This window comes from Chroicocephalus ridibundus, chromosome Z, assembly GCF_963924245.1.
Source record: "Chroicocephalus ridibundus chromosome Z, bChrRid1.1, whole genome shotgun sequence".
Classification (NCBI taxonomy): domain Eukaryota; kingdom Metazoa; phylum Chordata; class Aves; order Charadriiformes; family Laridae; genus Chroicocephalus; species Chroicocephalus ridibundus.
In genome coordinates, this window is record NC_086316.1 from 58,428,976 (window position 1) to 58,717,333 (window position 288,358).

At 39.2% G+C, this 288,358-nt stretch overlaps 4 protein-coding genes across 11 annotated transcripts; all 4 read left to right on the top strand.

Moving 5' to 3' along the window:
• Positions 1-48,629: 48,629 nt before the first annotated feature.
• Positions 48,630-123,782, top strand: TNPO1 (transportin 1). Of its 2 annotated transcripts, XM_063319691.1 has the most exons (26): positions 48,630-48,757; positions 66,473-66,664; positions 66,881-66,994; positions 70,825-70,900; positions 83,077-83,226; positions 88,227-88,333; positions 89,456-89,589; positions 95,054-95,135; positions 95,870-95,992; positions 99,686-99,804; positions 102,242-102,302; positions 102,906-103,074; positions 103,955-104,107; positions 105,266-105,491; positions 107,705-107,876; positions 109,172-109,258; positions 110,016-110,123; positions 110,330-110,488; positions 110,587-110,674; positions 111,837-111,935; positions 112,149-112,244; positions 115,173-115,248; positions 116,047-116,146; positions 117,610-117,684; positions 120,452-120,594; positions 122,167-123,782. In XM_063319691.1, exons 3-25 carry the CDS (start codon positions 66,890-66,892, stop codon positions 120,557-120,559), a joined length of 2,673 nt encoding a protein of 890 aa, XP_063175761.1. In that variant the 5' UTR covers positions 48,630-48,757; positions 66,473-66,664; positions 66,881-66,889; the 3' UTR covers positions 120,560-120,594; positions 122,167-123,782. The 2 variants fall into 2 exon arrangements, with proteins under 2 accessions (XP_063175761.1, XP_063175762.1); XM_063319692.1 differs by lacking the exons at positions 115,173-115,248; positions 117,610-117,684; positions 120,452-120,594; positions 122,167-123,782 and adding an exon at positions 115,329-115,401.
• Positions 123,783-137,137: 13,355 nt separating this feature from the next.
• Positions 137,138-231,201, top strand: FCHO2 (FCH and mu domain containing endocytic adaptor 2). Of its 3 annotated transcripts, none has more exons than XM_063319405.1 (26): positions 137,138-137,318; positions 147,675-147,766; positions 155,222-155,296; positions 156,643-156,784; positions 156,876-157,028; positions 160,762-160,866; positions 166,485-166,583; positions 167,697-167,793; positions 186,684-186,728; positions 188,556-188,628; positions 192,749-192,773; positions 200,422-200,476; positions 201,638-201,807; positions 202,357-202,371; positions 202,777-202,801; positions 203,506-203,548; positions 204,256-204,350; positions 209,951-210,054; positions 212,069-212,198; positions 216,212-216,323; positions 216,941-217,096; positions 219,169-219,301; positions 222,071-222,270; positions 225,919-225,983; positions 228,482-228,646; positions 228,877-231,201. In XM_063319405.1, exons 1-26 carry the CDS (start codon positions 137,289-137,291, stop codon positions 228,897-228,899), a joined length of 2,427 nt encoding a protein of 808 aa, XP_063175475.1. In that variant the 5' UTR covers positions 137,138-137,288; the 3' UTR covers positions 228,900-231,201. The 3 variants fall into 3 exon arrangements, with proteins under 3 accessions (XP_063175475.1, XP_063175476.1, XP_063175477.1); XM_063319406.1 differs by having other exon boundaries at positions 202,360-202,371; XM_063319407.1 differs by lacking the exons at positions 137,138-137,318; positions 147,675-147,766; positions 155,222-155,296; positions 156,643-156,784; positions 156,876-157,028 and adding an exon at positions 159,327-159,444.
• A 13,023-nt stretch (positions 231,202-244,224) lies between these two features.
• Positions 244,225-257,973, top strand: TMEM171 (transmembrane protein 171). Of its 4 annotated transcripts, XM_063319399.1 has the most exons (6): positions 244,225-244,471; positions 247,128-247,256; positions 250,093-250,206; positions 250,674-251,393; positions 253,091-253,232; positions 257,600-257,973. In XM_063319399.1, the coding sequence occupies exons 4-6, from the start codon at positions 250,763-250,765 to the stop codon at positions 257,820-257,822; spliced, it is 996 nt and encodes a 331-aa protein (XP_063175469.1). In that variant the 5' UTR covers positions 244,225-244,471; positions 247,128-247,256; positions 250,093-250,206; positions 250,674-250,762; the 3' UTR covers positions 257,823-257,973. The 4 variants fall into 4 exon arrangements, with proteins under 4 accessions (XP_063175469.1, XP_063175470.1, XP_063175472.1 ...); XM_063319400.1 differs by lacking the exon at positions 247,128-247,256; XM_063319402.1 differs by lacking the exon at positions 247,128-247,256 and having other exon boundaries at positions 244,225-244,397.
• Positions 257,974-258,324: 351 nt separating this feature from the next.
• On the top strand, positions 258,325-267,467 carry TMEM174 (transmembrane protein 174). 2 transcript variants are annotated; one of them, XM_063319404.1, is made up of 3 exons: positions 258,325-258,835; positions 264,835-265,486; positions 266,455-267,467. In XM_063319404.1, exons 1-3 carry the CDS (start codon positions 258,478-258,480, stop codon positions 266,555-266,557), a joined length of 1,113 nt encoding a protein of 370 aa, XP_063175474.1. In that variant the 5' UTR covers positions 258,325-258,477; the 3' UTR covers positions 266,558-267,467. The 2 variants fall into 2 exon arrangements, with proteins under 2 accessions (XP_063175474.1, XP_063175473.1); XM_063319403.1 differs by lacking the exon at positions 258,325-258,835 and having other exon boundaries at positions 262,862-265,486.
• The last annotated feature ends 20,891 nt before the right edge of the window (positions 267,468-288,358 follow it).

The following is a 288,358-nucleotide window of genomic DNA, read 5'->3' on the forward strand; positions in this document are numbered from 1 at the left end:
TGTAGCATTTTCATGAGGTTTTTGTTTTGATTTTGCTAATACAAAATACTCCTAGTGATCAAGTGCAGAAAATGTGCTTAGAGGTCAGAAGAGAAAAGCAAGAGACCAGGTTCTGTCCAGGTTCTGCTTCCCCATCAGCCACTGACTCAGGTAGGGTAACTAATGTCACTCCTCACACTTCATTTTCTTCCTTATAGCACATTACTTCCAGTCTGTTGTCGTAGCGTTTAATTTATTCATGACCATGAAGCCCTTAAAGATAGTGAAATAAAGGGCATTATGTAAGTGGAACACATTATTGATACTCTTCTTTCTTACCATTCATGATAACTGAAGATGGAAGGAAAGCCGAGTAAGTTTCCCAAACAGGACAATGTTAGGATTAAATTGTGTTTCTAAAAAGACCCAAGAAATGTCTTTCCAAAACTATAATTCCAAGGTTAGCTATCTTCTTCTAACATGAAGGAAAGATTTGATTTAGAAAATTAGGGCCTGACTTAGTCATCCCTCCTGCATGTAGGTAAGTTCACAGTGACTAAGCTGTTAACTAAATGAGAAAGAGGTTGCAGAATTAGACCCTTAATATTTTCACTTGTAATTGCCTGCAGTAGCATTTGTATTTCAATCAGTCACATTAATTTAAATATCCTGGGGTATATTATCTCTTTGAACCATACATACAATTAACGTTAATGAGACTTAAGAGCTCACACCACAAAGCTACTACAGGCTTTTAGCTTTGCCTCTGATGTTTCATTGCAGTATGATTTCCACCTAAAGAGCAGTACGCTGTGTGTTTAATCTAAGTAGGCTGTTTGTACAAGAACATTTAATTGATTTTCATATATTTCACTGATTGCCAACCATTCCTGTTTTGGGAGTTTGATGAGGAGGTGCTGCTAAAGTCATGCACACTTAACATTAAAAAATATGATGGAGATGTTGAGAAAGAAAATTTTCCTGTTTAGATTAGATAATATCTTTTCTTTGAAAAGTTATCAGGGTTTGACAGAAGTAGAATAAGAGTTTCACTAACACTATTACACTTTGGAGAAAGGGATGAAAGGTTTTCTGGTGCCCAGTGTATGTGTTCTCAGGTTGACCTGGTGCCTCTTAAACTATAAGTTTATTGATTTCAACTAGGGAAAAAAAAATCTGGTTCATATGATGGGGATGTGACCTTGAGCTGGATGAAAGAGGTAAGGAGGCTTCGACTGAGATCTGAGCAGGGACCTTACGCTGAGATGACATTTGGAATCAGATACTTTAGACTCTTTGCCCCCAACAATGCTGAAAAAGGACTTGCCACTTTCCTGGAGAAAGCCTTGGTGACAAGTGGCCCAGAAACAGATATACTACCATGTGAGGCCCTTTTCTAGAGAAGTCGCCTGAAGGTATTTTCCATCTGCATTCTCCTACAGAATAGCTTTAGATGAAGGTGGGTGTTTTGCATGTCTTCTCTGTCCTTTTTGTATTTAGGGACAATCTCATATCCAAGTGCAACTCTACAGTGAAACTTCCACAATTTCATCTAGTGTTTTGACTTTGGCTTTTCTGTTGTAAGTTGCACAAGACTCAGTCCTATCCTTAGCCAAAGCTTTTGAAATAATATTGTGGTATGAATCTCAATGTTCTTTTTTCTTAAGTTACTTGAACTGTAAGTAGGTTTGAAATTGGAACTGCAAATACATGGACAACAGCTACCCACCTAGCTAAAATATTTCAGCCATTTCACTCTGCTGGCTCTTCCGTCTTTAACACATGGGACAGAAATTGTCCATCTTCCTTTTCACAGGTCTTCCATAGCCTTTCTCTCTCTCATTCGGTATGACAAGATCAGCTCCCACATCTGATCCCTCAAAATGCTGTCCTACACTGCTCCCACACTGGATCTTCACACAAGCCATTTTCTGCTTGTCATGATTTAACCCAGCAGACACCTGAGCCTCACGCAGCTGCTAGTTCACTCCCTGCCAGAGGGATGGGAGAGAATATCAAGGGTAGAAATGCAAAAACTTGTGGGTTGAGAGAGAGACAGTTAATAGGCAAAGCAAAAGCTGCACGTGCAAGAAAAGTAAAACAAGGAGTTCATTCACTCCTTCCCATGGGCAGGCAGGTGCTCAGCCATCTCCAGGAAAGCAGGGCTCTATCATGCATAATGATGACTTGGGAAGACAAACACCATAACTCTGAACCCCCTTCCTTCTTCTTCCCCCAGATCCCATATGATCTGGGGTATTCCTGTGGTCAGGTGGCATCAGCTGGCCCAGCTGTGTCCCATTCCTGCTTCTGTGCACCCCCAGCCTTGCTGCTGGCAGGGTGGTGTGAGGAGCAGAAAAGGCCTTGACTCTCTGTAAGCACTGCTCAGCAATAACTAAACCTGCATTATCAACGCTGTTTTCAGCACAAATCCAAGACATATCCCCATGCCAGTTACTATGAAGAAAATCAACTCTACCCCTGAAAAAAAGAGGACACTGTTTTATGTTTTGTTGCTCCTTACATCTCTTAGGGGATACCCTGCTTTGCCTCAGATGAGCTTCATCATCCATCTTCTTGACTGTGGTACTTAGAAAAACCTCCGTTTTTCTTAGACATAAGTTGCTAAGACTTTGGCTCATCATCAGGCTGGTTCTTCTGCCTTCTAGTTTGCTGACTGACAATATTCATCTGGGTTTTTTTGTCTTACACTAAGTGTCGATTTTTTGACAACAAAGTCTCTCATCTCTCTGTGCTACCGTTTGTACAGCATGTTGCTGTAGGTTTTGGATTGTCAGTTTCGTTTTGATTCCCTAAACAGGAACACTAGCCACAGGAACATTACCTGCAGGCAAGGAACTGGAGAAAAGCACCGAGGCAGAACAGTTGTCACTGCTTTTACTAAAGGAACAACACATGGGGAGACTTGACGAAAATCAGTACATAGTTATATTGAGAAATGCAAAGACGAAAGGAACATAGGAATGGAGGGAGGAGGGAGAAGAAGGAGGAACAGGACAGAAAATTACTAAGGAAGAATACAGGAGAAATTAAGAAATATAATGGAAACAAGAGGGAAAGAGGGGAACTGAAGACAACAGGAAAAAATCCAGTCTCTACGATCTCTGAAAGCTCATTTCACTGATGTACTTGAATGTTGACCACTATATTACGAAGCTGAACTGATGGATAAGTTAGACCTCTTGCCACCTTTTTTCACTTCCTTGTAGAGAATCAAAAAGCTATTTCTGCCCAGCCACAAGCACTGCCCATATCAGCCCAGCCTGGATCTCAGAGCTGACAGTATCCCTGTCCTGGGAGACTGCTGGTGCTCAAAGCCAGAACCTCGCATGTACCCCTGTGTGTCCATCCACACCCTCCATCTACTTCTCGGCACAGCACAGTTAATTTTTAAAAGACTTTTTAGTTCAGATGTTCCCATTCTTTCTTCCCCCAATTTTTCTGTACAAACAACAGATTGCATTACATCTGACATGTTGGTTTGATCTACAAAGGGAAAAACAAACCAATAATGCTGCTTTTCTGTTCCTTCCGTCAGGCCTTCTATGCTTCTCTCTTTTGCCAGATGTTTTTTCTTGGACTTCCTCCTAAAGATTTCTGTTTCATTTTCTGTACAATTATTTAACTTGGCTTTCTGTTGACTGTCAGTGTTTTATCACTTCTATGGTGCTTTACGAACACCCTGCTAATTCTTCCATTCGCTTTTGAAGCAGGGAGAGATTATTCCCGTTTCACGTTCAGGGAAAATGAAGGAGGTTGTGAAGTTCATAGAAAGCACTCTGCCTGCACCCAGACCACAAAACCACAGCGTGTTGTTATTATTGCTATAACCAGCATTCTGTGTCATCCTCTCATTCACAGATTTCCCCTTCTAAGTGTCATGGACACAAAGACTTCAGTGCCTATATATTGTGGTCACGAACAACTTCCTTTGAGCCTGGAGTGCAGTGACCTTCATAGGTCAGGAGGCACTCTGTGAACCTCCTATTGCCTGGCAATACAACTACAAAATCGACTACAAGTACTGCACCCTGGGGAACTGAATAAACTCTATTGCTTCTCTCTGCCGTTTTGCTAGAGCAGTGCAACACTGGAGGCATGAAAGGGTTGGGTTTGTTGGGTTTTTTTCTGTTTTTGCATTCTTTGACCAAAAGGAAGCAGAGAGAATCTTCAACAAATAGCATGGGAGAGCAAAAGCTACTACTTCAGCTTAAAATACTTGAATATAGAGATAATTTCTGTAGAAGATAATTTGAAACACTAATACATATGTCAGTACATGTTTGCTGATCAAATAATGTATCTCTTTTTTTTGCCAGACTGTTCCAAAATGCTGTTGGGGCTATTACAAAATTTTCTTGCTCCAATTCCTCTAAACCAAAAAACAAAAAAAAATCTCCTATTAAAAAAAAAAATCTATTTTATGTTGATGTCAATTCAAACCTAAAACCTATCAGGTTTTACACATGTAAGGAGTTCTCTTTATATAAGCTATTCCCCTTATACTTCATATGTGAGATTGCTTTTTTGCATGCTTAACCAAAACCTGAATTTTATAAGTCATATCAGAAATGCACTCATGTCTGGGAACAGACACAATCTTACTGTTATAACTTCACTGATTTGTAACAACTGAGGAAAATGGCTAAGATTTAACTTACTTCTATGTAATCCCTAAAGTAAATGGTACAAACTGAAATAAGTTTGAGAAAAATTGGTTCTTGGACATTTCAGACCAAGGAATTAAATTCCCTGATTAAATTGCTTGGTCTTGTTGGTCCTTTACTAATAATGTATTCTGGACGATCTTCTAATTTGTGGAAAAGCACACAATTCTTATTCCACTCACAGTCATGTACATTCCATTCTTCTTCTTAAATTATGTATAAAAGAAAATACCTCCCCTACTGAAGTGTCTTTTTTTGAGGAGGATGTTTTTTAATCCTTGTCTGTCCTGAAGAGTGGTGGAAAAAGCTACTTTGTCTCAAGAAATATTACAAACACTTTGAATGGCAGATGATTTGATCAGATGATCAGTAATGAAGTGATAAATTATTGGCAAGCGGCTTTTTTCTCAGCAGTTGCTCATTTCACTTTAATCTATAGTATCCATATTTACATTATTAGAAGAGAACAAGTTAGATTTATCATACGCCTGACATTGTATGATTGGAGAATTTCTTTAGTAAAATCACCATCATTGCTGGTAGCCATTGAAAATTCCTTCTCAATAATAATGAAGAATGCATTTCACACTGTTTATTGCTGATTCATCCAGTCTTTAATAACATTCATATACCCTAAACACAGAACTTCTTTCCTTGTGCCTTCAAAGTTGAATTATAAAATACACGTGCATAAAAATGTCAGATTAGACAACTCGAAATGAGGCCCACGTCTCTGTAACATAGCTCTACCATGCATTGATGTACAGAGGAGCTCTGTGTAAGAGCAAATTATTGCTTTTGGCAGTAGAAGAGCACTGACACGAAATCTCTGTGGCTCTCAGAGGTTTCATGAGATTAGATAAACTGAACTAAGAAAGTAACATTTTTTCTAAATGAACCTATCATTTCAAAGATTCAACAAACTAGCAGAAGGACCTGAAATCCCACAGTAGTCCTTGTCTTCTCAGCTTCAAATGTATCTATCTAGTTTTCTATCTGTCTCAAAGCTATTACTGTACACATTGTTCCAGAGGCCCTTATAGGTAACACATTTCATGTTAATATATTCTGTGGGAATAAGTTTTAATTACATTTGGCCCTGAGGATTTTCCCCTGTATATAATTCTTAGCATAGTGTTGGTCTGTACTGAAAAAGTGACACTGTGGTTGTCATCTTCCAATAATTTCTGCAGCAAGAGGGCTCTTGCAAATTCCCACCAATAATTCGACTGTATAGCACTCTCTATACATTTACCTGGTGAGTATTCAAACAAGTTCAGTCCTGTAAAGTCATTGCTCTGGGATCTGCTAGTATTCATCACACTACTGAAACTCCTATTTAGCCGTATTCTCAGGGTGCTCAAAGACAGCGTGATGCTTGCCTAGACTGCTGATGTTCTGAAATTGGTACTACCAATGGCACAGCAAAGCCTGTTTGGCTAGGTTACTCATCAAACGCCTATGTTACAGCTCGAAACCTAAACCTCCTTTCCCTCATAAAGATTATAATCTTTCCCATTCTATTTTATTTAAATATAGAGTAAAAATTCTCCCATTTATTTGCAAATGTGACTGATTTTACTTACTTCTTAAGGGCTGCACTGCTTAGCTATTCGGTATTGATGGGTCAAAACAAATTTTTAGCCTTTTGTTTGGGCTGTGCAAGGTGACTTTGCATTTGGATCAGCTGCCTCCATCTGGGAAAGTACCAGGACGGTCATAGTGCCTGGATAGGTGGTGGCTTCATCAGCATCAAATGAAGGTGAGACACATTGCCCAGAAGATGGTAGTAAAGGTGCCTATCTTCCCAGAACCTTCACAGTGAACCCTCCCCTGAGCACATCTGAAAAAGGGACCTTAAAAGTTCTTCCTGCACTTTATTTCTTCCCTTGTATTTCCCCAAAACCTGATGAACATAATGGGATCCGCAGCAGGACCATCCATAGATTAATAACTCACTGCCCAGGACACCTATGTTGAGGTATCTCCAGAGACCTAAATACATACAGGCTTTAACTTAAGACCAACATACCTAATAAATACCTCAGCTACTTTTTATTTCTGAGCCTCTGGAAGGTAGCTGCAGTGAGGTTTTTCTGTATTTGTACACCACTCCTCTATCTCGCGATCAGTCTTCCTCATCCCTGAGGCTTCTAGTTGTGATTTTATTTTTTATTTATAAAGCTGCTAAAGTATCCGAAGCATCTGTCAAACAAACAAAGACACAATTCCTTGTATCAGGAATTCACAATCTAAATAATGAAGCCTTGGGGTCAAATCCATTGCTGACACAGGCAGGCACAGCTCCACTGTGTTCAGCTGAGTTGAGCTTGCATATTCTAGCAGCAAATGCTTAATCTTGTGTTTGCAAAGTCAGATGTTGCTACTGAAATAATTTTGACATAGTGAATTTGATTAAGTGGCTTTACAGCAAGAGAAAAAGATTGCTTTGCTGTGTAAGTGTCCTTGTCCATTTGAATGGAGTTTGATAATTAACGTATGAAATAATGATTTTTAAAAGCCAAACAATTAGCTACTTGTTTATCAAGGGCATATAACTAAAAAAGCAAATTGTTTACCTTGTATTCTTCTTTAAGTTGAAAAGCAAGGGCTATAGATGTAAAAGATAAAAGAAAGTGAAGTTACAACAGCATAGTCTTTGGCTCCAAGTGCATATGTGAACCAAGAGCATATTTTGTGATGAGTTGGACCTTTCGTTTCTCTTGAATGGCTCCAACCATCTTGGCCTGTCTTTCAGCGTATCCTTCTGCCATTAACCTGATAGAAACAAAAAGGCTTTCCATTCCTTATATTCCATCTATTATTGTTACACCCTTAGTATTGCAAGTATAAGCACTAAACTTCGAAATGTGTTGACAGTTGGGGGAATGAATCTCTTCTCAGTATGCATACCAGAGACAAATAATAGATTTTTAGGTATTTGTTACTTGTAGTGGAAATATATAACCATAACTTTCAGGACTGCTGTCTCCATAAGGGAAATGGCAGAACGAAAAGCATATATTTTTCAGATCACATCTTCATTCTCTGACAGTTTTGGGCAGTTACAGTCCTTGGTTTGTTTAGTGAGTATTGTCCTTTTCTTGACAGCAGAATTTATTTTCTTTGTTTATCAGATTTTGCACTGAATTTGTAAGCAGTGGTGTAAAAGGTCATCCTATCAACGTCTACCTCATTTTAGTGTAGTGGCTTTGGCTGTCTGAAGAGGTATTTGGGAAATCAAGCATGGTGAGGGGATCTAGGGTCAGATGGGGGGGATGAGGAGGGGCCAAGGCTGGTGTGACAGGGTAAGGGCTTGGAGCAAGGCCATGGCTGGGCACAGGCAGGGCAGCAGGGATGGAGCAACCCCTGGGGCCAGAGGTTGGCCCCTGCCCTGAGCCCCACAGCCAAATTCCCTGCTGGGCGATGCGGTCAGGGTCCTGACAGCAAGAATGGTGCTCATGTCTGTTCAGTACTAACAAGTCCCTCAAGGTGAAGTAGTTTAGGAGATCCTGTAAGACACTACAGATGATATTTCACAGAACAAGTTCCCCATCTTTTCCTTTTTTTTCTTCTCTGTGGAGGAGAAGGTGGCTCTGACACACAGCCCACCCTGCAGAAGACCCTGCTGAGGATATGGCTGCCTTGGCAAGAGCTGATGCAATAGCAAGTCACTTCCATGGGGAGCAGCTAGCTGTTGCTCTGAACAAAGGAAAGGAGACTTGGGTAAAGCTCATTTTTTCATTTTAGTGCACTTAGAATAACTGTCATAGAATAACGGTTGAATCAAAACCACATAGCTTCTGCCCTGATAATCTGTGTCTGAATGATGGGGGGCTTTAAACGCGGAGTCCTGAATTACAAAGACAAATTTAATGCTTGTATATACTGTGTCTATTCTCAGCCTTTTACTTTAGTTTACCGTACTTTGAGGGTAACAGAGCACTGGAGCAGGCTGCCCAGAGAGGTTGTGGAGTCTCCTTCTCTGGAGATATTCAAAACACTCCTGGACATGTTCCTGTCCAGGGGGCTGGACCAGATGATCTCAGAAAGTCCATTCCAACCCCTACCATTCTGTGATTCTGTGATTCTGTAATTTCTCAAACTGTCAATAATCTCAGCATATGGATATTGGGTCTTTTCTTCAACAGCCATACATTAAGTCAAGAATGACAAACATAACCCCCAATTTATTTCAGATTCTTCTATCATTCCCACCCCCACTATTTTTATTAATTTCTTGACTGAGCATTGTCCTGGTAGGACATTAATCATGTAATGCTGCAAAATGTGCTAAATGAAATTAAAAACACCATTAACAAAGATTCTTGTGAATCTTTTTTTAATTATAAAGAGCGTAAATTCACTGTCCCAAGATCTACCATGAATATTTATGTTCAGTCAGCTGTTGTTATTGGAGTCTTAAACAGACCATATAACTTCTGGGCCTCTCTGCCAGGCTGTGCTGTGCTGCAGGGTGTGCCTTCCCCCAGGCCCGAGCACTGGAAAGGTATTCTGTCTGTAGGGCTGGTTCCAGCGTGACTTTCCCACTTTATCCATCAAATATAGTGAGATGCCAGGGTCCTAAGTGGATGTTATTCAGCAAGAGTGAGATCAGCAAAACCTGTCTCTGAATTAACATAGCCTTGTTAACTGGAGTATACTCACCAAAGACCATTCTGCATCTCTGGGGAGAAAGTCCCCCTTTGTGTAACTCCATCCGCTTAAATCAGTTCCGCAATCCCTCACACCGAGTCTGAACCTGGCCCATGGTCAGGCTAGTGCTTTTCCATAAAGCTATGAACATATTTCTACATCTGCAACTGTGTGCAGACTCTGTCCCATGGGTTGGTGAAATCATCACATTCCAAACAAGTTTTTAGATCATTTCTCTTCAAGGGTTTAACATACTTAGCATCTCAGCTATGACTTTTTTTTTATTAATGATGAATTTAGAGATTAATCACTACCACCATTTGGCCAGCATGATGTCATTTAGACTAGAATCTAATCTATCGCACCACAAAGTCTATGGAGTAATTCTAAACGAGCTCAAAGAGGCTTGGAATTGAGCAAAAGCATGTGTATGTAAGCATATTTATATATATTCTGATCAACAAGTGTTTAAATCATATTCAAATTCATTTCTCCTCCTTGTATGTTTTATGTGGCTGGTAGACACATTGTGTTATTAGAATTTCATTTTGGGTTTTGCTTTGATCTATACATTCCTTTTCCTTCAAATTAGACCAAAGCCTACAGGATCAGGAACAAATCTGAAAAAAAATAGGCAAAGTGGACCATTTTTTACAAGATTTTTTCCATTGTTATTTCTGCATTCAATTTGTTTGAAGAGGTAGGGTGAGGTGGTATGTGTACAAAACACATATATAGATCCAACTTACTCATAACTAATTGTGGGTAGAATCTGGCTTGTGAAGCTCAGGAAAACAGCAACACATAAGGCCTTCTCTTATTTTTATGGGTAACATGTTGTACTTTCTGTTAACTCCAAAAGAAAACAAATTCCGTTTTCCTGTAGAAATCATGATGGACTGGAAAAACAATGGAGGGATGAACAGAACAGCAAACAAATTCCACCAAGTGGATGTTGATTTTACCTCTCTCTGAACTATGTCCAGGAATTAAATAACTATGATGTTACAGTAAGTAGCTGGAAATTCTTAGACCTAGATATAATCAAGTTTGTTTCCATATGTTTTCTAATGCATAGACACAAATTAAAATGAAAGAGTAATCATTTGCAGAATCATAGAATGGTTTGGGTTAGAAAGGACCTTAAAGATCATCTAGTTCCAACCCCCCTGCCCTGGACAGGGACACCAACCACTAGACCGGGCTGCCCAAAGTCCCATCCAGCCTGGCCTTGTTTGGTTTATTATTTTTTTCTAACAACGGTTTCAGTCCATGGTCTGTGGGCCTGCAGGCTGCTTCTACAGTTTCTGAGAAAAGGAGTTAAGGATGGCAGATCTACAGTCAATAGGCTTATAGTCTTTCAACATCCCCTGCAAAATTTTTAGAGATCCTGAAACTGCACACAGTGGAACCATAATTCTCCATTTCATGCTATTTCAAAATGAAAGTATCTATCTCAGAAGAGCCACTGAAAATAAATAGTGAAATCATGCAAAGTTGAGCTTTGGAGCGCTGGAGGTCCCTTTTTCAAGGGACAGCACTCGATCAGCCTGTTCAGCCCTAGGGCAGGTTTGTATAACGGTACAAAACACCCAAGTCCCCATGTAACCCCTGTGCTTGCAGGCAGGGGGATGCACACTCACTCCTGCTGCACCTACTGCCAGATCCTCTGCCAGCAGTCAGGGAGCAGCTCGGGGGCTTTTGTGGCTCCCCAGTTCCTTTCTCAGGGCCCCATGTCCCTTTTGCAGCCGTCTCTGCTGGGGGTCCCTCCCCAGCCGAGCTCCTCCAACCTCCTCCATCCTTCCCTCGCCAGCAGCGCACCAGAGGGTAGAAATTTTTTCGCCTTTTGGGTGTTAAACTGGGAGTTAACACGCTAAGATGACGGTAGGTCAATTGGGATTCAGTTCTCTGTTTATACACGCGGCACAGGGATGCCAGCTGTGGAGGAGAAGCCCTCTCATACTGAGCGTGCGTGCAGCACACAATTTTTGTATTCTGCTTCAGCTTACAGCTGTGTGGCCTGGCCAAATGTCAGAGCAGAGAGTATGTAAACAAATGTACAGATGATTTTTTTTTTCCGCTCTTGCACAGCAGAGCTATAACAGCTGTGTTCGTATTTGCTCAGCATGCATATGACTGGAAAGGTTTGGGGGTGGGTTCTTTTTTTGTTCTGTTTCACGTTCTGACACAGAAATATTAAGCTGTACGCTCCTTCCCAAAAGTATGATTTTTTATGTTGTTTAATTTTAGTGCATTGGTACTAAAACACCAAAGACAAGCTGAGAAATCATGCATTACCCAAGAAAACTAATAGAACTGCCAATTAAATTATCCCTTTCATGAAAAACCTCTGTTTCTGCAAAGGACCATGGTGTGGAACATAACCCTTCAGCTCAGTCATCTGAGCTGTGTGGAAAACAATCCCTATGAAACCAAGGGAAAATTGAATTGATTCAGGGGTGCATGCCCTCCCTTCTCACATGAATCCCTCTGGATCTTCTCTAGAGAGGAACAAGATTTTCACGTGCTGAGCTCCTTCATGGGAACAGTGCAGCTGGCACTAAACTTCTCTCTGAGGATGTTTTTTACCCACTGCCCATAGAAGAAAGATTGTAGAGCGAGCACATTTTTGTTTTTAAAATTATGACCTAGACTGACCTCCAGCTGTCTTATGTTACTGAAGCATTCTCATTAATAATATTTTTTCAGCCTATGTTTACTTAGTAATAACTTATTAATTTGAGTGCATGTTCAGATGAGATATTTTATCCTAGCTAACAATTAAGTTCAGGAAGAGTTCGTCAGGCAAGAATAATTATTATGTGTTCCTAGAGTGCTGCTTTGAAATAGAAGTTCTGTTGCTCTGGTAATTTCAGTGTATTTTTAAAAACTATAGTCACTGTGAATCTCAAATTATGTGTTTGGAGCAATTGTCCAAAGTATTTTTATTCAAAACAGTTTAAAAAAATTCATTATGAAGTATTATTTGAAAGTAAATTTTGCCAGCATTTAAAATAATATCACATTATGCATATTATTGTTTATGTGATAAGTGAATGACATAGTAGCATCAGCCTCTCTTATTCATTCCAGTGCCTGTAAGCACTGATTAGTTTTGTCCTCTGCATTTTACGTAGCATGAGTACCTTATGTTCAAATGAATGTTCAAAACCTAATCATGTTCAAAAAGAATGAATATTCAAAATCTAATCTAATCTAATCTAATCTAATGGAAGGGATCTTAATCATACAGGTTTTTTAAGGAATACTGAATTCACACAAATATATGTGAGATCAATAACTATTTAATTTGGGTACCACACACAGAGGAATATTTATGACATTACATAAGAAAGATCCTTTGGATCACACTATAGAGATTACTTTATTAACTCCTATTATTAAAAAATGGTAAATTTTTTATTTTATGGGTGGAAAAAAAATCACTGAAATCTTGAGTTTTCTTTAAAGACTGAAAACCGACATGTGTTTCACTAGAGGAGAGAAAATTCAATTTTCTGTTTACATGTGCAGTGAAAAATTGCAATATTTTGAGGGAAGCTGATAATCATCTCACAAAAAATAATGGTTGCAAAAGCAACAAAACATTTGACTGAAAAGTAGTGATGAATTTCTTTAAAGGACAGTTGCACTGAGTTTACAAAGCAGTTTACAAGGGGAGAGTCATTGCCAATATGTTGCGATATTCCAGAAAATACAGCTAACAGTATGACCCTTAATAAACCATTGCACAGCACAATTTAGGGCAGTTTTGAGTTCTAGCAACTGTTAGTGTAATTTTTTTTATTATTTTTTTTTAGCCTTTAGGCTGATGTATTATCAAGGAGCTTATTCTGAATTTTTGTGCAAGTGATTTGTGTTTCCAGTAAAACGCTACTGAAAAGTACTTCCAACCCTAAATGTTCAACAAATCATTTTATTTGTGATTTTTCTTTCAGACTATGAATCCCATTAGCAAAATATACAGAGTCTGGCTGCCCCACTAAATGCTAATCTGCAGGGGAAACGGTTTCTCCAGTTACCCATGTTACAGTCTTTATCCGGTAAAGTTACTTAGAAACTCCACACTCTCCACCTCCTGTGCCTCATACAGAGTACTAATCTGGAGAAGTCACTGTGCTCTTCTCATCCCTTTGGCACAGTAAATTAAACCACAGAAAGACACCCTTGATGCAGCATAAATGCGACCACAAGAGGAGCCAGAGCACAGAAACCGTTCCACTACACCCATTCTGGACTATTTTCCTTAGAGAGGTGCCAGACAGAGCTTTATAGTTGCGCAGGCCAAGCCAGGAGCTATGCCTCACCTTTGCACAGTGAAGGTGACCAAGAGGAGATGAGCAAGGTTCTGCGTGATGGGATTTTGCTGAGCTGAAAGCGTTCTCAGCGGATGAGAGGGGTGACGTGATCTTGTGAGGTGAGGCAAGCGACTTAAAATCCCAGCCATCTGTGGAAACTTTTGAAAGAGCTTTGGCCTTGAAGCTGGTGGCTCAGTTACCTCTCAGTCTGCCTATTTGTGTGGCGCACAGGGCTATGGCATTGTGTCATTCCTATATAGGATCCGATGTCTTAACACATTGTGCTGGTAAGGCCCCAGGAGACAAGTGGTGGGGCGCAAGGCTGTGCATCTGCTTCTCTGCCAAACTTGTGTAACCTTGCAACTCGAGCTGAACTCAACACATTCACCATTGGGGTACTGGTGAAAAACATGGCAAAACTTCCACTGTCCTTGGCGTTTCACCCATTTACGTTGTCTAAATACTGGAAACACAGGATCTTCATGAGGATTGACCCAGGCGGGAGAATGGAGCTGTTGGAGGACCCGGGGTTAGCGGGAGTATGAAGACAATTCAGCAGCAGCTTTGTCAGGGCTGCTTCAGCAGTTCATATCGCTGCTTCTGCTCTTCAGCTGGGGCAGAGCTTTCATGATTAAAGCACTTCATTTTGCCCTGCTAGTGTAGTCAGCCTAGCAGAGATTCTTTCATAACACTCAAATGATTTACAGCAGCAGCAGCCTTGACTATAACTGGACTAAATCCAGAAAACTACTCTTAAACCACTTTGTGTAACAGCAGCCAAATTCCACATATCAGTTAGAAGATTCACACAACATAGTGATCATCCAAGTGCTTGAGTGTTCTGATACTGACAAATATATTCAGTTATTCCATTTTAATTTGCTGCAAAGTCTTGGCAGAGCTCGAAATATATTCACTTCCAGACTTAGAGTAACTACAGCCTGGGGTAGGCAGCAGATAAGGCTCTGTTCACAGGATACCTTTCAACACCATCTATGTTTTCCCCTGGGTTGTTAAGATCTAACCTGACTGTAGTCTGAGGGTAGCCTGTTGTTTTTAAGTTTTAATGGGCTCTTTATTATGCTAGGAGTAGGGTAGATTCTCTGCTCTTATTTCACTGTTTTCATAACTTAAAAAAATCTGCTGACACAAAGATTCCTTCATCATAATTTCACTTTACACAAAAACTGAACTTCTAATTCATTGATTTCCTGACAATTTCCTTAAACTAGAAGCACAAGATGATGTGTGTTGAGAAATGCTCGTGTCTTCCAATTACAGAGAAGTCTGAGGCTGTGATATGCACCAGTTGTTCTGCAGGAGTACTCACAGTAGCTGTTCAAGACCTGTGTGTTCACTTTTCATTACTAAGACGGTCTTTTTTATTATTTCTGTGTCTTATTGTCCATGCAGTACAATCTCTGGTTTAATGTGCGAAGTGTTGTTCATTTCAAACCCGCTCTGCACATTAGGCTGTTTTAAAAAAAAGAAAATCATTTTAGTGAAACCATTATAATGTAAAAGCTTTTGTATCCCAGACAACGTAAAGGCCCCATTACATCATTGTATTTGTTAAGATAGAAGGAGACGACTCTGCTGTGGAGTAGTGTACTTGGGAACCAACACGCTTAAATATTAACTCAGATGTAACCATTTAAGTAAGCAGTCAATACAAACACAGTGTAAGCACCTCATTGTTCTTTTTTATTGTACAGCTAATGGAGACTTTCCACTTAGGTAGATTTACAAATCTTATTTAAGAAGAACTCTGTGTGATATACCGAGTTATGTATTAAGGCTGTGTCAGATGTGACACAATGGTAGATTGGGATGCAGGGCCTATTGCATTACAACAAATGTGGGCAATGCTATTTATAGTTACATATATATTTACATAGTGTTTTTTATATATATATATATATGTAATCATAGTTGCAAAGAAAAATGTCATCTTCTTAAGTTCTTGATAAGAAACACAGTGCCATTAAAGTTAAGACAGGCCATTGACATGAAAGGGATTTGCCAAAATATCAGCAGCTTCCTGATCTGATTTCCTAAATAGCAACAATTGTACACTGAGCTATTTTGAAAATTGGGCCTCATTACGTAAGATCTATGATTGTAGGGTGTAGGGGGCTTTGCAGGTTTGCTCAGTGCAGTGAGCAACAACCACGGTGCTGATGCTGATTTCCCAAGTCATGCAATTCCCTTCAGAGCTGTGAAATCCAACGTACCTCTGCCGAGTCACAAAATTGTTGAGGTGGGAAGGGGCCTCCTGCTCAAAACAGGGTCACCAAGAGGAGGCTGTTCGGGGCCATGCAGAGTTGGGGTCTGAGTATCTCCAAAGTCGGAGACTCCACAACCTCCCTGAGCATCCTATTCACTGACCTGGGTATCCCCTGTAGACTTTATTGAGCGTAGGGGTTTCACTGAAGTCACTGGTATATTTACTTCCAGTCCTCACTGATCTGATACAGGAAAATGTGCTGACAGCAAGTCATCTGAGACAGTGAACAGCCAGCTAGAAAAATGGTGTAGTACCCAAGCATATATACCACTAACAAAACACAGGAACCAACTGGCAATGTTAGGTACTTAATATTAGAAAGGTTTTTTAACAGGCTGGGTGGGAAGGAGCTATAATATATAAATGCAAAGTATGTTACTATCACCTCATTTTACTGACAGTTGCGCTACAGATGAGATATGGCACCAGCTCTAGCCCTTTAATTTCTGATGTTCTCTATCCTTTCAGAGCTGCTCCATCACCAGTCCAGCTGGTTCTTGACTAGAGATCTACAAGGCAAAACTGTGGACTGTTTTCTACTGAGTACGTAATGTGGTTTCTAAACACTCATACTATTTCTAAATCTTCAGCTGCTTCATCTTTTACAGTTACCAAAGCAATCTCCTGGACAGTACAAGCGGGACTGTTGTTAAACACTCTGTCCTTAAAAGCTTTTCATAACTGATTTTCTCTATTATCATTGTCCTGGAATTTGATAGTGCTTCGCAACAAGGTCAACAAAACTCGACTTGTATTTCTCAACCCTTGGAAGGGCTTGTAGCCCATCACTAGAGCTCTTGATAACAACAGCTTAGTAGAAAATATCAGCTTTTGCTCTAGATATACAGTGCTTATTTATTTAAAAGCTAGTGATTTTTCAAGTGTCATTAAGATTGACATTCTACTTTTCATTTGAGCTTTTAATGTCCATTTCTTATGTTATAGCCGGTTCCAGAAAAAAAATACTGTTGATAAAGCTATTTTAAAATTAATCTAAAAAAAAAAAAAATCAAAAGTTTTTTTTTCTTGTGAATCAGAAAAAAGGTGTTTTTTAATGAAAAATTATATGCAAAAGATTGCTGACATTTTCTGATGAAAAAAAATTTTGATGTAAAATTTTCAGATGGCTAAGCTGGTTAAAATTTCCTCCTAATGTTTTCTAAATATGGAAAGAGAATGACAACATAAGAGGCAGCAACTTTTCTTTTTAATCACAAGATGTAACAACGGTATCTAAACCCATTTCAGCCGGAGATGTACCTGAAAGTATATACTTGTATCTGTATCACAGCTCACGATACAAACATCTCTCTGCAATAAGAAAACAACTTCTGCATGAAACATTTTCAATTCTATTAAGAATAGGATCGGCACTATACCTGTCTCCTGCTGCAGACTATAATAGCCCCACGTAAAATGGCTGCTGATCTCTGCTTGGCAGAGCTCCCCCACACAGAGAGAAGCAGCAGCATACCAAAAGCAGAAGCAATCATAGCGGCATAAAGTCATGCTCGCTAAATCCAAATAGCAGGACTTTCAGTACAATTGTATTTCAGCCCAAATTTCCAGCCCTTGAGGGGAAACCCAAAGTTTTGGAGCATGTGTTTATATGGGCATGATATCGAAACTCAGCTTTTACACCTGAAGTTTCAGTGCTTATGTCCAGCATAGTCATTTATGGACATCTGTTATTGCTTCAAAAAGCCCTGCAGGTCTCTTTTTTTTGTCAGCTTCAGAATCCGGTGAGGTATCAAATCTAATTTTTCTCACAGCTCCTGCATGGCAGTAGTTTGCCGTTAGAAAAGCTATCGGACAGAAACATTACCCTGTTTCCATCATCAAAATGAAACAAAAAAAGCTGTAGGGGATCCTCAGATCCTCTTCTTCCAACAGATGGCAAACGTTTCTGAGAAATGCAAAATGGAGTGGTTCATCAGCACAGGGTACTACAGAGTTTCATGGTCATTGCTACATTTTGTGACGGCAGTTGAACTTTATGATAATTGCTTCCAAAACTGTCAAAAGTTGCAGTCCTGTTGGAACAAAACATGAGCTTGGTTTGCACAAGTGGCCAATTACATGCAAATTTCTGTAAGCAATTCTGTAAGCAATGATGGCTACTTTATTGTGCTTTCATCCGAACACTGAAATTTCAAAGCTGCAGTTGGTGGAGAGCCACAGCAACAGTAAGAATTCACAGAAAAAAAATACTCTGTGTGTGTGTGTGAGCGTGTGCACACGTGTGTGTGTATGTGCCTGTGAAAGCAATCAGAGCTCTCTATAGAAGGAGTCTGCTGAGAGGTGTTTTGTCCTTTGCTCCCACAGGTTTTGGCAGATACTTGGGCCAACTCTGTCACAGCCCGGTAAATGTCACCATGGATGGCAGCTGAAGCGGGCATACCTGGCAGTGAACCGCACAAAACCCGCATCCCCACTGCCAGCCCTCCGAATGGCAAATCTGGGGCACAGGGACAGGGTTGGAGAGCTGGGGGCTGACACCTGAGATTTTTCTGGAGCTCATTGCGGTGGACATCACCTTCCAGAATCCTGCTTGCAAATACCCCTTTCGAAAACCAAAAAACTTGTCAAAGTTTTACAGATCAGAGCACAACCTCTAAAAATGCAGGCCCTTGGTTTCATTTCATGTGCTACTAGGAAAAATACTGTTAAGACTGCAAAGTTCTTGGTGATATATGGGGCCATTAAGTAAATATTTAAGAAAGCATGATATCAAATGATAAAACGCACATACTCCATAGCTTAGAGAGGCTGTGCACCTTCAGCTCATCAGTTTCTCTGTGGGCCCTTCAGAACGGGTACATAAAAATTCAGCTTTTCTCAAGCTCAGGGGAAGGGTGAGGGGCAGGGAGCGAAGTTGAGATGAGAGACAGCAGCTGGGAGGGGATCAACAGTGTTGTTACCCTTTTGTAGGTACATTTTAGGTGCCTTCAGTATATCAACTAACAATGTTTTATTTGGCTCCAGCACTATAAATTCACCTGCATTAAAAAAAAAAAAAAAAAAAAGAAAAAAAAAGGAAAGGTTGAAAATAGTTTCCCTGTCATCACATACCAAACAGATCTCCAGTGGTGGCTTGAACAGGCAGAATCGAGGATTTCATAAGTTCTTGCATCAGGACAGACACGAACGAGAAAGCTTCTATCTGGATTGTCCCATTTATAGTTTTTAAAATACCAGGCATTTTTTCCCTAATGTAAATAATTGCATATATAAATTTTCAATATTTTTTATAATTTCACTGATTATGTATTGCATTTTATGTATTACAGAAATCATGTATTAATATCTCATGATCAGATTTTTAAGGTATGCCTTGTCCAAACATGCAAATTTTTACCTAATTTCTTCACTATTTCCAAAACTACTAAGATGTTTATGTATTCACATGCCAATATATCTTGGCAAGGGCAGCGATGCAACCCCTGTGCATGTGAATAATTGCAATAGAGTGGTTTGATTCTGCGTGACCCTGTCGAAAAAATATAGACCAAGGTAAAACAAAGGTCATGCGGCTATGGGTGGCACCAAGCTTGCTCTTGAAGTGCTACTGTTGCAAGTGTTTTTTCCTTTAGTATTTTGCAGACAACTGAACAACAACTGAACTTCTTGGAGCACAAAATAAACAAGAAATAGAAATGATAAAAACTTACCACAATTTCTCCTGAAAAGAGATAGTCAATATATTTCTGTTGCATGTGAAAGTCAAAGCTCATGTGCAAAGAGTCTCATTACCCAAGAAAACTTTTAAAAGTTTGTATGGAGATATGGAGGTATGCGTCTGCGTACCTGCACATACATACAGACACAGACACACACACATATAATTTACATGTAGAAGCTGTTTCATGTGACAAGATGTTAACTTAATCTGCTTATCTTGATAAGATAATGTGGCATGGTAGACAGGCTCATAGAAAATAATTTGGAGGAACCGACTTCTCGTTCCTGGCGCTGCAACAAGGCATTTTGAAAGTCATTGTGTTTTCTTTTTATGCTTTGTTTCCTATTTAGATAATTGCGTAAATCCTAAGCCCTTGACAGAGCTTGCTGCTTATCTGCGGAATGCATTACTCTGTGGGATCCCAAACCAGTTAAAATCTCTTGGCTTTGACATAATAATAATAACAGATAAACCCATCATCTCATTTTCATAAATGCCAAGTACATTTTCAAGAACTGAACATTGCACTTTCCTGGACACTTTGCAGATGAACTGTAGTATACCACCCAAATTTAACCTTACATCAAATTATGGATCCTTGCAAGACTGCTCTGGAATCATGAAAGGTTGGACCGGATGAACTTTTGAGGTCCCTTCCAACCTGGGCTGTTCTATGATTCCGTGATTTATTAAAGGAAATTTGGACCACTATATGGCAAGTGACTGCAAAGATTGAACAAGCTGGCCAAGCTCATCTCTCAGGTGATGGATTTCAGTAGAGCTGTAGAACAAGTTATTTAGTCCAACATCTTGGATCTAACTTTTACTATTTTGTTTACAAAATGTTCAGTGGAACCAACAAGAGCATTTTACAGAGCAATGTATCACTTGTGACAATAACGGGAAGCAGAACAGAGGCCATCATACCAGGTGAAATATTTAACAAAACACAACTTCTGTATCAATGGTGTTTCTCCCATTGGTCTTAGTAAGTGTAGTGTTACAGATAAAATTGAAACCCTGAACAAATTTGCATGACTTGGGCATTTCATTCTTTGAATTAATAACGAAGAGGAATTGCCTTTCAAAGTGGTTACTGCCCCTTAAAAAGAGGTTTGGAGGGCTAAACAAGTCAATGTGATTAAATCAAAGACTCAGTGAAAAGGAACCAAATAAAATTAACTGATGGAATGAGGGAAATTTTTTGCTGTGCCTGGACCTTACACACTCTGAGCTTAAATGGAGATAAAGGTGGTAAATCCTTAATCATGTAGCATCCTCAAAATCTTATGTAGTTGGTGAAAAGCACTGTAAAGGAGACATTCAATACTTGCAAAACCAGACTGTTTAAAAACAAAATCCAGATATGTAACTTAGTAACTTGACAAACTAATTGTCTCATTTTTCAGATGCACCAAAAAATTACCATAACCTTTCACAAAAGTTAGCAGCCATGATAGTTTGAAAAATATTCTTAAGTGAAGGTAACTTCATCAGTAAAGCCAGGTTTAACATGTTATCTGCAAATCAGACACGAATTAAGCAGTTTGCGTTTGCATCGTCTCTTTGCATGGGTTTTCCCTGTGAGAAAAAAATGTACTTACAAAATGTTTAAGACAGCTTCGGCTTATGGTTTTGTGATTTGGATGAGTGCTTGCAAAGCTAAGAACATCAGACTTGCTTAGAAAGAAATGCATTTTCACAGACAACACAAATAACTACATTTTCAGAAGAAAGGGGAAGAAATATCAGAAAATCAGGAAATATCAGGAAATTGTCCCACATACTGTCCCTAATGTGAGACCTTTCCCACATCACCTCTCTATTGTTATTAGGGAAAAGCAAAGGTTACCATCTCTGCACCTAACAGCTTGACACACTATTCCTCCTTCCTTTTTGCCACTAATACCATACCTGGCTGCAGAGATCAGGAGAGAAAGATCTTGCCACACGTGATCCATTGCACATACTGCCTCTATGTTACTTAGTAAGGTACATTAGTTTCATTCAAAATTTGAAATAATGCAGGAGACAAGCCTATCTGCCTGTGAAAACCCCAGCAGGGTTGAGAGCAGCCTCTGTCTGCAGAGCCCCTGGGTCAGTGTAAGCTGGGATCTAGCCAGGACCCTGGCCTCCAACCAAGACACTCAGCATGTCCCACTGCCTGAATGGGAGGGATTTTTCTATATTTCTTCAGTTTTGCTTGGTGCTATGGAGCATTGCTTCCCACCAGGATTCTGCTCCAGTTGGTTTGATTCTGCAGGGGTTATCCTCCAGGAGCACTGTGCTGCAAGGTGTGCCTTACCTGGTGGCTTTGTGCACATAGAGTTTAAGCATAACAAAGATACTCTTTAGACAAGGGTGGTTTGTGGCGTGCTTTCTTTGAGGGGCTCACCTATGCTATCCATTGAATTACATGAGATAGAAGTTCCCTAAGCAGAAGTCATCTGCTGCCCCATAAAGCTCAGGCCAAGAGTCAGTCTAATTGATACATAAATCTCCAGGTCTGAGCCATGCAGTGAATTTTCTGTTGGCCTCAGAAGCTCAGAGATCCTGAGTAAGTGTACAGCTAGGCATCAGGAAACACCAGGCACAGGGAATTAAATTTAGGCCAGGTTAGCACGAAATTAAGGCAAATTTAGACAGGTCCCGCATGGCCAAAGTTCCTTGTACTTACAAAAAGTGAACCCAGCTGTTGTCCATACTAATGGTGGAATTTAACTGAGACAATTTGCTTTTTTGAGTAATTTGATGCTAGTTGTAACGATGCTAAGCATCACTGCCACTGCAGTACCGGATAATTGACTCATCATTTAGGCTATGAGCAACTGTCTTTTTGAGCCTTCCATTCAAGCGGGCAGAAAGCCAGCTGCTTTGATAGGCATGCTGTAGTCTCTGACTCCTAGATCAGCATACCTCTCTATGAGCCTATAGATGGAATATGACGAGCACAATCTGCTTTAAATTAGCCCAGGTTACAGATTACTTTCTGTTAAATTTTAATGTGCAACTCGGAGAAGGTTGCTTCTCTATGGCACCTTTTTTGGTGAAGGCATCTTTCAGTCGGCACAAACTACATATTGAGGCAAAGATTAAAATGCAGGACTGTGGACAGCTGTATATTTTTGCCTCTGATGAACTGTGGGACCTTTCCAACCTCTAAATTCTACTGGGTTGTGTGTTCTTTTGATTTGCTACTGTTGGCAAGGCTCGGTGCTCACAACACCCTAGGCCACTGCAAATGCCAAGGCTGCAAGCTGATTATGGTGTTGGAGCTGTTGAATGGTTGCCAAAAATCTATGTCTCCACAACTATTGCACTACTGCACACCTGTTATAAGGTTTGGGATTGACTAGACAAACTGTTGATTCCTTTTACTCATGTCTTATTTAGACTAAGTAGCAGTTTATTCTGCAAGTGCTCCTAATGTTTTCAAGAGGCTGCTTAAGGAGTAACTACTACTCAGGATGAGTAACAGCAGTACATTTTGGTTTTCTGTGCTCAGTGGTATTTTGCAGCTTTAGCAATTATTAGAATTATGCAGACACTTTGTAGACAGTTTTAGCATGACTTGCCTGTGTGAGTATTAAAGAATTCAAATTTAATGCAACAATATCGAAAATTCTCCACTAACACCTTGGTTGTTGTGGCGGGTTGATCCTGCCTGGATGCCGGGTGCCCAACAAAGCCATTCTGTCACTCCCCTCCTCAGCTGGACAGGGGAGAGAAAACACAATGAAAGGATCATGGGTCAAGATAAGGACAGGGAGATTACTCACCAATTACCATCACGGGCAAAACAGACTCGACTTGGGGAAAATTAGTTTACTTTATTACCAACCCAATCAGAGTAGGGTAATGAGAAATAAAAAACAGATCTTACAACACCTTCCTCCCACTCTTTGCTTCTTCCCAGGATCAACTTTAGTCCCGATTTTCTCTACCTCCTCCCCCTGAGCAGCACAGGTGGACAAGGAATGGGGGTTGCAGTCAGTCCATGAGACATTGTCTCTGCTGTTCCTTCCTCCCTCATACTCTTCCCCTGCTCCAGCGTTGGGTTCCTCCTGTGGGAGACAGCTCTCCACAAACTTCTCCAATGTGAGTCCTTCCATGGGGTGCAGTCCTTCAGGAACAAACTGCTCCAGCGTTGGTCCCCCATGGGGTACAAGACCTGTCAGCAAACCTGCTCCAGCGTGGCCTCCTCTCCCCACAGGGCCACAGGCCCTGCGAGGAGCCTGCTCCAGGGTGGGCTTTCCATGAGGTCACAGCCTCCTTCAGATTCATCCACCTGCTCTGGTCTGGGGTCCTCCACGTGTTGCAAGTGGACATCAACTCCACTGTTAACCTCCATGGGCTGCAAAGGGAAAACTTACCTCACCATGGTCTTTACCACAGGCTGGAGGGCAATCTCTGCTCTAGCGCCTGGAGCACCTCCTCCCCCTCCTTCTTCACTGACCTTGGTGTCTGCAGAGTTGTTTCTCCCACATATTCTCACTCCTCTCTGCTGAATGCAGCCGCGCAGATTTTTTTCCCCCTTCTGAACTACGATATTCCGGAGGCGCTGCCACTGTCGCCGATGGGCTCGGCCTTGCCCAGCGGCACGTCTGTCTTGGAGCCAGCTGGCATTGGCTCTATCAGACACAGGGGAAGCTTCTAGCAGCTTCTCATGGAAGCCACCCCTGTACACCCCCCACTAACAAAACCTTGCCACACAAACCCAATACAACTATCTAAGAACTCTGTTGATCTCAAAACTGGAATTTTTTAGAAGAATATTCCCCAAGGATGTTTGAAAATTTAATTTTTAGAGAGTCTTACCACATATGTTTTGTGAGTTACTTTATTCAGCTATTTCTTGTACCAGTTTTGACAGATATGTGATGAAGTTTGTGTTTCTGCCCAGAATGCAAAATAAGTCCCAGTTCTCAGACTGGCTTTCTCTCACTCCTTTAAGATTTTTCTCTTCATGATTACTGCTAGAGTACTATACCACAACTTTCACTTGTGTCTACCATGTATCATAAAGAAGGTTTCAAACCAATCATAATTGCGTTATTGGTCTACTTTAACCAAAATTGAACATGTGTTCTACTATTAGAGGGTGTTTAATATTTTCTTCTGCTCTCAAAAATTGTCTCATTGATTCTGGTTATTATGTTCCTGAACAGTTGTCTACAGCTCTACATAAAATGCTACCACTGTAAATTTCATGGTATATAAGAGCTGCCACAAAAGGAAAATATGTGAGCTGTTACAGGGAGAGCAGTTGTTCTGTTTTTGAACTACAAGCAGAGCCACAGAACTTTCTTGAGTCTTCCAAATAGGCCTTTAGCAGAAGATTTATTTCACAGAACTTAATTTCTTCATGCAAATTACAGCAATGGTTTAACCCCAGACAGCAACAAGGACCACACAGCCACTTGTTCACTTCTCCCCCTGCCCAGTGGGATGGGGAAAAGAATTGGGAAAAATAAGGAAAACTTGTAGGTTGAGGTAAAGAGAGTTTAATAGGTAAAGCAAAAGCCGTGCACACAAGCAAAGCAAAACAAGGAATTCATTCACTAGTTCCCATGGGCAGGCAGGTGTTCAGCCATCTCCAGGAAAGCAGGGTTCCATCATGCCTAATGATGACTTGAGAAGACAAACGCCATCACTCCAAATGTCCCCTTCTTCCTTCTTCTTCCCCCAGCTTTTATTGCTGAGCATGGCGTCATTTGGTCTGGGATATCCCTGTGGTCAGTTGGGGTCAGCTGTCCCGGCTGTGTCCCCTTCCAACTTCTTGTGCTGCCCCTCAGCTGACTTACTGGCAGGGCAGTGTGAGGAACAGAAAAGACCTCGAGAGCTTAGCAACAACCGAAACCACCAGTGTGCTACCAACACCACTCTCATCTCAAATCCAAAACACAGACCTATAGCAGCTGCTACTAAGAAAGTCAGCTCTATCCCAACTGAAACTATGACACCATGTTACACATTTTTAGATGAATTAATTTCATTCAGAAGAGGCTAAAACTGACCTGCTGTTGACATAATGGCAGCAAATCAATTTTTAAAAGCAATATTAACAAAACAATTAATAAGCAAAATAGAAGTTAGAAAACCGCAGCACACACTTACTCACATTGACAGACTCAAATTAGTTTCGTAGCTTTAGCAGGGAGGCATGAGGTGCAAAAATGCAAAATTTCTAATGACAATTGGCATGAAGGTTTACTCTTGCATTCTTCTATAACTCTTCTCTTCTTTTTGCTGAAGACATGTACAACAGTAAAACATTCACCCATTCAAAATACCAAGGCCATACATTGGTTCTTGTATACGTTGCTGACAAAGAGTAAGTTATATAAGGAGGCTTTTACATTTCTATTTTGATCATTGTAGATAATGTCCTGAAATAATTCATACCAAAGTGAATTCAGGTGGGGGAATTCTGTAAAACAATCGGACTGAGGAACATAGTCCAGTACACAGTGCACAGAGAAACCTGATTTCTATGCCCAGTCTATCGCTGACTTGCTGGGTATGAGCAGAGACTATTTGTTTGAGCCACTAAGCACTGCAGTGATACAAATAGACAAAACCAGCAGCTGGCAATATACGTTCAGGAATAAACATGATATCCAGGAAGCTTTTATGTGTTAGCCAGATACCTTATTAGGTCTAGAGTCAGGATGAAAACCACATTTATCAGTAACTCAGAGAAAATAATCAAACTGCGGCAACAGAGGATCAATTTTACTTTCCTGATAGATGAAGTGAGAAACAAGAAAGAACTTTCCTTGGCATGTTCTCAACCTTTTCTGCCTCATTCTGACACTTGAGTTTCAAAAACCATAAATCATAGTCAGAGCTTCTAGGGTATTTTCCTTTTGAAGAGTATCACTTAAATTCTTGTAAGATTTTTAATAAATCTTCAGTATAGGCAGTGAGCCAAGAAATGATCAGCAGGCAATGCTGCAGTCCAGTCCAAGACCCCAAACACCCCAAAATTCCAATAGATCACTGGACTACGCTGCTACAGACACGATAGGACGGCTGGCTGTGCAGACTCATCATGAAGGGAAGACCTGTGGTGGAAAGAAATGCACAATCTCTCATCCTGGAAGGGACCTTGGGAAGACTCCAGACCAAGACAATCCACAGTCTGTGGAGAAAGGGAAACGAGGATTGTCCTGTTTGCATGCTAGTTAATGTTAGTGTTAGATGTTTGCCTCTATAGATACACAGACAGCACAGAGGATCCCTCCACCCGGCAGAGGCCAGGGCACTGAGCAGATGGCCAGGAACCAGGAGTTGCGGACCCGGGGAGGAAGGGACACAGTACCTTCACCAACATGTGTGCAAAATTCACAGGCCATGAATGAACTACGACCTGTAAGGCAGACTTCCTGGAGGCATTAATAACTTCTGTTGTTTTCTGGATGGGCATACTTGTCATTATACTCCCGTGGGAAAATTGTTCTGAATAACCGAATTATTTCTGTTTTGTTTATGCCACTTACATCACATATAAATTATACTATCCCAGAGAAAAACCATAGCTTTGAATTATCTTTGTAATGCACTGAGATTTTTTTTCAAACTATATTTGAACATTCAGCTTTCTATTCAGGCCCGTTTCAGATTGCATTTGATCTTCCCCACACTCAACATGGGTCTGTCAAAGATGCCAGTATAGCTGACTCCTTTATTTCCTTTTCCAGTTTTCTGTCTCTGTCTCTGTCCATGCTGCCTTCTTGCCTTCATTCTATTTAGATCTTTTCCAGAGACCCAGTTTATTTGTGATCTCACAGACACATTAATCAGCTGTCTTCACCACCCACATGTTTAAGATGAAGAAAGTGAAAAGAAAAATGGTGACATTTTCTATGGGAGTGTCAGAACATCCTACCTTGTCTGCATTTATTTCCTAAATAGTTCAGGCAGAGACACTTGGGTTTGGTTTTTTTCTATACATCAGTAACTTAACTAACATAAGTAATAATAGTTTAATTACTACCTAGTTCAGAACAGTCAGAAAATACGTCAGTTGTATGCGGCATGCCTGTTGCATTCATATAAGTTGCATAAATCCATATTCTTTTATATGCTGTGAATATATAAAGGAATACTTGTCATGAAACTCCCTGCCTTAGAGAGTTTACTGTGGGAGGCCTGTGGACATTTTTTTTGTGTTACTTCTTTATCTATATGTATAAAAATGCATGGCACTAACACAAATCTAACAAGGTTTTTCTGGGAAGTAGGATATGCTGAGCCAGCTGAGGCAGCGGGGACTTCCTTAACTAAGCCCTTGAGGAGTCTAAGAAACCCCAGGCATTCAAGGCCTGCAAATCAGAGTAACTCTCTTCAGTAAAAAGGGGCATAACTTGACTCTTTCCAGAGCATATTATCACAGTTTCTAAGGACCTGCTGGGAAGATAATTATCGGTAAGTAAACCAAGCGGTGGTACTGAGCATGTATTTGAGGGATGTTCTACACCTCCCTGCAGTTTTATTTCATTGGTCCATGAAGGATCAAGCATCACCCTGTTTTCAGACCTGCTAGGGATGGCACGAGCCCTTTGGAGCCAGGTGTTTCCGCTGACAGTAAGGAGGACCACTCATTTGTGACAACTCCTGCTGCAGCGGCTCCAGTCCTGGCTGCAAAGGCAAGGCACCCAAAGCAGCTGTACATCAAAACCTTAAAACACAACACTGATAATACTGTAACTTACTTGGGAAGTTTTTTCTCCTATGGCAAGAACACAATGTTCTATTCTGGGAGATGGCAGTTCTTGTTTGCCTAATGCATTTGCTGAAGGATAGGACATTATCTGCCTACGCATAAAATGCAGAAGCGGTGTTATTTCTCCAATTTGCATTATTCATCGAGAACAAGAAAGCTTTTCTTGTCAAGAGGAAGCTTGTTGGGCTGGCTTGCTCTGCCTATTATTAATAAATAACTGAAACATTGTTTTAGTCATCTAAACATAGAACAATGCATTTTATTCTTTGAAAAGCCAGAGCCAAGTGAATAACCAAAAGTTAATTTTGGTAAAAAATTAAATTCTACAGAGGGGCAAGGTTGTTGCTACATGTTTTTACCTGCAGAAAGGCAAGGGAAAAAAAAAAGAAAAAAGAAGAAGAAATGAAGGAGGAAACAGTTGAGGGTCCTGAATCACTACTTTTGGAAAATGCCCTTTGTGAAAACAGCAAGGCATGAAAGGCAGACAAGAGAAGGCCAGGATCAAGCCAGGACAGGAAGAGAGCCAGGCTACAGACTGCAGAAGGGGGTCTCAAGTGTTCCTTGTTACACCCCCTCATGATGGACTCTCACAGCAGCTGGATTCCCAGCAGTTCAATACATCTTATAGTATGGTGACATTTGGCACTGATGGGCTTAACATGCAAAGTCTGATTTACACATTTTGCAGAAACATAAATTTGATATCCCTCAGCCTGCCACAGAAACGAACTGCATAGAAGTTAAATGCTTTTTTTTTTGGCACGTACAGTTTAACACAATTTCACTATTCTGCTTTACCTAATTAATTCAGAGTTAGAGCTTGAAGGTGTGGGAAGAAACCTTCAAAAACACAAAATGCAACTCTTCTCCAATATTATTTAACCTCAGCGTTGCTGGCAGTCAAAAGAAACTAGCAAGGCTTTCGTCCTCTTACTTGTGCCCATTCACATAGTGGTGCAACCTCCCCAGCACAGCCGCAGCAGCCACATCCATAGCACAAACTTCTTGAAGTACAGGAAGAACAGCACTATCTGTCACTGATATCTGTCACACTGATTTGTCCCACTTTGGAGAGTTCAACCTAAATCTATCTCCCTGCCAGTTTCCCTTTGGTAGCGTTGAAAAAAGTCTTTGTAGAAGTGTTTGGTATTTAAAGAGGTAAGAGAGTTATGTGAAGTGTTTATAATTGTTATTTGATACTTAAACATGCAAGTTTAGCGTAAACTGTGTTGGCCAAGAATTTTGTTCCTAACATGTCTGCTTTCTGTATTTCCTACAATCTGGTGTACATATGTGCTTTTGTAGTTATGGTTGTAGTGATATGTTGCAGTGACATTATGCTTGCGAACAAGCGGTTGTGCCAGTTTTGCATGACACACGTGACAGCAAACAATTGGATAGATGAACAGCCTGCCTAAGCCTGCTTGCACCAGCTTTCCAGTGGGAAGTCCCTTCTGTTTGGTATTAGCGTTACAGTGATGTACTGTGGCTTTGATGGTAGCTGCAAATATTCATGTGCTATTATGTATCTGTACTTTGGAAGGTGCTGGACCCATGGACTATGAGGATTACAGATGACTACACTTTGTTTCTTTGGAAAATCTAGGAAATCTATTAAGAGAAAAAGCAAAATATGTGATGCATTCACAGAAATTCCGCAGACTACGGCCAATTTAAGCGATGGCTTAGAAAAAACAAACTCAGCTCAAGTGCATAAATCCAGGAGTTATGCACTCACCCTAAAAACTAAATATAGATGTTTCCCTGAAGTTGGCATTTGATAGTTAATACCTTTTTATGAGATGCTAAAAATGGTATTTTTTTGTATTATTCCTGCAGCACACACATTTTTCTATGCATTGAGTGAATATAAGTAAGTTTTTATTTTAAGCAAACAACAGAAAAGGATACAATACAAACATTGTGCAGTCTGTATGTTCCAACACACATAGTGGCTGATGACTATAGCGGCAGGTCTAAGTTCTTAGCGAAAAGTGGGTAAAATATACATGGGTATGTCAGAAGTCATTCTCACAACAAAGTTCAGATAAGCTTTTCCATCTCAGCAGGGGAAACACCAGTGTTGGGTTAGTTGCTGTGGCATTCTCATGGAGCTGCCCAGCTTCCAGCTGGTAATTTCAGGAGACCACAGCACAGTTATTCCAGGGAAGCCTCCCTGCTCACCACAGACAAGCCACCACAGACTCTTTCTAACCTGTTCTTTTTGATATGGTAGGGAAGATTTCTTCAGTGCCCCCATCCCAGAAATTCATCCATACTGTTCATGTTTTAGACAGAGATTCACTTTTTTGTATTAATCTTGAGTGAGTGTATTTCCTCATTGCCACCATCTTCACAGCTACACTTTCCACATCTGTAGAAAAATGCCAACTTTACAGATTCATACTACCATTTCAAAGTTGTGCCAGGAGGTACCAGTCCTTCATATTGATATTTTTAATTATCTGATTATTAACACATCTGCCTGGGCAACTGGCAGCCCAGCTACAACTACTATCTATGGCAAATAAGACCTAAAAACCCAGACCCGGCTGGAGAAACAAAATGCTGGCCATGAGCGAAATGTTGTTCTCCCCCACCACTGTGTGTCATTTGGGTATTGCTGATCTTTTGCTTCCTTTTTCTACTTCATCAGCCTTGATGTCTCCTTCTGTCTGCTTGACTTCACTGCTGTCCTGCCCTTCATCCCAGAGCCTGTTTTGCTCATGAGGTTTGTAGCTGCTTGACCTTCAGCCTTGCCTCTGACCACAGCTCCTGCACAAGTTCTTGGAAAGGTACAAGTTCCTCTACTTCCTTACCAAGGCTCACCCTGATTTATCTAGAGGCATCTGGAGATCTGTCTTGTCTTAGCATGTCACTTGCCATTGGCTATGTTTGCCCATATCTAAATAAATATTGTCCTGGAACACGAAGCATGTAATGTTGTTACATCTGCCACGCTGAAAATAAAATGCTGAAAATGCTGTAGTGAGTGTTTTCACTTGTTTCTTTTTCTTATATAAACTTCCAGCTCAGCGTAGCTAAAGGAGTCAGCTGCTGGAGCGTGAGATATAATGTGGAGTGAAATGCGAGTGTTGACAGGCCAGGGAATTGTCTGAACAAACTTTTTTTAACACACCTCCATACTCTTCAAGGCAGAGTGGGAGTTGAGATGCCTTTCATCACTGTGAAAGTCCTAAAAAGGTAGCAGAAACGGACCCCTGTTGTTGCAGCAACTTTATTACCCTTCATTGGCTCTTCTCTTTCAGACATTTTTGGTGGGAAAGAGACTAGGAGAGAGAGAAAAGAAATGAACAGAGAATGGCAATTCTGGTGCCAACTGAGCAAGCAGGCTTTCACTGTGCTATGAGCACAGACATCTTCTGCAGCCTCTCTAGAATGGAATTAGCTTCCCAGAAGTTTCTGAAGGCAACCTTGCATCTCAAATGATCGATCCTTTCATTTTACCTCCTTCTTGTCCTTCGTCACTCAGTTGCACAGACCCTTCTCCATTAAGCAGTGGATTCTTAAAGCAGATGGCTAGCTCGCATGATAAAGTACAGTGAAGATACCTATTACAGCATTTCATTACAGTGGATGGAACAGACTGGAGCCTTATGAATTTAGTCTTCACTAAGTACCCAAATCTCTCTTAAAAAAAGACCACAGCAAGCCCATGCCAGAACAATTTCTGGGATCAGAATCACATTTACCCACCACAAACCAGATTTGCTTGACTAATGAGATAAACAGCTAGGGCAAGGGTTAGGTCTTTCTTCTTTGGAATAGATAAGAGTTAGGCGTCTTGTAAATGCACAAGGCACTCTCACAGACAGAAGGCTCATAAACCCAAAGTGGTCCTATGATTTATTAACAGAGTCTAACCAAAGCAATTTAGTGATGAGAATGGAGTGAAGGCTGCAAAGTAAAAGTTGTCCTTTTCTGCTTGTGTAATGTGAGCATATGTACATGAAGAGGAAGAAAAAAATTCACACTGTCTGGCAATCTGATATATAATTAATGTGTCATTGTTTATTGATATCCCCAGAGAAACAATTTTGCTCGCCTGGGTGTGTGAACAGTACGAATCTAAAATTTGGATTTGCTATTTTGGTTATTACAAAGAGAGATCTTTACTATCAGAAGCCAGCCTCACAAATACCCACCATTTGAACTGATAGCTCCCTTTCTTTCACAAACTACTCTTCAGCCCTCCTGTTTGTGATTTCTTTTGACATCACGGGGGGCAGATGTTTTGAGAACTCTTTTGGAGGGTGGTTTTCCCAGCCTTTTGCCACGTACGGCCTGGCTCAGAATTGGCATCTTGAAGTTCTAAAACACAGGGAGAAGACAGGGTATATGTGGAGGAGGAAGAAAGGGAGTAGATGTGTATGGGACAAAATAAAAGAAATTGAAATAATTTTTCAGGTAATTAACTATACCCGTAGCCTTAGTCAGTCCCTGGTGGCTCATTCTCCCAGTAAAGCAAATATATTTATCTTTTTGTTCTATTGAGTCTAGTCAATTATGTACTCCTGCTTCACATTCTGTCTAACTTATTCCCAACTATTTCTTTTCAGATGGAACTTTCCACAGTTGAAAGATTTGTAACTTCAAAATTTTCACTCTGGTTCCATTCAAAACCTCATCACCTCATCTTTGATTACCCCAAAGCCTCAATTAATGCTCTAGCACAGGGCCAACACAAACTTTTTAAGCAAAGTAACTGGGAAAAAAAAGAAAGAGCAATTTGTCTAAAACCACTTTTTCATTCTTATGCTGCAGAAAATCTTCTGCAGATGATGTTACATTATCATTTTAATAATTAACCAGTCATTTTAGTATACAGGATTGTTTTGGTTGCCACGTTAATTACCAGACAGCTATAAATTAGAAAAAAAATTGCTCTTAGCAGCATTTAGAATTTCAGCAAGCACTTCATGATGTTATCAGTACTGCCATTTTCTACCCCAAAATTAATAACTGGAATTATATATCATCTTATGCTACAAAATTATCCCAGAATTCAGGTAAACTGTATCCTCATTTTTTATTATATTTTCCATAATATCAGTTTCCAGATATATCTAGATATACCTAGACATTTGCAGATCTAAACATTGTTTTAATTGCTAAACATTGTTTTAGGTGTCTCAGGTACCTGTTGAAAGAATGTCTTTGAAAAAATAGTTTAACTGTTTATCCAAGAAAAAAACTCAGAATGAATCTGTCAGATTTGATGAGTGAGATAACCGAGGTATTATTACAACTAGCAGGAAAACAGCAGACTGCTTAAAAAGATAAATTAATTTTATTGTAATCTCTTTATATTTAGCAATAAAATAATGCAAATCTCTTGTATTAACAAAATGGTGGTTCTTCTCTTTCTTTACATTTTTGAATGTGTAATCATGTCTCTAAATACTGCCTAAAAAGTTAGCTTTGACAAGTTAAAGTCATCATTCTATTCCTAGGCTCTAAAAGGTATCCGAGCAATTAGGCCAGTATGTCTGTATGTGTTGGTTCAAAATAAGTTAATCTTTAAAAAATAAATCTATTTCTTATCCTATGGCCAAACATTCTCTTCACCCACTCAAAAAGTAAAAGAACCAGTAAGTAGGAAAAAAAATATGCTGTATAAGTATGGCATTCTTCAACTGATGAAATGGGACAAGGGACCCCGTTATACATAGAAGGCATCAATACAGTTATATTGCTGTCATATGGCCTTCCTGATAGGCTACTTTTAGCCTTTATTTCATCAATTTATTATCAGAATAAACCTGGGTTTTTTACAATTGGGATGGGGAGCTGTGCCTTTTTACTTATAATAAAGACTGTTTTCTTAATCATGCTGTTAAAAATAGCTTCATGAATGGACAGGAGTACAGAATATAACACAGTGCAGTCTAGGATAGGGTCATCAACAGATTATCTCCAGATTAGCTGGATTATGTGATTACCCCTGTGAAATGTAGGTGTGTTACAAATTAAAAATTAATCAGATTCTACAAAAACTATTAAGTCAAGGTAACGACTGTTGGCCTACATGTATTTAAGTCATGATGCATTTTAGTGTGGATTTCTTTATTAATATAGCAAAGCATGAAAAGACTCATACAGCTCAAACTCTGAAACTCGTTTGCACTGACTGAACCAAGTAGTCCTGGTGTTGGGGTTTTGCTGTTGTTACCATGTCCACTCCCAAATGAATTTCAAATATGTCTTTATCTTGACCATTTTCCCCTCCTCCAACATTCCTCCAACAGCTTTAACAAAGCCAACTTCATTTTCACTTGGCAAGTTGGAGACCTGATTCTTCCTGGAATACAGTGCGGAAAAAGGCCCATGCGTTTCCCCAGCTACACGAAATTCAGCGCAATGGGTCAGAACTGTGGCAAAGGGAAAGAACTCCTCTGGATTTCCTCTCATGAACTAAAATGCCCCTTCCACAAGATCTCATGTTCCAACCAGAGAAAGCAAGTCTATTCCAAGGGATTCTCTGAGAAAGTCTGGCACGTAAAATAGCCCTACTCACCAGCAGCCAACTGCAAAACCCACTGATCCCTCTGTATTTCTTGGGAAGTAATAACTTTATGAAATTGTAGCAAAGACACAGTCCTGCACTGTGGACGTATCTTAAAATCTACACACACAGATATTGAAATCTTTCCTGTATTTATCATATAACAGAAGTTACCCATTGACTGGGGGACTAGAAAATAAATCAAAACACACATTCAAAATTAAGTCTGAAATTTGCTCGCACTCTTCACTAGGAACCCAGTCCACATTACGATAGCATTGCTAATACCATTTCGTTGAAAAGGGTATATATAGGAAAATGTAAGCGCTGCTGCTCTGAATGTACAGTGTGGGACCCTAGCCCACTGGAGGAACTAAATTAAAACGCTGACTTAGAAACAAAGGGTCAAAATTAGTTCAGTCAAATTCACATTAAAACAAGTGTGAAATCAATGGAACCACTCAGAAAAGATAATTGAATTAGATGCAAAGTATATGAAAATAAAATCTTTCTGTTATTCATCATTAAATACTCCATGTGAAAGGAACTATATTTCTCCTGCCCAGATAATGGCTGTCCATATTCTATAGGTTGGCAAGGTTAATACAAACACAATGGATCATGATGGAGACAATTTGAAAGCTTTTCCATGCATGCCTAATAACTACTTGCTATTTGTGATTTACCTATGTGTGATTTAGGATTTCATTATTTGTAATGCAATCTAATTACCATTAACATATCTGCCATGGAAGATTCTCTCTGCTATTTGTTTTAATTTGCATGCTACCTATGGTTTTGGCAAAATAACTTTCACATCCTCAGATGTGATCCTTAGGAAGTACTCTGTCAAAGACAACAGCTGTCAGACCAACCTCAGAAGTACTGTGAGAGGCTGAGAGGGTCGCAGGTGGTTCAGGATGGATTTGCTCCTGTAGCAGCCTGGTAACAGTGGTCATGAAATTCTGAATTATTTGTCCATTATTATGCCTAGTCCTGAGAACCATGTCCTCAACGTTTTTTGACTCATTGCCTTGCAAAAAGCAGGCTGCAACTTTCTAGTTATTTAAGCTTGGAAGTCTAGATTTTAAGAGTTAGGAGCTTTCAATCTGCAGTGTCCTAAATTGCCTTGAGATGTTCAAGTATATACAACCAGCTGTTAGAGACTCCTACGGAATTTAAGAATGCCAGCACGTTAGTGGATATTTGCAGAATCTTTCATGCTTGCCTCTTTGTGCATAAAAAGTCTAAGGGCCTGGCCTTTATTGGCATATTTTTATGGTGCAGCTTTTAGGGCGAGAAAGGTAGTCATATATTTCACCATTATGAAATATTAATAACTGGAAATAGAACATCATTGTTATATAAAAATTTCTATCATTTCTTACTTTGTTGCTTTCACAATTAGGTTTTTTATTAAAAGGAAAAATATTGGTAGACTTCCTCTGTGATACTTTAATTGCAACTGTGGATAGGATTGCTGATACCATTTCATGGCACCAGCATATATGTCTACAGGATTTATTACCCAGTTCATGTCTGCTCTTTTATGGATTTCATCCAAGAGATGCTTGAACACCGAGCTCTTGAAATGTCTCCCTTGTGGTAGTTCAGCTGCACTGAGCTGCATCAGCAAATAGCATTGACACTCACGAAGGCAGCAACTGTTACATTCCAGCATAGTTCGACTTAGTGCAGAATTTTTATAGATGTATTCTGCTGTAACCCTTTTCTATCCATGGCTTGATGCAAGCCAGGTCTAAAAATCAGCTTAATGGAGTTTAAAAGACTCTGGTATTCCTCTGAAATTTTATCTTGCAAATACAGTAAATACCAGCACAGGCATGGTCTATCACATGAAGAAAAATCCAAATGCATGGTTAGGGTTTTTTTTAAGTCATGCTTAATGACTTACAGAAAAATCGTTAAAGAAATTAATCTTAATATTATCAAAATATTTTTAAAGATACTTCAAAATATGTAAAATCTAAGATCATTTCAAGAAGGTGAGGCATAGGATCTCTACACAGCTAGCATCTATGTCTACGTATTCAGTTTCAGTGGTAAACTGTGGAAATCGAATAACATTCAGTAAGCCTGCCACATGCATAAAGGTACTTGTGAGTGAAAAATTGGGTGTGGAATCATGGAAACATCATTAAATATTTGGCACTAAGCAAATGCATGCAATGATTATAAAGCAGGTTAAAGGAAGAGGTCAGTATACTGCTAGTTCACTAATCAGCCGCTGGCCTCTTACCAGAAACAGCACTCAAATCTCATTAAACTGCTCTTTATCTAAGTGGGGAGAAGAATGTACATCAGCTGCCTTCATTGAAGGACAAATGGCATACAAGTGTTAAGGCTCTTACTGCTTTCAGTGATGAAGGGGAAGAATAAAAATGTAAATACAAATAGCATCTGCCAGGTGCTATATTGCAACTGTTAGATAATAAAGAACACTGGAACAAAAAAATACAATGGCTGAAACCTGGTGACAGATAAGAATGAAGAGTCCTCAATTTTGTGGTTATAAAGTGCAGGAATCAGAACTTACAGATTAAAGTTGGGTTCGTAGTCCCAAAGGCTTCCTGGGTGATGCTGCCAAGTAACCTAGGCATCTATTTTCAAAATTCTTAATTTAGACAAGCTTTAATCAAATGGGAGAAAGAAATTATCAGCAGCTCAGAATATCTTGCTCTAATTCTCTCAAAGAAGACCCCCCAGTACAGGTAGACTGTAATGCATTAAAGAAGGGACTGGAGCATCTCTCCTATAAGGAAAGGCTGAGAGAGCTGGGACTGTTCAGCCTGGAAAAGAGAAGGCTCAGGGGAGATCTTTTCATTAGATATAAATACCTGAAGGGAGGGTACATAGAAGACAGAGCCAGGCTCTTTCCAGTGGTGTCCAGCGGTGGACCAGAGGCGGAAGCAAAGAAGGTTCCCTCTGAACATCAGGAAACACTTTTTTTCTGTGATGGTGACTGAGCCCTGGCACGGTTTGACCAAAGAGGTTGTGGAGTCTCCATCCTTGGAGATCTTCAAAAGCCTTCTGGACATGGTCCTGAACAACCAGCTCTAAGTGGCGCTTCTTTAGCAGGGGCGTTGGACAAAATGAGCTCCAGATGTCCTTTCCAATGTCTGCCATTCTATGTATGCTATACACTATGATTTGAAAAATATCTCAGAAAGAAAATAAAGCCATTTCTGAAGATTATATGGAACCGTATTCTGTTATGTATTCAGAAATGAGATTTTTCTCACCAAGAACTGCCATATGCTGCTTTCCTTGACAGCAAATCATCTGTCTGTAAGTTCTAAAATTCAGTATACCAAAGGAATGAATGAAACAAATACTAAATTGACTTATTGTACCTCAACACATTTTCTGGTTGATAACAAATTATTTTTTTCAATTTATATGGTGGGGTTTTTATTTTTCAGTACAGTAAATCAGTCTTGAAGAATTATATCTACAAAGAAATCATTAGCATAGCTTTTAAAGAAACCAAAAGAAATACTTCTCCAACTGGGCAGTAATATAAATCTTTTATGGTAAGAGACTTCAGTAATTACTTCTTTTTTAATTGCTAGAAAAGTGAAGATGTTTGATGAATATAAAAGTTATTTAAAGATGACAGGCAGAAAGGATGCTAACCTCCCTGTGCAGGTTTGGGAAACAAATAGGTTCACTAGTATGCAATATTTCTTATGAAATAGGCATGCTGGCTGTCAAGCTGTGCTACTAGCTGCTGTCTAGGGAAATTATTTCCAAACTGAAATCACTGATGATCCGTGTGGTCATGATAATTGGTCATAGACATATAGAGAGCAATATAAACCACCAAAAATAAAAATGTGGCATTTAAAAATTTAATGTTAAACTGTGGAAAAAAAGTTTAACCCTCAAGAAAATTTGATGGTTGGCACAAGTCCGTTCAAAAGGCTGTGGGAAAGAGTTTGCAGTAATGCCAGGAAACTGAGACAGAGTCAAAGGAATGCAAAATTACTACAAGCTCCAAAATAATCCGATGTCCCTACATATAAACGAAATACACAATCTGAATATGACAGAGCATGGGACATCTAAATAATTTCTCCATGTAGAACCTCTTGGGACTGGAGACTACCTGTTAAGAACTTGGAGAAGTGAAATAGGGTTTCACAGCCTTGAAAGAATCCCAACCAGAAATTATAGTGTAGAAGTTTTTCATGCTTATATTAATTTTTTAAGAGAAAAACATGCAGAATTATAAAATTTTGTCCACTGTGGCTGTTTGATTTTCCTTTCAACAAGCAACACTAGAAAACAGCTCTGGAGGAGGTCCATGGGAGCCTTTTATTGTAGGCCAATAAAAGAGAGACACAGACTCTGTATAAAAATAGATTAAGCATATAGACTTTCTCTTTGCAAATAAAAACATTATCTAATAACACAGTGTGGCTAAGATCGAAAGATATAAACAGCTGACTTCCATCCCTTACTGGGCATGTTCCTTTTCTCAGCTTTCACACCTCCAAGGGAAGTGTGCCTGGTGCAGTACAAAGTACCCCTCTGAGGGCTTCTGTGTGCCTTCCTGGAAGTCTCCTATCCAACGCCCAGGCATGCAGAAGCAGAAGGGAGACGACCACAACTACCATACCCTCCCCACTCCTCCATTTTTGAGATGGAGGCAAGAGCTAACAATATTCCATGCCCAAAGATACACAAAAGGAATAAAAGCACTTAATGTAGTCTCCACCCTTCCTTCTATATCTGCAATAAGATCAGACACAATTTGGTCACAAACAGTGAAATTATCACCGCTTTCAAACTGCAACAGAGACCATAAGAAAGGTTGCGCAATAAATGCCTTCAGTAATCTCCAGGATGAATCTGGCCAGCAATCAGAATGCCTCTGGGTATCATGAAGAAATACATGCCAAAGCAAGATCTCTGCCACCATTCAACCAAACTTAATTCCCCAAATACTGTAAATTTACTTAGCTCAATTAATGACTGTTTAGAACTGTGAGGTTTTTTCATGCTCATCTCTGATAGAGGGGGATATTTTGTCCAGGAAAGGTTAGTTAATATCTTTCCAAATGTATTTCCTTCATAAGAATATTTACAGCTTGTACTGGAACACTTCGTCCTTTGATAAATTTTGAATATCTAAGTAAACACAAGTCCAATTACTCACTCTTCCTTTTGGGGGGTTAGGGAGAGAGAGTAATTTTTTTATCTCATACCTAACACATTCATCATTCTATCTTTTTTTTTTTTTAAATCAGCTTTGAATTCATTATTTCAACAGATATTTTTATTGGGGACAAAAAAGAATGATGCTTTTAAAATTACAGTTATGATGCCTTGCTCAAGAGATGCTACTAGATTTTTCAAAGGTGGTTGTCATAGCAGTACTGCAATCACTCAGAGTTCCTTTGGAATCATTTTTCTAAGTTAAACACAAGCATTTTACTAAATATTTGATCTCATTATTATATCTAAGTGGATATTCCCATATTTAAACAGTTCATTCCCTTGAGACATCCAGTTCTTTGGCCTTTTTGTCTCCATTGGGCAATGAGTGAAATCCTAGCACTACATAAAATGTGGGAATGCTGCCAATGCTTTTGATAAGCCAGAGTTAGTTAGGGATGATATCATAATTTTATATTTACTATATAACTTTCCTGGCTACCTAGACCTGGATACGACTTGGATATTGTAATATATTTTAAGCTGTAATTGTGAAACACATACAATTTCTTCTTTATATCTGCAAGGCTAACAAAAAAACTAAAAACAGAAGAGAAAAGCAGCCTAACCTTGTTTGTAATACTAAGATGTTTCATAATATAGTTCTTGTATTTCAAGCAATTTACATTTGTCATGTCATCATTTCAGCTTTTAGTATTAAGTTATTTACAGATATGACTTGCTGGAATGCAAGCAATCAGTTTCTCTATTTTTATGTCATCATGGCTGAATGCTTTGGAACCATGTATCCTAATGGATCAGTAATTGTATTTCTTTTTAAGCATACAGTATAAGAGGACACATAGAAATCACAGCTGTGAAATCTTTTTAAAGGATGTGGTAACCACTCTAGACCCCACAGTGCATTCTTTGTGCACAGGACTTCCAGCTATCACACAGATCAATAATAACCTCTGAAATTTCCAGGCCAGCATTTCCCAAAGTATTTTTTTGCCAAAGACAATCTTTGAAAAATTAGCAGTATTCCACAGAATGCTTGTTCAGCCTCACATACCTGTCACCACCTCTCTTTTGCCCTGCCAGCTGTACTGCTGGTGCTGGCAGGACTCTCACCCAACCAGGCTTACCAGGCAGGCAGGACCCCGCATCAGCATTGCAGTCAGCTGTGCCCCTGGCACGCTGGTCCCAGAAGCACCATGGAACAACAGCCAGGCTGTTTCTTCAGGACCAAGACAACCTCACCAGGTACATTCCACACCTCCCTGTTTGGAAAGTGGTTCTTTAGGATACAGCATTTTATAAAACCTTAACATAAGACCAACAAAGAAAGATACATAACATTTTATTCTAAGAAAGAATTAAGTAAATTAAAAGGAGGAGGAGAAAGCTGACAATCCTCCTTCTTTTCCTTTTCTCAGACTTCTTTTTATTCCCAATGCCACTGCTCATATATCTTGGATACCTACCTGACATCCTCACTATCTTTTTCTCTCTTTTATAACCCTTCTCTTTCTTTAGTTTTTCTCCACAAAGTTTTTTTCATCCTTCTCAACTTAGCCAATCTCTAACTTCTCATAGTATTTCTTTTCTTTCAATCTCCACAAGCACAACTATCTGGAAGATAATCCTCACACAGACCTTCACAGTTGGTTCATGCAGTCACCAGCACTGCTCCTGAAGAGAAGAGGGGCTTTCAGCACTGCTTTGTTGCTGTTGCCTTCACTCACTGTAAAGACAGAAGTAAGCAGTTTGTGCCTGTGTCTCTACATCACCCTTTGTAAACTTTGTCGTCCCCCCATAATAAATCTCTGCCTGGTAGGCACTTAACATATTTTCTCTTGGTTCTAATACTGCCATTTTTCCACTTACAGGAGAGGAGCTGAAAACTTTTACAAAACATAGTGCAGATGACATTCTCAGTGCAGCTCTTTCAACTCCTTCAGATGATCTCCAAAGATTTCTTCAGTTTATGAATTCCTACTGTTCCCAGATGGACAATCAGTAGCTTTATGAAACAGGAATCAAATAGGATCCAGTGTTCTATCAAAAAAAAATAGTTGGCCAACAAAGAACAACATGAATATGATAGCAAATGTTCAGGAAGAATTTTCTGTTAAAAGTGGTACCTGGACAGATGATGAATTTGTTTATTATGTCTGCAATGGTGACCAGCTTTGGTTTACATGTTAATGGCTTCACACATTTTCCCTATACATTTATTTAACATACCAGCTTTTGATCTTTCTGACCTTCAGCCTGACCAGTGGAAGTATATCCTTAAAGCATATATTTCATTTGTTTTAGTTTAAACACATTATAATCAATACACTTTTACCTTTACTTCAGAGCATTTATATTTTAAAATCCACTTAAAATGTACTTGGCATCCTATGACTAATCCCAGAGAAATGGCTGGTGTAGATTGCTTCAGGCAGTAACAGCTTTAGTTGCTAGGGCTAAATTTATCTTCCATTGTGAATCAAACCCTTTAGGAAGGCAGCTTATTCCTTTGTAGTGATACGAAATAGAAACTAACTTGAGACGGATCTCAACAGCTAACACTAAGCACCATCTTGCCTGTGTGTACTTGAAAAAATATTTTTAGCTTAGAAAAACTTGGATCAAATTCTCACAAGCAGTGACCAAAATACATAAAGTTCATATGTCATTTCTGCTAACAGTCCCCAGCTCAATAGATAGTTCGTGAACTTCACTAAAAAGAAATACTCTTTGGATAGACAAAATAGCAGTGATATTTTAATATTCTTGTAGACCAGGAACTAGTTAAGTTAGTAATTTTGCACATACTGAAGGTCAATGGAAAATTTTACCTATGAAATTAATTAATCTTGTCTATGAAATCAATTAATTAATCTGTGATATTTCTGTATGAGCAGAACCGCCAGTTAATCATGTATTTCTCACAGTTAGTGACCAGTTTTTTGCCAAGTTATTCATCTTACTTTGTTCTCACATATAATGCTTCCAAAAGATGTAAACTGCATATTGTTAAACAAATCTTGTTATATTTCACTAGCGTAATTAACTGTACACAAATATATATTTCATTAACTACTTAAAAGTTTCTTCCTTCCATCCATCCATCTTATTCTTCTCATTGACTTTAAAGCAGTGTATTAATGCAAATACTCACATTTGCACCTTGTTCCCCCTTTTTAGGATAGCAGTTTTCTATTAGATTTCTTTTTTTTTGTTAGGTTTCTTTATCCCAGTTATTTCTTGTCTAGGGAACACAATAACTGCTAGTAGTCTGACAAATCCACCAACTTTAAGCAAGAATAAATATTCCTCCTACTAGATGATGGAGAATCGCAATTTTGGTTTTCCCCTGACTTTGATAGTCAATGAAACAGTAATATTAACTTTTAAATATGGTCCCTGACCATCTAAGTTGACATCTCACTGATATGAATTGGGCAGTAACACCTCTTCCACCAGTTGTTTGAAATTTGCAAACTCAGGCAAATATCACAACACATTTACATTAATTTCAAGGTTTTATTCAATCATAACTTCACACTTACTCACAAATAGAAGGCAAAAAATCAGAGCAATCACAGGGCGCATTATCACCATCCATAGATGCCTCAGGTTGTTTCCCATTTCTCTGTTCAACAAACCAAAAATTCAGTTAGGCGATTCTTTGTAAGCTAAAGAACAAATTTGCATGGGAACTGCACAGCTTTCTTTATGACTAAGAAAACTGGTCTTGCATCCAGATGACTTATCTCCACTGCTTGATCCTGCCAAGGAAAATCAGATGCTTAAACGCCAATTGATTAGGATAACAAATGACAGTGAAAATAACTAAATCTGCTCCAAAAAAAGATCTGCAGTGACATAGAGAGAATCGCAGCCTCCAATCAAAAGAAAAAATTAAATATATGTCTGTACCGTCTAGTGCAATGTAGAAATGATAAAGCTGGTTCCAAATAAACTTAGGAATTGTCTAGCACCAACCATTGGCTTTCTCAGGCAAACTTATTCTATTGAGAAAACAGGTAAATTAGCTCATGGTTTGTTGTGTGCCGTCATAGCTGGGCTGTGTTTAGTACTCGGGTAACTCACCATCACAACAAACTGTAGTGCCTGTATATGAACATGCAGACAAGGTTCATTTTTCAATAACTTATTTCCTTCGTTTGTTCTTGATAGAACATCAGTACCACCTGAAATAGACCACCAGGGAAAAACTTTCCTTTGTACAGAAGATATCTTTGAATGGACTCCTTCAGGAGTTGTTGATCATGCATGGAAAGCAGAAACTATCTAAATATATTCTGCTGCTGTCTATCATTAGAGCAGAAAGGAAACATAAAATATATTGTCCATGTTTATGTACAGCAGCCTGGTGCATCAAGTCTGAAGGTGTATTTCAATGGAGTCCAGCTAACTGCAAATGCATTGCTTGCTTATAATATTTCATGTTATTAAAATAGAGAAATCTCTAGAGTATTTCTAGTTCCCACACACACCCACTAAACCGTCTGTGTTACCACGAGCTCCTTCCCACACCTTTGGACTGACAGCAGGGTCAGAAACAGTATTATGAGTCTCGTTTTAAATTACATATGTGGGATGGACTAGCCACTATGTTGATACTGATAAACTGGCAGGATATCAAACAGGCAGAAACTATCCCTTCCAACATCTCCTCATTACTACAGTCCCTCTCATCTACCTGGCTCTCTGCGGTTTGTCACAAGACTTGAAGTTCGTAATCTTCTGGAGACCTCCACCTGTCAGTCAGATTTGACTGCAGCTGACCAACAGGTTGAAAAGTGTTAGGAAAAAACCAGCAAAGGACTGGGCGCCCAGGCAAACATCGGAATCCCACAGCATTGTGCCCGGAGAAAAGCAGGCCAGGATTCGACTGATACCATAGGAAATTCAGGTAGGTATCTTTTGTGAATGAACTACAGAAGAATGAAAGCTGCTATATTTGCAGTGAATATTTATATCTTCTATCTTGGTTTTTGTGTATTAAATGTGAAAAGTGAGAAAGTTAAATGGGACCATTTTGCTTACATAAATGTACACCTTGTAAATGTTTCCCACATATCACCATATAAAGCATGCAGTTTATACTATGCAAATAACATTGTAAGTGTATTTTTATTGTTGTACTGTTTAATCTTTTTTTGATTGGAATATTTGTTCTATTTCTTTCAATATAATAAAGTATTATTAAACCATTTTAACAATTTCTACCTGCTGCTTTTACTCTGACCTGTCAAGTTTCATGTTTCCAATATAAGACTCAAGAATTTGGCTCTTATGTCCCAGCCACAGCAACTGCAAATAACACATTTGCATCCTGGCACTACAGCAGCTTGCCTGCTATAGCTGTGGCTGGCATGTAGATCCCCCAGTCTCTGTACTCAGTGTCCTGGCTTATGGTAAAACAGAACCAATTTTCTTTTCAGTAATTTTACTTTTCAGTTTAGTGTCTTCTAAATAACTTGACTTTCTGAAATTAACAGCGTGTTTTTCACACAGTGTCTGCTTCCAGATTGACAAGGCTTGATGTTTATAATTGAGAAGGAATGGCATGCAGAGAGGCACTTGCTTATACTTATTGCTATAATAACCAAGGTCAGCTAACTTTGTTCTGTACCCTGTTGGAGGGTCAGAACCAGAAAAGTGTAGAGCGGATAGGACAGGTGACCCAAAACTGACCAACGGGATATTCCATCCCATCTGCCCCATGCTCAGTATAAAAGCTCAGTATAAAAGTATAAAAGAGGGATCAAAGGGGTCAGCCTCTTTCTTCAACGGCCAGCATCTGAGCAGGACTCTGTCCATTCTTCTGCCTCTGATCACAATCTGTGCATTGCTAAATCCAGTTCCGAACCCAGTCTCGTCCATCACTGAGTCTAGACTGGGACTTTCACAGTGCCTGCAGGTGAGGTGATTGTCATCCTGAGAGCTCAATACTGGGTTTGTATATATTGTATATATTTCATTATTTTATTTTTTATATTATTTTCTTTTCTTTTTGTTATTAATACTTCATTAAAGTAGCTTTAGTTTTCTTTTCAAGACAATTCTGCCTTATTTTCTCTCCCTTATTTTCTCTCCCTTATTTTCTGGGAAGAGAGAGAGAGAGAGAGAGACTGAAAGAGAGCATCTGTCATTCTGTCATTCGTTTAGTACACAGCCCAGCCCAAACCACAGCACTCAGGAAGGATGAACTGGAAGACATAGACCCATGTACCTACTTTCATGTTAGCTGAGAGGCTGGGGTTTGTTGTGAGATTGTGGATATATAGCAATTGTTGCAGGTATAACTATTAAGCTATAACTCAGTGTAGTGTAACTAAATACAGTCTATAACTACAATACAGTCTGCTATGAACATTACACAGTAAAATAATACTTGAGAAAAATAACAGGTTTTTAATTGGACTGTGTGGGTAGGGTTTTTTACAGGGGGAAGCTGCCTTTTGAATGTGCACATATAGATCTTTCAGCACAAGGAGATCTAGACGTAGTACTGAAGTGTTAGTACTCGCAAGATCACCAGACTGGTCCCATGAAAATCATCAAATTGGCATAAGCATTGGAATGGAGATGATGGAGTTGTTACGGCTATAAACTTCTGGTGTTCGGCCCAGTTGTATTTTCAAGTTTTCCTCTGCAACAATGAGGATTAGCAGATGACCTTTAAAAGATATTAAGTTTTTAAAAAGTGGAAGCAGCCTGGTACAATGCTAGAGCTGACCTTAACACAGCAACATTACACTGCTGACTTAGACAAGTAGCTGGGAAAGCAGCTCTCTTTATGGAAGACACTGTAAAGGGATTTTGGTTGTTGTGAAATCATGGTAGTATGCAGGGGGCTGGAAAGGGTATGTGAATGCACAAGGGGCAGACAGAGAGGATTGTCTGAATGATCAGAGTGCCTGAGAGAAGACCATGTGTCCCCAGGAGCTGGAGACGCACAAGGGGACCATAAGCAAAGTCACCAACTCTGAGTTTGCCTCAAGACTGTAAGCTTTAGAAATTGGGTGAAAATGTTTAGCTTTCATTGTTTAATAGAAAAGTACCTAGTGCTTGCAGTCAAGGAGATAGGATTGCAGTGCAAATAGAGACTGCCGCTGTAACTGGTTGGGGTTACAGCCGTGAATGAATATGCAGTGGTCTTCTTGCCGTGACAGCTGGCCACAGAAGTCACAGAATCATAAAACCACAGAATGATTTGGGTTAAATTCTGTCCAACCTGACCTTAAACATTTGCAGTTAAGGGGCATCCCAAATTTCTCTGGACTACCTGTTCCACCCTTACTGTAAAAAATTTCTTCCTTATACCCAATCTAAATCCACCTTCTGCCAATTTAAAACCATTGCCTGTCGTTCTGTCACTACAGACTCTGGTAAAACTTCTGTCTCCGTCTTTCTTATAAGCCCCTTTTAAATACTGAAAGGCCGCTATAAGGTCTCCCCAGCGCCTTTTCTTCTCCAGGTTGAACAACCCCAAGTCTCTCAGCCTGTCCTCATAGCAGAGGCGCTCCAGCCCTCTGATCATCTTTGTGGCCCTCCTCTGATCCCACTCCAACAGGTAGGTCTGTGTCCTTCTTGTGCTGAGGGCTCCAGAGCTGGATGCAGTATTCCAGGTGGGGTGTTACCGGAGAAAAGGGACAGAATCACCTCCCTGAACCTGCCGGTCACACTTCTTTTGATGTAGCCCAGTATACAATTGTCTTTCTGGGATTCAAGTGCACATTGCCAGCTCGTGTCCAATTTTTCCTCCACCAGTACCCCCAAGTCCTTCTCAGCAGGGCTGCTTTCAACCCATTCACTCTCGGAGAAGTCCAGGAAGTCCCTGTCTATGCTCTTGTGCTGCCTACTCAAGATGAAATCCGGGGTGCTGCACCTTTGCTGACAAGCCCTTAGCCTCATTTTTTATTTTTATGGTTTTTGATGCGGGTGTCAGCCACCTCCCGTGGAGCCCCTGCAGCTCTCTGCTGCTGCCGGGGTGGGGGACACCGGAGGGTGTGGGGAGAGAAGCCCGGCCTGGGGAGCCCGGTGGGCCCAGGGGGAAGAGCACCTGTGAGGAGACCGTTTGTGCCGGTGGGACAGAGGAACAGGTACTGCTGAGGAGGGACCTAAGGGACGGTGGGTGCTACTCGAGGTGGCGCTTCGCACTAGCGCCTGTTTGAGGGAGGTGGCGGCGGGTCGGGAGACAGGGTGCATCTGAGGAGGGCAAATGTCCGCCTGTCCCCAGCGGAGTCACCGCGGGAGACAGCGCCTGGGCACGAAGCCTGTGTGCTCCCGCGGCGGAGAGCCTGGCGGGAGCAGCCAGCCGCCAGGGCTAGGCGCCTCTCGGCCTGTGAGGCCGGGACGGGCCGAGTGCGGAATCCGAGGCCGAGAGGCTGGGTGGGGCCGGGCGGCCATTTCACCGCCGTCTCCATCACACCGGCGGCCGGGGCCCCCAGACGAGGCCGCCGTTGCCAGGGTGACCGGCCGGCGGCGCCCCCGCCCTCCCGGCTCCGCGCGCCCAACCCCGCCCCCCGCCCGCCCCCCAGCCAATCGAAGGGGCGGTGGCGGCGGAGAGACGTTCCCTTTGTTCAGCCATTTCAGGGGCCGGAGCGGGCTCGGAGCTGCGGAGGGAGAGGACGGGCTGCTCCCTCGCCACTCCCCTGCCGCCGGGCTCTGGGATGGTGTGGGTAAGTGTCCGGACTGCGAGGGGCGGGTTGGGACGTCCCATACCCGGCAGCCGCGGCCTGCCCGCCTGCGGAGGGCCGGGCCGGATCGGATCGGATCGGCAGCCGCTGCCGAGGCGCTCCTCCGGTGTCAGGGGCCTTCGCGCCGCCGCTGGGAGGGAAGGTGTGGGGGCGCGGTCGTGGGGTGCCCCTTCTCCTTCCGCCGTCGCTGTGGGCTCTGCCGCCTTGTGCCAATGGATGGATGGGCGGGTGGATGGATGGGTGGCGGGAGGGAGGGAGGGACGGACGGGTGGCGGCGGCGGCGGCCTGAAGGGGAGCCGCGGCCTGAGGGGCCTGACACACACACCCCCGCCCCGGCTCCTCCCGGTGCTACGGCTGGTGCCGTCTCTGCAGCCGCGCCGCAAACTCTGGCAATATTGCAGCGAGACGGAAAGTGAAAGTCGCCTCGGGATGTGGGAATGTTGGCCATATTACCTGCCATGTTTTCTGGAGCGCTTGTGGTCCCCGCTGTACACATTTGGCTAAGTGGGATTTTAATTTTTTTTTTTCCCTACGAAATATTAGAGAGGAGAGAAATCTCTTGTGTGTTTTGTACTTTTGTGTGTTTGCTTAGGGAAGTTGTTAATTTAGTTGCTCAGTGGAGATAGCCAGTGGAACTTGTAAAGCTTTTGTGGAGTGACTGGACAAACAAAGGGCAGGAACGCTTTTTGGGTTGGTGGAAATGGCTTGATTAGTCTGATAGATACTTATTTCCTTGCTGTGAAGGTAATAATTCCTCTCGCTTGAATTTTGGCTCAGACTTGAGAGGTCCTCCTACTGTGAGGATTGTTCAGCAATGTATTCTGGCCATCACAGCTTCATAACTTGTTCGCTTGCCTTCTTGCACATTTAAGTAGTCCTTAATGTGGTATTGGAGTACTTCACAGATGTTGTTCAGTCCTTACAACACTCATTGAACAAACAGGTGACTTGTGTTCTTTCTGTACATGAGTAATTGAATGGAAAAAAACAATCACATGCCCAAGATGATACAAGGAGCCTTTGGTTGAATTGGAAACTGAGCCTATATTACTAATCCAGAGCCTCAACTATGTTTAAAAATGACAGTACACAGTCTGTTTCTAAAAGTCCTCATTCTGCATCTGCTGTGTGAACTGTAGTTATTTTTGAATTATATGTGGGTGGATGGAGGAGAGGTGCCTACAATTGGGAAGAATAGTTTCTATATGATCAGAATTACTGTAGAATGCGTTTCTTTAAAATCTGTCTTGCTTATACTCAAAGCAGTATAATACAAGATTACGATCCTGCAAAAACAGGGTTAAAAAAGCAGTTTATTGTCTGTCTTAAAGGAGGAAAGCTCAAGTTAGAATTAATATTCACTAAGGACCATGTTTACCGTTGGATACCGGCAATGACACACATGTCAGTGACTTCAGAAATTCATACAGATGTAAGCATAGCTGCTAAATTGAGCTAATTGTGCCTTGTGACAGGAAGGTGGAAACAACACTAACGATGGGTTTGTGAATGTAGGTTTTTATTGGTTTATCTGAGGCACTTTTTTATTCTATTTATTTAGAGTCCAGTTTAGCAATCCTCATATGTGGATATTCAAGAGAACACAGATATGTGTGCTTAATTTTAGGTTCATGGTGTCAGTCCCAGGGATGGAGCTACCTTACAATGAGGTGATGGGTATGCACAGAGCTGTCCAGCAGACTGGCAGAGCTGGAGTTTCCCTCCTGTTCCTGCTTCAGGCACACTAAGATGCCATGTCTAAAAGGAGGGTGGCAGAAGGCCAAGTATAATCCTCCTTCATCAAAGCTGATATTCAAATCTGTACAGTTTGAAGATTGGGTCTGAAATCAAGACTGAGATTTTATCTTTGAAACATCTCATTGGTAGAGATCTCATTTTGTAGACCAAGTGTGGTTGGTCTACAATTATTTTTTTTTGTCACTGTCAAAAAAAAAAAAATTGTACCACAAGTTTGTGAAATTGGTATAGACTGATCAGTGTGTTACTGTCAATGAAGTGGTGCCAGTGACATGCAACAGGGGGAGGATTTTTTTCTTTGATTTGTTTTTCAAAGGGTAGGATTGGTTTTCCATGCCTTAATTATGTCACAACTTTGATTAGTTTTGACCACAGAAATTAATTATACCAGTTGATTCAGTTCAGGTTCTATGAACATTTAAATACATGTAACAGTAGTATGTTTTGATCACCATTTCACTTCTTTCCACTGTTTTATAGTATTGATTTGGATAGTTTCGGTAGGTTTTCTACATACATTGATACATATATATATAAAAAAAAAATATTATTCATTATATGTATAATATGTATATGAATATATTATATTTTATACATTATCTGTAAAGATATAGTATACAATTAGTACTGAAATTTTATTTTTTTAAAAATCTCTTGTTGATAGATATATACTTGTGTAGGCATAATAATCTGTTTATGCATGTACATGTGGAAGTCATGGAATATGGCATCTTTTAATGATATGTTATGAAATAAACTTCCAAATGTCACCTCTAGCCTCCAGAAGGTTTTCCTTTCCAAACCAGACTCCAGAGTGAAATCAAATAAAATTCGTGTTTAAAGAAAAATTTTGGGTTTTAAACCTTGAGTTTAGAATAGAAAGTTACTCTTAAATTATTGTCCTAATAAATAATTTATTTTGTAGAGCATTTTCTACAAGCCATTGTGGGATACACTTAAACATTCCAAGATGCGCTGCTTGTGACGAGCCTGCCATTAAGTGCATTAATTTAAATAATAGATCAATGCTAAATATAAAACCAGAGGGAAAGGCAAGACAAAATGTTTTCGGCAGAGAACAGAAAATAGATAGTAGGTGAGTAGGTACGAGATGCAAGAAAACTCTTACTATATTACAATCCAAAAAGGACACACTTGCAGAAATGATGGTGTGATAGCATAAACCAGGCATTTCCTAACCTAGTTAATGGGTGTATGATCATCATCAGTAATTTCTAGCGTCCAGGGTCACATGCTTTTCTGACCAAGCAAAACCAGAGCCTCATCCATGGCTCTTCTCCCAGCTTTCCTATTGCATGTTACTGTCTTCCAAGCTAGGATTGCAGGCCAATGCTCACACTTAACCTTCCCTATCCATTCATGCACCCACAGAAGTTTATTCTAATTTCAAACTTCAGCCACGTCCTTTCTCCTGCACACACCCAAATCATGAACCTTCATTTCCAGCAAAGACAAAGTGGAACCTTGGTTTCCTCCTGTGTGCATGCTGTCTCCCCAATCCTGTTCTTCCTACTTCACTGTGTCTTTGTCTGCTTTCTGTATCCTCAACCAGAAGTGTAGGTCTGCCTGGTGCTAGCAAAGCTATTCATTATTGTTGAATACAGGTGGTGCTGCAGTAGTTCCTAACTGTATTTACACGTTTTACAGGACCTAGGAGGCAGTTACTGTGCTGCCTGAATAAGAGTAGTGAGACCAAGAAGCTGTGGCTCAGTTTAATATTGAACATATAATGGAAGCAGACATGAGTGGCGTGTGTACTACAGTTTGTCTACTTCTTTTATAGAGAGACAAGGGAAGTCATCAGCAGAGAAGCATGGAGAGGCAAGAGTCTAACTCTCGTCAGAAACTAAAAAGCACAGATCTGCTTTTTGTACCAAATAAGTTAAATCTATGCAGAAGTCCAAATAGATACCTGTATTTCAGTCTGGTTTACATCACTGTAGCTTGAGTCAATTCCTTGGGGGGGGTGGAGAAACATAAGCTAACCTTAAATTAAAATAAATTGTTTTGAACAGGATTTTCCAAATTGGTGTGTAGGCAAGTTTAAGCTAAATTGGACTAACTTTCTTGTACAGGCAAGCCCTGAGCTACATGGCTGGAAATCAGGAGTGACTTCACTGCACTCCCGTAGGTGTAATGTAAGTGGAGTTGGCATAGGAGGCAAAAGCTTCAGTTGTTGAATCTGGCCCATAAGAAGTAGGTAAAACCAAACAAGATGAAGTTTGAATGGAACTTTTGAACAAATGGGAACCAATTGCATTAACAAGAACACAAGAGTCATTTAATTACATTCTTCACTTGTGTACGAGAAACCAATCAGCACTAGGTTGAAAACACTGGAGTCTGAAGCAGAGATACTTTTGGAGCCCCTTGGAAAAGAAATTAAATTAGGCCAACTGATGAGAGGAAATAGTTGGTTTTAAAAAATTTAAAAATGTATGGTTGTTTCATGATTCTGTCTAAGACAGAATTTCATGCACTAGTGCGAGTACATGTGTGTTTGTGTATCGTATCTTTCGATATCTGCTTATCTTAAAATCTTCTAACCTGTGAAAATACAGAAGGTCATTTGCTCACATTGCCAAATGACTGCAGACACCTTTCCTCCCAAAATCATCCTTCTCTCTGTAGAAGACTCCATAGTCTTCCTCTGTTCCTCCGCGAAAAACTGGGTATCACGCTATAATTTCACACAATTCTTTGCTTCTGGAAAACAGCCTGTTCTCCCAGAAGAGAACCTTATTGGCTCTCTGAGCGAGTGAGTACTTGTAATATATTTACAATTTCTGATGATAATAGGTATTTCAGTTTAGCAAGGAAGCATATTTTAGGTTAGGCAATGTCCGTTCTAGTGATTCTGTTAACTTTTCAGTGATTGCACAGAATCAAAATAGCAAACAAAAATTAAATGAAGCACCAATGGCAGTATTCACAGCTTTCCTCATTTGCACCATACATTTCAAGGTATGCTTTTTTTAATTTGCTGCTTCTATATGCAGTCTTTTAAACTGTGGGTTGGAAAAGATTGTAACAATGAGGGAATTCTATGAGAAAGAGGTTAATTTTGCATGTAATCACCACACAGTTCAGTCTCTTTTTCTTTATGAATTGTTGTACAATGTGTTTTAAAGATGAGATAGGTTTCTTTTAGGTAAGAAAAAAAAATGAATATAATATATGAAGCTGCATACTTTAATATTTTCCCTTTTTAGAATATAGATTTTTATATTGCTGTGTGAGACTGAGAATCGGCAGACATTGAGATTACTACCCTTGCTTTGTTTTTTTATGCTAGGTAACAGGGCTAATGTATCATAGTGAGGCTTTGATAAGCTCAGCTCCACTGGGGTGGGACTCTCCTTTTTTTTTTTTCTTTTTTTTTCTTTTTTTTTTTAAATATAAATAAAGTAAGAAAGGAGGGCTGCCATTTGAGGATCTCCTTGTAGGTCTTGCTTTGGATAAATGTATTTAAGGGTGTTTCTAAATTTAGAAGTAATGCAGATTTAACTGGACATAAGGATGATTCAAAACTTCTGTACCACACATTTCTTGACGCTTTGGACGAAGAGTATACCCTTGAAAACAAATAACTATCATAAATTATCTGAGGTTCTATAAGTTCATCCTATACTATAATAGATATTTTAAAAGTTGGCCTGTGAGTTATTGCTAATCTGTGTTGTAAGACATGAGGCAGTTGTAAGACATAAGACATGATACTTAGAAATATTTCATTCTAATGTAAAATTGTGTAGCTAGGGAGAAAAATAATAGAAAACAACACATTTTTCAACTGTTTTTTTTGATGCTTTTGTTTTATCAGAGGTAATAGCAGAAATCATAAGGAAGTGTTAGAATTGAGAGATACGGTGATAAAGTAATAAATAAGGAGGAGAGGTATTAACTTCAAAAGTTATCCAGTATAGGAGAATTTGGTATCTGTGATAAAACATTACATCTGTCAGAAGTAATTCTAGAACAGGAACTATAGTATGTGCTTTTGAGCTCTGCAACATCCCTTATAGCATCTTCTGTGGAGCTTACAAGACATACCTCAAGTTCAGAGGAAACTCAACAGAGTGGTCACATATAGGGCAATGTTTTCATTGTAGTTTAATGTTTGGGCCCTCCAGAAAATGATGCCAATTTAAGATCATAAAATTCATGACACTGTTGTGGCAGTATTGTGTAGATGAATTACTTCAGCCTTGCATCTATGAAGACCTGAATGAAGGCAAGCAAATGTATCTTTTTACTTGAGTGAAATTTAGCTGTTCTGTCTACAATTTTTGTGGGTGTATATTAAAGATAACTGTTTATTATACACACGTCCTTTAAGATTATGCTAGTTTTGTCATAAATGTGTTTGGGACTGAACTCTGCTTTCCTCAGTTAGACTTTTAAGTTCGGTTTTGAAATCCTGAAAAAATATTTAATTTCAGTGCTGATCTTATCTGTGCCAAGCAACTTTAACACTATTAGTATTGGTATGCTGTGATGGTAGGACCAAGTTTTACAAAGGAATTTTTTTAAATTGTATGAGAGACACCATTTTAAAGCTACTACATTGTCAAATACTCAGTGTTGTTATTGAAGATAACTTGAAAGAAATTTAAAAAAAAAAAAAAAAGAAAAATCGGCTGCCATGTCATGCAGAAGATAGCCCAAATCTTTTTGCAATTGAATATAGTATTTTGTAGTTAATATTTGAGTTACAGGAGTACCCAGGATCTCCACATATGCATTAAGGCTCTAGCATGTTAGGCAAGCGTAACAAAACAACGGTTTTTTGTGCATGTGGCTTACAACTGAATTACGAAACGAAAGATAAATATTCTACAATAGGCACATACGGGGAGAATGAGAACTATGAGGGAGTCTTAAGACATCTGTGAACGCTGCAGCTAAGGAGAAAGGAGAATTTTCACATAAAATGTGAGAAAGGACAGAAAGTATCTTGTAATGCCTTTTGCATTATTCTTTTTTAAGGGCAGCATACGAGAAAGCATGCTGCTGGTCAGTAAATCAAGCCTCAAGGTGAAGATCTTAAAATCACTAGCAGGAAAAAAACTGCAGATTCATGTTAAGAATGATAAGATAACGTCTCATGATAAGAACTGATATGTAGGACTGAGACATTAATTTATTCTCTTATTTACAGACAGTTTAACCCATGACTGTAGTTTCAACTCTTCATAGCTTTACATTTCATGTTAGTGGTTACAGTATCATTTTAAGATAAAGATGATATATGGAGTGCCAGCAAATTTATTTAGTGGAGTTGGTGAAGCTATTTGCAACAGGTTTTTATTAAAAATCTATTAAAATGGCCATAAAGTTATTAAATGGCTTGTATATTTAAGGTAAATTCAATTATTTTAAATTACAGTTTCTCCACTAAATGAATTTCCTGTACCTTTGGGCAAGGAAAAAAGAAAACCAAACCTTTAAAAACCATAAAATATTTGTTTTGTATTGGTTGTGTTACTAGTACCAATTAAAGGGAATTACTTTAAGTCTATGTAGCTATATGACTAACAGCTAACCACAGCAGCTAATCTCTGATTCAAATACCATTCTGATATCTTTCACAAACCAACACTAAAATTTTTAAGTGCCTAAAATATTGAAATCTTATAACTCAAGTAAGAATGACAATGAAATTCCTCATCAAATTACATTTTCACATGTTCAGATTCCTTAGGTCTACCAGACTTTTCTCACCTGAATGTATAATGTATGTTTAATTTAATTTTTGGTTTCTAATGTTTCTTCTTTTGGTGTGAAATGCTGCATTTCAACTAAAAGAGGTAAAATAATTGCTAAAGGGACTGGTAGTGCTTTTAATAACTATCATTTTTGGTTAATATTTGCCTTAACTTCCCAAGGAATTTTACCTGATCATTCAACTACACAACAATCTCTACCTGTGTAGAAACAGTAACGTAGCCATTTGCTTACATTCAGACTTGCTTGCAATTTCCTTTACACTGGTGCAGTATTGGTTCAAAGCTGGTCTTACAGATACAGTTGTGAGAATGCTTTTTCAAAAATTTGAGAAATTAGAAATTTCTCTCAGAAAATACAGTAAGAATTATATCATTATACATTACTTTTTAATTACTTCCTGTATTTGAGTATTTTATTTTTTGTTAACCGAATAGTGTAAGTCCACCTGTTTACCTGGAATTATTCAGTGATCTCTTAACACCCATTGCTGGAAAGAGTCATGGAGGTCCATGTAGAAGAACTACATAGGCTTCTTTCTGTGATGTCTGTTGGCTTCAAGCTGTAGCAACTTGAATATCTTGTTTGATTGAAAGTCCAAGACTTCTTTTGAATCTCATCTTAAGATATCATATCCAAGAACATTTAGAATATGACTGAATATGCTTAAACTGAAAAAGTTGAAGCATTCTTCCATTGAAATGTCCATTTCTATTAGATATTCCGTGTGCATCTATTAATTGAAATAGTCTTCACTGCTAAGATTATGCTGTTTTCCTTACCAGATTATCCAGTGAGTTTTATTGTTCTGGTGAGATGAAAACTGGAAATTTTCTAAAGGAGTTTTTAATACTGTTTTAATTTCTGAAGATATTTCTCTAATCTTTTATATTTGTCTCATGTAATTCCTGCTGAGTTAATGTGGAAGCACTTGAATCATACTCTTTTTTATATTAAACAATACTAAATTAAACTCATATTATTATTTGCCGCCTAAAACCCTGATATTCAGAGGAGGCAAGGGCATTGTTTTTAATTTGTCTGGCAATTCCAACATGTATGTATATGTAGGAACAATTTGGGGGTGTCAGGGGAGTGTCTCTACTTCTGCCTTTACCCTTTATTGTTTTTTACTGTCGTCTTCATCTGAGGCTTGAAAGACAAGGAATGTTCACAGTCATTACTTAACGGTTTCAGTAAGATCAAATAAGCCCTATTTGTTTATTTGCCTTGAAAGTTTTGCTTATTTGATTAAGGTGGTTAGGGCATCATTCCTTTTGTTTATGTGTATGACTGGAGCACTTAATACTCCTCACTGGTAATTGCATGCACAGCTTTGTCTTTTTTGGAGAGAGCTCCATTCCAGATCAGTAATTACTTGCTCACTTTTTTGGGAGTATGTAATTTCAAAATATTTATCTAATGTTAGAGAAGGCCAAACAACTTTACTCAGGCTCACAGGATAAAAGGTGAATTCCAGTTTCTGTCTGAAGCTTTTTAAGTCGTCTTCCATTTTTGTCCCTACCAATTCATATATGACTCCCATTAGTCCCTATGTGGGACAGATACCAGCTCACTGGAGTCGTGCAGGGACTAATATAAGCCCCAATACTGTCACTTCCTTGAGGCAACAGCATCTTAAGAACCTTAGATAAGCTACTTACCGCAGTAAGGAAATTCAACAGCCATTCAAGGAACAACAGTACATTAGCCTTCTGTTAGGATGACCAGTGATGATGGTTTAGCCTACAGTGTTGCTGTCAGTATTGCAAGTGTCACCAAAGCACCAGTGTTGCCACCAATGACAGATGTGTTGGTGGTAGTGTCACTGACAGTTGCATATCTTAATGCATGTTCTGTGTGTGAATGTTTTAATACACACTGAGTATTCAGAGAAAAACAGGGGGAGGAAAGCAGGTGAGTGTGTGATTCTGAATTCTGCATCCTGGTTGCAAGATATTTTGCCAAGAAGTAAAACCAAAACTTAATACTGACTAATCAGTTCTTAGTGCTCCCAGTATCATTTTTACCTTGACCCCTATACTGAATTCCTAATAATTCCTGATGAGTTTTGACAGGAGGAGACTCCTCTGGTTTTTTGAGACATCCTTTATACGCATTTTTTTACGGTTGGTGCTGGTCCATACTGTGGAAAGGCAGTGGTCTGATTTAAACCATGTAAAGTAACTAATTTTGATAACTTAAATCAGAAGGCCAAAAAGTTTAACTTTGTGTGTTTATTTTTAATTTTGCTTTACATTTGTAGCTTTTCTTTTCCTCAGTAGATCATTCTCGTCTCGTTTATGCATCAAAATATACTTGCGAATAAATGTTACCCCTTTATACTAGGAAAAGGACCTCAGTACCTTTACATGCTCTGTTTCTTATTTAATGAGATTCTTAATTTTAGATTTCAATGTAAAATATACCAAAGATGTTTCTACTGCATAATTATTATTTATGATTGTTAAGATGGTGTTGTACAAAAAAGCATTTAAACTGGTGAGCTTTTATGGGAGATATATAAGTGATTTATATGTATTTTGCATTGAAATTGGTTTACTAAAATATGCATTGACTACAGTTAGAGAACTGATGATGTATTTTGGTTCTTCATGGTGCAGATTTTTCAAAGTGAGCTTAAAAAGTTAGCCACTTATATTAAGATTTTTTAAATAATTGTGAATAACTTAATTTCAAAGAAGCAATGCACTCTTTTCAGGGACAAGAACTTCCACAAATGTGGCACTACCCCATGATGAGGTGTACTCTTCTTCCTATTTCCTGTGGTGTACTTGGTATTGATGGAGCAGGAGATTTTTTCAAAATTGTTCAGAGAGGAAGTAGAGAGATGTTTACCCCATGCCTGTGCCACCAGGCCTCCCACAAAGGCCCTGTCCGTCATAACTGAGCCATTTAGAGGAACAGGCACTGTGGAGTCTCTCATTCTATGGCTTTCCTCCCAGGGTTTGCAGGGGCTAGGACCACTTTCTCAACTATGCAGTAAGTGGAGATAGGAATCTTGCAGCTGTTTGTTTCTTTTTTTTTTACTGATCTCCTTTAGTTGATGAGGATGAGCGCATAACCGAACGAATGTAAATGCTAGGATTTCACAGACTGCATCTCTTTTCTCACAGTCCTATATCATTCTCATCCATGGATGTGGCTTTTTTCAGCCATAACTTCACTTTTAAATTATATCTGCTACTTTTCTCAGGTATTTTCAAAAGCCTCAGTTCCAATGTATTAATGAGGAACCAGTTCAAAAGCTGTGTATCATTTTGATTATATCTCTGTCTTGGGGCGGCCTGAATCATCAGTTACAGAAACTGAAGTTCAACCGAAATCCTGCAGCAGATGGCAGCTGCTTTGCCTCCTACAGCTAAGAGAAAGAAACTTTACTATATACTTAAATAGGGAGTTGAATATGGTGCATATATACACCTGACACTAATCTTACTTGAAAGATTTTTTTTTTAAGCTGGCAAGAAGCACATGCTGAATTACAGACATGAAATTTGACAGTAGAGATTTAATGATAGAATAGTCTAGGTTGGAAGGGACCTTTAAGATTGAGACCAACCTTTAACTAAGACTCTGGATCCTCAAGAATGACTCCTGCCTTTGCATATGCGCTTACCCCCTCAGAATAGATTTCGACTTTAACAGTAATGAATGAGGCTTGTTACCCAGGGCAGAGCATTTCGCTTTCACTTTCCAGTCCGTAGTTAATCCTTATTTTCCGTGCCTTCCAAAATCCCTCTCATATTGGGCAATTACAGAGGCTTATATGCTACATGCTAAGTAAAGTACTCTAGAATTTGGAGAAAGAAGCTTGTGTCCTGGAGGAAAAGAAAAAAGCAGGGTGCGTGTGGGGGGGGGAGATTTTACTATTTCAGACTTCAGCTGACAGATCTGATATCTTCTGTCATAAATTCAGGAGGTGATGATTTTCTCAAAGAACCCTCCATTCAGTTGCAGATTGTTTTATGACTGCCAGCATTAAGAACATGTGCTGCCATTTTAATATCTAGCATGTGTGGTTACAGTGGGGCAAATTATTAGCAACACAGTATCTTTCCACTTGGTATCTCTAGCTGTGGAAATGAAATAACAGCAAGTTTGAAGAGATGATGCATTTAAACGTGTCTTTGTCCAGAAGATTAGTTGATCAAAAGCATTTTAAATACAGAGGTCTTTGCAGTTCTGCACTATGTCTACTACTTTTTCACTCACCTGGACTCTTAATGAATTATAAGAACGGTGTTTCATCCTATCGAAATAGAATTCAAAGCACTTGTGATAATTTCCAAATTTATGAAAGCTTAACAGGTTTTTGTCCCTGCAGCTGCCAATGTCATATATCTAATTGAACCCAACAACAGTAATAGACTTCGTTTTCAGTTCTGACTTGTACATCAGCCAGTGCTATGTGTTGATGTTTGTAAACATAATTTGCATTAAGTCTTAATTAATTGTTCTACAAAACATCAAATGTTAGTGCATGCTGTGGCCTGTCATCCACTTTATCTGCAATGGTGTGGTGGTTTTCCATACATACCTTTGTATGTAGGGAAACTACGTTGCTGTACTCTTTCTTCTATGCATGTTGTATGCATGAGGAGCAGAAGTATTCATTAAATAAAGAAGGAACATACTTCTGTCAGAAGAGTGGAATTACAGGCTGTCAGGTTATCGTGCACACTATTTCGTCTGCTCAATGGGATTCCACAGTGCAGGCTTTTACAGATGTTACCTGCAAAAAGAAACACAGCTCTCTGCCTTTGGGAAAAGAAACCATGAAATTGTGGACAGTGATGCCACAGCAATGATGAGCCAGAACAGCTCTCCTTTTCTCACAGGCCACAGCGTAGCAGATTTTCCCAAGCAGGTACATTATCATAACTGTAGGTATTCTCAGAAAAAGTCCATCATCCAAAGCTAATATTCCATGGAGAACAAATTGCATTACAGATTTATTTGCCTCCAATACTGAAATGTCCAGTGTTCCAGAAAATTTGAGTTCAGCTTCATTACGAGCTGTTGTACTATGGGTTCAGTGGTACAAATACACAATTTCTCGTGTGATATGCAACATAAGAGAAAAGCAATTATAGCTAGAATTGTTTCAAGAGGATAAGAAGCTCTCTTAGTCTCTTCAGCTTCTTATTCCACTCCTAGACCTACCAGCCACAGGCAATGAATGACAGTAGGAAATGAAGGTCAATTAACTGTACCCAAATCTGAAGTGATATTATCTGAAAGTCCAGAGATCTGCTGCTTTTAATTTTGCTATCAAATTGCTACTTACGGGTAGAAAAAATTCTATATGTAGATAGAAGAAAAACAGTTCTTTTTTAAGATAATCTTAACCCTACCAATAAAGCAAAATCTTAGTTTGGTACATTCTACAAAACTTTTTACTTTAGTCCATGGTTTGCCATTGTACATTGGATCATGTCGGATTTGTCTTACCTTCTGTTAGATGGATTTCCTGTTGGTACTGTCTTAGTCAGCCTTTTGTCATCCTGTAACATCAAAGAACTCTTAAAACATGCTTTTTACGTCCTTAGTTACTAGAAAGAGATTCCACTCCTGCCTATGGAAACTTAATACCAATTTTGCGAATCTTACCATGAAGTTCTGTGTTCAACAGAATTGCACTTCCAGCAGTTAAATTAGTTACTGTTGCATTAGCCAGAAAGTAGTAAGCTTACAGCTTCTTCTGGCTAATGTTTTAATATGACTCCCCACAAATATAAAGTAACATTGAAATCTCATCTAAAAGTATTTTTCTAAAGTTCCTCAGACTTCTGTTTAAAACAATCCTTCTGTCATAATAACCAATCAACAATTAAAAAGTAGGAAATTAATTTCATAGACATTTCAGTCATGGATGGAAAATTCCTTCAGACTGGCTTTCCATCTGTCTCCTCAGTAACCTGTCTGGTGCTTCACAGGGTCAAACTACTTCTAAAGACTATTCAAATAAATAATTGTTTAATAAATAGTAATCATATGGCTGAACTCAGGAAGAGTGCACTAAATGCTTTAGAATGGGTTCCGCTTTGATATGCTGGGTGTGAGGACTACTGGTATTTTTTTTTAAGTGAAAGCTTAGGGCATGTCTCCAGGCAGAAGGCATTGCAAAATAATATAGCAGTAGCTATTCTGCATGAGCACCTTTGCATAGACACATTTATTCTGTGTTATGAGAGCTTTTTTTCTGCTTAGCTTAATCCACATCACTCTTAGCCTGAAATAAGAGGGTTTACGCAGAAAGCTATTATGGAATATCAGTTATTTCCTCTGTGTATACAAACCTTCTATATACAGAGGTACAGAGAGATACTCTAAGCAGTCTGCATGGAACCTTAGAAGTCTAAATTGTAGCAATGGATTGAATGATTGATTCCCATTATTAAATACCAATTTTACAGGTAGCAGACCCTGAATGTTGTGACAAGGTAGCTCTTTATAATTGTCTCTAAAAGAAAAAAAACCAATCCAATATACTACCAATGTAGTAAAACTGAAGACTGGGGAAAATATTCTAAATGGTAAGGTAGATGAAACAGTCTAACAATTCTGAAATTAGGACAAATTTGAGAATTTATTTTGATTAGAGAATAATTATTTGAAAATAGTTTCCAAACTGCTAGCAGCGAGAAGTTGTACTTCCCAAAGGTATAGCTTGGAGGCTATGGCATTGGAAGGATGGGACATTTTCCTAGTAATGCAGATCTCTCTTCTTGAAGTTGTTGGGAAGGATTTGCACTGGTCTCCTATTTCTCTTTTCAGTTCATGGAGAGGCAAGGAGGGTATTGTGTCATGAATCTCCTATTTGTGCTGTCTACATTTGTCTCTTAAGTATCAACTGTCAATTATTATCGAGGTTGCTGATAAGAAAACAGTTCCTAATCCAAATTCCTGTTAACATCTGTTTATAACATAATGGAAAGCAACAGGAGAGATTAAAAGACTTGACACCAAGGCGCTCTAATGTGTTGGTAAGGACACTTTCCAGGAAAAAGATTGGGTTCATCACCTTAGGAAGAATTGAAGCCTGCCTTGTGCATGCAGAGCTACTACTCTAGCTACTGGATTTTGAATGAGTTAGCAGTGTTACATATTGTTGCCATTCCTTTTCTTTCCTTGTTTGACAAATGCCAGATATGTGTCACTTCAGGCTGATCTAATGGGACATTCTGAGAGAGAGAATGGGAAGAGAATATTGGCAAGAAGACCAAGGATAAAAAAGCAGGACTTTTTGTGGATAGTCGAGTAGAACACGGCAAGGTTTGTGGAGAGAGAAATGAATTAAAGATACAGATTAGCGTTTGGTAGCGTTTTTTGTTGTGTTTTTTTTTTTTTAATGTTGCACATTGTTTTGATACTAGTGGATTCCCGCTAGTGCATGACATATGAAGCTTGGATAATAGAGAAATCAGATTATTTTCAGCATTTGTGCAAGCCTTCTGTCTTCAGTGAACTTTTGTCTTCTTAACATATGTAGGTGAAGTGTTTCTTGACCCGGGCTGACCAACAGGTTTTTTTCATACCATGAATGTCACATTGAATATAAATTAGAAAGTTCGCTGCGTAGTTCATTCTCTCCCTTGATGGCAGTGGTTCAGAGAACCTCTTGCCCCAGTGCTGGACCCCCGAGCTGTTCCCATCCTCCCAAAGCTGTAGCACTTGCAGCGTCCATCATATGCAGTCCACTGTTAGGAGTGCACAGCTTCCTGCTGATAGAATTATCTGAGTATAATTCTTGTATATTTTATATTACTATGGGATCAATACTGGTTCTTTAGTATTATTTTTAATTATTTAGTCTTATCCTATTAAATCTATTTATATTTCAACCCTCTTGTTTCCTTGTTTTCCCCAGTTTCCCTTCCTGGATGGGGAGGGTCATTGGGTGATAGAATAAGTGTCTAAATGGCAATAAATTGTTATGGGTTTCTCAAATCATAACAAAAGGACACAAAAAAGAAACCATTTTCTAATTTTTTCTAATTGTTTTCCCCTCTCCTGCTTCCTTACAGAATTTAAAGGGTTAGAGATAGTTAAGAATAACTTGAAGGTATCCAGCAAGTTGAAGTATCTGCTTTGATTTCTGTATATGCTGAGTAGTTTTCAGTGGCAACGGATCCTGTATGGAACCTAAGAAGGAACCTATCTTGGAGGATGATACTCTAAAGCATTTAGACGTCCCTACTAATGGTAGAGGCTCCCATTCATACTGTGATTTGTAGGCCTTTTTCTCTCCTTTCCACTGCAGAAAGGTCTTACCAGGATTTAATTCTGGTCACATTAATGGAAAGAAAACCTATGTTTTTCTTAGTTACGGATCATGGCTGGGTTTTATTCCTCCTTTTTCCTGTTCTGTTTCTCAACCTTCCTTTCTGGTCTTTTAGCTCGTTTCCCATTTTTAATGTTGTTTTTGTCTAGCACACTTTGGTTTCCTGATAAAATTAGACAAATGTAATCCTTGTGTCATAATTTCTGAATAGTAACTTCTGAAGCTCTAATCAATTTCAAACAAACTTGACAGTGGGCCAGAAGTGTCAAAGGAAATCAAATTTCTACAACCTTCCTGGTAAGTCAGCAGTTAGGGGGACAAGGCCCAAATTAGCGCTTCCTTGATTTGTTGGACCTCTGTTCCAGCTCTGGAAACACCACTATGGAGAGCTCCCCTGCCCACATGGTGTGAACCATGAATATCGGTTTTAATGGCCTGGGTCCACATCCTTTGTTTTGACACTTTCCTATACTAGAGGGAAACTAGTACAGATTTCACCCTCATCACAAAAATCTTGTATAAACCTCATGCCCATACTTTCCTAGTAACTGGTGGGACACCTTTAAGCACCTTCCTTGGTGACTCCATCTTGTAGACATTTCGGTGCAATAAGCTCTTAAGAGGTTAGTAGTCGTGTCTCCCAAACAACCCTGTGGTTAACTACCGCAATTACTTAAATAGAAGAGCTTAAGAAACGTGTTCCATTTCTTTTTTTATAAGCTGTTTTTGTTTTTTTCCATTGGTTTTGTTCTCTTGTGTGTTGTGCTGCATACTTCTCTGCTATTTAACTATTTCCTTCTTCTCATTCCAGTGTGCATGCTTTCCTGATTTCATCAAGTACTCTCTTTCACTGTCCTCATTATCCAGACATGTAGATATTATAAGTCTTGCCTGTTGCCTGTGATAGTTCCTTTTGCTGTGTTGCTGGAAACTAATTTTGGAGTACTAATTTTGTCTCCTTCTTCAAGAATAGCAGCTCATAGTAATAGAAGGACAGTTGGCTCAGGACACATCTTAGCGCCTGAGACGGGGCAGCTGACTGTCACTGTTGGGGACGTGAGATGAAGAGCCACACAGCGAGTTACCTGGGACTCACTGTGAGGAATCACTGATGCTCCCTGTCCTCAGTGCCTCTGAGTAGCTGTTAAGGCTATGATGTGTGGCACTTGCACTGAGTTCAGTCCTGCAGCAGAAAGTGAAACTAGAGTTCATACCATCAAACGAGATTCTTACAAACACAGTGACTAAGATCGTAAAAAGCCAAGGAACTACTGTTTTTCATTTTCATATTTTAGACCAGTTTTAAGCAGCATGTGTTCTTATTTTGTCCATTAGCATATGTATAATATATAGAAAATAGCTATATATATAAATATGTATGTCATGCATATGTATTATACATATACATATGTGTGTGTATATATATCTAAATTGCTAATTTTGACCTGAGGTCTCCCCTGATGTATTTTGAGGCTAAGGATAAGATACACGAGGTAGTCAGACACAGACAGACACAGCCACCACCACCCCACCACCACCACCCCCCCCCCGCATAGCTGGTCCTATTCCTTTTTCACACCTGGAACTGAGGACTTATCATTTCTGCCCAGCCATATCCCGTAGAAACACAGCCGGCGGTCCTGCGGTCACGGCTCCTGCCTCTGCCTTCCCGGCCCCGCTTCTCCCCCGCGGGCAGCAGCTTCCCCGCGGGTGCCCGGCACTGCGGGAAAGCGGCCGCGGCTCTCTCGGGAGGCCGGGGCGCCGCTTCGCTCCCCAGCCCTGCTGCGGCCGCTGGAGGTTCCTCTCTGTTCTCAGGTGGGTGGCGGAGGCGCCCCGTTTGCCGCCGCCGGGATTGAGACCCCCCCGCCTTTTGTCGCCCGCAGGCTCCTGACGGTGTGGGACGCACCGGGGAAAGGCTGACGGCGGCGCCGGCGGGCCCGAAGCGGCCGGGGCGGGCGGAGGCGTGCCCGGCGCTAGGACCCAGGAGGACGCCAGGCGGCTCTTCGGGCCGGATTACAAATTCGCCGTGACTCAGTCTGCTCGGCGGGGAGCGCAGCGGGCGGCGGCGGGAGCAGGTCGGTATCGTCCCTCGGGGCCGGGCGGTTGGTGGGCTGCGCTGCGGCGCAGTGCAGTGCTCGGCGGGGTGCGCGCTGCGGGGGCAAGAGGCCGGGCGACGCGGTGCCCCCTCCCTCCCTCCGGCCTTCCTTCCTCCCTCCCTCCTTTTCCGCCTCCCCCGGGCTGGGCCCTGCCGCGCCGCTAAGCGCGGCCGCCCGTTGTCTGGTGTTTTCCAGCGAGCCAAGATGGAGTACGAGTGGAAGCCCGATGAGCAAGGGCTTCAGCAGATCCTGCAGCTGCTCAAGGAGTCACAGTCCCCGGACACCACCACGCAGAGAGCCGTGCAACAAGTATCCTTGGCCAAGGCCTGCGCCGCGCGGGCGGGGCGGGCGGAGTGGGGCCGCGGCGGCCCGGGCGGGCGCTGGAGAGGCCGGGGGCGGCGGGCGGGGGGAGCGCGGCCTGCGCGGCAGCAGGCCGGTGCTGCGGCAGGCGGCGGCGGCGGCCGGGCCTGCCCGGGGAGCCGCCGCAGCCCGGTGGGCCGAGCCTTCGTCGGAGCGGGCGGCCCTGGCGCGGCGTTTGAACCGCCGAGGCGGCCTGTGGGCCGCGGGCCGCCTTCCTCCGGCGGGGGCCCCGGCACCTGTTGCGAACCCGGAGCCAAGGGTCGGGTTGGTTTTATTTTTTTTTCTTCTCTTATTAAAGCCCCGGCTCTGGCGCGGCTCGGCTCGGACGGTATCCGCCGCTTTCCCGGGTTCCCCCGCGCTCGGCCGCCGCCAGCGCCCAGCCCCCAGCCGCGGCGGGGCGGGATGACCGCCCTCGCCCCGGCGGATGCCGCCGTGGGGGCCGGGGTGCCCTGCGGACCGCCGGGCTGGGCGGGCGGCGCGGCTCGGGGTGCCCCTCGCCCCTGCGGCGAGGCGGGGACCTCCCGTGGTACTCCGGCGCCGGGATTCGAGGCGAAAGCCATAGCTGGTTGGGGGGAGCCGCTGGCTGCACGCCCTCGTTGGCCTGCTGTCTCCGACATTGCGCATCGTGCTACGTTGTGAGGCTGCTTCTGCTTGCCCAGAAGCCTGAGCCTGAAATACTGCTCGTTAGACTCGATAAAACTGACGGAAAGGGAGAAATCTGTTGTATGTTACTTCTTTGCTGCTTTGCAGTGTATTTGGTGATAGTGGTGTGGATTGTTGGGGTTTTTACCCTCCTAAGTCTCTCTTGATTGTAGCAAGAGAGACCTTAAAACCAAGGTTTTAAGGAAGAAAGATTGAGAGTAAAATTTTAAATTAAGAGTAATAGAAGCATAGGTCTTGAAAAATAAAGCCTTCATCTGCTGCCTCCTGCTCCTTGAGCTATCCGTATAAGTGCTTTAAAATATCTAGAAGTCCTGAAATTTTATGAATAATATGAGTTTATCATTTTGATCCCTTTTTATTAAAGGGATTTGCTTGAAGGCCTTCACAGAAGGCAACAGAATTTACTTAAGTAGGCAAGAACATATATATGTGTGTGTATATATATATTTACATTATTTTAAGAGTTTAGCTTGAAGCCAGATTTGCTCCACTTCTAGGTTTTCATAACAGACGCAGTCAAGCTTAGGAAGGCTTCTGCTCTTTTCTGAAAGGTGAAGGTAGCTTTCCTGTTAATCTTGCAGCTATGCTTCATGTTTTTAAGATGCTATTGCTTCCCTTGAAAAATCCTGAACAGAAGCGTCTGACTTAGTAAAGTGTTCTGATAATGCCCCAAACTTAAACTCTTTAGTATTTAAAATACAAAAATGTTTATAGCAACAGTGTTTATAGTGTAGCTTTAATGTAAAATTACATTTTAAAGGTCAGCTTCAAATAACTTAATAGCATCTGGTTTGTTTATTGAAAAACAGCAGTGTACCTGCAGGATGGGCAGATGCTGTCTGTCTTGAAGATGAGTGGAAACTGGTTGAACAAAAGTGCTGTTAACTGATGTTTGAAATACCTTTTAAATGGTAGTGGTAACTCCCCTCTGTGCTGAGGTACCTGTACTTTCAAGAAGGCCCTATGTGTTGGCCAGTAAAGGTTAGAGAAGTGGCACATTTTTACCACTGTATTATACATCAGTTTAAGAAAATGTTCTAATACAACTTGACAAGCCATGTCCTATAATTTAAAAAAAAAAAAAAAGCGTGTGTATATATATGTGTGTTCTTTGAGGCTGTTTCCACAACACCTTGTGATGGTTGTTGTATTGTAGAATGCTACTTAGTAGTATGTCCAAGCAGGGTGGTGATAATGCTTTTAAATTTAAAGTACTCTCAGTCCGTAATCTTTTGCAAGATTATCAGTGTGTTGATCCTCTTATGCTCTTTCTTTATGACGCTTTTTTGGTGCATTTGGGTGCTTAGAACTCAAATATAACAAAGTGAGGAATAGGTTAGCCAAAACTCTTTGTTAGCAAAGTTATGAATTGATAAGGCTTCAGATATTTTTCAAACAAAGATATTAGATGTTTCTTGGAGTAAAAAAAAGTTACAGTGAGTGAAGAAGTTGCTAAAAAAATATGGCCTGTAAGCTTTTCTTTGATTCCTAGACCAATGAAGTGTTTTGCTATTACAGTTCTACTAAATACTGCTCTTTCTATTCTTTCTGCTCACTTCTGCTGCTGCTTCCTACTCAATCAGTTGGAATTCATAGTTGTTAGTAATGTTCAGCTGTCTGTTTTGGTGGTTATGTTTCTGAAGCTTGGAGAAGAAGAAAAAAATTTCAAAATGTGCTACCCTACTTCTTGGCTGTTCCTGAAAGAGCTCTTTTGCTTGGTTTTTCATTTCCAGGGGCCACGTAGAGTGTTCTATATTATTTTCACTTGCCTTGACCATCCTCCTGTTTGCATTTCATCTGCTGTGTGTTTCACAGCAAAGGAGCTTGGGGCTGTGATAAGTACGCTTTACTCTCTTATTCCGTGAAAAGAGGGCAGGCTTCTCTAGCAAAGTTACTACTTGGTGCAAGCAGCCTAAGTATCTAAAAATGAAGTTTCTGGAGTTTGTGATTGAGACACTGGCTGTTGGTCATTGGAAGGAAATGGATCCTTTAGAACTGAAAGGGACTTAACTGGGCCATCAAGTCCTAACATACATGTATTTGGCTGAGGTTTAGCTACTTTGGATGTTTAGAGATTTAGCTAAACAGAAAGTAAAGTAAATGCTTATGGAGCAAATAATCTTACATCTTTTAAAAATCAATTTTTGTTAAATGTCTTGTTTGGTTGCCATACTGATGATATCTAGTAGGTTAAGTAATTTAGAGGTGATACGGCACTGACTTGAAATATTATTGTTGAACAGAATAGCTATTAGTACCAGGGTGTGAGAACAGGATACAAGAAGAATGCCAGATCAGTGCTCTAGCCAAGCAGTGGCAGAATACTGGGAAGTGCGAGGCAGAAGTAGTGACAAATTTTGGGAAAGACAGCTATCACTGCTCTAGCCAAGCAGTGGCAGAATACTGGGAAATGTGAGGCAGAGTAGTGACAAATTTTGGGAAAGACAGCTATGTACCTTCACAGCTCTTCAGAAATATAATCATTCTTCCTGCAGTTAAGGAGCATTTTGTTGGTTTGGATTTTGGATTTTTTTTTCTTAACGAGATTGTGGATAAGTATGAACTTCTTGGTATAACTATCTGTGCATTTACAATTAAACAGGTTCTCATTGCTGAAAGCTCAGGCTGTGGCTAGTTATCCTAAAGAATTATATGTCTAAAATTAAAATGAGTAGCTTATCAAAATCATAGCTGTTGTATTTTAATGCTGAAATGCTTTTATTGTAGAGGGGGACAAAAAGATGTATTAGGGGATTGTATCTCAGTGGATTCCTTAGGTTTGGCAGGCTAGTAAGTGTACATATTGAAATCTAAAACTGTACAGAGGAAGCTTTTTTGGGGGCTTTACAGATATTTTTAAGGATCTATTAATTTCTGTGTCTGTCCCTGGATTATTATTTTTTTTTCAGATTTCCCCATAACTAAAAGCTATTGCTTCAGTAAGAAAATTACAGAAAGTGTTTTCAGATTGTTTATACTCCATATACTGTGAGCTGATAGCCACAGCTGGTTGAAGTGACACAGCAATACGTAACTCATTTAACAATCTTTGTATGCAGAAAGCTATAAATGCTGTGTGTGAAGATTCAACTTTCCTTAACAGTTTCTCTCTTTAGAAACTAGAACAACTCAATCAGTATCCAGATTTCAACAACTACCTGATTTTTGTTCTTACGAAGTTGAAGTCTGAAGGTAAGTTCTCGAGATATTGACTGTTTTATTCTACTTTTTTCTTTTGTCCTTTTATTTAATGTGTTTGGATTGCTTTCTGTTGTTTTTCTTCCTTAGTGTCCTGCTACCAGTGCTTTTTCTGCCTTCTAGTGTTTCACCTCTGGGTTTCTGGATGCTTGCTTTTTTTCCCTATGAATTAAAATTTACTTATATGTGGCCCTGTAACATTCAAAGAATCAACAAGAACATTTATCCTAACTTTTAGCTGGTGTTTTGGTTGTGACATCAGTTTACTTTGGGAGGAAGGAAACAGGAGAAAAAAGTATATTTTCATATTTGAATGCTGGAGTATATCCCAATGTTTTTTTGTGTTCCGTGTAAGAAGTCTCCTGATTATCTGTAAGGCCTTGGGGGATTATGTCAAGTTTGAGAGAGAGAGAGAGAGAGAGCAAGCTTTCAAGACCTGAATCAGCCAGGAATCTTCCTAACATCTCCTTAGATTATAGCGTAGTCTTCTTTTACCCTCTTAATGTTTAGACACATCACGTTTGGAATTGGATGAAGAGTAGGAGATGTGAACTATGGCAAAGTGGTTATATAAAGCTGTTTTATCTGAGGGGAAAAAAAAAGAAAAGGATCTGGCAGGTTGAGGGGGCAAGCAAGTTGGGGAGAAGTGGCAAGTTAACTTCTAAGAAGAGGTGTTTTGGATCTCACTGCACTGATACCTCTCATGGGTACATCAACTCTTTTGTGAGACTGCTTAGAAGCAGCTGTTGCTTCAAGAGGTGCTCTTGTCATGCATCAGTGACACTTTTAGAGTCATAATCTTTTGTTCAAAGCAGCTATATTTTAACTTTGCTTTTTTAGTTCAGGAAACTTGCAGAATATTGAGAGTGCCATAACTGAGTCTGGTGTTGGTGCTTTTCATGGTATCTTTCAAGTTCTAAATATCCCGTTACCTTGCTTGGGTAGGTCTCATGAGGGGCAACAGACAGGACTTGGTTGGATTTGCTTTGAATCGAGCCAACAACCCTCCATCATCCCTCCTCAGTCCTGCATAAGCAAAGACAAGACACTGGTTAGAACTGCTATTCAGCAGCTACAATACTCTTGCATCCTCTTTTGGACCAGTAGAGGGAAATGTGATGGACTCATTAGGTAGATAACTGTATTCAGTACAGCTGGGGAAAGCATTCTTTCCTTTCTTCTCCTGAAGAAGGTTCTGTTGACGGTCTGTCCTACAGCCTTACCAAGTTTCTTGGCTAGAGGAAAGAACTAGCATGCCTTATGCCATGGACCAAAGCATAGACATTCATACTGTTGGAAGCTGACGCTTTTGTTATGGCCATATTATCCCAGCAGAAGGAGCTATGATAACAAGCTTCCAACATCACTGACAGCTTATTCAATTAAAATTAAGGTGTTTCAATAGTGCATGAGAAAAAGAGCTTGGTTTGATAGCAGATGAGACTAACCTTTGATTTTTGGTTTTTGCCACTGTTGAAACCACTGCTGAGGAAACTGTGCTGAAGCGTACATTTAGGTTACAGCTCCTGTAACCTAATGTGGGAATTCTGTAATGGTTGGTTGAAATGCGTCGTAAATAGCTTTGTTTTGCTGTAGGGGAGGTTGTACCAAATTATATTTGGCCTGAGTTTTACACCTCTGCAGGCAAATAACGTTGCAAGCAAACAACTTTGCTTGTAAAGCTGTTTCACTGAGGCCTGCCTCTAAGATACTTAGTTAAACCTTATGTGTAGGAAATTTGCTTTGTTTTAGCACCAGAGGTATTGCTGTTCAGTTGCAAAAAGTATAACATCTTTTTCCCTCCAGTGTTAGCTCCATCAGGCTTCTGTGTCTGAATGCTTGTGACTTGCTGCTTTTCGGTCTATTGTGGTGGTTTTCTTGTTTTTGTTTTTAAATTCTATGGGCCTTGTCAAGCTGTCAAAGCTTGTTAAGCTTGGGTCTTCTTGGAAACAGGTGTTGCCCTGCTACCATTTCATCAGTGAAAATACATGGCCTGGCTTGCAGCTATGGCATATACATGTCCTAGCTTTAAGCACTTCTTTAATTTTTTCGTTTTGTCTTTTAACTAGTGTGCATGTCTAAAGATAGTGTTGTGAATCTGGACGAATGCCAATGTTACAAATATCACAGAATATAAAAAATGTCAAGGAAACAGCATTCAGTCCTGGAAGTCAGACAGTAGGCAGGTTGATGGAATAAAATATGATCCCAAGCCATTAAAGTTTGACATATAGATCTGTAGAATGTACTTCCCAGGAGGCATGGTGCTCAGATCTTCCTTAGTTGGGCGAGATGGGGTCCAGATTAACTGCAAAATATTTGAATTAAAGAAGCTTGGTTTTACTAATGTACCTGTAAATAAAAATATTACTCATATGCTCAGTTAGTGTAGCTGTACCTTCTTGGTTTGGCAGGTATAAAACCTTGCAGATAACGTTGAACTGCCCTGCCTTAGTGTTGATTTTGTGGTTGGGGTTTTTTTGTGTGTTTGGTTGTTTGGGTTTTTTTCTGGTGTCCCCTGAGCTGAGCTCAGAATCCTGTAGGCTTCTATATTCTGTTAATGAGTTGTTTTCTGGAGTGTGTGCATGCTGCTGCTGCTTCTCAGATCACTTTCTGTATTTTATGCGTGATTGACTGAAACAGTCCAGTGCCACAAGGGAGTATCAGCTTTGCCTCTGTTGTTACTTTCTTCTCTTACCTGCAGCTTCCCTTCTTTGTTCCAGGTCACGCATCTAAATCTTCTTATCTTTGTTCGCATTTTTGCTTCCTTAGTTCAAGTCTGTTCCCTTGAAGTAAAATATGAGGAAAGTATTGTCCTAACTTCAGCCTCATTGCTGTCTTGCCGGGGCCAGTCCTAGCCTCAAGTTAAGGTACACTGAGGCAGTTGTCTAACGAGGCATCTGAAGCATGAGGCAGGTCAGAGGAAGGACCTCTAGGTGTCTTCATATGGACAATTCATACTGTAAGCAGAAGTTCTAAGTTTGTTTTTTTTGGACCTTTCTGACCATAATGATAAAATTCCCAAAATTATATGTATCAAAGCCTTGCTTTGTTTATACCTTCTTTCAATAAATGTTTTTAAGATTTCTTTTTTCCCCCATCTAACATATACTGACAAAAATGGCATCCCTCTTAATCCATCTGTCGTGTCGTTTTGTAGGACAACTTTGTTAGTTCCCAGGTGTTTTCTTCATATTATTTTTAACCTGGAATTACACCATGCTGTATCTCATACAGCATCCTGAATTTTGTGAATGAGAGGTGGATCTGGCTTGTGCTAAATTATCAAAAGATAATGTCCATTGTATTCACCAAGAATACTCTCTAATGTTTGTTTAAAAAAAAAAAAAAGTCAGTAAAGTCAGTTAGGGAGCATTGGGCGTGATGACTAAGTCATAGTCCTGCCACAATGTTTTGTTGATGCAAGGTCGTATCAGCATACTGTGAGATGACATGGCCTACTTGCATCAGCAAAGACTACTGTGTTGCTTTCTGGTAACATTTCTCTGTGTAAGGAGAAACTAAATTGAGACTTTGTAATCTCTACAGACTCTTCCTGCTATGTTTCTGCATGTATCCGTTCTTTCACTCTGATTGCTCACACCTTTGAGTGAAAAAAAGGAAGCTGTTTTTATATAGGGTCAGAATTAATGTGAGGCATTCTACTTGGCCTAATGTCACCTTCATGTTAGTGGACATTTTGTATAAAAATTGCAAGAGCAGAAGTGGTGTCAAATCTTACTGCTTCTTGGGTAAGATTTGGCATACCTAATGCCTCTTGATGTGATGAAAGAAGAACGGAACTACTGATATGATATCTATTCTAGTTAAGATTCAGGCTGTCCATCCCAAAACACACAAGTCTTTTCTCAGCTATACCTCTTATCCTTCTGTCATGGTTTAACCCCAGCCAGTAACTAGGACCACACAGCCTCTCACTTGCCTTCCCCTTTCTCCCCTCCCCAGAAGGGTAGGAAGAAGAGGAGGGGAAAGAGGGGTAAAAAAGGGGTGGAGATAAAGACAGTTTAATAGAACAATAAAGGAAAAGGAAAATAACAGTAATAATAATGGTAAAAGAATATACCAATCACTCTCACTGCCCAGTAAATCGGACCTGAGCAGAGACCATTGATTCCTCTCCCAGCCAACCCCCATTTATATACTGAGCATGATGTCTGTGATACAGAATATATTTCATTGGCTGTTCCACTCTTCTGTCTATGCTGCCTCCCAACTTCTATGGGAAACTGAAAAAATTCCTTGACTAGTATAAACATCGCTTATCAACAACTACAACAATAAGCATTATTGACATTACTTTCATAACAAATCTGAAAACACAGGAACCACTAGGAAGTGAAATCAGGACGCCTTCTTAAGACAAGAGACAGAGGACATGGTTAGTTTGTGCACAGTTTCTGTGAAGTTTTGCATTTGTCTCCCTCTCCTGTGTCTGCTGGTCTCTTGGCAGGACTTAAACTAATGGGAAAATACTGAGACAAATGCATGATGGTCCTGATAGCTTTCTGCTGGCTTGTGTAGCCGTAGTTATCTATCTTGTTGCAGCTATACAAAGCCTTTTGATTCTGGTCTTGCATTGTGTTTTAGTGACTGACTTCACCCCGTCCTAATGTGGGAACTCTAATCTTTGGTCTCAACAGAGCATTATCTCAGTGAACTGGTCATGGCCTGGTGTAAGGCTATCGCAGTCAAGGATCAGAATCCTTGAGATGAACTTTAGTCTGAAGGCGAGTGAGCTGGGATCGAGAATGCTGCTTTAGTGTTGCCTTTGTCATGGGCTTTAAGGATGGTCTTTTAAGTTTATTTCCAAAATGCTTTGGATTTTTTAAACCATTTGAAGATGGAGCCGTGTCTGCAACTTTTGATCTTGTTCATGTGATGACTTAGTCACTCAGAGTACCTTGCTTTGACATGGAACATTAACATGGAAGAAGGTCCTTGATGGAAGGTACGTTGCTGGAAGTCCTCCCAGGCAGCTTTGGAGTGTTTTGGCCTGTTGACTAGCCTGGTGCATTCGTTAACTTCATCATCACTTAAATGCATTGGTTTAGGTTCTTCAAAAGTGCGAGTTACTGTAAGCATTTGGGAGGTGAGTCTTGGAATACATTTTCTCTCAAGTTGCTTGTGGAGCAAGGACAGAATTTTTCAGGCTTTCCCTTGATTCTTAAGGTTTTCAAACTTTCGATTTTGTTTGCTATGCCTTTTTCTGAAATTCAGGTAGTCTTGGGTAAGGCCTGTTTTAGCTTCACAACAAATGTGACTTTTTTTGGAGTAAGTTGGAGGTATTTAGCCAGCTATTTGAAGCCTTTCCTTAGTGTGTCTTACAAGCTGAATGTAGTTCTGAAGTGCCTCCTACCTGAAAAAATGGTGCCTCCTGCTCCTGAGGTTACATGCTGGTGTCAGATTTAGGCTGTGGTGGCTCCTAGGAAGCAACATCACCTCCTCTTTCTAGATTTTCGGAAACCACACTGGCTGTCAGGCATTAGGATGATAAAACAGTTTCAGGGCATTTGTTATGTTGCAGTGGTGGGATAAGTGCGGTTGGTTAGCTGACCACTTTCATGAAGCCAAATCTAGCCTTTAGACAAACGCCCATTACCACTTCTCATGTGCAAGTGAAAACACCTTTCCTTTAATGCCAAAAGGAAGTGTAATCCAGAAAAAAAAACCCAAATAGTTTTCAATACCACCAATAATGGAACTCACAGTATTTTTGGTCAGCTCCAGAATTGAGTGTCTTTACTGAAAGCAATCTAAAGAGCCGTATAAAAACACATCTTGATCCCACAGTTTGATGCTAATATCAATAACTGGCTAAGCATTACTACTGCTTTAGCAAAGCATTTTAAAATCCTTGCTTCTCCTTCTGTAATGACATAATTCTCACTCTTCAGAACCATGTGAAGATTTTACTCAGCCGTGCCTTCTGCTTTCAAAAAGTATTCAGGTGCAACAGTGCCATGACAGAGTTGTTAAGTACCAATAATGACTGCAGTCTGCATTTAGCTCAGTATAGGCAACTTATAACAGCTTAGCTCTGCAGCACTGGACCAGGCAACACCATTCCTTCCTAGTGAGGTTTTTGCTTCATCTGAAGTGGCACACACTGGCTATTCAAGCAAGTACAGTTTCAATAGTAAAAGTTTTTATTTTGGTAATTCCAAGGAAAAAGCATTTACATAACTTCAAGGGATGGATGTTCTTCTTCAAATCAGTAGATATACTGATGATCTGAGGTGTAATTCCCTCCCCAAAGAAAGGCTGATGAAGTCATAGATAGAAATTGAAGAGATTGGAGGTGAATTTCAAATGACAAGGAAGACCAGCATGGTGACACTTCAAAGCTTCTTAGATATAGTCTCATTTTCACTGGTACTCTGAGTAGCAGAGGATCAGTCACTTTGTTCCTAGGAAGAATTCTTGTGTACTCAAATACTAGAAAAAAATTAAGTTTCTAAAGCAATAATAATAAAAGATGAAATTGTATGAAGGCATATTGAACTAAAAGCAGGTCCATGGTCTTTATTTTATTATTGTAGCTAAATGCACAGCTACTTAGGAAGAACACCTCCACTAGTGCCAAAACTCCATTCTGCAATTCACAGGGTGGAAATGAATATTGCTAATTGAAAATCTGATTATAGTGTCCATAAAAGTCTGCAAGAATGGAAAAAAAATAATATAGGAAACACACTTGAGTGCAGGGTTAGGAAATAAAAGTGAGAAGGTTCTGTCTTGAATAATTGGGCATTATAGGGGAAGGGTATACTAGCAAGGAAGGGCATTAGAGAAACAAAGTAGTCCGGCTTTAAAACAAGACCTATACAACTTCCCGTTAAGCTATACCTACAGGATATAGACAGAAGGAGAAGCAGTCAAAACTTAATGCACAGCACCCTATACAATGCCAGTGTTGGTGAGTGTCCTGTATTTTGTGCTTCCAGGTACTCAGCAGTTTGAACGGTATTCTGAATTACTCAGTTTAGTAACCCAGACTCATTTTACTCAGCCAATTAATCCTTGCGTTCCAACAACTAATCATATGACAGATTGTCCTGTTTTAATATATAAGATTCACTTTTTATATATTCAGAGAGTGACAAAACGTTTATTCATCTGACCAAGTCATTTCTTCAGATAGATTAATGACCCTAAATCCTAATTAATTTGTTGCCAAATGCTGTCTAAGCAACTTCCATTGGGAAGCTCATCACTTCTTTCCGTATGTGATTGACTTAGTGCAAAGGTACTTCCACCCCCTCCCCCTCAACAAATAAACACCAAAGAGAGATGACATTACTTTTTAGGTGTTCTCAAACTGCAACAGTACACTGCTTTTGTTACATACTTCGTGATATTGTAGTGAATCATACTCTTATCACACCAAATCTCCATTTCTTATTAAGGATTATTTTGATCTTGATAGAATTCTAGCACTGTAGGATCTAACTGCAGGATCAGGAGTGGTACATAAAATGGCATTAGAGAGGAAAAGTGCTGAGACAAGTTTGTGGGGACATGATACAGAAACTAAAAGTAGGAGTGAAACCAGAGGATTAGTTCTTTAATTTTTTTTGTGTTTTTGCAAGCCTGTAGGGATGTACAAATTTTGCCATTGTGATTGACCTTTGGTCGTTGTCAGTTAAATGCAGAAACCAACAAGCTAATTGTTGGTCAGCAATTCAACACCCTTCCCATATTGTCCACAGCTTGATTTTATTTACAACATCATCTTCAGAAGCATAGCTGTTTCTACTTATTATTCATTGAATATGCACCACTGAGCATCAGTGGAACATTTCTAGTTCTGTTTTGGTGTCTTACAGACCTTCCAAAGCTTAGGCAGTTGTGTGTGTCAAATTATTTTCCATGACTCACATGAGTCAATTGAGCACTGATTAATTTCAGACCAGCCCTACATTTCAAGGTCATTTATGTATTCAGGTACACTGAATGTTTTGAAATACTGTCAGTCCTACTTCTGACATGATAGTAAACCATACTAGTTTAAGCTAAAAGCCTTATACTTAAGGTTACTTAGAAGTCCAGCATCAAAAAAAAAAAAAACCCAGTAGGATCTCTTTCTGCTAGGAAGCTCATGAGGTGTCTCTGTACAGTATTCTTATACATTAGGACAGAAGAAATAATTTGTTTTCTGCTTCCCATATAACAGTGCTCTGGTGGAATCCTTATCTTTTTGGTTTTAGCTCTTTTTAAGAGACAGCCAGTTTCTCATTAATGGGTTAGAAATCTTTGTGTGCAACAGTGACACTAGTCGTGATTTTTATCACATCTTGTATTTGTACATATTAAATCCATATTACTAGTTAAAACACACAGAATGACAGCTTATTTCTGGAAAAGGCTTAACAGCTTTAAGACTGAATTCGACAGAGCAGTTTTGCTTTAGAAAAAGTCTCACCCTAACATTTAAAGCTGCCAATATCACAGGAGTAATTGCGCAAAATATAGGCATGCTCATAATTGTTGTATCACAGTCTGTGAATGAATAAATGCTACCCACATTCCAGTTGCTTAGTTCTTTTAGCAATCTAGAGACTTACGTTCTCAGGAAGAGAGGACGAAACGGCACAGTGAAACAAATGCTTATCTGGACTTGCAGGTCTTCTGAGCTACAAAAACCTTGTTGCTTTCACATAGGTACCCAGTGTCAAACAAACCCTCTTTAAAGGAAATATGGCTGTTTGAGGACACACTCTATTTCTTCAAAGCACTGCAGTAGCCCTAAAATAATTGATATCTTTGTAGGGTGCATATGTGTCCATTTGCTCTGTCTGTAAGCCGTTGAAATCTGGAACAGGTATTAGAGTCTTGCAACAGAATTGGAAATTTACTGAGAACCAAATGATGATTATGTGATATGGTTTTATTACAAAGTGAGGCAACGTGAGAGGGTAATCTTCCACTGATGAACTGATTTGGCACCAAAGATGATATAAAATGCCAGAGGTCTGCTTTACTTTCCTTCTTTTTCTTGTACTATATGTTCTTGTCAAGTCTCTATACTTCCAGGTTGACTGAGATAGGAGGAGGCAAGACTGTGATCTTTTGTGATGGCTGAAGCATATGGCTGACAGAACTTATCACAGAATCTATGAAGACTAAAAAGTGTCTTACTCAGCTCTTAGGCCATCTGCCTGTAATATTGGTGTTACAGCAAGAACTCCATCCAGACGTATATTACTGTCTTCTGACAGTGTGGCTGTTAAGTTGTTCAACACCCTGGATTCCATAAATATCCTTGTGCAGTCATATCAGAAATATTTTTTTTTCTCAAACTAAGTTTTTGACTATGGTGTGGTTCATTTGTGTTCTTGGTTTGGTTTTTAAATGGTTTGGTTTTTTAAATGCCTCAGTATCAGATTCTAGCTCAAGTGATTGGTGTTTGTTTAGCACTAAGTCCATCTTTGTGATTTCTGCTTGTCACCTCTCAGTATGGTGATAACTGGTTTTCCTTTTTTGTTTTTAATCTTCTTTTTCTCTCTTCATGAATTCTTTTTCTTTTGTCAGAGATGCAACTTTCACTATGAAATCCCATGGAACCTTTGTTGCAGATCTGTGGGATAAAACACTTACTATGAAGAATAGCTTTTCTGTTATCTTGGCTGAAGGAATGGATTTAAGATATTTCATGCTGCTGCATACCATAGGATAGTTCATGAGAAAAAAATCATGCTGAATTGTCACCTTAATGTGACCTTGATTTTTATCTAAACCCCCTGGCTAATTTCTGACACAAAGGAACTTAATAGTTTCTGTATCTCTGCTTGGTTAAATTGAAGCTGTTGCCTTGTCCCATTTGTAATTGTAGCCAGGCATTCTAAAGGATTAGTGTTTTTCCTTAATGCACTGTTTAGTATTTTCATGCTGGAGTTTATATTAATAGTGGCGAATGTACCATATTCCAGTCAGACTTTGGTTGGCACTCTGACTTCTTTCACCCCAAGAAGGCACTGCAGGCTGATACAGAATGAGTAACTGTTATATTCTGTGTCTGACTGTGGCTGCTGAGAATGATGGTTTATTGTGGCTTGCAAGGGTTTTAAATCATGTGGAAATTAAAGGAAGACTCCTTTGGCTTCCTTCCTCACCAGGCACAACTTTAAATCTCAGTCATTTATGGAGGACTGGATTTCATGAACCTATGAATGGGTTACAGTTATGTAAAGCAATCAGAGTTTGACATACTATATTTGTGTAAAGGTTGATGCAGAGATTTTACTTTTAATTGAGAGAGTATTTCAGAGAAACCTGAGACTGATCAAGAGTTCAAGTGAGACATCCTCTCTTCAGGTCATTCTCCACCTGATCTTTATTAATGATATCTTTAAAACTTTTAACAAAATTACAAAATTACTTGATTTGACTTGCCAAGTAATAGTAAGACTTGTCATATCTCACAACCAAGTTCTGTGGTTGAGAAAAGTTTGTCCACTCATCCAGCCTTTAATATTTTTATTTAAAATAGCAAGTGCTTTCTTCCCTTCTCTTCCGTTCTCCCAGAAAAGCTGTTGGCCCTTGAAATGGAGTGCTGTGCCAGTGAAATGACTTTTATTTTTATATTGTTTAGAAGTTGATGGGTATTTAAAACCTATAGTGTAGGTAAAGTTATAGAATTGTTTCAAATACGAACGCATAGGGTGGCTTCCTGTTTATAAAGTTACTGAATTCTGTGTAAAGGATAATTTTGTTTGTAAAACAATCCATTTATACTTATGGAGCATGAAAAATAATGCTTCTTTAGGAGAACTGAAATATGAACATGAACCCAAGATTTAAAAGTATATGATGGCACTCTGGTTTTGGTGCTCAAAATCAGTTGATTAAAATTAATTTTAGTTGCTGATTAGCCAAACAAAACCCCACTATTCTGAAAAGTGCTCTTTTTGTTCTAATTAGCACAGATCACAATAGAAAGTGTCTTTAATGTCTGTCAGTTAGACATCACAGGTGTACTGAAATTCTGGGTGTTGTAATGCAGTAACTTCAGTTTGAAAATACTTTATAACTGAAGGTTGTATCTCTTATTCTGCGTACCCTTATTTCTCATGGGAAGTTAATAGTTTTGAAGGCCTGGAATAGATCCATGTGTAAACTAATTCTTGCCCCAAGGAACTTGGAACATCCTTATTTTTTGCCCAAGTCAGGGCTTCATACGAAAACAATTCAAACAAGTGGCTAATATGCTAATTAAAATTAGTTTCTTATGCTGATCAGGGTTGCTGTAAACTGTAAATTTAAATTTTCTTATACTATAAACTAGTCCTTTCTGTGTAGACTCCAGGTCTCACTTTCAGCATATTTCAGAAGTAATACCAAGTTACTCGTGCTTTTGGTTGAAGAACCAAACATGAGTCTGCTTGAATACAAATGAAGAAACTATGGTGTTCTTTTTCCATTCCTCCTCTTGTCCCCGGAATTTAGATAAATTTGCAGGCAAAAAGAGCTCAGTGAAGAAAACTCAAAACTGTTGCCTAAATTTAAACTTTTACTCAGTTCAGGTCACACTTTTTCTTATGGTTCACACTATGTAACGCTTAACCCGTTAACGTTGTTTAAAGACTTTTTTTTTTCCTCCCTCTAATTTTTAATGTGATAGATCAATAGAACAGCTGGTATCTGAAGGGATTACAATACCTTATTTTGTAGAAAAATTGAACACTGTATTTCTGTGGGAGTAAGGGGTGGAGGATTTACTGCATAGTCTCTACATAATTTCTGTATCTTGCTACGGTGAAAGCAGGTTTGTCATCAGTTTCTTACAGTATCAGTGTTGCAGCAAGCCAGTCAGTATGGCCAGAATGTCGGAATATCTTTGGCCGATGAATTTTTTTCCTGAGTCTCCTATACGGTGTGACTTGAGATCTTTTCCTTGCCTATACCTCTATACAAAACTTTCTCTTAAAATGTAGAATTTGCAATACTGATATTCTAATTTTGAATAAATAGAAATAGTGAACTCTGAACATGAAAAGCTTTGCTGCATGACGTGGTAGATGTAGTAGGAAAGAGAAATAAAGAAAAAAAGATTACTATCTCTGTATCAGCTTTGCTGTTCTTGTGTTATGGAAATCTGCTTTATTCCTATGAGCTGATTGAAGGCTGACTGTAGTTATTTTCTGTTACAGATGAACCGACACGTTCCTTGAGTGGTCTCATCTTGAAGAATAATGTAAAAGCACATTTTCACAACTTTCCCAATGGGGTAACTGACTTCATTAAAAGTGAATGTCTGAACAACATTGGTGATTCCTCCCCCTTAATTAGAGCTACTGTAGGTAAGTTTGCTCTTATTGCTGTCTGCTGCATACTGAAAATGTTATTGATATGAGTAAGAGCTGCACTAGTGACATAAAAAGTTATTAAACTCCTAAAACTGCTTCTGATAATTGTCACAACTTCACCGTCTTTTAATGATGATATTTATATTTAGTGTGAATATATGAAAGTCACATTTACTTTTGCTTCCTATTCTCTTAGAACTGATTTAGCAATTTACTTCATATCTCTTGAAATGTAACTGAATATAAGTTTATTTGAATCAACTAAAATTGAGCATGCTGCCAATTTCTATCCCTAAAAACAGAAACAAGGTAAAGGTCTGACTTCAGAACTATTTCCGTACTCTGCTTGCATCAGTGAAAAACTTCTGTTAGCTAATTTCCTGTACCCCGCCCCCCACATGCACACATATGCACATCCCTTCAGGGAATCATCATGCCATACATAACACATTCACATAATGAGTTTCTGTTTTCAAATACCTTCTGTCAGAAAACAGTAGATAAAGTGTGGTGTACAGAACATCATAGAATCATAGAGTGGTTTGGCTTGGAAGGAACCTTAAAGATCATCTAGTTCCAGTGGGAAGTTTTTTTGTTACATGGATTTCTGATTTTGTGGATATTTTGTTTTAGCACACCTCTTCAATAAAATGTGCAGATTTGCATTATTTTTACTTATTTCTAGGTAAAGCTGCTTTTCTGACTGCTCTTTGAGGATAGGATTTTGTCCAATTACTACAATCACTGCAGTAATTTTCCTTGTCCACCCAAAAAACTAGAAAAAAGTAAAATAAATATATATTGGAGTACAACAGAGAAAATGGGGGTAGGTGTCAGTTCAGAAAGAAATTCAGCTTCTATCAGCTGACTCCTCTTATGAAATAACCTACCAGTTACTGCACCTTTAGAATCCCTTGCTTTTCATAGAGGATTCCTTCTCCAGACATCTGGGTTATGGACTATGGATGAGAGAAAAATGCTCATCTCGGCTTTTTTCTGCTGTCACTTTTGAAGCTGCTTTACTATGAATTTTATTAGTATCCCATTTTCTTAATGACAGTAGAAACCAGTCTTTGAGTGGCAGGTGTTTAGGGATTTCAGGTTGTAGAAGAGTCCTGCTTGCTTGTTTGTTCAGGGGAGTTGTCAGTGGAATACAATGGAGCTGACTAAAGAATATATTCCAGCTCCGTTTAGATTGCTGTCTTAGGGTTGTTTGGTGCTGGTGGTTTATGTGGTGGGCTTTTTGGCGTGGTGGGGGTGATGTGGGGGAGTTGTTTGTTTTCAAGCTGTGATTCTTTAATTTCTCCTAGTATGAAGTGTTTGTGGATTAGTAGCTCAATTACTGTTCAGCTTTAAGGGATCCTTGCCAGGATTATTCAAGCATGTATGAACTCTGAAGATGAGTAGCAACTGATGAACTGTATGCTTGCGTAAGAGTTGCTATTTAGTGCATGTTTTGCATTTGAAGTAAATAAATGTTGGATCTTTGTAGCCTTCTGTCATATAGTGATGTTGGTCTAGTACCCACAGTCTTTTGGTGCTAGTTAGGTATAAATATATTACTACCTATCTAGGCTGCCTTGTTAGCATGTGAGTTGGCACATGCTACTTAAAGCTGCTCTTTGAGATGTGTATGGGTTTTGCAGTTCAAGCACTGTCAATTTAATGAGCCAATTGTAAATAAGATCTCTGGAATTCTGAGAGGAAGATAGCAAGTACATGAAAATAGCATTAGAGAAGATTTAATGTAGCAGTCACTCTCGTTTGTGGTCTCTACCATCTAGTGCTAACCAGACAAAAGCTATTACCTTTTGGCCAAGATGGATGCAAGCTGATTAATCCCATCCTCAGAAGTTGCCTCACTTGGAGAATGAGCATGGCAATAGAGTCAGTTTTAGAACTGTGACTTGAGACCAAATGGTAGCTATATGTTGTTGTATCCTTACTTAGCTTTTCACTATTTTAATCCCCAAATGAGTAACAGTGTGGAACTTCTCTGTGCCGTGTGGTACAGGTTTTTAAACCCCATGTGCTAATGTTGAAGTAAGGATTCAAGTTCAAAAAAGGTGGCTGCATATGTTGAGAACCTACAGACTTAGTAGGAAGTAAATGCATCTATTTAGGAAGTGTCTAACTGTTCTTAAAACTTTCTGGGGATTCTAGTCTGGGCAGGACCTTAGTGTAGCTCCTGCTTAAAAGCAAGCAAGGGAAGTAGTTTTGAGTGTTTAAGAGTAGTGGCAGGACTGGAGAGCTTCATTGCAGAAAGAAAGCAAAAGCTAATGATTGCCCAATGAGGGAGAATTTTGTGATGAAGTTCAGCTTTTTAGAATTAAGGAGTTCAGAAATCAACTTTAGAATCTACAGAGGCAAAACACCATTACAAAAACGCCAAACTTCCCCTTGTCCTGTTATTGGCATAAAGCATTGCTGCTTTTTCTTTATGTTCATTTTTTTTTTTAATCATAGAATTGGTGCTATAAACTGGGGTTGCATGTAATTGAAACAGTGACATAAAAGATGCCGTCAGGACAATTACGCTTATGTGCTTAACAATTTCTGACATCCCTCTGGAGTTTGTTCTCTCCTGTGTTTACTGCTCAATTAGCCCAGCTGATATGTTTGCTAGATTTCACATTTGTCAAGTGAAATTTCAACAGATGCTGTAATACTGTTTTGAAGTTCATTACAAATCAAAGATCATCTATGAAGACTTTCAGATTTCTAACCTTGCAGCTCAGTATCTTGGTCAGAAGGAAGGGCTTCTTTCAGCTGTCAGCTCTATCCCAAACCTGTCAAAAAGCTGCAAGCTACTGCATTGATTATTTCTTTACTTTGGTTATTCTTCTCATGTCCATGCTTCTGTGTCTGAACTGTTGCAGAGAAAGCCATGAAGGCTAGTCCCTTGTGTCTTCTGTTCCCTGCTGGCCAAATAAAACAGCAGGTGGGCGGGAAAAAATTCACATTTGAAAGAAGATGAAGCTCATTAGAAGCCCATGAAGATTCCTTTTTAACATGAACATAAGTGCATAAAACTTAATTTTATGTGGCTGTTTCCTCATTGTTCTTAAAAAACCTTTTGCTTCAAATGCTATAGCTGTTGCCTCTCTGAGTTCCTAATAGCCTGATTTTTACTTTTTTTTTGTCCCCACCAAAGTGTTTCTCTATCATTTCAAAAACACTAGCAGAGTGTTAAATGGCTTCTTCGCAGACCCATACAGAAAGTTCATAGTGACACATGTGGTCTGAACTGCATACATCTCTGCTGCAAGGGTCAGTGGCCTCATAGGCCACTTCTTGCTTATGCATCTGGAAGTATTTCCTCCTAGGTTATCCCGTTGCTGTCTGGGATAAGCGTTTTGGAAGAACACTTAAAGTAGTTTTCAAATAGTTTTTCCTTCAGCTGTGAAAGCTTGCACAATATTACAAGTATAGCCAGACCATTTGTCATCCTCTGAAACCACATCTAGGCCCTTGAAAAGATATTCACTGAATTCATTTCCAAAACTACCTACCCCTTTGAGACTTACAGTATAACTTGTCACATGTTAGTCCAGAGGAGTTCCAGGAATTTCATTCTTATTTTTTGTTTCTGAACCCATGTTCAGTCTACAAACAAACCTGTGCTAGATCTAAGTTAGGGAAACAATTTGGCAATTTAAGTATTTTGACTAGGAGGCAAGAAAATAAATTTATTTTGTTCTTTTTGTGAAGTTCAGTTCAATTAAAAAAAATTGGATCATTAAGATCCAACAACAGTAAAATAAGTATTTTCTATTAATGCATCTGATATTCTTTGCAGGACCATAATATTCAGGAAAAATGCAGTCTTTAAGACTCCATAGATCTCCGTAGGCTTTTGGGAATCTTTTCTATTCAGTTGCAGTTATGAAGAGAACTGGATACAAACTACTTCTGGAGCTGTAAAATTGTGTTTTACCTCTGTCTTCATTTTTGCCCTTTGTCTTTGTGGGTTCTCCAGCCTATTGCATCAAAGGAAACATGATGCAAAATATATTTTAGTTACTGTGTGTCTTGTTCAGAATGTCCTTTGCTCTGTAATGTTGTCCTGTATACTTGTGTATTTAACAAGAACTTTAACATTTTATTGCAAAGAAAAATGATATATTGTGATTAGCTCAATGAAAAAGCTTAGGAAAAGCTTTTTTCATCACTCGTCACTTGGGAGATTACTAGTTGTAGTAGTATCAAGTTCTTCTGTGTTCATATTCATTAGAAGTAACTGTCAGTAGCATAACATTATGCTACCTGTTTCATTTTGTCTTGAGGCAAAATGGACTTCTACAGTCAGTCCTAGTTTATAAGCAGCCTTCCCTGTTCCTGTCACCTAATTAGCTTTCTCTGGGATTTCTGTATGTGCTGGAAACAGAATTAGTGACTCTTTGGGCTGACCTATCTGTTTGCTGGATCTCAATCAGCCAACCCCTACAGCTGATCACTGGATGACCTGCCATAGTGTGTAAGCTCTTAGTAGGTATCTTGGTCTTAGAATGTGTCCTTAATGTTTTGTGTAAACACAGTAAAGTTGTGAACACATAACTTACCACTGGGTTGTAAGTTTATTGTGACTCGCACATTCATGCTTTCGTATCATAATAAGAAAGAGGTGACTTGAAGTGGATATTCTATATTTACTGGAGGTCAAAATTTGTACAGTGTTTAGTAAACTTAGAGCCAAAGCTGCCCTGCAGTGTTTGGGCATGATTATTTCCTTAACTGGAATTACTTTGTGCATGATTTCTCATGACTGAGCCCATCGTGGTAGCAGGAAGGAACAACTCACCTTTGCATTTCAAAGCCCTTCAAATACCATTTGCAATTAAATGTACTTCCTCTTTTTATGCTTGCCAGTTCTTAACAAAACAAGAACTTTCTTAACTCCTTAGATATTTGAGAGGAGAAAAATGAGAAAAATTGACATGAAACATGTGAAGGTATGTGAGATCTCATTTCCTTCATCATTCTGATTCCTTTAGGCATTCTGATAACAACCATTGCCTCAAAAGGGGAATTACAGAATTGGCCTGAACTCTTACCAAAGCTTTGCAGCCTGTTGGATTCTGAAGATTACAATACCTGTGAGGTAAGGAGACTTAGAGAAAATAGACGATTATCATCTGAATTTTATTATTTTCTCTCTCTTCATAGATGTTATGTATATGTATAGTAGTGTTTGTGTGTATACATGCACATATATTCTCCTCAGAGAATTGTGGCTCAAATTTGAAACTTTTTCTTCTCCCTTCGTTCCATGTTCTTACTGCTCATTCAAACAAATTCATTTTCTTTGCATAAAAGTGGAATAAGACTGCAGATGGGTATTCATAGCATCTCAGCTGAGAAGTGTCCTGAAGTTACCACTCCTTGATGTCTAATCTTTTAAGCATCATCAAGTTGACCTTGAATTTTCTCTTACTTAAAAGTATTGTTTGTTCTTCTTGTAATTTAATTTGGAAAAGTGATCTGTCATTGCTATATCACGGTGAAATCAAGTGTTTTGTTCAGTGTGTATGAAGGAAAATAAATAAATACCAACATAACTGTTTTAAATTATTAGGAGAAAAAAAGCCTTGTCTGATTTTAAAAAAATAAAAATCTGGGATCACACAACTTTAATTAATTGATACTGTCTTAATTAAAGTGTGTGAAGCATTTTGTATAAAATAATCCTCAGAGATAGCATAATGGTCCAAGATGCCATGCTGTTATGTAGTCTTTTAGTGCTGCTTTCTCAAGAAAAAGAAAAAAAACACTAGAAAGCCAAACTGACCAACATATCCAGACTTCTGTTTTGCCCCATAAGAAACCATGAAAGGAAATACAATTATATATGTAATTAAATTGGATACTTCTGCACCTGGACGTTTATTTCTCAAATAAGAATTAGCTTTGAAGCATTTTTAAAAATATGATTGAATAGATGAGCATTGAATGCTAAAATTGAAATTACCACTTATCTGTTACTCACTCACCCAGCTTGAGACATATACTCACTCACCCATACTTTACAGATGCCAGTATAAAGTGCTTAAATAAAAAGCCTTTAAGGATGTTTCAGTTTAACTCCATATCTAGTTAGCTGCATTTACTGTGTTAGTTAACTACATTTACTGTCTTGTGCTGAAATTACCTGTTCTGTACAAAACCTGAAATTTTGCTTTCTTCAGACTATGAAAGAGGAGATTATTTTTTTTTTTTTAAATAGGGTGCTTTTGGCGCTCTTCAGAAGATATGTGAAGATTCTGCTGAAATTTTAGATAGTGATGTGTTGGACCGACCACTCAATATCATGATACCTAAGTTCTTGCAGTTCTTCAAGCACAGCAGTCCAAAAATAAGGTAGGTTTAGGTATCGTACTACAGTTACCTGTTAAAATTTTATTTACCTGAGCAGCAAGGTTGCTATTTTGTAGATCTGTTTAAAACATGCTTAGGTTTTTTTAAATGATTCTGCAGAGATCCACAGAGGTTCCGTGCATCAGTAATTTCCATGTTTATCTGCTTAATTAATACAACAGTCTCACCTCTTTATACATATCCAAATGTACAATCAGCCTATGATTTTGAAAATCAAACAGCTCGAGTTTTTGCTTATTAATATTAAAAAAAATCAATGCTGTGGTTAGAACTTAATATTCTGATTAGACAGAACAATTTTGCATTCATTTTATAATGACTTCAGCAACAGGAGAGTCAAAATTCATTTGCTGAAAATAGTTTCTGCCTTCTTGCACAAACATATTTCTGCTTTAACTGCACCAAAACTTAGAAGGCTTTCACATGAAGCACATTAAATCCGGTCATAACCTTTTCACTGTAGAACTGTATTAATTTCTCCAAAGTAATAGAAATATAGAAGAAAAGTCCCAGAATTAAATTGTTATTGCTAATATTAATCATAGAATCATAGAATCATAGGGTTGGAAGGGACCTCTGGAGATCATCTAGTCCAACCCCCCTGCCAGAGCAGGGTCACCTAGAGCAGGTTACACAGGAACACGTCCAGGTGGGTTTTGAATATCTCCAGAGACGGAGACTCCACCACCTCTCTGGGCAGCCTGTTCCAGTGCTCTGCCACCCTCAGGGTAAAGAAGTTCCTCCTCATGTTTAGGTGGAACTTCCTATGTTCCAGTTTGTGCCCATTGCCTCTTGTCCTGTCCCCGGGCACCACTGAAAAGAGCCTCGCCCCATCGTCCTGACACCCACCCTTTAAGTATTTATAAGCGTTGATAAGGTCACCCCTCAGACGTCTTTTTTCCAGACTGAAGAGACCCAAATCCCTCAGCCTTTCCTCATAAGAGAGGTGTTCCAGTCCCCTAATCATCTTGGTAGCCCTCCGCTGCACCCTTTCCAGCAGTTCCCCGTCCCTCTTGAACCGGGGAGCCCAGAACTGGACACAGTACTCCAGGTGCGGCCTCACCAAGGCAGAGTAGAGGGGGAGGATGACCTCCCTTGACCTGCTGGCCACGCTCTTCTTGATGCACCCCAGGATGCCATTGGCCTTCTTGGCCACAAGGGCACATTGCTGACTCATGGTCATCCTGTTGTCCACCAGGACTCCCAGGTCTCTTTCCGCAGAGCTGCTCTCCAGCAGGTCAGCACCCAACCTGTACTGGTGCATGGGGTTGTTCCTCCCCAGGTGCAGCACCCTACACTTGCCCTTGTTGAACTTCATAAGGTTTCTCTCTGCCCAGATCTCCAACCTGTCCAGGTCTCTCTGTATGGCGGCACAGCCTTCCGGTGTGTCAGCCAGCCCACCGAGCTTGGTGTCATCAGCAAACTTGCTGAGGGTGCACTCTATCCCCTCATCCAGGTCATTGATGAATATGTTGAACAGGACTGGACCCAGTACTGACCCCTGGGGAACACCACTCGTCACTGGTCTCCAACTAGACTCTGTGCCCCTAATCACAACCCTCTGAGCTCTATCTTTCAACCAGTTTTCTATCCACCCCACTGTCCATTCATCTAACCCACACTTCCTAAGCTTCCCTATGAGGATGCTGTGGGAGACCGTGTCAAACGCCTTGCTTAAGTCAAGGTAGACCACATCTACCGCCCTCCCCTCATCTATCCATCTAGTCATGCCATCGTAGAAGGCTATCAGGTTAGTCAGACATGATTTCCCCTTGGTGAATCCATGCTGAGTACTTCTGATAGCTTTCCTTTCCTCCATGTGCCTTGAGATGACACCCAGAACGAGCTGTTCCATCATCTTTCCAGGGATGGAGGTGAGGCTGACCGGCCTGTAGTTCCCCGGCTCCTCCTTCTTGTCTTTCTTGAAGACTGGAGTGACATTGGCTTTCCTCCAGTCCTCAGGCACCTCGCCTGTTCTCCAGGACTTTTCAAAGATGATGGAGAGCGGCCCAGCAATGACTTCTGCCAGCTCCCTCAGCACTCTCGGGTGCATCCCATCAGGGCCCATGGACTTGTGAATATCTAGATGATCTAATTGGTCCCTCACTCGCTCCTCCTCAACCCAAGGGAAGTCGTCTTCTTTCCCTGTTACTTTATTCAATGCCTGGGACTCCTGAGGGCTGGGCCGAGCAGAAAAGACCGAAGCAAAGAAGGCATTCAGTAACTCTGCCTTCTCCACATCCTCCGTCACCATGACTCCTGCCTCATTCAGCAGTGGGCCTACAACTTCTCTGGTCTTCCTTTTGCTTCCAATATACTTGTAGAAGCTCTTTTTGTTGTGCTTGATGTCCCTAGCCAGGTCTAATTCCAAGGCGGCCTTGGCTTTCCTTGTTTCATCCCTGCACGCTCTGGTGGCATTCTTGTAATCCTCCCAAGGGGTCAGTCCCTTCTTCCACTTATTATAAACTTCCTTCTTCCACTTGAGCTTTTTCTGAAGCTCCCTGCTCAACCATGCAGGTCTCCTGCGTCCCTTGGCCGATTTCTTTCTCTTAGGGATGCACCGATCCTGAGCTTGGAGGAAGTGGTCTTTGAATATCAACCAGCTTTCTTGAGCCCCTTTGCCTTCCAGAGCCCTAGCCCACGGGATCTCTCCAAGCAGTTTCTTGAAGAGGTCAAAGTTAGCCCTCCTGAAATCCAAGGTTGTAATTTTACTTCTTGTTGTTGTTTTGTGGATAGTACCCATGATCCTGAACTCAATCATTTCATGATCACTACAACCTAGGGTGCCCCCAACCTTAATGTCCTCCACCAATCCCTCTGTGTTTGTCAGTACCAGGTCTAGAAGTGCTCCTCTCCTTGTTGGCTCCTGTACCACCTGTGTCAAAAAGTTGTCGTCAATGCACTGGAGGAGCCTCCTGGACTGTGCATGCCTGGCTGTGTGGTCTTCCCAGCAGATATCGGGGTGATTGAAGTCCCCCATGAGAACCAGGGCCTGCGCTTGCGAGGCTACCTTCAGTTGTCTGTAGAAAGCCTCATCAGTCTCCCCATCCTGATCAGGTGGCCTGTAATAAACACCCACAACAGTGTCCCTCATATTTGCCTGTCCCTTAATCCTCACCCATAAGCTCTCAACCCGCTCTTCATCCGCCCCTAGTGAGAGCTCGATGCATTCCAAATGCTCTCTCACATAGAGTGCAATTCCACCACCTCGCCTCGCTGGTCTGTCTTTCCTGAAAAGGACATAGCCATCCATGACAGCATTCCAGTCATGCGAGTTGTCCCACCACGTCTCAGTAATTGCAATGAGATCATGGCCCCGCAACCGCACACAGACCTCCAGCTCTTCCTGCTTATTCCCCATGCTGCGTGCATTGGTGTATAAGCATTTCAGAGAGGGAGTTGTGTGTGTAGTTTTGACCCTTGAGATGTGGTGTGCCTTCTGGCTTTCAGAAATACTGGCACACTGGCCCACGAGCGCTGAGCAACTACACCCTGGCACCTCACCAGCAAGCCCAGTACCATCCCCACCCCCCTTCAGATCTAGTTTAAAGCCCTCTCAATGAGCCCCGATAACTCTAATTACAAAGAACAGTAGCTTTTACCCTGAAATGAGCCAACTGTGTCCCCCTGCCACAAAGAAGGCCAATGGTATCCTGGGCCAGAGCATTCCAAGCTGGTTAAGGGGGGTGATCCTTCCCCTCATCTTTCAGGTTAGGCCCCACCTGGAGTACTGCGTCTAGTTCTGAGCTGTCCAGTGCAAAAGAGACACAGACATACTGGAGAAGAGCCTATTAAAGGGCCATGAAGATGATGGAGGGACTGGAGCATCTGTCCCATGATGAAAGGCTGAGAGAGCTGGGACTGGGGGAGCTCATCAATGTGTGTAAATACCTGAAGGGAGGGGGCAAAAAAGATACGGCCAGGCTCTTTCCAGTGGTGCACAGTGGCAGAACCAGAGGCAATGGGGACAAACTGAAACACAGAAGCTTCCCTCTGAACATCAGGAAACACTTTTTTACTGTGAGAGTGACCAAGCACTAGTACAGGTTGCCCACAGAGGTGGTGGAGTCTCCATCCCTGGAGATCTTCAAAAGCTGTCTGGACATGGTCCTGAGTAACCAGCCTATGTGGCCCCACGAGCAGAGGGGTTGGACCAGATGACCTCAAGAGGTGCCTTCCGACCTCAACCATTCTGTCATTCTCGGTGATTTTAGGAAAAGTGGTTTTTAACTCCTGTTTGAAAATTGTATTGAAAGATTCTAGAACTTGGAGATGGCAATTCTTTATTGACAACAGTAGTAGATGGTGACGACTAAGGGGAAATGTATAACCTGGAATAATTTGTGATGGGTTTCAAATAAGATTTAGATACTCACCTAAAATAGATGCACACTAAGAAAAATACATAACAAAGTCTGAACTTGCTCATATGGAAAGACAAACTTAATACTTCTCTGAAGCTGGGAGATGGAGAAATAAATGCTTTTTTTCCTTACCACATTATAGTCTTTCACTTTTTTCCTATGCTGCGATGTTTGTGGCTTTGAGATTGTTAAACCAGTTTCAAGTTTAAAGCAGCCCACCTGCTGACCCACTGCCTGATTTCAGTACGTTGTGCGGAATTATGAAAACTATCTGAAAACTAACTGTCAGTAAAATACTTCATATTTAATTTGTCAAGAGACAACTTTTGAACAACGTTTTATGAGACAGGGTTTCAGGAAATGTCTGAACAGAATAGAGGTCTGGAGTTACATTAGTAAAAATACTTTAATGGATCTTCAAAGGCTTTTACATGTAGTTTGGCCTTGTGCCTTTACTTACAGAATTTGACTTTTGTGTCTCTGGGAATGAAAAAGACCTTTCAGTAATGGCTTTGCATGACATGGAATAGAAGAACCAATGCTTTACTTTTTACTATGTTTCTACCGCAAGTGTTTTAGTATATGTCCTACAAGAGCGTGTTTCTTCCAAGCTACAGCTATGTTATTGACATATATTGTTCTCACTAAATACTAGAAATATTATGAAGGCAGTTAGATACTTAAGAACTAAAAAGGGGATGCTAAAATTTTGCCATGTTGACTTGTATGGAATTGTTAATATCTGAGGAGATCAGTAATTGTAATATACTCAAAAAAGAACATCCTTACATACTGTTTGGAACAAATATGCCAGGTGTAGTCATCCTGCTCTGGTTTTTATTCATTGAATGCTTTATTTTTAAATATTTATTAGATATATCAGAGTATAAGGTGGTACTTAAAACGTGGCATAATAATTTTGTTTGGTGATACTGTAGATATGCAGATTTGTTCCTTCTTGCCCCTAGAAGATGTTTGGACAATGTAATTTGCTTCCTAATGTTTTTGATGCCTACATACAATTTAGAAAATGTTTTTAACTCATGAAAAATAAGTATTTATTTTAACTGTTCCATTTGTAGATCTCATGCTGTTGCATGCGTCAATCAATTTATCATCAGCAGAACTCAAGCTCTTATGTTGCACATAGACTCTTTTATTGAGGTGGGTGTGCATTCTCGGTTGGAGATTTAAGTCAAATTATATATCTGATTTATCAAGAGTTTTGAATTATGTTTTGCAGCCACTTCTACACCCAAACTCCCCATGTCTGGTTGCCCGTTCTTAGCTTTAGTCCCCAGGGATTGAAGTCCATTCTGTATGCTTGTGCTCAGAGTTGATTAGTCTAAGCATTCTCCAAGGCCAAAAAGTAGTATTTTGAATGATGCTTCCTCTACATAAGTAGGGGAAACTCTTGTTGCATAAAGGTGTATAAGTAAAGGCAGCAGTCTGTCACTTTCCAGTGATGGGAAGTGCAGTAACAAGGATCATCATGCCACTGAGTCTGTCTGGGTCTCTCTGAATACTGCTACTGAACATGGATTAGAAGGGTGGTATTTTGGGTTGCTGCTGTTATATACTGATGAAGTTTTGTAGCTTCAGAACTTCATTTATGTTTAGGGAAAAAAAATAATCCAGGAAATACTGTTCTTGTGCCAGTGCTAATATTAGGCAGTGTTTTTGTTATGTGTACAATACACATCGAGAGTCTGAAGATTCATTTGCTAAACCATATGTCTTTAAGAAATAAAACGGTATTCTGAGGTGTGGGGTGGGAGAGTACAGAAGTACATAATTGCATACTTTGGTTTCCCAGTTATGTCAATTTAAATACAAGTTGAACTAGATGAACTCAGGCTTTTCAACTAACACTACTTTCTGATACTACTTTCCAACAGAATCTTTTTGCACTGGCTGGTGATGAGGAACCTGAAGTACGCAAAAATGTGTGCCGTGCTCTGGTAATGTTGCTGGAAGTTCGAATGGATCGCCTGCTTCCTCATATGATTAGTATAGTTGAGGTGAGTCTCATTTCCCAGATTGCATGCTGAAAAACCTGCTTGCAGTTGCGGAAATAATAACAAATAAAAAGCATTCATGAGAACAGATATGTTACTCTTGCACTTGCCTACTTTTCATTTTCCTTCAAGACTGAAATTGCAAAACTTACTTCTTAGCTAATTGCCAACTTGGCATTGTGTTTGACAGGCAAAGGCAATGCATATGGCAGTGGTTTATTCTTCATTAAGTTAATTGATTCTGAAATGGCTGGCATCACCTGTACTGCAGAGCAGCCAAGCATTGCTTTGACCCCAATTGAGAAGATCATGTTAAAAGTCTAGTGCTAGTTTTGATACTGTTACAGTTTACGCATTGAAGCTGTCATTTTTTTCAGATGTGTTGACCATAACAATGATAAGGCATGTTATTTTATATAGCTGAGATGCTTTTTGAGCTACTAACGATGTTGCTTCCCGTGGCATTCCGTTGTAGAGGTTAATGTCATTTGATGACAGTTCCTTTGCCGTTCTAGATTAGTGCAGACTTGTCTACCAGAGGACCATTCAGCTCTGTTTTTTTGTCTGCTCAACTGCTTGGGCTGTGAGTAATTTCCATGTTTCTGGGAAATACTGACAGCTTCTAAGTAGCATTTACATATGCCACTTGCCAGACTGGAAATATAGCCAAGATCATAATGTTTCTCATGCAGATTTCTTGTGGACAAGTGAGTCACAACCCAGTGTCAAATTCCATAAAGACTATGTCCAGACAAAACAAAGAAGGTGTTAAGTTTTTTTTGCTCCCAAACACAGGCATTAGAGATAGGTAAAACTGAGGTGACTCTTGACAGCCTTGACCTGCTATCTAGTCTTCCTATATGTTGTCTGGAATTCCATGACACCAGCCTTGGCAGACACGTTCTCATACAACACAGGACAAGCAAGAATTGTTACTACTTGGATGTGGGATTTTCTTTGATTGGTTGGTTGGGAGAGACTTTTTTGAGACAGAGTGAAATTTTGGAGGTTATATTGTCAAGAAGCGCTAACTTCTCTGGCTTTTCACCCTCCTAAGTTTAGTAAGGAACTTCAGCACTATGTAGGCAGAAATGATGTCACCAACCAGAAAAAGATTTGAGATGGTATTCTCATTGTATCTGGTATTCTTCTGTTGGGAAAACTATTACTAGGCTTCCTCTCTACAAAAGGCAGTAGTAGTGATTTTCTCTTCTGTACCAGAAAGTTTAGATGACCTTTTTTTTCCAGTTTTGGGACTACTGTTACTGATTTCCCAAGTTAATAGAGTCATAGAATCATAGAATTGTTAGGGTTGGAAGGGACCTTAAAGATCATCTAGTTCCAACCCCCCTGCCATGGGCAGGGACATCTCCCACTAGATCAGGTTGCTCAGAGCCCCATCCAGTCTGGCCTTAAAAACTTCCAGGGATGGGGCTTCCACCACCTCTCCGGGCAACCTGTTCCAGTGCCTCACCACCCTCATGGTGAAGAACTTCTATACATACTGGTATATACAAATGTAATATCTGAGAACTGACTGTTGTTCAGCATTGAAATGAGTCAGGTTTTGCACCTTTGAGGCTTTAATGCCTCCAAGCTGAATGCTGCTGCTGACGGCTGTTCCAAGTGAAGAAAGTCTTAAGAGAGAAACTCATACCTGTATGATGTTCTTTATGCTTATGGAGAATCACTTTTAAAGTAGTTAATATTAATGATCCAGTAGTGATTATAAGAAGGTCGTGGTGGGCATCATGCTTTTGAAGCAGACAGGTTTAAACTTTCTTGCCAAATCCCTGTAGCATACAGGAATGGCTGAGTTTGGATTTCATTGGGGTTTTTGAGCATTCACTTCCAGGTGAGCAGAAGCAGATGTTTTTTCCTTTTTTTTTTTTTTTATCTGAGAACTTGATAACAGGATATATTGGGAGCAGACCAACCTTTCATTCCAACTATTAGATTGCATTTGTATGCTTACAGAGCATATTTGTCCAAGCACATGACTCCTAAGACCTTTCTCAGTAAAAATCATGAGTTTTGCATCCTGTTGCTTTCTTCAGATAAAGACTTGTCTGTTCCTGCTCAAAGGATGCGTTCTTCTTAATGCTTTGTGTATCCCACTATTCTTTTCTTCATGGTTTGACTTAACAAGACTAACAAAAAATTACAGAGTACACAAAACTGTACTGACTAATCTTCCTATGCTATTTTGTAAGTTATTATGACAAAGCAACTATTTGCATTGCCTAAAGTCAGTATAACTTTATAGTTTATCATTGAAAGTACTTATTAAAATTTGGCATGATAATATTAAAACAAACAAACAAAAAACCTTCAAATACCGTTCCCACATTTTGCTTTATTACTAGGGCCACTGTTCTTGCTATGATTTCCGGGCTGCATATATGGCTATCTTACACCACTGAATATGTAGGCTTTTCAGTCTACTGCTATCTAACTTCATGGAGCATATAGTATAATACTTACAGAAGATACTTGAAGAGGAAATGACAGTGTGAGGACCAACTTTGAACAGATTACTTTTGTCATTCTGGTTTTGTCTTCCTGACAAATAACAAATCCACAACAAAACAGTGGATTTTCAAACCCTCTGGGCAAAAGTGCCTAATCTCTTAATTTAAGATGCATTAAGGAAGATTTACTTGCAATGATTAGGACATTTTTCAACTTTTCCAAGCTGCAATCTGTTGAAATTTCAGAATAGAGCAGTATTTCTGTTACTGCAAGGTCTTAATCGCAATACTGAACCTTTAGGAAAAGCTTGCAAGTTAGTGCAATTCTGTAGGAAGGGGTGCCATTCATGGCAAGTCTTGCATCCCTGAAATGCATAAGGATAATAAAGGTCCCTCTACTCTATTTAATTTTGAGAATAAATTGGTATTCTGAAGCAACTGAAGAGGGATTTCTTTTGCTATAAATCCACATATGAGGAAAGGTAGCTGCATGGACTTTGATGAGGTTTTCTAAAATGAATGGAAGAACCAACTGCTTCAGAAATAAAAGCTGTCATGGAAAAAATGCAGAAATTACTATTTTGGAAGTTGCAAGAGTCTTCCCTAAATTGTTACCGCGGTTGTGTACAAGAAACTAATGTAGCAGTAGGCTTTTTGTTTATGTCGGTATTTCATTCTTTTTTGGTTGAAGGAGGATTAAATTTCAATAGGAAGCTTAAAGAATTGATACTGAATCTTCTTTTTTTTTTTTTTTACCCTATTATGGGTTCTACTCAATTACATCCTGTCAGGTAATCAAGATTTGGAAGGAAAGCTTTTTTATGTTACTGGAAATAAAAAGTATTTCATCTTATTAAGAGTATAGTTGTAACTTTTTATTCAAAAGTTCAAAGGGGGAATAAAAAATAATAAAAAAAAATCTATTCACAGGAAACTTCTTTTTATTATCTTGGGTTTCTGCAGTTTCTTGGTAATAATGTTCTCACTTAAGCAATGAAGAAATTTAGAATCAGAGTCATCTGGCATTAAGAATACAGTCTTTTAGCTTATTCTCACAATACCCCGAAGTAGTCTTTTATGTCTGTTTCTTGGTCTTGCCCCAACGAAACAAAAATGCTATGGTAGTATAGTCTGGTTTTGCAAACACCCTTTGCAATGTCAGTAGCTTTTTCTGGACACTTAAAACTTCTATCTTACAAAAGTAATTTATTTTTATATTGTGTAGTACATGCTTCAAAGGACCCAGGACCATGACGAAAATGTGGCCTTGGAGGCTTGTGAGTTTTGGCTGACTTTGGCTGAACAGCCAATTTGTAAAGATGTATTATGTCGTCATCTTACTAAGTAAGTATTAAGAATTACACCTCCTATTTACTTTAAAATAGTCAACTTTAAACTTCAGTTGAGTTGTTCCTGGTTACTCTTATAGAAACTGTATCTAGCTTGCAGTATGCTTAGGAGAATTTTCCTGTAGTTAATTCTTGTGCATAGTAGAAATGGCTGTAGCACAGAGCTTATTGAAAAGAATTCTGAGGATTTCTGGCCCAGTGACCTCCAGAAGCAACCTAAACTGTGTCCCTGTGGTGGTTTACCTCAAGCTTAATAGGCTGTTAAGCTTCACATGAATGCAAATATGTGTTAACATGCACTTAAGCGCAAACAAACATTTCCACATGGCGTAACCTATAATATGTGGTGTACCATGAATATGTTATATTGACTACTGCTGATGTAAGCATCTCTGTGCAATGCTTCTATGTGCATAGTCATGCAAAGGGTTCCCTGTTTTATAAAGAACATAATGAAACATCGTAACATCACTTGGATTTAGGAATCAATTTTATAATCAATTGCTATTGCAATTTAGAGTTGAAGAAAGCATATACAATGTGTTCCTTCATACTTCTGCAGCCTAATAGTAGTTTAAGTTTCAAAAACTATTTTTGATGTGTTTCAAAAAGTTATCCTGTGCATCAAAGTGTAGATCTTTGATTGAATGGGAATGAATATTGGTGTTTGAGAAGTAAACATCTGCGTGTCTGCAACAGTGCTTGTAACATTTTTTCCAGAGTAATCTGAAGTCTTTTGCAATACAAAATGAATTCTTCAGTGTTCCCAGCAAATGAGTACTCTTTATTTTTATATATACATATGGAAGTTTTTTGAAATTACTGGGGCAGTTCTCTCAAGATTTGAGTGGACAAACAGAATCACAGACAGAAGAGATTAATTTTTCTCAGCATTACAAGTGTGAAGCAATTAACAAAAAAATCAGCAAAATTTCAGTTTTCGTAAACAATTAGAAAGCAGAGAATTGAGATTAAAACACCTACTGTAGCACTGGAGGAATAGGAGTTGAAAAAAGGAGAACCAATGTTATGAGAAATAATTTTTAAGTTTTAAAATGTTTTTACTTAATTGCTAGTCTTGTAGCTCAATGGGCAAAAGAATGATAGCACAATTATTGAGTCTACCCACCTGCTTCCCAACACACATAACAGTAGTTATTAACTGCTAGTTAATAACTATTTTGGCCTACATGAACATTGACACTGCAACATCGTATTTTTATTTTTTTTTAAAAAAAGCTTTAAAGTGTCTAGAAAAAAACAAAACAAAACAAAAAGAGTAACATTACATTTCTCTCGTGATCTCTCAGTGTCATGTTTGTTGAAAGCAACTTATTTGTTGGTGAGTCCTGTTTGATTAGGGAACTATTTAGGTTTTTCAATATTTGATTAAAATCTTAAAATTATATTATATTAAATTAAGAGTGGGACAAGGTATTCTAAAGACCTGTTCGTGAAGTATTTAACTTCTTGTTCCATTTCGCTTTCTTATAAAATACATAGCTCCTGCATACTTCATGAAGTATGCTGCAGAAATGCCAATGAATTGGTGATAATGTATATGCTTACTGTTTCTTCATTGAAAGTTCAGAAGGTAATGTGCCATTGCAATGTGTGAATGTTACTGCTGGCCTGGTACCTTCAAAAACTATACTCCTCAGCTGCAGAATATAGAGAAATTGAGTCTGTCACTGGTGCTGGATCAGTACGTGGTCGTTATTTGCTTGATTTGGCTTATAATACCTATTTTTATCGAATTTTTTTTTTGTGGAGAATGTGGTTTTATGTGAAGTATTGGACTTTTCTACCTTGGTACATTTTGTAGCTATACATCTGTACAGTTGGAGTCCCACAGCAATAACCATCTTAATAACTAAATAAATCCTGATACAGGTTATTTGAGATCTCTGCAAAGTTGGGGACTTGTCGTATTGAAGTAATCACAAAAGGATAGGACGGCTTAATGTAGTTAGGCTCCCATCTTTAAGAGTGGTGAGGTAGAGTCTTCAGCCACAAATAAAGTGACAAGTACTATTGGTGAGAGCCAACTTATTTATGATGTGCATTATAAGAGTTTGAATTTTAACTGAAAACCTTTAGACTTAATTTCTGAAAGGTGCTTCAGAATAAATTCATCATATGGAAGAATATATGGGTTTTTTTAAAGTTTAAAACTCAGTTGTGCCATCTGGCTACCTCTAGTTAAAATTTTGTAATTTGAAATTAACTCTTTTTCCAATTACAAAGTACTGATGAACCTTATGACATGGAGCATGGCTTAGTTACTTGCTTTTGTTATGAGGCTCAGGGTTTGTGGGGCTTTTTGGGATGAGGGGGTGAGGCTTACAACCAAAATTATGGCCTAGGTAACTGAAAACTGGCTTGCATTTTTTTTTGGTGTTATTTTGACATGTATCAATATTTCGTTGTAGGCTGATACCTGTGCTGGTAAATGGTATGAAATATTCAGAGATCGATATTATTCTTTTGAAGGTGAGCATCAATTTCATTTACTCTGTAAGAATATCTGGTTAGCTTCTGACCTATGAATCAGAATGATTCTGATCAGAATGGTATGCTGTTCCAAATAGTAAATGCAACTGCTGCCGTGTCTGTTGGAAGATGATCTGTGCGTTTTCCTGCTTTTCCCCCTTCCCCTGTCACCCAACTTGAGTGTAGCTGGTATACTATTACCCATGAACTGCTGCAACAATGCAGCCTAAAAAAATGTTCAGAATTAATTCTAATGCCTTCTAGATTTGAATACATGGCGTTTTCTATCACTACGTTTTAGAATATGTGTGTGTACCAAAATTTCTCTGTCACTTCTTTCTATTTCATTCCTATCAAGAGTAATTTCTTAACAAAAAGGATACTTGGTGCATAACTTAACTCTCTTGCTTCTATTTTTTTGTCACTTTTTTTGGTAAATGCATCAGCAGAATGCAGAAACAATGTTTTTTTTAATTAGCTGGGCAGCACAAGTGAGATGTGAATCTCTTATCTGCTTATAAAATCTTGAACTAAAACTACATTCTTAACTTCCTTGAGCAATATAATTGGTCTGGTTTATCTGACAAAACATTTTGATGACAGGGGGATGTTGAAGAAGACGAAGCTATTCCAGATAGTGAACAGGACATAAGACCTCGTTTTCATCGTTCGCGGACAGTGGCTCAGCAACATGAGGAAGATGGTATTGAAGATGATGACGATGATGACGATGAACTTGATGATGATGATGCTATTTCTGACTGGAATTTAAGTATGTCAAAGTAATGTGTTAAATGTTTTAAAATAGAGCTACTTGCATAATACAAGAACCACAGTAAAAAGAGGACTTTCTGTATAGGAATACGGAGGCTTTGCTTTTGAATACAAAAAGAACTATCCGCTGACATAATTTGTGGATGAGGTAGAGCTGGGGGAGAGGGGGAGGAGTCTCTCAGATGACACTTTAACTGTGTAACTGTATTGGCAAAAGCTACCCATCCATAAGTTTATTTCTTATTTTGAATATGGTAGATCGAGCTACAAACATTAACTGTCTGCAATTCAACAGAACTTTTGGACTTACTTAAAAAATTATTTTTATTATCTTGTAGAATTAAAATTCTATCACCTCTTTATTTTCAGTTTAAAAAATAAAAAGCTGTTACACATTGGTGGCTGGTGGCAGCTTAATAATTCTGTTCAGTGTCTAGAGTTGGATGACTTTGCCTTTTTACTTTGAGACATGGATCATGTTTGAGCATTTTCTTTTGAATTAAATGCTAGTATTTTTAGGCCATTTCTCCTTAGTTTCTCTGATATGTTACCTTCCATCTTCCTTAGTGTTATGCCAATCTGAAATCTTCTAGTGTATATAAGTTGTAATTTAATGGTATGGTTCCTGTCAGTGAGTGTTTTAATATCCCCGATGTGTAAGTCCTTTCAGTGGCTTTAAGTGATGCAAAACTGTCTTTCTAAGAGCTGTGGCATTGCACTGGAGCACAGTGGATCACCATGTATTGTAATGAAATGGAAGTATCTTTCCTCCCAATGCCCTGAGACTCCTGGCAGCTCAAAGTTAAAATGAAGATTATATTGTCTAACTACAGCTACTTGTATAATAAGCAGAGATTAACACTGTTAATTCCCCTTAGGAAAATGTTCTGCTGCTGCTCTGGATGTCCTAGCCAATGTATTTCGTGATGAACTTCTGCCACACATCTTGCCCCTTTTGAAGGAATTGCTCTTCCATCCCGAGTGGGTAGTTAAAGAATCTGGTATCCTTGTTCTTGGAGCAATTGCTGAAGGTAAGGCAACAGTGCATATCAGGTTGCTGAATTTTTGATTGTTCTGAAGCAGCTCTGTGATTCCTTCTAGGTGAATTTACTTATGCAAAGTAATATATATCCTTAGCTGTTTTACTTTCGGTGATTGATGTCTACATCTACTGATTGGTGACTGCAGTTATTTATTTTTTCATTTTCAAATCTATGCATCTTTGGGATACTAAATAGCTTAGATAACTTCTCTTATTCCTCCCCTTCTTAACTCTGCAGCACATATTTATTGGTCTCTCATGAAGTACTACCTTGATTTCACAGAAGAGGAATATTTAATAAATTTGAGCTTTACATTTCATTCAAGCATTTTCAGAAACAGAGAAGACCACTCCGTCGACTTTTAGTGCCCCAAGCTGCTTTTTGTGGATAGTTCTCCAATTTAAATACGATGACTTCGTTTCCTTTGTAGTTACTCACAGTCTTGCTTGGCGTTTTGCCTGCATTTCCAGTATCTCTGTCCCTTTTGCAAGCTGAAGGAATACATTTGGGTCCATGTATGGATTATCTTTCTTTTCCCACAGTGCCTAGTTAACATACTTTTTTCTATGTTAGAAAAAGTTTTTGTTGCTTTTGATTTCAAGACAAGCAAGGTAAAGTTAGTACTTCTAGCAAATCTTGGTCTATTACTGCCTGTACTGATTTGAAGCATGTAGGTTTTATTGCTGGTTGTTATTTGTATGGTGTTAGGAGAAAACAAGAGGAAATTTAAATTTCTTAAGGAATCCTTTTTAACGATGTGATGATTTGTTGTCAAGACCAAGTCTTTCTCTGCTTGTTGTCTTGATTACTCTGAGTAGACCAACATAGGACCTCCAAGTTTTATAAACTCATTTTATTTGGATGTACTTGCCACACTCCATTTATTAAAGTGAAGTTTCTGGAGATTAGGGAAGCACTGAAGCAGAAATGTAGTTGAAATGAATGTAAGTTTAACTGGGGATTTTAATTATTGTTTATGTAAGGTTTCTTTTTAGGACTTAATATAAATTAGGTAGACTTGCACTGTATATTGTTAAAATGTATTCCTGCGTGATGGAGAATGAAAATACGTCTCTTCTAGGAAGCAGAACACGTAGAAACTTTTTGTTAATTCTGGTACTGCAATAGCTGTATTTTTCCTTCTAGGCTGCATGCAGGGTATGATTCCATATCTTCCTGAGCTGATCCCTCACCTTATTCAGTGCCTGTCTGACAAAAAGGCTCTCGTGCGCTCCATTACATGCTGGACTCTTAGTCGCTATGCACACTGGGTAGTTAGTCAACCCCCAGACACATACTTGAAGCCATTAATGACTGAGTTGCTAAAGCGTATCCTGGATAGCAACAAGAGAGTACAAGAAGCTGCCTGCAGGTAAGCCAAAGCTTAAGCAAAAAGCAGCATTCGTGACAATGCTTTTTCATGGGGAACTATTTTAATGCCTTTATCAATGAATGTATGATTCCATTTCTAGCTCTTCATGTATTTCTTTCTCTCTTAAATTGGAGTAGATGCATCTTCTTCTGAAGTAGTCACAAATTACTCCGAGTTGCAGTAACCTGAAAAAACTTAATTTGTATTTCTCTCTTCTAGTTTGTTTTCAGAGTATATGAGTCACCAAGCTAAATAACTTATTGTAGTAAAATAATTTATCTGTGACATCATATATTGAAAATATATGATGTTTCATTCACCAGAAATCTGGCTTTTTTTAATACGCCTGTGAACAAGGTCAGTACTGGTTGCAGTGGAAAACTGCCCTGTCATTGCATCACTGATGTAGTTTATATTTAGCTCAGGATTACCAAAACATTTGCGCTATGATTATTCCAAGGGATATTCTTTTTCTTGAAGGGAGATCCTGAGAGATAAGATTCCCTTGTCTGCTGACGTTTAAAAAAAAAAAACAAAACCGCAGCTCCATTAATGGACACACCACTAACAGATTGGGAATGGGCACACCTCTAGTGCAGGAACCTCATAAAATGAAGCTTTTACAAGTCAGTTTGTGTGGGGCGGGAGTGTATACAGCCGACTGCCAAGAAGGTTTCTTCATAAAGCAGAGTTAGATTCTGTTCATACTTTGCTTGTCCAAAACATGGTTGAAATGTGCTTGCAGTTGAACACAGCTGTGTTGCGGTTGTTAAATAACCTCATGTAGTGCTTATGAATGAGGTGCAATGGGCAGTGGAAACTGTAATAAGAGACAAAATAGAAATATTTTAAAAAGCAATGCACCTGATTTATTTTTTTTATTTGAAGTTCAATGTAATGTTTATAGCATGTTTTGAAATGCTTTCTTTAGAGCAGAGATTCATTAAAATTGCTGTTGCAGTGAAAAAAAAACTGTCTGGAAAACTCCACTTTAAGGAAAATGGAGAGCAGTTACAAGTCAAAACATGCTTCCCAGTTTTCTAAATTGCAAGAATATACAACGATCCTTCTTGGGGAAGAGCAAAAAGCTGCATCCCTACAGTGAATAGTTGCACAGATAGTTAATGTCTACCAAATTAAAAATTAGTCATAGGATACTGTGGTTTTATCACTAACTTCTGTGTCATAGCAGATGTTTTAACGTTCATTTCTTTACTATCGAGAAACTGCTCCTTCAGTTGGTGACACCCGAAAACATATTTTACTGAAACATGTTTTCCTGCCTACATTGTATGCCTTTCTGAAAGAAGACTTCATAATAATAAAATAAATAAAATAAGAATGCTAGCCACTTAGTGTTCACAGTTGCATTGTGTTAGGAAAAAGTAATTTCTGTATTTGGTAGCATGCTAGTAGAGAATTGTTCACCTCAAGCGGTGATGCATGCATTTTTAGTACAGGGACAAGCTAATAATAATCTTGTTGACACAAGCTAGGCCAGTAAATCTTCAATAGCTCATAATTTTTCCTTTCCTTAAGGTTTCTCTGAAGCAGCAAATCTCGGGGTGGGGAGGGTGTGTGTGTTTGGTTTGGGTGGGTTTTTTTAATGCTATCGTTCAAACACTTGACAGACAACCTGAAAAGTTTCCATGATGCTGTGGTGTGTGCTTTGATGAAGACTAGCCAGGATTCTTCATCCCCTGTCTTTGCTTTTAGTTTTACATTTCTTTCTGTATCTGTTTTTCTACGTAGTGAACTGCTGAGAGTACAGGGTGATGTTGGCACAATAGCACTAGGGCTTCTACGTGCAACTACAGCATACGTAAAGATAGTGGGCCATTTTTAACTTAAGTAAACAGCTTTTGTTATGATTTCTACCATTTCAGTTAGTGTATTGTAACTCATGTACAGTAATGCTTTTCTCAGCGGGGGCTTTCTGCATATACATCACAGGTTTCATGGCAATATTTTAAAACAAAATTTTAAAGTTTTGTTCATCACAGTGTAAGAGCTGAATTCTTACGTGTTCAATCAAAATAGGTTGAGATTATGTCAGTAATACCATTTTGAAAACATATCTTGGACATATCTTGAGGACTGAATACAGTTTTATGTTTAAATAGAAATGACTTGGCGGGGGCGGTGTGCTTTTTGGGGTCGTCTTGTTTTGTTTTTTCCAAGATACCAACTGACATGTTTTTTTTGTCCCTCAGTGCCTTTGCTACTCTAGAAGAGGAGGCTTGTACAGAGCTTGTTCCTTATCTTGCATATATACTTGACACTTTGGTCTTCGCATTTAGTAAATACCAGCATAAAAACCTGCTCATTCTTTATGATGCTATAGGTACTCTAGCAGATTCTGTAGGACATCATCTAAATAAACCTGTGAGTATACTTTATGTTCTCTAGAAGTGCTCATCATATTTGAAAAACTGGTTCAGTGGGTTTTTTTGTAGTGTTCTTTACATGTTATAATACAGAAATGCTGATATTTCTATGTAGGTTTTGATCATGCTGAATATTTTCAGGTGAAATACATAGACTGCATGTAACTTGCCCACTACGCAAATATTCTGTGTGTCTCTTTCCAATGTATTGGAGCACATAATCACTAGAAATTGTTTTATCAGAGAGTGAGACAGGCATTCATTTTATACGTGAAAACACAGAATCCTTTGGACAAAGCACAGACGACACCCAGGCAAATATACTGTTTGGGTTTTTTTGCTGTGTGTATATTAACTAATAGAATATGCATACATGTTCTGTGTGGGCATCTTCTTATGAAAGTTAATGAAATTTATTTCCTTTCTGTATAGTGCTTCACATGACATAGATACTCTAGAATGAAAAAAAGTTGAGTTGTTTCCATGGCATTTTATTTGCCATCCAGGACCCCACACCATCAAAGGACCTCTTTTTCAGTCTCTCTCTGGTCTGAGAGAGACCTGCTACCTTGACATTTGACAGTACCAGAAGGAAGCTAAATGGGAGCTCCTGGTGATGGTGGGACTTTCTTCAGTCGCTTATTTCGTATCTTTGGACATAGCATTAGCTGTGAGCACCTGTTGGCTCTTCAGATACCTTGTGGGAGCATCAGCACTATAGGGATGTGTTGCTCAATGTCCTTGTGGCTGTGCAGTGGCAGGGAAGATGAAACAGCTTTATACAGAAGGAGTAAGTGCATCCTTCTGGAGGGATAGGAGAATACTTTATTCATGCCCGGTTACTTGCTTGAGGAAGAAGTTTCCTCAAGTGAGGAAGTGAAGAATTGGGGCGATAGGTTCAACATCAGGGCAATGGGCAATGGTTTAGAAAAGCAGGTGGCAGATGCACAGTCAGATTTCATTGCTAGTGAGAACATTTTCCATAGACCCTGAGGCAGTCATTTAGATTTGTAACAACCCAAGCAGGTAGACTGAAACAAAACTTGAAGGAAAAGATTCACTCTGCAAAGGTACTTAATGTGCTTCAGCAAAAAATGTTAAGGCACAAATTGTAAATTCTAATACTAAACTGTTTCTATGTATTGCAACAATGACTGAATTACTGTACATCAGGGGGGTTTTGCTGAAAAAGTAGAATATTTATCAATTCTTAATATGTCAACTTTCTAGCTATGAAATAAAATAGTGTCTAGTGAAGTGTTTCAGCAGTTGATGGATTTTCCTCCTAAACAGGAATATATTCAGATGCTAATGCCTCCATTAATCCAGAAGTGGAACATGTTGAAGGATGAAGATAAAGATCTCTTCCCTTTATTAGAGGTAAATGTTAAAATATCAATATTTTTTTATCAACTTATTTTAGGAATTACACTTTCTACTAAAGATGCTCCTATTAGGATGTATGACTGTAAAAGCTGACAGTGTTAGGTATTTCCCATTATGGAGAAATTATTCTGACTGTAGTAAGAAAATTTTTTGACAGAGGGAATATCATTAGGTTTAGCGGGAATCTTTTAGATTTCTTTTTCTGCCATTCTGGAGTGGTTTCTTTGGGATTCTTTTAGAAAAAAAAAAATTCTATCCTACTTTTATTCTTGTCTTCTTTCTCCTTGCTCTCCCTTCATCTCTATTGTCAGGCAAGCTGAAGGTATGAACCAGACCATGTAGTCTGTTCTCTGTACTGTCCAAGAGTGAAGCAGGAAAGCACCTCTAGAAAAACTAGTTCTGTAACACTTCGGTAATGTTAGGGCTTGTCCATGGTCAAAATACTGAAGCTTAGTCTCAGTGCTGGCTGAACTATTGTAACTGGTTTTGTATGCACTTTCTTGATTTACCTCTAAGAAGATACTGCTGCTGCTGAGAAATTTTCTCAACTGGCATGCATAGGAGAGAGTAACAACTTGCTGATAGTTGCCTTGGTTCAGCTAATGGTACTGCCTTTCTAGGTTGTGTTTTCTTAATCAGTTACATGTGGGTGTACTTAAAGTGCTATTAATTTTCCCCTACCAAGTAAAAGGCATTTCAGAGATGTGTGGAAAGGTAGTGACTGTTTTCTCTCTTTCACTTCTAATTCCAGTGCCTGTCGTCAGTTGCTACTGCCTTGCAATCTGGCTTTCTTCCATACTGTGAACCTGTGTACCAGCGTTGTGTACATCTGGTGCAGAAGACCCTTGCACAAGCCATGGTATTTTTCTATTGCTATTTCGATGTTTTCAGAATATCTCCTTAAACCAATGTCTTAACTATGTAAAGTTATGGGTTTGCAGGGAGATTTGTAGTATAACCACTGATGAATATCTAAATGAAGCTGCAGTTCTGAAACTTTTCTTTTATGCATGCCCCTGAGAACATCTAATACTCATGTTGAAAATGTGTACTTATTTGTTGCAGTTGCATAATGCTCAGCCAGACCAATATGAAGCTCCGGATAAAGATTTCATGATTGTGGCTCTTGATTTACTCAGTGGTTTAGCTGAAGGACTTGGAGGCAACATTGAACAGCTAGTGGCTCGCAGCAATATCCTGACGTTAATGTACCAATGCATGCAGGTGAGATAAGTAACCTGTTTGATCCAAAGATTTTCTTTCTTAAGAGAATGAGAAATACTTCTAGAATTGTCTTTTTTTTTTTTTCTTCCTCTCTTCAGGATAAAATGCCCGAGGTACGGCAGAGTTCTTTTGCATTGTTAGGTGATCTGACAAAGGCGTGTTTTCAGCATGTTAAGCCTTGCATCGGTATGTTTCTTTCACATATTAAACAATTAACTTGTTTTACAAACCGGTAAGAGGCTCGTTTGGCCATTATTAAGCTCCCTATTGTGTGGGTTGCCTTTTCATAGTGTTGTAAGTTTTCATTTTCCTTTATCAGCAAGGGTCTCTAGTCTTTTGTCCTTCTAATTGTGTGTTTAAAAGATGTGTTCTTATTTTTGTAGACAATGCAAAAATTAATTTTTGTCCTTGATTTTTATAATGTAACAAGCTACCTGTTGTGCTGGAGTACAGCAAAACAGATGAACTTGGACTTCAATTAGAATAGGTGCTTGCTTTGGTAAATTCTTGAATTTGTAGTGCTTTTTTTTTGTTTTCTAGAATCTGTTGTTAAATAAATGTTATAGATATAAAAATATTTTATATTATTTTTATATTTATAAAATACATTGTATGTATGAATATATATATATAAAAATGTATCTATAAAAACAAAACAAAAAACTTGGCAATAGGGTACGTTTTGGTTTGGGTTTTTGCTTTGTTTTTAATTTCAGTAGGGAAATAGCATCAGTTACCCACTTCCATGATATTTGCTGTCTCTTCCCACAGATAGTATTGAGATACACTTAGCTTGCCAAATGAATGCTTGGATAGGCTTGGAATTTAAAATTTATTTGGCGGATATTATCATCTATCTTTGTGACTAGTTTTTTTGTTAAAATTTGATCAATGATGTGATTGCCTTCTAGGCTCCTTTTGTTTTTAAGCATAGCTGAATACATAGCTATCTGGGTGATTTAAGGATTGTTCAAATATATTATAAAACTGCAAGTACTTGTAGCTGCCTTTTTTTCTTCTCCTCTCTTCCCCTCTGTTCGCTGTGCTCCAGTGAGGGAAGGGGAGAAAAAGGATTCTAGAGTTATGTAAAGATAAAGCCTATTAGAAACATTTTAAAATCATAATTTGAAAAGATTTGCATTGATCTGCTTAGGTTCTAAAATCCAGGTTAATCTGATATATACCAGAAATATAGCTCTTGTTAATTCATGTGTAACACTCTTAAATAGGTTTACATAATTATTTTTTTAAAAAAAACTTCTTCCCACCCCGTTTCCCCCTGCTTTTACAGTAATGGGACAAGATGGTTTTATTGTGTGATGAGGTTTTAAAATGTTGTTCTTTGTAGCTGATTTCATGCCAATTTTGGGAACCAACCTAAACCCCGAATTCATTTCTGTGTGTAACAATGCCACCTGGGCAATTGGAGAAATCTCCATCCAAATGGGTAAGACATATTTTTTTTCTTTGAATTTCTGCACATTTAGCATGCTTGTTTGGGTGGTTTTGGGGGCTTTTTAGGATACTTTCATGTTAAAATTTAAATTAAATTTGAGATTCTTGTCCTTATTAGTATGTTCAATGTACCTGATGTATTTAGATTATGCATATTAATAATGGTCATTTTCTCTGAATCTTTTTTTTTTTTTGGCTGTTTCAGGTATAGAGATGCAGCCTTATATTCCAATGGTGTTGCACCAGCTTGTAGAAATAATTAACAGACCCAACACACCAAAGACGTTGTTAGAGAACACAGGTACCCAAAAATTGAACCATACATGGTGAAGGGTATTAGAGATTTTTAAAACAATTTAAAAAATTGCATAGGGGAACCACACCAGAACTGATTTTATTGTTATATATTTGGCTTTTATAAGCAAAAGCAACTCTGTTTTGCAGAAGCTCTTACAAGTCTCAGTCTTGCAGCAAACCACCTATCATATATCTAGATTCTTAAAGTTATTGCTTTCTTACTTTTATAACATTTATTATATCTATTTATCATCTGTTTGATTAAGTAATCTTCCAGTTTTATTTATGTATTGAATATGACAAATGTATGCAGTAACACTTAAAGACTTGGTTCACACTGATTTTAGTATATGCATGTCCTTACACATGTGTACTGTATATATATGTCTAGTGTTTGAAAAAAATGTAATTGGCATATAAAAAACAAATAATGAACTCTTTGAATTTATAAAACATGCACTTTTATTAGAGATAAACTTGTAATATTATGCACAAAAATCTAGATCTGTGATGGCAGTTTTACCACAACATAACTGAAATTACATATAACTTCGATTACCTGGTCACTTGATAATAAGTTACTGAAAAGAATTCTAATAATGGCATGCACGTTTTGTGTTATGGCCCACAGCTTTGCCTTCCAAATTGGGTGCAATCCCAAAATGCCTTACTGAATCGGAATTTCTGAGGCTTGTTTCTTTTGCATTTATAGAGGGCACGTTCTGGTATGAAGAGCACCTTCCATACTTTAATATGCAAAAATAGCAAAACTTTATTAATAGTTTGACAGGTTTCTAGTTTACTATTTTACTAACTGAAAATGTTTTTTCTTGTGTTCTTTTTCCTGTTTGAAAACTGTCTTATAAGAAAATAGTGGTTTGGTCATTACACCTGACATGATTGAAAATTATACAAATTCAGTGGTACAGTTGTATTTTTTTGAGCCAAGCAAGAGGTAAATTGGAGAGAGATTTTTCAATGCATATTTTCATGTGGTATTCTCTAAACTTTGAAGCTGCAGGTTCTCTGCTACTTTACCCCTACCCCTGTATAGTATGGAAGGTGAACTTGAAGGAAAAATGACCTAGTTGTCTGGCATATTATAGGTGCTACTTTTTGAAAATATAATTTTGTAGCAAATACCTACTTGTTCTGAAATACACTATGGAATAGTATAGCAATATAAATTTTCTTTCCCCCTGCCTCTGCCCTTACCCCCTGCCTCTGCACGGATGGATATGTAATACCTGTAACTGAGAGGCATCCAGTACTTAAATGTTTGCTTCCGTCACTGTTAGAGAATTTTTGGAAGCATCCAAACACTGACCTCTTTTTTTTTTTTTTTTTTTCCCCCCCCTCAATAATTACTTTAAATGTGGTTGCATAACTGCAAATAAATGTTGAGTGTGGTGTACTTATAATAAGTTTGTTGTGGGATATTGTGCTGCAGGCCACTAGTACATACAAGAATATTACTGTTTTCTGCTTTAGCTTGCTATGCAATGAGCTATGAAAATATTTCTCCTATAGTAACACGAGACCATCCTAAGTAAAAGTAATTGCATAGAAAATAACCAGTACATGCCAAAAAGTTGAGCTTTGAGAGAGATTACTATTCCTTGTCCAGACTGCAGATGACAGCATTTACAGATAAAACTGATAAAACAGACAAAAGTTTCAAATGAAAGTAGCCCTTCAAATGCAGTTTTCTAAGCTAGATCTGCCAAAAATTTTAAACACCGCATATTGAAATTGCGTAACATCAGGGCAAAACCAGTACATTACTAGTGCGCTGTAGACTTCATGGAATTAGTATGTTTCAAACTGCTAGTATATCCTACACCAAACTTTTATTGGAGAAAGCATCATCTGCTTTATTGCATGTTTCATGAAACTGTTCACAAATGCCTGTTAATTAGAGTGTTGCATAGTATGTCCCTTGAACATAGGTTTCCTTTCTCTGCTTCATATAAATCTGCTGGATTTTAGTAGTATTCATGTATTTTGCTTCAAGTAATCCTGGTACATTATTCCCCACCCTCTCCTTTTTCTAAAGATTAATCTTTTGTGAGTTGAGCAAACACCATTAAAACACATTTGCATGATATTTTCTTCAATCTGTCCCTCAGAACAAAGGACTGAACTACCTAATCATGTGATGAAGTAATTTTGCTTTTCCTGATCCTTATGCCTCCACATCAGAAGTCAGATTGCTATACGACTTCTATGAGGAAGGCTTTTGTAAACTGGAGAAATATTGTGATTAAATAATTTAATTTAAAGTGGTTGCTAACTCACAGCAACTGACTGTAGAAAATTAATTATCTATAAGATTTTGAAGAAGACAAATATTTGGTGCTCTTTGAGAAGTGTTTCATTTATTTAGCATTTTTAGATAGACCACAGTATTTTCCATGTAAAAGTATTTATAAATGTATTTTTATTGATAGAATAGATCTGTTAAAATCTCAAATTCTGTATATTGAAAAAAATAAAATGTTTAGAATACTTGGCAGTAAAACTGAAAATGGTTAATTCCTTTTATCAAGAGTACCCATCATAGTACATTTGAATAAAAATTCCAAAATACGTGGTAGGTAAATTTACTGTAAGAGATTAATCTGAAGAGGGCAGAATGACTGCTTGCATCAGAAGGCCTTTGGATTTTAAATTGTGTTTTTGGTGTTCTCTCATTTACTTCTTTAATTTTTCTTTTGCCCTGGAGAGTATACCATATATGTTGCTGCCTCTTATTTAGGGGGTGGTAATAAACAGCACTGGTGAAATCTTATGTTTATTATCATACACAGATTCTGTTGGTTTCTGTTTCTGAGTTATTTGTTGTTTTTTCTTTATTTTTTCTCCTCCCCCCTCATTTGCTCATGTCTTGGTTGGCGTTTGGTGGTGTATAACCGTGATTGCGTTACCTTAGCAATAACAATTGGTCGTCTTGGTTACGTTTGTCCTCAAGAGGTGGCCCCCATGCTACAGCAGTTTATAAGACCCTGGTGTGTATTATTCAATCTTTTTTTTTAATTCATTTTTCTTCACTCTCTTTCTTTCTTTCTTCTCTCTATCTCACTTTTAGATATATTTTCAGTTGGTTACAAAATCTCAATCCTTAATCATTGCCAACCATGTGACTAATCTTGTCCTATCAGGTTTGTGAGTTTTTAGTAGCACCGTCATGTATTCTTTATGTTGTGGCTAACGACTAATTTATGCATGGGATAAGATTGTCACATGCTTGCTGTGTTAAAGCTTGACTATGAAAGAGCATTTTAAAATCCACCAGAATGATAATACAATGCATGCATATACTGTAAAATTTAAACCGTGCATTACTTTCTTAAAATTTAGTCTGAGGCTTGAATTGCTGTAAGGAATATATGTTTATAGATCTGTTATGTATAAAATAGCTTGCTTGCTGCTGTAAAAGTTAAATAACTGTTCTGTAAGTGGTATCTGACATAATTCATACTGTGATAGTATTATATGTTCCGCTTCTAATAATGATAGTTTCTATAAATATTTCAGATACATGTTTCTCTTGTATTTAATGGAATACAGGTCACACTTTCTAACTGTATATAGTGCAATAGGAGAACAAGGTTCTGGAGATGATGCCTAGTGGGAATATATGCTAGTAAAGACTCTGTGCAACAAGTGTTTTTCTAAGCATTCAAAATAGTGTTTCAGATCATCTTATCAGTGTGACTTATTCCATCAAATACTGTCATCTAGTTCTGACTTGATTGAAGACAAAGTTAATAGAGTGAGCTAAGTTTTGCTCTCCGACTTGCTAGGTGCACCTCTCTGCGAAACATAAGAGACAATGAGGAAAAGGATTCAGCGTTCCGTGGGATATGTACCATGATCTCGGTCAACCCCAGCGGAGTAGTCCAAGTAAGATATATGAATAGATCTTAACTGCTTTTCTTAAGTGAAATTAAGGTGAAAGTCGTATATGGAGTATGAAAAAGTTTAGCTTGACATGCTTCCCTGTAGTACATGAAGTAGCTTTATTTTAAGGTCAGGGAGGCCAAAATGTTTATGTTGTGAATGATATGTATCATGATGCTTCAGCAATTATTACCTAGCAAAGGAAACGAGAACAGTATTGTTAAATTCAGTTTTTGTCTTTTAATTACAAAGAATATCTATATAATGAACTTTTACTAATATAACTATTTTGATACTTCTGTCAGGTTGTGGTCAGGATCTGTATGAAAATATAAGGCAAAAGTTGACATACTTAAACCTATTTTCCAGATGAAACCTAGGCTTTTAAAACAAGAAAGAGAACAATAACAGTAACCACCCCTTCCTTCTTAAAACTTGGTTAGGGAAGATTCTGTTTCAACTTTGGATATATTGCCTAAATAGTCAATGTGGCAAGGAACATGTATCTGTTTAAAATAAATGGTACGTCTGAAGAATAGAATATGACTTGCTCTTTAGTCTCCACACCTCCAAAGTAAAGCTGTACCAATGTAATATTTTCTAAGAGGAAAATTAAGATGATTTTCCCTCTCCTCTGCCTGGAATTCTTCTTCCTGAAACATAAGAATTGAGCTTCTACCTTGTTTTGAAATATTTAGTTCATTTCACTTAGGCCTTATTCTGTATGTAGCATTTCCCTCTTCTGCTGTCCATTTGTTCTTTTACATAGCTTAAGGGGAGGTGACAATTAAGGTTTCTTTTCATTATCCCATCTCTCCTCTGTAGTTGTTATCCTCAGTTCCTACCTAAAAACATGTGCATTATCAACTTAGTGATTAAAAACAGGTGCTTTAATGGTGTAGTAGGAGGTAATATGAGACAGCAGATGAACTAAGCATAGGGATTTTGGGGTGGCTTTAGTTTTGAACCTGTATGATAAGGTTCAAAGATAAGATATCCTGTGTGTCCCAGAAAAAACTTCTGGTTCTGCTTAAACAAATACAACAGCTTTTTTCCCCATCTGGAAATGCATGAGAGAGAGCGTGCTGTGACTGTGGCCTTGAGTTTGTTACTTGTTATTAAGGTGATTAGTTCTTGAACTTGGCACGTGTACTGGAAGAATTGTTAGGCAAGTGAGGTGTGGGAAGGGAGAGTTGTTTGGGTTTTTTTAACTGTGGTTTTATTTAATCAAAAACACAATTAAACAAAGATATTCCTACACTCAGCTATTTCTGTTTCTAAACATTTAGGCATACAATAGCTTACCATTATGGTCTGGATTAACTATAGAAAACAGATACATAAAAACAAAAGCAGTTGTGAATTAGGGTCAAAGACCCTGCGTAGTTCGTGGAATGAAGATCAAGTGCTGTTTTTCAGACCTATAAATTGAGGTTTCTAACCTATGTGATTGTTTAATCTTATAGGACTTTATTTTTTTTTGTGATGCTGTTGCATCGTGGATTAGCCCAAAAGATGATCTCCGAGACATGTTCTGTAAGGTAAGGTTTCTAATGTAACAGTATATCCTTACAGTGGTTGGTTTGGATCCTCTGTTTTTTCCTTGCTTTTTATTTCCATTGTTAGCGCTTACTGTATTTGTGGTCATGGAGGATTTTTTGCAAGGTCATAAATTTTCAGACAAAACAACATTAAAATCCTGTTGTTTTTTTTTTAATTGATATTTTCTTATATGCATTTGGGTTATTCCAGATTTTTTTTTAACACTGTTGAAAAGTTCACTTGAGATCTTATTTAAAGGGATAATCATCCTCAAACAACTTTTCATAATGTCCATGCTACTGTGTTTTGCCTGCATTTGGATGAACGGGGGTGGTTTATACCACATTTAACACTTTTTTTTTCTAGAAAATGAGATTTTTATGGTTCAAGGCTTTTTTTTCCATGAAGGTACCTACTTTATTTTGGAGAAATACCTAGAAAATTGCAAATGAAAAATATCCCAGTAGTATCCTGATCTGTTTCTTTCACTCCCCTTGAAAATAAGTTTTCAGGATTGCTTAGTCCTCCTCAGAATCCCTCTTGGATGAGCAAGTTTCAAGAATATATCCACAGACAAAGTCTCAATAGAATTTAAGCAAAAGGACTGTTTGCCTTGTGTAAAATTAGGGGGGGGGGGGGGGGGGGGAAGCCAGAATGTGATTTATTTTGTTTTGGCACTAGTGTCTTAGATTTAAGGAAAAAAAAAAAAAGGGAAAGAAAATAAATTTCAGTTTCATGAACAGATGCTGCTATGGTTCATCAGTGTGGCTTGCTCCCCTCATAAGTTGTAAAGTGAAATCTGTTTTTGGACAGATACATGTCAGAAGTTCATGATACTCTTAAAGCAAAAATGGAGCATATTCCTAAGTACTTAGTAGGATCATGAGTCAGTATTGGCACTTTTTCTTCAAGTAATGCCCTGTGTGAGCATTAGAACAGAAGCTAGAACTTTTGTATCCTATCTTTAAAAGCAAAGACAGAAATTTCACTGTCCCAGTTAGCCTCTCAGATAACTGGTACCTTTTGAAGGAACATTAGGTCCAGGAAATGCACAGCTGCGGGTATTGTAGCATCAGCAAAAGGAAACAGCAAATACTTAAAAGCTTAAAAGAAAGTTCAGGATGCTGTCTGTGGTTATTGTCCAAAGCAGCCTCAGCATGTGTTTCTGCCCTGGTCCTTTAGCATTGAATACTTGCTTCAGTGAGTTAGGCTCCTTTTTTCAGATTCTTTCCAAGTTATATCCATGTGGGATCTAATGCCTTCAAGCTAGACACAATCTTGGTCATTTGGCATAAGGACATCCTTGCTTTTTAAAGTGTATTCTTTTGTCTTTTTGCAATGCAAGAAGGGAGACAAAGCTTTCTTCAAGTGACGGCATGCACGGTTTTTAGATTACTTCTTCATGAATATACGATTGCTGTAGTCCAGTTAGATGTTTTTCCAACAATAATTATGCCTTTCAGGAACAATGGAAGAAAAAATGGATTGTCCAGCTGCCAGTGTTGAAATCTAATCTAATAGCCTAAGAATTTTATCACTTTTTATAAAAGCAAGGTATCTGAAGACTGTAGCTGAAGCTCACTTGCTAAAACTCTACTGAAAGATAATTTTAAAAGTGTTCCTTTTGCCATACCTGAACATTCTTAGATTTTCAGTAGCTTCTTGGCAGCTGGCTAACCTGACTGTTTGGGTTAGGAAAGAGTCGGTGAGTCTCTGTGAGCCTGCCTGTGGAAGGTCTCTTTCAGGGAGAAACACAGTAAGTTAACTGGTGACACTGTATTGTCAGTATTGCTACATCCTGTTTCAGAACAGCTCTGCCTGGGAATGTTGTGTTGAGGGTGAACTCGGTACCATGAGCTTTAACTTTGGCGTTGCCTTTTATGTGAGGATCTGTTCATGACAGACTGTTCCACAATTCAGTATCATTGAATTTAAAAAAGAAAAACAAAACTAGACTCTCTTGGCATAATTTTGTATGAGGAGGAGCCATTTAATCTGCTTTTGTTCTTTCTAATGTTTACCTTTTAACCTGCTATTTACAGAGCTAATATACTAAGACCTTTTTGATAGTATAATTTAATTTTCTTCATTTTTCAGTTAATTTATTATGTTGGAAGGTCCAAACTGAAACCTGTTGATTTATTTTTTTCCCTGTTTCACTGGCTTTTGACTGCCACTGACTGTGGATCCCTGTTTTTTCAAAACACAAAAGATTTTAACAGCTTCCTTTTTAGTGATATTTGTCTTACTCCCAAGTAAAATCCCAAGTAAAAAAAAAAAAAAAAGGAGCCCTGGCAGGATCCTTTTGTATTTGTGCTAGAAACTGACAGGTATTCATTCTGTCAAATGCTGGCTGCAGTTTTGGCTCGGCTTTCTTCCCACAACACAGTACACATTTAAAAAAGAAATGTTAATACAATTATCTTAAGATATATAGACTGTCAATTGATAAAAAGTTTAGCATTCTGAAATGGCCTAGCTCTAGGTTGTAAGTCACCTTACTTATTAAAAATATACATATAGATATGTATATGCACAGTAATTTGTGTGGGTAGCTATATTCTATATGTTACCTTTAAAAGAAAAAGCATTTCTGTTAAGAAAGACGATACTTCCTCTGTTTCTTAGTAGCATTTCATTATTAAATTGGAGAATTCAAATGGACAGACATACAGTCCAGCAGTTTGTGGCTTACTTCCTATGTTGCTAGTAAGTAATGTATCTTCTGTTAAGTGATTATCTTGACTTCTCCCCTCTCATTCGTAGATTCTTCATGGATTTAAAAATCAAGTTGGGGATGAGAATTGGAGGCGTTTCTCTGACCAGTTTCCTCTTCCCTTAAAAGAGCGCCTTGCAGCTTACTATGGAGTTTAACCTCATGCACTGTAGCTGCAGTCCCATAATTAGAGGTAAGCACACAAATGCTCCTTGCTAGACAGAGCTGTAAAACAGACTTCCTCCCTGTTTGCATTGTATGAAGTATAATTAATTCATCAGACTAGAATTTTTCAGATATGCTGGATGAGGTATCTTTCCTTCCTATAAGAAGGAAAAAAAAAAAAAGGGCGTGATAGTGTACCTAAATAATGGTAGCTGTAGGAAAAGCACTTGTCTGACTCTCTTATTTTATTTTTACAGAGAGAGAAAGAAAGAAAAGTGAGTGTATGATACACGTGGTAGTGTATCAAGTTAAGGTTGGAAGTGTAGCTATAACAAAGGGCCGATTCAAATTTAATAAGAAAAGTGATGAACATTGATCCTGAAGCCATAATACTAAAGACACAGGCTCCCTTATGTCTTACGAATGAGTAGAAGGCAGATGTGGTCTAATCAGGAATATTCCTGTAGGATAGGAAAGCAAGTTTGTTAACACACTTTAGCCATGAGAATTCCAATATAGTCCTAACAACATACTAGATGATCTTTGCGCTGAGTAAAGGGTGTTATGCTAATCTGTAACTCTACTTTACAGTAGAGCTTGATGTTTTGGGGAGGCTGGTATGTCTATTATTGCCATAATGTTCTGTTTTGTGCACCAATTCAGAATTGTTATTTCTGTGCAGAGAATGATTCAACTTCAACTGAGAACAGTGGTAGTGCATTCTAGAATAGTTGTATTATTATATCACCTTGCTTTGTGTGCTATCTGTGCACACTGTATAAAGCAAATTTCCTATGTGTTAGGCAGTGTGAGGCTGTGAAAAGATTATACCGCCCAAAAAAAGAGTGTGAATTAGGTTTATTTATTCAGTCTTTATATAATTTTATACTAGCTGTAGAATTTTTGTACTGAAATTATGGGATCAACTCATATAATTCTGTTTTATTGTTGAATGGACAACTATTTAAAAGTTACCCAAAGATTTTTTCCATGTCAGTGACATAAGAAGTCATGTTTGAATTATTACATCTTTGATGTGAACAATGGATTTAAAAACAAATCAAATTTCAAACATTTACATATTTATCAATGAGGGCATTTTAGTTCTGACATGAGGGTGTTTTCGCTGCCTAATGAAGAGGAATCCAAAGTGATAAAACTTGCCATTATTCTCAGTTTGAACTGAGGAGACAGTATGGCTATCTTGTTTAATCCACCTAAAATGAAATTGTTACATCAGTAGCAGATATGTTTAATATTCTTTCTCAAGGTCATAACTACCTCATAATTTTGTGCTAAAAATGGAAACACTTGTTTAGAATATATAGGACTGCTTTTATCTTAAATCTAAGCTTAGCCACAATAGTGGAACTGTCAGTGTAGCTTTAAAGCATGTATTGTTGTTTCATGAATAATAATTTACCTGATATAAATGGGCTCTTTTCTTAACAGACTTAAAGGGAAAATCTAGGCATAAAATTGTTTTTTAAGGTGGCACCTACTGCTTAAAAAAGGCAAAAGAGCTCTTTGTTTATGCACAGATCTGTCAGTTAAGGTTCAAGGTAAGATTTAATTACACCTTTGTCTTTTCCTTTTACAGGTCCTTCAGTCTGGGAGACCATGAGGGAGCCTCTGCACCCAGGGAAAATGTTACCCTTTACTGGGGGGAAGGGTAAACCAGTAGGGAATACAGTACAATCCCAACCCTACTGGGAGGGGCGGGAGGGAGGTGTTGCCGTCACTGTATTAAGTCGATGTTGGGAAATGTTTTAACATCTGGAGCTTTTGTGGGTGGAAATCTGTCTCCTATTACAACTCTGCACTGGATGTGAAGAAGAAAAAAAAAAAAAGAAAAAAAAAAGAATCTAGTCACAAAACAGCACATTCTGGAATATTGTGGGGAATTGTACCAAAATAAGAACCATATAATTGAACCATAGGGACATAGGGATACGTAAAGAGGAAAACTATTTTGCGCACAATAAAGGAAACCTAAGAATGGGGGTCACAAACAGTAAAAGGCTTTCTTTTTTCTTTTATGTTTTTTTTAAGTAAGGGTTTTCTACATTATTTCATCCTGCTTGATGGGATTCCTAGGTATTTGCATGTTAACGAAGAAGAACTACACAAATGAAGTTAGTACAGTTAAAATGCAGCTTGTGTCTGTATTAGGAGCAGGCACTTGCAGTGTACAATATAGAAACCCCATCATAAATTAATAAAGGTTAACTTGGACAAAATGAAGCAACCTGCAAGCTGCCAAATGAGTCACTCCTTTCATTTTTGGGGTTAAGGGGAGGGACACTTCAAAGGAAAGATTGACATCTTAATTTTTACATTAAAAAAGGAATTAAAGTAGTGGATATGATTTGATTATTGTAATTCATTAGATTTAATTTCTAGAGTAAGGCATTATTCTTAACGTGCAGTTTAAGGTTCAGGCATGCGTTCTGGCTCATAGTGATCAGAAGTAATTTAAATTAGTGGGAAAGTAGCATGCTTGCATCACATAGAGTGAAATTGGTATACATTTACCTATGTTGCGCCAGTTTTGTGTTGCAGTTTACCAATTCAATATAGCCCTGCATTTAAAATTCCTTTTTAAGATTCTGTGGAATTTTTTTTAAGAATATAGATATAAAGTACTGTAGTTAACAATTAGGCCTTGAAATACCTTTTTAGGATCTTTAAGAATAGGATTGATATTTGTATTGTGTGTAACCTGCACAATGTGGAAAGCTGATATAGCTGTGCAAAATATTTGCCTCTGTGCTGTCAGTGTGATGTGCTTTCTGCATGGTTATATACTAGTGATTTTCTCAGAATCTCTAAAAATGAGTTACATGGTAAGACCCGTTAAAGGCTGCGTAAATGTTAGTTGGCACGTAAAGACAATTGTAGAAGTTGATGACATGATTGCTATATTTGTGTTTATTCCCACTCAACATATTACCTTCTACGCTTTCTTTTTGTTCAAAGCATGATCTTAAAGAGATGTTTAAGTTAATGGATGTAATGCAGGGTATCTACACTGTATCGGCGCATGTTGGTGGCCCTTTGTGATGTAGTTAAATGCACAAGGGTGCAAGTTTAAAGCTACAGAGTGAAAGTTGGTTTGGATCCTCTTCATTTCATTTGTTTAGCTTTTCTGTTGTGTTTTTTTTTCTCTACTTACATGTATTCCTGTGAATAAATCCTTGTTAAGTTAACCCTTTACTTTTCCTTCCATGTGTATTTTCTTATGTACTGTGAATGTGAAATCCTAACTGGTACACTTGATCTTGTGTCCATCTGAAAGTGGCAAGTCTTTAATAATTTAGATTGCCTAAAGAGTATCCCATGATGATAAAGGAAAATGGAGAGATTTTTAACTCTGCTGGTCAGAGGTGAAGCCACACCTTTCCATTTTTCAAGTGCTGCATAATTAATCTGCAAAACAAAATTAAGCCATAACAGCCTTTTTGTAGATTTAGTTTCTCACCTTTGCATTGCAGAATGGATACTGGATAACAGTTTTTGGGTTTTTTTTGTTTGGTTGCTGTTTTGTTCATTAGGGGTTTTTTTTTAAGAACTTGCTCTTCTTTGCATGGTTCTGTTCTTTGACTGTTGGATGATTTAGCCATTGCACTGAAGTTTGAGCTGTGTGAGTGTGGACTTATAAATGCTGTTAAGAGTTTTGATTATTTTTTTTAATGCATGATAGCATGCATGTTTTACATGCCCCTCTTCCCACACCCTTTTTTTTTGGCTTTGCAAATTTTAATGGATTATACTGAAGAATAGTTTGGACATGTACTGTATGAATTACACTCAGTAATACTAGTACATAGTATTTATTCAATTTGGTCAAAATTGCATGTAATAACTTGCTTTCAAATTACATTGCTTTATTAGCAAATACAAAATTCATTCTTAACGAATAAAGCTGTAGTAAATTAGTAATAGTTACTAAAAACACTTGAAAACCAAATTCTGGAAGGAAAATAACTGCAAACCTTCAAAATTTAGCAAGGTGGGATATTATTTTAGACCCAAACTTGCTCTAATTTTGAGTGTGTTTGTTTGAACATTAGGGAAGAGTTTCAGAGAAATGACATCAAAAAAAATTGTAGAATAGAAAACATACCAAATTAATACTGTAGCATAACAGCTAGAATCTGAGCTTAATTAAACTTCTTAAATTTCAGAAAGCCCAGTTAACCAAATAAAACCACTCCACCTCACCTCGGATTAGTTTAGGATGCCACTTTTGTACATACGTATTTTAATAGGTATTTGTACAGATGTGAACTGATCTGGTATAACAGCAAGGAAAGTAATTAAAATGAGGCAGAAATAAACAGTACTGACAAAATAGTCTTTTGTATCAGTAAGTTCTCTCATGGTATATTTTAAAGCAAATAAACCACATTCTTCATACATAATATACCGCAGAGATTTGCAGAAGCTATTTAGGATATAATGTGAGGTAAGAAAAGTTCTGAATCAGCATTAACATTTATAGTTCAATTATTGCATCATGGGATCTATAAAAAGCATCTTAATTCTTGTGGTGTAGTCTTGACAGTTCTTGAATGTTGACTGAATGTTTTTACTGGTAGAATTGTGAGTTTGTCTTTGTTACATTCCAGTGTTTCTGCCTCTTGGCATGCTAAAAGCACGGCTTACTTCATTTGCTCCTTACACACTGAATAAAGTGCTGTTAGTGTGCTAAACTACAGAAATAGCCGCTGCTAAGTAATGGTGTAGATTTTCTACTTGAATATTTTTGTTGTAGGAACCTCAGGAGGTCAGTGTTTACTGTTTTTATATATGCCTTTTTCCTGTTTTGAGTTTCCCTTTTTGAAGGATTCTGAGAGTGAACAAAAGCTGCTGATCAACCTAAGTTGGTAACAGAAAGTGTATTTAAAATCCTTATAAATGCATCTTTTTGGCAGTTCTAAATTGCTATTAAATTAGTCTTAAGTGAAGTTCAATACTAAATTTTTTTCATTACACATTCAGGAAACAGCTCGTTTCATTTAGGGAAAAAGATTAGAATAGTTCATTATTTTAACCAGTGCAAGCAAAAATAATCAATTTTTGTAAATTTTTTCCAAAGCTTGATTATTTTCTAAATCAGTGAATATGTATATATTTAAATTGTAATAAGCTAATTCTTATGCTTTAGTTTATTGCTCCTTAAAGCTTGTACTCAAAAGATCACTTTTAGAAAAATGGGTTTAAAATTTATAATCATTATAATTTTTAAAAATTATGAAGTAGCATAAATTTTGTAACTAACAATATTGATACACACTGTGATTTATTTTTTTTGTTAGGACTTTCATGTTAGCATCAATCTTAATTACTTAAACTGCATATATTGTATAATAGTAAAATGTATATTTTAAATCTTCAAGTGGCTTTCCTCAAGCGAAACTCATTGCTACTTAGAAATAATCAAATACTAGCTTTATCTCAGGTGAATACTCTTGTACCCTTTTTGTTCAGAACACATGCTAATAAAAATGTGTCTTAATTATATCAGTTCATATATTTAATTTAGGCAGCTCCTCTGTCTTAAACTTACTCTAAATTAACCTTCTACTGTGGGACAATAATGACTTTTGCTTCACCTATTTTATTCATATTGAATGTATTAACAGATAAGGTGCAAAACCATTCTTCCCTTGAGGAGAATGCATCCATGTTCAAATAACTGAAATATTTCTTGAAAAATACTTCAAATGCAACATTATATTGGGAATCGTTTGTTTCATATTTTGTCAAGGAAAGAAGTTGCAACTTAACACTAATTGCTTCAATGCTATCTTTTTCATGGGGATGATAGATGCATAAAGCTTCTATGTAGGGTGTAAAGAGTAACTTTTTATCTTAGATAAAGGTTAAGCTCTACAATGAAATGGCAAACATTCTGCAATTATCTCAGATAGACGCTGATGTAGTTTGCATACATATATGTTATATATTACATAAGTATTTCCAGTAACCTCATCTTGAATAAATAAAGCTTGATCAGTAGCTGTGTATTTCACCCACCTATGCATTCTCCAGAATGACTTGCATCCATCAGTCTTCTAAGTATTCTTCAATAGATACTGTTTTTTGTCTGCCACTGATGCTTGCTCTTTGCACTTAATGGTTGGAGCAAGCCAGTTTTAGATTATTTTTAAATGGGGAACTGAGGCAAGTACTCTTGTTGCTTGCCTTGTAAGAGTATATTCTACTAAAATAATGATACTTTCTCACTTGAATGTACTTACATGAGGGAAGTTTAAAATGGCTCTATAAGATGAATCCCTGTGTGGTGTTACAGTATACTTCAAGTAAACCAAACCCACATCTCGAAGAATTCAGCGCTTACAGTATAGTATCATTTTTTTCTATAAGCTGGTTCTATTGTGCTACTTTCGCCTTAGAGTATCTATTTCCTTACTTTGGGTGAGCAACAAAATTGAGAAGGCCTGGGTGTTTTTTGTGAGGACAGCAATTAGAAAAAAAACCATTGGTATAAGCAGGTTCATTTGGCTGTTGAAATCTCCAGTGTAGTAGTACCTTTTTTTCCTGGGAAGAGATAGGTAGTTATGTTGTACATTGTCTGACTTACTAATACCTAGACACTTCAAACTTTTAAATTGGATGCAGTAGACAAAATAGTTTAAAATGAAAGATGACTGGATCTTTCTGCTGACAACTTAGGTTGTATGAGTTTTGCTTGAAAGCTTTAAATCTGATGTTTCTGTATTTGCCACAATGTTGGAATGTTTCCTTCAAACATATCCTCCTGCAACCTCTCAAACTGTACTAAATTGAGTGATATTTCTTGAAGTCTGCCTATGTGCTAACAGAACTTCATTTTAAATAGAATATGGTTTTAATTTTTGATAAGCTGCTGAATTTTAAAGAGTTTTTGGGGCCACCAAATATTTTGGATCATGCAGAGAATATATATTGTACTGTAGTAATTTTGTATTTACATTTGTATGATGTGACATAATAGATGTGAATGTTAATCACTGCTTGACTATGTTAATAAAGTTGTTTAAATATAGATGTTGCATTCCAATTTTTAATGAAAGATTAAAATTTTGTGTTCAGTTTGTTTTGCCTGACCCAGTAGCGCACTCTTCTGGTTCACACATGTAAGTTCTGGAGTATCTTGAATAAGGATTTTAACTTTGTCTGAAAGAAAATGATCTTTGGATAAGTTAGGGTCAGTTCAATTTAGATGCTTCATGCTGCTTGGGGGCAGATGAATGTAGAAATAGGAGGTGTATGCGAACTGAAATTAATGCCTCTTGGGTGATAACTGGTAACTGCTTTCCTACTGAGAAGTGGTACGTTGAATCTTTGTTTGAAACAGCTGATGCTTGCTAAGTCTGACCAAATGGGAAAGGGGGGGGGGGGGGGGGGGAGGAAATTGTTCTCATCTTGTGCTATCAATAATGTGAATAAAAAAGGAGTAAACTAGAAATAAATTCTTCAAGCCTGAACCAAAATTTGCAGTGGTCTTCATCTAATTCTGTCTAGGTTTTATGGGACCATGATAATAAGATCTGCCCTTCCATTTATATAACTTCCTGATACAGTGATAAAATGAAAGTACAAAGCTAACAGTAGTAGCCCTCCGGACAAAAACCACCCATGTTGCTTTGAACATTTTATGTTCACTTCAATGTTTAACAGTTGGTCAATAGCATGTAGACAATTTAGTGTATTACTTATGTCTAGCACAGATAGCTTCTATAGGTTAAATTAAATTCAATAAAATGCATTGTTATAACTACTTACTATAATAAAATTTATAGTAGAAATTAGTTGCTGCACACTGTCCTCAGCTGAAAGTTTGCTTAACAAAGGACTTCGATTTCTGCCTCCAGAAAGAGGCGGTGGCCATGATGTAGCTGTTAGCATCAGTGCAGGTGCGTAGAGACCAAGGGGATGAGCAGAGAGATAGTTCCTGTTGGCTGAGGGCACCAGTGGCTCTGTGGAAGGTGATGGGGGAAAGTTTTGTTTTCTTTCAAAGAGCCCTCCCCACTCCCCTGGCGTTGTGGAGTACGTATGGTAGAACACCTTGCTGTCAGTCAGATATTTTGTTCAAGCCTCCTGCTATCAGCTCAGAGCCTGATCTTAAGCAGTGGCCTCTGATTTTGAGGTTGAGGTTAATTACCACCTGTATGTACAAACAAGATGAGTCGAGTAAGTACTGGGATCTTGAATAAGTGAAATCAATGTTATGACTAAATTTGTGGTCAGATTGTGACAGTGCAAAGGATTGTACTTTCAACATAGACCATGCTATTTCTTTAAAAAAAAATTACATCTAATTTAAAGATGTACTTGAATGAAAAGGCATTTCAGTAGGAATATTTTGTGTGTAAAATAATTTATGTATTTTAAGTGCGCACAGAGTAGATGTTAGTAGCTTTTGTTATCCCAGAATGACTCACAATGAAACATACTGTTTATATAAACTTATTAATATGCAAAGTGCATTTCTTTCAGAGGCATTTACCCTTGTTTTGCATAAAATGAGCAGCATATACCACTGAAGTGTCCCAAAAGACACGCAAATATTATAATGAAAAATGGCAGACTTAAAATTAGGTCATTTCCAATAATCAGTCCACTTTTCAAGGAAAACAGATGCAATTGTGCTGCACATATACTAATGCATATATGTTTAAGTTATGGCATAAAAGGAATTATTTTTGAATCATAGTTTTTCAGGTTTTTTGTGGCTCCAATTCTTTTTTTGCCAGACTTTCATTTGAATCATAAAAGTGAAAATTGAGGTATTTTGTAGCTTCAGGTATAAATAATTTCTGTTGAATCTTAATCTATATTTAAAATATAGAAATAAAACATGTTGAACTGTTATGCTAATAGTTTTACCCATTTTTCCTTTTCTTATTGCCCCTTGGCAAAATGGATAGTCATAAATTTCTTCTATAAAATACACAGAACTTAAAGTCTTCCCCTGTGTTTACAGCATACAGGTTAATTTGGATGCATACCTACTGCAGTATTACTATAACTGATACCAAGGTTTTTACGTTTTCCATTATTTCTGTCTGCACCCCTAGTGCTTAATACAAATGCCAAACAGAATTTTGTTTCTCTAATAAAGTACTGTACACAATGAGAAGTGATGTTAATTTGCCGGTCTTTTTACCCTGAAATGATTGTCAAGAAATGTCCTTACATGTACGGCATATTTAATTTGCAGATTTCTCAAGCTATCTTTCAGCTTTACATCCATGTTGACTTGTTATGGGGATTCTGCGGTTTGCAGATACAGAAACTTGAAGGGTTCCATAAGATAGTTGCACCTCTTTCTCCAGTACTCTGCCATAGGAAGATGTAGACCATTTTAGTTTTGCTTATTCCCATCTTCCTTATTGAAAGCCTTGCACACCAAAACTGTTGTCTTTAGGGCAAAACCAGATGCAAACTAGCTGGAACCTTAGACCGCAGCTCTCGTTTGTTGCAAGTATTCACTCATCCGTGTAGCTGTTTCTCAGTCCATAAGATGGCAGTGTTTAACAGGGGGCTGTTGGGCAAATAATCGCCCAATGTAAAAACTCAGTTTGTCTAAGAATCATGGGCATCTTGGCTACTTTTATTTCTTTAAAAAATAACCAAACACCTAAGCCTCAGTATCTTAATTTCAAATTTGGCAGGAATAACAGGATGTTACCCCATGTATGCGGAGACAGGAGGCCCTCTAAATCATTACTAATACCAGTCTGCACATCTTCATAAGCACTTAGGCTTTAAGAGTTTTAACAAGGTGATAAGGACACTGTGAAGTTCATGTCTGTCTTTCAGCCACTCAAGCTGGTGGTTGTCATTAGTAAGCACTAGTGTGTATATCTATGGATGTTGTGAAGAACCAAAGGTACGAATTATTTTCATATAGCATGACTTCTGACCAAATGCAAACCATTCACTGCCCATCCTGTTCATACTGCCATTCTGATTTTTAACATGCAATCCTAATTAAGTACCTGTATAACCATATCGTTTTACCTCTTTCACAATATTTCAAATAGCTGCTTCTTACCTAGACAGCAAAAACATCTTTCTAGACTAATATCTTTCATTATTTCATTCACTGTCTTTCATAAACATTCCCAAGCCTTTGCACTTCCTCTTTTGTTAGTGTTATAATAATTATAAGCTTTATTTGGTTTAATTAAGAACAGAAGCACCATTTATTCCATTACACTGTACTAAGAATACTTGCCTGAGATACCATGTAATCTTATTATCTTAGCTTCAGACCCTTCTACCCCCAGTTACCTTTTCTGTTTCTATCTTATCTTATAACCACAGTGGATAAGAATCTCTGTGATCTAGACACCACATCTTGCTTGTGTGGCAGGCGCTATGGAGAACTTTAGTAGTAAGTGAAATTATATCATCAGAGCTTGCTCTTCACACTTCAGGTTTCTTTGCTTTTCATTGTATTCAAATGCTTCAAATACTTCAGTCTTTTTTCATTTAGGTTATTTTTACTAGTTGACTGCAAATAAGAAGCTGCTTCAAGTTCATTGATCAACATGTTTGCAGGTAAGTGCCTAAAACATGTATGCCCTGTTGAATATATGGATGCATCAACAGTATAAATTCAGCTAACCATTGAATGTATCCTTGACGGTATTACAGCGTAATAATTTATCATATTATTTCCCCATCTTACATAAAATATAGATGGAAAAACTCAGTATAGCGTTTCTGTAGTAATGCACCTACTGAATATATTAGAAGTCTCCCATTTTTTCATGCAAGGCTGAAGTGTGTCTAGAAAAGTCAAAATGGAATCTACAACCATTAAGCTATTCCAGTTTGTCGGTACTAATGTTCACTAATGCCTTCTAATCCTTCCATTTGATTGGAGGTTGATTTGATGAAACATGCTTTTGGCAGCAACAGAGCAGAAGAGTAATAAAGGTGGAGTATTGGCACCAAGTGACTCACTATGAAACAATGCTGTTGAGCTCCTAATTTAAGTAATTGAAGTAATGAATGGGACGTGATCAAGCTTGGTGACTAGATCAATAGAACTGCGCATTTAAATACACAGTGAGTCAGATGCAGCCTAATGGAATACATCATTCCAGGGATGTTGAAAACAGTGTCATTAAAACGTGCTGTAAATCTTCAACAGAACACAGAAATCATTACTAGCTTTGGACGAACTTCGATGAGGTATTGCACCAAGTTAAAAAAAATTTAGTTGATCCCTTACTGTAATAAATGTGGCTATCTGTAACCCTGTGCACAGTACTTTTGGTTATCTTAAACTCAGAAAAGATGTTAAAAACATCCATCCTATCCAGAAGTGTAATGTAGGCCATAATCTCACCAGCGATCTCTCATCAGACCACAATTTGAGTTTGTGCATGTATTTCAGAAAATGCATGCCCAGCCTGTTTTAAGATTGGGTTGGAGAATTCCTAATGCTCTTTTAATAAATTGTTTCAAGTTAGCTGTATTTGCTGCTAACTTTATAATCTCTTTCTCTGACTTAGATTTTTTTTTTCCCTGAAGTTTTTCTAGCTTTAACTTCTGTCTATGGGATTTCATTATACTTTTTTTTTTTTTTTTCCAAAAAGGCTGCAATAAATGGCTAGTCCTGAAGGTAATGTGTAGGTCATAAGCAAGTGAATTATTAAACTTCTCAGTAATGTCTGCAGGTATTCAGCTACAATTGCTTGGTTAGAACATAATCCTGGTGTGTTTTAAATCCTGGAAGGTAACCTGACAATACATACCAAAGTTAAAGGACTCTGGAAAGGGACTTAGCCAACAATTCACTCTGTCTTCCTTTTCCCCATCTTTTGTTCTCCACCACAGTGTTTACACAATTCCAGCTATTTGTATCTCTTTTGGTGCTCATAGTCTTCAGAAAATACCTCAACTGGCAGTATAAATTCCTGATTACCTATCAAAAGTCTTTGTGTAGATTTTTTAACAAGGACAGTAAAGAAGAAAAAAAATATGCATTTTTCAAGGCATACACCTCAATCTGGTATATGAAATACATATCTGTATATAAAATGGCTCCACCTCCATCTGCTACTTCAGGTTCTCTTGAAAAATAAAGTGCAATGTTAGATTATGTATTTTACCTGAATCAGTTTCTTACTCATTTTTAATTAATTAAGAGCTTTAAATATCAACTGGCTCTTTGGCAGTTCATTATGACATTCAATAATGTACTAATCTGAATTATTGTTTGGCAATTATTTGTATGTTTTTACTCCTTTTTTCATCTTAAAATATTAGCGCATTCAGTTGTAGATTCACGTATCAAGGGTTTTACTAATAATTGAATGCAGTTATTTTACCTAGAGTTCATAATCCATTTTCAAATGGATTGAAACGTAAGGCAAATCAACTTAGTTGCTATAGGTAAAAATACAATATACGATCTTTATTTTTCAATCATATTAATGTCTAGATGCATTGTATCTTTAGTATCGTATTTGACAAGTTCTTTCAAGTAACAGCTTACTGTATATAATGCCACATCTCTGATGATCTTCACCCTTTAAAAGACGTGATTGTTGAAAAAAAGTTATTATTAACACTTATAAAACCAGAAGCTGGAAATATGAGAGGATGGGTAAATCACGTCACAGAGAGCAAACTGCAGATTCAGGGATGCTTTTCTGAGAGGGGAACTCTGAGATAAATACCTTCTTTCACATGTGTGCAACCCACATTGATGACAAATGGCATAATTTTTCAAAAATTAGGATTATATTAATGAAATATAACTGTTCACTTGTACAGACAAGAAGTCTCTTTAGTTCTTCATGTCCTTCCTATGAGATTTGTTGTTGTGGTTCTTTAACCTTACACTCATGTAGATGGCAAAAATGGGAGACAATTGCTTTTTTTAACTCTCTACTAAAAATTTGTAATCCAGAAAACTATTTGGATCTTCCGTGAACACTGGTGAAAATATACAATCGGAATGTTTGTTTTCTTATACAGGACTCAATGTGTAGTCATGACTATCAAAATAATGTTCCTTTCTCTCCACCCTCATTACACCAGGAGAACAAAAGAACAATTGTACTGGGACAAACAAAGCGTCTACCTAGCCCAGTATCCTGTCCTTAGCAGCCAATACCTAGGGAAGAGGATAAGATTAAAGTACTATAAATGATACTGTTGCAAAGTATTCTCACAGGCTTCACTAACTTGCAGATCAGGGACTTTCAGAATAAGTGATATTGTCTTTGTATTTAGTAATCCATTGTGGATTTCTTTTGACTAGAGAAACCTAGAAACTTTATCCATTTTCCCCTTCCTTCTAGCTTGACTGAATTCTCTGCTTGTGCTTTCAATAAGATGTATTTCTCATTTTTAACTCATCTGCTCTGTTCTTACTCATGAGTTTTCTGTATCGTATTCTTTCCCAGTCATCTCTTTTCCAGCCTGAAGAATTCCAGTATACTTGGTGGTCATTAGTTCCCTTTATATCTTGGATTCTTTTTTGTTGCTCTTATCTCAGTCTTCTGGGCTTGTTTTTTGTTTTTGTTTGTGCTGTTGGGTATTTTTTGAGGGGCGGATAAGAGAAGGGGTACTAGCACTGTGCACAGCAGTCATGGTGCAGGTGCCCATGCACACCGTGGATGAAGTTCTCTGTTCCCTTCCTAATATGTCTAACAATTTGTTTTGAATATGATTGATCATCAGTCTCTGCCTTTAAGTAGTGTATTTAGCTGGTCTCGTAACCTCAAGATCTCATGTGAGTGTAGCTCAGACTCGTGTCGCCTTCTAGAATGACCTTAATAAACTGGCTGGGTATTGACCCAGCACATAAAATAGCCAACCCGGCACATAAAACTGCCTCCCCATCACATGTCCATATGCTTCTTTACACTGAAGCTTAAATCCAGATGCAAGATACTGAGCACTGATATTTACAAATACCTGCTGCTGGGTATTATGCAAGAAGCATGACTGAAAAACTGTACAACCACCAACTGGATGGCACTGCCACAGTACATGGACTGATTCTTCAGTCATGCTCACTACATAACATCCAGCAGCACATAAAGCAGTAATCTAGGATTTTCTTATCCAGGACGGTCTCCAAAGAAGTAGTGTGCATAATAGGACTGTCCTTAGTAAGGATTTTTCAGTATGTGTTACTTTAAAAGATAAGTGACAAGATTGGCATGCAGCATATAGGATGGTAAAGTTTAACAACAGCCCTTTGTTGCTGGTAGAGCTCACTTTATGATAGTATATGGAGTTCAAGAGAAAGTTCACTCCTAAGAAATTGATTTTATTGCAGGGAATTCCACTGTGTGTTAAGAATGTAACTATTGATCCTGATCATCATCCCAATCAAAGTGATTTTCTATGTAACCGTACCTATGCTGCAGGATGCCGTAAAGTTCAGGCCTAAGATTTTGCATGTCACTCAAATTTTTGTGGAAAGCTGCTGTTGAAAACCTGAGGATGGGTTTGATATTTGTGTAATGGTAGATTGTTGCAGCACTGCAGCAGTTCCTTCACATCCAGATGCAGCAGTAAATAAGGGCCTGCTGTATAGCTTTGAAAATGTGGAAGATGGGAACTTTTCTATGAAATGTAAAAGTGAACCCAACTCTCCTTCCATTATAGCATGGTGTCTGTCCCTGTGAAAGGTATTTTTCTGTCTTCTGTGGAATAAAAACCTTCAGCTCTGATCATGCAGCTTTTATCTCACTGTTTACCCTGCTGTTCATCCTTACAGATAGCAACACACACTGCAAAAAATACCAAGTTCACATCTTTCTTCAGATCATAAAGCAGACTGCTTACTTGTATCAAGTAAACAGATGCACAAAGTAGTTTTTCTTAAACGTAGTCCTGTAGCATGTTACTGTTTAGAATTACGGTACCCATGCTTACTACTGTTATCAAAAGAGAAAGATCCAGATCTAGCAGTCTTGGGACTTTTAAAGAAATTTTGATTACGAAAGGGGTCCAGAAGTTTTCTCTCTGTTGGCATCGGCACCTTGGCAAGCTTTGCATGCACCGAGACTTTGGGAGAACGCCGCTAGAAAGCAAGGAACTACTAAACCTACCAGGGAGGTACAGTACATGATGGACTAAAGCTATAGTCAGTTACCAATGATTGTAATACCAGAACTGCTTATCTTCCATGCCAAGTATCTTTGATAAAAGTAGTTGAAACTTTGTAATGCATAAGGAATCACACTGACTTATATTGATATGAGTAATACAAATTTGGCTGTCTTGTTCACCCTAATTATTTTTTTTTCTAATGAAATTCTATAGCACTGCAAACTTCTGAACTACACTTTTCCTAACCATTTGGCTTTCATGGAAGTCTTTAATGAGCATAAATTTGATGTAAGTTGATGAATTCATCAGGTTCTTAGGGATGACTTGAATGTTCTGCTCTATGCCTTACCAAGTATCTTACAGAACGAAGGCCAAATGACATCAGTACTAAGGTGGAAGCAGGTGAGATTTTCTCATACCAGAACCCACAGGGTTTCTGTGAAGGGGAAAGGAGGACCTTGAACACCCAGCACAGAGCTTCTTACTTTTTGTATCTTGTATAAAGCTTTGTGCTGACAGAGCTGTAGATGAAGTCTGGATAAAGCACTTACCACGCCTTTGCAGAGGAGAGCAAGCTGCAGCCCCTCACATCAGTGTTTTTAGTCAATAACGAAAACCTAACAGCTGTCTTGGGCACCAAATCATCTCCTTAAGGTAGAAGAGGAACTCTTTGGGGTCCCAGGAAGAGCCCCGTGGGGCTGACTCTCCTGTGACGAAGAGACTCTCAATACAAACTGGTCACAGGTGGCACTTGAGCGGCTCTGTGTTCTGGTCCAGCAGTCAACATCACCCCTGCTGGCTAATAACCTACATCAGGTTAATGATGGGTCTGGAAACTCAACAGTCATCGAAGAAGACAAAGGGCTGAAGTGAACGCTTTCTCTGGCCTCTTTGGCTTTAGATGGCTGCCGCGGGACCTGTGGAATGCAGCGTGGATGCAGGCGGGTGGGTAAGCTGGGCCTTGTCAGCAAAGCTGCCGCCAGGCCCAGCCACTGCCTGCGCTGAGGGACCCCACGCCACCGGCCTGCGGCCAGGCCTGGGCGTGCGGCCCCTTTGCACGGCACCAGTCTCTCCTCCTCCTCCCCCTCCCTGCATGGCAGCACTCGCCGCAGCCGTTCTCCGGCCGTTATGCGTATGCCTGAGGGGGTTTCACTCAACATTTCCCAGCCCCGACTCTCTGCAATCATTGCTCGTATTCCCACAGACCGGGCTCTCTCCCCTCACGGGATGGCACCACGCCCTTCCCCGTCCACTGGTGCTGCCGGACTGTGGCCGAGCTCTCCGCCCGGCCGGCTACGGGGCCTGGGGCTAGGCCGCCGGGTCAGGGTAGCAGCTGGGGCTGACGGGCCGGGGGACAGGCCGCCCCCACCGAGGCCCGACCGCGGCAGCGGCACTCACCCCTCCGCGCCTGCGCGGGGAGGACACACACGCTACGCGCCTGCGCGGGGCCAGCGGCGGCCGGCGGCGGCGGCGCGCATGCGCGGCGCGGGGGGCGGTGGAGCCGTGTGGAGGGAGGCGGTTGCACCGTAACGGGAAGGGCGGCGCGCCGCGGCGGCGCCCCTTTCCTTCGGCGGCTGAGGCGGCCGGGGCCGGGCTCAGGCTCGCCGGTGGCCCGGCGCGATGATGGCGTACTTCGTGGAGAGCTTCTGGGTAGGGAAGTTCGCCGCGGGCCGGTTCCGCCGCGCCGCGGGGGGAACGGGCAGGGCAGGGCAGGGCAGGGTAGGGTAGGGTGCAGCCGGGGTCCCCCGCTGCGGGAGCAGCCTTGGCTCTTACGCCATCCCCGGGACTGGGCCGGGGCCTTGCCGCGGCGGGAATGGTGGCCGCCGCCCGCCCCGCTCCTGCGCCCGCCGGCGCTGGCTTCGGCCGGGCTGGGCCGTGGGGGAAGCCGGGTACCTGCCTGCGCCCGGGCAGCCCGCGGTGGGGCGAGGGGACTGCCGCCACCCCCGGCCCGGCCTGGCCCGGCGCCTCCCGCGGAGCTCCGGGGTCCGTCGGGGACGGGCGGCGAGGGAGAGGGGCAGGCGGCAGCCGTGGGGGCGGTGGGATGAGGGGTGCGGGAGAAGGGAAGGGGACCCTGTGGTGGGGGGGGTGGTGGTGTCGGTCTGGCAAGCACCGGGCTGTGGATGGGGCTGCGGTCGGATCCCTCCGGACAATGCAGGTTGTTCGGGGGAAGTGCAACGGAGGGTGAGAAGGCGAGGCTGCCCCCCTCGGAGCTCGGTGCTTTTGTACCCGTGGCTTGTCCCTCTGTGTGTGTGTGTCTGCATGTCAGAAGGTACAGCAGCCAGCTGGGGAAACAACAGGCTCTCCAGTCCACTTTAGAAACAGTTTATAAGTCCTCTCTGCGCAGATATATGTGGTTTTTAAATGGGTGGGCCATACGGAGAAAAAAAAATAAAATACGGGTTCGGAGTATTATTGAGCCTTGCATGAAATGACATCCATTGTGACCTGTAGCTGGTCTGAAACATGAAAGTGTGTGTTTTATGTATTCGTCCGGCTGTTTACAATGCTGCTACTTCTTTGCCGCGTGTTTAATTTTTAATGTGCATCTCCACCAACTAATAAGGGAAACATAAAAATGGTTATTTATTGAAATGGAAACAAAAAAAGAAGGGAAAATATCTTTTAGAAGTGTGCTTTTCCCGTGTAAGCAACAGTTATCCTTAATGTGTAAGGAAAACTAATTTTACAAATACAATATACTATTCTTGACTATAAGCATAGCTCAAGCCAGGTTTCATGTTTTGTTTGCATGATTGGCTTTTGCATCATTTAATTTTGACTCTTAAGTTTTGCTTTCAACACATTATTAAAGCTTAATGGTAAACAAGATATTAGATTTGCTCTCTTGATATGCAAATTTGCTTAATTTGAAGCCACAGTGTGGGAGATCAGTACTGAAAGAATATCTGCAAATTTTTTATCTTTCATAAAAAGTACAGTTTATATTAATATAAAAAGTCACATTTTCAGTGGGAAAGTTACTGTCTACTCCTGAAATTAAAGTGAAAAGTTTTTTTCTTTAGCTATTTCAACTGAAATCAAACACTTTTCTGTTTAACTACGTTACGTACTATGGTATGTTCATTTAACTGTTTGTCTAATCAGTTTTATTTTATTTTGTTAGTAAGTCAATAATTTTGTTAAATCACTGAAGGCAGTGGGCCATTCCGTTCTCTATCTGTGTCTTCGCAAATGCAGCCAGCAAATATAAGGTAGTAGACATCTACCCAAACTTCCCATTCTGTCTTTCTGCTCTGTAAAGTCTCTGCTTTGTAGCTCTTTTGGCAAAACTCCTGGTGTGGGTCAGCAATGAGTGCCAGAAGAAGGAGGTTTTCTTCTGTTGGTGCAGGTTATTCTCCTACCTCCAAAAATAACACAAAGTAGGACAACAAGCGTATTCTTCTTTGTCCCGCAGTGATGACAAAGACATTAGACAGGGTCTTAAACTTGCAAAACTTGGCTGAGAAACCTTTATGATACCATGGACAGGGTTTTATTTTCTGTAGAAGTAAAATAAAAAGGAATGGGGACTGCCTCTTTGGTGTTGTGAATGAATATCTTTCAAGATCAACTGTATTGTCTAAATACGATATATTTTTAAAAGTATTTTTAAAAGAAAGAAAATATTTCTCTGTATCCTCAGAACCAAGCATAAGGTTCTGAGGTTTGTACATTTTGAATCATTAGCCTTCTCCATTTCTACTAACTTTTCAGGATAGGTTATTGTTCAGAACGGTTACTGCAGTGCTTTGGAAGACTTGGGATGCAAATTATGTATGCTTTGAAATGTGGTGAGAAAGTTAAGATGGGAATTAGAAGATTGCTGTTAAAATGCACTGTCTAAAAATAACAACCACAAATCTATAAGTAGAAAGAAAGGTGGTATTGTGTAGAACTTTAGAAGAATTTTCTTCTGTTTCTTGCTTTTGCCTTGCCCTTCTAGATAACACTAGAAGGGAAAATGTTTTTTCCACCTATGGAGTGCAATAATTGCTTTCTAAAGCGCTGATGTGAAAATTAATCCAAAACATAATTAATATTTAATTATTTAATGTACATGCTGTCATCAGTTTGCAGCTGAAATTATGCATTGGAAATGGAAGTCTGGATCTTGAGCTGTAGGATGCTCTCTTCTGATTTGGTAATTGGCTGTAACCGATAGGAAAAGATGTCAGAAACTTGAGGGACTTAACTGATTTCTTCAGAAAAGGGAATGATGTATATGTGAATGTGTAAGAATTTCTTACACGCTGTTTAGGCTGCTGTCTTTTAAGAACTTCCTAAAAGTGCTCATGTGAACAAAAATCTTAGCTTCTTTATTGTAAAAGTTTATTATGAGGTTTTTGTCTTGTACTGCTTTTAAAAAGTGTCTGAATAGTTGCAGTTTTTAAAATTTATTTAATTTTTTTTAGAGAATGTAAGAAAAGGGGATGTTTTATGGGCCTGCCATCTGTTGAGTACTTCTAAGAGGTCACTGAGAGATAAACAAGACTATTTTCAGGAATGTAGAAAGCTGAAATATAGAGAGCTGTACTGTCACCTGAAAAATATCACTATCACTTGTAAAATGTAGGTGTCTGCTAATGGAGGGTACCGCTCTAGAGTAGCAGTTTTCAAAGTCAGTAGGATAGTTACTTTTTTGTGGTATCAAAAATTTCGAACAAGTAGTACAGGCTATAAATGGCTTTGATTCTTATGACTGAGTTTTAGGCATTCGAGTCATGTGGCCAAACATTCCCAACTCCTAATTAGGATGTTGTCATAAAACATTTGGTACTTGCTGCTGTGTGTGTGGTACATCAAAACAACAATGTAATTTAAAGGGAACAGTTTCATAAGTTATTTGCATTATACATAGCTACATTTTGTCACTTTGAGTACACTCATACTGGTACAGTAGAATAAAAAGCATTTGTTATCATTGACTTACTGTTTTCTTAACACTGCTTAGGAAGTGTTTCATAAGTTTTGACATTGTATTTAAAATGACCGCTGCAGGTGAAGGTTTGTTAATTCTCAGTCTATTAAACTATGTCAAGTCAACAAAAATAAGCCTGGCCACTTCTAGTCAGTTAGTGTTTGATTAAACCATTGGAAGTTCTTTGTATAGCTGAAACTGGCTTCTGTGTAATGCTGTGCTTGGAATTTTGGGGATATAACAATGTGTGTTTAAGTTGGCTTCAACAGATTCCTTTTATTTTATCTTTTTTATTGCTTCTGTTACCTGTAGCTTCTGAGAAGGGCTGTGAGGAGGATTTCTTTCTTTTCAAGTGCTTTTGTAACATGTAAGGGCTGGCAGTGTCCAGGGTTAATAATCTTAGCTTTGTGAAGAGGCTTGCTCTGGTTCAGTGTAAGACGTATTGTCTTACGCACTCGTACGATGTGAGTGACACGGAGACTTGTCATGCTTCCATCTGGATTTCCATTCATATGTTTACGCAGTGCTACTCTTCTGCTTGGCATACAGTTGGATGCTCAGTTTCAGGAGAGCTGTTGTGCAATATTTGCTTAGTCTCCTCCCTCTGTGTGTGTGCATCTAGCATGAGTTGGCAACTTTCCATCTTTTTGTTCAAAAAAATATTTTTAATTGTCTAGATATAGAGGAAAATATATGTCCTACCTCGTATGCGCAGAGCTTCTCTGGAGCTGATCTTTATTGAAGCTGGAAGGAGGAAATTGAAATTGCCAGGTTGCTTTTGTGTTCAGCCTTCTCAGAACTTTCAGAACCGAAGATGATGCGTTGCCTGTATAAACATTGGGTGACTGCTTTTTTCCGTGTTTTGGTGTGCTTGACTTTCTGTAGCGCTTTCAGACACTCAGAATTTGAAATTTACTGATAGCTAGCTTTCAAAAATGTAACACTGTAATGTTAATCACAGGAGTATTTTCATGTATACAGGGCCCATTAAATTAAATAATTCCCTAAGTGGAAAGGATGAAACACGTTACTTCTTTAAAACTGCAAGAAGGAGTAACAGTTTAAAGAAAATGACAGCATTGTTTTTTAGGGCGTCTAAAATGAGTTTACATATGTCTGGAATTAGGAGAATGCTTATTTCTTTATTTCTTTAAAGAAATGCTTTTTTCTTTAATGTGTTACTCTTTCATGAATGAATGAAAAGTTGACAGTACAAATGGACAAACCATAGTGAATAGTGTATGTCTTTCTACATTTGCGGGTAAAGAAAAGATTGCTTTTTGTTAATATTTGGAACTTTCATTTTAGAATTACAAGAATGAACACCCAGTCTCTTTTGTTCTGTTCTGTTAACATTTGTAAATTAATTGTTAAAATAGGATATTTTTTTAGCTGCATAAATCAAATCTTGTAGTTGCTGAACAGTTGTACCTAGTTTAAGCAAATACTGAATTTCACCTATATGAGGGAGTTGGGCTCCCCCACCCTCTATTAATGGATGGTCTACAGTTACTACTTGGCATATTAGTGCAACTCTGGAATTTTCTTGATGCAATTTTTTTTTTTACAAAAAAGACTTTGATGCTGTTACGATTTATCTGTATTAGAATTCTTGTATGCATGTTCTGTTGATCAGGGATGTGGTTTTTCCATACTCATATCTGGCAGAGGAGCACAACCACTAATTCAAGTGTAAAACTCTGTAGGACAGCTTCCCTGGACCTGACCAAAACAAGAGGCAAAGGACACAAAATTTTCTATTCTTGAAATTGAAACGATTCTATTTCCCACATTTAGTCTTTTCTAGACTTCTCCTATTTAGCATTTGTCTCACAAGGTGGAGGGATGTTGGTCATATTTCATTGATATACCATGCTTGCCAAAGGCAAAGTTTTAAGATTTAACTGGGATTTGGAAACTTAATTTGGAGATTATCCAGTTTTCATTTTGTGTCAATTTGAAGTCAGTTGGGGACCTAAACTTTTTTATGGTTAAAAAGCAATCCTGTATTTAAGTTGGAGTACCACTTCCAAGTGTTACAGTTTGAATATTTGTCACCCTGTTTCCTGGAGAATAAGTTGTGTGTTAGGTGTGCTATTTTAAAAAGAGTATTAGGCAGATTATGATTTAAATTGTTTATAATCAAAAGTATGGTTTTCTCAGTCTGTTCCACTTCTTTGTAATGTGCGGATGGGGTCATATTTAAATGGTTGAAGGAATGATCATACGTGCTTAGCCACTGCTTGAAATGACGGTATTTCACTTATTGTCAAATGTTTCTCTACTTGCTGAAGTTACTTAGAAAAAGTCAAACTTTGTCTGAATTTCTCTCGTCAAGCTCCTGAAGTTTGACCAACATCAAAATGTGTTTAAGAACTGCATGAGCCCTTTATTATCTGTATGCTTAGTTTTGCTGTGGAAACGTTATTTGCAGCTGTCCTTTTGTTGCTTCTTGCACTAATTATAAAAGTAGTGTGTATCTGGACAGTCGTGGGAACTTTAGAGTCACTTTAATAATTGAGAAACATTTGTTTATACTGGGTAAAAAGACAATGCTATAATAGAGAGTATTAACTTTTTACACTAATAGATGTTAATGTTCAACAGTTTTAGTCCAATCGAAACAGAGCTTGTACTCATAGAATTTGATTAGAAATGTAGGACATAAATACTGCTGCACATTGCCCAGAAATTTCTGGCTGCTTTACCAAATGTAGGTTTTAAATTCAGAATCATCTTTATATGCAACAAACGAACTTGAAAATTTTCACAGTCTATTAAGTAGTTCAGTAAAACAGAGTTCCTGTAATCTGTTTCCTGTTATGCACAAGTCATGGAAATGCTGAATTCTGACTTCACATTTGCTGACAGGGTTACTTTCATTTCCATGAGAAAATCATTGCAGTTAGTTCTTGATGAAGGGAAATGGAAGGACTGTTTGCTCTTGCTTTCTGTGACTTAATTTATTTTGTATGCAAAGTTGATCAGTAATGCCTCATTGTAGGCTTATTTAAGTGTTTACTTCTATTTGAAGTCTTGTTTCCTCTTATGACTTGCTGTCAGGAGACATCTATAGTACATACACAGAGCTCTCTTATGGATGTGTAGAATGGAAACTCAACAACACCACCAGCTCGTGAAGAGGGAGTTTTGTTAGCTCTAGGGGAGGAGAAAACTGCTAATGAACTTCGAAGTAAATAAATGGAGCCTCTACAGAGAGGGGACCATTTACATTTTGCATTCTCATACACAGTTTTGCGGTTGTTTTCTGTTGAGTAATGACAGGATCATCCTCAACAAATAGTGTTTTACCTGCAAAATTACATTTAGAATGGTCTTTTCAAACTAGTCTGGAAGTCAGTTGCTAACAAACTAGCCTGGAACCTGATGTCATGTGTGACCATGGAGGTTCCTCTTTCTCCAAGATGCAACTTCTAGAAGAATCTGCTTCTGAATTCACTGTCGGTCTGTCATAGCAGTGGATGGTAATTGGTTCCGAATGGGAGTGGAAGGTCTCATTAGTTCCTTCTGCTATGTGCTGCATTTATTTATTTTTAAGTAGGCCAGTACTGGGCTTTTAGTGATCCCAGCTATGACTGTGCCACCAGGAAGGAGCAGGTGAAAACACTTAATGAAGAAAAATTGGCTAGACACACAATTTCCATGTACAGAATTTTATACAATGTGTGTGGGGAGGGAGAGTGTTGAGGAAAAACAACCAAAACACAAATAAACAGTGTTGATGGCATACATGTATGTAAGAGGATATGCACTTGGGTTATGTAAATTGAACTTCTTTTTCTCTTAGCCAAAACATACATCTCTATCTTTATCCTAAATACAGAGCCTTAACTCTGATACTTATTGTACTTATTTTACATAGGTAGACATATGTTGAATTATAATTTGACATAGGTACACATATGTCTCCAAACACGAGTAGAAGATAACTTTATTTATAGAATTGTCATCAGGTTAATCATCAGAATCATTGATCATGTAAGTTATTGAACACTTCTGAAGTCTAGATGTATGTGCTTATAGGTAGAGCCTGATATTGGTAAAATAGTCATTATATTCACAAGTGAAAACATATAGTTTAGTTGTGCCAAGCTAAAACCACATAGTCAAATCTGGGAGCCTGCTTTGGAATTGCTGCTTTGTTTAATCCTGAATGTATTTTTCACATAGCCTCTTATTCTCTAATTAAACTATTGGTAATGTAGTAAATTAATGTATTAAAATGTATTAAATTAATGAAATTAATGTATTAAAAATGTTACTTTCAGGGGACTTTTTTAATTGAGGAAAGTATCTGTTTTGTTCCTTTGTTGTGCTTTCTGCTATTCGATGTGAAGTTAGGAACAAGAGTAGGACTGATTAGAAAGCTTTATTTAACTGGAAAGATTAGTTACTTTGCAGTAACCTTCAGTTGCAATTAGAGAACAAGATGATGATGGGAATTAGTTGTTCTGGCTCATTCTGTTCTCTAAAGGTTTGCAAAGTTACATTTCTGGTAGATTATCAACCATCAGGAAGGCTGCAGCCAGAGACTGGGTCATGGCGATGCTACCCTTCCTGTGGCAGGAAATCTGTGGAGCTCCAGTATAGAAAAATCCCCATAAAAGCTCCCATTATGAAAAGTTCAGAAGCAGTCTGTGTTCAGCATATTTTGATCAATATATTGCTTTAGCTAGAAGAAACACCTGAAGGCAAAGGGAAAGAACATTTCATAAAGGAGAATTTTATTAGTGTTTCTGGAAGAAATACCTAACACTTATTTGTAAATGTTTATCTACAAATTTGGGTACAGTAACAATTTTGGAGTATTTCTTAATTTTGGAGTAATTCTTATTTCTTAAATAAGAATTTTATTTTGTATTCTAATTGAAAATATCAGTGAGGCCTTAATTATAGAGTTAACCTGGTGTTTTTGTAATGTGGTGGCATTCAGGGTTTATATTGAGTAAATACAGAAAGTTATGAAGATACCTATTGGAGCATCAGTAGTCAAAATTATTGTGGGCGTCAAACTACAAGAAAAAATGGTTAGATAGGAGTGAAAAGGGAGTGAAACTGTTTAGACTGGTACTTGAAAGAGTATGACAACATTTCAAAAAAATAAAGTACATTCCCTACTGATTTGTGTTCTTATCCTTCTTTTATTTTGTAAACTTATAAAAGCCTTACTCTGTAGATAGTCCTTTTGGAGTTTGGTGTATTTTCATGTATTCAGTTTAGTTCTGCCTGTACTTTTTACAGACCTTTCTGCAATTGCACTTACACTAAACTGATTTCAGGTTGCAGCTTACTACAACCTTAGGAGCTGTGATTTTATAGGTGTTTTTTCCTTTTGTTTGTTTGGTTTTGTTTTCCCTGTACTTGGAAGAAGTAAAGCAAATAATCCTGGCTAGTAATCTGAATCAAATTGCCTTCCATGGTCTGTTATTTGCAAATATATGTGTCTATTCATGGTGTACTTTAAGGCAACTTGTTATATTATTGACTGATGTATTATCCAATGCAGTTAACTCTTCACAGAAGTGGGCCTACTACCGTGGCAGCTGCAAAGCTCTTCCATCCACCCGTGGCTGCTTCCACTTGCTTAAGCTGTCAGATCCCTACATGCCTTCTCCTTCCCCCGACCTCTTCCGCTGAGCAATGCAGCTGTTTATGTCCTGATAGTGATATGGATCACTGATCTTTAGTTTTATTTGCCAGCTTTATTTTTCAGCAGTACGCTAATTAGGTACACCTTTTAGTTCCCTGATTAGGTACACCTTGTGGCTGCACAAACAGTTTTTCCAAAACTGAAAGGACAGAAATGTTTGGAGGGGTGTATGACCAAATCCTCAGGCTCCTCACTGGAGATGCAGAGCTGCTGTTGTGAAAAGTCCGTGATTTTGACGATGTGAATGTCCTTGACTACATCCAGAGGAGGGCAAAAAAAATGGTGAAAGGCCTGGAAAGCATGTCCTTTGAGGAGCTGTTGGGGACTCTGGGTTTGTCTAGTTTGGAGAAAAGGAGGCTGAGGGGCGACCTCATTGCTCTCTGCAGCTTCCTGAGGAGGGGGAGTGAGGAGAGAGGGGCCGATCTCTGCTCCTTGGGATCTAGTGACAGGACACATGGGTATGGTTCAAAGCTGCAGCAGGGGAGGTTGAGGAAGCATTACTTTACCGCGAGGGTGGTCAAATACTGGAACAGGCTTCCTAGAGAGGTGATTGATGTCCCAAGCCTCTCAGTGTTTAAGAGGCATTTGGACAATGCCCTTAATACGCTTTAACCTTTGGTCAGCCCTGAAATGGTCAGGCAGTTGGGCTAGGTGATCGTTGTAGGTCCATTCCAACTGAAATAGTCTATTCCATTCCCTTGCATGCTTCATTCCCTCCCGCTCTGAGCATGTGTGCACTTTTCCTGAGGACACGCTTCTGCATCTTTTGTATCAGCAGCATTATGGATCTGAAGCTTTTGGAAGGGAGGAGGGGAATGGATATTTTGACAGGAAAACCTTTATAGTAGCAGTGCTATTATGCTGTGCCTTGCCTCGCCTTCCTTTCATTTCTATTCTTGCTTATTCCTGTCCGGAGGAAGTTCACCATAGTGCCAGAGGTGATAAACTGGCTGAGTTTACTAATCAGTGTTTAGGGCAGTGTCTCAGTTTTAATGGTGAGGTACGCTTTACTCACTGGAAAATTGTTTAGGTTTTAAAACTAAACTTAAGAATAGACAAAGGGAAGCTACCTGTGAGAAGGAAGAGATAAGTGATTTTTTTCACCAATTTTGCAAAAACCGGAGGAAGATACATGAAGTGTGAAGAACTGGGGAGGTGGGATATCCAGTGATCCTGAAGCGTGAATTTCAGTTCATGGAAAATAATGAAAAATATGAGAGAATGAAGAGAGAGTACAATATTAACTTTGTGTTTATTAAGACGGGAAGTGAAAATACAAGACCAGTAGAAATCTAGAAAATAAATTCACTTCATGAAACTTGATCAGTTAATAAAATGCATAGGTTCTATACTTTGTTCTGTAATTGCTTTAACATGTTGTGTTTCATAGGTCTGCTTTCTTTTTATTAATCTTTAGGGGGAAAGGAACAATGGCTTTGATGTCCTTTATCACAACATGAAACACGGACATTTGTCAACAAAAGATCTAGCAGACTTCATAAGAGAAAGGTAAGTATTCATCCTTTGTAATCCTGGCTCTTTAATATACTGTTCGTGGTTTCTATTTAAGTTTATCATTATGGTCAACAGTAACATGCAAAATATGTAAAAATCAATGAGCATTTAAAAATATTACACATTATATCCTACAAGAATATCTAGGTTTATTCCATTCACTTAGAACTGAATAGTGACTCTAAGCGTCAATTAATAACAAGCTTCTAATTTTTTTTTTCTGTGTTTGAATTAAAAAACGAGAGTAAAAAGCTAGAAGTGTTACATTAGGTGTCCAGCAGTTTGTTTAAATCAATCCCAAGTTTTCATTATGTTTGGAAGAAAAGCAATTTCTTCTTCTTCTTTAAAGTAGCAAAAAACTTACAAAGTTTTTTGACCATAGATGTAGAATTAAGGTTTTAGCAACTGCTAATATGATCTTAAAAGTTATGCTTTCAGATTAAGATGTTGATGAACTAGGTTTGTTAAAGAAAAGGGAGTGATATGTAGGGACAATAAAATAATATGCAGAAAATAATACAGGTTCCTCTCTATGGGATGGAAGGCACAGAACTGAAATCTGCAGATGTGGCAACTTCCAAAACAGATGACCTAGTGCTGTTTTTAGTTCTTCTTTGTGAAAGAAAACTGCTGCTGCTATTTTGAAAGTAAGAATTCCATTCTGGACAAAATCAATTGTGTATCTGCTTCAGAATTTTGTCTTAATTCAGTTCCTGACACCAGATGATGTATGGAAAAAACTTGCAAGAGACTGATCAAGAACCTATTTCAGTGAAGGTTTCTTGCAGTAAAAGCTGTCCAAAAAACAGCTTTGGTTTTCTGGGATATTTCATCAAAATTTCCATTTGGGCCTAAAATAGATCTCAACAAAGAATTTCTTTTAAATTTCTACAAAATGTAACCACCACAAACCTGGCAGGTACTGAGTTCCATAGACATTTGTATAGTTTCAAAGTGAATTGGAGAAAATGACAAAAGTCTTTCCACTAAGTAGAAACACATGAGTTCCAGAGTCCACATGAGAATGGGCAGTCCTGTGTTGGAAGGACTACACAACCAAAGGAATCTTGTGTTTCAAGAATCCCTGATTTTAGAGAACGTTACAAAGCCAGACAGGGTTCCAATGAAATCCTGTATTGGATTGAATGAAGGGATAACACACTGTTTGTGTTTAGTATGAAATGCTTAAGGCTTCACAAGCTTGCACGTTTAATATTGACTGTTATAAATGTTTGCCTTGTGTTATCTTTTTGAGTGACTGAATTTTTCCTTTGAAACCTGCTTTAATTTTTGGAATCACTCAGTTTTTATAACACTAAGTCATAGAGCTAAGCTGTACATCACCTGGACACACTTCAATTTATTTGTTTTACATCTGTTCTATTTTAATTTACCTCCATATTTAGATCAGAAGCTCTCTCACTCACTCTGGTTCTTATCTCCTTTATGTTGTATTCTTTGAGCATGATCCATTTTATTCACGCTGGTCCTAAGGTGAAAGTTCTTACTTAAATGAATAAAAATAACTTGATGCTATGTCTGGCTTGGATTCTATGTTTTATTGTAGTGACATAAATAAAACTTGACAGTTCATTCTACGCAAAATTCCTAATGAAAAGAATGTGGTGTTCTAGTTTTTTTTTGCTCTGCAAGCTCATTCAAATTAAATTTTAAATGAGAGGTGCCTTTGCAATCAATAAATAAAATATTTGGACCTTTTTCCACATATTACAAATGTCACAGCTAAAGTTTCTGCTAATTAATTCTAGTGATTTGTCAAGAAGGAGACTTCTTTTTTTCCCAGCTAAATAAGTTTAAATAACGTTTAAAACAAAAGATTAGTGACCAGATAGGAATACATGAGAAATCCACATGGACACTTTATAGAATGATAGAATTATAGAATAGTTTGGGTTGGAGGGGACCTTTAAAGGTCATCCAATCCAACACCTCCTGGCAACAAGCAAGGACATCTTCAACTAGATCAGGTTGCTCAGAGTCCCATCCAGCCTGACCTTCAGTGTTTCTAGGGATGGGGCATCCACAGCTCCTGTGCTGAGGGCTCCAGAGCTGGACACGGTACGCCAGGTAGGGTCTCACCAGAGCAGAATAGAGGGGGAGAATCACCTCACTCAACCTGCTGGCCACGCTTCTTTTGATGCTGGTTGGCCTTCTGGGCTGCGAGCACACATTGCCAGGTCACGTCCAGCTTTTCATCTACCCCTAAGCCCTTCTTGGCAGGGCTGCTCTCGATCTCTTCATCCCCCAGCCTCTATTGATACCAGCGGTTGCCCCAGGCCAGGTACAGGACCTTGTACTTGGCCTTGTTGGACACAGGCCCACTTCTAGAACTTGTCCAGGTCCCTCTGGGTGGTATCCCATCCCCCAGCCATGTCAACCACAACATTCAGCTTGCTGTTGCTGGCAAACTTGCTGAGGGTGCACATGATTCCACTATGTCACTGATGAAGATACTGAACAGTACTGGTCCTAATGCAGACCCCTAAGGGACACCACTTGTCACTGATCTGTATCTGGACATTGAGCTATTGACCACTATGCTCTGGAATGCAACCATCCAACCAATTCCTTATCCACCAAACACTCTACCCATCAAATCCATCTCTCTCCAGCTTAGAGAGGAGGATGTTGTGGGAGACCACATCAAAGGCCTTAGAGAAGTCCAGGTAGACAGCATCCATAGCTCTTCCTTTATGCACTGATGTAATCCTCCATCATGGGAGGCCACTGAGTTGGTCAGGCAGGACTTACCCTTGGTGAAGCCATGCTGTCTGCCTCGAATCACCTCCCTGTCCTCCATGTGCCTTAGCATGGCTTCTAGGAGGATCTGTTCCATGATCTTCCCAGGCACAGAGGTGAGGCTGACAGAGCGGCAGTTCCCGGGGTCCTCCTTTCTGCCTTTTTAAAAAAGGGTGCAATGTTTCCCCTTTTCCCATCACTGGGGACTTCACCTGACTGCCATGACGTTTCAGATATCATGGAGAGTGGCTTGGCATCTACAATGGCCAATTCCCTCAGGCCTCTCCGATGCATCTTGTCAGGTCCCATGGACTATCCTCAATGAGAGATCAAGAAATGTATTTTCTGTTTTTGTGCATGGATCAGGATATGCCAAAGATATATGCAGACATCTTACAGCATTTTTGGTAAAATATGTGAAAAATTTCAGTTCTCATTAACACACTGAGGATCACTAGAATCTTAGCACTACTTGTTAATTTATTTGACAAGGCCTCAATATAGTTCCTTAAGAGCAACTTGCCCTGGGGTTGGAAAACATCTATCAGTGTTGCACACCAGCAGCAGGAAGTTCAGTCCTTTCCAGTGACTTCCATCAGGGTATTAAACCTGGTATCCTGTCTGTTCCAATGTGTTTTTCAGGGTGCTGCCCCTGGGGAGGAATAACCCTATGCACCAGCACAGGTTGGGGGCTGACCTGCTGGAGAGCAGCTCTGTGGAAAGAGACCTGGGAGTCCTGGTGGACAACAGGATGACCATGAGCCAGCAGTGTGCCCTTGTGGCCAAGAAGGCCAATGGCATCCTGGGGTGTATGAAGAGTGTGGCCAGCAGGTGGAGGGAGGTCATCCTCCCCCTCTACTCTGCCTTGGTGAGGCCACATCTGGACTACTGTGTCCAGTTCTGGGCTCCCTGGTTCAAGAAGGACAGGGCACTGCTGGGAAGGGTACAGCAAAGGGCTACCAAGACGATTAGGGGACTGGAGCACCTCTCTTATGAAGAAAGGCTGAAGGATTTGCGTCTTTTCAGTCTGGAAAAAAGACGACTGAGGGGGGATCTTATCAATGCTTATAAATACTTAAAGGGTGGGTGTCAGGAGGATGGGGCCAGGCTCTTTTCAGTGGTGCCCAGCGATAGGACAAGAGGTAATGGCCACAAACTTGAACATAGGAAGTTCCACCTAAACGTGAGGAGGAACTTCTTTACTTTGAGGGTGGCAGAGCACTGGCACAGGCTGCCCAGAGAGGTGGTGGAGTCTCCATCTCTGGAGACATTCAAAACCCACCTGGACTCCTTCCTGTGCAACCTGCTGTAGGTGACTGTGCTCTGGCAGGGGGTTGGACTAGATGATCTCCAGACGTCCCTTCCAACTCCTACCATTCTGTGACTCTTCAGCCCTGCTTTGCTGATGCATCTCAATGTGCCAGACTGCAGCTGAATGCCAAATAGGTATTTCTTTTCAAGTGAAGGGTGCATCACTGATCAATCTCAGTCTAAGCTAGCAGTAGTTTGTGGCATATAGTTTGTAGTTTCAAAGAAATAGATGGACTTTAAATATTTGGTGTCCTCACTTTAGTAAAAATGTTTACAATTGTCCATATCTAGGCAGTGAAGCCCTTCACTACCATTGTGAAGTTACTGTGGGATGTCAGACGATTTCCCAGGAAATAAATATGGTTCAGTAGCACACATTTATTCATATGGGTCAAATTCTTGATCTCAGAAGAAATTGGATTGGGTGGTACTTCAGCAGTGTTTTACAGCAGTCAATTGTCTTGACCATGTTCTATTTTGCATCTTTGTTTATTGCAAAGAAGTTAAGAGATGTTACACACAACTATCTGTTCCCCTCCTTCCTCCGCAGAGTATAGTCTGAATACTCTATTGCAGTACTGTTTTCTGCTAGAAATATTGAACAACATTTATTAGGAGCCTTCTACATCTAGTATTTTTATGCACTGACTTTTTTTGTACCTGATTTTCTGAACTGTTCCCTATGAAAACTAAACACATACATTTGAACTTTCTTTCCATTCCTTTTGAACATATTTGCCTTTTTTTTCACGATTGGATATGAAAACGGAAAACTGCTGGATAAGTAGAGGAGACAGATCTGAGTTGGTGATAATACTTTCAACGAGTTAGAGTACTTAACCTTTGTGTGTACTGTTCAACAGTTGTCACCTGGTCAGTCAGGATTGCTGGAGTTTTCACGCTAGCCAGAGAATTTGTGGTTTTTATGGAGTGATCTCAAAGAGAAAGGAAAGATGGTTGAGTGTATTTGGATGTACAGACTTTGTGCTTGGGGGACAAAGGACACATGTCTGTATGAAGCCAGTCTCAGTTACTTGTGCTGTTCAGAATAGTGTTTTGGTTGTGTGCAGCCAAATTGGGGGAGTCTTATTTTGTGGCAGGCAGCCTGCTCCACATTGGTAGATCTTGGATGGGGCAGGTTATCTATCTGTCTGCTGAAAGATAGATATCTTTTTTCTGTTCTTCATAAAGCATGTAGAAATTTTGGTTTTAGAGAAGTGAAAATATAAGAAGGTTGGGCTGCCTCCGCAGGTTTTTTTCTTTAAATACTGGGAAGATTCTGTAGGTGAACTGTGTTGTGTTTGTGTTTATTTAACACATAAACTGTTTACATGTAAGAAACCACTGTGCTCAGCTAGGAACTGCATAGGTATTGTGTTGGCATTTCTCCAGAAGTCTTTCAAACAGTTTTCTGCAGCACTTGCTTGTAAACATCATAAAAAGAGTCTCCTTGATCAGAAGAAACTGGCAATGCATATATTCCCATTTAACTTTTAAATGTTTAACAGATCCCAAGCAAAGACAGGTTTTCAAATGGGTGAAAATTAGTTTACTGAAGTGTTCATAGTATGTTACTCATACATCAGAGTGCTCTGGGAAGTCAGTTTGTAGGACAAATGTATATATATATATGACTAACTGGTCAGTAACAGCATTTTTCGGTTGTTAGCATTTGTAACTGTTGTATGTTGATATTGTGTGGTAAATTGCGGAACTCCAGTTTTGTGGAAATTGCTCAGGTAAGTATGCTGTACATCACTCCAAAGAAAAGAGTTGTGCATTTTGTGTTTAAAAAAAAAATGCACTGAGCTATCCAATCTAGAAAACTTTGTTAGAAGCTATTGATAATTAATCAAAATATATTGTTCATCGTGGTAATTAAAAGAACATCAGTGTCTCTTCCAGGTGTCTGTGCATATGTGCTTGTTGCTGTGCAGTGAGCAAGAATTCCAAACCTTGGAAACATAAACTTTTTCTTATCGTCAAAAATAAGTTCATATGTGGAAGGAGGATAAAGTTATTTGACTTTTTTATGGTGAATAACTTTGCAGTTGTTTGTAGGTGAGATTTAAAATGTAATTGAGTTACCGCATTTTACAATTTAATCCCCTTCTCCAAATTGATTGTCTGGATAGTTATTTTGGAAGTTCAGTAAGTTTAAATATATATCCCTCTGTTTCAGGTGACTACTGCTGCTTTGCTTCATATTTTCATAAACAAATTGGTTTTGTCTGGAAAGTGTTGCTGTAAAGGAGAAATAAAAACCTCTGCCTCAGCAATTAGTTGTTAAAGTCATGGTATAACTTGAGACGGGTGAATTCTTCATCTGCCTTTTTTACTCTCTTTTGCCCCTGAATAGAGGTATTACACAGCAGGAAAGCAACTGCTTCAAGCTTTTGCGTTTTCAAGAAAAGGAAATTACAGTATTTACACAAATCCAGGATGCTTCTGAATCTCAGTTGACACTACATATTGATTATTGATTTAGGGTGGAAAATTAAAATAGTGTGTATCTTTACCTTAGTAACAGGAGGGTGAGCAAGATTGATGAGGGAAGGACTTGCAGGGTCTCACTGCTGTGTTATGTTGTGTGTGACTGCTATTCCGTGGCAATTACCTCAGCAGAGGCTCTAAGGAGGAAATCTGTGCTGACCCTTGGATTTTGAATGTCCAAAAGAAAAGTGAAAATGTGAGTTTGAGTGCAGGAAAATATAATGAAACTTTATGTAGGGAAGATGTTATCCAAAACAAATCAGAATGCATTGAGTCAACCTTCTTTAAAAATGAGTATAAACAGCAGAACACAATACTTTTCATGGCATGTTATTTTACTGTTTTCCAAACTCAATTATCATTATGCAAAGAACTTAAACAAACAAAAAACCACACACACCGCTACAAAAAGACTAGACAAGACCCCATTTTATTTAATGTGATTGCTCAGTAAGCATTCAGTTGGTTTATCTTAATGTTTTCAGTACAAATATGTTTGATTTTGTTGCTCTGTAAATCTCTGGTGATTAGACGTGATGGGCAAGTGGTTGTTTTATCAGTTTGTTCTGACCATTACTAAAGAATGTTAAAGGCAGAGGGGAACACCACAGAGTATAGGAAGGAAAGAATTGGCTTTTTCAAGTCGTGAGTCCCTAGGTTTTACTTCTTTCTGTTCCCTGCAGCATTCTGTCACAGGGTTCTTAGATGATTTTTAAAAAATACACTTCTTGTGATTTTGCATATAGTGTTGAGGGGGTCATTTAACATGGAGTCACTTTCAGCTAAAGTAAAACATCCTCTGTTTTGCACCTTTAGAATGCATATTCATCTGTCTTCAAATATCTTCAACATTTTGATTATGCTTTTGATTGCTTTCTTTGACAGGGCTACAATAGAGGAGGCATATTCAAGGTCAATGACAAAACTAGCCAAATCAGCGAGCAATTACACACAACTTGGGTAAGTGTACATAAGTAAACAACTGTATACACGTTAAGAATCAAGTTTGATTCTGAATAGTTTGTTGATGTTGAAGCTAGCCTAACTTTGCCATGTTTAAAAGTGATTGTTATTTCTTCAGTAACCATGCAAAATATCATGCAGCTATGACAAAACCAGACAGTACAGTTCTTTATTCACGGCTTAAAAAGAAGCAAAGCCCAAACACGGAGAAACTGTCTGTTCCTCTGTGTTTAAGGTTGAGTTCTTTTCAGACATAATAGAGAATGTGACTTTCTATTCTGTGCTCCCAAGCCTATGGTAATTACTTAGAAGAGAGAACATATGGTCCGAAAATGTGGCAGTAAATTTATTTATTTCTATTATTTCTGCTTTCTGGAGTGTTATCTCTCCTCAGAGATGTTAAGAATGAGACTTTCCAATAGATTGATTCCATAGTTTAATGAAAGTTTTATACATGGGGGTATGTTTTTAAAAACTGGAAGGATTATTGGATGTATTTTCAGTAGAAAGATTATGCCAATGAGAACTCAGACTTTTTAGATGAGACTAGATTTTTTTTTTTATTTGTAGTAATAACAGCTAGAAATCTGGGGAGCTTTTGTCAGTGGATAATTTGATACCATTTGTTGCTGCTTTTCAAAGGTTCTGTATCTGCATGTTAGTTTGAACATCAGTGCTTTAAAGGCTATATGTAGTATTGATTTTTCAGCAGCATTAGCTAGGAAATGGAGGTAGGAGTGTATCTTTAGAATAGATGAAGTCCATTCAGTATAGAAATCTGAATCTGAGGAATGACCTGTCCCCCACCTTCTTTTGCCATACAGTTAATCTCTGTTAATCAGTAAATCCCTTTTAGTGGCAGACCATCTTTGCTGGTATTTTTTTCCTGCATCTTGTGGCTGCAATGATGTAAGACAAATAGAAACTTAACTAACCAAGTAATTTCTGATTTGTTCGTACTATTCAAGTATACACGTAAAATTACTTTTACATCTTAAATTATTTTAAGCTGCTCTTGCATCATCTTTAGGAACACCGCTTGGCATTATTGTGTGCTGATGATAGGGAAGATTAAGTGACCTTTGCTGTGTTTTACTCATTAGAGTCAATACAGGTAAAACATAAAACATGGAAAAGTTAGTAGATAGGATTCCAAGTACATTTGAAGCACATTTAATAAGAATTTATAGCAGTTTTTGGAGTTTTTGTTCGTTTCAGTTTTAGGAATGGAAATGAACTTCTGTAAACTTATCAATTATACTTCAGCACTATTTAAAAAAAATCATATCGAACTAAAAGTAAAAAATCCAGATGAACATTAAATAATATTTTCTTCAATTTAGGACATTTGCACCAGTTTGGGATGTTTTCAAAACCTCAACAGAAAAACTAGCAGGCTGTCACTTGGATCTTGTGCGGAGATTACAAGAGCTAATAAAAGAAGTTCACAAGTATGGAGATGAACAAATCAAAGTTTATAAAAAGGTTATTTATTTTTTTTCTTATGCATGTCCAATGATTTATTAACATTAAAATTAAAATGGTTTGGTTTTGACAACCATGTGATATTTGGCAGACTAAAGAAGACGTTTCAGGAACATTGGAAGCAGTGCAAAATATTCAAAGTATCACTCAGGCCTTACAGAAATCAAAGGAAAACTACAATGCAAAGTGTGTTGAACAAGAACGTTTGAAAAAGGAAGGAGCAACACAAAGAGAAGTTGATAAGGTAGTTCTGTGACATCTTACTTTAATACATTGTGTTGTCAACCAGTAACACATTCACCTTATATTCGTAAGTGACATGGTCAGAAAGTGCTAAAAGTAGTTAATAGTAGTTATGGCTATTTTCATAATGTGTGTGATAGTTTGAATACCTAGTAATGTTTTGTTTACACTTACTTCCTTATCTGTTCTAACTGCACTGGCGTTCTAATTCTTTATTTTGTAAATACCTGCATCATCTGATAATTTTGTTTAGTGGCTTTTACAGAAATCGTGTACAATTGTTTCAGAATCTGTTATGTTTTCAGATAAATTTCCTTAGGTTAAGACACAAACACTCAACACTCTTGTTATGAATTATGAAGTAGGAGGTTTTGTGTTGTCCCTTCAATGAGACAAAGTATCTAATTACACCAGTATTTGAGTATTTGTTCCATTGAGAAGAAAAACAAGTTAGCGTTACTTTCAATGCTAATTTGAAAGGTTCCAATTTCATGGACCAAAACCCCAAAGGATGAGTATCTTGATGTTGTATTTTGTACTGTTCTTGCATTATGGGGGAGTTTGAGCTGTTCACAGAATCACAAAATGGCTGAGGTTGGAAGACACCTCTGGAGGTCATCCTGTCCAACCCTGCTGCTTAGGCAGGACCACCTTGAGCCAGTTGCCCAGGACCATGTCCAGACAACTTTTGAGTATCTCCAAGGATGGAGGTTCTACAACGTCTTTGGGCAACCTGTGCCAGGGCTCAGTTACCGTCACAGAAAAAAAAGTGTTTCCTGATGTTCAGAGGGAACTTCCTGTGTTTCACTTGGTACCCATTGCCTCTGGTCCTGTCACTGGGCACCACTGGAAGGAGCCTGACTCTTCTATGTACCCTCCCTTCAGGTATTTACATCTATTGAAGAGATTCTCCCTGAGCATTCTCCAGGCTGAACCTAGCTCAGAGCTCTCCTAGCTCTCTCAGCCTTTCCTCATAGGAGACATGCTCCAGTCCCTTCATGAGCTTTGTCACCCTTCTCTCTCCAGTCACCGGTCTCTCTCCAGTACGTCCTTGTCTCTCTTGCAATAGACAACCCAGAACTGGACACAGCAGTCCAGGTGTGGCCTCAACAGTGCTGTGTAGAGGGGAAGAATCACTTCCCTCAACCTGCTGGCATCACTGTAACTTTTTCCTGTTTTCAGAAAACTTAAGTAGTAGAGGAAAGACGTCGTGTTTCCCTGTCTCTAACTATGTCTTCTCTTTTTAAATCATGATACCGCTGCCTGTTTCCATTTTGATTACCTAATCTGTGTAGGACTCTGTTCTTGTTAGGATGATCTTAGTGCGTTTTATGCTGCTGTCTTCATGGACCAGATAGAGTTGGTTATTGTCTTTTCACTGATGACAAAAGTGATCCTGTTGACCATGTTCTGATCGTTTTATCTTTGATATAAATCTAGCTTTTTTTCCTAGCTTCTGTCTCAAGTGACAGTCAACGTTGGATTCTAGACGTAAATCAGAAGTATGTGGGTTGGCAGATGTTTTCCTGCCAGTCTATTCAAAGTATATTTTTTTATGAAAATCGCAGAATAACTACTTTATCAGAAAGTAGGGGATCTGCACCAATATGCTAAGAGCTTATTACAAAGACAGAGATTAGATTTATTGAAGAATCTGAGGAGGTATCTAAGGCCTTGCAATTTTCATTGCAGCTGAAAGTTAGTGTTAACTTGTGTAATAATTTCCTGTTGTTCTCTGACATGTGAACTTCTCTATTTATAGTGACTTGACAAAAAATTCTTGATAGATCCTTATTCTTTCACGTACTCTAAATCTGCTGAAGTTCTAGCAAGTGCTGCACCTGAGAGTAGACACATCCCGTTTTCAGAAGAGATTACTAGTTAATCATATAGTGTTCACGTGTTTTATCATTTTTTCTGTCCTGCTGAGTAGTTGGTTTTTGTAGATGCTTTTCAGCACATAACACTGAGATTCTGCTAATCATTAAATATGATTACAAGAGACAGGGAATGTTTTGGTTTTGTCAAAATCCCATGCATATGGGTTTCAGTTACATAATGCCTTACAAAAAGCCTGATTTTTTAAATCTTTTAACTTGGCATTTCCTTCCTTTTCAATGGTTAACTTTGGAATCATTTTATTGCAAAGCAGTCTTAATTATTTTTAGAAGCAAGTGTTCATAGAGCACCTTGTACTTTCAGCATAGTAAATGGCATTTGGGAAACAACATAGGACTGTTTTCTTCTCAGTAATTCCCCTGTGGAAGAGTGAGAATTGTGAAGTAAAATTCAGGACAAGTAACCAATGGGTTTGATGCAACCCATCATGCTCTCCTTTTTATGCCTGATGGATCCGTATTCTTCGTACTGTATTTTCAGCCTCTATTATGCTGGATTTAGAAGTCTACATGACTAAGGTCTGCTTAAGCTTTCTTTGTAATTGGAAAAATAGAACTGTAGCTTTCGTTCCTCTTCCTTTGAAGTCGTGGTTGATGTTTCGCCAGGTGAACAAGTGCTAATGCTGTACTGTTATTCATGAGTTTCAGTTATTTTTCTCTTCGAAGTTGCAGAATATAGCTGTCTTTTCCCAGAGGGCATGTTTGTATTAATTCATTTGAAAGCTATAGGTAGTGGTCAGCTTTACAAGTCATTGCAAGTCAGAAATAGTTTCTGGTTTTACTATGGGACAGATGAAATTAGTTTGAGGGAGGGAAGGAGAGCTATTCAGAACTAGAACAAGTCGTAAGTACACAGCTGTCTTTACTGATGTCATTAACAATTCAGGAATACTTTTGAGTTAGAACTGATGGGAAATTTCAATGAACTAAAGTAGTCATGTTGAACAAAGCAGCTAGAAAAAAAAGCTGGTGTTTGAGACGATTGTTATTTTCATTGGCTTTTAACTTAGAAATAGCAAGAATAGTAAAGGTTTGAAAAACTCCATCACATGTGTGTCATGCTGTAAACTTTAAAAATAACTTTTTCTTTACCACAAACAATCACTTAATTCAGTTTTGTTCTCCATGAAATATTGGGATTCTCCTGTATTTTGTTTTGTCTTTTAAGAATATTAGACTCCCAGAAAGATGATTTTGGTTTATTAGCAACAAATAATGAGGAAAAAAAATTCAATAAATCATAAAGCCAAAAAGGACTATTATAAACAACACTGAGTTGCATAAGTATGACCATTAATATGTTCTGCATTAACTTCATTTTCAAATTGTTCTTAGTCTTAAAATTTCCATTGATGTAACACCTGTGCTTTTGAATTTCTTCCTTCATTTCTAACAGAGGACTACGCCTTTTTTTTTAGCATGGTCTCTTTCAGAATTGCACAAATAACTGTTTGCTCTGTATTCCAACCCTGCTTTCTTCTTGTTTTCTCTTGCAGATCTAGATCTTTGACAAGAGCTAATTAGTTAACTTCAGCAACACAAACTTGATTTCAAAATCAGTATTTTATAAACTTGTCAATGCTGATAAGGGGAAGGGAGTAAATGAAGTAATTGCTTTGTTACTTTTTTATGTGGTTTACATATATAGCCTTAAGTAGAAATCTCTAATGGCTTGAATCAGAGTTATTTGGTGGTGAAATTTTGTTGTGATGCTTCACTGTTTTGATATGCCCCTTTTTTTATAGATCATCCTAGGCATTCTTTTAATAGTGACTTTAAAAACCTTGGATCAGATCGTATGTGTGACATTTGACACTTTTTTGTACTGACCTACAGGCAGCAGTTAAATCAAAAAAAGCTACAGATACTTATAAACTATACGTGGAGAAATATGCTGCATTTAAATCTGATTTTGAACAGAAAATGACAGAAACTGCACAGGTAAGTGTTATATTAAATGAGTTACCTTGAAAATAGGTTAATATATGCTGTTTCATCTCTGAAGACATCTGAAATCAAAGCTTTTGAAAAATCGGTTTGAGACAGAATGATCTCCTTTGGAAACTGGTATGAACAATCACATCAGAAGTAACATGTTTGAAGAGCAAACACTGAACATGTGTGTTGTGAAAGTACTGTCCTTCAATGACACAGTTGAGCACTAGCACTCTAGAAAGACTTTTTGGAGAAATTTTTAGGAAGAAACCAAAGTGAACTTCTGGAAGTATTGTAGATGCATTGTGATAATGTGGGGAATCCTGTGAATTGCTGGACAGCCAGTACTCATTCGTACGAGTTTTAGTATTGGGATCCATCATTTTTCTTCATTATCATACCATCAACTCTTTAGTTACAGCTTGTTAAAGTATCCTCACAGGGTTTACCTGAGGTTGAGAAAAGATCTTACATCTGTTCAAGTTACTGGGGTTTTTTAAAGACTGTCAATCTGTATTCCAGTGGATACCAAGTTCTCTGTATCATTGCATGTGCTGCTTCTTGTTACATTTTAAAGTTTCTTCCTCAAATCTGTTGATAGCAAACTTTTTTCCACTGCTGCTGATTTCAGAGAGCAAACTTTGTCATTTCTGCTTTTAATAGTTAGTTGAGGAGTGGTTGGCGTATTTATTTTCTATGTTTCTTGGTTTAGTAAAGCTTTTATAAGATGAGAATTTTCTTTTTGGTTGAAATTTTTTTGCCCTTTTCATTACGTTCAAATATTAATTTTTATGCATAGATGGAATTATTAGGGAGATTCAGTTGTACTTGTATTTTTAAGATAGAAGTGGGAGGGTGTTAAGGTTTTCCTTACCTTCTTGGAAATTAAGATTTCACAGCATGCAGGTTGTGTAGGCTGACATGTAAAAAGCTGCCCTGGCCCAAACTTTAAACTGCATTCCTACTTTGAGAACTTCATTAGAATTTGATCTAGTTCATCTCTGAATAGATACTCAACACAGCTGTTAGAGAAAAGATACCACACATATCACATACCAGCACTCTTCCCTCCCACCCCCTATTCCAAACATTTGCAACAAAGAAGTGCTCAGGCATGCTGCTTGCAAAATTCTGCTTTTAACACGACTGTTACATTAGGAGTCTTGACAACCTTTCCTTGAAGAGTTTGCAGAAGTCATCTTTTTGTGCAGTAACCTGACTCGGTTGTGGTTGAAGGATCTGTACTCCCCACGCTTTTTTTTTTTGTTTTTCAGTTTGAGTTACATTTGATTACGTACATTATTTTTTTTTATTCTTTTAAAAGATCTTTGGCTTTTAACTGTTCTGTGAGTTTTTGTTTTTTTATTGTGGAGTGTAAAACAGTGATGATTGCAGATACTCAGTGGTATAAAAAGGCCTTATTAAGAATACAGGTTCAAAAAGAAAATTCATGGGTGCCATGGTGAAGACCATAAGGCCTGTTGTACTTCTCTCTCATCTCTGATGTGTGAAGCTATGGTTTCAATATATGTTTTAAGTTAGTATTGCTGTCAAAAGCAGCAATTGTCGTATTTCGATGCGTCTTCCTTTGTCAAGTATTTTTGCAAGGAACTACCTTGTAGAACTAATCCAGCTAAAACTAATGTATGAAGGAAGGTTGGCTTTAACCCAGAAGAGACCTGCACTAGATCACACAAGCATTTGTGCTGGCACGACGTCAGAGGCAATGTGGTACCCAGGGCAGAGAATGGCATCTTTAAGCTGATTTAACGTGTCCAGTTTACACATTTACATCTGTCGCCTTAGCGTTGTGTGGCTCTCACTGTAACTTAAAATATTTGCGTATTAGCTATTCCTAGGCAATTTGGCTGGGATAAGGATTGGAATTTGCATCTGTGATCACAATCACTTGAGAATTTTGAGACTAGGTAACCTTTTTAAACTTAACTAATATGTATCTTGAAACAATTCTTGGAAACAAGTATACTATAATAGCAACAAAAGAATCATTGAAGTGTAACATTCCTCCTGGAGAGTTTCCAGAAATAAGAGCAGGTGGAATCAAACTGACATGTGAACACATACTGCTGCTACCCAAAATGGTAACTTTTTATAGTGTTCCTGTTAATGTAACTGTTGTATTTGCTCAGTGAGCCTCCAGTAACTCCATCATTGTCAGGTTTGTATAAAACGTAATGCACCCTGACTTTTGCTGCTGACCCCACCTTTTGGTACAAAGAAATGAAGAAATACCAGAAAAAAGTACTAAACTGCTTCATTCATTTTACTGAGTCATGTACAAGTGTGGCTCTTCTGGATCAGGAAGGTCCTGCCCTGTTTGTTATCTGCCTTGGTCTGGAAGTTACTGAACCCCCACCAAAATAGTTCCAGTGAACGCTTCTGATCCACTGCAGAGCAAGTTCAGTCAGGTTGCTTTAAATCTTTATTTAGTCTCACAAAAGCTGTCTGCTGTCCTTACCTTACAAGAACAAGACAGTTGATCGCAGTTATTTATTGCTCTCTGAAACAATAAGACAAAATTTAACAAATATGACTTCAGTAAGCTAAATTGCCCTGTAAACTTGTCCCCTGTGAGCAAGAAAGCTGTGAGTAATGGAAAATAGTTCTCGTTTAGAACTGACAGAAGATATACATGAAGAATATTTGAATTGTATTTTACTGGTGGTGAATTAGTGAAGGAAAATGTAGAGGCATTTCATCAAGCAAACTAGCTGGGCTTTTCATTATGTACTAAAAAAAAATTAAAAAAAATCCATTTGAATAATCCACTACAACAAAAGAATGAGACAAGTAACAGATTATTTTTTATCAAGGGACAGAATATGAAGGTGCTCTTTGTTCAGCTTTCTTATGTGTGTTATTAGATAGGTATTACATATTTAAAGCAGGCTGAGATGTAGAGAGAGAGAAAAAATCTTTTTACTATATCAGATGTTACAGCTGGGAAAACCTCACCATGCTTTTTTGGTGTTTTGGTGTTTTTTCAGGGGGAGGTGGGCAGGGGACGGACAGCTAGGATCTTGTTGGGTTGGGTTTTTTCCCCCATACAAAAAGGCTACAAAGTTACCTCTCACCACAAACCACACTTGCCTTTAGTTCCTTAACTGCAGCAACTCTTTTACTTAAAATTTAAATCTTCACTTAAAGTGATAATGGACACCTGGAAACATTCCACACCTGTTCACATTGGAAATGAAAATTGCCATTCTGCCAGCGTAAGTCTTATCTAAAGAATGTGTTTTGAGTATAATGGTATAGCTGCATCTAGAGTTTGGTTGCAGGGGAGCTACTTTAAAGATGATGCAACAGGAAAAATAACAACACCCATGACTATGTGGAAACCCACTTCTGTTGAAGCACACCCACAATTATTCAGAGTGCATTTTACTTGAAATACACTAGTTCTGAAAACAAAATCAATGAAGAGTGTGAGCATTCTCAGCTTTTTCAGTGCAAAATAAGTTGACTTAACTTCAATCTATCACATACTGTTTTTCTGAGGACAAACATCTTGAATTACTATGTCATTATTCTAGGTATTCATATAGTAATGTCCTCACTTTTAGCTGTCCTCTTTTCTTAGTTAAACTCCACCGATCTTCTTGTGTAAATTTTACGTATTTTTCCTCTTTCATCATTTCCTGTCTTACCTGCAGTTATCAAAGTGAAGTGACTTATGGTATGTGATTTTCAGAGGTTGAATTTTGAAACATATCATCTTCCTAATCTTGAATTGCAAGTTACGGTTTTTGCTGTGATAAACATGGAATGTTTATTGTGATTACAGAAGCAGGAAAATATAGTTCACTGTTGTTTAGAAATTGGATTTGACAGAAATTCCTCATGTTGAAAGATTTTTCTGAGTAAAGCTATAGTTGTATTATGCAATTGCTATGTTGTTGCTAAGGAGACATGATATCTTATTTGCCAGATATTCCACCTTGGTAGAAGCTTTTTTTTTTTTTTTTTAAATAGAAAAAGATTTTAAAATCACGTATTGCAGTAAATTATTGGAAAGGATAAAATAGCTGAAAGTGCTAAATTATTCTTTAAAAGTCTTTGTCTTATCTAGAACTGTGCAGGATTGAGTTTGGATGATTTTGCTGTTGAGCAGTCTATGTATAAATAAAGTTCAAGGATGAGTAATAGTTCATTTTTTAAAAACATTCTAAAACTTACAGGAAAACATACATGTTTATAAAAAGCAGTCATGCTTACTTAAACTGTGTATACTGAGTTGGACAGGTAAAGGTTCTGTTGATGATGATTTTTATTTGTATTGTAGCTTAAAACACTAAGAAGTGGCTTGCATTTGTTGGTCATTAGCATTACAGATTCATTTCATTACATCTTTTTTAATGGTCTGATCTTTCAAAAGTGAATGTAAACCATTTAGTTAATGATTATGTCTGTGATGTGAATTATGTGGTTGTATTATTGTACCGAGCTTTATTCTTTGATCAGAGCCTCTTTATATTACGTACTGCAGAAGGCCAAGATGGCTCTACTTCAAAGATGTTAAATCTTAAGTATAAAACAATAAACAAGAAATAAGGAAACAATTAGGGGAGGGGTATGCTTTCCAGTGACATAAGAGACAAAAAATTCTCTGAAGGGCCAACTGTTTTCATATTCATTATAGAGAAGTGTTTAAAGGAGACTGGTAAAATAATTTTAATCTGCTTGGTTGATGGCTAGAAAGGTATGTAAGTATGGCAAAAGAAAGATCAAGAATTTAGAAGTTAGAGATATTTGACTTGTTTATATGTAGTTTTTTTGTGAATCAGAGTAGCAAGAGGTGTGAAATGTGAAGAGATGGTCTTCAGAGAAGCCTGTGCAAATTGGAGAGAGGATTAAGTGGTGCTCCAAAGTTTGGACGCACTTGAAAGGGCAGTTACAGAAATAGGAAGAGAACTAGGAAAGAGCAGGAGTAAAAAAAGATTTCAAGACAATTATGGTTGAGTGTTGGGGAGAATGACGACTTTTTTAGTTCTGATCTTTGGCTAGGAAGGGGTCATTGGAAACATTGCAAGTGATTTTAAAATGGCTGTCAGCTGGATGTCTGGGTAAAATGGAGCAAACTGCAAAGATTATATATAGTGAGTTTAAAAATCAAACAAACGAATCATATATAAAGAAGCAATGGATATATATAGATTTAGCTAGGAAAAGAGAAAGCATGTGTATATTGTGAGCAGGAGGAGAGGGTGCTAATAAGGAAGTGCAAAACAGATCCAGAAATGAGATTTCTGGGTTTGAATGAAAAAACGAGACTCTTCAGTAATTGAGAAAAGAGATTTGTTTAAAACACGCTCTAATCCTATTTTCTTCTGGTAGAAAGAGGTCAGATTTTTTGAAAAAACAAGACAGATAAAAGTTTAAATAGTATGTGAAAAAATTGGGTAATGGTTCTAAAAGGATATATTTTTAAAGTACATTATTTAATAACTCTGTGAATTCTGCACCTTCCTTGAACATTGTAATTACCATGGTCAAAATATTTCCGAATTTTATTCCATTTTGTGTATTTAATTATTGAAATTTCACATTTAGTATTTTAAGAAATATTTTCATTATGATTAATTGCTTGTATTGGTTTACAGAAATTTCAAGATATTGAAGAAACACACCTTCTTCGTATGAAAGAAATTATAGAATCGTTGTCAAATACCATAAAAGAAATTCACTTACAAATAGGAGAGGTAATTTTTATATTATCATTTGTTTGTTTGGATTATGCTACATAATTTCCCTAACTATTTAATTGAACATTTTCTACTGTGTTTGTGGTTATTACAAGATCATATATTTCAAATGATGGTAAATTCAACATAAGCTGAAATTTTTATGGCTTCGTGTTGCATGTTTAAATTCACTATTGCAAAATTTACCAAGTAAGTCTAAATAAATTTTGTCCTCACAGAAAACAAATTATTTTGACAAATTGAAGAACTTTTAGTGTATTTCAAAGTTCTATTCCCTAGATACTAAATTAGCCCTCATTTCACACATAATCGGGATACTTGTGTTTTTCTTTGCCTAAAACTTGAAATTATATCACTCTGAAAAGTTTCCAAATTTTTCATATGCTGTGGGTTTTATGAGCAAAAGATCTTCAGTAACAGAAGCTTTTATAGGATCTTTTCTTTAGATGTAAGTTTGTTTAATTAATAATCCTTGTAAGTATTTCTTAATTTTTAGGTGTTTGGAGGTGTAGTTTTATTTGCATACACTTAAAGTCACTATTTTCTGCAGTTTTCAGGCTTTCTGCTAATGGACGTAAGGGTCCTGCTGTTTATTTCTAAAGCAAATGCACGCTGCCTTGTTGGAAAAAACTTAACAACATGTGGCTGTTCCTTTGTCAGACCAAAAACATTACAACAGTAATGCTTTTACTCAAGCAGGTGGGAGCTGTGATAATACAGTAGTAACAGTTCACACCCTTAACTGGTGCTGGCTTAAGAGACTGCTTGTCGTCCTGACATTGTAGTGGCACATGTTGCTGAAATACTCAGAAAATGATACATACACAAGTCATTTAGATGGAAGAAATTGAAGTAAAACGTAGACCCATCATCAAGCTGTATTCTGTCATTCCTAATTTGTATTTGTATTGTACACACAGTTGCAAAGACTAAAGCAAAGACGGGATTTCCTTGATAAAATGCCTGTTGTTTTCTGCAACCCCTGTAATATATTTTAGAGGGTAGTATTTTCAACCTTAACTCCAGAGAAAACCACTTCTTAAAGTTAAATACATTCTTTCAATTACTGGTTTGTAATTTCATTTTGTGTGTGGTGTGATTTTTTTGAAGGTGCACGAGGAGTTTATTAATAACATGACAAATACTACAGTTGAGAGTTTAATACAGAAATTTGCTGAGTCAAAAGGAACTGGCAAGGAAAGACCTGGTAAGAGATTAAAAATAACAGAGTAGGAAATGTTAATTTTAAAACAGTAGATATCCACTCCTAGTAAAAGATCAAACTCCTGATTGTTAATATGTTAAGATTTTAATGTACTTACAGTTTCAAATTCTCAGAGTTCATTAGCTTTGATATTAAATGATTCATAGACATTGATAACACATAATTTATTATATACATGTAGTATTTCTGTTCATAAAGCGTGGTAATTTGTAGCTCTGAGTTCCTCTATGTAGACCTTAAGGGAAGATTTTAAACTATACTGTTCCATGGTACATCAGTCAAGGTTGTCAAGAAAATGAAGTTCCTTGCACAAACTATGTGTTGTCTGGTATGTGTTTCTGCATAAATTATATTTCACAACTTCATTTAATATAAATTTACGGATATATTCAGAACAGATGTCTGTAAAGCTGCTTATTGAACTGTCGGAAAAGTTGCAGCAGTTTATTTGGTTAGCTTGCAAAATTATCCATTTTAATAGATTGTATCTAGGTCGTTTCTTTACTAAGCAGCCAATTGAGTAGTACTTTCTGAAAGTACTGCTTGTTGGGTGTGGTGTATAAGACTTTCCTGGACTGGTGTAAAAAGACAACCTCACAGTACTGTGTATCTAGCATTACAGGAAAAATAAAGAGTTCACTTTAATATTTGGGCATAAATACACAGTCACTAGGTGTGTGAATACAGGAATTCAGTACTACTGTTTTCTGTTTTCTTCAGCATTGAGAATTCTGACCAGCATCTCTGTCTTCTAGTATAGAAGCACAAAGGATTTTTTTCAGAGCATGGATGTACATAACAGAGTAGATCTTGAGAATTAATATTAAATTGGTAAATATGATTACAATGCCTCTGTGAGGTGTTTTTAACATAACATTGTTCCATATTCTTTCTGTGATTCACTAATGCGGATATCTGAGTGGGCTGATGTAGGATTGTATACGGAACAATTTTCAAATGTTTTCTGTGTATTTTGCAATTTTTCAGTAAGGATTAAGGAATAAAAAGTATGAACTTCAGGGGTTGAAATTCATTTGGTCTGACATAGGTGAAAATTCAGTGTTCAGACCTCTTTGACTAGCTATACTGAGATGTTGTGGCTAGGCATCTCCATCTTGCATTTAGGATCCTGACTCCCTGGGTTACAAAGACTCTTGCTAATGTATTTTAGAGCACTGCATACTTCAAGTCATCCATGTTACGCGTGTGGTTTTTTTGCTAGACGGCATAGTAATCCTAAGAAAAGTAACACTTTTAATTTAGTGGGAGAAGTTACACACACTCTGTACTTGTCTGCTGCTTTACAGAGTTCTTCAAATCCCATTTGTGTACTCTGGGGTCAAATTTTTTTTGCTTTTGCCATAGCACATTTCATTTCTTCAACTCTTTTAATAGCAAAGCATTCTGAGGAAAGATAGCGTGCTTAGCGTGAAAATGTATGCACCTTGAATTTTCTTTTACAGTGGTAGTTATTGTCTTGATACCAACTTTGTAAAGCAGTCATGGTGCAGAGGGAAAGCACTGGTAAATTCAGCAGTAAAAGAATACAAATTTGCAAGAAGTTGTGAGGTGTCAAAGACTAGTAACACTGACCGCTACTGATATTAATTGTGGTTACTGCTTCTGTTATTTTCATTTTATTAACTTAGAATCATACATCTTTGACAATTATAAAAATTTGAAAGGCAAAGTGAGGTATCAGGCTTGTAAGAATGAAATGGAAACATCTAGCATGGTAAGGACTGCATTTTCTTGATTTAAAAATACTTCTCTGCATTTGAGAACTGTTCTTAATAGAAAGGTATTTTAACTCACAGAGCAAATGTTGGAAGTCTTTCTGTGTGTGATGTATTTATTAATTAGGCTGGAAAAGGAGATGGCTCCTCAGATAAATTTAAATATTCAATATAAAAATGATGCTGAGTTGACATAAAAACCAAACGTACAAAAATGCCTTATGGATGTCATTGTTGCTTAAGATCCCAGGCCTAAATCTGTTTGAAGAAAATACTTTAAAATTCCCCAGGACTATGTAGGTATTCTCCCTTCCATATTATTTGTGGGCTAGTGTACTAAGTTAGATGGTGGACTGCTTTCTGAAATACTGAATTTTGATAAAAAATAAACTAAAAAGATAATGCATAACAAAGTATTTTAGTTTATTTCAGTATATTCTAGCTATAGTTCTTCATAGTAGGTTTTTCTTGCCTTTATTTATATCTGTAAAATTAAGAATGAATCTGAAATCAAGTACTGAGGAGGGCTGTTCTGGTAAGTGGATTATAAACAATTTACAGTAAAGTTTTCTAGATACAGGCTTGTATCTATCTATTAAACTCTTGTATGCGTATCTGAAATTTCTCATTGTAGAGCAATGTTCTTTGTATCCGGTTATGTGGGCTCCCTCTGGTGGCTAATTTCTGTCACCAGGAGTCATAATGTACAGGGGCTTCTAGAGTTTAATAATTTCTCTAGTACAAATAATGTTTCTATCAAGCCATAATGCTTTGTGAGGCTTTTGATTTCATTTATGGACTTCTTTGCAATGGCTCTTTTTTAACTGCCTCCTAAATAACTTATCTAGTCAGCTTTATTACCTAGTTCTTACTGAATTTACGTTAAATATTTTTTTACTTTTAGTTTAGTTTTAGTTTGTAATTTTTAGTAATACAGTATTTGAAGAAGGTGTATTAATTACTTGTTTTCTCAAGTCCATTAAGTGTAAAAAAATAGCTGTGTACATCCAATTGCTAGTCTTTCAATTTTAACTGAAAAAAACCCCATCACTTACTGTAAAACACTGAAAAACAGGCAGGACCTGCAATAACCAGAAAGGCTTCAGGTCAGAATTTAATGTGTTGTCTGAACCATTTCTAACATTCAGAAGGACCTGAACAAGCTCTAGAAGGGGACCCATGTGGTCCTCATGAGGTTCAACAAGGCCAAGTGCAAGGTTCTTCACATGGGTCGAGGCAACCCCCAGTGTCAATCCAGGCTGGGGGATGAAGGGATTGAGAGCATCCCTGAGGAGAAGGACTTGGGGATATTGGTGGACAAAAAACTGGACATGAGCCAAGAACGTGTGCTTGCAGCCCAGAAAGCCAACCTCATCCTGGGCTGCATCAAAAGCAGCATGGCCAGCAGGTCAAGGGAGGTGATTCTGCCCCTGTACTTGGCTCTGGTGAGACCCCACCTGGAGTACTGTGTCCAGGTCTGGGCCCCCCGACATAAGAAGGACATGGACCTGTTGGAGTGGGTCCAGAGGAGAACCATAAAGTTGATCAGAGGAATGGAACACCTCTCCTATGAGGACAGGCTTAGAGAGTTGGGGTTGTTAGGCCTGGAGAAGAGAAGGCTCCAGGGAGACCTTATAGCAGCCTTTCAATGTTTAAAGGGGGCTTATAAGAGAGATGGGGACAAGAAATTTACAGCCTGTTGTGATAGGACAAGGAGTAATGGTTTTAAACTAAAAGAGGGTAGATTCAGACTAGCCATAAGGAAAAAAATTTTTACAATGAGGGTGTGAGGCACTGGAGCAGGTTGCCCAGGGAAGTTGTGGATGCCCCATCCCTGGAAACATTCAAGGTCAGGTTGGACGGCGCTCTAAGCAACGTGATCTGGTTGAAGATGCAGGGCAGTTGGAATTAGATGACCTTTAAAGATCCCTTCCAACCCAAACTATTCTCTGATTCTATCATATGTTCCTGCTGTTAGGTCTAATAGCAGGTTTGATACCATTGGTTGGAAGGTGCTTTTGTCACTCACATGGCAGCGTACTTCAAAACTTGTTGGCCACTTCTGATGAATCATTTTTCTGTTGTGAGCTCTTGCTCCCTGTTCTTTGTAAAATTCATTTATCATATGGCAGAAAATGTCTGTTTTTCTTCTACCCAAAGTATATGTTAAGTCAATAATGGAGATGATGGCTATTGCAGATAAATGACTGTCCAACATATCAGTGAGTTCTAGCTTTATTTACTTAATCTTCTAATAATTTATTAAAAAATTGCTTTGTTCTAGTATGAAAAGTTGATGTCACGTGAAACAGAAACTGCTAGGTAGTACAATGTCACATTCTTCCTAGATCTTATGTCTGAAATTGTTGGGATAATATCTAATGTGTTTGAAGAGGTTAGTGAATGCCTATATAGCTGTAGTTGGTCATGAAAGTTTTTTTAATTTTTAGCTACTGAATTACTGTTCTCTCTTTTTATATGTGGGGAATTAACTGTGTGTGTTTGTCCCACTACTACACAGTTTACCTGGAAGGTAGCTTGAAGGTGAAATGAGAAGACTCAGCTGTGCTGCATTGTCCAATCTAGATGATTTGTTTTCGTTAATTTGTTCTGGTGTCATTGTTAGTGGCTGTTACTAATTTATTAAATTATTCCTCTTATTTTTGCATTTTTTTCTTAAAAAAGTGATAAAGACGAAATCAATTTTTTTTATTGTAATACAGACAAAATTGGAAATCTGTAATCTTTGCTGGCTCCTTAGCCCTCCAATAAAACAATGATAGGCAGATGGCAATTATTACATGTGCTGTGCCATTATTCAGTGTGAGAGAGGTGCTGGGTCATCTTTTAACGATAAAAAAAATTCATTGTTTTTGTGCTAGTTTGATCCATCTTTCACAATCTGAATAAGCCAGAATATTATTTACTGCTCCAACACACAAGTAGGCAGAGAAGATCAGGCAAAGAGAGACAACATGCAAGTTATCTTCTAAGTGTACCAGTAAAGGCATCTACAATTTGGGCTGTGGAAAACACAAGCCCTTAAAAATACTTCTTTTTTCCTTTCATTATCCATTCAATAAATTTGAACTTTATGTAGGGGCTAGAAGTAGTTTGCATTTTTTAAAACATGGTAAAAATTAGTGCCTGCAATCCATCAGCTCTTTGGATTAAATGATAACAAAAGTACTTTACAATGTTTATTATCCATGGTTGCTGTTGATTGGCTCTTGCACTTATAGGAGATTGTTCCCCTTGTCCTTTTAGATATTAGGAATAATAGTGTAAGTCCTTTTAATCAAATGGCATTTCCACAGACAGCAAAATTTAGAAAAGGACAGATGTAAAATTCCTACTCTGTTTCCTCCCACTGCTAAATCCAGAAACTGGCAATTTGGTCAGTAATTGGTCAGTAATGATGGTTAAAAAAATGTTTGGTCTGTTGCTTTTTGGGGCTGCTGAAACCTATTTTGCTTTATTTGTCCATGCAGAAAAAATTGTCTCAAGGCTCCTAGTAACTCCAGTCATGGGAGGGTTTGAGGTCATGGATGTCAAATGGAGACATTAATTCAGAATTTTTTTTTTTTATTGTTTTGAAATTCTTTCTGGGGAGGCTATAAAGTAGTCTAGAGTTGAGAAATCTATCAGTGACTTGGGACAACTATAATGTCAAGATCTCCACTGCCTCACAAGGTAACGCATATCAGAAAAAAATATCCTGACATTCTTGTCAGTGTGCTAGTGATCCTTGTCTAGTCTGAGGGAGCTCTCTTTCTGGAGAGCTAACACATTTTGTATTTTAAAGTATTAAAAAATAGTGGTGTGTTTTGGCATGGCTGAAAGCAGTATGGACTTTTTGTAGACTGCAAAACTGTTGATAAACCATAATGTTTACTATTTGGATGGCAAGAAAACCAATTTAATTTGTATTCCTTACAAGTTCGTTAATGCTGCCAGCATTGCCTGTTACCAGAATCATAAAGCATTAAAGCTTTGATTCAGTAAACGTTAAAAAAAAAATTTACCTGGGCTTTAACTCAACTGATCTCTGATTCAGTGAACTCAGTTGAGTTCTTGATTATTTGATTAATGTTTTATGTAGCTGTCTGTTGGTGGTGATGGGGGGGTTAGTGCAAAGTTTGGTGTGAATTTGTGACATGCTATCAGGTCTTTTCTAATTGCTTATGTGCACATTTTAGTCCTAAATGTCTGTGGAGCATACTGCTTATGTGTTTTTTCCAAAGTGAATGCAAGAGCATTAAAGAGAGCTGTAGTACAACTGGGAAGCTAGTGCAAACACTGTAAATGCGCAGTTGTGCTCCCTCTATATTAATATTCATATTTAGTTAGTGTTATGTTAAACTACCTGTTATCTATCTAACGAAGAAATGTACAAGATGAACAGGATAAAGTAGGGAAAAAAAGAGTTAAGAATAACTGTATTACTCCTAAGAAGTTTTAGAAACAAGTTAGTCCTTTCCCAGAGATTGAGAGGAAAAACAAGGTCCGTGGAGTATTGAAGCTTGCTTTGATTAAGCTACTAGCTTTTTATGTACTTGAATAATGAACTTTGCTTTGAGAAAAGGACTTGAAACAGTGCTGGGTGTGGCATTTATTTTTTTCTGTGGGTTTGTTTGATAACATAATACTTTATAGCATTTATAAAAATGCTTTGCCAGGACACTGAACAGCAACAAAGTAGTTGGAAATAAACACTGAAAATGGTTAATGCTAGTTTTCGAACAGCTCTGCATGACATCTTTGAGCTTCTTTTGCACAAGGAAGTGTAACAAAGCAAGTATTTATTTTATGTTCTTATAAATGATTTTCTTTATATTTTCAGTAAATATTGTGAATATTTTAATGCTGCCAACATTTGTGATAAGGTGCATAAATAGCCTGAAGTGTCACAGTTTCTCAAAGCCTGTGCCCACACATAATTCTAAACAGAGACTGAGGAATGAGTTTAGTTTATCAACACGGACAGTATCCAAAGAATTCATAAAAGTATTCTTTGTAAAGGAAGGCAGATCATTGCTATATTTCAGTGGAAGAAATTAAGTGTGGCTATCTTTGAGGATTTTTATGAGAAGCTGGGCTTGAGGCAGGTAAAAAAGTATTTAAGGGTCCTGTGCTGTAGAGCTGTTTTTGATGAGGAGCTGCAAGGTCAAGAGCTGTACTTACAAATGTGTCTTAATTCCTGTCCTAGATATCTGTTTTATTTTGCCTGCAAAATTTGGGTCCCTTCCTAAACAACAAACCTGCCAAAGCTGACGTGAATTTTATGAAGTCTCATCTGCCAGCATAGATTTTTAATAGTTACATATACCTAAGTTGCAAACTTGTTTTGGATTGTGATTTATTTCTTTTTAATGTTCTGGAGAGTTATAACTGTACAAGTTTTTTCCAAAGTCTCTTAATGCAAGTGGAAGACTAGTGGCATTGATGAAAATACTTTAGACAACATCTGTAGATAAAACAGGGCAAAAGCTGGATTTTTGAATGATCTTGGACACTCAGTAAGTTGAAGTACTGTTGGGTCCTCTTGAATTTTCTTGCTACAGACAAACAAACAAAAGCAGTTGCAGCCTCAAGCGAGTAATTTTTCAGGGCTATGGGAGCAAAGCAATGTCCATTTCAGTAACTTAAGTAGGAAAAAGATATTAATTAGGTGATAGTCACAAGAAAATGCAGTAGTATGCAGGATACGTGCTACTATGCTAGTAACAAAAATTGTTGAAGAGCTTTTAAACACCTGAGAATAGAAGTAACATACTGAGACATGTTTTATGCTAATAAAGTAAATTAAGACCTGTACTTTAGTTACATAAAATACCATAACCTTATATGGAATTAATATTGAGGAAAATGTTTGTGGGGGTTAATTTATTTTTCCTTTAAAATAGGAAACATTCTTTGGGCAGAATTAACTAGCCATTAGCTAACTGATCTTTCAAACATGAAATTTTCACGGGAAGTGTACTTAGCAAAATTATAAGGAAGAAGTGTATTCTTTTCTCTCTTTTATTTTTTTTCTATCAGGAGATAAAGCTTACAAAAAATGAAACTCTTTGAAATCTGGAAAGATTTGGAAACCTATTTATAACCATCTGTACATGTAGTTCATTCTTAGTAGCCTGCAACATTAGAGAAGAGCAGTGGCTCAAGTCTTGTGACACAAGCTTTTTGACTAAAAAGGTGGTTTTAAACTAGGGAAACAAACACAGGAAGGTAAAGCTGGACTTAAAAACAAACTCAAAACCACCTATCTTGTCTGATATTCTGCCTTTCTAATGAAAATGAAATAAGTCCTAAACTGTGCATATAATATGTCTCTCTAGCATTAGTGGTCACTAAGTTGTGTTGCACAGGGTCTCGCTTCTAATTAGCTCAGAATTTCATTAACAATAATACAGCGATATGATAGTACATTATATCAGAACAAACTACCATTGGACAACTTCTGCATTGAATTGACTCTCTGTTCAACTAGGTCTCTATGTCATACTCTTTCTAGAACACAAATATTTATTCTGACATTTAAAAATGAATTCTCACTTGACTTGTATTTGACCTTGTGTGTCCGTGGTTGTTCTCAGGAAGTGCGGGATCTTTTCTGCTTTGTCTTCGTTATCTTTTTATTGTTGTCTTAATTGTTACAGATCACCTGGGTGGCTTTCTGTGTCAGTAATTCCATTTTATGTGATGGATATTGATTTGTCAGCATTTTGGCAACGTAAGGTACAGTGGAGTACCCCTTGACCTGTTGCCTGAATAGTATGAGGGTAGGAAAAAGGAAAATGTCAAAGCAGTAGCTAATTGAGCTAGCTGCCCAGACCTAAGCCCAGGTTTAGCCATAACAATAAAATTTCAAATTCCTGTCTTCTGTTAATAGTGTTTGTAATTTAAATTCTTTATTTAGTGTTGAAATGAATTTGTTTTGAAGAGTTTTCTCTGTTGGTTGCCCTTTTCAGGGGAAAGAAAAACTAGAAACAGTAGAAAAATCTAGAAAAACAGTATAAGAAATGCTGTTACTATCATTAAACTTCTTCCTAAGCCTTGGGAATTTAGTTTCAGAGAGTCCCTCTCTGTTTGACTGACGCAGCTGATACAATCCTTCAGAGGAGATTGTGTGGTTCTATTTGCTAGCCTGGTTCAAGAAGAACAGACAGGAGTGGAAAATCAAGGTCTTATCACGTGCATTTGTCCTCTTTGCAACCACTGACTTGGATGCTATTATGGATAACATTGGATAATAGTATGCATATTTTGTGTCTTTAAATGCTGAGACATATTTCAAAGCCAAACCTGTACTGTCTTGGTCTCCAAGTAGCTCTTTGGGCATAAATGTGGGGAAGGGAGATTTTGTGATAATCAATAATATGTCTCTCAACGTTATTCCTGTGGTTTGGACTTTCTTCCCCCACAAAGAAGTGTCTTGTACTTGCCATAAGCTGCAGAAAAAGCACTCTAGGAAGAATTTCACATTGACTTCCTTTGCTTATTGACGCCGCATGTGTGGAAACTGTCATATGCTAATTAATACTTCCCATTTTACAGTTGGGATGGAGAGGGGATTAAGCACGTATACTTTTCTTCCTTTCCCACAAAATTAATCTTCTGTACAAGTAAATAGGAAAACACTTTCAAAGCACTACAAAGCATGAAAACGTTCCTATGGAGAGGATTTTTTCTGTCTGAAAAATTCTGGTTATTATAAATTGTATTATCTTCCTTTTTCTTCTTAGGAAAGAGGTCCTGTTAAACATCTTAACCTCTGACAATTTAATGGGTTTTAAGTTCAGAACTTCAGTAAGAAACCATACCGTCTTGGTTTAGGGCAACAGTGTGTGACTGTTAATAAAGACACGATTCTTTGAAGCAGTCTTTAAAGATGAGTGCTATAATGTAACATATTTACATTGTCTAGTGTTCCAAAATCTTAGCTGACTCTTCTTTAAGAAGAAAACTACTTCAATGTGTCTGTGCCTTTCTTTCACCACTGTACATTTGCATGGTCTGCCTTCAGCAGGTGAGTCATGCACCATGCAGTCAGCCAGAGCCATTTGTTACAGCTAATTATATTTACAGACTAGACTTATGCAGTTCTGCTGCTCCTTAATATTTTTCCCTACATACCCATATAGCTTTCAGAAGACTTTCAACCCAATTGGATGGGAAAGTAGAAGTTCCAAAGACTTTATAAAAATGAGGAGTTTGGTAGAGAAGAAGGACCCAAACTAGTCATGCCGTGTAAGGGAAAGGCAGTTGTAATGACGTAAGTTACTCATTTGGAGAGCCAGCAGACAGCTGAGTGTGTGTTCGTACATATGCATGCATGTTCGACAGCCACTTAGCTTGTGGATGGTTCAAAACCAGCCGCATCCTGTTGTTTATGCAACCAGAAAGGAAATATCGGGGGAAGCTGAGTGTAAAGCAGGGGAAGAGTAGAAAAGGATGAGAAAAGGGACTGGGAATGGTGTGGAGAATGGGACTTGGGGAATGTAGTGTTTTGCAGATTGGTGTCTTAGCTGACATTAATTTTGCTGCTCAGAGACCTCATGCTTTCATAAATTGTGGCTGAAATTTCCGGTGTTGTCATATTCAGGTGTTGCAGGCTAGTTGGATCTCTAACTTGAAACCTTGGCTTAGGTATGCGTTTAATGTCTCTTGTTGAAACTTACTGTGTTATCTGAACAATGAAAAATATTTTCTTTGTAACTGACATTTGCCACCTTTTTAGTTTAGAGTAAAAAAAATCTTCTCTCTCCTTGCTGCTGATAAACATCTTATTTGATAGTAGTTATTTTAGAGCTACTCAGGTTATGATCCTTTTCTGCTTTGTTTTCACTCTGCAAGCCACATGGAAGTGCTGCCCCTTGAGAGTAGTGTGCTTGCTGTATTCACAGAGCTTGTACCGACAGTACCAGAAGAGCCTGAATAATGTTTCCTTTGATCCGGTGAACTGAGTGCAGGGCTGGAAGCCTAGTAACAGAATCAGGGTTAGAACTGATTGCTTTTTAGCAGGTGCTTTGTTGAATGTTAATTTTTTTCTCTAAAAAGAGACTTTCCTTGGAAATGCTACATATGTTGCTACTGATAATTGGAGTTATTTATGCTGCCCCTATCAAGTCTTCCTTTCTTTTTCAAAAGGAATACCTAGAACCATTTTTTTCAACATCAGTTTTTTTAAAAAGGAGGATTCAGTCAAGTCTTTAACATCTCTAGAGGCTATATATCAGCTAGACTGATATGTAATCCTGAGGATTTAACAAAGAGAAGTCAGAAGTACAGTGATTGTTGTGGTAGAACCTTGTATTTCTAGAATTAGATTAAAGGCTACAGTTTTACCGGTATTATTTCAATATTTTCCCACAGATTGGCTTATTAACAGACCGGTTGTATTCTCTGTCCCTTCTCCTCTTTTTGGCAAAGTAGAGCTGACCCAGTCCATGAACTGTTTGCTTGCAGCAGACTGGTAATAAGTATATAATTTGTGATAAATGTATCACAAATATGTTATTTACCTCAAAGATGGTGACAGCCATTCATCTTCAGTTTGCATTTTAATAAATAGGCTTTGCTTGAATTTGGTTTTGTTTCTTCTTTTTTTAAAGCTACAATAAGAAGTCCTTTTCCAGGGAGAAATAAAATTCTCCTTATCTTTTTATAAAATCACTTCTCTTTTTTGGACAGGCAATAAAAACAAGAAGTTAGTGTTAGAAACAGTAATGTTGAGAAAATACATTTTGACTTCCTGTCTTTTAAATTTGCAAGCTTGAAATTTTTTTGACAAACATGTCACAGGATCAGATGATAGCAAGAAAAAGATTGCTTATATGTTTGTGTACATACAAAATTGACCTTTGTGATGCAGCTTAACATCTAAACACTAAAAGCAGTCATTTGTTTTGACAGCAGAATTAATTGAGGCTAAAACAGTCGAAATTCCACTTGTATCAAGCTGTTCATTAGGAACTGCTGTCTGGCTTTAGTGCTGTCAGAAAAATAACCTGTTCTGCTATGATTAAATAGCAGAATGATGGTCGGTCCACTGAATTTGAGAGAGAGGTTGAATAAACTTTCTACTGCGGAAACAATTCAGAAGTGACACGCTGCAAGGGGGGTCAGAATGTGCATTGATATCCAGCTGAGCTGTCAACTGGCACTGAGCCAGGCACGCAAAGCTTTGCCATTTGAAGCAGCATGTGAAGCATATGCAGTTTAAAAAAAAAAAATGTCCTCCTTTCATGCATGATTTACACTCAAAGAGACAAACTTTTGTTTTTATCAAAAACAAGAATATGGTTTGTTATTGTATTTGTAACTACAAGTACAGATTTACTTAGTTTTTTTAAAAGCTTTTGCTTGAAACAGATATGTTAATGTTTATACGTGTGCATGCGTGTGTGTAAACTGATTCCTCAGGGTGGGGGGAAGGGCAGATTTTTTTTTTTTTTGAGTGTCTGAGTGTTTGCAGTTGTTGAAGTTTAAATGTAGTTAATAAAAATATATGCTTGGGTGGGATAATGTTTCTTTCTGTTACGCATACCTCGCTTAAGCTAGAAAGGAGACAGTTACCAAAAGCAAACGCAAACGTAAAGCAGGTTTTAGTTGATTTGTTGGCTTCTTGGTTTGTTTACCTTTTTAGCTCTGCAGGATTTTCCAGTTCATTGATATACTTGCTGGGGACTCTTTTTCAGGGTATGACATAATATTATGTTTTCCTTCCTAGTAATAGTAGTTGGATTTTGTATTTGCCTTGTTTGTTTAAGAATCCAAACAGTAAAGCTTTTTTTTTTCCCTCTATTGAGGGAAGTGTAAATTATTTTATTGTTTTGACCTCAGCAAAACATCCTGCCACTTTCTCCCTCACAGAGGTTTTGTGTTAGAGGTATACAAATAGGTTAGAAAATCTATCTCTAGGGTTTTGTGGAGATAGGTTTTGTAACTCTTTTCAAGGCAGTTGACAACAAAGTTGACAGTCTTCACGATAGTTAGTGTCACTTTGTAGATAAATTAAGTAGCAGTTGTAAGGTTGTTATTTATAAACTCTCTTCTGTAGTTGCCGTATGTATAGTCTGAAAATACTGTTCCCGTAGATATGGGCTAAATATGGAGTAGATACTGTAATATAATTTACCATGCAATTACATTTTCTTCATTCATCTTTGAATACGATCAGTATCTCCTTATTGTTAGCCATCCTCTTTGCCTCTTAGTGTCATGAAAGCCCACATACTCACAAGCCTCTTGTAACAAGAAAAACACTACATGTGTTTTCTAAGCAGTCTGGATGCATCCCGAGCTGCAGACTCACTGGTGCTTAATTTATGCCAGTATCACTTATTGTAAGTTACTAGATAAATTAAACTAAAAATCTTCCATTTATTCAGATTACCTTTTGCCTTTTCTGTTCTAGCAAACCAAAGCTCTCTCATTTTCAAGAGCCTAAGAAATGACCCATTCCTGATTTATTTGCTTCAGTTTCTTGTCAAATAGCAGCTGTCTGCTTCCATGTGTTTGTAAAACCATTTGCCTTTTCTTGATGTCCATGTCTGTCCTGGCTGGTAGAATGCTGTGAGCCGCAGCAGCTTGCCTTGGAAAATGCTTTAGGATGACGCTTGGTGGGAATGTTTACATACAGTTAGAGGGGCTTACTGATTTTTGATGCATGGTCCCTTTGTAGAATACTAAGTTCTCATTAGCATCCTGGTAGCTAGGTATGTATCCTTAAGTTACTGAAATCACACTAGATACTCATATCTCTTTCTGTTTTGAATGCTAACCTTCATTTATGCACTATATTATTTTTTTTCTGTTCTGTGTGTGTACAGTAGAAATACTTTAAAGTCTCTGTACAGGTATTTGAGATGCTTAAGCCATAGTTACGATTCTGTGGATCAATATAACAACAGGCCGACCAGACTGTAAAAGGGTCATGTTGAGCCTGAAACTATCCATGCTTAAACCAACAGAACATTAATTCAGAGATTTTTGCAAGGGTTGGACTAGATCTCAGCTATAACTTTTTACTTACCCCGATAAGAATCTTAAAATGTATTTTTGATATGTACAATGCTGGTTTAGTTCCAGCATTTGCTTTTATTTTGTGTTCATGTTAATGCCTGAGAATAGGCTTCCATCTCAATTCGCATTGTTGTCTGGTCTTGTTATGAGGAAAAGAACAAAGGAAATCTCAAAGCTTTGACTTTAGTACAGCAGAATATCATTACTATCATCATTATTATCATCATTATTGCAGTATGGCAATATCTAGATGGCCCTTTTTAGTGCTTTGGGCTACCATATGCCAGGGACTGTAGAGACTGCTTCAGGTAATGACTTCAGTCCCCAACATCAGCAATACTTCTTAAATGTGAAATAACTGCTTTTATTTCTTTGGATGTTGCAACAGGCAGTGAATCTATACACTTGCTTCAGAAATTTTGGCCATTATAGTCTTCCAGATTTTGAGCTGAAATCCTTGTTGGTGTTAAGCCTTTGTCTATACTTCAGTCATTGGGCACAAGGCTGTTAAGAAAACTTTTCTGCCTCATAGAGAAGAGGTGATGCATCCACCTTAAAATCTTTGCGTAGCTGTTACAAGAGTTATTGTGATACCAGCACATGAGTTTGCCTGCTTTTACCTGCATCTATATGTTACACCTGTCTGTCAATCTCCACTAACTCCAGCCCACTGGGAGTTTTCGACTACCATCTAATGATTAAGAAATCAGGAATCAGAAAGATAGATGTTACCGTGGTTCAGAGAAGAAAGGTTTTTCAGAGTTTTTTGCAGTGCTAGTGCGGATGCTTTTGTTCCCATATACACAAGTACAGTGGTCAATGCAGGGGAATTTCTTAATAAAGCATCTGAATTCCTTATTGATGCTGCGCTCCCATAGCAATGTGTGCCTAAGGCCTTTTGGCTGGCTAGGAGACTGCAGCTGGTTCTAACAGGAGACAGTGTGGTCACAGTACACGCTTCTGGCTGGGGTATATTTACATCTTGGGTATTATTACATCTTTGGGTACAAAGGCATCTGCCCACAGGAGACTCCAGCTGTTATGTGGGCTACCCAAAGCTCATCACAGCTATCCTGTTTTCTAAATTGGTTTGCCATAGAGCGCCACAGAAAATGGCTATTTCTGTAATGTTATTTTGGTTTAAAAATACTACTCCCCGGGCAAAATATGGTACTCTTTACAGCAGGCATATAGGAAGCAGAACTGTTGGGAGAACTGAAGTTACAGAACTAAACTCTAAGAAAATTAAAAACTGCTACAAATTTCACTCTACTCCTCTCAAAAGGGCAAAATGTATGAATTTGCCTTTGCTGCAAGCAAATAATGGAGCATGTGTTATATTGGTGGGGAAGGGTTAAATACAAATTGTACAAAACCAGCGAACACCTTTGGCCATTGGAGGAAAATGCTGAACTTTATTATGTAATGCTTGTGAATTCATTAAGGATAGCCACTGGCGTCTTGAACTTCTGAGATTCCAAAGGATGAAGTGCTCCACAGAAATTTGAGTTAAGTAGGGAAAGTAAGTTAGGATCAAAAGATGCTTTCGAATTGTAACTGATTCACACAATTTGATGTAAGAAAATGCTGTTTTCATGATTGTTATTTATCTTTACAGCAGTAAAGCAGCTAGTAGATGCTGGGGAGGAAAGAGAGTGCGTGGGGGGAGAAGGGACTCCTATGATAACTCTGCCCATTTTTGGTGAAGCACAAAATAAGCTAGTAGGTATAATTAAGAAGAAAGCGTATTTAAAATTTCCAAGGTAACTTCATAGACCTTAGTACAACGCGGGACCTGGTTACTGATTTTTTTTGCTCAGCTTCTCTCTCATTACTATCTCAGGCATTTCTTCAGTAACTGAGATTTTTTCAGATTGCATTTTATAGTCTTCCCTATGAAAAAAGAATACATTGTTGGAAGAATGAAGTGAATTTTTTGGGGGAGAAACCAGCATTTGTTAAATCTAATTGAAGGTGCTAATCTGACCTTCGTGCATTTCTGTATTAAGCGTGAATGTTTGTCTCTCAAAATAAAAAGTTTATCAGACTGTAAAAAAAACACCTTCAAAGACAGGCATTAGGCAAGTTTAATGGACAAAATACAGAAAATCAGATGTGTTGTTAAAGAAAATCTTTGCTTTCTGCTTGTATTAGAGGTGAAAGTTAAAGGTACTGGTCCAAAATAAGGATGAGTTTTATCTGAGCCTTGAATATTTATTTTAATCATTAGTGTAAAAGTCTTAAAAGTCTGGGGATCAGTCTTAGTAGCTGGAAAGGATAAAGAAAAAGATGGTATTCTGAAAAAGCTTGTGTACTGTTTTTCTCTAAAAATATATTTAAGTCTCTTGTTTACAGTTTTTTCCTTCTGTTTTTGTTTTGGGGAAGAGTGTTTGCAGTTGGTTTGGCTTTGGGGTTTTTTTCCTTGCCAAATGGGAATATGTATAGAAGCAAGAAACAGAAGTAGTTGAATCCTTAGCAAAGTGATGAAAAATGTATTGTCTGAAGTGTAGTGCTGAAGAAATAATGGATTTGTTCTTCAGCTTCTATGTTTTATGGTATTTTTCTGAATTTCTTGCCCAATATATTTTGAACAATAGAGTTTAAATTCCTAAAATAAAATGTTGATGAAATCAGTATGGGGATGTAGATGTCTACGATTCTCTAAATCTGTTTTTCTGTATTTTTTTGCTGGTTTTTGTTTTGTGAGATACCCAGATTTGCTGATTTGTGGAGCACACTGACTTTGGTTTACTGTGGATATAGTGGAGAGCAAAGGAGAAGGGATTGGAAGACCATCTTTAAATGCCCATGTATTTACAATATTTAGTAGAATGAGAGCTCTGTTAGGAATTTGTATTTCATCTTGTATATTGAATAGTTAGACTTGCGTTTGAAATGACTTTATAATTTAAATTTAAAGGGCAGTTAAGACTGTCATTTGAGATTGGTCTTTTGATATTCTGCTCTCAAGAGCTTCATTTGGAGGCCAAAAAATTACATTATGATAAATGGGATATTAATGGGTCCTAGTCTCAGATTCTCACCCTGCTGCTAGTTTTACAAGTACGCAGAACTTTTTTTACTGGCAAGGAAAATTTTGCAGACTTGGTCTTAATTACAATAAATACAAGTAATTCTTTTGAGCACACCTTTTTTTTTAAAAAAGATAATCATTAGAAGTCTGCAGAATTTCAAAGAAAATATCTGGTATGTTTTACCTAATTTGTCTAAAATAATTCAGTTTGCTTAACATCAGTGGGTGTTGAGTTGTGTCATCAGCTTCTCAATTGTCTTTCTATTTATTTGAAGTAAGCATGAATTTTTTCATTTGCAGTTTTAAGAAATGGTATCAAAATGCAGTGCTTATATTGAGTTGAACGCAATTTTGCACTGCAAAAGTTAAATGTACATACTGGGGGTTACATTACAAATAGAACCATTTGAGGTACTTAACTGCATGAATCACATACAAATTAATCCCAGTTGTGTAATTTACAATTCTAATTCATAGCTAAATTATTTTTTACTTTCATTGTGGCATCTCTAATTGCAGCAGAATGATTTGGTATGCTGTACTATTTAAATCAAACTGAAGCTTCTAGTCTCCATGTTTCTTGTATCTGAGATCTTTTTATATCAGGTATTTATTTTAGGACTAAGAGTATGATATATTCATTCTGAAAAGAGTGCAAGTGAAAATCCTGGAAAATGCTTTCAAGTACACCTCTTGTTTTATGTGAAAACACCCTGAAAATTGCACAGCTCTTGGTTTTACAGTGGATGCTCATGAATAATCATACTAAACTGCATAATAAAGATAAATAAATCAGAGCATTTACTAGCAGGTGTGTTTTGCGGCAGGAGTGCAAGTAGTTTCTATATTTGAGGTTTCCACAGTTGCTTTACTTCCAGTTGGTTTTAAACGAAATTTTCAAGATTTTAAACTCACACTTGAAGTAGTTGCTTAGCGAGGGGGGCGGGAGGGGTGGATTTTGGCTGCCTTCAAATATAGAGTTGGGAATGGGTTTTTTTTCCCTGCTATCTTATCTGTAATGTGCCTATAAACTTGTGTGCACTCCCTTAAAATGATAACAAAAAGATAAGTAATAACCCCTCTTTCACAGTGCTAGCATGCTAAACCTTTTTTTTCCCTTCTTCTTCTGTGGATACAGTTGCAAGCTGCTGCTCCAAACAGGGGCCAAAAGGCTCATTCTTAGCATGGGCTGAAAGTAATGGTGTCTGCCTGCACGTGCTCTCTGTTTGCTTTGCCCTTCCCCAAGCGGTGGTGTGATTCTGCCATTCCCTGAAAAGGGTCCTACAGAAAATCACTCTTTTTTCTGCACTTTTGCTCCCTAAAATGGCTCATAGTGGGGTTAAATAAATTCTAGGCCTGGGCAGATTGAAGGAACGAGGGTTAGGACTTCACTTTGCAATGACAATTGTCTGTTACCTTGTGTCAACTGTAATGAAAAGCCATAATAATGAATTTATTTAGATACAGCACTTAAGTAGTGTGCTCTGCTTTTTTTGTTCTGTTTAGTCTCAACAATGTTTTAAAGGTTTTTTATATTCTTTATTGCTATGTTTAAGATTCTAAGTGCCACTTTTAACTGTCTAGGTAATTGGCTGTGAAGAGGAAACAGAAGAACTAACAATACAGAGTTAGCAAAAGTGTGAATCTCAAAATTAAGGCTATAGCTATGCTTTTTTTCCTTTTTGATTTTTCTTTATATAGCTCTTACTCATTAAAAGAAGATAAATTGAAACTTTACACTGATACTATATTATAAATGCAGTTTTGAATGAGAAGAGGACATCAATTAGAGATGTTTCATGTGGTTGTAATAACACAGGCAACTGAATTGTATTTAGACAGTGTGCGCTAGTATTTTAATTTTTCAGTATGAAAGAGTGAAAATAGTTAATTATTTGCTCTACGTGTATGATTTTGCAATCTGTTGGACCATTGGCAGGGTAATTGTGCTTTTCAGTTACCACCTAAATTTATAATTAGATTATCTAATATTTCCAGGAAATACTAATAGTCGTTAAAATATCTTAGATTAAATTTGACCTAATGTTTATCTTTATTGTCATTTCTTTAAGGCCCTATTGAATTTGAAGAATGTAACACATCCAGTGCAGTTGAAGGTGAGTTGTTGTAGCATAGTTATTTATGTACGAATGCTGTGGATAAGGACCTGAAACTGTGGAGGGAAGGGTATTCAGTAAGTGAATCTGTATAACTCTAAAAGTACTCCAGTAGACTAAAAAGCAGTCTTCATTTAAAGTACTCCAGTAGACTAAAAAGCAGTTTTCATTTTGGGAAACAAGCTTCAACAAAAATAAGACCTACAATACTTTACAAGCCTAAAGCAGAAAGGTCAGAAAAGTTTAGTGTGTCTTATAAATATACTTTGGCTAAGACCCTGTCTTTGCAGAGGTTTGGATTTGGTTCACTTATGACTGTGTTGTAACTTAATTTACAAGTGTCAAAACATGGCCCAGGCTCTTTCCATTGTTAGCATGTTAGTTACACCAAGTCTAATGCAGTGTTATGGACACAAAGCCTTTCTTTGTTGGCATAGCTTATTTTGCTTAGGGGATTGTTTTAAGTGGTTAAGAACTGCTTTATTTGCATAAACTATGTATTTACTTTTGGGACAGAGGAGTTGACAGTATAGCTATAGCAGCCGACAACTTTTAAGTTGCCAAGAGTGCAGCTGAGACAAAATTTTTTTTGACTGAAGCAGAGACGATCCATGTTCAGAAACTACTCTCATATGCTATATGTCATTGTTTTGGACTGCAGAAGGCAGAAACAGAAAACAAAGCCCAGACTAGCATTTAAAAATAATTTTGCAGCAAATTCTGTCTCTAATAAAATGTAAGATAGGCTGAGTTTACAGCTACCTGATTTGAGAAGTTTTAAGTTATTTAACCCTGAAAATTTCTAAGTGTGGAGAGATTCTTTATGTGCTGTGTAATGTATTTCTGTAAAGGGAAATATAATGATTTTTTTAAATGATGTGATTGAATTGCCAGTTGTTAAGTTTTGGAAACCAAATTATTTCCACCATTTTGCTCAAAAGCATGCTGTTGGTAGTATCATACATCAAAACAAAATTATAGACTAGTTGGATCAGATGTTTGCACTTAGTCATTTTGTTTGTCAGTCTGCCTTGCTTCACCAAAAATTGGTGAGAGAAGCAGACGTGGCAGTACGTCTGATGCAATAGTTAAATGTATTTTAATTTCAGTACATTAAACAGGTAGGAAAACAAACTGTTTTTCTGTACCACAGTACAGAGTGCTAAAACAGAGAAGAAACGACAGAGAGGAGGCATGATTCCAGACTCAGAGAGAGCCAGCCTTAGAGCTGGCTACAGCACTGGGAAATCATGAACTCGGCATCAGTGGGAAAGCCAAGAGACATGCTTTTTTTTTACAGGACCAAGATCCTACTTCTTGGGAGAGACAGTGCCTTGTAGCTACTGGGAACATGCAGGGAAATAACAACAGGGTGTTGAACTGCAGTAGCTGGGAGGGGCAGGGTTCAGTTTCTTATCCAAGTGCATTGGCTACTCAGGATCAGCTGGAGCAATAGCTCCTGTTGAGTTTCTGTTATCAGAGCCTGTTTCCTCAAAACTGGCAGTGCACCCATTTTCTATTTAAAAAAAAAAGTAACAGTCTGAATATCCAACTTGGACAGTTGGATGTACAATGCAGATCAGTTTTCTAAGGACTTAGTAACGTGTTGAACTGTGTTTTAGTGTAATTTTTTGATTGGTGTGTTACTTAACAACAGTTTGCAATAACGTATCCTTAGTTTGGCTCCATACCTATCTCCACTGTTAGATTTCTGTAACACTTGTGGCAGCATTTAAAATGTACTGGCATTGGTATGCACCTGTGTTTGACATTGCTAAATACATGCTTGTCTCTTTGATCTTTAAGTGAAAAGTGTTTGTTCCATAGGGATAAAACCACGGAAGAGGAAGCCTTTTGGTTTATCAGGAATAATGAAAAAAGAAAAAGATACTGAATCTGTGTAAGTATATTTCCATCTTGAAGCCTTGTCTTGTATGAAAACTAGTAAAAGTATGGGGATAAGCATTAGAGGATTTTTAACAAAAAAATGGATTTGTAACAGAAGTTTAGAGGAATGCTATGAATATGAAAACATCACAGCTTCTTAAGATTTTTGTACCTAAAGATTTAAGGAAATAACATAAATGTATTTGTAGTAGTCTACTCATATTTCATTCTTTCCTGTGCTCAGGTAATTAGTTCTCCCTTGTTCTACATTTGAACATTGTAGATAATGTGATTCTCATGTGTACTCCTAATGAAATAATAGCTCTGTACATGGAAAAAGCCCTTGCCTGTGTTTGCAGAATTGAAGCTTCAGTTATTCTTTTATTAGAAAAATTTTTGTGTACGGTACTGAAGGACAGAAAAATCTTTGAATGTTTTTTCAGTACATCATGTGCACACTCATTTCTGAAAGACCATCATTCTAACTCATGACTGATGTCCCGGCTATACTCTTTGCCATATTCGCTCCGTGTGCTCTGTCTATCAGGAGTTAAAACTCTCCAGAAAGTGACTTTGAGTAAAAGTTCTTAGATGGATTGGTCACTGTCTGTGTATTAGTAGTTATGGTCACTATATTCCCGTGTGTTTTTTTCATAATTTCTAGATGTGTTTTCTCATTAGAAGTATTTGATTTAACAGAAAATAGCTTGCAATTTGACAAACTTAGCAATACAGAAATATTCTCAGAGGCAACATCTGCATACATACTTTTTAAAATGACTTTTGAAAAATATTTTACCAGCCTTGGTTTTTAATAAAATGCTGAAAAATTAATGAAGTAGAAACTGCAAGTGCTAATTATTTGCACGTACAAAGTGCCTTATAGCTATTTTTCTTTTGATATTTAATTTTAATAGTGATACACTTCTAAACCCTGCTTTGTCTTCTCTCTGTCATGATGCCTTCAGGACTCCAAAGTGTTTTTTCTTAAAGTCATTCCTCTATATTTCTGTTTTTTCTGTGATTTAGTCTTTCCCCCACCCTCTCTTCTGTACTTTATTAAGCTGGAGTAAATAGCAAGAGAAATGTTGTATATAGAGTGATTTTGGTCAGCAGTAATCTGAGAATACTATTTTGTTACAAAGAATTATTTTTTCTGATAAAAGTTTAGTTTCAAAATAAGTAAATTAAAATGTTATAAAAAAAGTATGTTCTAGGTGAACCTGCCCTGGCAGGGGGATTGGACTAGATGATCTCCAGAGGTCCCTTCCAACCCCTACCAGTCTGTGATTCTGTGATTATTTGCCCTTTGTGTCTTGCATTTCCTTATTTGCGAAGTAGTGATTTTGATAGTGTTCTTGTATGATTGAATTCTGTAGCTGTCAGCTTTTATTGTCCAACAAAATAATTATTTTGCTACCACATGGGCTGTTACTCAAGCTAATCTCATGTCATGTATGTTACAAAACTTGCAATCCAAGCATCTCCTTCCATTTAGGCAGATGATGAAATGAAATCTGGCCCCGGCAAAGATTTAGGGCACTTAATAGTAGTTTTCTGCAGTCAGTAAAGGCGTGGAAGCTCCAAATTAACTCTTCCCAGGTGTATGACTCAATGTATCCTTACTCAGAGATCATGTTTGCTTTGACCTGTAACAGAAAGAAAATTTTCTTGGGCACTGAGGGCTGAAAAAACTGACTTCTACACATTCTACCTTTCTATACTTATCCATTGTAGTATCTGAATACTTTTCTAAAAGCTGCTTTTTCCCAAAGACATTTTATTTAATGTTGAAAGATAATATAGCTATCTCTGTCTAGAAAAAATTTTGATTTTCATGACACAATGATGTCATCAGAAAATATAAATCAGGTCAGCCACTCTAAAATGGGAAAGGCATTTGCCTTGCTTTCAACAAGTTGGACTGAAATTTGATTTATATTATTTTATTAACTTCTATATTTACACACAATACAAAAAAGAATAGATTTTGAGGTCAGAAAGAAAGATGATGGCATGATATTGACCTCCTATGTAACACATGCCATAGGCTTTTACAGAGATTCTTGCATTAATCCATGACTTCTAAATGAACTGGAACATCACAAATAAATAACAGAGGATTCATTATGTGCTTAAGGAAAACATTCTAGTAGTTATTTAAAAAATTTATTTGCTAGTCTAAATTTTGTCTGATTTAATCTTCAGCTGATGATCCTGTTGTAGGCTGTACATGATAAAACTGTATCGTCAGTAAGTTCTCTGCACGTATAGAGGTCAAGTCGTTTCTTAATCTCTTGTTAAATTAGGCTGTAAACGTATTTAATTTGTGTAGGGCGTGCTTTCCACATCTAGAAAAATTCTCATGGTTTGTAGCCTTTTATCAATACAGTTTTTAAACCTAAACTGGATGTTGTGTCTAGTAATGATTTTACACAGGGAAATGCCATACACAGTGTATTCTGTTATGCATTACTATACACGTTAGTCAAGGATTCCACTTTATTTCACTTTTTCTAACCGTTGCTTTACGCAATTTGGTTGTTTAATTTTTATCTACAGTCCTTAAATTCCCTTACAGAATCCCTGTTTGCTGAAATGTTACCTTATACCAGAACATGACCTAGTTCTTCAGTCTTAAGAGAAAGATCATGCATCTAGTGATGTAAAAGCACATCTGTCTAAAATCTGTTTTTTTTCCACTTCACCAGGATTTGCAGACTATTGAGTTTTCCTTTGTATCTCAAGAATTGGATCCTGGGAGATGCCGTTGGATCTCCTCAGCTCCTCTGAATAATACTAGATCTGCCATTATTTTTTGAGATCTATTAGCTTGATAATTTTGAAAATCTTCATTATGGGCTGACTTACTTTCACTGTAGTTTGCCTCACATACTTTACATTTCTTAACTTTTATGGACTTCAGGCTGTCTTGTTTGAGTATGGACACTTTTTAAAACCAGCATGTCAGAAAATCTGTTTCTTATATCTTTTGAGAGAAGACTAATTACTACTTTGTCTCTGCAACCTGTAAAATAACTTCTAAAATAGCTCTTTGTATTGCTATGAATTCAGTTTAGCCAGCAGAGGGAGATAAGACTAAGTCGATTAGAAACTTAGTCACATATGTTTTCTTTTGTGTGAGGCCTTTCAGAGGAGACGGGATCCTTCATCTCACTGTCAATTCCTTAACAGGCTGTACTGAATTTCATATTAATGTTTCCATGTTAGCAAGTTTTCATATCTGTTTTTAAAGACACTGTAGTTTTTACATTTAACACATTTGGCCTTTCAGAGAAGATGGTTTAGATTGCAATTTTTTTTTTCCCCTCTTGTTTTCTATAAGTGCATGTTTAGTATGTTCAGTTTGGTTATATGAAAACACTGTTGTTCGGTGGCACTTACAGCTTTAGTTTTCAGGATGCAAATTAGAGACGACTTGTATGCTACTCAAGTATTCCCGCATTCCATGAATATGATTGCTTCTGCTTTTTGCAAACATCGCAGAGAATCAGTATCATTCATTAAGTAATACTGCTTAAATCAAAGTTATAGTAGAAAAATATAACACTTGTGAATAATGTGCCTGCAATCACTGCCTTTCTGCTGATGACTTTGTTTGTTTGTTTGTTTTTAAAGTGCTTTTTAGGAGGGTATTCTGTTATTTTTTCCAGCATCTTCTAGTGCTTGACTGCAACTGTGCTTGACAAATGCAACTAAAGGATGAAATTCCAGAAGAGGGAAGCCCTGATTTCCTCTAAGAATAGTTTTAATTTCTTTGAGAACTGGTTATTGTCCAAAATGTTTTGCAGTTGCATGTGGACTATTTCATTAGGATTGGGGTTTTTTTTTTGGTTTTTTTGGTTTTTTTCACTATGATGTGAATTTGTTTTTTCAGCATTTCTTTTGAGTTTTTCTTCTGCAGTGTTTTGAGCATAAACTTGCAGTTTTTATTTAAATCTCATTCAGTTGAATGTGGATTATTTAGAATGAAAATTTTAACAGAGTCTGAGAGGCAAATGCAGCATTTCATATTAATTGTAAATATTAAAGAAAGTACTAGAATTGTATGAATAAAATAATTTATGCATTTTATAATTGTGTATTTTCTTTCTTATTTTTTTCTTTAATAGGGAGTGTCCAGATGTAGACTCAGTTGTAAGTAGACTTCTTTCCAAAACAAATTCATATGGTAATATTGTCAAGCTCTACAGTCTGATGAAACTTATATACAGACCCTATATAGTCACTGCAATGCATTATTTATCTGATAGAGGATTTAGTACTTTGATAACAAAGTTGAAGTGTTCATTTTGCTTAGTACATAATCTTTAGCAGTATATGAAATACGTTTCAGTAATACATTTATATTTCCTAACAGTTTTAGGTTTTAAACAAAGTATTTTTACTGCAAGTATTTGCTATGTTATTTTTCAAGTTACCAGTTTAAATTTTTTGGCTAATAGATTCTAAGTAAGAAAAAGGTTCAGTTTATTGTGGATCCAAATTTGCATCATCATGTTTCTCTGCTTACTACTGTTTGTTTTGAAAAATAATTCTAATATCAATGGGCTTCTTCTTTATCACTGTCAATAGAGTGTAAGAATATACTTTTTAAATGCAATATCTCCAGATGCACTTTATTAATAGCGTGCTTTTCATTGTTGTTGGTTCGATCTGTGGTATCTCTTACAATTTCATTTATAAAATTCAAATAAGTGACAGTTGCAAATTAAATTGATATCTTAATGCTTTTTTATTTCCTTAGTTGAGCCTTTTCTTTTTATTTAAACATGCATATTGTCTTGAATTATATGTAACAGAGATTGCAGCTCTCTATAGCTATAGTAGGGAATAATTTACAGAATAATTTAAGAGATTTTCTGTGGACTGATTTGTTTTTCAATTCATTTATTTACATGCTAATTATGTTAAACTATTTAAGTATCCAACTTCACCTATTTTGTGGATTTTCTTCTTTGCATTTAATATCTAAGACTTCTAGTACCTAATATTAAAACTTCTTTTGACAAACTTGGTTTGAAAAAATCTAGTAGAACCATTCTTCTAAATAAGGAAAAGTCAGTTTTGCCCCATAATAGAACTGTACATGCAAGAACAGCCTTGTGAGCATTATCAAGACAGTTATTTTATCCTGTGCAAAGTCATCTTGATTAGAGCAAATTTCTTTCCTGGGGTACATTTAAAGTAAAATAACTTTAGAGCTATCCCTATAATTATCAGGCTTTTCATAGAAATAATATCTTTTGACAGTTCACGTTGAGTCACTGGAGTGAACCGCAACTGAGTTTGACTTGCAATTTTTATATTCTTACCTTGGTCTCTACATTTTTAAAAAATAATTAGTTCAAAAAATTCAGTCGTAAATGTGTGTGTCATTCTTTCTGGCTGCATGAGGCACACCATGTGATCATCTAAGTTAATTGTTCTGTCTAGATGTTATTTATATTTGGTTAAAAAAAAAATCTAACTTTCATAGTGTCTAACAACAAAACTGATAATTTTGTTGCATTCTGCTTGTTCATGGCCAAGATTTTATGAATGCATTTGGTATTTTAAATTTCATTTATCATTTCTTCTTGCTTTTTACAAGCAACAGTATTATTCTGAATGGTAGAATTCTTTAATAGCAGAAACCATTACTGTCATTCTCATGAAAAATGATGCAGCATACCATGGATGAGATCCATTTCACCCTTTACGAATAAGCACCTCAAACTGCTTATACATTTTAAGGCTGGTGTCCTGTTTTGGAAGGTCCCGTTTCAAATGTTTTTCATTTTTCTTCTATTTTACTTTAAGATTTCTGTTCAGTTTTTCAAACTTGATCTAAATAATTATAGCCACCTATGTTGCTACTGCTGTGAGGATTTGTTTTGTATAGATCTTTGCAATAAATTACATATTTCAAGAAATTTAACTTGGAATAGTATTATTGAAAAAAAAATTTGAAAGCAATTATCATTTGTGTTTGATTGCTAGAAAATACTGAGGACCAGCCCTCAGAAAATTGCACTTATTTAGGGTGTCTCAGTAATTATTTAGGTCAGCTTTGGTCACTCTCAGAAAATCTCTGGCTTTTATATTATTAACATGATCTTTTTTAAAAAGGTGGCTTTTGTTTATTTGTCAAGAATTTTAATTGCATGAAAGGAATGTAAGAGATAACAATGCTACAATTCTTTATAACTATAAACACTGAGGTAAATATATTGAAATCTTAGAAGTTAAGGATCCAGTAAGAATTTACTTCAATACTTTATCTACCAGTTCTATATGATGCTGTGGATCTCTGAACATATAGTGTGTAGTCAATACCTTTAAGGCCTTCTCGCTAGTCCAAAATGTATAATGCAGTGTGTTTGAACTTGTATTCTGTGTTTCCAGGAAACAAAGTTGTCAGTTGACCCCAAAACACATCTTTTGTACCAAAATGGAAGTTCTCAAATTTATCTGTGGCAAGCCATCCACTTACGCTCATCCTTTTTGTAGCTGCTAGATTACATATATTGCAAAATGGGATGCATTTGAATGAATTGTTACTTCCTATAAATAATTTTTTTGTAACTGCTATGAGAGGGTTTTGTGCGCTCATGAAGAGGAAGGCAGCTGTGAACTGAGAACTGGTCTTTGTTAAAAAGGTTCACCACTTCAGTAAGCAGTCTCTGTTTAAATATAGATGACAGTATGTCATGAGATTCAAAATTCCTGTGTCGTTACATGTCAAGTCTACACATGTAACTTCCTTGAGCTAAGCCTTAGTAATTAAGAAAAGCAGAAAGTTACATGTGTGTACACTAGAAAGAGATAGCAACTGAAGTCTGGCTCCGTGTGTGTTTATTACCTAGAAGGTTTTTCTAAAGGCAGAACCAATTGTCTTGTTTCCCGTGGGTTTGCCATATCTCTAGGAAGATATGAGCTCTAGTAGGAATTTTTCTTTTGGGGAAGCATTTACAAGGTTCCACTTATGTCCAGTAAGATCTGAATTTGGATTGCAACCCTTCCCTTGGTTGGGATATTTGCAGATCTCCTTCTTCTACTTGACTGCCTATTTTCATGAAGACTGTAGTAATGTAATTGTCTTTGAGTCCTCTGTTCTGTCTGTCAGATACATTTGAAATTGTCCAGTAAGTTCAAAAGTAATTAAGAAGGGAGACATAGATGCACTGAACATAATGCTGAAACTTTTTTCCGTAGGAAACTGGAGTGCAAACAAATATATCAAGGCATCCAAAACTTTTCATTAACCTCTTTACATATGAGTGTAGCACAATTACGGTTGTATAGTATTATGCACCATTTTTATTGCTGGGAACTGATTGAATTTTGAACCATCAAACTCAAACTAGTGGAATACAAGTGTAGCCTTATATTTAGTGAAATTCAATCAATTTTTTTATTTACATTTTGTAATTTTTAGTTCTGGCATATTTTGGTTAGCTGCTATTGATACAGGGTACGAGGCTTTGTAGTCAAAGCACAAGACAGGCACACTTTGAGTACTTGTCTTTTTTTTTTCTTTCTGCATATCTGGCAATGGAAGAAACTGACAAGGTGCTCTCTTTTTCTGTGTCTTTTGGGCTAATAGGCATCCTAAGGAGAGGAGGATAATGTGTAATAACTCTGCCTTAACCTAAGGGTATACCTGAGTCAAATTTACATCTCAAATATGTCAAAAGTGGAGAGGCTCTTTTTTCTCTTGTTCCAGGCTACTAGCTCCAACTGCTTACTTTTGAGTTTGCTTTGGTCCTCATCTGGATTATAGAAAGTCAGTCCAGTTCAGTAAAATGGGAGAAAGTTCATCTTGCAGAAAAACAAACAGTGAGCTGTTCAGCTGCGCTGTTGTCTTGAAGCATACCCTGAGAAACAGTCGATAAGGAGCTCTCATAACCACTATAGACATCCCAGGAGAAGAGAAAATAGACAGAAATCAATCTGAAGTGAACGTTCTTTGCATCTTGACCGATGACCAACCTGTAAGCAGTGCTAATGTTGCTGAGGAGGGGCCAAATGAAAAACCTAGACTGCAGTGTGCTCCATGTGTTCTTCTCTTGTCCTTTGTATGTAGCCCAGAGGAACTAATGACATGGTCATAGTGTGGCTTCTTCCATTGCTTTTGGATGACAGATGGGACAGAGCAAGGAAACTGAGAGAAAGTATTCACCAAAACTCAAAAAATAAGCTTTGGCAGGAGAATGCTTAGTCCTCATGCTTTTTGTATAGGCAGTTTTACTTTGTTACTTGTTATGTCTTTATGTTTTATTTCTTTAAAAAATTATTTACCCCAGAATGTTTGTAGAACATACTAATGCAAAGACAGAGTTATAAGCCCTCAATTTTTAATATATATTTAGAACTGTATAATACCTTATTTAGTAATGTATTGTATTACATCTGCAAACACAGTGAAAACTGTGGTTTTTATAGCTATATGTTTAATCACTTAACAGAACAGAACGTGAAACCTTCTTCCAAGGAAGTCCACCTTTCCAATTACTTCCGCAGAGTTCAATTCACATCCATATTGAGCTTTCTATAAAGTAACGTGTTTGTGTAGGGGGCTAGGCCACACCTATATCCCCGTTGTATTAATAACTACTTCTTACAGAAACCCAAAGTTTGCAAAGATAATCTTCCTCTGTGTTGAAGTTCAAAAATGACACATGTATGCATGAAGGTTGTAGGTTTTTCTTCTGATCAGCATGGTAGGCAAATCAGGTCTTGTCTGTATTGTGTGACTGATACTTAAAAGAAGCACTGTTTTCCACAACATAACATACAGGTCTGTCGCTGTAGCAGTGTGGAGAAGGGAGTAAGAATTAGTCAAGTAAATGTAATTGCCTTCGTTAATATCAGATTTGTGAATATGCATCTTTCTCAACATGCTGTATCCTCTACCACTGTTACAAAATTCGGACTAGTAAATAAAATTCTGATCCTTCAGAAAGTAGAATCGTTCACCGTTCAACCATTCAAAATATTGAAAACAATATTTTGAAATTACTGCTTAATTTGTAAGTAAGATTTTGAGATACCATTTTGCTTGTATGTGACACAATTTGTCTTGGTCAATAAAAGGGTACATTAAGTATCTCTTCCACCCTTTTCTTCTATTGGTTTACACAAAAATATAAATTCAGTATCTCATTAATGAAAGCAGAAGGTGTTTTAAGAATGATCATAAGTTGGTACAAGATCAATCTGAATCATTTACAATGCTGGAAATACAAAGCAGATGATTTCTGACTCTGTAAACACCGTGTAGAGTCAGATGTTTTAAATTACATGTATTTAAATTTTAGAAATAGGAAAAAAAGTACAAATTAAGTTTTCTGTAGTGTTAGAAAAAAGTGGTAGTGTAGGCCGGCTGAAAAAGAAGCAAGGAATTTTTCAGTTCCTGTGTTCAGAACTTAATCTGTAAAGCATCCACCTCTGTTATGTATGTACTAACTTTGACTTTGTATCTGAAGTTATGAATACACGCTACACAGTAAAGTGCCATTGCTGAGGAATACATGATTCAAATTTCTTTGCAAGATCAGAAATAATTAACATGAAAATATTAAGAAAGAAGTGTAATACTTTAAGAACTTTAAGATTTTAGTGCTTTCTAAAGATTTACTTTATCCTAGAGATTATTTAGTAAATTAAAAATAATGCAATGAAAATAACTTCTTCAAACTTAATTCTGTCACAATTTTATATCAAAATAGTCAGATTTGCCAGCTATGTTGTGCATGCTGTATGTGCCCAGCAATAATATCTTTTACATATATGGCCCAGCTGGAAGAAAAACCAAATGTTGTATATTTAAAGATTTTTGTTGGTTTCAATTAATCTTAAGAATGAATGATCCTGATCTATTGAAAATTTGCCTCATGTGACAACTAAAATAATTTCAGAATTCAGAAGTTGTAGTATTGCAGGAAAATGTACCTACCCTCTAGCTATATGTTTTTGTTCTGTTTACTTTGATGTCGAGTTTCATTAGTGTATTTTGGTATATAAACAAGGTCGGCCTGAGGTCAAGCGTAGCTAAGAACCCTGATTTGAGCAAGTAGAGCTAAGGTACTGGACCGTGTGATCCTACTCTTATTACTTTTTTTTTTTTGTTCAGTTCTTTTTCTTCTCTCTCTCTCTCTTTTTTTTTTTTTTAAATCAAATAGCAGTGAAGTCCAGATCTTACAAGTATTTCAAGAAATTGCATCTATATATTCCATATTTTAAGGTTTGAGTTTAAAGACTATTTTTTGGCCTTAATTTCATGCACTATTTAATTGGGTACAGTGTTGCATCTCCTATACAGGTTTGTATTTCTTACTCTTTTTAGCAGATAGTTTGATCTATGTTTAAATTCATTCCATTTAATTCAGAAGTGCTATATTGAGAGAGCTGTACAGAGGAGAATCTTTCTTAGTAAAGTACCAGGCATCCCATTTGTGATATCTGTAAAACGAATAGAGGGACAACTGCATTTTTATGTTTATCTTCCTCTGTAATTCAAAAGCTATTCATAGTGAATATATCTTTAAATTTGGCTTCAAATTTTAGGTGAAGTCAAGTGGTTCCTTGCTAGTCCACTTGAATTCTCCAGTGTAGGTCATTTTGTTATATCTCGTGACTTGTAACAGTAAGGTATATTTTGGCCATATTGTATATATCTCTATTAGTCAAACTGCCTTCTAGAACCTCCTTTCTGGTAGAATAAACTGATTGGTACACTGGAGTAAATCACTTTTTAATATTAATCTTGTCATTTTTATAAGACATTAATAACTGAAAAAATCACTACATTTTGAAGGCACTTGGGTTGTGGGTTTTTTGAATAAATTTACTGAGGCATTTGAGCAGTTCACATAGACTAACTATGCATACGTAGCCATGAGTGGGCTCTTCTGTTCTGAATGAGAAAAGTATCTGTGTATCCAAGTTTATCCTTTTTTGTATAATATACACAAGCGTGGGTTTTTGTACATTTTTAAAATTTCGATTATTATGTTAGAGATGTCTCTGTCTGCCTCAAAGCTTTTTTATGAAACTAAATGCTTAGCTAAGCATTCTAAACGATTTCAACATAATTATCTTCAATTTATTTTTAATTGCCTGCAAGAACTGAAAAACAGAACTAACCTGAAGTTCCCAGATGCTTTGAAAATCCAGGATGGTGCTGGAGATGTATAAAGGAAAAATTCAGAACCCAATTTTGAGCACTTGTATTTAGGTTTCATCCATGCCTTTTAAATTGATGTGAATATTCTTTGCTAAAGCAGCAGTGCAGGCTTGCTGCCTTTTCAAAGCGGGAGAGGAAGCTGCAACCTGTAACCTGCTTTTCCTCACATATTAAAGTATTGACTGGTACTTAGGAAAGGTTTTGCTCCTGCACCATCAGAGTGTCCCGTGACTTAGCTGAGAGAATTAGAAATAGAAATCAGGAAAATATTTGGGGCTGAGAGAATTGTAGGCTTATTTAACACTCAGTAGTAAAGCTAAAATGCTTTTTTGATAGAGTACCCGTAAAAGCATATACATTCAAAATTGCTGGTTTTCATAGGAAATTTGGAGGTTGTTTTGCTATATCCTGTTCCTGAGGTATCTTGTCACACTACTTCTGATCTACAGATCATAACTTGAGATAACTGTAATAACTAATGATGAAAAACAAGGACTTTCATGATCTGTCGAAATCAAATTTTAATTTGTCAATTATGTAAAATTCAGTCTGATGTAAGAACAACATGGTTTTTTAGTTATTTGTCAATATCATAATTTTTGTTGTTGTTTTTAGAACATTCCTGATGTAGATGATGAAGGATACAGCATTAAACCAGAAACAACACAGGATATCCTTTTCAATATTATTGTGCTAAGTTATTTGATGTTATTACAATTCTTTGGAGAGAGGAAGTACTAATTAAAGTGCTAACTAAAGAAAGATGAATGACATTCATGCTTATGTTGCAACCTTGCATTCTTATGTTCATAGCTTTTGCAAAATTGCACAATTTTTTCTGTATTAGATTTTGTGTGTGTGCAAACGTTAAAGATTAGACCAGATGTCTTGGAAACTTTAAGAGGATGATTTTTGTCTGATGGTAAAAAAACAATACAAAAGAAAAAAAGCCTGAACAGAAGCTTTAAGGTGACCATGCATATCTTTCTCCTTGTAAAGATCTCACAGAATTTGTAAACTAAAGTTTGTAAACTTTTTTAATAATAGCTTTGATATGCAGAATATATTTTTGGTATGAGTCATTTTTTATGGACCCTCATGATTTTTCTCTGCTTTTTCTTGGAAGGAAAAAATTATTGTCCTCATTTTTCCTCCCATCAGAAAGAGAGGGAAGCTCTACTTAAGAGCTGGGAGTAATTGCTGTAGATCTAAGCAAGCCTAATACGTTAGCAAGATGGCTCATTTTTAGAAATGTATTCACTGGGTACTGCAGATAAAAGGTAAAATTACACTTTGCAATTACCTTAAATTGTGAAAACTTTTAGGCGGTTAACAGCACCTTAAAGTGTGCCAGTCCATCATCACAGCTTCTCTGTTTTCATCAACTTGACTAGGGCTTTCTTTCACTTGGTTTGGAAGGATTTGTACATTTTTCATGCATGTGTTAGAATCCCGGGTTGAGTCTTACAGATCATTCATTTAACACGCAGAAGTGTTGCTACTGTAGAATCTTTAGTTTATCCTGATGCCTTCAAATACGCAGTTGTTCAGCTAAATGACAGGTATTGCAGTTGTTCAATTATATGACATAGTGCCTTTCTGAACAGAATACTGTTATGAAGATGAATGGAATATAAAACCTAAATTTTAACTCTGAGTTGTGAATTTTGGACAGTGGATATATTTGAAGTGTCTGTATAAGTGCACGAACAAGTTAGGCAGCATTGTTTCTCTGTGGTGTTCACTTAATATGAGCATTTTATAGAGCGTAATTATAAAGTGGATTAAGTAGATGAATTTGAAGTATTTTTCCACCTTAACTGAAAAAAACATACCAAAGAGAACGATTTCAGTTCATCCAGTGATTCTGACTCTGAAGATGATGAACCCAGGAGGTTCCATGTAGAAATAAAACCTGTTCAGCCAAATAATAGCTCCATGCCTTCCTTGGATGAATTAAAATTATCTATAGGGAACATCACTCTTTCTCCAGCAATATCTGTAAGTTATTTTGTTCCTTGTATTTTTAATGCGTAGAAGAGAAAAGTGGTAAAGAATCTTTAGTGTAAACATATATTTTACTGTTCAGAATTTATTATTCTAGAAGGACTCTTTTTTTCTTGTGCACTGGGTCACCTTTGATACACTTTATTGCAGTGTAACGTTAAATAACTCTCCCTTCTCAGATTTTAACTTTCCTTTGAGTCTTGGGAGTGCTCAGTCAGTTTCTGATGTTGTCACCAGAAGAAGTGTGAATACGTTGTGTGTAAAAGCTGAGCATGGCATTTAACATAGTTTTCTAATTAGTATTCAATAATAATGTGGATGTAACATGTAACACTTCCACTGCAGCTTTACTGATGTATTCTGCCAATCCATAGAATGATGCTTTATACCATCAGATGATATTACAAATAAATAGTATTAAAGTATGTTAGTACAATATTCAGATCTGAATAAGAACAGCTCTGATTTTAAGGAAAATATTGTGCTTAACATATTAAAATGATAATGATAATTTTTCTCTTTTCCCCCCCCACATTTTGAAAGCAGAGACACAGTCCTGTAAGTACAGAATGGCTTTTTATTCACGTTTTTAGATTAAAACCAAGTAAGTGTAGTATGTGAGGGGAGAACCTTATGAATGTTGCTTTTCATATATACCATGTGATATATAAGCTGTTTAATTTTACTGCCCCAGCCTGTAAAGAGATTTAGTAATACTGCTTCCTTTGTCAGCTCTACAGTGTTCATTCCTGCCTTTTCTTACTGGTGTGGTGGGTATACACTGGTTGCTCTGTCCCGGCTCATGTTCTGGTCTTCTGCAAGCTTAGGCTGTTTTGCATGGCATTGAAAGCAAAGTATCTCATAGAAAATAGAGTAGAAATAAGAATCCTGGGACTATTAAGCATTTTATTTGACAGTTGGTGAAAGAATTTTTTCCTTTTTTTTTTTTTTTTCCTGTTTCAGGCACAAATGAATCGAAATTCATCCAGTAAGTGTGAATCTTTAACTTTTAGTGTATTTATGGTATTTTTTTAACATATCATGAAAATAGATTTTTTTTTTTAAATGTCGAAGAAATAAATTTCTTAAGTATCTGTGTTTTAAATAGAAAAAAAAAATTGCATGTCAGTTCTAGATCGCTCTTCTTTTTCTGTGTAATCGGCTGTTCCCTGTTCTGGGAAACAGATGAGGCTGTCTATGACAGTGATGAGGAACACATCCAAGAGCCAAAGGGGGGACCCCATGGAAAAGACTCCTGTGCAACTTCTTAAAACCCTTCCACCTGCTCAAGTTTAGTATGATCCACAAACCAGCAAAGCACACTCTCTCTGTTTTATAGTCAAACACATAAAACGTGGCCATGGAGATAGAGGTCAGAGCATGATTCTCTATCCTGTAGGGGTTTTTTTCAGTGGAAAAACAAGACAGTTTTGCTGAAGAATAACATTGATGTAAAGAGTATAATTTAAGGAAGTGAACAGTACTTCCCCCTGAAATGCATTGCTCTTTGTAGTCCTCAGGAGTATCTAAATTTATATTATCAGAAATAATGAATTTTCTCTTTTCCATGTTAAGAGTTCAAGTTTAGTTTCCAACTGCAACCGTTAATATTTACTGTCTTTTTATAATGAAGCTGAAATTTTTATTTTGGAGTGTCACAGCTTTGGTGATAATACTGTGTCTTTTGCTTAGGTGAAGAGTTAACAAAATCAAAGCTTTCTGCTCCAACTAATGAGTAAGTTCAAATGTTAAATCCTATCAGATGCAGTTTTGTGGCAATTTGGTCTTATTTTGATCTAATACTTGGAAACTCATTGAAAATACCAGCTGACTTCTATTTTAAGTTGGGCATCTATTGCATCGTAAGAGTTAAGGAGTAGTTATGTAAGAATGGAGATTTCTATTCATTTGTTTTCCCCTTCTATTGCATTTCCTTCATTGTGATCCATTTCAATTGATATCTATAATTACATGATTACAAAATATTGGGTTTTATTAAAATCTCAAGTTTTAAATGAGACAGGTTTAGTTTCTATCCTGTAGTGTTCCATGCTAAAGTGTTTAAGATTACAAGCCTGTGATTGGGACAGGTCTGTATGCATTACTTATATATGTATATACTGAAATCAATGGATTTGAAGATATATGTCTCCTTCAAAATAACATTTGTTTAACTGACATTATGAAGCATGTCCGCATACAAACTTGCCCCAAGGTATCAGTTCAAATAGTCTCCTTAAGTTTAAATCAATTTCTTGACCTGCAATTCCTAAGTACTTTTTATTTTTAGATGCAAAGACTAACTAATAAAGAAGAATATAGCAAATTTATTGATCATATTATTATATTTATTATATTATCAAACTACTACTGAAGTTATCATTTGAATTTTATGAGTATATACATCTTTCATTTATATTCCGATTGTAACTCTCAATATAGAAAGGGGAACAATGACCTCCTGGCATGGGATCCACTCTTCAGCAGTTCTCTTGAATCTTCTTCTTCAGCTTCCTTGGCATCCTCATCCTCCTCGGGTAAAATATTTGACAGCAGAAAATGTTTTCTCTATATGCTTCAGGATGTTCTGTTGTTGCTTTTTTAGTTATTGCAAAGGGATGTGCTTTGCCTATTGAAATGAAATGATTTTGTAAAGCAGTACACTATCTTACAAGTAATACCCAACCGCATGTGCAGTTTTATCAGACTTTCAAGCTAGGGAGCAAGGGGGAAAGTGAAACACTAGAAACCTTAGGAAAATTCTATCTTGCTTCTGCCTTTTTTTATCACCTTCTCTCACTTTCCAAAAAAAAATTATCACCATCTAGAATATAATCCTATTTTTTCAGCTTGTAGACCTGGCAGATTAAACGGAGGTTGGTTGTTGCAGCAACTGTGAGACAAGCTGAGCTTGCCCTGTGACTAGGGGTGGTTTTCTTCTTTACAGAAAAGTCCATTGATCTATGTAGCACAAAGGCACTACCAAGCTTTGCTGTGAGGATCTTGTTTGCTGTATGGAACTGTGATTCTGTTAGGAGATGTGCGTGCATAATCAAAGGGGAGCCAGATAAAAATGGCAGGACCGAGACTAGAATTAAAGGGGAGCTCCCGGTGCCACCGGAGAGCAGGGGTATTGGGAGGGAAAGGGTGGGCTGAGGAGTATGGGAGGGTGAGGGCAGATGTTGCATGGGAATTTTGGGGTGCAGGATTCTGGATGATGTTAGCGTGGGCAGGATACTGGCAGGGTTTCCTGACACCTAGTATTTGAGGGAAAAAATATCACAAAAATAGTCAGTTTTGATTGTTACGTTGAAAAGGCAGAGAAGGAGACAGAGGCAAAATAGCACTTGAGGGGTTATGGGTGTTGAAGAGGCTGAGAGCAGAAGATTTTGAGAAACCAGTTCAGAAAAAGGAAGGAGAGACAGAAACAAAACCAGACGCTATAGCTATGTTAGGATCTGCTTACTAAAAGTATTGTTTTAAATAATTTGTTATTTATATTGATTTTCTTGGGGGATTCAAAGCAGAATGTACTAACACTAGCAGATACACTGTTTCCACAGTTCTTTTCAGTCCGCCTATTGTGTATCTATTTTCCAACTCCTTCTATCTTAATATAGAGAGCCTTCTCCTCCCACAAGCCTAAGAAAGGAAGTGTTCACTGTTTCTTTTAGCTAGGTATTCATATTCCAAAAATCACTGTAGACCTACCTTCTTTGTTCACAGTCATGGCTCTCTAGCTGTTTTCGTCTGTGCTCGATCATACAGATTGAAGAACAGTAGGGAAGAGTACCTGTATCGATAGGGGAACTCTGCACAAGTGGTGTTGATTCTTCTTGGTCCTAGTAATGTCCTTTTAGCAGCAAACTGCATTGCTATGTAACCTTTTGGGTTTTAAGTGGAACTTAACTTTCACTACAAATTCGTGTTCCTTAAAAGTTACAGTTTTAAAAAAATCTAGCTTACAGAAATCATTAGAATGTCTCTTCCTCACTTAGGTAACCAGTCAAGCATATGGGTAGTTGATCCAAATTTGTTACATATTTAAGGATAAATTATATAGATATGTATTAGTGGAGTATGCGGAAAAGAAGGAGTGCTTTCTCAAAATAATCAGTTGTGCTAGCTTTGGTCTGGTGTTGGAGCCTGTAGAAGGCGGCAGAGGATACATAATTTGTTGTGATGGTTGTTGTTACTCTATCCAGTTTTTTATTGTTACGCCTGGATGGGAAATCAAAGCAGGTTAGAAAATGTTCATACAGTCCCTCCTGGCAGCAGGACTGTGGAGAAAGAAGTCCCTGGCTGATGAGTAGTGACAGGTAATTGGGATCTGTAACATCATCTGTAGCCATATCTGGGGGGAGTCATCTACCTGAGCCCTCATACCCGAAAGAGGCTTATGCGCAGAGCCCTGCATTATATTGACAGTGGTAGAATATAGTGTCCTGTGGGCATAAGTCAATTTTAGATATAAGATATCTGTGCCTTGGCAAACTTTATCTGCTGAATAATTATTTAAAGGATTGTTGTTCTAGAAGTTAACTAAGGTATTTACACTTGTGAAATGATCCGTGGAGTTGAGTAGAAAGTGAGCGTTCTGAAGTATAACAAATTACTAATACATTTTTGGGAAAAAAAAAATGAATCCATGTAGCTCTCGTTGTTTAAATCGAGTTCTGATGCTCACTAACCTGAAGCTTAGTTCTGAAGACTTTAAAAAATACACAACTTTGATCTGATCATATTTTCCTTGAAATCACTGTTTTATCTTCAACTCGAAGTTTAATATAGGTAAGCTGTTGCTTAAAGCTTTTGAAAATCTCAATCCAAAATTTAAATTACATAACTTAATTGTTTTGTATACAGCATACCTGCATATCATGATGTAGTGTGTCCCACAAATTACTTTTTTCTTTTAACTGTTAAAACATTTCTTTAGATACTGTTTTGTAACTCTGTTAATCATTGAACACTTAAACTACCATGGTATTTGAGCAGACAGTGGTTTATGCAGCATAGAAGTAAACTTTAGTTATCCATGAATAATCCTGCTTTATTAGAATCTTAAGCTAACTCTGTTATCTTGAACAAACACAGCAGACATTTTTTAGCCAGCTATTGATATTGTAAAAATGCTTCTTTTTATTTATCTTCCTCATTTTCATCCATATGTATTTTTAAATAGGTTTGAGCATTTCCACATTGCTTTTTGAATAGGATTTATAGTAGTATTTTAAAGCCCTTGAATTATATTTAAAATATCTGTTAGAAAGGACAGTGTTAAAACTCTGTTTATGTGAGCTTAGAGAATGTACTTGTTCATGGGAAAAGGACAACTGTAGAGAGGACAGCTGTACTTTTGATCTGAACTGTTAAAGGTCTTGGTCTCTTTGTTGATTCTGTATGTCACTCTGCTGTTGCACTTAGCTTTGCCAATCTGCAGGATGTTGAGGATTGACTAACCTTGCATTTTCTGCTTCTGTTGGCATCTACTGCAGCAGGCAACAGCCAAGTGCAGGGAATACTTGTGGAAAACTCCGGTTTTCCAGCAGCCTGAAGACTATAGGATGAGAGAGGAAATAAAATGGGGTGGATGATGCCTCGTGTATATAGTTAGTTACTCACTAGATACAGGTTGATACAGACAGAACAATATCAAACAGGATCTCGTGACTGCATGGTCTTCATTTATTCACCAGAGAGCCATTTATGTTGGCCTTTCCTTTACAAATGTTAAGGGTAACAGGAAAAAATGTTTGAAAGGAACAGGATAGGATAGGTTTGATTAAATAACTGAAAGTAATGAAAAGCAGAAAGCTATGGAGAGAAAACAAAAACAGAGTAGGACGCAAGAAGGAAAAGACAAAGATGAGAGGAAGTTAAACCATTACAGGGAGGAAGTTAGAGGAATAAGGAAGTCATGAGAAGTAGGGCCTTAAGTGGAGAGAAACACAACAAATTCCTTTTTGGCTTGCTTACCTAAAAAATGGAAAGCAACATAGTTGGCACTACGAAGGAAGTAGTTGTGATATGTGGCTGCATTGATTTTTTTCTTTTATTTGTAAGTGGTGGGATTTTTAGTAGAGCAGTTATTTTTCATTCTGGTTAGCGATCCCCATGCAGCGGATACTGAATACTTTTTTGAAGATTGAAAGTTCTATCTTTTCAGTGTTGGTCTTAGTTTCAATTCTTCCCTTTTCCTTCAGCTACACTAAAAGAGCACAATAGGAGCTCCTATTCGTCTACCACTGATTTGCCTGGGTGTAGAGTATCTCAGTCTTTGCTTGGACACCAGACAGATGCTGGGTCTACAAGCCCATCCTCACCAGACTTTACCATTAGCACTTTGTGCAAATCTGGTGCTACAGCAGCGCCGTCAGGGAGCACCAGTACTTTATCCTGTGTTTCATGGTCTCAGAGTCAGTGGATTTCCTTTGCTGATGAACTTCTTACAAACAGAAACACAAGCACAGACAAGGAACCCCAAAGATTGCATTTTAAAACTGAAAATGCCTGCCTTGCCTCTTCTGCTTTGCTTGGGAATTCTTCCAACAGTTGTGCTTCTGAGGATCAAAGTGACCTTTTCAATAATACTATATGCCATGAACAATTATTCATTGAAGAAACTGGTACTGCTGCTGAAATTTCTTCTGCATCATCTTCAGCACTACTGGACTATAGTTTAGTGTCTTCTTGTGCTCATACAAATAAGGGTATGGCAAGCATGCATTGTGTACTGCTCTTTGCTAATAACTGACTCCAAAAAGCAAGCTTTGGACTCATTTTTCTTTATGTTATTACTGCTCACCTGATGTTAAAATTAACTCACCTTCTTACTTAGAATGTACTAAACTGCTTGTTAGCACCAACTTCCTTGAAAGTTAGGACAATGAAGTAAGTATTCAGCTTGAAATAAGAAGAAAAATGGAAATTATTCAATTAAAGGCATTGCTTTCTCTTAACTATGCAGAGCTTTGCTTTTCTAGAAATAGGAATGTATTTTTGTGGGATGTCAGACAGCAGTGAGATCTCAAAGTGATGAAATTTGCAAAAACAATTCCATTCCTAAATGGCTTTGTATAGATATTTTTAGATTAAATAAAGTTAAATAAACTGGATTTTAAACTACTCCTTTTTAACACTGAGAACTGTAAAGCATGGATGATATCACAGTAATGCTATGTACTAAAAGGGCAAAGGAAAAATGCATTTGGGCAAGTCTCCTATGACTCACTGAATGCCTGTGGTACTCTTAATGTAAATGCTGAATGCTTGAGAAAACTCCATTCTTAAAAGTTGCATTTTAAATAACATTAACTGATGTAAATAAAAAAGAACCAATCCAGAATAATTTGAGGAAGATAATAGGATGTGCTGCAATAAAATAGTTATATATTATGATTTCAGTCCATTTTGAAGTTAATTTTACATCTGGCGTACTCATTGGATGGCATCTAACATTTATTTTGAAATACAGTTCTATTCATTCTATTCAGAAAAGTGACTGTGTAAAAGTGGCATCTTTGTACTGCTGCCACAATCTGTTAGTTGTTTCTGTTAGGTTTAGAAGCATGTGGGGGCAGTATTATTTTTTACTGCGTTTTTCTTCTGATAGCTCGTCTAAGAGGTAAGGAGTTAGTGTGTTCTTACAATCAACAGAGTAATTTATCTGTTACACTGGTGTATACTTACGGAAGTCAATGGGATTTCAATGTACAAAATTTAGTGTAAACAGAGTTATGCCATTGTCAGACAGGACCAAATATGAATTTCCATTGAATTTTCCATTTGTGGTGAGACAAGAAAAACCTATATTCTGAATCCATATAGACTATACAGAAAAGGAAACATGGGTAAAACCATCTTTTTACATCTAGATCTCCAAGAATAGTTGGTGTAAACTCATTTGACAGCAATGAGAAAGCCCATGATGCCATTTTTAGGGTCACTTTTCAGGGTATCATATGGCCCTATTTTAAAAGCATTTATGATTAGTGGTAAATTTTAAAAAATTGAGTTTGCAAAATAGGAACTTTTAATAGAAAAATAACTTCCAGTTATTTTAGTCAAATACGCACGTATTTATGTTCAGTGTGACCGTTCTAATACTTATTTCCATAAATTTGCTTTCTTTCAGCAAGACCAACAACTCCTCTTTCTGTAGGCACCATTGTGCCCCCTCCAAGGCCTGCTTCAAGACCAAAACTGTCTACTGGGAAACTTAGTGGGATTAATGAAATAGTATGTATAGATTGATTTTTTTATTTCTCCATTGCAACTTGATTTCAGATATACCATTCATTTACACTGTTACAGTGGAGTTACATTCCACCCAATGTTCAAGGAAACACATAAGCAGATTTTCACTCCATGGAAGTTGTTCATGATAACTATATTACTATAACATAATAATTCGTAACAGAACTACAAAGGTCCGAAACATAATTTTTGCATGGAACAAATCAGTAATTTGATAATGAAAGGATAGCATGCATATGAGATTGAAGTTTTCAAAATGTGAAATACTAGCAAAGTTATTAACAAAGCTCCATTGATTTTGGGATATCACCAAGGCTTTGGGGAATGAATGGTATTAAGTAGATCTTTATCAATCACGTGTTGACACAAGTAGCCCTGCTGCGACTTCTCCCTGCCCTTGGTGCTGGTTGGTGGAGAAGGGAGGTAGCAGATTGCAGCAGCTGCCCATCTGGATAGTGAGAGGTTGCACGCTACCTGAATCTCTGTGCACTGCCTGCAGGGCAGGTCCACCTGCCCATAAGGAATGTGGCAAAGAATGCAAATTCCCAGACAGCATATCAGACCAAGCAATGCGTAATCTCCTCTGTGAATGTTAGGATTCTTTGGGTTTCATTTGACTTACTGAGTTGGAAAAATGTTGCTGTGGTAAGATCCTCTTATTGTCTTTCAAAGTAGCAAGATATTTTCACCATATTCATGTTAGGAACAAAATTCTGGTTGTATGCTTTGAGAAAACGGAAACATTTTTAAACTATTTTGCATCTCTGTAAGGTCAGAATAAGGTTCATTTTGAGATCCTTTTCTCATTCCAATATAAAGTTGTAGTAATTGCTCTAAGACCAAGGAATCTCTTCTTCATGTCATCATAATTAAAGAGAAGAATTTAGCTGGTCCTGTTCTGTTATAAAGTATGATTTTGCACAAAGATATGTTCATTTTATACTGTTTTAGAAGCCGGCTGTTATGTGGATACAAGTGGAAGATTCTCAGTTGTCTTCATTATAAATCAATTCCTTTTACAATTCCCATAGTCTGTATAAAAGCCACATACCCAACAACAAGGCTGATAGAATGAAAATAAAAAAACATAGTTAGCCAGCCAAAATAGATGCTTCAAGAGTTCCAGTACCTTTTAGATAGGTTAATCTCAAAATGATCATTACTTAGTTTAATATCTGAACAGTTAAGTGAATCATAAAACCATCCAGAGATTTGGGATGGATGGGTCTTTTGAAAATCTCTAGGCCAACCCCCTGCTCAAAGAACGGCTGACTTCAAAATTGCATCAGGTTGCTCAGGGACATGCTGAGTTTTGAAAATCTTCAGAGAGGGAGCTCTTACAATCTCTTTGGGCAACCTGTCCCAGGGTTTAACCACGAGGTTACAAGAAGGAATTTTTTCCCTAAGTTCAGATGAAATTTCCTTTGCTGTAGCTCTTGCATCTCTGAGAAGAGCCTCACTCTGCTTTCTTTGTGCTCCCTTTTAGCTAGTAAAAGACTGCTAATAGATCCCTCATCAGGCTTCTGTTCTCCAGGCTCAACAAACCCAGGTCCTTCAGCCTGTCCCTCTCTCTCACATACTCCAATCCCAACTATTTTAGCTGTCCTCTGCTGGACTCTTTGTTAGTAGCTCTTCTTTAGTTCTGTAAATATACATTTGCTGCACACATACATAGGGCTGTAGGCTTAGGTTCTGCTACTGTGTTATAGCGCAGTTCTTGATAGGCTGCTACATAATCGAATATATCAGACTTAACTACTCAGGCAAAAAATGAATAATGTTAATCTATGCAGTAGTGGAATTATTGATTCCAATGGAAAATGTGGGTTCTCTGTTTTACACTAAAAACTAGGGTAGATAAAACATTAAAGGAACTAAGTTGAGAAACACTATGAAATTGAGTGGGGCATGAAATTAAGAGTTCTTCTGTTTACAGTCCTTTTATCATCTCTTTAAAACCACTTTGTGTAATACTCTTGTAATCTTTTTTGCTCAGCCTAGGCCATTCAGCCCTCCACTGACCTCTAATTCAAGTCCACCTCCTGCAGCTCCCTTGGCACGTGCAGAGAGCATTTCCTCAATATCCTCTTCTGCTTCCCTCAGTGCAGCAAACACACCTACAGTTGGTAAGTTAAATTAACCATTTTAACTTATTTTAGAAATAGCATAATACTGCCACTAGGTTCCACCTGTTAGGAAAACTATGCATTGCAGTTAGTTGTTCCATATGCAAGTCCAGTGTACGTACTTCAAAAATCCTTTGCAATACCTGCTTCTAAATGACCTAAATGATACTGAGATACAGAACAGTGGATTTAATTAGATTAGACCATAGATCCGATTATGGCATTTTCTTTAGGGAAATATTTTTCAAACTTATTGTCCCATGAATTCTTATTTGGTATGCTTGTATATCCATTCATCAAGCACAACTTGTTATTATGTATTTGTTCAGAAGATGTTATTGTATAGGTGCAGAAATATTTTGGGATACTGATACATTTGAATTAATATCAATGTTCACAAAATTGAGTTCTTTTATATTCTTTTAATTTCGTTTGTTATTCTGTAATTGCAGTTTCAAAAAAAATGAAACTAATACGCCGTTTTCTTCAAGTTAGTGAAGTATATAAGCTAAACAGAACTGTTTAGTAAAAGCAAAACAAACAACCAAACAAAAAAGATGAGGATGAAAAGCAAATTAGTCTTCATGTCTTGCCACTAATTTACGAAGGTTTTCTCATGTCTTTGAAGGAAAGTCCTTCAGTTTTGATATTTGGTTATAACAAATGAAAAGGAGACTTATTTTGGGGGTTATTGGGTTTTTTGTTTGGTTTGTGGTTTTTTTTAAAGACATTTTAACTTGTTTCTGTAGCAGAGTTCAGGTATTTCATTCCTGAACACTATTACCACTTCAGTCCCAAGTTAAATCAGATTCTTGAGTAAACGCTCAGTTACCCGTGAATGTTACTGACGCCAAGGAATCCTTGCCCAGGCTCAGCAGCTCAGGAGAGCATCTGCACAGCTTCTAGTGGGAGTTCTGCACTGAAAGAAGTGCAGCTGTTTCCACCCTGTGCAGCACCAAAGCTAGTAAGGTCTGCCCAGCCTTAGCTGCTACAGTTCGGTGTCCACCAGTTTCCCAACTGCTGAGAAGCATCACAAAAAGATAACTAATATTTTGGTTGCCAAAGTCCATCCAGGCTCCCATCCTCAGGCCTCAGCACTGGTGCCAAGGAACCAAGAGTTGGTGGCAGCAGCATCAATAGCCCCAGCTCTGAGTGTGTGTGTGGTTGGAGACAGTGACAGAGTGAAGTCGTGAGGTGAGGGAGGAGGTAAGGAGGTGTGTGCTGACACCGAGGTTTGACACGGTTATTAACCTGGCCCAGCAAAAATAAACAAGGCCAGTTCCATCTGCACGGACTGTATGAATTAAATAGTCCTGGAGAGCTGGGAAAGACAGTGCAGAGCGCTGAATGACTCTGGGGCGTGAGGATATAGTCTGCACTACTGTCTGTATTCTTTTGACTTTTCCACAATCCAGTGTTTCCCATACTGCATTTGTTCTGAATGACAGAGAGATGACTCTAATTATTTTTTTCCAAGCCAATTTTAAGGCATGCATAATTGAATGTTTCTTTTATGCTTTAGCCTTATTTTAATTTGCGAACTATTTTTGTACATATTAATTTTTTAACATCTCTTTTTGCTTGAAATATTTTGTTTTCTTGCAATGTTTTGTTTCATTTAAATGCAATAGAGGATGATCTTTTGATTGGAAATCTTCCTACAATTGAAAAGCTTTGTGAGACACCACCAGGTATTGTACTCAAAGCAGATTTACATGTTAACTAATCTTCCTAATACACTACGCATAAAATTATATTCCTTTTGAAACAAGTTTCTCCAGCTATTTCTAGTATCTGGCAGATACAAGTAGCTTGAAAGCTCGACTACTTAACAAGTTATATGTTGCTGAAATCACCAAAACTTGGTATAACTGCTTTTATGTAACGTAATCTTCTGTCTATTTCCCCCCATCCCCAAACAAGCTAAAACTCGGTCATGCTTCTTCAGTTTGTCATTACTACTTTCTTTCAAGTAAAATGAATACATTTTTACTTTGACAATCATTATTTTCATAAGACAAGTAGGTAAAAATATGTCTGTATTCACATATAATAAAAATCTTTGAAGATACACATAATAAAGGTAATCTTTTTTAAAAAACAGTTTTATTTTCATGACAGCCATTTAGCCAGTATTAAAATTGTCTGAATCTTTTTTCCTAAACTGAACTAAAACCATTTGGTCGGGTTTATTTTTTCACCCTTTCTGATGACCAATGATGCAGTCTTTTATTCTGCAGTTCGGCAACCTTCTTGAGTGTGTCAGTGCAGCTGTTTGCATGGTTGTGTCACAGCTCAGGGGCTGTTCACGGTGGTCGGGGCTGGGGCAGGTGACAGGGCATCAAAGCCATGGATTTTTATGGATTTTTATGGGTGACAAACAGTGAGGGCAGAGCAAAAAGAGAGAAGCTGTCTCATTCGTAGCCCCTCAAATACATCTCAGAGAAATGTATGTACATACACACATTTGCTCTGGTGTTCCCCAAAAAAAGTAAAAATAGTGTTATTCTTCCTAATAAATTTCACTCTTCAGTCAAGAAATCAGTATTTCCCTTTTACTGATAGGAATGTGATTTAGGTATTTGCATTACTCTGCAGGATTTTCAAATATCAATATCAAAATATACACAAGGCCATTATAAGTAAAATATTTAAAAATAATTTATACATCTGCAAACAATCTGGCGTTAATTAATACATGGTAACGATCTCCTGTCTGCTCTGCAATTGTTTAGTGTTTCTTAGTAAACTGGGGGGAAAAGACAGTAAAACACCCCAGCAACTGTAGCGCCACATCCGTTGAGTGCATTTTTTGGCTTCGGTGGAGAATACTTCTGGAGTTCAGTATTTCACCAAACAGAATTTCTGGTTGTTGTTAACTCATTATTTTATTGCACATTTGCTTCTTGAAATCACAATTTCTGGATTCCTGGGACTATTTAGAATCACAGTTTTTATTGGTAGTTTTCAAGGAGTGAAAGAAAACTTTGGAAACATGACCCATGTATTGTCTGAAAGAATAAAAACAACCTACTGTTCATATTGAAAAAAATAAACAAATCAGTATTTTGTAGCCAGCATCATAATGTTTCATTCGTCTAAGGATTTTTGGTTTTGAACATTTGTGACTAGAGTATCACTTTCGATCTACGGAGGCCTAAGTGTTGCACTAGGAATTTTTTCACAGTGCTGAGAAATATTTTGAACATTTTACTGCCTTAGGCAAGAAATCACGATGGAGAGTGAGGTATGAGGTAGCAGAATTAGACCAGCTCCTCTCTTTTACTCTCTCGTTGTTACTACTTTTTTCACTTATCTCCGAATTTAAGTTCTGATATCTCATATTAGACCTTCTGTGGAGAACAAGGTCCCAACTTCCTTTTTCCTTCTGAAGGACCTCAGAAGGCACAGCATCTGTCTTGTGATGCACAGTATCCGTGTTGGCACAGACATCTGTGAAGGCTTCTCCAACAATTTCTGCTTGGGAATTGTAATCTTTATTGGCTGAAATAGTTATAAGAATGTTCAGTGCTTATGTAGGGTAATATTAATATATTTGCATTTGAGTTCATGCATATTGTAAGTGAATTCTTTGCATTTCTGTGAGCATTTTATCATACTTTTTTCCATACAATAAGCATACAGTAGGGGTTTACTATTTTTTTTTACGTATTCTGGTCAATGTCTAATTTCCTTTGGATCTGGTGACTTCACTTTCATCAGCAGCATTTTAGTGCACTGTTTCTCTGTCTCATGTGTATTTCCTTGTGTCTGTCCATTTCCATAATGTCATACTGATAGTCTTGTTTTCATAGGCTGCTAAGCAGTGTTTTGATGGTGCAAATGTACTGTACTATGTTCATGGTTTTGTACACACGTTTCAAGAATAATTCAGACGCTACTGTGACCTTGATGGTAGTAACCTCTTGTGAAACTTACAGATGTAGTCAACCATTCTGAAATCTATTGCTAAGCTTTTTGAAAATTAAACCTATACACTGTATGTATTCTAGGTGTTTCACGTGGTCCCAGCCCTGTCAGCCTTGGAAACCAGGACACCTTGCCTGTTGCAGTAGCCCTTACTGAATCTGTTAACGCCTACTTTAAAGGAGCAGATCCCACAAAGTTAGTTAAATAGTGAATTGTTTTGAATGTAATAAGTTACAATAAGAAAACACACTGGTTTTACTTTTAATACTTGGGGGGGAAATGTGTATACATTAGAAGGGGGATTCAAAGGGGGTTTTTCCCCCGGCATAAGTGACAGCAGTGGTTTATCACTCTGTTGGCCTGCGTCCCACTAGGGGTTCATATATCCCTGCTTTACAAAAACATGTTCAGTGAGAACACTGAAAACAAGAAGGATTTTTATTATAGTCAGGTAGGTGCTACATGTAAATTTGGGTAGCTAAAAGCACCTCATTCCTTCTGTCACATCCCTTGCTATGCTACTTAGGCTTTGCCTAAGCATAGCTGTGCCATGTTTTCAAAGCCTGAAAAATACCCACCAAGACTACTGTATGCTTAACCAGCTAAACCTTTTTCTTTCCTTATTTCATCTGACTTCCAAGTGGAAAACGATAGTACATTGTCACAGTGCCACATTTCCCTCATTTGAAATTTATTTTCTGTTTTTAATTCAGTTCATCAGATTGTGAAAGCACAGTGATTGCTTTAAAATTGGTATTGAAACGAGGCAGTTAATGAGTTGCAATGAAACTGATGTTTTCATTCTCTTCTAGATGTATTGTGAAGATTACTGGTGATATGACAGTATCATTCCCAAGTGGGATTATTAAAGTCTTCACCAGCAACCCATCTCCAGCTGTGCTCTGCTTCAGGGTAAAAAACACAAGCAAACTAGAGCAGATTCTTCCAAATGCACAACTTGTATACAGGTTTTGTATTTTTTTAATATAATAGTAAATTACATGATTTGTAAAATGTGAGTTGTTTTATATGTAAATCAGAATTCTATACAGTCCTGTTGATTTCCATATACATAATTTAATTTCCTGAATTAATCTTGTCCTGGTCAGTTGCCTCCGCCGCCACCATTAAAAATGTCAATGATTACTGGACTTGAAACTTGGGCTGAGTATAACGGGAGCCATAAAAAATAGTTTGTAAATGTAGCTGTGATTTTACATGCATTTTATAAATTATTTCTTTATACAGTAGTAACCATGGTAAGATTAAATGATGAAACAGTAGCCTTATGTGGAAAACAAGTAGTAGGATCTACTCCTAATCCCATTTGTCACTTATTAGTGTATTTTTAAGCTGTATCATTTCTACAGTAGAACAGATCCGTTACATAGCTGTACCTGTCAGGTGTGTAGCAGCATGCTTGGGAGAATACTTAAGAAAAAGGGCTACTGTTTTCAGTAGAAGAATTGTTGAAATCACAGCAGTTGGAGATCTTAAAAAAAACAATTATAAAAGCTGTCAATATTTAGCAGATATCTGCTTCAGCCGAGCAGTTTCTATTTCATTTATTGGAGAAATCTGAAAATTAGTTAAATGCTTTTAAGTGCCACATTTTTTAAAATACTGAAATAAAGAATGAATCAAACCATATGCATCCATTCTTTTGTATTTAATTTAATTATTATTGTTTATGCTTAATGTAATGAATGATGCATACAAAACTAAATTTAATCGGTGTTTGACATGACAGTTTATATATGAAATGTTAGCAGAGCTGTATCTGACAGAATGAATTATACTGAAAAATTGTATTTTGCAAAAGAAGTGAAAATGTCTAATATTCTTATCTGAGTGCTGTAGCACTTCACCTCTAATTAGAAAGGATGCATGTAATGGTTATTTATGAAGTTAAACGCATATGGTAATAATTTGACTTTTCATCAAATATTGTAAAGGGTATAATTTGCTTGGTATTTATAGAGATTAAAGCTTTTAATGAGAGTGATATTTGTGGTGATGTCAATTTCTGATTTGAATTGCACTTGGTTGTGGAGCAGCAGAAAGATTTTACTACTGGTATCATTTATTTAAATTGTGGAAGGCCACTGTAGTGATAAGTAAATGTTTATATATTTTACTGAAAATGGAAATTTCATGAATCATGATGGTGTATTGAGAACCAAATTCTAAGTAAATTGGGCAGACTACTGGTACGCAAGTCACTGTTCTAGGACGTTCAATGCACTGCTGCTGTATTTACTGTGTTCCAGGTGCTCATCATCAGCTTTCACTCTCGCTGTATCCACAGACATTGTGATTTGCACTTTATTTTCAAATCAATTTTCTTAAAAGCTTCTTCCTTATTCAAAATAAACCTAATGTAACCAGAGCTGAAAATATTCTTGGTCTGCAGAACACCGTGCTCCAGTAACTCCCAAAGAGGATTTTGCTTCTGCAGTCATGTGTGCTCTTACCTACATATAGAAGTGATACAGTAAATTTTTACTAAGATTGAATTGCAACTATAAGTATCTGAGAAACAATTGTTTATAATAATTTGAAAATCACTTTTAACTGAAAATATTTTGAAATATTTTGAAAGCTTACAAATACAAATAGAGTAACACATACAGCACCAGTCCTAATTCAGTGCATTAGTGAAGCTATGTCATAACAAAAGCTAATTATGATTTTAGGATTTATTCCAAATTGGATAACATTCCTTTCAGATACCACTTTCATCCCCACCTCCCACACCTAATTGCATTAAAATTGTGGTTTATTAAATGTAAAATCCAAATTCAGCATTGTGATGCAGATCATCAGTGGTGGAAACTCACTGCTCCACAACCTGGAAAGAGAATTTTTACCAGATACAGCAAGCAGTTATTTGTCTTAATGTTGAGGAAGGCACAATTATGTGTTATAGAGCATGAGAACAAATTCTTGCTTGAAATAGTGAAGGGGAAAGATCTGATCTTAATTTTTAGACATCCAAAATAATAAAACTCAGTGTTACCTTCTGGCTTTTTCTTTCTAGTGATCAGTCACAAAGTGACTCCAGTACTAAGGATTTTTGGATGAACATGCAAGCTATAACTGTCTACCTCAAGAAATTATCAGAACAGAATCCATCTGCATCCTATTACAATGTGGATGTTTTAAAGTATCAGGTAAACACCTTTTTTCCTTTGGAATTTTTTAAGGAACTCTGGCAGATTTCATATCTACATAGAAATTAAAAGAATTGTTCTTTGCCTGCCAGCATGCAGGTGAACTGTCATCCCTCATCTAGACCAGTTCTGGGTATGTCACTGTTTACAGTGCATAGGCTCTGCCCATGCTTGCTGCATGCCTGCCATGCTTCATGTCATTCCCTTGGATTCATGACCTGTTTCAGGTTGCTCACACTTTACTCCAGTTCATGTATGCAAGCTTCAAACATTGCTTCTTTAGGTATCTGCTAGCAAAGCCAAATTTTCCTTGAATTTAGGGGATTTGGTGGGGGTTTGTTTGAAAGCATCAGTTGTTCGTCTCAGTAGCCAATTTGGCCCAAATCACAACAAGCTTGTAGTTGTACTGTCTTTGATTGTGTAATTGCATAAGTCTTGGATGCTGTAGCTGATGAATTGTAATATATGAGAACGTATGACATTCTTACCTCTCACAATATAATGGAACATCTCATCCTGGAAACCATTTACAGGCACACAAAGGACAAGAACATCATGAGGAGCAGTAAGCATGGATTTACCAAGGGAAAGTCACGCTTGACCAACTTGGTAAACTGCTATGGTGAAATGACTGGCCTGATGAGGGATGAGGGGAGAGCAGTGGATATTGTCTGCTTAGACTTCAGGAAGGCTTTTGACACTGTCTGTCATAGCATCCTTGTAGAGAAGCTGGTGAAGTACAGGCTGGATGAGCAGACACTGAGGTGGATTGAAAACTGGCTGAGGCCCAGAGGATGGTGGTCAGTAGTATGAAGCCTAGTTGGAGGCCAGTAACTGGCAGTATGTCCTGGGGTCAATACTGAGTTTACAGTCCTGTTTAACATCTTAATTAATGATCTGAATGGTGGGGCAGAGTGTACCCTCAGAAAGTTTGCTGATGACACCAAACTGGGAAGACCCTCTGGATACGCCAGAGGGTCATTCTGCTCTCCAGAGGGACCTCAACAGTCTGGAGAAATGGGCTGATAGGAACCTCATGAAATTCAACAAGGGAAAGTGCACCTGGGGAGGAACAACCCCATGCACTGATATACGCTGAGGGACACCCAGCTGGAAATCAGCTTGGCAGAAAAGAACCTGGAGGTCCTGGGGCACACCGTGTTGAACATGAGCCAACAATGCACCCTTGCTGCAAAGGCAGCAAATGGTTTCCTGGGCTGCATTAGGACGAGTATTGCCAGCAGGTCAAGGGAGGTGATCCTTGCCCTCTGCTCAGTACTGGTGAGGCAACACCTGGAGTACTGTGTCCAGTGCTGGGTTGTCCATTGCAAGAGGGACATGCACATACTGGAAAGATACCAGCAAAGACCCAATAAGATGAAGGGTCTGAAGCATCTCTGCTGTGAGGAAAAGCTGAGAGGGCTGGGACTGTTCAGCTTGGAGAAGGGAAGGCTCAGGTGGGAAGAATTTACCAATGTATACAAATACCTGAAGGGAGAGTGGAAGGAGGATGAAGCCAGGCTTTTTCCAGTGGTGCCCAGTAACAGGACCAGAGGCAATGGGTACCAAGTGAAAACAGGAGGTTCCCTCTGAACATCAGGAAACAGCTTCTTCCTTTGAGGGCGACTGAGCAGTGGAACAGTTTGCCCAGAGGTGTGGTGGAGTCTCCATCCTTGGAGATATTCAGAAGCCATCTGGACACGATCCTGGATAATTGGCTCAAGGTGGCCCTCCTTGAGCAGGGGAATTGGACCAAATGAACTCCGGAGGTCCCTTCCAACCTCAAATGTTCTGTGAATCTGTGAGAAGATGTCCTGGCTGTCAGTAAAAAGTCTTCATGAAAACTCAAGACAGATAAACTCACCTCAAAGGGAGAACAGAGATTTGCTAGGCCTGCACTGAAACGGTTGAACATCTGAAACAACTGTCTACATCAAAAAAACAAAAGAACCTGTTAGTCCACCTGTTAACACCAGTGTAGTTTCCATATCCTCCCAATACAGTTTAAAATCTTGGCATACTGAATCTATAAAAAGCAGAATTCCTGAGAAAGATGGAAGGAACAAAACATTTCTTTGGACTGCAGAAATGATTAACTGTGGAAGAATAATATCTATTGAAGATCTTGACTGTTGGGGAAAAACGAGGCATTGGCCTGATTGGTGGAAGCACTGGCAGGTAGAAAAGGTTCTGGGCTGCCAAGGAAAGGCAAGAGAGGGCACCAGGACATAGAAGGTTCCCCAAGTAGACTAGGAACGTGGTATATATTCAAAGGGCCAGTAGCACAAGCTCAGCTATGGAAGCAGCAGCATCCAGCCCCCCTGCAGCAGAAAAATAATGTTTTGAATAGGTAAGAACTGCTTTGCTGGCTGCTTCTCCCATAATGACAGGTATTGGCCTCTGCTGCTGGCTGCTGGGGCAGCTGCATTAGTATGTCACACAACTGATAAGGATTAAGTCATTTTGCCGCAAGCACGCTTCTTGTGTGAGGCAGAACACAAGACTGAAACAAAACTATTTTGACTTATAAAAGCCAGAACAGGAAGAAGCCTTGTGGGCCAGAGGAGTTTGAATCTTTTCTTTAATTTAAAAGAAGTTACTTTAGGCTGCAACAATCTTCAGAATTCTGTGATTAAGGACTCAGAAGTCAATTGTTCTCTTGATCTTTTTGTCAGGATTTAGAGTTACATTTGTTACCATCACTCCCTAATTCTGTCCAAAAGGGGAATATTTTAATTAAGCTGCTTTCAATGGTTTATTCTTTTACAGGTGTCTTCAAATGGCATCCAGTCCACTCCCTTGAATCTTGCAACTTACTGGAAATGTAATGCTAGCACTACTGATGTGAGAGTGGACTATAAGTACAATCCAGAGTCTATGAATGTGCCTAGTATGCTGTCTAATGTCCAGGTTATGGTACCAGTAGATGGAGGAGTAACAAACATGCAATCGCTTCCACCTGCAAAATGGTAATATTAATACTTTTCTTTTTATTATTTCAGATTTGTGTCTGTGTATTCATTAGTGTCATAGACAGTCTGAAAAATTTCACTGGAAGAAACAGCTCATTTTTTTGTCTTGATAAAATGTGTAGTGTCAGATGTTAAGGACATTCTCTGGTTGGAAACAGATCACGTGCAGCCAATTCACATAAGCTAAAATGAGACAACATGCACCCATTCCAATAGTCTAATAATACAAGCCTTTATGAAATTTCCAATGTTTCCCTTCTTTTTGCCAATGGACAAGATAGACATTTTTAATATAGTAATTTGAAACCAAAATCTCTTAATGGTTAAAAAACATTTTGTATGTGTGTATGTATAAATATACCCATATATATGGATTATATAGAGAGAGTAGAAGAAATGCAGTTCTTAAAAATATAATTGAAATTATTTTAAAACAAACCTCAGTAATAGAGGAGCTCTTCATAAGACAGGTATTGTCTCTCACTTCAAGCATCGTGCAGATTACTATGTGACTAGCAGCTACCTGCCACCACCTTCTAAGCCTGCATTTACAGTAGCACTTGACAGTGAGACACAGATCTCAGGTAATTATGTTTGTACGTCTGTGAAAACAAGCAGCGGGTAGTGAGACTAGGCAGAGCAGCACATCCCTAGAGCAAAAGCTAAGCAGAATTCAACCACCGTGCCTGTGGTTTGGCAGCATGTAGGTACTTGCCCAGCTGTGATGTAATTCCTGGACTGTTTATTTCCAAGAGGGTATTTTTAATGCAAAGAGAGCAAAGAATACCGAGTTGAAGGAAATCAGGCTTTGTTAACTTTGTTACTTATAAAGCAGTTTACCTTACAAAGCAGGGTTCAGAGATAAATAAACCTGATGCATTTATCAGATAGGTTCTGATGTTTCTGGAGGCAATACATTTAAATGTGCTAATTGGACAAGTCATAGAATGACAGAATGTTTAAAGTCGGAAGGGACCTTAAAGATCCAACCCCCCTGCCCTGGGCAGGGACACCTCCCACTAGACCAGGCTGTGCAAAGGCCCATTCAGCCTGGCCTTGAACACTGCTAGGGACGGGGCATCCACAACTTCTGTGGGCAACCTGTTCCAGTGTCTCACCACCCTCAGAGTAAAAAATCTCTTCCTAATATCTAATCTAAATCTCCTGTCTTTCAGTTTAAAACCATCACCTCTCATCTTATCGCTCCACTGCCTGATCAAGAGTCCCTCCCCATCTTTCCTGTAGGCCCCCTTTAGGTACTGGAAGGCTGCTATAAGGTCTCCTCGGAGCCTTCTCTTCTCCAGGCTGAACAATCCCAATCTGTCTTCATAGGAGAGGTGCCGCAGCGCTCTAATCATCTTCATGGCCCTCCTCTGGACTCCTTCCAACAGGTCCATGTCCTTCTTATGGTGGGGGCCCCAGAGCTGGACACAGTAGTCCAGGTGGGGTCTCACCAGAGCCGAGTAGAGGGGCAGAATCACCTCCTTCGACCTGCTGGCCACGCTTCTTTTGATGCAGCCCAGGTTACAGTTGGCCTTCTGGGCTGTGAGAGGGGCTGTGGGCTGTGAGGACATTGCCAGCTCATGTCCTGCTTTTCATCCACCAACACCCCCAAGTCCTTCTCCTCAGGGCTGCTCTCAATCTATTCTCCACCCAGCCTGTATTTGTGCTTGGGGTTGCCCCGACCCATGTGCAGTCCTTGCGCTTGGCCTTGTTGAACTTCACGAGGTTTGCACAGGCCCACCTCTCAAGCCTGTCCAGACTCCTCTGGATGGCATCGCTTCCCTCCACCATGTTGACTGCACCACACAGCTTGGTGTCATTGGCAAACTTGCTGAGGGTGCACTCAATCCTACTGTTGGTGTTGCTGATAAAGGTGTTAAACAGCACCAGTCCCAGTACCAACCCCTGAGGAACATCACTCGTCACTGGTGTCCACTTGGACATTGAGCTGTTGACCGCAACCCTTTGAGTGCGACCATCCAGCCAATTCCTTATCCACTGATGGGTACATCCATCAAATCCATGTCTCTCCAATTTAGAGACAGTCAGCGGGCTGTACGAGGTTTGGTGGTCTCTCAGTGACATCCCTGATATGAGCCCCCGGTAGGCAGCACACCTCCCTAGAGAGTGCATCAGGTTGGCAAATGGTTGCCTCTGTACCTCTCAGAAGAGTTGCCTACTACTGTCACCCATGGCCTTCTTTTAGTTGCGGTGGTTGTTACACGGAATGCAGATGGGGTTGCCTTACCCAGCTCCAGTGCCTCTCCTGGTGCGGTGGGTCTTTCCTCTTCAGTCTGCAGAGCGGTGAAGCAGTTCTGCGAGGCCACCTCAGGCTTCAGGGGAAGTCTCTTCCTCCTGCTGGTCCTTGCCATCACAAGCTGCCATTCTTCCGTGTTACTGGCCCCCCTGCCTTGTGCGTGTGCCAGTGTGAAGTAAACAAAGTAGTAAAACAGTATCATTTTGAGTGGAAAAAAAATTGGGAAGACTGAGTCTTTCTTGACTTGGTATTTCAAGTCAAGAATATACCTTCAACCAAGTCATCTTAAGCTTATTCTGAGCAAGGGCAGGTTCAGTATCCTGCCTGAACATGACTAGAACATCTGGTGAAGCCAGTCTCCTGGCCCAGGCTTCTTCGACAAAACCCTCTGTAATAAAGCGTGAGCAAGAGTGGAAACACCCATCCAGAACACCTAGTGTTAGCTAGGAAGACTCAGATCTTAGTGATAGTTTCATCACAGACTCATCAGATTAAAGGATTTGAGCCCAGATTCTTTCACTTAGGCAACTACCCAAGGCCAGAATTTTGAGCCTTGAAAGCTGACCAAAAATAATAAAAATACAGTCACGTCCCAGGCAGCTCTAGTGTTTGTGTTGTGCTATCTGTTTGGTCTAGTGGATTTGGTGGTGGATTTTTTGTTTTTTTAAAAACAAATATTTTATAACTTGACCTCCTGCAAGTACCCGCTACCATCTGTGCGGCTTGTGTAAGCATTTCACTCCTGCCACACCAGTGCCAAAAGCAATTTCAAACCTTCCTGCTGCTCACAGCTTTAAGTTGTTGACTTTCCTTTGGTCAAAATGCTGCAAAGTGCTCCAGGAGTTAAAATGCCCTGTCAGCTCAGAGACTCTGGCGCTTGGTGCCCTTTTCTGCCCCTTTACAGCATCGCAAGTTAGCGTAAACCCTGTGTCACTTAGAGCAACTAGTTTTACTAGAATGGAAATGGAATAAAATACAAGGAGCCAGGAGTCTCACACAGGGGAGAGCGATCCACGTAGCTCTCCCTCATGCCGTCATCATGAAGCATAAAGAGATAGATTTCAAACTGCTTCCAGGGCGTTTGGCCTGTCCTTACCCTTGGAGACTCCAGAGGGGTTTGAGCTGTGGAGCCGTAGCCAGGGCACAGGACAGTGTTAGCCCCATAAAAAGGTGGTGTGTTCTTCTGAGCTCTGCTGCTCTGGGGCAACGCAGACACACTCGTCTCTTTTCATGTTTGCTTTGTACAGTCTTCCACAAGCGTACCTTAAAATGATCAAGTGTTTTTATAAACCTCTGTTCAGAGCTGCGTGTAACATACCGGTGTAGATCTAGGGAAATAATGTGCTAAAACTGATGCTTATAACTAACCTACCGTTCTCTTACAGGAATGCAGACCAGATGAAAGCGTATTGGAAAATATCTAGCATTTCAGAGAAGTCTGAGAATGGAGGCAAGTTGCACTCTTTTGTCTTGTTTTCTTGTACAGAAAAATTATAACAGTAAAAAGGTAAACGTTTTAGCCTCTACGCCCTCATGGCTGTGTACATGTCTTCTCATGCTGTATCCTGCTTAACAGTTCACCTTCTTCTCCATTAAGTTCCTTCTGAGAGATTCCACTAACAGTGTGATGTCAAAATATAAACTTATTAATTAGCTATAAAAGGAAAAACAGTGAAGCCCCCGGAAAGCAGTTAGTAGCTCTAAAATAGTTCAGAGTGGGTAGAAAATTATCACATCAATACTATTTCAAAATGAGCAGTTATTCAAAGGAAAATATGTTTAATATCTATGTCTTTACACACACTAACAATTGAAATAAAGTAAAAAGAGGTAAGTGGAAGAATTGGGGAAAGGAAAAATAAAAGATCCAAAGTTGCTGTGCTGAGATAGACTCAACAATAGATCATTCTTGACCAACGTTTTGAGGGTCTTTGTTTTGACCATATACAACTCCAGGAAAAAAATGGATCTACGCACATCTGCTCGGAGTGGTAATTTATATAGCATTTTGTAAGGCACCAATAGTTGTCCTCTGCCCAGCTGCCTTTCCGCAAGGTCCGGTTGATGTCACAGCCCTTGCATGCAGCCTCTGCAGGTGTGATGTCTTTCTGAAGCAGAAAAACAGGAGCCAAAAGGAGGCATCTCATCCTCAACACCTCTGTGGAGAAATGAACTCACGGAGCGAAGGAAAGGCCTTTGGCCCTGTTAAGAATTTAGTGAAGGGCATTATGAAAGCACAGATTTGCTTGTAAATATGACTGGTTTCACATAGAAACCACAAGCCTGGAAAGGGAAGATCTCTTCTGCTCCTGCAAAGTTGTGGTCATCACTCAAACAAAATCAGAGAGAATTTTGTTTGACGGCAGTTGTTGCTGGGGTCTGGTGTACTTTGTCATTCACTGACCTCAAGGTTCATTGCTACCTGTCTTCCTTTATCGTTATATAGGGATAGACCTCTTTTTTTTTTTCCCTTTTCCAAACTGTGGAGATTCTTTTAAAATAAAAAATGACACTAAGACACAAATGCGGACAGGTGAAGACCTGCAGAAACTCTGTACACCTGCAGAGCAGCGTAAAACGGGCTGTCAGCGATGTGGATTGCATCTTGTGTGTTTTCAGCAGGCCCGCACATATCCCACTGCTTCTGCTGTATTCCCTTCTCTTCTCACCATCCTTCTTCCCCTTCCCTTTCAGTATACACACGTATGAATACACATAATTCAGTGTTTTAACAGGAAGAAATACTATGCTGGTCTTACAGAAACAAAGGGAGCAGTTGCACAAACACTGTTAGTGTCTTGAAGCCTCCTTTATTTTGGCGTACAGGGTGGTAACATGTTTTGGGGTTTTGTATGGTCCAACATATTCTGCAAGCTGTCAGTTGCAGACAGAGATTAAACACAGACCAAACTTTCAAAGCGCTTGAATATGTAAGTTTCCATGCTTACAGTGGAAGGAAGTTCCAATTTACCCAAACTATGACAGACCTACTGAAGAAATGAAGTGGACCTTAGGCCAAATTTATTAAGAACAAGCCCTTGCATAAAACAATTTCATTCATTAATTCCCACTTTTACCCCAGTAACATTTCAGTTACTAACTTTCCTCATTATTTCGCAGTTCCTATTGACTAGGCATAGCTAGTTGTCTTAAAGAAGTAAAAATACTTGACTTTCATTATTTCATTATTAATTATTTAAATCTTTTTTGCCCAGCATATTTTATAAGAACAAGAAAAGACTTGTTTAAGAACTAGAAAAAGAGATTAGTAACAATGTTGTGGGGGGGGTTTAAATGCCATGCATTGACTACAGAAATGTACTTAAAGTAATTTTGAACTATTACTGCCTTACAGTAGCATCAAGGTGATGACACTTCGCCACTGTCTCTGAAAAATCAACTGAAATTTGTGGGGAAAAGTATCTAATCAGACCTTGTCTTTATTAGAAAAATAAGAATTTCTTTCCTCTGGGTACATTACTGTATAGCTGCATTTATTCCAATGGTTGCGTTCCTGTGCACTCATCCAGACAGATCATGACATTTAAATATTCCGATGTACTTTCAAATTTGCTAATTAAAAGTAGTCCATACAAGATAGGTGGCATTAAGTAGTTACAGACCAGCAAGCATAAAAGATGATTAGAGGGACCAATCAGATGTTTCAAGTAATAAGAGATTAGCAGACTGTCCGATACCCACATTCTGTATAATCTTGCAGAGATGTGTATCATTTCTCTTTAAATCAGTCACTAGTCATTGTCTCAAACACAGTATTGGAAAAAAACAGACTTGTATGCTCATCTCTTTTGAAAATTGATGTAGGACTGCTGCTAGGAATAGATCTCAAAGGTCACCATGTTAGTTTCACTTCTTACTACTAAAAACTTTGGGAGATTGTCTCGTTTTTGCAAAACAACCAGCTTTTCTGTTTTGTTATTTTTATAGGTTCTGGATCCCTCAGGGCAAAATTTGAGCTTTCAGAAGGACCCAGTAAACCAGCAACACTGGCAGTGCAGTTCATTAGTGAAGGAAGCACCCTTTCAGGAGTAGACGTAGAGCTCGTAGGCACTGGCTATCGGCTTTCCCTCCTTAAGAAGAGATTTGCCACTGGTAAGACTCTGACATGCTTATATACTGCAATTATTATTATATACTCTCTAAATTATGAACTATCAAACTGTTAAGTGAGTGATGCATAAATAGTTACTTTTCATTAAAACATGGCTGAAAAGCGTTTCACAGCGATTTTGTTTTTCCATAGTTACTGAAACTGCTGCAGGAAAATACTGACAAAACCTGTTTTATCTACTGACTGCAAAAAACCTACCTTTGTTTTTCAGGACGGTATATGGCAGACTGCTGATGTACCTGTGAAAGTCATAGGAACAAAGGAGTGGAAGAAGCTCTCTCTGCCCTTTCTACTTTTCCAACACTATTTTAACATGCATTAATTTTTTCAAAATGTTAACCTACTTTGAGGCTGAACTACAGAACAGAAAATGCACTTTTAAAAGTCATTTTGCAAACTTTTTATTACTTTATAATAGCACTGAAGTCAACTTCAACACTGTCTGTAAATGATCAACTGCAATATTTGGGAAAATTTGTTGAAATTTTAGTAAATTTATATAGATGAAGTCAAAATAGTAATCCATAGTTGTAATGAAATTATGAAATTGTATGTTATACTGTAAACATGAAACCTTAAAAATGTAGGAGAGCAAGTAAGAAATATTTGCGCTTTCTATAAGTAATATTCATTTTTCAGATTTTTAAATTGCCAGTTCTTAAAGAAAGCAGAGGCAAAGTCTTATGTAGTCCTTCTGTCCACTTACGCTACAAAACCGAAAGTTGGGGATGTGTAAAGGAAACGTAACTCGATGCTCTTGTATTATATATTATTAACGTGTAAGTTGTTTTATATAGGGTTTTTTTCCTAAGTGCAATGTGTTACAAAATTGCAAAAGACAGCAGAGGTTTACTTCTGCAGTTAGTAAATTTTATGGGCGTTGTGATTGTTTTCATTAATGCTGTAGATTTAATTTATTTTTATATGAATTGCATAACATTTGTGCCTTTAAAAAACGCCTGTGCCTATCCAATTTATTATTCACGTGCCTCACTTCCTTTTTCAGAGTTTGGCTCTTCATCAAGAAAGCACGGTGTTTGTATAATACACACAACTTTATAAAAATTCCTGTGACTGGGATTGATTTAAAAGGCAGATTTGCAAAAACTGGGGATTGTTTTAAGACGTTTAAAATACTGGATTACTTCCTCATGGGGTAATTGCAATAAATGCAGCTGTAGTAAAGGGAGATGCATCATGCAGGACTTTGAAACTTTGAGGTAGTAACTTTAATGTCACCAAAGATGAGAATCCTGAAAAATGACTGGAGATGGTAAAAGTGAACTTTTAAAAGGAAACGGCATTTCTCTTCACTTTGACTGCAAGTCTTCGGACTTCGAGTGCTTTTGGGGTTGTGTGATGTGAATGTAAATATAGTACTTTGGAAGAATAACATTTTTAAAGGATATTTTATGGCAGCAGGATGATAAGTACTGCCATTTCTATTAGTTTAAATTTTTTCTATAACCACCAATTTTATTATTTTTATAGTCATCTAATCTGCTTGCCACAGCCTGAGCACAGGGAAGTGACACATTAGTAACGTTTTTTAAAGCAAGTCACTAATTTAGAAAGTTGTCTATGTATTTGTATTATCAAGCGTTTTTTCAATGATGAAATCAAAAGTATTGGGGCAAAATAATTGAATAACCTGCATGTGAGAATTTCGTATGACCATTTTGAATACCAATATCTATTTCAAATTCTCTATTAAAACAATAAAACATGCTTGAACTAATTCATGCAAAACCAGTAATGAATTTATGAATAAAACCAGTAATTAATTTACTGTAAAGCTGAAGCTTTACAGTAAATTAAGGCTACATAATTTTCTAACGTATACTACAACTTTTGCATACGTGAGTTCCATTGTTAGCACTAAGCACATACTGTACTGTAGATTTGATTGGAAGAGTATATTTGGCTCTTAATTTGCTAATTTTATTGAATGATAAATTTCTCATTCATAAAATGGTACAGTCTTTTTACTGGAATCTTAATTGTAATCTGCTTTGCAATCAAACCATGTTTAACGTGACAACATTTTATTAATGAAAACCCAAAACTGTATTGCTATTTTTAATCAAGTATTACTTTCATTTCTAAGTTAAATGAAGTAGTTATGTTTCAGCACTTTTTAAACTAGCCTTCATTCAGGTGATTACACATACATTTGCATTGGGTGCAGGTTACAATTTTGAAGCCATACAAGTTTATATAGACTTTTTGTAAAGAAATTCAAAAACATGTAAAAAGTACATGTAGCTATCTGATTAAAAAAAAAACAAACACGTGTAGCAAGCTGGTTCTTGCTTGTGTATACAGCAATATCTGTTGTAGCTGCCTCCTAAGAAAATTAATTTGTAAACACAACTCTAAAAGATCTGAATTTTTATGAATTGTTACTACGTCAAACTGTAAATTAGAGCATACAACTTTATCTTACAAAAATTGTAAATACTTCTGATTTTTCATAAAATGTAAAATTAAATAAAATTGCACCCGTAATAAACATGTAATATATAATTTAAGTACTGTTTTATATTGCCTATACTTTTGCAGTTAATTCCACGGAGCTTCTAAGCAATAAGATAATAGAACAAAACCATCCCTGTATTGAACATTTTTAAAGTGTTAATTGATTTTTAAGTGATAAGGGGTAGAGATAATATATGAACTCTTTTTATGTATTTAAAAAACACCACAGAGAATGTCGGTGGAAAGATGACTTCTGCAAAGAGTTGCATCTTTACTAAAATGGTATGCCTGAGATGTCTACAACGGCTTACGCTGTACTAAATTTATCTGCTTACTAGTAACATAGATTAGGCAAAACTGCGGATATGTTTATCAGAAGGATCTCTGTAAATAGTGCTACCAAACACTGTACATTCCCTAACTTCCTTAATAAGCTTGTATTTTGTTGAGTGCACAGGAAAAAAATCAGTGGCAAGATTAAAGTCATTCTTTCTGATTTCTTATGTTCCACCAGTGCAAAAAAGTAGATGATTCAAGTACTACTTGAGCAGTCTGAGAATAGTCCTTCTAAGCTCTGAGCACAGAAACAAAAGTTGAAACTGAACCAAATGCGTTTGAATCTGTTTCTTTCCTATTAATCCCACAGCCTGTGTAAGTCCAGTAAGTAATGACTTACTAAGTTGACTTTCTCAGCTGGCTGGATATCATTGCAATAAGTACCATTCTTGTCATGCTGGAAAGCAATAGTCCAAGGGCTTGATTCTTATCTGCTGCTGGAAGGCAGGAGTGAAGAATGCAAGTGCCTGACGGTCAGACCAAATGGTCCACCTAGCCCAGTAGTCTGTCTTCAGCAACGGCCGCCTTTCTGCTCCTCCAGCACCCTCAGTTACTGGTTAGGTGTGTGAAAGGGTACAGCTCTGATCAGCTCTTTTGGCATTCATGGAACTTGAAGTGTCAGAGATCACTGCTCTTGGCACTTCCGTTAATATTTGACTTCTGCTATGGTAAGTCAGTGCCCACGTACTACTCACAACTCCTGTAAACTGGATTTATACTGCTCAAGCAGGTTTGTGATTATCTAAGTACATGATCAGGTAGTTTTTCAGGGGTAACTGACTGCCTCTACCACTGCCAAATAATATTTATGTAGGGTATTTGAAGGAGCTAAGATATTTGATTATCAACTGGAATAGCGTGGGAGTTGCAAGTGTGGTAGGTTTTGCTATCTAACTAGAAAGGAAGGTCTTGCATCATGCCAAGAAGGATTACATTTCAAGTCTTGTGTGTTTGAGAAGCTTAAGATAGGCATCTCAATATCTGTGTACCTTTTGTTTTCTTGGGATTGATAGATAACTGGTTTCCATTTCAGTTGTCATGAAAGGGCAATTTTATTTCAGAGCACGAAAGAAAAAACTCAGGAATTCCTCCAAGGATACAGTAAGCTAAAAACAGTTCAAGGTACTAAAGCAGCAAATAACCTATTTACTCTGTGGTGCCCTTGATTGGACTGATTACCAGGCCTCTTAATTGAAAACTTAATGTTTATCTTCAACTCAGCATATTATTACACTACTGAGTGTTCCTTCTCAACTCAATTTGACCTCCATGTTTACTGACATGCTGATTTTTAAGTCCTCCCTTAGTTCATTCAATAACTAGTAGAAAGCAGACAGTCTTAAATGAATAAAATCATAGAATCATAGAATGGTTTGGGTTGGAAGGGACCTTAAAGATCACCTCGTTCCAACCCCCCTGCCATGGGCAGGGACACTTCCCACGAGACCTGGTTACTCAAAATATTCTTAGAAACACAAGAGGCTTCTTTGGATTACTTATTAAACATTTAATACTCAAATTCTGCATTTTCTGTAGCAGCTTTCACTTCCTTTGGAATGCATTCTTTCTGTTTTAAATTTGGGATGGCTATTTTAATTATTATAACCTAAAGTATGATTTTGCTTGCCATTGTCATGGCTGTGTTTCTTTTAAAAAAGCCTTGTTCTGTAACTTAGCTTTTTAGTATTAAAACTCAGCTGATTTTTTTTTTCAAAAAGGTTAGTGATCACAAGTCATAAATCGCGCCAACTTCACCATTCTGATTACGATTCAGCTTTTCCTCTTAGCATCACCCAATCTGCCTTCTTGAAGTTCTCCTTTCCTAAGTCATGTTTTCTGCTCCAGAAAGTTAGTGGTGGTAACGTCTGCAATTCTTTCTTCATCGTGGTTAAATGAACCATCCCATTTTTACAATTGCTGATTCTCCAGATGTCCTCTCCTGCTTTGTAATTAGATAAATTCCTTATATAATATCTACAGCCTTCCCTTCCACTTACCACTACTGTCATGGGTAGGTCATATGAATAGTCATCACTAGTATAGAAATATTAAAGCTGTCCCAGTGTTAGTACTGGTAAGATATTGCATCCAGGCAAGATGCACCAATACAACTTGGGAAGGAAAAAAGCAAAACAAAAAAAACCAGCCCAAGTTCAAAAACTTGTTTACCTTCCACTTGTGTTGCATTCATATCTCTGAAGCCTTACAGGACTCTGGATTTTGACAGAGAACCAGTCTGAACAGACACAACTTCCACACCCTGACTAAGCACCTGACCTCATTCTTGAACCTAAGTTTGTCCTCCACATGTCAGAATCCCTCAGCCTCTCTGTACGAGTCCCTTCTTGTTTCTGAGCAGTTCCTAGACTGACAACACACACTAAGTACTTGAGTCTGTGAGCACAGGAGGACTCTCAGTCCATGATCTACTGTCTCTCCGAAGTCTCACCTGTCTATTCCCATGTATGAGCCAAACGCTGCTGCAGCTTTTCTCCTGCTGAAATCACATTTCCATGTTCAGAGTCACTCGATGACAGTAGGCTGGATGTCTGCTTCTAGTGAGAAGACAGAATAAATTTAAGTTTTATTTAAGGTCTAAATTACAGAATATTGCTTGATTTTAGAACATTCTGTACATCGAGGACAAGAAACTTGGCCTCAGATGAACACACTGTTACTTTGGCATAACTTCTCTAGGTAATATAGAACAAACACTACACTCACAGGAGACAGAATAAGGAAATAACATGGAAAAACAAATGTGGGGTCCAGTGTTCCCTTTAGATTAAGGGGGAGAATATGTATTTGACACAACTTTCCCATAAAGGAGTTAAAAATTTAAAAAAAAAAAAAAGTCAAGGTGATGGGCCATTACAGTTATCCTCCTGCCATTTTGCAAGATATTTAAGGAGACCTCAACCTTCTTGAAACTGGAGTTGTATCTTTAATACAAGCGTGCAGGATGACTCCCCTCGCAAGAAGTGCTGCTCTGCCCATGTAGCTGTGAGCTCGAACTTGGCATTACTGCACTCAGTGCTGACCAAGCCCGGGGAGCATGGTTCACCCAAGCACCCGCCTTTGCTTCCAGGCAACAATAAATTTCCTAGAGGGAGAAATGTGGAACCCGTACCCCCATTTCCCTGAGCTATGACCTTTCAGATTGCTCAAGGTGGCAGCACTTTTGCCAGCTGATCCCCAAGAGACGCCACAAAAACACACATTAGAATTCAGAGGTTTTTGGGAAATATCATCTAGCCTTTCCTCCAAGGGATCGTCCGGCTTAAAACAGTCCTACAATAACCTGGTTTTGGTCGAAAGGAGTAAAACCATAATTTGTGTTTCAGAAGCAGTTCGTCCCCTGTGTAGGCAGCAACAGTGCAGTCTCCTGCTTTTCATGCTACTGATGGTTAGGAAAAGCCAACAGCTGTCACGAGTTAAAAAGAAGCTTTCAAAAAATGTTGCATCTTTCTTACAGTGGTGCTGTCAGACATACCTAATCTTGACTACTCCCTTTGGCCTGTCGCTTTCCTGACTTAAGAAATTCTGTGCTCTGATAATTTTGTACAGCAGCTGCTTTCCTTTAGGAGGGTCCTAAACTCTGCAGAAGGTCCAACGCTTGCTGTCTGTGAGCAGATTATGGGCAATTGATTTATAGTGCCCCAAACTGTCCTCAGAACTGGAGGTTGGAGCATAGAAGTTGTGGAAAGAAAGAAAACATGAATGGAACACTCTCTCATGCAGTCACCAAAGAAAGAATCGTAAATTATACCTCATCTTAAGCTGCCTGTCTGGACTGCACAACCAAGTATTGGTGGCAATCAAGTCACCTTTACTTGATTGCATTTGTTGTTTATGATGAGGTTCAAACAGTATGGGCAGGTGGTACTTCAAAAGGTCAACTTTCAGATTTTCTAGATGCTCATAAAGCAATAATCTGATGATTGAATGCGTACACTAATTAAAACTAACCAAACTGGCTTAGGCTACAGCTTCATGATGAGCCAGTTGAACAGTTCAATGTTGCCAACAGACAGAGGCCATGCTCTCCATCTTCACCCACCACAGCATGCATCATATCTGTTTATGACTCAAATCACCAAACAGACATTCATCGAACCCAGGGGAAAAAAAGGGGGGAAAAAAAAAAAAAAGGAACTATTTACGCTAAATTAAGTGAACTGAACCAGCTTGCAGCGGGGTCTGGCAAACACTGGGCACAGGAATTCCTGACCGAAGAGCAGAGAAGGGGTGGGGAATGAGATCTCCCCCTTTTGGCAGCAGCATCTCATCAGCCCTGCTCAGCTGTTCACTAAACCACAGCCAGAGAGGGGAACTAAAAGCAGCTAGCTGCAGTGACATAATGGAAGACTTCTCTTCATAGTGGTTATAAACCCTGAAGTCATAAACTGTAAAAGATTGATAAGAAAAGCAAATAAACACAGGGGGTAGGAGAGTCCATGTAGATAGTTTAACTGAGGGTGATTGAAAGGAGTTTGTTCTGAAAAACAACGACAAAAATGTGTATCTTCTACTGTGTTACTGGACCCTTACTAACTGGAAATGCCAGAATCAATAAGAACAGGGAGAAAGAAAATTGTTTGATAAATATTTTGCCACATTTCTTAAAGGATATCTAGATTATGTGGTCACATGGCACATACTTTGCAATCCAGCAGTACCTAAAAAGAGATGTTAACACATCATGCACTAAAGCTAAATATTTTTAAACCAGCAGATCAGATAAACAACATCCAAGAATTAGGAAGTTAAATAAGCCATACTGTGGAACATTAATTTTTATTTCAGTGAATCTTAAAATGCTGGAGCGTATTACAAGATTAGCACAAAACTAACACTGCACCATTACAAAAAAACAAAAAAGAAAAAAAAAACCAAAGAAAAGGTGACAATCCAAATAACTGTAATGTAGAACTTGGTAAGAAAATTAAAATACAGTTAAGATAATTAGTATCAGTCATGGATGTACTGAATAGAGGTCTTAAACTAATTTAGGATTGGTTGAAAATCTGGATCATAAGAGTAATAGGGTCAAAGAAAAAAAGGATTTATGTAAGATACCTGATTTAGCAGTACAAAACATTTTGGTTTATAACTAGAGCAATGCAAGAACATGATGGATTAAAAAATGAGTCTTAAGACATAACTAAAACAGGAATCAACTTTAAGCACATTTCTGGTGGATTCCTGCAGGCTTCACAATATTTAATATTTTTCCAGTTACATGATGTTAAAAAAAATGAAGTTTTGCAGATGACAAATGACTGGAGGAGAAAAAAAATAAGCTAGATCTCATGTATAAACAGTTTTTCCCACCTAATCATCACACAAAATGGCCAGTAGAGAGTTCCGGATCAAATAAATAAGGCCAAAATACCCTATCACTTTGGGATAACTAAGGACTTTTCAGAACTGTTCTTAAAAGTCATCTTGGGCTAAAAGTGCTGACAAATCTACAGATCTTCATAGGATCACAGAAGAGCTGAGGCTAGAAGGGAACTCTGGAGATCATGTAGCCTTTTCCCTGCTCAAAGCAGGGTCAAAAACCTGAAGTCTTACCAAACTAAGGAACTCTTCAGAGATTAAAATGTGGGGTTTAACAACAAAAAGGTCCAAAAAAAGAGTGATTCCTGTGGAACCAAGCATTCGCCCATTTACCAGATCAGCCTCCTCCAGACTGTATTGGCTTTCTGGATCTTCCATTAGTTCAGTGAACACCAATTTAAGTCCTACCTTATTCTTTTCCTTCTTTTATTCACACCCACTTGATTGAAGATCCATTCTCAGCATCTTCCTTCAAGTTTTTCTTCTAATGAAGAAACAAGTCCAAACTCCCTGGAGAAAGGTTGATTTTACTCAATTTGACCTCAATGGAATAGTGAGGTAAGTCTTTGTTTTCATTTACTCATTTCCACCTTGATAAAACTTGGTATCTGGCATCTTCTACTTCAGCTTGAATGAGTGGAAAAGACGTAGGCCACTGTGCCAGATCTGCCTATACAGAAGAGTTTTGGAGGCAAGGTTCACTTCAAACTGACCTAATGTTCCTACCAAAAGGTAATTTCTGAGCTTCGCCTAGTCCAAACTAGGTCCCTACATCCTGTCCTAAATCCTAAAAGAAGCAGCACTCTCTACCCTACATACTAACGTGCTTCGATTTTCTTTATTTGGACAGAATACATTTCTGCTGTTCCTTTCTCCAACGACCTTCCTGCAATCTCCACCCATCTTTTCACAGTGTCCGTCTCAGATCCTACCAGGCCCTTAAAGACAATTAATCTGTCTGATACGATTCAAGCATATATTATGGGACCAAGTCAAGCATTCTTATCTCTTAAATAATAGCTCTATGCACAAAGCTGATTTAAATTCTATACACCATCGTATAGCGAGCAGAGAAGACACAAACCGTGGCGGAGCAGTCTTTGAGAGAAGGGAAACCAAATTCGAAGAGGATTTTCCACTGTATGAGTGAAACTATCAAAACAAAGCTAAATATCACCCAGGGTGCTCAGAACATAAAAGTTGCTTACAAAATGAAAAGAACTGTTTAGACACTGAAATAGCAAGAATCTAGACGGAAAATGTATAGGCAACTATGGTAAACGTAGTAAAAGCTGACAATTTAACAGCCTGGTAACTTCCATCTAAAAATAAATGAGATTTCATTACAAGTATTAAGAAAAAAAAATCAAAAAAAGACTGCTGAACTAATCACAATTCATTTCATACTCTGGGAAGTTTGTCCTTCCTTGAGTTGCAGTATCACAACATCAAATTAAACACTCTATTTTTTTTGTGTCTGATAGATGATTTAGTCTTGGCTAAGAAATGGGTCAGATGCACAGAAACCCTCCAACACATTATAAACGGTATACCCTGCAATTTTCATCTTACAACGCAAAATTTTACCTTTGCAAATGGTTTTCCAGCCAAAAAAAGCTGTACAGGTATATGTTACAGAGAAAATTTATCTAGTAGAAAAGTTAAAAATTTCAATGCTCTACTGACAGAAGAAGAAACAAAGCGCAATATGGACAGATATGCATCACCACTTGAATGTCTGAATGCAAAACGTATTTTCCAAAACTGTACTCAGAAGGTAATTTTGGTTAATACTAACCAAGGAGCATTAGTTAAAGGGGTGCTTAAAATATTTATCAAGCCAATAACATTTGGCACACAACCTGGTAAGGTTTTGCTCTATAACTTTAAAAGAGATATTATTTCCCGTTCAACACATGTCTATCCAAAAGGACTAAGTATAGCATCCTTAGCTTTGATACCACACACTGACATAGTGTCACCATCTCTCTCATATAAATATTGATCCTTTCACTAAGGTAGATGAAACCAGCACATTTTGACCACTCAACTCAAGCACTTTCAGCACTGCGAACCCCAAAACAGCAGATCTCATTGTATACTTCCAAATGGATCCTCACTTGCAAATAACCTCCTAGCTGGGACCTGCCCTTAGTCTGAGAAGTTCAAGGTTTCTCTTCTGCGCAAACTCTGATGTAATTTGGGCAAACACAACACCAGCACTTACAGCTCTGGAAAATACAATAGGATGGGAGGACACAAACACATGGAAGCAGACCTCTGGCAAACCAAAATACAAGACTCCCAGGCCACAGAAAGTAAACACTCCGACCTTGTAGCCTAGAAATGAACATTCAGCCCTTGGAGTCCTCTCTCCTGGACTGGGGCTGCTTACTCATTTACATTTAAAAGTTGATTGAACTCAGTCAATGACACACCATTAATTCCCATTTTCTCCTGGTTAAGTGTATACCCAACCCACTGGCCTTGTGTTCCTTTTAAATAAGGGCACTGATGATTTAAGCAACCTGGTCTAGTGGGAGGTGTTCCTGCCCTCATGGCAGGGGGGACTGAACTAGATGATCTTCAAGGTGCCTTCCAACCCAAACCATTCTATGACTCTATGAACTCTTAAACAGAAAATTACAGGTCATTTAAGACTGCTTTAGAAATGTGCAGCTTACACAGAGAAAGGGTCTCTGACCCAGGCTGGGTCTCTGTGTGCACCAGATGGGAAGAAATGGAAGAGCTTTGCATCCCTTTTTTGCTTCCTTCCCTAGCATGACCGAGCTGCCCTTCTCCAGGCTTCGATTCCTGACGGTGAGAGGCAGCTCAGCCTTCTGCCAGGGACGGGGGTGTCTGCCGCAGATCCCTGTACTGAGGTGTGCAGCACGCAGGAGCGCTCACAGGGCTCACCTTCATCTCCTCATCCCCCTGCCTTCATGGTGCAGTGCAACAGGTTAAGGGTTACCAGCGCCATCAGCTGAAGTACCTGTCGCGCCTTTCTCTTAAAATTCAAATGCAAGCATGATAAGCAAACCCAACAAATTAAGATGCGGGTGTGAGAAACGAATCTACCTCTCCCGACCAAAACAAAGCTATTTGATTTTTATTAGGGTTAATGCACAACCTCTTTGAATGTTATTAATTTTTAATCGCTTCTCTCTAAACATCTTAATTTCCTTTCAATACTTACAGGGGGCTTGTAAGAAAGTTGGGGATAGACTTTTTAGCAGGGCCTGTTGCGATAGGACAAGGGGTTACCGTTTGAAACTAAAAGAGGGTAGCTTCAGACTTGATGTAAGGAAGAATTTTTTTACACTGAGGGTGGTGAAACACTGGCACAGGTTGCCCAGAGAGATGGCGGATGCCCCATCCCTGGAAACATTCAAAGTCAGGTTGGACGGGGCTCTGAGCAGCTTGATCTAGTTGAAGATGTCCCTGCTCATTGCAGGGGGGTTGACTAGGTGACCTTTAAAGGTCCCTTCCAACCCAAACTATTCTGTGATTCTATGATATCTACTAATAGAAATATTGAACAAGACTCTTGCATTCACATACTTTTTAGACGGATGGGGGCAAAGGGTGGGAAAGACAATTTATGAAGAGAAGGCAGTGACCACCAGCCGAGTCACGAACACTCCTGGCATGCCCAGGCCCTGAAGAAACCAGTCATCTTGATGTTGTTATTGGGTCTTTCCCAGTTCCTCCTGGAGGAGGGACCTTCATGGGTCACTAGGCTACACTGCATGAGCGCAATGCCACAGACCCAGCTGGCTGCTGTGCTGGGGGAGGGCATCACCCTCCCTTCCAGTGTAGCCAGCATGATACCCTTTTCTGCGGTTCTTTTGTAGCTATCCACCAAACTGCAAAGAACTATTTCAGGGTTAATTAAGCTTGGTTCAAAAGCTTACAGAATGTTGGCAGCAATGCCTTTGTCATTTCTGAGCCCATGAATTGACAATTCTAATAAACATTTTTATATCCTTGGATTTCTAAGTATAGCTCTTTTGAGTCTAAAAGAACTTAAATAAACCAAAACACACAGTTCTTAACTATTCATCTGAGCTTTGCAGTTTCTATGCACACTGAGTGCTTGCTGCGAACTGGCTGTACAGAACTTAATGGGAGTTGGAGAACTGGATCACTCTTGATTTCTGCGCCATCCTCTCATTTGGTCCACACCATCACAGCAAACAAGCTGCAATTTATAAAGTGAAATTTACCACGCGTTACCTCCATGCCTTCTTCAGCAGCTCTTGCTTCAAAGTATACTAATAAAAGGTCAGCTCTCACTGAAACAAAGCAAGTAGCACCAGCCTTGACTCTTGTACGATTTCAGAAAAACAGAACAGAAAAGCTTCCAAGTGTGCTGTGAAATACAAACGCTACATATTTCTCTAGTGGTTACATTCTCATCAGGACAGTGTAGGCCAGTCTGTACTCTCTCACTGTTTTTTCAAACATCTGAACGGCTTCTGCAGATCATATTTAGTGTTTTGAACTGAAGCACAACCTCAGCACATCCAGTATTTCGCATGTCTAATCTCAAAAGAGAAAAATTACTCTAGCAGCTGTGATTTTATTGACCAGTCTCATATTGCTCATAACAGATTAACATCCCCCCTGCACAGTGGAATATTATTCTAGAAGTGACCTAGTCACTTCAGTCTTAACTGCACTTGTGCTGTCATTTCTAGAGAACATCATCATTAGGCAAACAATCCAAACCACCCAAATGGCTTTGCCATTTATAAGCACATTTGCTAATTTAAAACAAACAAACAATCAAAACCAGAGGAATGCAAAGTTAGTAATTTTCATTTAAATTTCATTAGATTATTGCTATAAGTAGCGGTTGCCATCAAAACAGCCCTGACTAATTCCCAACCAATAAATTACCAACAACCGTATTTCACTCACCTTCCCCAACGTTAATCTTCTTGTCAGTGTCCTCACAAGTGTTACTGACTGTGACCCCAGAAATAATTTCAAAAACTGTGACGCTCTAGTACTTCTGGGTTCCCTGTCATACTCCAGGGGCAAATGCACCGTAGCTTTCCATAGCTCGAGAACTGCTTTCCATGCCAGTCGAAAATACTTTCTCTATTAGCATCAACATCCAAAAAACACTGTCATACAGCTACGTCCAGACTTAACGCAAACAACTCTCTAGGTGCTTTCCTGTATGGCAAAAAGCACTTTAGCTCCATTTTTGCCAAACGTTACCACTTAGGGTCTGGAATTAAAATATGCATTACTCATAGTTAAACAGTTACTATGTTAAAAGTTTAAAAAAACAGTTTAAAAAGTAATTCTTATCTTAAATCACAAGATATGGCTCAAGACTACAGTTTTATGACTGTATTCATATGACAGGAATCAACATCTACTTAATCCACTGAAAACTCACACCAGGCTGAGTCAGAATCTCACAAACTGGAGAATGATATTCCTGAAATCCATTCTTTCATCACTGGTGTCAAATCCTGAAGCCCAACACTACAAGAAACCCAAGGAGTGGATGGAGGGGAAAAGCTGATGACAAGCTTTGGAGAGAGAAATCATTTGCATGTAGATGCTAGCCAAAAAGCTTGTTAACTTCTGTCAAGACTGACCCTTTTTTTTAAAAAAAAAGAAGTTAAATGCTTAAGACATGTTAGGTTTGGTACAAGAAGTATTTACATAATGGGAAAAAAGAATTTACATAACCAGAAAAGAGAGAGACCATATATCACAGCACTGGTCCAATAATTTAATGGTATTGGGCAACTGAAGAAAGTTTAGCCTGACAAAATACCTCATACAGAAATTAATATCATAGAAATGTTTCAGGTTTTTTTAATTATTAAAGCTCTATATTGGAAGAACAACAGAACAAGAATCGGATATTAGAAAACTGCCATATAAATGTAATTAAATCTCCTTTGTCACTCTTGTCACACATCATAAAATTGTCCGATTATACATTTTGATGCATTTTCACTCTTCGCAAGACTTCAGCTTGTGTTCATAACAAACAGTGTTCAACTTCTTTTGTTCTCTTCAGGCTTTTTTTTTTTTATTATTAATGCCCTCATTTTTTTCTTCACTGCAATACTTCACAGAATACAGGAATCCCTACTTCCCAGTCTCTCATTACTGTGAGACTCTTCACAGCAGTATCCGAGTGCTTCACAACCGAAGCCCAGTCGTAGCCGAGTTGGGACATAAACCAGTCAAGACAGCAAAAGGTTGCTAACATCCATGAATCTGCAACTCTGGAAAGCTTGAAGCCTTCTAACTCATCACAACCTCCTTCCTACACCCCACATGTATTTTCATATATTCTTTGGTTCTTCATTCAATTCCAGGTTCTCCCTACTTCTCTACCCAAATCCAGATCCCCTCCAAAAACCTACACACCCCATTTCCCCACAGTTTCGTCATCTAACCAAACAATCTCCCTGTAAAGCAAGACTTTACTCCGCTCCCTTTTTGTCCTGTCATCTGTTTCCTGGGCATTGCTCCACCTTTCACCCTTGTTGTGGCTCCTCTCGTTTTGACTCACATAAACCCAAATTGCTCCCCTCACCAGCTGCCAGGCTATGCCTAACCAGTGGGGCAGCTTTAGTCCCGCTGACACTCACATCCCACCACTGCTACACCCACTTAAAAGTGGCATATCCTGACTTTCCTCCCCCAGCTCCTTGTTGCTCTTGCACAGCTGCTTCTTGTGCTTCACGGCTCTCGTCTCCACTTCCAAAGCCAGCTTCTTCTTCCGGGCTGCCTGCACCTAGCAAGGAAGAGAGAAAGCAGCATCTCGCATTTCCAGGGGCTGAACTGTCTCACCACTGAAGGAAATCTGTCACATCTAGGCTTGGCCCGTCTTTAATGCCCAGCAAGCTCCCAAGCGTGCAGAAGGCTAACATTGGTAAGGTGACTAAAGTGACTACAAGAAGGCACCCTGAAATGGAAGATGTGGCGCAACCTCCCTGAGATGGCTGCTCACCCGCCTCACCCCAAAGCCACCCCAAAGCCATTTCAGGGGCATGCTAGGCCTTGCCCACATACACGAGCCTCCAGGGATGCCTGCAACGGCCCTGCCCAAGCGAGCTCTGCCCGCACTCCAGCCCATCAGCTTGGGAATCTCAGAGCCAGTGGGAGGATATCCCCAGCCTGGCCTTCAGCACCCAGGGGCAGCGGGTCACCTCAGCGCCTCGAGGGGGGTGAGTAACGTGGCGCCGCCTCGCACCTCCTCCTCCTCACCCGCCAGAGCAGCGGGCAGGGCCCCAACTCCGGCACAGCCGCCGTGAGGCGGGCCAGTCCCCTGGGCAACCGGCTGCGGAGCCTCCCCGGCAGCGGCCACCCCCTCCCTGCGCGGGGCGGGAGGGCGGGCAGCGCCCTGGCTGCGGCGGGGCGGGGCGGGGCGGTGGAGGGGCGATGCTGGCCAGCCGAGGCCGCCGCCGGGCGGGGCTCTCGGCACCAGGGGAGGCGGTGCCGCCGCAGCGGCCGCCGCGCCCATGGTCTGCCGGGGCGGCTCGGCTCGGCTCGGCCCGGCTCGGCTCGGCCCTGCCCCGCATTGCCACCGCCCAGGTACGCCCTGCCTGCCGCAGGTGCTTAAATAGCGGCGCCGGCTGCGCCACGGTAGCCCTTCGCACGGCGGCCAGGTAAGGGGCGGGCGCTGGGAGCCCTTTCGCCGCCGGCCCTTTCCCGCACCTGCTCCGCTCTGCCCACCCCCGAGGGCGGCCGTGCCGTGGTGCGTGGAGGCCGCCCCGCTGCGTGCCGCCATGGCGGGGCCCTTCCCCTGGGCCTTGAAGAAAGCCACCGGGCTGGCGCGAAAATGGCGGGCGGTCCCCGTCCCGGGGTGGGTGGAAGGCTATGGGCGCCGGTGTGAGGAGGGGCAGGGCGCAGTTGGGAGAGGGGGCACCTCCGGTAGGCTGGCCCTCCCCCGGGAGGCGGGCGCGGCTGGAGGGCGGCGGGTCCCTCCGGCTGCCCCCGGGGAGGGGGCTGCGGCTGGCGGGGGGCGCTTGTGCCGCGGCTCGCGGCCGCCACCGCCGGCTCGACCGCTGCCACGGCCTGTATTTTTTATCCTCCTTAAGGGTGGAGGTGGGGGCCGTGCTTCTGCGTGTCCCTTATCCAGGGCATGAATGTCCTGCGGTAAGGAAAGCCTCTTTATCTCCTTCCTGGAGAGCCCACCGCTCCCCGTCCTGCTTCCCCGCCGTGACCTTTTAGGCCATCCCCGTGAAAGGGTGGGATGTCTCTTCGGGTTGTTTTGCTGACATGTAGCGTACCAGCTGCTGCCGGTGGTGTATGGTGAGGAAGGCGCTGGCGGGGAGGCTGTCGCTGGGCTTCTCGTGGGCCGGGTGCTGCTCCCTCACGGAGAAGAGGTGGACAGGCCTTGCCTCGCTCCAGCATGGCGCACAGGAGCGGTGCTTTTGTGGCATGGTCCATCCTGTTGGAGGCCTTAGTGTGATTTAGAAGACTTAGTGACTTAGAAGAGGGCATGCCTGATGGGCTGGTGTATGAGGAAGGGTATGCCATGGGATTGTGTCTTTCACAGATGGAGTAGAGCTTAATTGCTTGTCCGTGAGTTGGCTGTGGTTTAATGCCCCAGGCCAACCTCAAGAAACTGGGACAGGAAGGCTTTGGGCAGCTTTTGTAGTCCTATATCTTCCTGATGATCACAGTTGTATCCTCTCAAAGATCTGTAAGTCTCTGTGCCTTTTGCTGCTTTGAGGTACACCAGCCCCATGGGGCAGACCTTCCCAGACCTTGCCAGAAACTGCTCTGTCTTGTGTTACCTGTTTGAAGAAGGTCAGGTCTGGCTTTATCTGGTCTGGCATGTACCTTGTCCCCAGTCTCCTTGCAGGTACTCCAGAAAACAGGAGCTGCTTTGTCTCACTTCTCTCTGGTGTGCCACCAGTGTGTAAAAAGCATCCCACCCACATGCATGGAACCCTTCAGAGTCCATTGTTGAATCTAGGTGCTGTCCAGATTGCTTTGCAAGCCCCTCTCTGTGTCCAGGTACCCTCTTGGGGTCCTCACATCTACCGTGGCATCAGGAATCTCTTCCCCACCAGAGTGAGCGGGGAACACTTGTGGAACAGCTTTCTCTTGTAGCCCACAGGGATGGTAGTTGGCAGCTTCTGACCTGCGCCAGACAGAACTGTGCTCCTTGAAGAATCCCTAACCCTGCCAGTTTCTGGTGAGAAGGATCCCTGGCGCACATGTATCTGGAGACTGGCAGGATTCTTCCCATTTTCTGGAAATTCCTACTGCAGCTGCTTTCCGGCACTTTTCCAGAGACTGGCTCCTGCCTCACTTGCAACAATCATAAATAACAGCATAGTGTTACCCTTCTTGTACTGTGAGCTGACACAATCATTTTGTCAACCCACATGGACAGAGTTTCTTTCTGTGGCATCCAAGCTGCGCTTAGAGGTCTTTTCACATAGCATCTAAGTCTTGGAAGTCCTCCTCCTGGGATAGCAGAGTTGTGTGCTCCGTGAGATGAGAGCACTAGTTCAGGGACTGCATATACAAGAGGTCAAATTAGATGTATTTGGCATCTCAAAACTTGTTCATGCTTGTAGCCATAATGTTGCTTGAAAGTAGAAAACTGAAAGCAGATCCTGTTAGGCATTTCCCATGTTGCTCTTCATGCAAGCGATTGAAAATACCATGGGGAGGGACGAGCGTGAGCATGAAGGTGGCAAACTCCAGTTTACTTCGGTTTAACCGGCTGTGCTCATGGATGGGTGCTTCTGCTGAATGTCAAGTTAACAGTAACATCCGGGGGAAAACCGATGTAATAAAGAACAGAAAATGGCATGGGTACAGAGACAGATGTGAATGGAGGAGGAAATTAGATACAGGGAGTGCGAGGAAGTGGAGAGCCATTCACGTTTTGATATGGAAGTTAAACGGAATGAAGTTGAGAGGACTTTTCCTTCCAGGTGGCTTGTCCTACCAGGAGTCATGCTTTAATTTGAAACCTTGGGAGGTGGGGGGAAACCACACAATGGCAGTGGCAACTTCCCAGTAGCAGTTCAAAAATTGGAAGGATGGGTGAAAATGCTTATATGGAAAACTCTTGAAAAGGATGGCTTGTGACTTATAATGGGGTTTCCATTGTGGACTACAGCTGACAAGGTATTGTAGTTCTTGAAATAACAACACAGACCAGACCTGATCTTTCTGCATGAAATGATTTGGGTGCTTTTGCAAGTGAAAGAGCAGGAACATGGCCTAGTCTGGGAAACATAAAACAGGGGGACAGCAGTGTTTTAATTCTTCCAATGCTTTTTTTCTTTTAATCCTCAGTTCCTGAATTCATATGATTACATGAGGCTATCAGATTTCATCTGAGTTAAGGGGCAGTAAATTTATGGCCCTGGTGTTTGCAGTGGAAATCTTGGACAATATGAACTCTGAAGGTTCAAACAGAAAGCAGTAAGTCCCATTTTAGTCATTAAAACTTGTATTTTAAAATCCTTGGGGTTGTCAATAATGTGAAAATTGCCCTACGAGTGTTACACAGAAAAAATAGAAGAAATTGTAGTGTTATTTCCTATTCTATATACCTGGCATGGGCCAGACTTACAAAACGGTAAAGCACTATGTCATTTAAGTTAAGCTCATAACCAGACTTCCTTTATAAGCTCTGTTTCTAATTCCCTCTTCCCTCATACTCAACTGCCTCCACATGACTGGATTTTATTCTGGCAGTTTCTGACCTGGCATTTCCATGTCTGCTCTTAGACTTGGGTTCAATATGAAGGGAAAATTCCCCTATGTCAATATGCCTGTGGAGATATCAGATCTAATGGAAGTATTTCAAGCACATAGTCAATATAAGGCTTGCTTCTTTCTTAAAATACTATTTCTTGAAACACAAGAAATAAAGCTTAATCTTGCACTGGGTTTTCTATTAAAATTTGGTGGTAGCATAAATGAAAATTAGTCCTCCCTTGGATTTTGCAGCATAGAGTCTGTGGCTTTCATCTTCAAAGCCACAACAGACTGTTCTGAATGTTTCTTCTTTTGTGGCCTGAAAGAATTAAGAAAATATGCACATGCTTCATTTCTAATGTGTGTTTTAACTTAATCTCATAACAAGAAGATTGGTGGAAGAGAAGCAGGCGCTGTGGTGGAGTAATGAGAACAAATCTCTAGATTTTTCTTTTTAAGGGCTAAATGTTTGAATTTGTTTTTTTCTTTCACATTATTTCCTTTTGTGCTAATTTACTTGTACTTATGTCCATGTTTTCTTCCCTAGAGGGAACTGCAAAGAAAGGATTCAGAGTTCTCTCTAATTATAGTGTATTGCTGTTATAATGGTTAATGTGCCTCAGCAGAAAAATATCTCAAGACAGTTGTGTCTGAAACTGGGATTTGCTGTTTTGGTGGTTTGGTGTTTTTTTTTTTTTATTTCAGAGGCTCTTTACTCAGTTTTGTGCATTTGTTGGTAGGTCAGTAAATCTGAGCTATCTCAGATCAATTCTGAAAATGGGGAAAATTCCTAGACATGAAGGAGCATATGCAGTTATGAGAAACAATTTTATTAACCTAGGAAAGACCAGTGAAATTGAGGAAGTGACCAACCTAATCCATCTTCTCTGCTCAGAAGTGGAGCCTTCGAACTGACTCCAGCTCATGCAGTATTGAAATTGTGCTTGGCTAAAGGTTTTCAGTTTGAAGTCTATCGGAATTTCTTTAGTTTATTTTTCATGAGATACTGTCCTATTTTTAGTGCTCTTTTTAACAACTTTTTTTCAGAGTGAAGCTGTGACTCTTCTACCAAGGGAGCCTCAGTTAGCAGTTTTTCAAACCAGTCTTAGCAGAGGGATAGACTGAATTCAGAACAGCGACGAAATACTTAGCAGACGTAGTTTGCAAATTCACTCACCACGGTAATGGATGCATTAAGGGAGGTCCCTCAGTTTTGCTGTTTGAGGTAGCCAGCTGGGAGACTTTTTTGCTTCCTGCAGTGGCCGCCTTGCTGTGTGGTGCAGCCTGTTTCCTTCCCTGTTGAGTCTCGTGCTTTTTTCCTGTGTGCTGCTCTCTGCCTTCTCCTGTGTTGCTGGGGGCTGGTTTGATGTTCAGCAGTAAAACATCTAATACCTTCTCGTTTGTGTATCTGCTTAGCTGATTCTTTAATTGGGTCCTACTCTTACAAGTCGCTAAGTAAAGCAACTTGATAGATCGCTTTGCATTGCAGACAAATAATTATGTATTTGAGTGACTAGTGGGTTTTTATGGTTGTGTTTTGTTTTCATCCCAGTGGGGCACTGCAGTTACTGGGGAGTGATGCAAAGCTTGTTGTGGCTGACACATGTTCAACAGTTTGCTTCCAGAAATCACATAATACTTTTTTTTTTCTTGTGGAATAACTGTTGTTGAGGCATATGTAAGGAGGAGTCAGTCTAACTTGACTTTCAGCTTCCAGTCATCTGAATTAGTAGTAGGGCAGTGGAAGCTGTTAGGGGGAAGGCTGAAGGTTAACAAACAGCAGTAACTAAGCCAGTTCCCTTCTTGGATCTGTGACAAACTCCTTCAGTCCCTATATATCCTTCCTGATGCATTCAAGTTGTAGATTAAGTTGTCCGTTGTGGAAGACTGCTGGTGAGGGGAAGAAGGCAGTGTTAAAATACTGTAATTTGAGCACACTTGGGTGCCTCCTGCAGTTGGTAGGGGACAGCTTTCTCGTGATCCATCCAAACTTGCTACTTTCCATAGTCGGAAATTCCCGTGGGTCTCAGGTTGGTTTTTGATGGATGGTAGCCACTTGGACTGAGATCTGTTCTGTTGCTATTCACCACGGTATGGAGTACAGGTGTCCATCTGAGCCCTGTAGCCCAAAGTGTCAGAGAAGCACAAACTTCCTTGTGGGTAATGGCAGAAACAGTATTTTTTTTCCTAGAGCTCACTGAATGGCACTCTGTCCTAACTTTCAGTCCAGCTTTTCCTTTCCCAGTTTGTCCACATCCAGCAGATTCGTCATCCATACTACCACATGGACTGTTATTGGCATCAGCACTAGTTTCTGTTTCCTTCTGTTTTACTTCTGAATCTGGACTCCTGTGAGCTCAGTAGCCTTCTGGGAGCCACCTTTGTTATATTTCTTTTTACAGTTTTCTTGGAGCACAGACAAAGGATTTGGGAGTAAGGGAAGTTGAAAGGAAGTGTGGGAGCAGTATGCTTACCAACTCTTAACTATGGAATCAGTGAGACTTGAAGTACATGATTTTTAGTATGGCTTTTTTTTCTTTTTTTTTTATCTTTTCAGAACAGAACCAAAAATCTTCTGTGTACTTGCTCTTGCAGCTGTGTAGGATATGGAGCTGATTTAAAGACTTTATTGCCAGGAGACAGAGAAGCAAGATTTATAGAATTCAAAAAGGTATGTATTAGATTTACTTAGTAAAAAGTCCAACAGGCATCAGTATTCATTTGCATTAAGGTTCTTTCTCTCAAGAGCTGTCACTTCCTGCCGTTCACTACAGAAATTTCCACTAGCTTTCTGTTTTCAAGGGAAAAGCTGTCCTGTTCTTGTTCACAAGATTCTGCCTTTGAAAATAATGTCCCCTTAATCATAAGACTGTGTAGCTAAAGAAACAATTAATTTAGCTGTGCAACAGGAGTAACTGTTGTTTTCAGTCTAACTGTAAAGCAAGTTGTCTTTTCATTGGCATTCAATGTCAGCACATTGGTTAGGCCCTTTAATCCATAATGGAGCTACTACAAAACAGAAAATACACCGAGAGTATACAATATAGGCTGAGTAGCAAATGCAGAAGTAAATATTATAATGTAGCTAGTCCCACTGGTGTTTCTCTTCTTTTGATTCATGTATTTTCATGTTCACAGATCTACTGTAGTTTTCTGCCACTTAATGCTCACAGGAAAAAAACACACAAAAAACCCCCAGCTCATCTGCTTGAGGACATTCTGTTGTAATGTATCCAGTGGCTGTTCCTGCACCAGGAGATGAAGGAAATAATGGACAACATGGGAAACTTATTTTTTTCCTTTTTGTTTTTGGAGCTGTGTTGCTCTGCGCTGGATTCCTGCTTTCAGTCTTTATTCTCCAGTCATGCCCATCTGGAACCTTCAGTGACTGTAATGAGGTCCTTAAGGCTGCTGGGCCCGTGCTGGCTGTAACTGGACTGGTTTGTGTTTTACTGGCACGATCAAGGGCCAGGCTATATATAAGACAAAGACAATTGCAAAATGAGCAGGTGTACAGCCTTGTTTTTTGTCATGGGAGCTGTCAGTTTGCCCAGTTTCTCATATTTGGATTCCTGTTTTTAACTAGTGGAATGCTGATTAGCATCCTGGGCATTTGGGTTCCTGGCTGTAGCCCTGGCTGGCACAGCATACAGCTCAACCACACCGGCAGCTCTGATGTGGACCTCCAGGGCTGTGGATTCCTGTCACTTCAAATCATGGGACCTTTGATTGTGCTCACTGGGTTGTGTTTCTTTGTGATAGCTCATGTTAAAAAGAAACAAAACTTAAATCTCAACCAAGAATCTTGCGAAAGTGAAGAACATCCTCAGAGCCCTGAATCTTTTCAGGTTACAGTAGGTGGGTAAATAATGTGTGAACTTTACATTTGAGAATTAGAAGGGGGTTGTTTTCCACTAATGATTTATCTCTGAATATTACTTATTTGAGCTCTAAGCATGTCACTTCTGGCATGTCAAACAAGCCAAACCAGAAAAATGTTGCTTTGTCTCATATGTTTTCTATATGGTCAATTCAGTTGCCCTTCTCTCAAAGACAAAACCTCTTCTTTGTCACAAAATGAAAGGTCTGACTGTCTAGGCAAAAGAAGCCACATAACCTGACACAAATGAGTCCAATCCTACTTCCTTTCCCAAAGAGTGTAGCTGACACTGCAAATCACAGGTCTAATGACTTCTGTGACTATATTTAAGATTTATTTTAGCCTTGAGCTCTGATCCCTTAGACAGGAGAACCTGATGCATGAGCAGTGTATTGCACGTTTTTTTTTTTAATCATAGCCACATTTTCCATCAGTCAGAGATGTAATTGCAAGATGCTTCTGTTAATTGCACAGCATTTGAGTAAAAGTGGTATGTTAGCAGGGAATGCTCCCCTGCATATAGCACCGCTTTTAATACCCTGTGAATACATTCTGTGCATAGATTATTCTGGTAACTTTCTAGCTCCGGGACAGGATAAATGAGTATTGCTTGACTGTCATCTGACTGACTGGACTTGAAATTCATTATGCAAAATCTTTTCCTTCTGCCTGTCAAACCAATGTGCAGACTTGTAATGTGGCGATTCTCAGAAAACATCCTTGTTTGAAATCAGTTTTCCAGCCACCAGGATAAATCAAAGGGTCGTAGAAAGGAATTCAGATTGTTTTTAAAGGCAAGGGAGAAAAAATAGTGGATTCCTTTTGTACTTCCAGTCAGGAAAAGTAAAACTGAAAGGCTGAAGGCTGAGGTCTGGTTGGCATAGTGACATTCTGGAACAGTGGTGGCTCATCTAGAAAACACTCTCTCCACCTCACTTAACATTTTTTGGTGCTCCCCAACCTGTCGCCACACACAAATTACAAAGGAAAAAAGGTGCTAGGCAGCTGTGAATGTTTATATAAATTATGTAAGCTCAGTGACTGATATAAACTATGTTTAAAAAAAAATAATAAATCTGAAACTTCTCAATTACGAAGTTGAAATAAGCAGATATGCTGCACAGTACACTTAATAGTGAATTATTTATCAATAGAGTCCTGGTACTAATGTTAGTAGTGTGCCTTCAGCTGTGAGTATTTAGTAGGGAAACTGTCAAGCCACACAAAATCAGTCATCAGAACCATTAATGATTTGAATACTTTTGTTGCTGCAGTAGATGTGGAGAAACTTAAACGCACCCTATTTTAGATATGTGAGGAAAGTAAATACTTGCCTACTCTTAAAGTGAGCCAGTAGTAACTATGAACAGCGAAGAGGTTTGTGTCTCTTGGTGAGAAGGAACACTCCCCCTCCCCATCTGTATTTTTTTAAATGAAATCTCCCATTTATGAATATACTGCATCTTTAGTTTGAGATAATTTGGGGTTCAAACATACTTCCAGTGTACCTTAACACCCCAGAATACAACATTTCTGTATGTGGGATCATTGCACTTTATCTTAAAAGGTAGGCAAGTACAAATACTATAATTCTGAAGTCAGGTTCTAGGATAGAGTTAGAATAAACAGTGGTGCTCAATTTTTCAGAAGTAGTAATTGGTGCGGTTTTTTCTAGGTGATGCTGTAATGATATTCCCGCCTCCACCACCTCCTTATTTTGCTGACCCTATGTCACCAACTGTGACACGTTGTCTTATGTCAAGTGGCTTGCCTACAAGTGAAAGTCCTCCACCATACCACTCTATCTTCAGTGATGGGTAAGACTGTTTCCTTCTCTGTCTCTGGAAGTCTGAGATGTTTCTTAAGGTACCCAAGACCACGTTCTTAAATAATCACTGTGAATTAACTCTCTAGTAGGCACTACAAAGTGCAGCACTTTTCTAGTGCATCACTTGATTTACTTCAGGTACGTTACTTGAAATGGCATCAAAATATCCCAGTACAAAAGTGGAATCGCAAACCCCAGAGTGTCCTTCAGGAGGGTTAAATTCTTACCAGTTTATTATCACTGAAAAGAACTTCTGAAGTGAAAACACAGCCTTGATTCAGTAGCCTAAATATACTTAGATTAAGTTTCATCCACAGATTGTCCAAGAGAAGGTGCCCTTGACAGCAGCGCCCCAGTGGCATCATATCCACATTGCCAGATTTTAGGAAGCCTCTGTAGAACAAATGTAGGGGGCACTGACACTTCAAGACACTTACACTCAGGCCCTGTGACCCTGGGAATGCTATTTTAGTGTTTTCTGTTCTGCGAGACCTGCTGTGCTGGTCTGTCTTGTTTTTGCTGTGGCAGTGTATTAAGATAAAAGGATACCTTGATATTGCAGGACAAGGCTCCAGGGAGCTTAAAAGGGAAGTTGCAATGTCAAGTTCATCTCGAGTCATCTCAAGATGTTGTACCTTAACCATACAGCCACTTTTCCGTAAATTGAGTACACCTGATTTGCTAGATGCTGCCACCACCAAGCTCAGGCAGCAAGAGCTGCCAACTGACTGAAGAGTTGTCTACACCACAAGAACTTTCAGGGTTATTTATCCCCAGTGGGTTATCACCAGTGGGCTGCTAACTTGAGGGTGAAAGAGGTCACTGCAAGGGCCCCATGCTAGGAGCCAGAACTAGATCTGGCCGGGAGAGCTACATGCCACGTGCTTAGAGCCCCCAACTTATTTTCATGCCCTTAATGATCCAGAATTGACTTGGCTTTACCTTTTGGAAGGTCTTACATCAACTTGGTGTTGATCTGTGAGTCAGAAGGTGGTATGGGACTCTTTCACTGGATGACTTTGGTTTACAAGACTATACCTGCAGCATCCTAAGCACCATCACTGCAGCAAGAGCCGCAGCCTGCCTGGCTGTGTCCAGTTGTAGTAGTTGTTGGGCCGTTGCTTTAATAGCTGCTATACTCCAGACTTCTCCACTCACATGAAACAGTGCGTTCCATGACCAGCTGTGTGCCTGATGTCAGTACTTCTTCAAAACTCTAGTGCTAATCTTCCTTTTGAAGCGAGCAAGCACGAACCCTCTTCCTGCCCAAAGACGTAAATGCCACAGGAGGAGGATACTTGTGTTAGCAGTGGTGCTTATTCTTGTTAGCATGCTGCGAGCAGCCATGTCTGTGATTTTTTTAGTCATCCTTTGAAGTATACCTGGTGGATTCTTGAGGCTCAGCCCATCTGTGCGAGGCACTCTGTTCTCTAGTCAGTCACCATCAACAACTCATACTGTCTTCTGTTTCCTAATTGCCTCCTCCAAACACTTTCTCCCCATCTTTGTTGGAGACAGCAGATGCCTCCTTCTGTTGCTATTACCAGAAGCCTTTTCTCAAAATTACTTTTTTAAATACAGAATAAACACATCTCTATCAAGAGCCCTACTCACTTTTCCTTGCTACTAATGCAACACTCTCTAGTGGACAGTGGAGCTGGCCCCCAAACAAAAGAATTATCACACGCTACCAAAGGAAAGGAGACAGCTGGTGATTGGTTCACACTGACTGAAATCCAGCTTGAGGTTGGTGACTTATGCTGGGGGATGCAATGCCTAATAAACCCTAGCTATGCGCGTAATTCATTTAGTCTGCTGGTTTTCCACTTAAATTGTTTCAGGGGGAGTACTTTTTGTACAAAGCTGATGAGAATCTGTTGATCGCTCAGTGCCCTAAACACTTGCCAATTCAAGATGACAAGGGTAGATAACGGGGACGAGAAGATGTCAGGGTTGATCAAGCAAAAGTGCTTTCCTGAGAGCAGTGACTCTCATAACCAGGCACAAATTGTGTGAAGCAGCATTTTATTTAAGTATAAAAGTCTTTGCCTGCTCTCAGATTGCAAGTGAAATATATCATCTCTCAGAGCTATACTGCTGCAGTCAAAGGATACCTGGAGCAAGCAGGAGAGAAAATAAGCTCCTGCTGCTGAAAGAAGAAATTAACATAAAGTCTCTGTGTTCTTATTGGGCTGGGTGAAGGCATCCACAGCTGGAAGGTGTTTCATACCAGCTGCTGCTAGTCCTGGAGTTAGGCACCGCAGAGCCTGTCTGTGCTCCAGAATGCACTGTAACTCCCTTCTGGCCTGTACATCCCAGATGTACATACCAAGCAAACGGATGTATGTGGAGAAATTACTTGCTCTGGTAGCCCCGAGACGGCCAATTCAAATATGGTCCAAGGGCACCCTCATAAAACATTTCAGTTTAAATAGATTTAGAAGACCAGGCTGGGTTGGATAACTGGAAGAAATATGGGAGGGTATGTGTTCTGCTGTAGCCTAACAAGCAGCTGAGAGACAGAGTGACTCTTGTACCACCTGTGTGTAAAAGTACAATGCGCAAAACCGAGGGCCACAAGTCCTCTCTACCCTCTTAATTTCATGCCCTGAGTTCAGATGTGGGCTGCTTGCCCACGTGCTTCGTAAGGACTATCAGAGTGTGAAAGAACGCAAGCAGCACATCCTGCACTGAGAAAGGAAAAACAAAGGACGGTGGGGGAATGGCAAAAAAGCTAGTTCCTCAGACTTCTTGTGGAGTGGGAGTGGGCTCTACCTACTGGTACGTATACCAGGTGACCCCTCTGTCCTTTGCCCATTCTCCTACAAAGTCCCCTGCACCTGGATCAGCTGCCTCAACCCACCAATGTCCAGTACTGGTGCTCCAAACTTTGTGATCCCATCAATTCAGTCATTGTTGATTGCCTACCTGGACTTCGGTGTCTTGTGAACATATGTACACAAAGAGGCAGTTTGTAGCCCAGCTTGTTGGGGTAGTTTCTAGTGGAGTGGACAAAATACCTCAACCTTGGGTGCAGAAACGCTGACCTCCTGCTTTGATCTTCTGTGGCTGGGGGTGCTCTAGCTTTTGCCCCTCCATGCTCCCCAGGGTCCTCACAGAGACCCTGTGAGTTGGTACCACCTCTAGGTATTTCACTCGGTCATGCTGTCCTATGGCTCAGCACTTGGTAGCAGCCATAGCATCTCGACTAGTGCATATTGGTTCCCAAGCCCTTTCATGGAGGAGAAGAAGCAGTGGCCTCGTTCCTCCTAATAGTGCCATGGTTGAAGATCCCAAAGCTGGAAGGGAATACCCATTTCATACGTGGGTGGTTGCTAGGCAAATGTGATTTGCCTCTTCAGTCCATTGCTCCATATTCTGTCAGCAAGTGCTGTGGTGGAGGCTGTGCTGGATGAGAGAGCCTGTGGAAAGCTGATCCCAAAAGTGGTTGTTTTTTTCCTCCAGTCTGTTACATAGTGCTTCAGCATTTGTCTTGTGGTATGTTCTCTCTCCTTTAGACACACACTCTCACACACCAGTAACAGCATTGAAGATGGGGTGACTGTGTTCTGTATTCCAGCTCCTCACGCAGTGTTGGTGGGGGTACAGATGTATGCACAAAGGCAAGAGTGTCAGCTCTGGGAGTGAATCATGAGGAACAAGGAGTTCTTCCCTTTTCTGAGGAAGCAATATGCTGAGGGCCAGCTTGATGGCAAGATGAGCAGGGTGCCAGAACCATGTGGGTGCAACTGATTGGGATCCAGTTATGGTGGTCAGAGGATGGCTGCCCTTTGTGACTGTCACTGGGAACTTAGCAGTCTGGTTGTGTCCAGTTGCTTCTGTTTCTCCATCTCTGAGCCGGAATGCTACTCTGGCTGTCACAGGCTGCTGGAAAGCTTAATAAAAGTTTCAAGTTGCCTTTCATGTAAGATCTCAAATGGCTAAGGATTATGATTTTTGCAATGCAATGCTGAGTGTAGTAGCTGTCTTTTGTAAGGACAGTGTGTATGTGATAGACTACAAAAGGGAAGATACATTAGGAGCTAAGGATCAGAAGAAGATTTAATAAGATTGTGAGATAGCCCTGACAGAAGCAGCTAATATCCATAAGCCAGGCTGTGGCTGGTGATGTGAAAGGTTAGAAGGGAGCTTGTTTGCCCTTCCCCTCTGAAGTAATAGAATTTTCGTATGAGTCATAATGTGGCCCGCAGAATGAAATCCTAACGCTTGTGCAAGTTCTTAGCTTCTGGGATTTTTAGGGAGTGTGCGCATACATGTATGTTTATGTAAATCAAGTGGAATTTCACTCACTGTAGAGAAATGAATTATGCTAATATGCAGTTTTGTGTTTTGTAGAGCACAGCTTGCTGATGATGAAAGAACAGTTGCTGTTAGAGACTGTGAAACCATATATACAATTTCTGGAAGCAGCTCACCTTCAGATATTTTACCAATGCTATACCTCTCCTCTGAATCACCTCCAAAATACGAAGAAAAAGCATCAATAACAAATTACGAATATTCTCCATCTTCGTCTTCTTCATCTATTTCCTTAGCCACATCTGACACCAGTTCATAGAGGACTGTCACTTAGACTTAATTTTTAAATTAAATTGTACTCTCAGATTTACCATTTTTGAATTTATTTACATTTTGTAATAAAAGCAATAATGTTGGCTGTGTCTAATTTTTCATCAAAAAGCACGAATGGTGAATTTGGGTTTCAAGAAATATTAGATAATGCTGGGCTTCTGAGCAAGCAGTCTGAAGAGGTTTGGTTCACTGCAAGAATATTAAATGCTCATCTTGTTCTGTTATAGCTTCAGTTTCTATTTTTAGTTGTTCTTTATATAATGGAGGCACTAAGTAGAGAACAACTTCTTTGCTTATTTTAATTAAATCTGTTTGGAGCTTCAAAAAAGAAATAATTAGGAAGTGTTTTTTTTCTATTTTTGTATGACTTTGTGGAAAATAGCTGTTTGCAAAGTTATTGACTTTATATGTACTCTGAGAGCATCACAAATAGGGGTGTTCAAGATTGGGACCAAATATGTTATGGAGAACTTAAATGGTTACTTTTTGGTCTGCCTGGTTACAAACACTCCATAGCTTAATTTAGACCCTCTCTGGTCCTTATGTAAGTATAATCCCTATGAAAATCAGTTTTAGCCAGCGGCTAAGAGCCCTAAGGCACCACTGAGGATAGTTAATAGGCTAACAGTTTAACTGTGGTAATGACCGATTTCAGGGGGATTATACTACTGTTATATATCATTATTCGTGGTTTGTACAAGGAGTGCTTATTTTGCCAGAGTGAGCCCCGCTCAGCAATGGTATCTTCCAGGTGCAGATGTTACTTATCAGCAAATGCAAGAGAGGCTATTTCATGGAAACACATGACACAGATGTTTTTAACTGACACAGCGCTTGACAGACTCTTCAAAAGTAGAGCCCTCTTAGCTCCTGTGTCCCTCTGCAGCCCCTGTAAGTTAGTGCCAGCTGCCTGCCTTCAGGATGGACTGACAACAGGTTCTAGCTCTGTTTTGCAAATGTTTGCACCCATTCCTGAACTGAAGGATCTGCTTGTAGTAGGTAAGGATATTTAGCAGGAGCTGAGTTGCTGGTGACCTTTGATGCTTTACAACTTGCTCTGAACCCTGTTTGAGAAAAACAGACCTGATTCTGTGCCCAGAAGCAGAAGGTGGCAGAGCTACCGTCTGGGTTTGTTTCAGCGTGGTGAACTTGCCAGCATTAAAACATCCCTCAAGAGCGATCTCTCTCTTGTTCAGCTGAGTCTCAACACCGGTGTGCTCTGGGACCTCAGCTACACCTCAGCTTGTCTTTTCCCATGCTGAATTTCAGGGAACCTGGCTGTAACAGAGTGCCAAGCTTTGAATTGAGAACTTGAGTTCCCTCCTGTGCCTAGGGAAAGGTGTTTGCCTTGTGTCATCTTTGTAGAAAGATGCCTCTCACCTGCGGAGTTCTTTTAGAGAGATGTTCAGAACCCCCTGCATCTGGCCATCTAGTCCATCTCTGCGTTGTTCCCTCAGTTGTGCTAGGGCAGCTCTTTGTGCAGCCACGCAAAAACAAACCAGCCAGGGAGGGAAGTATATTTAGCCAGCAATACAGCTGAGGGGCTTACGCATGCAGAGTAATGAGCAAACACAGCACAGAGAGGGATTTAGTATGTGGGAGCTGATTAAACTGGCATGACTCAGCCATGGGATATGTCTGTATGAAGAAGGGGGATCTACGAAAGCCAGCAGGCATTTTGTCCTCTTTTTTCTCAAATGTTTTTTTACCTAGTGAGTTTTTCAGGGATGCTGTTCCTTGAATGCCTTCTGTAATCCAAGATATGGTTTACCATCGTTTTGATTTTTTTTTAAAGCTTTTGTTTCTAACCTGATTTTTAACAGGGGTGCCCACTGCCCTGCACAGAAAGCCTTGCACATGTCAAAGGAGCTTGCCTCTCTCTCTGTCCTTGTCATGCTGTTATATAGCAAATACAGAAGCTGGGGTGTTTTACCTAAAAGATTCCATGGAAACAAAGACCGATGTTGGTTTTGTTCTGTTGTTTGAATTACAAATGAACATTCATTTGCTGAAAAGGTTAAACATCAAAAAACGTTTAAACAAATACACCTTGAAATATGTCACCATCTTTTTAAAAATAAAAGAAACGCAGTCACATCTGATTGCTAACTGTAAAGGTATTAACCTTTTGTGCTGCCTGCAATTTGCTCAATCAGCTGTTCCCAAGATGTACTCAAGAGACTAGACAAATCAAGTAGAGTATGTTGACTCTGAGCTGAGTCCTCTGGAATTGAAACATGATCGTCTTGTTTTTCTCCAAGGTTTTGATCTTCTACTGCAGAGCCTCCATTGTGGACCCCTCTATTTCTAAAAAAGCAGTCTTCACAGAAAGTATGCTTTAGAAAGCTGCTGACCTGACTCTTCGGAGTCAGCACCTGAATTTCCTGGGAAGGGTAGGTGGTACTTACCTCTGAAAACAAGGATTGAAAGCAGAATTTCTCTCTGTATAATTTTAAAAAGATGCTTTTAAAATTATACTGTACACAGCTGTACAGCTGTGTTAGCGTCTTATGCTTTTGACTTGGAGAATCATTCCTCGAAGACTTGATGGATGTGCTGGGTGCACCTCCATCACCTGCTCAGCACAGGGAGCACCAGCACAGCCAGGGCAACAGTATTAGCTTACTGTGTTGCTGCAGTCTGCTTCAGCAAGGTGAGAAAATGTAAGAGGCTAGCAGTTCTGCCTCCACCACTGAAGGCTACCCCTGGGTGAATACCATTAGTGGGAGGAATTTTTCATGTGGGGAGTAGGGGTGTAATGTCTGTATTAGAAAGGAAGCAACACCTCGTAAAACTATAAAAGTAGCTTAAAATAATACAGAATAGCATTTTTATTGAGGAAGTGAGATACTTTACTGTCACACTAATGGTGCTATAACCCCCTTTCTGCCCTAAGGCTAGCTTAAGTGCTTGACATGTAAATGCTAGGGAGCAAATCAAGTTGGTTACTGATTCACACTTACTTAAACAGGCGGAGTGGGAGGTAAGGATTGCTTATCCTCTGTAAGAGAAGTTAAGGCCTCTCTTCCTTGCTGCCTGCACTGACATTGCTCTGCTTCTAACTGCAACACTGCAATCCTTTGGATATGAGAAGGATTCATGAATAAATGGATGCCGCTTCTCTAGGAGAAGTCTCCCTGCATCAACAGCAACTAAAAAAAAAGGTGGAAAGCTAACTCATCTGAAAAGCCGAGGTTGCACAGATGTCTGCATGGATGCTGTGTTTTTAGGATAGCAGCACTTGCTGGATCACCCCATCCTTGCTCTCTGTGGCTGGTAGTGGTGTATCCATCTGTCCCTTTTCCATTCTGCCTCTCCAGAGTCATGGCTATGGGACATTTCTGTGTCCAGGCAAACATTTTTCCCCAATACCTCCACGATTCTGCAGCGAACATGTCAGCCTTCATCTAGATCTGTACTCCTCCCTCTCACACGCGCATGTATGTGGATAGTTAGGTATGGAAATACCCGCAGTTTGGCATGCCTGCTGACAAGACAGCATTCCCTGGGAGCCTATCAAACCTCCCTTGCAGGCGTGGGCAGCTGGCTGAACCTGCTCCTTGCAGCTTATTTACGCTTTGAGGCTGGCAGCACAATAGTGCACAGCCCCAGGGTGCAAGGCCCATGCACGGTGGTTCTTTTGCTACTGCTCATACACACGTAATACATGTTTTCCACTGAAGATGCCACATACAGTTGCCTTTCTCTAGGAAAAATCCTCTCTCAGTCAAATCATTGGCTCCTTAATCTCCCTACAATTGAATGTTTTGTTGTGGAGTGATACTTTGTACCTACTCTTTTTAATGCCAATCAGTGTGTGATACCACGGTATCATATTCTTTTACACAGCATCTGGAGGATGCCTGTTGGGGACGTTTAGATTAGATATTAGGAAAAATTTTTACACTGAAAGGGTTATCAAGCATTGGAACAGGCTGCCCAGGGAAGTGGTGGGATTGTCGTCCCTGGAGGTATTCAAAAGACGGGTAGATAATATAGACAATAGTGCTTAGCAATATGGTTTAGTGATGGTTTTTGTCAGTGTTGGGTCGATGGTTGGACTTGATGATCTGAAAGGTCCCTTACAACCTAGGCAACTCTATGATTCTATGATCTTTTGCATGTTCTGTGACTAAGTCCCTGACTATATTACAGGCAAGGAAGGAAATAAAACCCCACTACAATGGGCTGGTAGTGTGAACAACTATGTAAAAAATGATAGGAGAAGGAGAGGAGAGAAGCATTAAGTGAAGGCCTGTGAGTGTTTACTAGGATGACTCTTGAAACAGGTTAGGGAACTGAGGAGGCGCAGAGCATTACAGAAAACCTGCTTCCAGGAGCAAGCGCTGCAGGGAAGTCTGCGTTGGTGACAGAAAATCATGCAGCGGAACAGAGAGCGAAGCAGTGCTTGTGTTCAGGGGTAAGGTCCCTGCAGGGGTTGGGGACAAAACAGTAGCGAGATCTGCAAACAGCACACATTCTGAAAACCTCACTCTGACCGATACTTTAGGTTTCACAAAACTGCTTAGGAGTAATTCCAGGTGAAAGGAGATGCATTTAGTAAATCATCATCTTTAAGTGAGTCCCCAGAACATACACTTACTTGGTGAAGGAGAGTACTGGTCTTAAAAAATCAATGCGATCTGCTCTCTTAAGACCTTGACAGCTGCCTGATCGCAGCATTGCCACTGTCTGGGGAAATAATGGGAGAAAAGCGGTGAGGCTTAGGGGAAATTACACCTTACAAAGAGGGGGCACTTTACAGGGAAAGGTGTAATTTTAATTTAGATCCTACTGCACCAAACAGAGTGTTTTCCATCCCATTTTCAAAGTTCAAGTGACAAGCAGCCTTGGAAGAAACCACCTGTATTCTCCAGCTCTCCTGTGGGCTTGCTCAACAACCGTGAAGTCATGTCCTAGGCCAGAGACAAAGAGCATCAGCCATGGGATGATGCAACACCTGACCTGGAAAACTCCGACTCCAGCCAGCATCTAAGGACCATGCACAGGACCGAGGAAGTGCTCCACCACAATCTCCTGTTGCAAATAGCGGTTGCAGAGTTCTTGAATGAATGAGAGGAGGAAAGTGACACTACATCTGTATATACCATTAGTTAGACAGCCATTATGATATTACACTGCTTTTAAAAGGATGTTGGAAAGCCTGGAAGATTCAGCCAACAGCGACAAGAATGATTCATGGTATGGAAAAATCTGACTTGCAGAGAGCAGTAACAGAAGTTCATTCCATTAAGTTTACCAACTATAAGGTTAAAGGTGACTTAGGTTTTGGCTGTAATTACCAACACAAGGACAGCTTATCTAGTATTTCAGCACTTTTTAATTTAGCTGTCATCATACAAAACCACTGCATTGCAAGCCCTAACGCTTTGCTCAAGTGGTGCCGAGAGCTCTGGCTGGACTTGGCACTGAGGGGAGGGCTGATCCTGACTGTATTTGGCAGGAAATTTGTTGGCACCCTCAGTAATAGAAGAGACATAATACCAACTTTGTAAACTTCCCAGACGTTTTTTAAAGGAGTCCGGCACTAATATTCCTCAAGGTCTGTCTGCTAACAAATGAGAAAGACACATGTGCAATTGCATTCAGCATCAGTTCTGAAGACACCAAACTTGGTGAGCAGCCCCTTTCAGAAGTGAGCTGCTGTCACGCTGCGCGATATGAATGTATAGTAGACTGAAGGCACTTTACTGATTTTGAAGAAGCAGTCTGAAAGGCAAGATTTCTAGTTCTAGTGCTATTTTAATCTTATAAATCTCAGGATAAGCTGGCTTCCCCAGAGCTGCTGGTGGCAGGAATTAGCATTGTGTGTTCTACCACTTGAGGAGTAATCTCTGTCCGGTGTGTACTCCCCTGCCATGCTCGTCAAAACAGATCCAGTAGCTGTAGATTTTTCCTCCTTAAGGAATTCTACAAAGACGTTCTACCAGAACCCTCCGACGGCAATTACTTTAGTCTGAAACTGTTAGGAAACAGAAAATCTCAATATTCAATTAATCTGTTAAATATATGGGGCATAGGTTCAACAGAACAATTCATTGTGATGTAAAAAAAAATATTCTAGGTACTTTTGAGTACAGGATAAGATCACTCCCTTTGCCAGGTTTAACGTAACAGGAGATGCTTTCTCATTCCTGCAGTGGTGTGCTTTTCAGCATATGTGGGCTTTATTCAGTATAAACTTTGAGGAAGGGGTGGAGTTCCCACAACAAAAAATGTCCACAATTAAGGGGAAATTACAGAGCAATTATGCTACCTTCAAACAGCTGGAAAGCTTTGGCTGGCTTGAAAAAACTTTTCTCCCACAACCAGCAGCTCTCCCAGGCTGTTCAGCACTCACCACCCTGTTGCCGCTTACCCTCCCACCCACCCCCTTGGCAAAATATCAGAAAGCCTACTTTGATATTTTTTAACCCACGGAAGCTCTGGACTGCAGAACCGAGCTGCAACAGAGATCCAGGTGTGGCTATAAATGTCACGCTTTGGAGTTCTGCAAAGAGGTCCTGGCAATGGCCACGCATTTTCCTGCAGATCTGGGTTGCTGGAGTGGTGGCCCAGGCGGAGCGAGGGTCGCCGCACTGCTGTTGACTAAACGTATGCTGTCCATATGTCGGATGCATCAGCTGGCAGGGAGCCTAGCAAAAGCCGCGGTGGCTGCAGCTTCCTTTCTCTCCCATCTGGCATGGGCACCGCGAGGAAGTAGCAGTGGGTGCCAAATTAAAGACGACGACAAACAAAGAGATAAGGAGCCATGCAAGGGTGAAGCCATTTCGGAAGCGATGGTGGTAATTCAAGAAGTCTTTAGTGATCGCTTCAGGCTTCACTTCCCAGACCTTTATTCTTCTAAGCAAAGTTTATTCTTTCACATGATGCACCCTGTTAACCATACACACACAAAGTTCTTGTATAACTAACCTGAACCTTCGACTTTAAATGCTCTGCCAACTCCCTGACAAGCCCCCTTTCTCTTGAGGCAGAAGACACGTTATACTCAGTAATGGAGCAGAACAACAGCAACGTAGAAGATTTCTCTTTGAATGTCTTTTCTGTCACTCCTTACCAGCCAAACAGATCCGATGTCCTGGTGTCAGATGGGGATAAAGCCGGCGCCACTTTGCTCTTTTCAGGTGTGTTCTTGGGACTGGTGGGGATCACGTTCACCGTGATGGGATGGATAAAATACGACGGCATTACTCACCTGGAGTGGACTCAGTTATTAGGGCCTATTCTACTGTCTGTGGGGGTGACTTTTATTCTGATTGCTGTCTGTAAATTTAACATGCTTACATGCAAGCCCTGTAAAGAAAGAGAGGAAAATACGTCAGACCTCGACCAGACGGCAAGTGGACAGTCCTTTGTCTTCACCGGCATTAACCAGCCTATAACTTTCCACGGCGCCACAGTGGTACAGTACATCCCTCCGCCCTACCCAGCCCAGGAAGGCATGGCCGTGAGTCCCGGCTACCTTCACCCGGTGCTCAGCTGCTGCGGTGCCGTTTCCTCCAGCGCCTCGCCAATTCCCACCCCAGCCTCTGCTCACTTCTGCCCTGCCTACACCCTGGATAACCCGGCTTTTGCCGGAGACGAGAACTACGCTACTTATGCTGCAGAGAATACCAGGAATCAGAGGTACACCTTCTGAAATGCCTTAGTGTGTCTGGACACAGGCTTCTGAGTATTTTAAGTGCTATGTATGGTTTCAAAGGAAACAAAAGCTAGTCCAGGGTGTTATCCTTCTTCAGACATTTTTTTTTCTTTGTTAGGACTGTTTCTTGAGTAAAGACTATGGAGACGTACTTTTTCTGGAAAGTATTTTTATCCAAATTAAATTCACTTACAAGTCCCTTTCAATTTTCAGTCTACTAAATCCCTTGTTGTTTTTGAAGATATTAGTATATATGCTCCTGCCCATGGGGTTTTTTATGCTTATCTTACTAACTTTAGACTGTTACCAGAACGTTATTACATGTACAGCCAGAGGCTTCCACTCAAACACAATCACAGCACATGAGTCAGCGCACAAGCAGCATTTTTACAACAATGCAAGAATCAGTTTGGTACCAGATGCTCTCCCTCGCCATTACGCCGGGTCACAACACGCTTCTCTCCCACTGTAGCAACCTTCCAGCCCTCACTCTTTTCCTAGTTTTGGGGCATAAACAAGATCGCTGATATTACAGAGCAGTATGAAACCGCTTTATTCAGACACTAAATAATTTTATATAGTTCTTTCCTCTAAGGGAAAATATTCTAATCATAGGAATTGATCAGAATTATATCCTTCCTAGAACCCAAGTCACTTTGAGTTCATTTACCAATGTCTGTTTGAAAAACTGCTGTCCAACCCATTGTCCTCAGCAATATACGTGACAGGCATAGGCAGCATGAAAGCAAAGGTCACCTCCTGACACTTTTATACTTCATGAAAGGAACACAACAAATGGTTGAATCACAGTAAAACTTCATCTTATAGCATTTTCTCAAGAAGTCAGGAGGTGCTTTGCCCAGATAAGGCTGACAGGACACAGCACTGAGGTTACTTGCATGATTTGTGTTTGCTAAATTCTTTTTGCACCTGCTCCTCTTCCTGTTTTCAGGTCAGAGGACAGTTCTGATGTGCCAGAAGAACTGCAAGAAGACCACCCCTGTCATGACTTGTCACCTCCACGTTATGAGGAAATATACCCGCTGTCTTCATAAAATAACCATGCACGACAGACAACAATTCTGAGAGATGTCAGCTTTTCAATCCCCCAGAATCCTTTCTTTAAACACTTGCATGACCGGCAAGTGTGAGCAAGATCTTGGTACTGATACACAGTTCAGTATCACTGAAGATATTTAGCCAATCCCTTCTTTTTCTCCCTCAAAATTCATTAGCCCTTTGCTATGCAATTTAATACCAGAGCTATTAATTATTTAATAGCAAAATGATTAATAGAAAAACTGTTAAACTCAAGGATCTAAATCCATATTAGAGTTCCCCAACAAGAAGCCTGATTTTCAGACTTGCTGAAACCAGTGTGAACTGCGAATGCACAAGACGTTTGTGGAAGCTCGTGATTGCTCCTGGACATTCAGCATCATTAGAAAACACTTGATTTATTCTTGGTATATTTTCCCTCTTGATTGCTTGGGAAACTTCAAAAGTGTGCAAGTGTCTGATCCATGAAAGTGCCTCTAATATCTTGAATCTGTCTAATTCCTTAAACTAGCGCACTCGTTAATAAGTCCGGTCTACAGATTAGACTTCCTATACTTGGTTCACCCATCCAACCCAGTCCTGTAGGCATTTTTGGAGCACCCTGCTTGAACCAGAGCATCCCAGAACAGAGGAAATACAAATAGTGGCCTCTGCCCGTTTTTACACAGATCTGTAAGAGATCCTGCACACATCAAATTCGGTTCCTTTCCCCACCTGGTGGGATGTAAAGCACTGTCTCAACAACTACTAGATTGTTGTTCTAGGTTGAAGAAAATGGCACCTTTCTGAAGCCTTGACAGAGGTGTGTGGTTCTACCAGTTTTAAAGGATTCAACGATCACAGCTTCTCCTTGCTGCACCCTCACTCTATGGGAGAGCTGTGTGGAATTCCTCCTGAGGTTCCTTCTTGTTCGAATGTGGGTCCTAGGGACACAATCCAGGCTGTAGATTCCCCCAGAGCATCCTGGCAACTATGGGCTGCAGTGAACTTTCTTGTTCAAGTTCAACTTTCAAGATCAACATGGTTCCAGGCATTGTATCCACAAATGGATTTACAGCTGTATGTAACAAAGAATGAGGTGCATAAGCTCCGAAATCTTGCAATCCAGAATGGAGGTCCCAAAAAGGTTTGTTCATGAGCTGTCTAAACCCCAGAGCAATGAGAATGCCCTGTGTCCTTTCATTTTTATTTTGTGTTTCCCCATACGCTTCAAGTTCTGCTTTTGAGCATGCCTAGAAGTGCCCTCACACAGCTGGACAAGTCAGGATCTCCCCATGCAGGATCCCATCAGTTTTGCCTATCTTCCTCAAAAAGCTCAAGCCAAAAACTGTTCTCAGCCCACAACTGCTGGGGCAGGCACCACCCAAAATGATCTAGAGCGCAATAGTCATCATTCAAAGTAACCCAGTGGTGTGATGCTGGTGTGCCTTGCAGGTCAGTCACCTGGCCAGGAATAGCACAGCTAAAAGTAAGCATCCGTTATGGAATGTATGAACTTCCTCTTACTTGCCAGCACAGCTGTCTCAGCTCCTGCCAGTTGTCATCGATCTGTGATTGATCTCATTGATCTGATTCCTGAGGGCTGGAGAAGGCTGGTGTTGAGCACAGGCGGGGAGTACGGGATGTACCTGGCAAGCTGGAAGTCACCGAGTGTCCATGCAGCCTCGCTGGCAATCAGAAGACATAGCTCTGGATGGAGAGGTGCATTCAGAACATTGTCTAGTTGCCTAGAGCTGCACATGTGCACCAGCCTGCCTGTCCTGTATACTTAGAGGGTGCCAAGACATACAGCATTTTTGGAGGGGCACAAGACAACCACTCTGCTCCACAGGAATGGGCATGACACTGACAGAGGCCGTATTTGGGACACAACATTTAAATCAACTCGAAGGTGGATTAGCAACTGCAGCAGCAGCGACCGGACAGTGACTATGAACTATGTGAAAGGTTTTTCTCACTAGAGAAATATGGGTCACGCCGATTTTCAGCAGCGATGCCCTGGTGTTAGCAGGTAGGCATGTGTTGGAGAAAGGCAGGCACTCTGTGTTCGGCATGATCTCTACGGGATTGAGTGAGAGAATAGAAGGTCTAAAAATAAATGCAAGGTTATCTTATGGAAATCTCTTGCTCCTCTTCCAGAATTTACATGGAGGTGAACTCGTCCTCCCTCCACAGCAGGAAACTGGAAGGTCCCAAACACCCAGTTAGTTCCACATGGACAGATCCCTGCACTTAGCACGTAGTTCTGCTGACTCCAGCAAGCACTGCAGGAGCACAGAGGTCAGGCTTGATGGATCCAATTGCAGGACCAGGGTCAAAATTTCTACTCGATCACCCTCCCCCACAGCAAGAAAACTCATTCAGACAGAAACCACAGGCTTTTGCTGCTGCTCTTTTTTTCCCCCCAAATACGCGGCATAAGCACGTTTCATGGGGTAATCATAGCTTTACTTTGATGACATGAAATCATACTGTCAGAGCAAATATGAGAAATCCAGAAGGTTGCACTATGGACTCCATACTGGTTTTAAAGTTTACTGCTGTAGACACCAAGTTCATTGAAAGACCCCTGGGTTTCTTTTTAGAGAGAAGGCTGAATAAATAAATTCAAATAACTGCATACTAAAATGATTTTGACCTGTCAGATGAATTCTGCCCGAAATCTGTAGGAGTCTTTTCATGCTGCACAGATATTTGAGAAGCTCCAGTCTGACAACATTTACTTGCTGTACTGATTGCTGATTATTGTTTTTAAGAATAGAGCAACATTCTGTGAAGGCTTTTCTTCCTCCTCTTCCTTCCACCTTCTACTGTCATCCTTTTTTCTATTTTAACTTTTTTTTTGCTTTCACTACTGTATCCTCAGTGATATAACTGTCATGTGAATTCACCTCTCACCATTATGATGTCTTTCTGCCCTATGATGAGTGAAAGAACAAACCTGCTTGGCCAGACCTTCAGGCAAGGTGAACTGACACAGCTCTGCTAGATTATACTGATTTAACTCCCCAGAGCACCTGCAAGATTGTATTTGAGATTTTGCTCAATCTGCTTTTCATTTAAACTAGTGACCTTTAAGCATATTTACCTTCTCACACATTGCCTGCAATGCTACTTCAGACCTGCAGAATGATGCTTTATTATAGTTAGATGCGTCTCAAATTCTGGCCCTAGCGACAGAATCTTGTATGTGAGTATTCAGTTATGTGACATGGAATGGGCTGTTGGGATTTTTTCGTGATATGACTCCATTTGTAAGATTTTGGCCATAAACTGATTAACATGTGAAATCGCTAGAGAGACATGTCTGTCGACACAAAGCTGAGCACGATCTGTTCATTGCAGTAAAAATTCTGCGCAGAGCTGCCCTAAGACCAAGGAGCTATTTCCAAACGCCAAATGCCACGTGCCAAATGCAGCTGCGGCGTGTGAATTCCTTCTTGGATAAAATCCCAATCTGTTGTCTGTTTTTTAACATGCGTGCTGTTGTACCTGTGAGGAAGTGCAGGAACATATGAGCCAAGGTTTGCTTCGCTTTGGCCTGACAGCGCTTTGTCAGAAAAGCCTAATTTCACGAGAGGGTACCCCTTTTCTGCCGCTGATGCTCCAGTGGGAGCGCCTGCGCACGCCTACCCAAGCGGAAAGCGGGTGTTTCCAAAGTTGTCCTGCTGAAATCTTCCGAAGGCGGGGGGAATAAATAAATAAACAAATTAACCTGGAAGCAGGGCTCGTTCTTTTCCAGAGAGGGACGCCAGGGGACGCCCCAGTGTCCCGAAGCGGCTGGCGGGGGCGGCGGGGACGGGACCGGGGCGACCGCCCCGTCCCCGTCGCCGTCCCCACTGCCCCCGCCCCGGCGAATGATAAAGGTGCCATTAAAAAGTACTCTGAGCTCCCAGCCAACTGAGATTTGGCTTGTTTAAGGGGGAAAAAAACCAAAACAAACCCGTGTCGGAAAACCCGCCGGGGGCCTGAGTATCCCCAGGAGGAGGGGACGCCGGGAAGCTCTTCAGCGCGGGGGGAGGCAGTGCGCCGTGCGCTCACACGCTCCTTCCTCCTCCTCCTCCTCCTCCTCACCCCTGTGACTGAACGGGAGGGACTTCTCTCTCCGTGGAGGAGCAGGGGGGAGTCCAAGGGTCATCTGGGAAGAAGCAGGGCATGCTGTTTGGATGCAGCGCGTAAGATAACCCGTGCCTGCTGCAAGTATCATCATTGGCTCCACTTCAGCTGTCAGAGCGAATAGGCATCAGCAGGACGTGCTGAACGTGGCTATGGACGCTCCATCCGCAAGTGTGCACCAGGGTGTCTGGCGGAGAAGCCTGCGCCACAGCCAGGTGGGATCTCGGGGGCTGAGCCTGCGTTAGCGCTGCTCAGCAGGAGCGGGTCCGCCAAGTGAAAGAGCAGGTGTGGAGAGCCCTGTGTCCACATCCACCGTGTGTCGGAGAGGTTTATAGCAGACTTGGTCCTGCGGACTGAATGTCAATCACACATTGAAATACACAAGTTGTTCTCCTAGGGTGTATTTTCTGTGTCCACTTCTGGGCCCCGCAGTTCAAGAAAGACAGGGAACTACTGGAGAGAGTCCAGTGGAGGGCTATAAAGGTGATCAAGGGACAGGAGCATCACTTTTATGAGGAAAGGCTGAGAGACCTGAGTCTGTATAGCCTGGAGAAGAGAAGACTGAAAGGGGGGGATCTCATCGATGCTTATAAGTACCTAAAGGGTGAGTGTCAAGAGGATGGGTCCAGAATCTTTTCAGTGGTGCCCAGTGACGGGAGAAGGGGCAATGCGCACAAACTGCAACACAGGAAATTCCGTCTCAACATGAGGAAAAACTTCTTTACTTTGAGAGTGACAGAGCATTGGAACAGGCTGCCCAGGGAGGTGGTGGAGTCTCCTTCTCTGGAGACATTCAAAACCCCCCTGGATGCATTCCTGTGCAACCTGCTCTAGATGAACACGCTCTGGCAGGAGGGTTGGACTAGACGATCTACAAAGGTCCCTTCCAACCCTTCTGTGATTCTGTCATTCTGGTTCAGCTTCATCCAATAGATATTATTCAGCTCCTGCCTGTGATGTGATGCAAAGCCTTGCAGAGCAACTGGGGACTGCAGGGAGAGAATCTTCAAAAGTGCCTGATTTAGACGCTCTCATTGCCCTCCAGGCATGGGGTGACTTGCAAGCAGCTGCAGGAATTGCACATAGTGGAGCAGACGCATGTGGACCTTCATGAGAGGCTTGCTTCAGCTTCCTGACCCCAGGGAACTCATGAGAGAACCTCTCCCAGTACTGACAGAGGTTACTTTGAGAGGTCTCGAGACACAGTGTTGTGTGTCTAATTGTGTGTCACATGTGAAGTCTAATTGTGAGATGTAGCAGGCTTGTGTCCTCCTGAACAATGTTTGCAAAATGATGGAGGAGTTTTTCCATAGGAAACAGTCAAAAATGGCTCCCTAGCTCATGTGATCTGTCAGAAAATGCCTTCCTGAACTTCACGCCATGTGTGGTAACAGCACAGGGTCAAGGGGAAATCAGTAATGCCGTGTTTGCTTGTATCTGTGCCATGTGTGGCAACTCTAATGAGCAATTGATTGCAGCTACACACACGTTTAACAAACACCATGGGACATGCTGTAGCAGAGTAGCTGCTGTACATCTTTTACAAGATCCGACGATGAGATTATTGCTCCCCTGTTTAGGTTATATTGTGTCAGATTTTTTTTAAAAGGCAGTGGATGCTTTTTGTTTATTTTTGCAGGTGAATCACCAGTCTGTACGAAAGACACTGTGCTTGCTACCTAGGGAACAGGGCATGCTATTTGACAGCCCTGGGTAGATGGCCTGATATTTTCATGTTTTGCGTAGGTGCAGCTTCCTCTTTACCTACAGTTCAGTGGGTACTATCAAGAGGTTAGCTTTAAGGTAAAGCCTCAGGCTTTGTCAGCCTGAAGACATACCTATGGAAATAATGAACAATAATGCAGTCCGAGTCGGTGACCGCCAAAAAAGGAATAGGTGTGCATTTTAAACTTCTAGCCTTGAAACTGGCTGGAGCTTCCGTGCTAATGGACACCACTTGGGGTGCCCTTCTTCTTTTTCTGCTGCTCTGGAGCCCAAACCCAGGCCACACCGGCATTCAGGGCAGCATTGGCTTGTCACAGCCTCGTGTCCCTGGGCATCTGCCACACATTGCAGTGGTCGTCTCACAAGCCTTGCCTCACACAGAGGCCTGGCAAAAGCTGGCAGCTTGAGAAGGCTGCAGTTTGTACCTCTTTGCTGGTTTTGTTTGTCATCATTTATTTTTCACCATTTAACATGCCACCTTCCGCATTTATGTAGAGCAGGACAGCAGTTGTCGCAGCACATGCGTCATGATAACTCTTTCGTTATCTTTTTCAAAAAACACATTATTTAGATAATCACTTGGCCTCCCTCCCTTATGCCATCGTAAGGGAGGGAGGAAAATAAACTAATAAGACTTCAGCAGAAATTAATCTCTTCAGAACTGTAGAGGTACAATAGGATTTTTACCACCAAACAACAGTTCCCTGCAAAATCTTCCATGGAAAGGCATAGAAAAAAAACCAAACAAATTGCTGTAAATAGTGAAGTCACATAGCTCCAAATTTGTGCCTATGTAATCCATCAACACTGAGGTTTTACTAATCCTGATAAAACATCAAGGGAAACTAAATATTATTTTTACCTTGTTTGCACATATAAGGCTTATATATTCCACTTGCCCAGATTTTTCCCTCAAAGTCAGAGGTACTTGAGTGTTTTGCGACGTGCCGACACTCTGCATTATTATAGAGCCTCCACATCTTTTTCGTCTTTTGCAGACACGCAGGTGGTTGCTCCTCCTGCCCTCCAAGCTGGCCAGACAGGGACTGACCAGGACACACATAGACTGCTCTGTGCTGCCAGAGGGGCACAGAGCGCCTTTGCATCAGTGTTGACTTTCGACCACATGCTTTTTTCCCCAGACAGAATAAGCACAGTTGTGTCTGTTAAAAACTGTGCAAATATGCACGTGCTTCATCTTTACAAATCAGTCACATCAGATACAGGCTTTATTCTTGTATTTTAAGATCTTTGAATGTGGCCTTTATTTGTATCTAACAAATCTGCAGAGGCACAGAATGCTTGATAAAATGAATAAAGGCAGTAGTATGAAATGTCTAATGCGTCTTGTGTGTTTGTGGGGTTTTTTCCAGCCTGTTAAAACCTGGATATGCAGGGAAAGAACAAGAAGGAACAAAGAGAAAAAGCTGCAGTTCAAATCGCATCTGCGAATCTTTCCCTTAACTGTAGTGACATCAAATTCCACCCAGCTTCAAGAAAGCCACAGGGCAAAGGCAAAAATGTCCAGAAAAGTGGGAAGATAGATAGAAAAATGGGAATTTGCAAGCATGCCAGCAGAGGATGGCTTCTATTCTGCTACTTCTATAATGAGAAGGAAAGGCAGGGAAAAAAAAGAGCAAACATAACAAATTGGTGATGGGGAAGGAAAAAAATGGGGAGCTCTTCACCCCACCAAGTGATGCAAGTGAACACTTTCCTAAACAATGTTCAGTTAAAAATAATTTATTGACTCTTCCAAGTAACACTTGGATTGTTTGAGATTTCCTCCTAGAGCCGCATTTCTGAATGAATTCTATTATGTTCGAAAAATGTTAGATGTGCGAAGCACAAGAGTATGCAAACATAGATACACGTGAACCCCAGCACGCACACTAAAATAGTAGAATAGCTTGCTTAAAATCACCTACTGTAGGACTGTGTGAGTGGGAACTGGACTAATTCGGGAATTGATGAGAGACTGCAGCACTGGGAGCATCAGAGTGGAAAAGATTTGCACGGCTCCTGCTGTGGTAGGCAACTGCACAAGCCCTTTCATAAATTGTTCAAGCTCCATGTTAAAATTAGTTAGGATTTGGCCTTGCTTTTAATGGAAGGTAGGAAAAAGTCAAGAAGAGAGAGTAAGACCCAACACAGCAGAAAAGAGAGAACCAGGTAACGGCCACGGGGAAAAAGAATTAACTTCTTTTACGTATTATGCTACCTGTTTTAAATGCCTCTACCTTCTCAGCCCACACTCTGTGTGTTGCACTTAATATTGATGGCTAATCAAAATCAAGCAACAAATGTGTTAATCTTTAATGTTTACTTAGCCATACAGACCAGGAGGTTGTGACCCACAGGGTAGCTTACTAAAATGTTTTAGTTTTACGTTACACATTCAAGTATTTTATGTTACCTTTCTGTTATTTTCACAGAAAACAAACTCTCCTCCATCTGTTTAGTAAAAAAAAAAAAAAAAATCAAAATGAGCTGCAAAACTGTGCCCCTGCTTCCAAACAAATAATGAAACCTTAATGTGAATAAACATGCCTTCATAATCAAAGCTGGGCTTGTGATCTAACTGGATAATAATTCACTTGTAATATCATCAGAATGAGTTATCAGCCTGAGTATTGTTGGTGCAGGTGTAACTTAATGAATTCAGGCTCATTTTATCTGGCACTTAGTTGCTTGTATGGGTGTTGGGAGCATTAGGTCCTTCAATTTTTCATAACAAGCAACGCCATTAAACTCCCACAGAGCAATATAAATCAGAGATTTTTCTGAGACCCCATAAACAACTAACAAAAATGTTATGGCTGCCAGATTCATCATATGCTTTTATACGTCCAGCAAACAGAACTGACTATAAGCATTTTCATTTGACTATTATTTTTTTGCTATGGTTTCAACAGTGTATGAAAATCAAAGTGGAAATATAAGAGAAATAGTCTAGCCTGAGGAACTCACTGTCAGATGCGTCGGGATGATAACAGGATCAATAATGTAGAACAGGATCACTGCTTGTATGCTTCTCTGTTGCACGGGGGCACATATTTTAGTCAAGTTACATGCACAGTACGAGCAACAATGACAGAAAACTGTTTGATTGCAGAGCCAAGTCATATGCCCATTTAGAGCATCTTGGGGTGCATGGGTTTATGCAGTTATCACATGCACATGCGGGCATGCCTAAAATACATACATCTTGATTTAACCTTTAACACACGTCTGTATGTGTATGTATGTGTATGTAAATATTAGGGAAAAAAGTATTCATTGGTATTTTTCAGAAGTTGATGTTATTGTCCATTGTTTATCAAAGTATAAATTATTTTCATTTTTCAGTTTAATAGCAGTTATAATATATTGTATAATAATTAAAATATGTCAGAATTTTTTTTTCTCACTGATAAATTTTCCATCTTCCATTTACTAAAGAGGCATTTAATCCCAATTTGATGCCCCACAACAGCAGAATTTTATGTTACACAACTCTCCAGCCTCTCGCCAGCGTGACTAACTTCGCCAGACCTGCCACAGAGAAATGAGAGAAATCCATCTGTTTCAAAAGTGTAAAATTACACACTGCCTTTCATATTTCATACACAAATATGTTTTTCAGTCCTCTGTGAAAACTTCTAAGATGCCCATTACCTGCAATACTGGAATAAATTCAGCCATGGTTCTCTCAGGTGCAACCATTTAAAATAACGTCACTTGCCCCCAGTTATGCCAGATTGGCCCAATATCTCAGAAAAATAATAATCTTCACATCAGGTATTTGCTGCCATTTACCAACCAGTTAAAGGAACTCAAGAATATGATTAACTCTTCAAACCAAACTCTTCAAACACATCAAATAGCTGCCAGAAAATGCCCCAAACAGAAATCTTTTCTGCTTTTATCAACGATTTTTAATTAACGTATGAATAAACTGCATGTTTGAATTTTTACCAACACAACTGTTTTCCACAGGAAATCACAGTTAAAAGCTGAAGTGAATGTTCCTTTAGAAAGTGCACTTTGTTTATAGAAATAGCCTTAGCAGTTAATGTCTGGCAAAGCTTCAAACTCAGAATTACATTACGTTGGTAATTTTAACTTTATCGTCTTAAATAGATCCAGTTTGGATATATGAATACAAGCAAAGTAGGACAGCCCTCAAAGAACGGCCTTTAAGCAGGCTTTATTCTGTCCCATGAAGCTTTGTAATTCCTTCTGTTATTATTAATAGCTGTTAAGTGCTGACAGCATGCTTGGCACTGAATGAAACGCAGGAGCAGACATGGTTCTTGTTAAGGGTGGCCCTCGGGAGGCCATTTACTGTATGTAACAACAACAACAACTTTATTGGAGTAGTAACCCACTAACACAGCTGCAGCTCGGGTGTCAGGAGATGTCGCTGTTTAGACGAAATAGTGATGTGCACATGCATGCAGATATGACTCTTTTACACATTAATTTTGTCACAGCTAACAAGGCTATCAGCTGGGCAGAGAAGATTTTCTGAGGTAGCTGAAGAAAAGCGGTGGCCCAGAGTACTGTTTTTGCAGGGTTTTCTCCCTCAGCAGCGGGAGTACAGACCACTGGGACAACCCGAGCCCTGAGGAGTGTCACAGGTGCTGGACACCCTGGAAAGAAAGAGGACCTCAAAGGGCAAACCTCTGCAGCTAGAGGTTATGGCAGGTTCAGCCACAGCATTAAAGGAAATGGCAAAAAAGGACAGGCAAGAATTTCCAGCAGAGGAACCTTGAAGCTGTCTTGCATGGATGGCTTCCTTTGGAGCCAGGAGCTACGGAAGTGTTGAAAGAAAGATTGAAAGGGACTGAGAGGATGGTGTGGGAGGCAGCTGCAGACCGTGAACCCAAGACACCTGGAGGGAGACAAGCTGGTGCTCCAGAGTGGAAGACAGTGTCTCTGCTCTTCTCCTGCAGGGAAAGCTGGCATGCCCACTGGACACCATCTGTCTACAGTCATGCGTAGCATACAGAGAAGATGCCCAATTCCTGACCTCCAAGGTCATATCAGATGTCATTGGCCAATTTTACCCTAGCCAAGATCAGAGGTCTGATGCATCATCACCTGTGGAGGGCAGAAGAGAAAGAAGAGGGGCACTGGCATCAAAACTCTGCCGACAAGTTCACAGTTGAACATCAGTATGTGAGTCAGGAGCTTTGCAGGGGATATTTACCCTTCAGCTCCTGATCAGGTCACTGTGCAGTGCCTCAAGCAGAGGAAAAGGTGACTGGCTCCCCCTCACAAGGAGACCGGTGCTCACATCCACCAGAGGGTCTGGTCTGACACATAAATGCCACAAAGATGGGGTGGCCATCCTCTGCTGTCTTGTCCTTTGGATCTGCCCTAATACTTCGTGCCTGTGTCCAAGTACAGCTCTTGATATTGCAGGTGGAGTTGTGTTTGCTTCTGCTTCTCCAGGGCTCTGCTCCGCTACTCCAGCCGCAGCCACAACCAACCTTACGTTAAGCAAATCTTGCTGGGGGCTTCTGACTTGTAAGCACGAGGACTAAAGCTCCACAGAACTACATGCCATGCCTTGTGGGATGTAAGTTACATCTGGGTGCACAGATACTAGTTGGTGATAATGGTGGGAGAAAGTAAGTCCAAACAGGTCAAATAGTTCTCTTGAAACTGTTTATCATAGTTTCATTGTAATTACCTGGCTGGCTTGTTTCCTACTGCACAAAACCTTCCCTCCCTCTTCAACATCACCTACTCTCGAACATATTCTAACATGCCTCCTCCCCTCATTGCTGTCTGCCTTCTAACACCAATTTCAGATGCATCTGCTTGTCGAGTACCTTTGCCTAAAAGCAACCAGATTGTTGGAAAATGCTTAATAACACTCTGAAAACCACATAGCTTTAAGGTGTTACAGCTGGGTACTCCAAAAATGACTAATTCAGAAGTTATTAGTCACCTGTGACCATTTAGGCCATAAAATATATGAATGAAGTGGATTTTTTAACTTCCTAGGGAATAGCCTTGCTTTCCACACTCCTATATGCAGGGTTCCCACTGTTGTTAATCTCTGCTTTTCTGTAAAGCCATTGATTCTGTCTGGTGTATTAAGACTTGAGTTCGCAGAGGCTCTTCTCTTCACAGTGTCTACAAGAGTTACACCCTTTTGATCATGATGTATTTTTTAAAAGAGCATTGGACAGGGTGGCATGTGGGGCAGGTCTGCAGGAACTGCATGGTGACTGTGCAGAATGAGCTAATTTCCCTATCATTCCTCTGCTGGGAACGTGCACTGGGAATTCCTCTGTGGGAATACCTCCCACAAGACCGAAGCTGTGGCAGTGTTATTTGCAGGAGGGCACCATGGGGTAGATGTTTTCCAGTGCACCAAAGGGATCTCAGATCACAGGCACCTTCCCTGGATTGCTGGGATCCACTGCCCTTCTGTGGCTGCAGTACAAGAGGCAGAAGGGCCAGCAAGGCTAGAGATAGTTGCCTCAGGTACTGGCAATCAGGCAGCAGGGGCAGCATGGAGGGCTGAACTAACTGTTTGAAAAGCTGAGTAAATATTCAAACAGGTCACCCATGATGCTACAGCTGGACTACTAAGAGTACTAGAGTTGATTTTCAGCTGCGCTGCATCGCGTTGCAGTGGCAGTGGAGCAGACCTCCTCCCCACTCCTTGCACCACTGTGGTGCTGGTATAATCTTAGTCGACGGAAAGATAAAAGATACAACATGCCCACCAATCCAGAAGTGATTCATTTTCTAGAATATTTTGACTGTGATAGCAGAAATAATATGTCTGTTAAAAGATAGTGAATAGGAAGCGCTTCACTGAAATGGCTGTTGCCTACATTAAAATCAGTGTTTATATATCCTTGGCTTCTCCTTTCTTTCAAAGAAAAATCTAAATGAAAATACTTGGTTGTAGAGAAGATGTCTCCCTCACACTCAGTGTTTACTACTGCTTGCTGCATTTCACATCACCGTTGTTCTTTAAGCCCAAGGCCATTCCCAGTCACCCTTCTCAACAATGCATCCGCTTGACATGTCTCCTATCACTGGTCCTTGTTTCCTGCAGCTCTTCAGCAGAGTATGCTTAATTTAATTGTTTTTTAAACACTAACTCCTCTGTCATCACAATAAGAAGAGCAACCTTGTGCCTCTACCATAGAAGCAGCCTCTGTATTTTGCTGTTGTGTTAGTAAATTAACCAGCATTTCACTTCCCCAGTATCATTGCAGATAAGATAGTCATAAATGCATTTCCAAGCAGGCTTTGAGAAGGATTAAACGTAGACTTGCAAAGCATCCCAATTAAGGCACAAAACAGGCCTGGCAATCCTCATGGTACTTAATATGTCGTCTTCTTCCTATCTCTTAAACCCAATATTCTGCAAACCACCACTATATTGGAGCGTAATATCTGCTATAACTTATGTCAACTTGGATCACACACACCCCTTTTTCTTAAACAATGTTTGGCAGCCAACTGAGTGTGGAAACTAGACTGTTTCACATTAGTCAGCAGTACATTTAAATCATTCTTACCAAATGATTTACTGTGGATTGCAAATTCTTATATGGCATTTTAAGTTAATCATTAAGCAAAGTAATATATCACTAAAATGATTGGGTGCATATGTATTTTGCTTCGATGATTCTAAATTTCTCTTTGGTTTGGAAGACTTATCTACTCTTATTCTCCTCAGTTGAACAACAAAAAAAAATATTTTCAAGAGAAAAGGGTAGAAGACCCCAGAGTTTTTGCCTGTCCTCTCCAACTATTGCTTAAGTCAAGAGGATTTTCCTCCCTGCAGGAGAGTCAGGTCATGAGGAGACACTGGTAAGTTGGATAGTGCTCTCCAGACAGTTATTGACAGGTGTCAGTATGGCATAGCATTTCCACACCTTACTGTGTCCCAAAGACAAGAAGCAAAGCTGGAGGAAAAAGGATTAAGACTTTATATCAAATAAAATAGTGAATGAACCATCAGAATACGTGGAGTATCTCACAGGAAAAAAACCCAACAAAACAACAAACCCCAACTGTACTCATTCTCCATGCACAGACATTTCTGCAGACTTCTGAAAATTGCAGGTGTCCTATGACAGTGGAAAAAAGAGATTTGCTGACTCTGCCTAGCAAGTGGACTTTGAAACCCAAGGGAAAGAAAGGTAGAGCACACTAAAAAAACATGGGCTGTTGCATGAGATGCTCACAGGTGACTGGAATCCTTAAAAAGAAGCAGTGACATAAAATAAATTATTTGTTTATTTTATTACTGTGGGCCAGGATCCTGCAAGCACTGAAAGATAACAAGCAACTTTGCATTTACAACATAAATGAAATAAGGAAGACAATTATCTCTGCTTCTGAGGCAATAAAAATAAAGGAAACCATTCATCAGTGCAAAGTTACCTGTGTGTAACTGCATGCAAATCAGGACTTGTGGCCCTAACCATGTAGCTTGTTGCATGCGAACAGATGCACAGTTGGTTTCACTGGAACTGTGTGTGGCTGCAACGATCCACTTGTGTGAGCCTCATGCTTGACATAGCAAAAATAGGCAAGATATACATTACATGCTAATTTTGGCCCAAATCACGTCTTTTGTTTGCAGTTTCAGATGGTTGACAAATAATAGACATTTATTTGCAACATTTATTTAATTTATTAATGCCCTTATGTCTTACTCAAAGCATATAGCAGATTTTAAAAAAATAAGGTCCAGAAATGAAGGAGTGATCTGAGATTTATTGTTAACTTCTGCTTGGACTTCCTTATCCCCTCCTCAGGTTTCCGACACATTCTGTAACAGATCAGACTCTACACTCCTCAGAGAAGTCTACCCCAGGGTGTACACAATTTCCACCATCACAACTCTTTGATAAAAGTTTTTGAAGACAGGCATCTCTCTCTCTGTGCACCAAAACCAGAGGTGTTAGGTCTTCTTCCTCAGCCAATGCCAACACTCAGGAGATGACATGAGGAGAGAGGCATTTACTGGGACAAGAATTCAGATCATCAGACAAGGCCGCCACTTTGTGTTGGCTGTAGGACAAAACTGAGACCCACTGCCAATCACAAATCATAGGCACAATGCTTTCTGATGGAAAAGTAGATAGAAATGGACGATGCTTGGGAGGAGTGTCCAAAAGGAGAGTTCAAGAGAAATCCACTCCTGAAGTGAACAAGGCAGAGGTAATTATATAACAATATGAGTCTACTTGGTAAAAAAAAACAGATTCTCATCCTGTAAAATCATGAGACTGCGATACAATAAGCTGTAGCAAGTTAGGGGCTACACTAGTCATTCTGGACCAAAATCCAGAACTCAGCCTAAAGCGTTCAGGTTTCCTACACAGTGCATACACACCTAAGCAGCATGAAATCCTGTTTGACCTTCTGCAGTTTGTCTCTTCTGATGTATATCTCTATCTCTGTAGGAAACTGTCTTCACCTGCATGAGTAATATGGCCCTGTACCCTCTTTGGATCACACCACGGTGTTTATAAAGTGGATTACAGAATTATCTGGAAGTGGGAAGGCTGGCTTCATTTCCTGTCTTAGCCCAGTGGCTAGTGGCTCACGCTTGCATCTGTCCTACCCATAAAAGCATAGGCGTTCCTCATTCCTCTTGTAGCTGTAGTGAGTGGAGAATTTAGGCTAACACAGTGAAGTAGCATGGCTCTAGCCTCATAACCAGCATCACTTGGAAGGCATGGGAGTTCTGGGACTTTGAGTCCTCTTTTGAGGAATTAAAAGTAAAAGCATTGAATTAAAAGTATTAGCAGACCTGGAAGCACGTATCAGAAGCATAACTAAATGCCTGAAAAGCAAGGATCCAGAGGTGTGCTCCGTCACACTGAGTTTTAGATTAATTTCTGCAGTGCAACTCATCTTATGAAGGGTGGTAGCTTAGATACTGTCGTGACAAATGGGAAACATCGATTTCATCTAAGATTTTTCAGCCTCTGAGGCTGAGGAGGACACTAAACCCAGGTCTCACTTCCGTCTCAGTGTTATATATACAATGGGCTCCATCATTTAGCCCTGTCTTTCAAGCTGGCATCTGGCAGTTATATTTCATCCAAAATAAATTAGGTCCAAAATCACATCTTCCTGATGACTCCTAGGTGAGCTTAAGAGTCACCTGCTCAGAGGGGTGACATAGGGAAGGGCTGGTTAGGGAGAAAACTGACAAAAAATTAAATTAATATTTAATGCTGAAACTGAAGTCTCAGGATCCACATTGCACTCATCAGCCCCTGGGGAGGAAAAGGGGAAAGAGAAAGACTGGGTAGTAACCTTAACAAAATTGTACTACGGTGCCCATAAAGACTGCGAGTCTCCTACATGGCCAGCGAAGCCCAGTATTGACTGAGACAGCCACGTTTCTGTCTTTTGAACAAGAGTTTTAAATAAGAGTGGTGGTCTTAGGGTTCAGAATAAAATGATTCAGGGTAGAGACTGTAAATGTAAACATCTGGAGAGTTACACAGCAGCCTAGTTGGGATTTTGTGGGACCCAGTGGACAACCAGTTCTTTCTCAGCCCTCTCTAAATACCTATATATTTCACTGTATCCTATCCCAAGAGAGCACATAAACTGTCCAATGTTACACAACAGGACAGTGATGACAAGACCACTCTAAATATTAGACTGCATTGCTTTTCCTTTCAAAAAGGTGAAGTCTAGTACATAAGAGTTTTGTACATACTACTCTGTGAGCTAGAAGAAAGACAATCTTTGCTGAACAGTCTCCTTATAAAGGCCCAAGACACAATCCTCATGGAATTTATTTTTTCTTCCAGCTAAGACAGCAGGATTGAGCCTTAGAGTATCTTTGTTAAACTAGTTAATAGATTATTGTCCAAAGTAAACATATTTCAGTAAGTGCAAGACTGTTTTTTTCCTCCCTCTTTCCGTCTTTTGTTCAACTTCAACTCAGCTATTTATGATTCATTTCATGAGACACTAGGTTTTCTCTGAAGGCACTAAAAAGCGCCAGAGCTATCAAACAGTTTTAGTGACTAGTGCCAACAAGGAACTGTTTTCCTCCATGCTATAAAACAGGCACTGTCAATAGACTACAACCGGCAATAAACTATTAAAAAAGGAATTTATGATGGCTACTTATTATCCTCCTGAAATAATGTTGTTACAAGGCTGCCCTTTCCAGTCCTCCACACCGATCACATGGCAGATATCTAACAAAGGGAAAGGCCCGAATCCACAGGGACCGGCTGCAAATGGCCCAGGAATTGCCCTGCATTACGTGGGCACACACCGCACCGGGGTTTCAAAGCAGCAGAGCAATTGTCCCACATTGGACTTAGCCTTGTTATACACGACTGCTTGATTTAAGGTGGGATCTTAATTAAATTACGTATAGAACACGTTGGATCATTTTAATAACTAAATATCAAATTATGTAGGAATGTCTATTATTGTTTAGCAAGGAATTGGTGAACCACAAGGATAAAATAAGAAATAGCACAAACCTCAAATGGAATCAGATCTGCCTCCTTTTTTAGATTTCGAAAAAAGTCACAGTTCTAGTTCTTGTCCCTTCCTCTCCAGTGCCATAACAGGCTCTCTTCTTTGCTGAAGTGTCTGTCTCTCTTAGGTTGACATTTCACTGTGATATGGATCTGTAATTGCTATAAATTGTGGTATACCGCTGGCATCAATAGACCTATCCTATCTTATTCCAATTAATGAACTGCTGCCTTCAATAAATATTTTAGAAAGAAGGGGGAAACAATACAGCTCAAACTTCGACGTCGTTTGGATTGTCTCCCTTTGATCTGGACCTTCATCCAGTGTGCCTCTTGAATTCCCAGTATGTTAGACTGGAGACACACAGGCTGCGGTCAAGGCTGAATGCACCGCCTTGGGGGATGTCTCCTCATAACGAGCGTCTTTCAGGAATGACGGAGAAGGTCCTAAAGGTGTGTAGGGAAAAGAGGGGGGTGGTTTGAAGACCATAAGCGAAAAGGAAGTTTTGGGTCTAGAGAAGAGAAAGCTAGGCTGAGCTGAGCTGAGAAAAAGAGCTAAAAATGAGGTGTGGAGAAGTGGGATTGAAGGGGGTACTCACTGAGATTCGAATTAAAACAAACAAACAAAAAAGAAAAAAAAAACAAAACAAAAACAAAACAACAACAAAAAAACCCCACCAAACACAATTGCAGCGTCAAGATTTCTGAATGTCCTGATCTCTCGCGGTAGTGTTATCAAGGGGGATTCTCCTCTCCCCCACGTCGCTGCGAACAAAGAGTAGTTGCCTGATATCCTGTTCCCCGGGCAGTTCGTCTGGGGGAAAGAAGAATGATATTTTTTAATAGCAGATATGAGCCCGAGAACACAACACTTACTCACAGCAAGGGACTATTCCGTAGTTTTTTAATCCGAGTTTGTTCATTTTATGAACTCCAAATGAAGAATGTACACCACAGAAAACCGGGAAATGGCATGCATAGAGACCTCAAACGAAAACGAACCATTTTGCTGCGGAGAATTTTTTACGGATAACGTCTCTATGCTAAAAGCACTTGTGAGCATGAGTTAAACTGCTGCTGAGATTATAACACTGGGTTCACAACGTGTTCGGCTATTATTTTCTCAGCGAAGGAGACAGCCCTGCCTGTGATTGTCTCTTGCTCGCTTCTTGACTTAACAGCTCAGCTGTGTCAAGACCGCAAATCTACAGCGAGAGGAGCAACAATTAAAATACCAAGACCGTATGAGAAGCCATATATTCCGCAAAACCACTAAAACCAGAAGTTCCTCACTTCCACCTCCGAGTGCCTGTTTACATTATTGCTTCTCAGTAAGTTGTTTAATAATAATAATAATAATAATAATAATAATAATAATAATAATAATAATAATAATAATAATAATAATGCCACCTTTTATTCCCACAGCACCTTCCACCCCTGCGACACTCCCACGTCCCGCGAGCACCCACACAGCGGGCCGGGGCGTGGGGGGAGACCAGCCTCCTGTCAGCCACGCAGCAAAACCTCCCCTTCCCCAGGACCCCCAGCGGTGAAATACGCTCGTTAATCATTATTTGACTCTTCTTGCCGGCGTATGAGTGGTCTAAACTGAAACCATCACCTTTCGTTTAGCCCAGAGAAGACCGCAGTAAAAAACCCTAAATTTTTAAAACCTATGGTACGGCAGCATCTTTTAAGCAACGGGCTTTAGAGGCAAGTAAAAAAGAAAAGTGTTTAAGTGTGCACGAACAGAGAGAACCATTTAATTTAAAGCATGAAAGAAGACGAAAGACTACATTCGTTCCTTCGGTAACATATGCCTATCCTATAATTGCCTGTAAATAGCCACTGCAAAAGCAACTCAGATTAGTGGCTTTCTGGATGAGGGATGGAAACTCTGACGATTTTAGCTGTCGAAAGCTTACATGAACTTGTGTTGGGGGGGGAAAGAAAAAAAAAAAAAGGAAAGAAAAAAGAAAACCAAACCTATAGAAACTCTGCCTTGCAGGGATATTTTTCCAATTATCACCTTGGCAAGATACAGTACCGTACTCTCAAAGCCAAGCTCTCCCTCTCTAGCACGGGTTTTGCACTCTCCCAAATGTCCTCCACTTCCCTCCCTCCCTCTCTCCCCCGAGCTTTCCACGGGTTTGTGCAAATCACCCACGAAAGTGCCCCTGGGTGTCGCTTCGCGGAGCTCGGAGCCGGCGGGCGAGCGGGGCTGTGCCAGAGGCTCCCTCTCCCACCGCACGGCCGCAGCCCCCCCCGGGTACAGGCAGCGAAAGCCGCTCTCCTGGGCCACCCCATGTGCTCCACACAGGCTCGAAAAACACTTTTTCTCCTAGTGAGAGGTAGCCCTCTGCCAAGCGCCTCGGTAAGACGCTGCACATTTTAGGAGCGGGCTGCAGAGCGGTCCGTGGGGAGAAAGGAGAGAGTTGGAGGAGGACAAAACGCAGGAGTGTGCCCATGGGGAGCCCTGCGGGTCTCCTCGCAAGCCCCCTGCCCCCAGAGCGGGCACAGCCGAAGCCCCCTGAACCACCCGCCGCCCCTGAGCCCTGGGTCGAGCACGGCGAAAGCCGGGCTCGTGGATGTGGGGCGAGTGGGGAGAGACGGGATGGGGGCTCCATTCCCCGGCAGCCGCCGCCAACGGTGCCCCCGATAGCGACGGGGTGGAGGGTGCAAGCGGCTCCGTGGGGGGAGCGGCCGCAACGGGAGCTCCGAGCCCCCCTGGGTAGGGTGGGGGGCTGCGGAGGTAACTCCATGGGGCGGTGTTTTAGTTTCTTAGCCGTTTTATTAATAATGCTTTGGTTATAGCACGCCCGTCCTTCCCGGTGTCGTTGCGCCGGGCTGTGATTTTATGAGGGGACCAAGACGAGGGATGGGGATTTAGTACATATTGTCCACCCTGTTGTATTAAAACACACCATGTTCATCGACAGCTTATTTCAGGCACAAATATTAGCATGCCTAGCTGGCAGAAATTGCACCCCGTTCGCCGACCTGCACCCATGCGGTCGCAGCGAGACAACCACAGACGCTCGGGAAAAGATTTACTCCTCCAGAGGCAGCGTCCGCATTTTCTTCCTCTCGGCCGCCGCCGCCGTGTGCTCACCCGAGAGCGGGGAGGGCAAAACCTCCGTGCCGGCTCCCCTTCGCCCTCCTGCACTGGCCGCTGCTCCCCTCCGCATCGCCGGCGGCAGCCCCCGGCGCCGGGGAAGCCGGGTCCTCCGTGTGGGCTCCCTCCGCTCCTGGAAAGGCACTGCCGGGGCACTTTCCTTCTGTACGTGCGGCACCAGGCAGATCTGAGAGCGGAGGAGCAGGCAGACCTCCTCTGCGCCGTCTGACCGCGAAAATCTGGTTTTGAATACGTGCGTGGTTTTGCAAGACAGAGTTTTCCATTACCTGTTGACTGGGATCACGTATGCAGGGGAAGCTTTCGATATAATGCCGTTTTCTCTCACTGTAAATCCCACATGTTGCAGTCAAATTCTTACCAGCTGGGAGGGCCAGAGCAGTAAAACCCAGCAATTCTGTTTCATCATAAATCAAGTTTATGAACTGTAGTACAAGGTATATAACTCTGGAAGCTGCGCTTTTTAGTGGTAAATGGCTGTTGAAATGTTCGACTGCGGTATTGTCAAATTCCCTTTTCCACCTAAAACTTGACGCAAGCTAATTCTTACAGCGATCGGCGTCTCTTGCTTAATTTGGAAGAAAACCACCTGGCAGAAATTGTATTAGACAAACAGAAACGTAAACCTCGAAGTGTAACATTTAGAAAAAAAAAAAAACCCAGGCGCTGATGCCGCATCCAGCCTACGGTTCTGATTCGCAATATTGACAATCGGATGTATGCAGGCGCCTGGCCGCGGCAGGCTGTCACGCAGTCGTATTCAAAGAATAAGTGACCTCATTTTAAAAGGAAATGCAAAAGTATCCGTTCAGATTTCGTTTTAAGGGTCGCTTTCCCCCCTCTCTACATTTGCAGCGTGTACAACAAGATCGTAAGAGAATTATGCCCACACAAGCAAAACCCCATCACAGCCTACGTGGTATTTCCTCCTCGCTTTTAATTTCTTACCTATTTATTCAGGAGCTTTTTAGGAAAAGAGGAGCTGAAGGAACAAACCCAAGGTGTCCTCTCGTTCGTGCTCGGAGGCTGCTTTGCCGTAGACTGGGAGGACTCTTGCCCCTCTCGTTCAAACTTCAGATTACCATCTACACCAAAGTTCAGCGTTTCTTGTTTGAGGTTTGATGCTGCCCTAGGTAGGAAGGTTCTCCAGAACTATCTGGAGAAAGGTACTTTAGTGCATTATTAGCTCTTATTTTTTTCCATACCTATGCTTATGTTTTCTAGGAACTTTCAGAACGAACTACAGCGTTTGGCAAGTCACAGTTACAATCACAACACGAATGTTGCGACGACCATCAATAAAACATACCGATCCAGCAGCAAAGAACACG

What these genes read in the sequence shown, in the direction of transcription:
- TNPO1 (XM_063319691.1), top strand. Translation starts at nt 66,890, where the DNA reads ATGGAGTACGAGTGGAAGCCCGATGAGCAAGGGCTTCAGCAGATCCTG. An exon ending in TCGATATTATTCTTTTGAAG is followed by an intron (nt 102,303 to 102,905) that starts GTGAGCATCAAT and finishes TTTTGATGACAG; the next exon opens with GGGGATGTTGAAGAAGACGA. An exon ending in ACCCCAGCGGAGTAGTCCAA is followed by an intron (nt 116,147 to 117,609) that starts GTAAGATATATG and finishes TTAATCTTATAG; the next exon opens with GACTTTATTTTTTTTTGTGA.
- FCHO2 (XM_063319405.1), top strand. Translation starts at nt 137,289, where the DNA reads ATGATGGCGTACTTCGTGGAGAGCTTCTGG. An exon ending in GAAAAAGATACTGAATCTGT is followed by an intron (nt 188,629 to 192,748) that starts GTAAGTATATTT and finishes TTTCTTTAATAG; the next exon opens with GGAGTGTCCAGATGTAGACT. An exon ending in AATGAATCGAAATTCATCCA is followed by an intron (nt 202,802 to 203,505) that starts GTAAGTGTGAAT and finishes TCTTTTGCTTAG; the next exon opens with GTGAAGAGTTAACAAAATCA.
- TMEM171 (XM_063319399.1), top strand. Translation starts at nt 250,763, where the DNA reads ATGTATCCAGTGGCTGTTCCTGCACCAGGAGATGAAGGAAATAATGGA. An exon ending in ATCTTTTCAGGTTACAGTAG is followed by an intron (nt 251,394 to 253,090) that starts GTGGGTAAATAA and finishes GGTTTTTTCTAG; the next exon opens with GTGATGCTGTAATGATATTC. An exon ending in CACTCTATCTTCAGTGATGG is followed by an intron (nt 253,233 to 257,599) that starts GTAAGACTGTTT and finishes TGTGTTTTGTAG; the next exon opens with AGCACAGCTTGCTGATGATG.
- TMEM174 (XM_063319404.1), top strand. Translation starts at nt 258,478, where the DNA reads ATGACCGATTTCAGGGGGATTATACTACTGTTATATATCATTATTCGT. An exon ending in GAAGGATCTGCTTGTAGTAG is followed by an intron (nt 258,836 to 264,834) that starts GTAAGGATATTT and finishes CTCTTGAGGCAG; the next exon opens with AAGACACGTTATACTCAGTA. An exon ending in GAGAATACCAGGAATCAGAG is followed by an intron (nt 265,487 to 266,454) that starts GTACACCTTCTG and finishes TCCTGTTTTCAG; the next exon opens with GTCAGAGGACAGTTCTGATG.